This window comes from Carcharhinus amblyrhynchos, chromosome 6 (genome assembly GCF_965287045.1).
Source record: "Carcharhinus amblyrhynchos chromosome 6, sCarAmb.v2.hapA, whole genome shotgun sequence".
In the NCBI taxonomy this organism is placed as follows: domain Eukaryota; kingdom Metazoa; phylum Chordata; class Chondrichthyes; order Carcharhiniformes; family Carcharhinidae; genus Carcharhinus; species Carcharhinus amblyrhynchos.
The window spans coordinates 114626128-114854857 of record NC_137329.1 but is presented as its reverse complement, the minus strand read 5'-3'; the positions used below and the strand labels follow the sequence as shown (position 1 = coordinate 114854857).

The 228730-nt window shown below is 43.7% G+C and overlaps 1 protein-coding gene across 5 annotated transcripts; it reads left to right on the top strand.

Annotated features, from left to right (window-relative positions):
• The first annotated feature begins 20503 nt into the window (after window positions 1-20503).
• slc38a4 (solute carrier family 38 member 4) lies at window positions 20504-141005 on the top strand. Of its 5 annotated transcripts, XM_080191258.1 has the most exons (18): window positions 20504-20846; window positions 23965-24023; window positions 96805-96922; window positions 104928-105170; window positions 107389-107482; window positions 107642-107757; window positions 112704-112777; window positions 113107-113199; window positions 115984-116065; window positions 116919-117001; window positions 118807-118865; window positions 120724-121008; window positions 121099-121178; window positions 123567-123667; window positions 123923-124047; window positions 134547-134691; window positions 134799-134896; window positions 137778-141005. In XM_080191258.1, the coding sequence occupies exons 4-18, from the start codon at window positions 105052-105054 to the stop codon at window positions 137877-137879; spliced, it is 1656 nt and encodes a 551-aa protein (XP_080047384.1). In that variant the 5' UTR covers window positions 20504-20846; window positions 23965-24023; window positions 96805-96922; window positions 104928-105051; the 3' UTR covers window positions 137880-141005. The 5 variants fall into 5 exon arrangements, with proteins under 5 accessions (XP_080047384.1, XP_080047385.1, XP_080047382.1 ...); XM_080191259.1 differs by lacking the exon at window positions 23965-24023 and having other exon boundaries at window positions 20504-20776; XM_080191256.1 differs by lacking the exon at window positions 23965-24023.
• Window positions 141006-228730: the final 87725 nt, after the last annotated feature.

Here is a 228730-nt window from a genome sequence, read left to right as displayed (position 1 = left end):
TTGTAATAATTTCATTTTCTTAAGTCCTTTTCAATAAAAGAAATTCATTTTAAAATCATACCAGTGCTGTCCTTGTCTATTCAAAGGAATGAGTGACCATTAGGCTGTAAGACATAGGAGCAAAATTAGGTCACTCGGCCCATCGAGTCAACTCCGCCATTCAATCATGGCTGATAATTTTCTCATCCCCGTTCTCCTGCTTCTCCCCGATCCCCTTTTTAATCAAGAACTATCTATCTCTGTCTTAAAAATACTCAATGACCTGGCCTCCACAGCCTTTTGCGGCAAAGAGTTCCACAGATTCACCACTCTCTAGCTCTGAATGGACCCTACAATGAGTTAGCTCAGGTACAGTTCTTGTACAAAAAGACAAGGCAGCAAACCCATCAATTGTTTCAGTGTTAATGTATCAGCAATTGCATCCTTTGGCAATTACATTGTTAAGCCAATTTCACTGTTAAAGACAGGCAGTGATCATTGACTCAACTACAAGTGAACACAACTGGAACGGCTGGGTGTGGCGGAAAGAAACTGTCATTCTAATAAGCTGCACTGAGAATAAAGTTGCTTAAGGTAAAAGACAAGAGTCTGTCTTAGTCCTCCACTAGATACAATGATTAGGACGAACAAACTGATCACAAACACCCATACTGCTACATTATTTGCAAAGAGAGAAAAGTGCTCTGAATCATAAAATAAGGTAAAATAAAATTGAATCTCTATTTGTATGGAGGTAAGTTTGAGGTCAGAAAATATCACAGACTATTTGTAAGCTTGTTCAACAATCCACATAGAAAACCACCTACTTGAATAGAGCACTGGATTGTCAAACTACAAGGGTATGAGTTCCATGTTGAATGTCAGGCAGGTAACTCAGCTGACTACCTTTCATAACATTCAACAGTCAGTATTACTAGCCATGAGGAAAAGGTTGCTGAACCACAACTTAACTAAGTAAGCCTTAGAGCAGTGCCAAAGTCACTAAAACTAGCCAACATCAAAGCAGCAACAGAACAAAATGAAGGATTATGATGATGAATGACGGCTATGGAAAGATGTGATTGAAAGAATATCTACAAATAAAATCGCTCACATACTACAATGTCCTCAACATGTTCAAACTGAACTCGTCATTGCAATCACATCTGACGCCGCCTTACACCACAACAGTATTGTCATCCCCCCAAGTTTGAGGGACTGGATTGTTGATCTAGCACATGAAGAGCATTGGGCAATTGCCAAACTCTACTATCTGAAAAGGTAGAATGTGCAGGTGAGCAGAGAGAAGGCAGATGAATTGTACTTGGTAAGAAGAGAGCCAGTGCAAACACAATGGGCTGAAAGGCCTTCTTCTGTGCTGTAACCATTCTGTGATTCTGTTTTTGGGACTGCTCCCTTGTTAAGCTTCTCACAGACCAGGGCAATCAAATAAAGTGTAATGTAATTAATATTATTTATGCAATTTTAATAATTCTCTTAGATTCATACTCATCACTTTATATAAATAGGACTTGTGCTTTTTTATTCATTTTTGCAGGATGTGGGCGAGGCTGGCTAGGCCAGCATTTATTGCCCATCCCTAATTGCCCTTGAGAAGGTGGTGGTAAGCTGCCTTCTTGAACCGCTGCAGTCTATGTGGTGTAGGTACAACCTTGGTGTTGTTAAGGAGTGAGTTCTAGGATTTTGACCCAGCAACAGGAAAGGAACGGAGATATATTTCCAGGCCACAGGAAAATAAAATGAGAAAATGCTAGAAATACCATTATGATCTAGAAGATGGAACTTGAATTACATATGGGCATCCTGGTCAAACAGGCCTCTAACCCTGCTTCATCCAAGTTTTTAATTACCTATGTGTGAGACAAGGGTGGATCAATTAATAATATACAAAACATCCTGACAACTATTTATACAGTAAGTTCTTGTGTTTCCATTTAACAGGGAAAATCCCTATGTAAACATGTCACCTTGTAATTACAGTCTCCCTCTATGGAGGCACTGTAGCATCACAGCTGACAGGAAGCTGACACAGGCAGCTCCCATTATAAATATGAACATATTAATTTATAACAGTATATAAAAAGGATAGAACATCTGACTTTAAAATTGGGACTAAATGATCACAAAATGCCTCAATTGAACTCATCTAACCCCATCCCATCTTCCAGTTCTTATCTTTTGGAGCTTTATCCTTAGCTCCCTACAGCTAGTTTAATCCTTGCAATTGGGTTAGGTTACTGACACTTGGTGCGTACTCACTGCTGACGTTATGACGTCACAACTTCTACTAAAACGCAACTTTACACATGTTTTTGTGTCAGGTGGATACACTGCGCAATGGGTGTATTTACTCTCAGGTAAACCATTCTCAAATAAATAGCAATTGCAGTGCTATTCCAGTGTGTTGTGCTTGGTTCCGTATCAGCAAAGTTTGGTGCCTCATTTCATAATCTTCACATCGCTTAAGCTAACACTCTTCGTTCTGACATTGGACATTTTGTTAAAACAGGCTGGCCTTGAAAAATATAATGATTAATTTAAAACAAACACTTTTGCAATAGACATGGAACTGTCCCATTTTAATCAGTGTGTTTCAGAAGATTAAAAAACAATTTTTGACAAATGCATCATCTCAAATGACACCATTCATTTGGAGTGGGCATTTACCAACAGTGAAACATGAAACAATAGAGATCCATATGACACACTTGAGTAGCTTCACCAGTGCTTCGTGTCTCATTGAGTCCCTGAAGTACTTAAATTTGGCAGTGGCCACCTCTTCTTGTCAAAAATTGTTTTTTAATAATCTTCTGAAACACACTGATTAAAATGAGACAGTTCTACATCTATTGCAAAAGTGTTTGTTTTAAATTAATCATTACAGTTTTCAAGGCCAGCTTCTTTTAACAAAAATGGTCTGACATAAACTATGTGGACTGGCATCCGTGGTCGACCTGGTCATTCCCAAGGGCGCAAAGGGGCTGGAGCAGGTAACTTCTGCTGCAACTGGCACTGATCACAGTGGTTCTGCAGCCTTTCAATATCACCATCTGTGCCTGGCCACCAAACACAGCTTCTGGCAAGCATCTTCATTTTTGACATGCCTAGAATGGCACCATGCAAGCCTGCAAGGATCATTTCCCACCCTGGCACAGGGGCGGCTACTCTCACTCTCCATAGGATGGCGTCACCCTTACAGCGAAACTTGTCTTTCCTAATGTGGAATGGCTTCATGTCTCTGGAAATCATCTCATTCTACCAACCTTCCCATATTTTGTGTCTTATTATTGATAAAAGCAGATCTCTGTAAGTCCAAAATTTTATCTGTAGTGCTGACACTGGCAAAGTATCTCAGAAATTCATTACCATCACGATTTCTTGCGGTGCTAGGAGTGGGTGCTGATGGATGGTTGGTGTACTCTCCAGCAGTGGAAGATGATTGAGGGTATCAACATTGGATATTTGTGTCCCCACTGAGTATTCAAATCTGTATTCATAGGCTGATAAGGTCAGTGTTCAGTGCTGAATCCTGGTCGATGCAGTCAGGATGCCCTCCTTGAATATACCCAACAGTGATCTATGGTCCTTCACGACAGAAAAATGTCTTCCATACACATCTTGGTGGAACTTTCTCACTCCGTACATGACAGGCAGTCTTTCTTTTCCTATTTGTGAATAACCTTCCTCAGCCTTTGAAAGGGTCTCTGACATGTGTGCAATATTCCTCTCAGACGCATCATCAATTCCGCAGGACAAAACTGCCCCAACACCGTACAGAGAGGCGTCACACATCAATACTAACTTCCTGGATGGATCAATGTACCAGTGGGCAAGATAAATGTAATATCTGCTTTACCTGATAAAATGCTTCTTCCTGCTGTGCTTTCCAGAACCATGTCTGGTGTTCTTCAGTAACACGTGTAACAGCCAACAGTGTTGACAGATTTTGAAGGAAACGCAAGTAATAATCAAGCATCCCCAGGAATTAGATATTCCTAGGGGCTGGTGCCTCCTTTATTGCTGTTTGTCTTCTATAGCGTGCTGTCCCTGGGCATCCACACAGTAGCTGAGATAAGCCGCTTCACTGGCCTGGGAAGTGCATTTTTCTCTTTCTAGGAGACCTTCTAGTACTTCTTCCAGATTAGTCAAATGTTCTTCTTTGGTTGCACCAGTAATCAACATATACCAGCGTGATAAACTTTCCATGGCTCTTTGAAATATGGCACAAACTGGTGAGACGCCATACTGATATAATCATTTATGGGAATAATAGTCATGCTGCCTCTGGAAGCATCATCCAACTCTAACTGTTGATGTACATAGCTCATAGCTATTTTCGTACATGACTGTTCTCCAGCCGAGTCTTACTGGCCTGCCACTCTGTTGCCAGTTTAAGTATCCCAATGAGGCCGTACGATGACTCTCTGACTACACTTGCAGTTCCAGCGGTGCCCATTGCTGGGTTCTGGTGCTATTGGGAGTACATAAACTGCCGGTCATTCAGACTGCTGATTTAACCTCATCTGTAGGTTTTCCAATAGGCTAGGGTGTTTAACCTGGCCTCGGAAAACCCAGCAGCTGAAGGGAACAACAAGAGCTTCAGGGAGGAGGTAATTGTCTTGACAGTTCTGTTTATAGAACAGGAGGAACATGAAGACTTCCATTACCCATCAGGTCTTTCAACTTATTCTTTCATAGGATGTAGGCTTCAGAGTGATGAAGGGTCATCCAGACTTGAAACGTTGGCTCTATTCTCTCCCCACTGATGCTGTCAGATCTGCCAAGATTTTCCAGCATTTTCTGTTTTTGTTTCAGGTCACAGCATCTGCAGTATTTTGCTTTTACCTGTGGATGGGAGGCTGGTTTGCATGATGGACTGGGCTTCGTTCACAACCCTTTGTAGTTTCTTGTGGTCTTGGACAGAGCAGAAGGCATACCAAGCTGTGATGCAACCAGAAAGGATGCTTTCTATGGCGCATCTGTAAAAATTGGTGAGAGTCGAGGTGGACATGCCAAAATTCCTTAACCCTCTATCAAAGCGGAGGTCTTGGTGGGCTTTCTTATCTATAACATCGGTGAAAGTAACATTTCTATTACACATGTGACAGACAATGACAATCTTCAACAAGAGGCAATCTACCCATCTCCCCTTGATAATATTAGCATCACTGAAACCCCCACCATCAGTAGCCAGACAGTTACTACTGACTGGACACTTAATCAATTCAACTCAATTCAATTTCAATTTATAGTGCAAGGAGAAAGTTATTTCCAGGTACATTACCCCTATGTCAAAAAAAAGTGAATGAATAATAACAAAAAAAGAAAAAAAATGACACTCTTACAAGGATCTAATTTTAATTATGTGTTTTTCAAACTATTCCAATGGGTGGGATTTTCCAGCTGCACTCACCCCAAGGCCAGAAGATCCCATTCGAGGTCAATGGACCTTTGTATGGTTTGCATCCCACCAGCTATGATTCCCGTGGCAGACTGGATGAGAAAATTCCGTCCAAAGCATAAGGATAATTCTCCTTCCTACATAAAATTCCCATTAAAAGTTCTTGTAGACAAATGAGTATTAGAACCAATTTGTCCTGCATCTGAGGGAGTGTAGCCTTTTCCCTGAACGGATCAATCATAACATCGAAACAAGGGGTGACTCTCGGGTCACGATGCTTTCTACTTTCGTTAAAATTCTTCGACAGCAGTTTTTGTCAAGAAAGATCTGCTCAGTCTAGCATTTGTAAAGTGTTATAATGAGATTTGACCAGACAGCAAATAAAATCGTTCAGTTTTTAAAAGCCCTCCGGTACAGATCTGCCATGGATCATCTCGACCTGCGTAAGTCTAGTTTTGTTGGAGAGTGCATCGCTTTCTGTGTCTGATCTATGACTAGATTTTAATAGCTGTAAAGTCAGGAGGTTCACAAGGCAGATCTTGGTCCACTATCCCCTTCCACCCCCCACCTTCCCTTTTATTCCTGAAGGGAAAAGGACCAACTTCAGGGAAACGTGTTTGGAGTTTATAAGGTGCCTGAAATCCTAATGGCTCCTGAACTATGTTAATATTCAGCCTCAGCTGATCACACCAGGATCTGCACATGCTGGATCATTCAGCTGCCAGTACAACTAGCAGTGACAGGCACTCCACTGTATTCAGGAAGTTATTTAATTGTTTTCCTCGTTTTAGCAGCTGGGACTCTAATTGACTAAAGCGTTACATAAAAGACGGAAAGAACAAACCATTTTTTAATGAAATACTTCTGATCTTTTTCCTCGAATTGCAATAAAAGACGTATCGTCCGGAAGGCTTTGCCCTGCCTCAAAGATACCCTTCACGCTCATTGTGCTGCCTAGAACAAAATCAAAGCTGAAGGAGAAAGGAGATTTGCATTTCATAACCCCAGCACATCCCAAAGTGCTTTATATCCAATGAATTATGAATTTAAACAAATTCAAACTTGATATAATTTAAGAATATAACTGAAGAAAGATGATCAAGTATATCCAAGGAAATAGGGATGAGTCAGCATAACACCAGCAGTGTGAACACTAATTCAACTTCAATAGATGATAAAATAGAGGACAATATCTAGAAACCAAAGAAGGGCATGAAATTTTATCTCATTGAGTTCAATGGGTGGCACGGTGGCACAGCGGTTAGCACTGCTGCCTTGCAGCACCAGGGACCTGGGTTCGATTCTCAATTTGGGTCACAGTCTGTCCAGAGTCTGTATGTTCTCCCCGTGTTTGCGTGTGTTCCCTCTGGGTGCTCCCGTCTCATCCCTCGGTCCGAAAGACGTGCTGGTTAGGTGGATTGGCCATGCTAAATTCTCCCTCAGTGTACCCAAACAGGCGCTGGAGTGTGGTGACTAAGGGATTTTTCACAGTTACTTCAATGCAGTGTTAATGTAAGCCTACTCTAATACTTAAATTGAAAAAAACTCTATGAAGAGTTAGCAGAGAGTAGAGAAAGGTAATAGGTGTAACATAGCTGGATTTCCAGATATGGTGTAAGAGGAGAAGTAGGCCATTCGGCCCATCAAGTCTGCTCCACTATTCAATTTACTGCCTTATCCATATAACCCTTGATTCTCTTACCGTTTAATACGGAGAAGTGTGAGGTAATTCACTTTGGTAGGAGCAACAGATGTGTCGAGTATAGGGCTAACGGGAGGACTTTGAATAGTGTGGATGAACAGAGGGATCTAGGTGTATGTATACATAGATCCCTGAAAGTTGGGAATCAAGTAGATAAGGTTGTTAAGAAGGCGTACGGTGTCTTGGCGTTTATTGGTAGGGGGATTGAATTTAGGAGTCGCAGCGTAATGTTGCAACTGTACACTACTCTGGTGCGGCCGCACTTGGAGTACTGTGTGCAGTTCTGGTCCCCACATTACAAGAAGGATGTGGAGGCTTTGGAGAGGGTGCAGAGGAGGTTTACTAGGATGTTGCCTGGTATGGTGGGGAGGTCCTATGAGGAGAGACTGAGGGATTTAGGGTTGTTTTCGTTGGAAAGAAGGCGGCTAAGAGGGGATCTTATTGAAACATATAAGATGATTAGAGGTTTAGATAGGGTGGATAGTGATAGCCTTTTTCCTCGGATGGAGAAAGCTAGCACGAGGGGGCATGGCTTTAAATTAAGGGGGGGTAGCTACAGGACGGATGTCAGGGGTAGGTTCTTTACTCAGCGGGTGGTGAGGGATTGGAATGCCCTGCCTGCTGCAGTTGTAAATGCGCCTAGTTTGGGGGCGTTTAAGAGATCTATGGATAGGTTTATGGACGAAAAGGGATTGGTATAGGCTAGTGGGTCATTGTTTTTGTAACTGGTCAGCGCAACATCGTGGGCCGAAGGGCCTGTTCTGCGCTGTAGTGTTCTATGTTCTATGTTCTATGTTCTATGTTTAAAAATCTATCTATCTCAGCCTTGAACATACTTTTGATATGAGATGTCACACCTTAGATATGTGAATAAGGTCAGAGTTGTGAAGTCAACGTGGAAGCAGCAGGATGGATTGTTAACCAGATTTAAGACAGGAACGTACCCCCGTAATCCCAGAAAGGAGGAGTTTGAAGGTGCACAGGAAACTATGGGTTGGCTTTAATTTGATGGCCCTTCCCACCAGCTGAAAGGTTAGGAGTGAGCCCATCTTTGCCAGGTCAAGATGCCATAATCAGATTGTTGCCAGGCAATTAATTACCTAAGGTTGTGGCTTCCCACATTCATGTGGGAAGATTGGCTGCCTCCCAGAGATATCTGCCAGTCTGATGGTGGCAGCCCTCCCATCCGAACAGCACCACCAGTAGTGGTGGCCACTGCTGGGATTGCAATCAGACCCCAAGGAGGATCATAGTTAGGGCCTGAACTAAGAGATTAGTAGGACAGCTGAGCTGGGGCCAGGTAAGCAGGCGCCAATCCTGCAGTCAGGAGGTGAAGAGGTGGGTTTCAAGCAGAGGCTGTCCTTTCCAAGATGGGGGGAAATTTGGTGGGGGCTGCTCTGATAGGCACAGAATCCCAAACAGGAAAAAAACTCTCTGTTCACAGCCAAACCTCCCCTCACCATGTGGCATGGGTGCTCATTTATTGACAATCCTATGCAATTTTATGCCCTCTCGCCATTTGCCACCTCTCTCCTGGAGCAGGGGATGCGATTGTAAAATTGTGGTTGATGTCAGATATTTGGAAGCATTTTCTACAAAGGACTGGTGTACAAATAGCCATAGGCATTAGCCAAGAAATTCCTCAGAGCTGGTCCCACTTTGTAGCGATGCAGGAGTGTAAGTGACACATCAGCAATAGTGTCAGCTCTAGCTCCTTCCAGCTTCAACCACAACCAACAGTTATTCAAGAGGCAGGCATTGTCTTCAAAATGCAGAGGAACATAACAAATGGCTTGTCTGTTCATCCTTGGTTTGGAACCTAAAATGGCAGCAGAAGTGTAACATACATTACAATATGATAATGAGACTAAAAGACCCTGGCCCTTTCTTTTAATTCATTCATGGGACATGGGCACTGCTAGCTGGCCAGAAGTTATTACCCATCTGTAATCACCCTTATATAACTAAGTGGCTTGATAGATCATTTCAGAGGGCAGTTGAGAATCAACCACATTGCTGTAGCTCTCAAGTCACATGTAGGACAGACCAGGTAAGGACGGCAGATTTCCTTCCCTAAAGCACATTAGTGAACCAGATGAGCTTTTCCAACAATTGGCACTGGTTTAATGGTCATCAGTAGATTCTTAATTCCAGATACTTTTTACTGAATTCAAATTCCACCATTTGCCGAGGCAGGATTCGAACTCGGGTCCCCAGAACATTATCTGAATTTCTGGATTAATAGCCTAGCAAAAATACAACAAAGCCATCGCCTCCCTAGGAATGACATTGAGGTTTTGTTAGGCCAGGATTTCCCAGCCCTCCCCATGGGTAACAGTACAGAAGGAGGCCATTTGGTCCATTCAGCCTGTGCCAGTTCTTTGCACAAACTCTGTGCCAGACCCATTCCTCCATCCTTTTGCATCACCCTGCAATTATGTCTCTTTTTAGGTGTTTCACTGATTCTTTTTTTGAAAGCTATGTTTGAATCTGCCTTTAGCAACTTCTCAGGCAGTGCATCCCAGATCATAGCCACTCATTTTTATAAATGTTTTTCCTCACGTTATTTTTTGCTGATCACTGGGTAAGATTGTATGAAGGGATATGGGCCAAATGTGAGCAATTGGGATTAGCTTATGGTTAAACAAAAAGCAGCATGGAAAAGTTGGCCCAGAGGGCCTGATTCCATGCTGTAAACCACTATGACCCCATGACTGTAGAAATTTAACTCTGTCCTCTGATTATCAACCTTCTACAAATGAGAACAGTTTATGTTCAACAATGCTGCCTTGAGAACTTGTGATCACGTTTATAAAATCTCCTCTCAACTTTCTCTTCTCTAATGTGAACAACTCCAGCTTCTCCCATCTATTCACACAACTGAAGATCTCCCATCCTGTAATCATGCACATTCATCTTTTCTGCAGGCTTCTTTAAAGCCTTTCCATACTTCCTAAAATGTCGTGCCTAGAATTGGACAGAATGCTCCAGATGAGGCTGAACCAGTGTTTTATAAATGTTCACTACAACTTTTTTGCTTTTGTGCTCTATAATGTATAAAGTCTAGGATTGCACGCCCATAGGTTGATAGGTTTTTGATAGACAAGGGAATTAAGGGTTATGGGGAGAAAGCGGAAAAGTGGAACTGATCCACTTCAGATCAGCCATGATCTTATTGAATGGTGGGTAAGGCTCAAAGGGCTAGATGGCCTACTCCTGCTCCTATTTCTTATGTTCTTATGTTCTTATTAATGGCCATCACAACTTGCCCTGCTGTCATCAATGATCCGTACAGGTTTTTCTATTACGAAAGCCCCTTTGGATGTATAGCCTTTAGTTTATATTGCCCCTCTTAGCTCTTCTTACCAAAATGGTTCACTTTACACTTCACTGCATAACTATGATCTCTGCATAGAATCCCTGCATTGCAGGAAAAGGCCACTCGAGCCCACACTGACAACAATCCCACCCAGGTCCTATCCCCGTAACCCCACATATTTACCCTGCTATTCCCCCTAACACTAAGGGACAATTTAGCATGGCCAATCCATGCTAAATGGCCAATCCACCTGTCCTGCACATCTTTGGACTGTGAGAGGAAAGTGGAGCACCCAGTGGAAACCCACGCAGACACGGGGAGAATGTGCAAACTCCACAGGGACAGTGGCCCAAAGCCGGAATTGAACCCGAGTCTCTGGCACTATGAGGCAGCAGTGCTAACTGCTGTGCCATCGTGCCACCTCTTAAATATGAGGGCACATTAACTGGAATCATCACTTTCCACCATGATGACTGCTTCCTTTACTTTATTGGGGACTGTGCTTCTGTTAATTATCTCCCCACATTGACCCAGTCCTGTGGTGATAGACATTTACGAGCCTGCTTTTTGGATTGTGCCCTGTTATAATAAACACTGGATAGCAGGAAAAACAAACATCAATATTTTACTGGTTCCCTGGATGGCTGGTTCAGGGGTATTAAAAGCTCATCACTACGGGTGTGCTCTAATTAGTTGATTTTTACATGTTCCCATTAACTCAGTCACAGTCTCGGGGATCGCCCATGTTTAAATCTCACAAAACCACAATTATGTCGGTGGGTAATAAACTCCTGTTAAAAAGTAAGTTTTTCCTGTTGAAATATTGGCCCCAATTAATTAGCGCGCAGGGTTGTTAGCGATAGGGATCCACAGAGCATTGTTGGCCCAACATGAGAGGAGGGCTTTAGGTTAAACAGCTATCAGCTGGTCTTAATAAAGACTGAGCAACTTAAAAAAAAGTGTATAAATTCCTTTAGTTAACAGCCACATACTGGTAGAGGAACAGTTACTTTCTTATTCATTCAAGAAGGCATGGGTTATATAATTTGTAGCAGTGTTTGCAATGACTTCAATCAGGCCATTGAGGTTGGCCTATTGGAATATGAACTCCCTGATTGAGGAGTCAATTGATGAGGCAATAAGGGAATCCTTTCCTTGTATTTAACCAGGAGTGTCAGTTCCTCTGGCACTCCTGAAGATAGACTGCTGACTGATAGCACTCTGTGCACTGCTGTTGGAATTGTAAATAAAGAGATTCTGGTGAAGGGATTTCTGCCTTTGAGGACTTGTTACAGTGTTATCGAAGCAATGAAGCATTCCGCCTCTTAATGATAAATAAACCAGACAGAGTTTTAAATGTGTAGGTACCCATTGGTGATCGATAACATCACTTAATGCAACAGCCAGTATTTGTCAATGCCATTTTTCCTTAGTTCAGGCAGTTTTTTAACTCTATCCCAACAGGAATTTCCTGTCAGAAAGAGTTGAGGTCAGGTAGAGAGAGTGGGGCACCATGGTGACACAGTGGTTAGCACTGCTGACACCAGGGACCCAGGTTCAATTCCAGCCTCAGGTCACTGTCCGCATGGGGTTTGCATGTTCTCCTGGTGTCTGCGTGGGTTTCCTCCAGGTGCTCCAGTTTCCTACCAAAGTCCAAAGATTTGCAGCCTGGGTTGATTGCCCATGCTAAATTGACCCTTAGTGTCAGGAGGATTAGCAGGAGTAAATATGTGGGGTTACGGAAATAGGGCCTGGGTGGGATTGTGTTTGGTGCAGACCTGATGGGCCAAATGGCCACTTCTGCATTGTAGGGATTCTATGAAGATTAAGGTAATACTTCTTTATGCAAAGTACGTTATAATGTGGATTTTGCTACCATATAGAATAACTGAGGTGAATAGCATTGATGCATTCAAGAGGAACTTAGATAAATGCACAGGGGGAGGAAGGAATAGGAGCATATGCTGATGGGGTTAAGAAGTCGTGGTGGTGGAGGGGTAGGCTTGTGTAGGGTGTAAACATTAGCACTGTCTATTTGGCTGAATGGTTTGTTTCTGAGCTGCGAGTCTGGTTGGGTATTGAAGCTGATAATAACAACAAGGACAGAATGGTGGAGAAGAGGGATTGGCTAGCAGTTCACCCTCTGTCTGACCCTATATTGTCAGCATTTCTTTGCTATTTAGTTAATTTCCTAAGGAAGGGGAGATGTTGAGGCTTTGCTGAAACTCTGAAATGGTGGAGAGTGGGTTATTCTGGTGGCTATCAGGCAATCTCTGCCTTTCCTTGCATCACCAGGTGAGCAGAACTGCCCACTTGGTTCAGGTATTGTTCTTTCTCATGTGCAAATTGGGTTTCTATGATGTAGGTGGGATGTGGACAGCAAGGTAGCACAGTGGTTAGCACACTGCCTTACAGCCCCAGGGACTCGGGTTCAATTCTGGCCTCAGGTGTCTGTGTGGAATTTATACATTCTCCTCGTGTCTGCGTTTGTTTCCTCTAGGTGCTCCAGTTTCCTCCCACAATCCAAAGATGAGCAAGTTAGGTGGATTGGCCATGCTAAATTGCCCTTTAATGTCAGGGGGACTGGCAGGGTAATTATGTGATGTTACAGGGTAAAACCTGAGTGGGATTGTTGATGGTGCAGACTCAATGGGCCAAATGGCCTCCTTCTGCACTGTTGGGATTCTATGATTCTAACCTCATTGGAATTTGAGCGCGCATCTCAGTAGAATGTACACACCATGCTGTTTTAGTTAATGGTCCAGCTAAAGGAAGGCCCAGATTTTTCTTTTTATACTGGCCCTCTCTTTCTGAGTTCCTGAAAACCACCAAACTCATTGCCAAACTGAATGATGGGAAGAGGGTGAGAATCACACGTGAAGCATTTATTAACAAGTGGAGGGGATTGGTTCCCAGCAGGCCACACCCCTTTCCTGTTACCTCGATTGGGCACTGAGTACAGAACTGTCCCCACCCTGAGGAGCCAGCAGGAATCCCCACACAGGTTTTTCTTGTCATGCTCCCTGAATGACAAGTGCCCGGCCTACTACTGGGCTTATACTGGCAATGGTGGAAAGAGGCCCTTAAGTGGCCTTAGTTCTCCATTTAAGGGCCTCAATTGTAATGAGGTAGGAAGGCCATCCATGGGCCTTCCTGCCACAGACTCAATTGGAGTGGAGGTGGCATCCCTTCCTTCCTGATTAAATACCGCGATCCCCCCCCCCCACACACCAAACTCATCAAACAGGGGAAGCATTAAGATCCATCCAATGTCTCCCCTGCAGTTACATAGCACTGACGTCAAAATCAAGGCAGATGATGGCCTAGTGGTATTATCGCTAGACTATTAATCCAGAAATTCAGCTAATTTTCTGGGGACCTGATTTCAAATCCTGCCACAGCAGATGATGGAATTTGAATTCAATAAATTAAAAAAAAATCTGGAATTAAGAATTACTGATGAGCATGAAACCATTGTCAATTGTTGGAAAAAACCCATCTGGTTCACTAATGTCCTTCATGGAAGGAAACTGCCATCCTTATCTGGTCTGGCCTATATGTGACTCTAGAACCACAGAGATGCGGTTGACTCTCAACTGCCCCCGGGTAACTAGGGATAGGTAATAAATGCTGGCCAGCCAGCAACGCCCATGTCCCACAAACAAATAAAAAAAGAATGTTACTGAGACATCGTGGAATGATTTATCTTGACTCATCTGTTTCCAGATTCCTTAATAAATAAGCAAAACTTTTAAGATGGTTATCATGAATAGAATGTTTCTTGGGGGAAATAAAACAGATGGTTTAAATTCTCAGTTATGAAAACCATAAGTTGCTCAGGGAAATCATAGAATCATACAGCGTAGAAGAGGCCCTTTGGTCCATTGAGTCCACACCAACATATTACAAACACCTCAACTCTCGCCTAATCCCATTTGCCAGCACTTGGCCCATAGCCCTGAATGTTACAATGTGGCAAGTGCACATCCAGCTACTTTTGAAAGGAGTCAACCCGCTTCCACCATCCTCTCAGGCAGTTCATTCCACACCGTCAACACCCTCTGGCTAAAAAAGTTTTTCCTCACATCCCCCCCAAACCTCCTGCCTCTCACCTTGAACCTATGTCCCCTTGTGACTGACCCTTCAACTCAGAATAGTTGTTCCTTATCTACTTTGTCCATAACCCTCATAATCTTATACACCTCGATCAGGTTGCCCCTCAGTCTTCTCTGCTCCAAAGAAAACAACCCAAACTTATCCAACTTCTCTTCATAATTTAAATGCTCCATCCCAGACAGCAACCTGGCAATTCTCTGCACTTTCTCCAGTGCAGAAATGAAAAAAGTGAATTATAATTTTCTTCTTTTAAAGATTTTCTTCTGTATAGTAACACAATAATATCCTCAGCTAAAATGCCAGCAATGGGAAAATATGGTTTTGTCCTTAAGAGCTGATCATGTGATCAGAGCACATGATCAGAGTAGCGGTTTCTCTGTAATTGGCTGATTTTAAATCCTGAATTAAACTCTGTTAACTGTTAACAATTAGTGAGCCACAGCTCCGAAATGAGCCTTCGGAAGAGACGGAAAACTTACAGCAGGTGTCAGCAGCAGGCTGCTTTACATTGCTGTCCAAAGTGAGATGTTTCAATTTGATTTGACGAACCAGGGAATGAATTCAGAGGTACTATTTGTGCCTTCTGTCTTGGAATATCGAGCGTGCGGGTAAATACCACCCCTCCAAAAACTACTGTCAGCCAGAGAGGGACAAAGATGCAAACAAACAAAAGGTAAATGTAAGATCACCATCAAGAAATCCTTCACCAGGTTGATGCCTGATGTTGATTTCTGCGTAGTGGAGGTAAAAACTAAGTGATTGAGAGTGAGAAATGGCAAGTGTAAAGCTTGACATGAATCAAACCTTGTCTAACTGATAATACTCCGGCAGGAATTCTCCCAGCTGGTTGTGCTGTCTAGCGATGTAACGGGCCAGGAAGCATTAGTGGATGCCCTATAGCGAGCTCCCTGCTGGGCACCACAGCCCTCATATGTCTCTGGCTCCAAGTTTTTTGAAGTCCTCAGCGCCACACCAGAAGTTGGCGTTGAGTTAAATATTGAATTCTGCATTTAAGTATCATTACCATCTCTCCCCTCCCACCAGGAGTGGTTCACTCCAGCAGGGTTTATAACAGTTCCTCGCGAACAGGGAGCAGGCAGGCCAATCTTGCTGGAGTGAATGGAGGCCATAGAGGCCTCCCCAGGAGGTCTGGCCCCCTGGCACTGCCCAAGGGACAAACTGGCAATATCCAAGGGCCACCTTGGCACTGCCTGCCAAGCATCAGGCAGTGTCAAAGGGGTGGGTCCTATTAGGGGCAGGGCCTATTGGGGGAGGGAATCTATGGAGGGGAGCTGATGGGGGTAGGGGATCCTATTGCCACTCTGCAAAAGAATTGGTGGTAGAGTGAGGGAATGGGGTAATGGTGACCATCCAGTTTGGGATGGGATCAGGCCAGGTCAAGACTATCAACGGGTGCAGGTGGTTTGGGGAGATCAGGGTGGGCCAGCGGGGGAGGATGGTTGTCACTGGCTGGCCAGCATTTATTGCCCATCCCTTTTTGCCCTTAGAGGATAGTTGAGAGTCAACCTGTGGCCCTGGAGGCACATGTAGGCCAGACCAGGTAAGAACAATAGATTTCCTTCCCTAAAGGACATTAGTGAACCAAATGGGTTTTTTTTCTGACAATTGACAATGGTTTCATGGTCATCAGTAGGTTCTGAACTTTTTATTGAATTCAAATTCCACCAATGGCAGGATTCGATGCCAGGTCCCCAGAATATTAGCCGAGCTTCTGGATTAATGGTCCAAAGATCATATCATTAGGCCATCACCTCCTCTAACTGCTGTGGTGGGAATCGAGCCTATGCCCTACATCGCTGGATTACTAGTCCAGTGACATTACCACTACACACCATCTCCCTCCATTTTCAGTTTTTTATTCCATCATTCCCAGTTTGATTAAGCCTGTTTGAAGTTTACTTTCAATGGGGTAGTGGGGGTGGGGTCAGAGGGAAAAGCAGGAGGCTGCAGTTCTTCAGGACAACAGTTGCTATTTCTTTTTATGTATTCATGGGACATGGGCATTGCTGGCTGGCCAGCATTTATTGTCCGTCCCTAGTTGCCTTTGAGAAGGTGGTGGTGAGCTGCCTTCTTGAATCGCTGCAATCCATGTGCTGTGGGTTGACCCACAATGCTGTTAGGGAGGGAATTCCAGGATTTTAACCAAGCGACTGCGAAGGAACGATGATATATTCCCAAGTCAGGATGGTGAGTGGCTTGGAGGGGTACTTGTAGATGGTGATATTCCTATTTATCTACTTCCCTTGTCTTTCTAGATGGAAGTGGTTGTGGGTTGGAAGGTGCCGTCTAAAGACCTTTGATGAATTGCTGCAGTACATCTTGTAGATAGAACACACTGCTGTTACTGAGCGTCGGTGGTGGAGGGATTGAATGTTTGTAGATGTGATGCCAATCAAGCAGACTGCTTTGTCCTGGATGGTGTCTGGCTTCTTGAGTGCTGTTGGAGCTGCACCCATCCAGGCAAGTGGGGAGTATTCCCTCACACTCCTGACTTGGGCCTTGAAGATGGTGAATAGGTTTTGGGGAGTCAGGAGATGAGTTACTCATTGCAGTATTCTTAGTCACATAAACCTGTGTTAATGTGGTGAGTTGAAGGTCAATAGTAACTTCAAAGATGTTGACACTGGGGGATTAAGTGATGGTTACATATTGAATGTCAAAGGGTGATGGTTACAGTGTCACTTTTGGTGATGGTTATTGCCTGGCATTTGTGTGGCATGAATGTTATTTGCCACTTGTCAATATCTGGATATTGTCCAGATCTTGTTGCATTGAACATGGACTACTTCAGTATCTGAGAAGGAGTCACGAATGGTGCTAACATTATGCAATCATTGCCAAACATCCCCACTTCTGAACTTATGATGGTGGAAAGGTCATTGATGAAGTAGCTGAAGATTGTTGGGCCAAGGACACTAACATGAGGGATTCCTGCAGAGATGTCCTGGAGCTGAGATGACGGAACCTCCACAACCATGACCATCTTCCTATGCACCAGGTATGACTCCAACCAGCGGAAAGTTTGACCCCTGATACCAATTGATTCCAGTGTTGCGAGAGCTCCTTGATGTCACACTCAGTTGAATGGGGCCTCGATGTCAAGGGCTGTCACTCTTGTCTCACTTCTGGAATTCAACACTTTTGTCAATGTTTGAACGAAGACTGTAATGATGTCAGGAGCTGAGTGACCCTGGTGGAACCCAAACTGGGCATCACTGAGCAGGTTATTGCTGAGTAGGTGCTGCTTGATAGCACTGTTATTGACCCCTTCCATCACTTTACTGATAATCGAGAATGGACAGTTTGGGTGGATTGGCCAGGTTGGATTTGTCTTACTTTTTGTGTACAGGACATAATTGGGCAATTTTTGACATTGTTGGGTAGATGCCAGTGTTGTAACTAGGGGAGTGACAAGTTCTGGAGCACAAGACTTCAGTACTATTGCTGGAATGTTATCTGGGCCCATTGCCTTTGTAGTATCCAATGCATCCTCCATGTGATACCATTGTTTCTTGATATCACATGGAGTGAATCGAATTGGCTGGAAACTGGCATCTAAGATGCTGGGGACCACTGGAGGAGGCCGAGATGGATCGTTCACTCGGCACTTCTGGCTGAAAATTATTGCGAATACTTCAGCCTTATCTTTTGCACTGATCTTCTGGGCTCCTCCATCATTGAGGATGGGGATATTTGTGGAGCCTTCTCCCCCAGTGAGTTGTTTATTTGTCCACCACCATTCACGACTGGATGTGGAAGGATTACAGAGCTTAGATCTGATCCATTGGTTGTGGTGTCGCTTAGCTCTGTCTATCACTTGTTGTTTTTGCGATTTTGGCATGCAAGTAGTTCTGTTTGGTAGCTTCAACAGGTTGACACCTCATTTTTAGATATGCCTGTTGCTGCTCCTGACATGCCCTCCTGAATTTTCCATTGAACTAGGGTTGATCCCCTGGCTTGATGGTAATGGTTGAATGGGGGATATGTCAGGCCATGAGGTTGCAGATTGTGCTGAAGTACAGTTCCGCTGCTGTTGATGGCCCACAGTGCCTTTGGATGCCCAGTCTTGAGTTGTTAGATTGGTTCGAAGTCTGTTCCATTTAGCATGGTGATAATGCCACACAACACGATGGAGGTTATTCTCAGTGTGAAGGTGGGACTTCATCTCCACAAGCACTGTGCGATGGTCACTCTCACCAATACTATCATAGACAGATGTATCTGCAGTCAGCAGATTGGGAAGAATGAGGTCAAGTATGTTTTTTCCCCTTGTTGGTTCCTTCACCACCTGCTGCAGACCTAGTCTAGCCGTTATATCCTTTCAGTCTCAACCCGCTCGATCAGTAGTTCTGCTGCTGAGCCATTCTTGGTGGTGGATATTGAAATCCCCCACCCAGAGTACATTTTGTACACTTGCCATCCTCAACGCTTCCTCCAAGTGTTGTTCAACATGGAGGAATACTGATCAGCCGAAGGAGGACAGTACGTGGTAACCAGCAAGAGGTTTCCTTGCCCATGTTTGACCTGAAGCCATGAGACTTCATGGGGTCCGGAGTCGATGTTAAGGGCTCCCAGGGGAACTCCCTCCCGACTGTATACCACTGTGTCACTGGGTCTGTCCTGTCGGTATCCAGGGATAGTAGTGGTGTGTCTGGGGCGTTATCTGTAAGGTATGATTTTGTGAGAATGACTATGTCAGGCTGTTGCTTGACTAGTCTTTGAGACAACTCTCCCAATTTTGACACCAGCCCCCAGATGTTAGTAAGGAGGACTTTGCAGTGATGACAGGGCTGTTTGTTTTGCCATTGTCTTTTCCAGTGCCTAGGTTGATGTCAGGTGTTCCAGCCAGTTTCATTTCTTTGTCAAGACTTTGTAGCAATTGCTACAACTGAGTTGATTGCTAGGCCATTATCAGAGGACAGTTGAGACTCAACCATATTACTGTGGTTCTGGAGTCACATGTAGGCCAGACCAGGTAAGGACAGCAGATTTCCTTACCTAAAGGACATTCGTGAACCAGATGGGCTATTCCTACAATCGACAATGGTTTCATGGTCATCAGTGGATTCTTAATTCCAGATTTTCTTTTTATTGATTTCAAATTCCATCATCTGCCATGGTGGGATTCGAACCCAGGTCGCCAGAACGTTTTCTGGGTTTCTGGATTAAGAGTCGAGTGATAACACCACTACGCCATCACCTCCCCCATTGAAACGGCAGATTAAACATTAATCTGGAAAACTGCTTACATGAAAAAATAAATCAGCTCTGTTTTCAAATGGAGGCTTTAAGAGACACTTTGTGGCAAAGTGAGCCATTTCAGGATCCCCGCCCTCCGCTCCGAGAAACCATTACTTAACCTGGGATTGACTATCCCAGTTGTCTCTGAGCAGCTTTGGAAGCCAATGAGGCAAAGCCCCTGAATAGCCTTAGGAAGTCTGCCAAAGAAAGGATAGAGAGCACTGAACCATATCAAATAGATGGATAAAGTATGCAGTGTGCTAACAGTTTCCTGCCGTTCTGTTACATCCTGACTGAGGCTGTGAACTAACCCCTCAGAAAACAGCATTTTCCAACACCGTATGCACGTACTGAAGCACATTTTACCATTAGCACTCCAAACGGTGTCGGTTGATGCTCAAGATGAACTCTGAAGGCAAGCTTAATATATGATTAGTCCATATGATGTGTGTTCCTTGATTCGCGTGCAAACTCTGATGCAGTGTTCCCACTTGGTTTTCATCCAACACTACGCTCTTCCAACATCCAGTATCTCAGTTCTTTGTCTTTGCTGGCAGAGAAAATCTTCACGTGATCTAAGTGAACACACACAAACCATGAGAGATCTCCCTCCGTTTGGCCCCCTGTCTGCCTGAATATGTTACATAGGACAAAGTAGCATTGAGATTATTCACTGAACTGGGGGAGTTATAAAGCTCCGAGCTAATCTTCCCTTCTTATTCTTTCTCGTCTTGCTGACTCTTGAGAACTTGCTTTATGGTTCCTCCTGCTTTCCAAGAAGGATCAGCAAAAATTTGCCTGGGTCCTCATCACTATCGTGCTCTGCCCTTTTATTACTATCTACCCAATGCTTGAGCTTCATTAGATGATAATATTATGTAGCATGCAGCAAACAGTGATTATCTTGGAGATCTGAGCGGAGCTGTGCTGTAAGATACATCCCAATGTGTCCAGGCATCTGATGGATTGCTTCAAGGTGAAATTACAACGTGGTCAATACTTCCTTTGTTGATATTTGTGACTGTCTGAGGTGTCGTGAGCCAGAGGTAAAGAAATCAGCCTAGATATTGTAGAAATCATTCTTTCAGTCTTCCTCCATTATCAAATAATCATGTCACAGAGAAATGCCTTAAAATGAAGGGATAACAACTGTTGATGGGAAACAGGCTTTAACTTGTTTGACTCTCTTCCAATATTCAAAAGCAATGTGCATGTTGACTTGAGGATGGGTGTTATTATTCTGATTTTGTACAATCTACTTAATGAGCTGATAGCATATCAACAATCCATTTTACGCTCCTCCTGCTTTTTTATTGTCATTGCTGTGTACCCATCGCTTCCCGCAATGCATTTCCTGCAAACGGTACTCCCTCCTGTGAATACAGGAGTCTGGAAATATGACTCATGGGGGAAAGGCTATGAGCTTCGAAACATTTTGACTTGGGTGCACAATCTGCTCAGTTTCATATGTCTGCCAAGGTGCCAGGTATTGTAGAACCACATACTAGAACCTGATCTTAGAATATTACAGCCCAGAAGGAGGCCATTTGACCCATCATGCCTATGCCAGCACTTTTGAAAGAGCTTCCCAATTAGTCCGCCACTCCCCTGGATTTTCCTCAGCCTTGCAAATTTCTCCTTTCCAGGTCCCCCTTTCCACTTGGGTGGCAGGATACACAATTGTTAGCACTGCTGCCTCACAGCGCCAGGGAACTGGTTCGATTTCTGGCTTGGGTCACCATCTGTGTGGAGTCTGCACATTCTCTCCATGTCTGCGTGGGTTTCTTCTGGCTGTTCCGGTCTCCTCCCATTGTCTGAAAGACATGCTGGTTAGGTGGATTGGCCATGCTAAATACTCCCTCAGTGTACCCGAACAGGTGCCAGAGTGTGGCGGCAAGGGGATTTTCACAGTAACTTCATTGCAGTGTTAATGTAAGCCTACTTGTGACACTAATAAATAAACTTTAATCAATTCAATTCCCTTTTGCAAATTAATATTGAATCAGATTCCACAATCTATTATAGATAACAAAAACTCACTGTTTAAAAAGAAAATTCCCTTGCTTCCTCTCTGGATTACTAGTTTAGCAAACTATCTTAAAATTGGTTTAGCAGCATCCTGTTGGAAGGAGTTAGTCCCTCTCCAGTTTGCTGTAAACTGGGCACATTAAGCACAAAGGCGTCAAATACCTGGGGTTCTGCATTTATAAAATAGCCACAGGCTCTCTCACTAAAGCTATAAAGTACTCAGCGTTTTATTGCAACTTATTGAAATTATTGATTGCTGTTTTTCCTCATCCGTGTTAGAACGTTTTCAGAGAATTCCAACATTCAAATAAAAGGAGCATTTGCTGGAGGCCCCTTGCTGAGTGAAACACTGGTGTGGAGCTTTCACTGAGTAAACTTGAACCCCAATGCTTCCCTCAATCAGACCGACACACAGCGAAACAGAGCTAAGCACTAATAAGGAAACATTTAAAGTATTTGAGCCCTGTTGGAGCTCATTTAAATTGTTCTCGGCTATAAGGAAAAACAGTATCAAGTTCAGTGCGCCTTCCAGCAAGCCTAGAACAAAAGCGACCCCACATGACTGGAATAGAAGTCACATTTCATTATTCATGCCAAGTGGAAGTTCAGCGCTAGTGTTTTTTTTTCCTTAGTTTTTTTTTCCTTGTCTCCGCTGTTACATTTTGTCCAACATCCTTTTCTTGTATGATCACCAGCAAGCTCTTTCCCATACAGACTGAAGTCCACGCGTTTTGCTCTCTGGGGTTAGTGTAGCTCCAAACTAGCAATTGATCATATTGTGACAACTGGCATAGACAGGATGCATGTTAACTTGGGGAATCATAGAATCCTTACAGTACAGAAGGAGGCTATTCGGCCCAAAGGGTCTGCACTGACCACAATCCCACGCAGGCCCTATACCTGTAACCCTCATTTACCTTGCTAATCCGCCTGACACTATGGCTATCTTAATATGGCCAATAATCCTAACCCGCACATCTTTGGACTGTGGGAGGAAACCGGAGCACCCGGAGGAAACCCACACAGACATGGGGAGAATGTTCAAACGCCACATTGACAGTGATCCGAGGCTAGAATCGAACCCCAGTCCCTAGCACTGTGAGGCAGCAATGCTAACCATTGTGCCACTGCGCCGCCCCAGTGTTACGGATAAGGTTAAAACCACTTTATATCAGTTACATACCTGGTTTTCTTTACATACTTACTCTTGGTACATGAACATGGCTGGCATTTACAACCTATCCATGCATACAGTGTGGAAGGAGGCCATTCAGCCCATCGAGCTGCACTGACAACAATCCCACCCAGGCCCTATCTCCATAACTCCATGTATTTGCGCTGCTATCCCCCGACACTAAGGAGCAATTTGGCATGGCCAATGAACCTAACAAGCACATCTTTGGATGTGGGAGGAAACCGGAATACTTGGAGGAAACACACACAGGCACCGGGGAACTGCAGATTCCACACAGACAGTCACCCTAGGCCGGTATTGAACCCAGGACCCTGGCACTGTGAGGCAGCAGTGCTAGCCATTTTGCTACTGTTAATTGGATTGGCCTTGTTAAATTGCCCCTAAGTCTCCCAAGATGTGTCGGTTAGATGGTTAAGAGGATAGGGTGGGGAAGAGGGCCTAGGTAAGATAATCTGCAAAAGAGTCAGTGCAGAAACAATGGGCCGAATGGCCTCTTCTGAACTGTTGGGATTCTATGAATTCTACGCACATACAAAAAAGGACAACTGATAACATGTTGCAGTCTGTGGCACTATCAGTGACTTTCATTCATTTGCAAATCACTGAAATTTGTTCTTATAAATCATCAGTATTGTACAACAGCTCTTTATTCTGTGGAAAATGAGTTTGTTTATGCTCTTGAATTGCAATTAAATTAACGCCCACTTTCCAAAGTGCCCATCATTGTAACATCAAGCAGCTGTATTGAAATTTACCAGAGCAGCTGCAGCAGGACAGTGAGGCTTAGTTTGATTTTGTACAGAATGCCCATTGAAATACAGAATTGTTACAGGAAAAGCAGGAGGCCATTCAGCCCATCATAACTGAGCTGGCTGTCCGAGCCCAACGTGCAATTCACCTAATGCCATTCTCCTATAACCCTATGCGTTCTTCCTTTTCAGATAATGATCCAACTCCTTTTTGAATAGTTGAATGGAACCTGCCTCCACTACGCTCTCAGGTAGTGCCTCCCTGACCTCAACTACTCACAGGCATGAAAAAGTCACTCTTTATGAGGCACGGTGAAATAGTAGTTAACACTGCTGCTTCAAATGCCAGGGATTCATGTTCAATTGGGTCACTGTCTATGTGAAGTTTGCACGTTCTCCCCATGTCTGCGACGCTTTCCTCCTGGTGCTCTGGTTTCCTTCTACAATCCAAAGATGTGCCAGTTAGGTGAATTGTCCATGCTCAGTTGTCCCTTAGTACCACAAGATGTGCAGGTTAGGGGAATTAGTAGGGTAAATACATGGAGCTATGGGGATAGGGATTCTCTGTTGGAGAATTAGTAGACACTCAATGGGTCAAATGCCTCCTTCTGCACTGTAGGGATACTATGATACTATTGCTCTTTTGCCCATTACTTTAAATATGTGCACCCTTGTTCCCAATCCTTTCAACAATGCAAACAGTTTTTCTCCCTATTCACTCTGTCTCATGATTTTGATATCAAATTTCCTCTCCAATCTTCTCTTCTCCAGAGAAAAACAGTCCTACTTTCTCCAATCTCTCCGCCTAACTGAAGCTCCTCATCCCTGGAATCACTCTAGTGAATCATTTCTGTGCTCCCCCAATCCCTTCACATCCTTTCCACTTTAGGTTCTAAAGGTATCCACAGCTGCCTTTAAAAATTAACACAAAATGTTTTGCAATGTCTTACAAGGATATCTGCCAAATTGCTCTGCAGTTTAGAATGGAGTTCATTCATTCAAGGTTGTATTCAAATAGCCTCCTCTTATGCAATATGGAGAGCAGAATCAATGAATGAGAGCCATCCTCACTGTCTGAACCAAGAGGTGTTTTAGTGTCGAGTATTGCTTTCAGTTTTCCGAAGGATCTACTATGTAATCCATTCACTCTCAGACTGTTGCCTTTCAATTCTTTAATGGTTTACTGTAAGGTGTCAGTTATTTAACATCTCTTATTCAAAATGATTGTTGGGGAAACCAATTTAACTGATTGCAGTGCCAATGATTAAATGGGAATCTTTCTGCTTTCCATTTATGGCATCTTATTTTAAGGCCAGTATGAGCTGTAAACAACCCAAGATTATGAAAGCCATGGTTTTCTCTGCGTTTTCAGCAGCAAGCAGAAAGGTATTGTAGAGAACTTAGTCTGCCATTTTTAGCTCTAATCACACCATTCTGACTACCTTCAGTTTATTACCAACATTAAACATTTGTTAAAAAAAAAGGTCTAAAGCTGCTGGAGTTACCTCTCCTTTTGCAGAGGTAAGGTGCCTTTATTGGAGAGGTAAGATAACTTTTGGACAAGGACAGATACTTCTTTGGAAATGATAAGGATAGAAATAAATGCCTGAAAAAAGTAGATTAGCTCTGTGGAATTGTCAAGTGTCCAGTCTTTTAAATCTTCTGTCCTTTAAATTTTTGAAGATAAAATCCAACAGTTGAAAATAAATCAGTTCTTGCTCTCTCATTTTTTTGTTGACATGATTAATTCTGCCTCACGCCTTCCACAGCCTATCATTATCACAGTGGGGGGACAGGTGGTAAGGTCACAGTTTTAATCAAGTACTTAAAAGAGATTGGCTGACTTTGATGTGGAGTTATTAATATCAATCTATGTTTTCATGAGGTTCTATTATTTGAAGGAAATGTTTGTTTTATGAGGGATTAAGTAACTAGCAGGGATTTAAATATTATCAATGAGAGTTTTTTTTAACATAGTGAAATCTGCTTCTTTAGAACTTTAGACACTTTGAACTTTATTATATTTCACCTCACAATGGCTCCTGAGGTCTGTCCATAGCAGGTACTGGATGAGTTGGCATGGAGGATGTAAGAGGAAGGTATGGTGGGTGGGTGGTCATGGCTTGGTATAAGTTGGAACTAAGTTGGCATGGAGGCTTTAGGGACCATAGGAAGTATGAGGGGCCTGGGTTGGAATGGAAATTATAAAACGCCTTGGGGAGGAAGGGAGGGGAGCATGAGGTAACATGAATTGGCATGGATGGGGCATGGGGAGTGTGCAGGGTAAGGAGTGTAATGGATGAAGGCCGGAGGGATATTTTTTGTTTTTATTATAATTGGGACAAAGCACTTGAGCCTTTTAAACAGCCTGCCTCAGCAACCCCTTTATCTACCTCCGAACTCTTCAAGAGGGTAGCAGGCTCAACCTCTGTTATCCCTTTATCTCACTTCTTGCAATGAACACCTAAACACTTTCTCCAGAGTCAGGATTGCGAAGATACAAACTTTCCCAACGGGATTGAAAATTCAACCTTCAGTTCCTATTTTGCTAATTGAAGCCAAAATGAACAATATAGTATTTAAATTAACATTGAAATATTGTACTTTCCTTTTATTTATTCATCCGTGTGCTGTGAGCATCACTGGCTAGGTCACCTTTTATTGTCCATCCCTAATTATGTTTGAGAAGGTGGTGGTGAGCTACATTCCTGAGCTGCTGCAGTCCGTGATGTTGATAAGGAGTTAGGAGGGGAGTTCCAGGCTGTTGACCCAGTGAGAGTGAAGGAGTACCAACATAATTTCAAGTCAGGATTATAATTGACTTGGAGAGGAAGTTGCAGATGATGGTGTTCCTGTGAATCTGCTGCCATTGTTCTCCTAGATGGTAGAGGCAGGCACTGTCAAAGGAGCTTTGGTGAGTTACTGCAGTGTATCTTTCAAATGGCATGCATTGCTATTACTGTGTGGCAATGATAGAAACATAGAATCTAGAAGCAGGAGTAGGCCATTCAGCCCTTCACGCTTGTTCCGTCATTCATTTTGATCACGGCTAATCATTAAATTCAATACCCTGACCCCACCTTAAACCCCCCATATCCCTTATTCCCTTCAGACTCAAGGCCAATATCTAATTTCTTATTGAAATCACACAACATTTTGGCCTCAACTACTTTGGTACTGATGAAGGGAGCAAATGTTTAGTGAATGGGGTGTCAATCAAGTTGGGCTGTTTTGTCTTGATGGTGCCAAGCTTCCTAAATATTTTTGAAACTGTACTCATCCAGGCAGGTGGAGAATATTCCATCACGCTCCAGACTTGAGCCTAGTAGACAGTCTGCAGGCTTTGGGTAGTTAGAAAGTGAGTTACATGCTGCAAAGTTCCCAGCCTCTGACCTGCTCTTGTAGCCACAGTATTTATGTTTACTGGGAAAATGGTACCTGTCAGTATTAGACCTCACACAAACCTCTTTCTTACACTGTCCCTTTGGTTACAGCAGGTATCATTATTTGTTCAAGCCTCTCAGTCGCTGTAAACATAGAACAACTACAGCACAAACAAGCCCTTCGACCCACAAGTTGCACCGAACATATCCCTACCAACTAGGCTATAACCCTCTATCTTACTAAGTCCCCTTAGTAAAGGGGACACAAGTTCTGCTTGTTCATAAAATATCTTTATTTCTTTGATCCCACTCTGCACACAATTCACCACCAACAGTGCCACCTAGGGCTCCTTTATATAACAGTGACTTCTATTGAATAATTGACATCAAATTAAGACTTAATTGGAAGGTCTGTTAACCTATTCCTAACATGATGGTTAGGGGGATTCTTTAGCCTGTGTGTGTTGAAAATGTAGGTGCTCTCAATAGCCTCCACTTCCATCCACCACTCACACTGCTGAGCTCTTTGCTGCTTTTTGCTGTGAGCCAATGAGACTCTACGGATCCTAAAATGCTCCTCTAAATGACATTCAATTGGCCACTGCTGCAGCTGCCCTTGAGCCTGCTGACCAACCGTCCCAGGAGAAATTGGCCAGCAGCAAGAACATATCCATTCTGAAGAGTCCCACCAGAATTTTACTGGAAAACCTGAGTCCAATTTCCTTGTCCCAAGGCTAATAAAATTCAGACCTGTGACTGACATGGGGCAGGCAACAATTGATGGCTTTTGTCAAGCACTTTGTGTAATCCAAGATTTTGTTGCAAAGATGCCAATGTATTTTCACCCTGAGTGCATCCGTCCCATTATAAGTTCATAAATTCATAAAATATAGGAGCAGAATTAGGTTGTTCAACCCATCGAGTTTGCTCCACCATTCGAAAATGGCTGATATGCTCCCCATATGCTCCCCATATGCTCCCCATATGCTCGCTGATGACACGAAGGTTGGTGGTGTTGTGGATGATCTGGAAGGATGGCAAAAGTTGCAGCAGGACATAGATAGGATGCAGGACTGGGCGGAGAAGTGGCAGATGGACTTCAACGCGGATAAATGTGTTGTCGTCCATTTTGGCAGAACCAGCGGGATGAACGAGTACACTATTAAGGGCAGAAGTCTGAGTAGTGTTGAGGAGCAGAAGGATCTTGGGGTCCGGGTCCACAGGACTCTTAAATCGGCCTCGCAGGTGGAGGAGGTGGTCAAGAAGGCGTATGGTGTACTGGCCTTCATTAATCGAGGGATTGAGTTTAGGAGTCGGGAGGTAATGCTGGAACTTTATAAGACCCTTGTCAGGCCTCATTTGGAGTATTGTGCGCAGTTCTGGTCGCCTCACTATAGGAAAGATGTAGAAGCTATTGAAAGGGTGCAGAGGAGATTTACAAGGATGTTGCCTGGACTGGGAGGCATGCCTTATGAAGTTAGGTTGAGGGAGCTGGGACTCTTTTCCCTGGAGAGACGAAGGTTGAGAGGCGACCTGATAGAAGTTTACAAAATGTTGAGAGGAATAGATAGGGTGGACTCTCAGAGGCTATTTCCCCGGTTTGAAATGGTCGCTACAAGAGGACACAGATTTAAGGTGCGGGGAGGGAGGTTCAGAAGTGATGTTAGGGGTAAGTTTTTCACTCAGAGGGTGGTGAGTGAATGGAATCGGCTGCCGTCAGTGGTGGTGGAGGCGAACTCGCTGGGGTCTTTTAAAAGACTTCTGGATGAGTATATGGGGTTTAATGAGATTGAGGGTTATAGATAGGTCTGTAGGTTGGTAGGTGATGTGGTCGGCGCAACTTGTGGGCCGAAGGGCCTGTTTGTGCTGTAGTGTTCTATGTTCTATGTTCTATCTCTATTTTCCTGCCTTCTCTCCATAACTCTTCAAGAATTACCAATTAAAAATCTGTCTAACTTTGCCTTAAATTTACTCACTGTCCCAGCATCCACTGCAATTTGGAGTAGCAAATTGCACAGATACATAATCCTTTGGGAAAAGTTGTTTCACCTCAATTCTGTTTTAAATTTGCTATCCTTTATCCTAAGACTATGACCTCTCATCCCAGAATGCCCCACAAGAGGAAGCATCCACTCCTCGTCTACTTTATCCATACCTTTTAAAGGTTCACACGGTTCAGAAAGTGCAGTCGTAGCAGAAAATATTAAGATAGCCCAATAGCCGCAATTGCCTCATTTCTTCTTGCAGGTTAATGCCCCAATTTCAAATCCAATCACCAACAGGGTGGGGAAGTAAGGCGGGATGGGGGGGAAAGTAATAATAACTGAAGAAAATTAAGATAAAAGCAAAATAGAAAATGCTGGAAACTCTCAATGGGTCTGACAACATCTGTGGAGAGAGAACAGAGCCAACATTGAGTCTGGATAACTCTTCATCGCTTCAGCTGACAGAGAGTCATCCAGACTCAAAACACTAGCTCTGTTCTCTCTTTACACAAATGCTGTCAGACAAAGAGCAAAGAATAAAGAAAATTGCAGCACAGGAACAAGCCCTTCGGCCCTCCAAGCCTGTATCGACCATGCTGCCCGACTGAACTAAAATCTCCCAACCTTCAAGGGACCATATCCCTCTACTCCCATCCTATTCATGTATTTGTCAAGACACCTGTTAAAAGTCACTACCATATCTGCTTCCACTACCTCCCCCGGCAGCGAGCTCCAGGCACTTACCACCCTCTGTGTAGAAAATTTCCCTCGTACATTTCCTTTAAACCTTACCCCTCGCACCTTAATCCTGTGTCCCCTAGGAATTGACTCTTCCACCTTGGGAAAAAGCTTCTGACTATCCACTCTGTCCATACTCCTCATAATCCTCTGGACTTCTATCAGGTCGCCCCTTAACTTTCGTCATTCCAGTGAGAACAAACCAAGTTTCTCCTATCTTTCCTCATAGCTAATGCCCTCCATGCCGGGCAACATCCTGGTAAATCTTTTCTGTACCCTCTCCAAAGCCTCCACACCTTTCTCGTAGTGTAGCGACCAGAATTGAACACTATATACCAAGTGTGGCCTAACTAATGTTTTACAAAGTTGCAAAATGACTTGCCAATTTTTAAACTCAATACCCCGGCCAATGAAGGCAAGTATGTCGTATGCCTTCTTGACTACCTTCTCCACCTGCATTGCCACTTTCAGTGAGCTGTGTACATGTACACCCAGGTCCCTCTGTCTATCAATACTCTTAAGGGTTGTGCCATTTATGTATGAAATTTTCCAGCATTTTCTGTTCTTGTGACTGAAGAAGATTAGTTCTTTATCCATGTTTAGCACATGAACCTATAAAGTGACCCAGAGGAAATAATACTTTGGTATTCAATCTTACTCTACTGTTGGATTCACTATCCCTCTCCAATACAGACTTCAGTAATTCATAGTTCTGCCCATATTACTATAGCTAGTCAGTGCATATCATATCAAATGCTGAAACTCTTTAAATGAACATTATTTTCAGATCAATGAGGAATGGGAACACAAAACATTTCAACATTTCCCAACATCATTTACTGCAGTGCTAGTTAAACTATCTGAACTTTCACACAGTTTGCATTCATTTAAACGATTAAATCAGTTTAAATTGAGGAAGTGGCCTGCGTACAATTTCAATGTCTTTTTCACACGGAAACAAATGTCTTTTTTCTCTCTCTCTCACTTGGGAATGTAGCAAAGTAATGACTTGCTGTGCTTTTTTTTAAGGGCATTAAAATGGTTTCATGTAGATTAGACCTGGAAGGCATTGTTGAGTCAATGGATTTTTATAGCAGTTTCACACAAGCCCACAAATTCCCTTCAGCATCCTTCCATCTGCATGAGATTATAAACACACAACAAATCAAATCCACTGAGGATGCGAAAGTTTTATATGGCACATTGCAGTGCAGGTTTAGCCACAATGACTGGGGAAGGGATGGTGTTATATTGTTAATGTAACTCGACTAGCAATGCAGGGACCCAGGCTAATGTTCTGGGGACATGTGATCAAATCCCACCATGGTAGTTATTGTGGTAGTATTTAAATTCATGTCATAAATCTGGAATATAACCTGAGTGGGTGGCACGGTGACACAGCAATTAACACTGTTGCCTCACAGCACCAGGGACCAGGGTTCAATTGCTGGCTTGGGTCACTGCCTGTGCAGACTCTGCACGGTCTCCCTGTGCCTGAGTGGGTTTCCTTCGGGCGCTCCGATTTCCTCCCACAGGCCGAAAGACTTGTGGGTTAGGTGCATTAGCCGTACTAAATCCTCCCTCAGTGTACCCGAACAGGCAGTGAGTGTGGTGACTAGGGGATTTTCACAGTAATTTCAATGCAGTGATACTATAAGTCTACTTGTGAAACTAATAAATAAACTTAAACTTAGTCTCAGTAATGGTGACGATGAAACTATCCTTGATTTGTTTGTAATATATATAAATGATTTGGAGGAAAATGTAACTTGGTGATTAGTAAGTTTGCGGACGACACAAAGTTTGGGGGATTTGCAGATAGCAATGAGAACCATCAGAGGATACAGCAGGATATAGATCAGTTGGAGACTTGGGCGGAGGAATGGCAGATGGAGTTTAATCCAGAAAAATGTGAGGTAATGCATTTTGGAAGCTCTAATACAGATAGGAAATATATAGTAAATGGCAGGACCCTTAAGAGTATTGATAGGCAAAGGGATCTGGGTGTACAGATACACAGGTCACTGAAAGTGGCAATGCAGGTGGAGAAGTATCAAGAAGGCATATGGCATGCTTGTCTTCATTGGTTGGCGTATTCAGTTTAAAAATTGGCAAGTCATGTTGCAACTTTGTAGAACTTAGTTAGGCCATACTTGGCCACACTACCACAAAAATGTGGAGACTTTGGAGAGGGTACAGAAAAGATTTACCAGGAAATTGCCTGGTATGGAGGACATTAGCTATGAGAGGAGGTTGGGGAAACTTGGTTTGTTCTCATTGGAGCGATAGAGGTTGAGGGGAAACCTGATAGAAGTCTACAAGATTATAAGGGGCATGGACAGAGTGGCTAGTCAGAAGCATTTTCCCAGGGTGAAAGAATCAATTACTAGGGGGCACACACTGGTTTAAGGTGCGAGGGGCAAGGTTTAAAGGAGATGTATGAGGCAGATTTTTTACACAGAGAGTAGTGAGTGCCTGGGACTCTTTGCCGTGGGAGGTAGTGGAAGCAGATACGGTAGTGACTTTTAAGGGGTGTCTTGACAAGTATACGAATAGAATGGGAACAGAGGGAAGGTTAGGGTGTTTTAGTTGAGTCAGGCAGCATGGTCGGTGGAGGCTTCGAGGGCCGAAGGGCCTGTTCTTGTGCTGTAATTTTCTTTGTTCTTTGCTCTCTGATTGTAATGAAAACTCATCTGGTTTGCAAACATCCTTTTGTGAAGGAAATCTTCCACCTGTGACTAGTTTGCCTGGCGTGCAACATCAGATTCACAATAACTGACTTTTAACTGCCCTCTGAGATGGCTTAGCAAGCTAGTCATTTCATTGGCAACGGGCATGATTGGACCTTACCAGTAATTCCTGTTTCCCATATAATTGCACATGAAGTGATTATCATTGACATTCTGGGTTTGTTTTCATGTTGGCATCTATTGCCATGCCACGGATTACATGCTAGCACTGCTGGCCCATAGCTGATGATAGCATTTCTTTCTGTCATTGTCAAGTATCTCTCAAGTTCCCAGATATTATACTTTACTTTGTCCATTCTATGAACTATTTTGCATGGTTTGCTAATAAAAGTATTTCACCATAGCAACCAAATACAACCTGTTTGAATTATCTTTAACAGCCAGTGGAGTTCCAGAGGTTTTCCATAGGCAGAAGCCAAAACATAAGGGTGGCACAGTGGCACATTGGTTAGCACTGCAGCCTCACAGCTCCAGGGAACTGAGTTCGATTCACAGCTTAGGCCACTATCTGTGTGGAGTTTACACATTCTCCCCGCGTCTCTATGGGTTTCCTCCCGGTGCTCCAGTTTCCTCCCACAGTCCCAAGATGTGCAGGTTAGGTTGTTTGGCCATGATAAATTACCCCTTAGCATTCTGGGATGTGTAGGTTAGAGAGATTAGCAGGGTAAATGTATGTGGGTTGTGGGGATAGGGCTTGGGATGGGATTGTTTTCAGTGCAGACTTGATGGATTGAATGGCCTCTTTCTGCATTGTAGGGTTTCTATGATTCCATGATAATCAATATGTTGGTGTTTAGGTCACATCACGCTTGACTGCATCCCCTAAATGGAGCATTGGACATCCTTCAAGTCTCTGGGTTCCAACTACCTCCCCATTTGGAAAATCCTTAGCTACATGATTTGTTTTTAATTCATTAATGGGATATAAGCGTTGCTGGCTGGCTAGCATTTATTGCTCACCTCTATTTGCTCTTGGAGGGCAATTAAGAGCAACATGTAGGCCAGACCAGGTAAGGAAGGCAGGTTTCCTTTCCTAAAGAACATTAGTGAACCAGATGGGTTTTTCTAACAATTGGCAATGGTTTCATGGTCATCAGCAGATTGTTAATTCCAGATATTTTTGATTGATTTCAAATTCCACCATCTGCCATGGTGGGATTCGAACTCAGGTCCTCAGAACATTAGCTGAGTTTCTGGATTAATAGCCTAGTGATAAAACCATTGGACCATCACCTCCACACGTTCCAACCTGTGAATGTGCCTTGAGCCAGCAAAGTCACATCTCTGTGGTGAGTGTCAACATATGTGAGAGATTTACCTTTGAAATGACAAACATACCAAACTGTTACCTCCTGCTTCCCAATTGATCCATGAAAGTAATTGAAAGTGCGTGAGTTGTTAGTCATTATACAACATAACGGTACTTATTCACCTACATTATCAGTTACAGGCAGCTAATTGTGATTATCTTAGTCTATAAGTACATAAAACAAAAGGCTTTATTTCCTGCCCTTTCACCTGGGCAAGGTCTCAAGAAAAATCACTGCTATTTCCCAGAAATTATACTTTGGGTGGCACAGTGGCCCAGAGGGTTAGCACTGCTGCATCTCAGCACCAGGGACCCGGGTTCGATTCCTGGTTTAGGTCACCGATGCTCCGGTTACCTCCCACAGTCCAAAAGACATGTTGGTTACGTGCATTGGCCATGCTAAGTTCTCCCTCAGTGTACCCGAACAGGCAACTGGGGGATTTTCATGGTAACTTCACTGCAGTGTTAAATTAGTCTACTTGTGACACTAATAAATAACGTTTCACTTTTAATTTGCCTATTCTAGTAACTATTTTATTTGGTTTGCTAATAAATATATTTCACTCTAGCAACCAAATAAAACATGTTCTAATCACCTTTAGCAGTGATTAAATTTCCAGAAGTTTTCCATAGACAAAACACAGAAAATAATCAAGAAATCTCTCTACAAGAAACAGAAGTTCAGGTATTGTAATTTGATTTTTTTTGGCAAGTTAATAACATTTAAACTTAATTGAAATTGAACTATATCCTTTCTTTTGCTTTACAGTGCACCTGCAAATATGTATTCTAAAAATCTGTTTACAGTAACCTAAACAAAAAGATCCCTCACTGTGCAGTTGTTATGTACCTGCAAATTCCTTGGCCAATAAATACTTTAGACAATGATTTTGATCCCTGATTAAAAAGGTGGAATGATTTGATTTGACTTATTATTGTTACATATTGGTATACAGTGAAAAGTATTGTTTCCTGCGCTCTATATGGACATAGCATATTGTACATATACAAGGAAAGGAGAGGGTGCAGAATGTAGTGTTACAGTCTTAGCTAAGGTGTGGAGAAAGATCAACTTACTACAAGGTAGGTCCATTCAAAAGTCTGATGGCAGCAGGTAAGAGGCTGTTCTTGAGTCGGTTGGTCTGTGTCCTCAGACTTTTGTCTGTTTCCTGATGGAAGAAGTTGGAAGAGAGAATGCCTGGAGTGAGTGAGCTCCTTGATTATGGTTATCATAGGTGGGATTTTATGACCTCACTCGTCCCAAAACCGTAAAATTCCACCCGAGGTCAATGGACCTTTCCATGGTCCGCCCTTCGCCCACTCCGGTTCCCGTGGGAGGTGGAACAGTAAAATTCCAGCCCATCTGTTTTAACTAACCATGTTGAAAGATATCTTAAAATATGGGAAAAATGATCAGTTTTACTTGAGTTGTTTTGTGAAACATAACAAGCAGTTTTTTTCAGCCTTATTACCAAAAGTTCTTTATCCTGAAAAAAAAACAATCAATTCCTTTGATGTGAATCATGCTATGAGTTTGCAGAATAGATCTGGTGTACAATAAAAGCTTACATTATTTGGCAGCAATCAATGTGACCACGGATACATTTTGCAGTGTTCTTATGTCTAAGAAATCAGTATCAAGGAGACAGATGACTGATATTTTGGGAAAAGGAAGGAAAGATGTCAAAATGTACATAGAGATAAATCACACCAACCTAAAGGAAAAGTCTGATCACGGTGTCAAAATGTGTGTTTCTGATAGATACTGTGAACTCTAACCCTCCCCACTCTACTTCCTGCAACATGAAGCAAATCATTATGTACTCACTTCACTGAGTTTTCAATTTGCTTTTTAAACAAGATAACATCTATTAGATTTAACTAACTTCAGTCTAATAAAGTCTTAACTCTGCATGCATTTGTGATGCGAAAATTAACATTTTTAGAAAATGGGAAATTCATAGGGATTGCATGTGGCATTCCTGGAATCAATCCTGGAAAGTTCAACAATTTAAGATAAAAGCAAATTACTGGATGCTGGAATCTGAAACTAAAAGAGAAAATGCTGGAAAATCTCAGCAGGTCTGGCAGCATCTGTAAGGAGAGAAAAGAGTTGACGTTTTGAGTCCAGATGACCCTTTGTCAAAGCTCTGGTAAATCCATACTTGAGCCAGATAGCTCTGTATTAATCTAAGATGATCTAAGTCTCTTTAATTGTTACTTTGCCTTTTCTGACCAGGTAGTTTAATAGTCAGCCCACTGTTTTCTCAAATGCATAGTCAAAGTTTGCTTATCAATTCTGTTTCCTACCATTCAATCCAGTCAACTATACCATTCCTTACTCTCCTTACAGTCATTTATCTTACTCAACGATGTCCCGTTTGCATCATCTAAAGATTTTTGCTCTATTTTGTACCCTACAAACCTTCATTATTCAAATTTCCAAGATCCATTAAGTCAGTGTACATCAAATAACTCTTCCTAAATATCCAAAAAAACTATCCAAATACTTCCACTGGACGCACTTTTGAATGTTTGAATATTCAGCCCAGCCTCTTAAAAAATATTGCCTAGTATCATGTACCACTATAAATCAGGGCAGAATGCGTAGATAAGTGTACAAGTTATCCATTCACATCTTCCCTTGGCTGCCATTCTATGGTTCTGTCAGTAACCACAGCATGTGGTGTGAAATTACTCCAGCCAGTATCTATTTATTTTTCACCCAGGTATCTGACACACACCGATTTCCATCATCATTTTTAATTTGTCCTTGTGATATGGACCAATACTGCTTATTTCATTCCTATTGCTCCAGTGTTAAGTGTCAACCATTTATTATGGAACCAGAGTCATATCCAGGTCAGACCAGGCTGGGATGACACATTCCCTTCCTCAAAGTCACGATAAGCTAGTTGAATTTTGTTTTGGTGGCCTTCTTTCTTATTCTTATTGGTGCTGACCCACAATTTACCAGATTGATTGAATTTAAATTCATAATTTTGCCATGGTGTATTTTGACACCTCCAGCCTAGTGTACCCATGAAAGATTTTAAACTAAATTCCTAAGAAAGCAGAGAGATAAAGAATCTTTTGCCTGATAAAGAATATGCACACTCTGCAGTGATGCACATTCCATTTACCTAAACTCAGGAAGAAGGTTAGTACAATCCAGAGCTTAGGGGTATCCAAATCATAGAATCTCTACAGTTCAGAAGGAGGCCATTTGGCACATCAAGTGTGCACCAACAACAATCCCACCCAGTTCCTATCCCCGTAACCCCACCTTAATTAGCTTGCTAATCCCCCGACTCTAAAAGACAACATAGCATGGCCAATCCACCTAACCTGCATATCTTTGGACATTGGGAGGAAACCACAGGAAACCCATGAAGACATGGCGAGAACATGCCAACTCCACACGGGCAGTCACCCGAGGCTGGAATTGAACCTGGGTCCCTGGTGCTGCGAGGCAGCAATGCTAACCACTTTTACTGCCATGTCTCTCATGCTTAAAGGGCTAATTCTGGAGCTTGAATAATTAAAATTGCATAGCTTATTGACAAAAAGAGCTGATATCTTCCCTTCCACTCGTCCAATGAAGATGTCAATGCTCATTTGAGTAGTTACTAATAACGTAATTTGGAAGCATGCAGGAAGAATCCAAGTCCCAATAATAAATCTACCACTGCATCCTTCATTAATAAGCTCTGAAGCATATTAATGAAGGATGCAGAAGTGCATAAAGTATTATGATCACTCTAGAATAATACAGAGCTATCTGGCTCAAGTATGGATTTACTGGACCAACCGCAAGGATTAATTCATTTCAAACTGTCCATCTTAAGGCACAGTAACTTGGAACCAACTAGATCCCAAAAGACCCAATTGGTCAGTACAGACCAATAAAAGCCAAGTTTTAATTCATGAGCTATACTCAAATGAGCTCATTTTTCCCCGGCAACTAAATTCACTTTCATATTGCTCAATAAGAAAGGTGTAAAATTGTCCAGATTGCTATGCTGTGATCCCTACAGTGTGTATGCAGATGATTATCAGTTGAAGACAAAATTAAACTCAACTAGAATGGTCCCTGTAGTTGAATACTGCACTGGCATGTATTCCTGCATGCTGAAAAATATTTGTGACATGAAAATATTCGGGAAATTCAAGAATTGGAATGTTTTCTGTTGGTTATATGTTTTAAAAACTTGCTTGTAGTGAAATATAAGTAAATTAAGGCAGGGATAGCATGGCTGTGTTAATTGAAGGAGTGTCTTTGGTATGTTGGTGAGCTTAGCAACACTGCAAACTGATATTTCCCCAAGGCAAGTGAGTAGCAAAGGGGGCACAGAACATGAATGGCTTTCAATAAGTTCTTAAGGATTCAAAGGAAGGTTTACAAGATGTGAAAGGGAGGTTGGAAGAAAGGTTCACAAAGTGAGTGTGGAAGCTAAAATCAAGAAATGAAAGTAATTATGTCTGAAATCCTAAAGGAGTTAGGTCAGATGAAGGATGATCAAAGGGAAAACTGTATTCAAGGAGATAATTTTTCAGAGGAAGCTACTTTAGATCTCAGCCATGAGCAGGTATTGCTGTTTCACTCCCAGAGAGCATTATCTCTGAAGTAAGTCTGCGTTGAAAAGCAAGCTGTCTGTTTAACAGCAGAAGGAACCCCAAAGAGAAGTAACTGCCTGGTGTGGTAACTGTTTTTGGATTTTACAAATGTTTAACCCATAAGGTTGTTGTGGAAAAACTTGAGGAGAGTTAACTCTGAAGGTGATTATGTTAAGATTGTTTGGAGCTGTTTAAATTTGTGCAGCACTGTTTAGACATTGTCTTAGTTAAGTATGCTTCTAGTTTAATTGATTGCTGTTTATTTTATTTCCTAATGATCATTTGTTTTATTTAAAATCATCCCAAAATTAACATTAAATTAAATTAACATTAAACTTAATCATCATCACGGGCAGCACGGTACCACATTGGTTAACACTGCTGCTTCACAGCTCCAGGGACCCAGGTTCAATTCCTGGCTTGGGTCACCATCTGTATGGAATTTGCACATTCTCCTCGTGTCTGTGTGGGTTTCCTCTGGGTGCTCCGGATTCCCCCCACAATCTAAAGATGTGCAGGTTAGGTTGATTGGCCATGCTAAAAGAAATTGCCCCTTAGAGTCCTGAGATGCGTAGGTTAGAGGGATTAGCGGGTAAATATGTAGGGATGTGGGTGTAGGGTGTGGGTAGGATTGTGGTCGGTGCAGACTCGGTGGGTTGAAGGGCCTTTTTCTGCACTGTAGGGTTCTATGGTTCTATGGAAAAAGAGTCATACAAAATCTACCCTGCCAAGACCTCAGAATTTTATACATTTCAATGAAGTGAACTCTCACTCTTCTAAGTACCCACTCTATTCAATGTCTCCCATTAGAAAAGCCCTTTGACTCCAAGAATCAATATACAAAACCCTCTAAACAGCTGAACAATAAAGAGACATGAAAGAAATCTGCACTTACATCATACTTTTCACAACTCCAGGACAACCTAAAGCACTTTACAGCCAATGAACTGCTTCAGAAAGCTCAAGCAAAAAAGAGCAGCCAATTGGCACAAAGCAAGTTCCCACAAATTGCAATTTTTTATATTTATTGGTGTCACAAGCAGGCTTACATTAACACTGCAATGAAGTTATTATGAAAATGCCCTAGCCGCCACACTCCGAAACCTGTTCAGGTACACTGAGGGAGAATTTAGCATAGTCAATGCACCTAACCTGAACATCTTTCGGACTATGGGAGGAAACCAGAGGAAACCCATGGGGGGAACGTGCAGACTCCACACTGACAGTTACCGAAGACCAGAATTGAACCTGGGTCTTTTGCGCTGTGAGGCAGCAGTGCTAACCACTGTGTCACTGTGTCACACTTTGACGACAACTAAATGGTGTGGTGTTGATCTATGTCAAACATTGACCAAGGTACCAGACAAAATTCCCCTCTTGTTCTTTGAATGAGCATCATGGGATCTTGGGTTTAATGTCTCAGCTGAAAGATGATACCGTGTTAGCCTTGATTTTTATGCACTAGTCAATACTTATATTGTGCCTTTCTGGGCCACCAAAGCACTTCACAACTGAAGAAATATTGTTTTAAGTGTAGTCAATGTTTTGATGTGGGAAATCCTGACCACCATAATACCCCAGCAACTCTGATTAGAAAAAGCATCAGCATTAAGATCAAATTACTACAAATAAGATGGAAATAAATTCTGGGAGATTTTCAACATGTGCCAATCCTGTGCCAACCAGTAATAGATATTTCTGAAATACATTGCTTTAAGGTGTAACATGGCTGTTGTAGTTAGTTCACACTGCTAACTTACATACATGCATTTTAATGTAGTTGACCATCAGTTTCTTAGGCATAAAGTCTGGAATACCTTCCTACCCCTTTCATGCTCTAACTTGTTATTCTCTTTAGGACCCTCTTTAGTCAAGCTATTGATCATCTGACCGAATATCACCTCAGTGTCATATTTTATTCTCTAATGTTCCTGTAAAGCACATTGGGAGGGTTTATTATATTAAAAGCACTATATAAATGCAAGCTGTTGTGGTTTTAATATTTCTGCTGTTATAAAAGCCTCTATGATTAGAGCCTCTATGCCTCAGACAAAAGAGCTAAAAGGCATAGTCAATGGGTAGCACTGACTGCTCTGAAGACCTGTATTGTCTGTTACAATTGAAATGGCTCCTTACAGCCATCTAATTAAAATCTTCCTAGAATCATAGAACCCTTCAGTGCAGAAAGAGGCCCTTCGGCCCATTGAGTCTGCACCAACCACAATCCCACCCAGGCTCTACCCCCATATATTTTTCCCGCTAATCTAAGCATCCCAGGATACTAAGGGGCAATTTTAACATGGCCAAACAATCTAACCCACACACCTTTGGACTGTGGGAGGAAACCGGAGCACCCGGAGAAAACCCACACCAACGCAAGGAGAACCCAGCCCCTTTCATATTTTAAATACCTTGATCACATGACTTTTTCATCTCCAGGGGACATGGCTCTTATCATAAGGAGGCTAAAGGACGATATTAAATTATGAAGGTTTAGGACAGGATACAGGATAGACAGGAATGGGCAATTTAAAATGGTTGAGGGATTGAGATTGAGGAACCACAGACACAAGATTAAATACAATATACTTAGAACACCTGATAATCTTCTCTATGCTGAGAGTTGTGAGACTTTGGAATTCACTCAAAGCCTAAAGCTAAATAATGCCACTACTCCACACAGACAGTGACCCGAGCCGGGAATTGAACTCAGGTCCCTGGAGCTGTGAAGCAGCACTGCTAACCACTGTGCTACCATGCCACCCTGTCCTTAATATACAGGAAAACAAGCCATTCAGCTGAATTAGCCCTTGCTAACCTTTACCCTCTGCAGGTACAAATTGTCTGGATCCTATTTACCCATCCCATTCCCATATTTTATTCCCCCTTTCCCTCCAGCCACATATGTAATATTGGCATTATTTAGCTTTAGGCTTTAAGTGAATTCCAAAGTCTCACAACTCTCAGCATAGAGAAGATTATCAGGTGTTCTAAGTATATTGTATTTAATCTTGTGTCTGTGGTTCCTCAATCTCAATCCCTCAACCATTTTAAATTGCCCATTCCTGCCTATCCTGTATCCTGTCCTAACCCTTCATAATTTAATATCATCCTTTAGCCTCCTTATGACAAGAGCCATGTCCCCTGGAGATGAAAAAGTTATGTGATCAAGGTATTTAAAATATGAAAGGGGCTGGTAGGTTAGACAAAGTATGATTCTTTTCTTTGATATGGTTTGGAGATTATGGGGTTGCTCTCCGTAGAAAAGAAGCCTTTGAGAAGAAATTTGGTAGAGCTTTTCAAAATCTGGGTATCTAAATGGAATAGAATGGAAAAACTGTTCCCATTGACAGTGTAGTTCATATCCTGCAAAATGCCAGATGAGGAGAAACATTTTGATACAGCGAGTGGTTACACTCTGGGTCACACTTCCCAAAAGGTTTGTGGAGGCAGATTCAGTTGTGATTTTCAAAAGGGAATTGGATAAACACCAGAAGGGGAAGAAATTCCAGATGTATGGGAAAAGGGCAAGAGAGTAGGACTAGCTAAATAGCTCTTACGAACAGCCAGGATGCTCCCAACAAGCCTAATGGTCTCCTTCTTCACTGGGGCAGGCCATAGCCTGGGTGCTATTATCACTAGGTTATTTATACAGAAACTCAACTCATGTTCTGGGGAGCTGGGTTCAAATCCAGCCATGGGAGATGGTAACATTTGAATTCAATAAAAAGTAGCTGGGAAATAAGAATCATTGAGAAGTGTGGAACCATTGTCAATTGTCGAAAAAACGCCTTTGGTTTACTAATGCCCTTTAGGGAAGGAAATCTGTCGTCCTTACTTGGTGTGGCCTACATGTGACTCCAGACCCACAGCAATGTAGTTGACACGCAACTGCCCTCTGAACTGGCCAAGCAAGCCAAGTTTAAGGGCAACTAGGAATAGGCAATAGTTGGCCAGGCCAGTGATGCCCATGTCTCATGAACAAATAAAAAGAGTCATTCTTCGATTTCATATGGGGAATACTGAACAAAATTTGGGTAAAGTCAATTAAAAGTGAATCAGTGTTTATGTTGTTCAGGTTTCGTTACGCTGCCTAGCTGATAATTTTACTGCTGGCATCTGATCTGGGAAGCTTGCCTAATTGATAATGAAAAAGTAATAAATTCTATTCTGACGTCCATTAGAAAGAATTGCTGAGCCTGTAATGATTGGGGTAAATCTTTACATCATGCCTGTAGTGATTGCCAGGCTAAGGTATTAGTGTTAGCTACATTCATTTCCTTAATTTGTTTGTCTGATATTCATCTTCAGATTCTGAAAACTATCAGTTTCATCTATATCATGTGAAAGATAAAGATCTATAATTTGGCTGTTGAAGAAGTGTTTAACAGTTGTATACTGCTGTCATTCCCTAGATAGGAAATCCCTATAGCAGAGCCATTGGTCTTAACAGGATTCATTAGAAGCTAGCACAGAGGGCAGGATCTTGAGCCCATGTTCACCGTCCATGGGAACAGCAGCGTGGGCTCAAAATGCGGACAAATCAGAAAAGCGTGTTTCTCGCCAGCGTGACCATGTTTTCCAATTTTGAGCTAACCTCGCTGGCAGAGTGATGCAGAACATGTCAGCATATTTTCAGTGAGCGCTCACTCCAGATACTGAGCCTGCATTGCATCTTCACTCAATATCCTCAGCGATAAGTCTAACTCCTGCCTAACAGAGAGCTGCACGTGCCCTGCCAATGAACGGACGAATCATGGGATTCACACCATGTTCCCATGTTTCACTATGTTTCCAAGGCTGGAAAAATAGTCTCAAGCACTGCAGGCCCCTCTAAGTATGTGGCTAAGATTTCACTTTCATTTTACACCTGGGGTGGGATTGTTGTCGGTACAGATTTGATGGGCCAAATGGCCTCCTCCTGCACTGTAGGGTTTCAATGATTCTCTGATTCTGGGGCGGGCGGGCAATCAGCATCTGGAGCAGGGGGTAGAGTGCATCCCACTTCTGCTACACTCCACTGAGAAGTCTGGTCAAGTCTCCCTCTGAGAAACATGGTGTGAACTTCCCGACAGCCGTCTCCTGTGGTCAGTGTGGAACAATGCTGGGGAGCCACTTCTATGGAGCTCTCCAGTGATTGGTGCGATTAAGTAGGGTCGTGGTGGGCAAATCAGAGAGAGGACACCACAGGTGAGGCATGATTCTCGTGGCCATAAATGATGTTTGTGAGGCTCAAAATTCAATCAGGAAGCCATCAGCATGATTCACTCCATTTTTCTCACTAGAACCAACACTCTCCTCATTCTGGTAAGATCGCCCCATTGAAGTAATGAAGGAGTCGTGTGAAGAAAACACACAAAACCTTGGCTCCTTTCTCTTCTATATTTTAAAAATACGAAGGGACAGGTGGATTTTCTGGCTGAAAGATCGGAAAATCCCACTGGAGGTCAATTTATCTTTGCGTGGTCCGTGTCCCACCCCTTACAATTCCTGTGGCGGACAGGACAAGACAATCCCGCCAATAGAGTTATTCACAAGAGGTGAAAGAGGTTAATTTGTAGTTGGTGGCTTACTGTGAAGTAAGTGTACCGAGAGAGAGCAGACACTTTGGCACAATTTTAGCTTAGAACTCTGAGATGTGCCGATAGATAAGCCTCAGTTTACATATGTGCTATTAGCAACAAGGACACCATGTACACTTGTTTGTGTTCTTATGTACGGCTGCAAACTGCACTCTAACCCCAAACAGCAAGCAAAACAAGCAAAATTAAAGCAAAACAGGCTACACACAATTAACATATCTTCTATGACCATGAAGTGCCTATGAAATAAATTATACTACTCACTACTATTAATTGCATTATCAAAAGAGTTTCCTGACATAAAAGTTATTGCACTCTCTTTGAAATAATCATTTTTAATTTACGTTATATCATAAAAACCCTACAGAAGGAGGCTGTTCAGCCCATTGAGTCTACACTGACAACAATCCCACCCAGGCCCTATCCCTGTAGTCCTACATATTTATCCCGCTAATCCCTTTAACCTAGCATCCCATGACATTAAGGGGCAATTTAGTATGGCCAATCAACCTAACCTACACATCTTTGGACTGTGAGAGGAAACCCACACAGACACAGGAGAATGTGCAAACTCCAAACAAACAGTGACCCAAGTCAGGAATTGAACCCAGGTCCCAGGCACTGTGAGGCCGCAGTGTTAACCGCTGTGCCATCGTGCCACCCTACATATCCAACATTACTACAAATTAAGTAGCCTTTTGTATGGAGTTACTCAATGCTGCTTGATTGTGCATTTATTCCCTTGTTGTTTACAGGAAGTGTGAGATTGGCAATTACCGTGGAAAATCAGGTCTACCACATGGCCCATATGTGCAAAGATCTGCATTCTGTTCCTCTGGCCATGGGCTCAGTGGTTCAGCGAGAGGTGACCGAGGCACATAGACATCCTTCCAGATGCCCTTTCTCTTCAGGGAGACAGGTGGTGCCAGTGCGCATCGAGCGGGCGGTGGAGTGCCAACCAATCAGCTGCCTGGTATTCACCATCACATGTCATACACTCTGCATCTGAGAGTGACCAATCACAATACTTTGTTAATGAGGAAAAGATTAGAGACTAGAGAAAAGAAATATTTGATTTGATTTATTATTGTCACATGTATTAGTATACAATGAAAAGCATTGTTTCTTGTGTGCTATACAGACAAAACATACCGTACAGAAGGAAGGAAAGAGTGCAGAATGTAGTGTCACAGTCAGAGCGAGGGTGTAGAGAAAGATCAACCTAATGTGAGGTAGATCCATTCAAAAGTCTGATGGCAGCAGGGAAGAAGCTCTCCTTGAGTAAGTTGGTATGAAATCTCAGACTTTTGCATCTTTTTCCCAAAGGAAGAAAATGAAAGAGAGAATATCCGGGGTGCGCGGGTTCCTTGATTATGCTGCTGTTTTTCCGAGGTAGCGGGAAGTATAGACAGAGTCAATGGATGGGAGGCTGGCTTGTGTGATGGACTGGGCTTCATTCACGGCCCTTTCTAGTTTCTAGTATATATCCTAACATATCAATTAAAGTGATTTGACAAAAGGATTATGTATAATCTTTTATTCATTTGTGGGACATAGGCATCATCGGCTAGGCCAACATTTATTGCCCATCCCTAGTTGCCCTTGAGAAGGTGGTGGTGAGCTGCCTTCTTGAATCACTGCATTCCACATGTAGTGGATTGACGAACATGATGGCACAGTGGTTAGCATTACTGCCTCATAGTGTCAGGGGCCTGTGTTCAATTCCCAGCTTGGGTCACTGTCTGTGTGGAGTCTGCAGAATGTAAGTATTAAGGGCCTTCATACACAAATCATCAAAATCACTGCACAATTAAGCAAAAGTTAAATGAAATGTTGAATTTCATTTCAAAGAAGTATGGGAAGTGTAAGGTTGCCTGTGTTTCTTCTATATTGCCAGATGGCTCCTTTTGTTTAAGGGTTATGAGCAGACATAATTTCAGCTATCTTAAAAGGTTGTTTTCCAGTGTGTAAAATTTGAGAAACAGACATAAGGATATCTATTTTGTAAAAAATATACAAGGTGGGGTCACAGTCCCCTCATAATTGTATTTACTAATTATAATGCAGTCTGCTATACACTCAGGAGACCAAATACAGATCGGTTACTGCTTTGTGCAACACCTCCATTCTGTCTGCTAGTGGAACTCCAAACTTCCAGTCATCCCTCATTTTAATTCTCCACCTCAGTCTCACACCAATCTCTCTGCCCTTGATCTGCTGCTGTGTTCCAGTGAAACTCATCACAAGATGAAGAAACAGCATCTCATCTTTCAGTTTACATAGAATCCTTACAGTGCAGAAGGAGAGTATTCAGCCAATCAAGTCTGCACCAACCACAATCCCACCAAAACTTTATCCCCATGACCCCATGCATTTACCCTAGCTAGTCCCCCTGACACTAAAGGACAATTTAGCATGGCCAATCCACTTAACTAGCACATCTTTGGACTGTGGGAAGAAACCCTGGAGGAAACCAATGCAAACACAGGGAGAATGTGCAAACTCCGCACAGACATTGACCCAAATGGGAATCGAACCTGGCACTGTGAGACGGCGGTGCTAACCACTGTGCTGACCATCTGTGTGGGTTTCCTCCAGGTGCTCCGGTTTCCTCCCACAGTCTTGAAAGATGTGCTGAAAGTTAAGCACTTTCAACACGTTTGTCTGTCCTATTTTATTGCCTTTTTCATTGCAGGTTGTGGTTTTACTCTTTTATTTCTCTTTCTTTGTTTTTGAAAGGCAGCCATTGTTTTTCTACCATTCACATCTCCCCTAGGCACATCTTTTGTTTCTTTACTTATCCTGTTACCACTCCCTTTGGCAGTGTGCCACCATCCCTTTTGTTATTGAACTTGTCCTGTATTTTACCCTATCGAATTCCTTCTTTTCTCTTTGTCTCCACTCTTCCCCTATTTCACTTGGTTAGAATCTATCACAAATCTAACTTTTTCCAGTTCTGATGAAAGTCCGTTGTTAACATTTTGCTCTCTATAGATGTTGAGTATTTACGACATTTTCTGCTTTTACGTTCTTTTCTCTTTCTTCATCCTCACATTCTGGGTGGAATCTTCCTGTCCCGCCCGCTATGGTGGGATAGGCCCATGGAAAGATCCATTGATCTCGAGCAGGATTTTCCAGTCTTGAGGCGAGTGCGGCCAAAAATATCCCGTCTTCTATCTTTCTCTCTCTATTTTCACACACTACTAACAAGGCAAATTAAGAAGTCTGACTTCCAATTATGCTTACCTTAGTCCATCTCCACATAAAAGACAAATAAGAACATAAGAAATAGGAGCAGGAGTAGGCCATCTAGCCCCTCAAGCCTGCCCCGCCATTCAATAAGATCATGGCTGATCTGAAGTGGCTCAGTTCCACTTTCCCGCTTTCTCCCCATAACCCTTAATCTCCTTGCCTACCAAAAACCTATCTACCCATGTCTTAAATATGTTTAGCGAGGTAGCCTCCACCACTTCAACGGGCAGAGAATTCCAGAGATTCACCACCCTTTGAGTGAAGAAGTTCCTCCTCAACTCCGTTCTAAACCGCCCCCCCCCTTTATCCTGAGGCTGTGCCCTCTAGTCCTGCTGTCCTTTCTGAGCGGGAAGAATCTCTCTATCTCTACCCTATCCATCCCCTTCATCATCTTACACGTCTCTATAAGACCCCCCCTCATCCTTCTAAACTCCAACGAGTACAAGCCCAGTCTATTCAGCCTCTCTTCATAGTTCAACCCCCTCAACTCCAGTATCAGCCTAGTGAACCTCCTCTGCACTCCCTCCAAGGCCAAAATATCCTTGCGCAAGAACGGCGACCAAAACTGCACACAGTACTCCAGCTGCGGCCTCACCAGTGCCCTGCACAGATGCAGCAAGACCTCCATGCTTTTATATTCAATCCCCCTCGCTATGAAGGCCAGCATCCCATTTGCCTTCCTGATCACCTGCTGCACCTGTAGGCTGGGGTTTTGCAACTCATGCACAAGGGCCCCCAGGTCCCTCTGCACCGTAACATGCTGCAGCTTTTCGCTGCACATCAGTGTTGCTGAGCTGGTGGTGCAGATGTTAAATACTCTTTCCACATATTCTGTGGCTTAGAAAGAAGCACAAATGCAAAGGATATTTTACTGACAGAGGACTTTGAACTGTAATTTAGATCTTTTGTTCTAGGATAAGTGTGTTTGATATGGTGACAAGCTAATGTGCAACATAGCTTTCCTATATTTGGAGGATTGCAACATCTCCAACACAATCCAAGATGCACCAAATCTCATAATAAATGCTTTGTTAAATATAGAATTGTTGGTACCATTTCAATGACAGCCAAGGAAATGCTTTTGATCATTGTATTTTTTCAAATTGTCTCTCGTTTCCATGTGTTCTGACATGTCAACTGAAGAGATTTGACAAGAGGATTTTGTGTATTTTTTTAATTCATTTGTGAGACATGGGCATCGCCAACTAGGCCAGCATTTATTGCCCATCCCTAGTTGCCCTTGAGATGGTAGTGCTGAGCTGTCTTCTTGAATCACTGCATTCCTTGTGCTGTGGGTAGACCCATGCAGTGGCACAGTGGTGAGCACTGCTGCCTCATAGCGCCAGGGACCCAAGTTTGATTCCTGGCTTGGATCACTGCGGATTCTGCATGTTCTCCCCGTGTCTGTGTGGGTTTCCTCCTGGGGGTGCTTCAGTTTCCTCCCACAGTCTGAAAGATGTGCTGATTAGATGCATTGATTATGCTAAGTTCTCCCACAGTGTACAAGAACAAAGGACAATACAGCACAGGAACAGGCCCTTTGGCCCTCCAAGAATGCACCACTCATGCGCCCAACTAGATCCTTCTTTTGTATCCCTCTATTTCCAGTTTGTTCATGTGGCTGTCTCGATAAGTCTTAAGCCGAACAGGTGCCAGAGTGTGGCGACTAGGGGATTTTCACAATAACTTCATTATAGTGTTAACATAGACCTACTTTTGACACCAATAAATAAACTTTTAAACTTTAAACAATGCCATTAGGGACAATATAGGAACTTCAGTTGCTGAGTTACGTTATTCAGTGAATAGCTGATAAGTCTGGTCCTGAGATGAGGAAGATAATGCTTTCATATCAAAGTAAATATGTATTTTTTATTTAATTGCTACGTAATAACATTTATATTTTAGCCGTATAGAGTGTAATGCTCCTGGTGACCCTAGTTCACAGACCATTTCCACATAAAATGTGATTAAAGAGAAATATGAGCTGGAGGGAAAGGATTTTGCTAGATAAATTGGTGAAGTATAATAATATTAGAAAATAACTCATTAGGAACAGGGCAATAGAAGGATAGACTGCTTAACAAATGAGAAGTAAGGTTTGGACACATTCGACAATTATGATACAGATAATTCTCAAGATAACCCTATAATAAAGGTTTGCTTGTTTTTTTTTAATTGCCTTAAAAGGTTACCTTAAGAATTGCTACAATGGTTCAATGGAGTACTGCACCATCTCCAATTTGGGGTGGTAAGTCCCTGGGTGAATTGCCTTATCCCAACCTTGGGAATTCTGATTGCTTTATGTATCTGTAGCCAGAAAGGGACAAGCTAGCAAGAGGTCCCATTCCTGAGGACTATTTAGCAACAATAAGGAAGGAGCTCAGTAGAGTCAGCTAGTAAGTATATTTTGGATGTTAGAATACAAGAGTGGGGATATACTTCCGAGGCTGTATAAGGCTCCAGTCAGACCCCATTTGGAGTATTCTGAGCAGTTTTGGGCCTCGTATCTAAGGAAGGATGTGCTGGCCTTGGAAAGGATCCAGAGGAAGTTCACAAGAATGATTCCTGGAATGAAGAGCTTGTTGTATGAGGAACGGTTGAGGACTCTGCATCTGTACTCTTTGGAGTTTAGAAGGATGAGGGGGGATCTTATTGGAACTTACAGGATACTGCGAGACCTGGATAGAGTAGAGGTAGAGAGGATGTTTCTACCACTAGGAAAAGCCAGAACCACAGGGCACAATCTCAGGCTAAAGGGATGATCCTTTAAAATAGAGATGAGGAGGAATTTCTTCAGCCAAAGAGTGGTGAATCTGTGGAACTCTTTGCCACAGAAGGCTGTGGAGATCAGATCATTGAGTGCCTTTAAGACAGAGATAGGTAGGTTGTTGATTAATAAGGGAATCAGGCAGGAGAATGGGGATGAGAAAAATATCAACCATGATTGATGATGGAGCAGACTCGATGGGCCGAGTGGCCTAATTCCATGCCAATGTCTTATGGTCTTATGGTCTGATGTATGTTAGATTAAGACAGATTTCGGGTAACTTCAACGCCTTTTAAGAAAAAAATAAAGCTCTAATTCACTGGATGGGATTTTACAGCCTTCCTCGATCCGAGACTAGAAAATCCCGCCGGAGGTCAACGGACATTTCCATTGTCCACCTCTCACGAGCTTTGATTCTGTGGCAGGCAGGGGGGTGGAATTCCGGGCACTATTCAGGAAAGAAAGAAGGATGGTCAATCTAGGCTTTGGTTGGTGAGTCTGATTTCAACATCTTTAAGGAGGTGAGCTGAGCAGATCAGGGGAGCAGTTTAAGCATTGCAAATGATAATATCATTTTGTGTGACTCACTGTGTGACACATTTTATTAATTATTCTCTCATAGATAAATATGTATATAAATATCTATACACATAGACTCTTTCTCTTTATATATATGTATAGCAAATCCATCCTAGTACACAGCCACTTCCAAACATCAGCTCAGCAGGAGGCCTGTTATTGATTGTGGGCTGTTAGGATACACCATCAAAAAGTTCTTCAACTTCAATTTCCAATCTGTTTATTATCTCCCCTTCTATGTCGATGTTTTGAGTGTCTGGATGAAAGCATTCCACTTCACCATTTCAAGATGGGTGGTAAGGTGAGTTGAGAATCTGTTTGATCCCTTTGTTTTTCAGGAATGTTTGTAATTCACAAGGTGTGAGCTGTGTGCCATTGTTAAGACACAATCTGCAATCCAAAAGTAATGAGCACATTCCTGACAGCATCAATGGCCTTCCTTGAAGCAGTCAACTTCATGGGAATAACATGCAGCCACTTTGTGTGGACATCCACCACGATCAGGAATGTATGTCTAAGAAGCAGTCCGGCAAAGTCCATATGAAGTCTCCACCATGGGTGTTCAGGCCAAGCATGGGACAGGTGCAGGAAAGGTCTTCATTTCTTAGCATGGAAAACAGCTACTGACTTTGTTGCTGCAGTCTGAGAGAACAAGTTACTGCAAACATTTGCAGGAGTCTGCTGCGTCTTTCCTCCTGTGGTACACCCAGCACAAGCCAATAATGATCAAGTTCTGCAGCTGCCTTTTATCCCAGTGTTCTGGAAGTGGACATCCACAAAGCAATCTGGGACATTCTCACAGGATATCATTCCTGCTGAGATGGTAATCAGCTCCCATTAATTCCACAGGAGATGACAATTCATTTCTGCATGTATTTCTTGCCTTTGATATGTCCTTATGTGGAAACAGGATGTAATCCCATTGTGTCTCTCTTAGTATCACTCACCAGAAATTCAGTCAGTCACTGAATTTACTTCTTCAGCCTTGCATGTTCATTTGTTCAAACCATAGTTCTTATTTAAATATTCATCATATCTGTACATAGTTCAGGATTTTTATTCTATCCTTATGATACCTTCAATCACCTCAATCATCTTCCTTTGTGCTGGGTATGACTCAAGCCATTGGAGAGCTTTCCCCTGATTCCAATTGACTCCAGTTTTGCCCAGGCTTCTGGATGTCATATTCAGTCAAAAGTTGACTTGACGTCAATGATAGTCACTTCAGGTCTTTTGTCCATGTTTGAACCAAGGCTGTAATGAGGCCAGAAGCTGAATAGCCCTGATGGAACAAAACTGAGCATCAATGAGCATGTTGTTGCTGAGCAAGTGCCGCTTGTTAGCACTGCTGATGACTCCTTCTATCATTTTACTGATGAATGAAAATAAACTGATGGGACAGTAATTGGCTGAGTTGCATTTCATATCATAGGATCCCTACAGTACAGAAGGAGACCTTTCAGCCCATCAAGTCTGTACCGACCACTGTCCCAGCCAGGCCCTATTCTCGTAACCCCATACATTTATCCTGCTAATCCCCCAACACCAGAGTCAATTTAGCATGGCCAATCAACCTAACTTGTACATCTTTTCCCTGCTTTTTGTGGACGGGACATACCTGGGCAATTTTCCACATTGCTGAGTAAATGCCAATATTTTAGTTGTACTGGAACAGCTTGGCTAGGGACACAGCTAGTTCTGGAGCACAAGTCTTCAGAATTATTGCTGTAATATTGTCAGGGCCCATAGTCTTTGCAGTATCCAGTGCCTTCTGCTGTTCCTTAATATCACTGCTATCTGTGAAACAGGGGACCTCAGGAGGAGGCCGAAATGGATCATCCACTCTACACTTAAAGCTGAGGATTGTTGCAAATGCTTCAGCCTTATCTTTTGCTCTGATGTGCTGGGCTCCTCCATCATTAGGGATGGGGGTATTGGTGGAACCCTCCTCCTCCAGTGAGTTGCTTAATTGTCCTCCACCATCCACGACTGGATGTTTAAAGTTTATTTATTAGTGTCACAAGTGGGATAACATTAACATTGCAATGAAGTTACTGTGAAAATTCCCTGTAAATGGCAGGACTGCAGAGCCTAGATCTGATCCATTGATTGTGCAGTTGCTTCTCACTGTCTATCACTTGCTGCTTATACACAGATAGTCCTGTTTTGTAGCTTCACAAGGTTAACATCTTATATTAGGTATGCCTGGTGCTGCTCCTGACATACCTTCCCGCATTCTTTGTTGAATCAGGGTTAATCGCCTGGCTTGGTGGTAACACTACAGTTGGGGATATGCTAAGCCATGAGGTTACAGGTTGTGGTTGAATACATTACTGCTGCTGCCGTTGACCCACAGTACCTCGTGGTTGCCCATTCTTGAGCAGCTAGTCTTTTTTGAAATATTCCCACAGTGGTTGTGCCACACAACACAATAGAAAATATTCTCAAATTGAAGATGGGATTTTGTCTCCACAAGGACAGAGCAGTTGTCATTCCAATGCTGTCATGGACAGATGCCTCTGCGACAGGCAGGCTGGTAAGGATGGGATCAAGTATGTTTTTCCCTCTTGTTGGTTTCCTCGCCATCTGCTGCAGACCCAGTCTGACAATTATGTCCTTTAGGATTCAGCCAGTTCAGTTTGTGGTTATGCTGCTGAGCCACTCTTGGTGTTGGACATTGAAGTCCCCAACCGTAATACATTCTGCATCCTTGTCATCCTGAGGACTTCCTCCAAGCAGTGTTCAACATGGAGGAGTACGGATTCAGTAGTTGAGGGTTTGAGGGAGTGTGGGTTGATACGTGATAATCAGCAGGAGATTTCCTTGCCCATGTTTAACCTGATGTCATGAGACTTCATGAGGTCTAGATTCAATGGTGAGTATTATCCTGTGTCCCTGGATTATTAGCCCAGTGAAAATACAACAAATACCCATTGGCAGGGTAGTTGCTGAATAGATGTTTCTCCTTAAGGGAGAGACTAGATCTCATAAGAACATAAGAACATAAGAAGTAGGAGCAGGAGTAGGCCATCTAGCCCCTTGAGCCTGCCCCGCCATTCAATAAGATCATGGCTAATCTGAAGTGGCTCAGTTTCACTTTCCTGCTTTCTCCCCATAACCCTTAATTCTCTTGCCTACCAAAAACCTATCTATCCGTGACTTAAATATATTTAGCGAGGTAGCCTCCACCACTTCAACGGGCAGAGAATTCCAGAGATTCACCACCATTTGAGTGAAGAAGTTCCTCCTCAACTCCGTTCTAAACTGCGCCCCCCCTTATCTTGAGGCTGTGCCGTCTAGTCCTGTTGTCCTTTCTGAGCGGGAAGAATCTCTCTACCTCTACCCTATCTATCCCCTTCATTATCTTATACGTCTCTATAAGATCCCCCCTCATCCTTCTAAACTCCAACGAGTTCAGACCCAATCTATTTAGTCTCTCTTCATAGTCCAACCCCCTCATCTCCAGTATCAGCCTAGTGAACCTCCTCTGCACTCCCTCCAAGGCCAAAATATCCTTGCGCAAGTGCGGCGACCAAAACTGCACACAGTACTCCAGCTGCTGCCTCACCAGTGCCCTGAACAGTTGCAGCAAGACCTCCCTGCTTTTATATTCTATCCCCCTCGCTATAAAGCTCGGGGACATAGTTTAAAAGTAAGAGGTCTCCCATTTAGAAAAGAGATTAGGAGAATGTTTTTCTTTCAGTTACAGAGTCACAGAATTATTGCAGTGCAGAAGAAGGCCATTTGGCCCATCACATCTGCACTAGCTCTCCAAATAAGCATCATGACTTAGTGACATTCTCCTGCCTTTTGCCCATACCCCTACACTTTGTTTCTATTCAAATAATCATTTAATGCCCTCCCATGCTCACACTATAGTTAAGAAAGGTCACCAATGCCTCTACTTTCTCAGAAGACTAAGGAAATTTGGTATATCCACTACAACTCTCAACAATCTTTATAGATGCACCATAGAAAGCCTTCTTTCTGGTTGTATCACAGCTTGGTACGGCTCCTGTTCTGTCCAAGACTGCAAGAAACTACAAAGGGTCATGAACGAAGCCCAGTCCATCACTCTAACCAGTCTCCCACCAAATGACACTGTCTACACTTCCCGCTGCTTCGGAAAAGCAGCCAGCATAATTAAGGACCTCACATTCTCTCTTCCACTTTCTTCTGTCAGGAAAAAGATGCAAAACATGCAAAAATCTGAGGACACGTACCAGCTGACTTAAGAACAGCTTCTTCTCTGCTGCCATCAGACTTTTGAATGGACCTACCTCGCATTAAGCTGCTCTTTCTCTACACCCTAGCTATGACTCTAACACTACATTCTGCACTCTTGCTTCTGTCCTTCTCTATGAACGGTATGCTTTGTCTGTATAGTGCATAAGAAACAGTACATTTCACTGTATACCAATACATGACAATAATAAATCAACTCAAATCAAATCAAGTAGCTTGATTGAACCTGTCTCCACCACACTTCCAGGCACAGTGTTCCAGAGCCAAACCATTTGTTGTGTTAAAAAGATGTTTCTCACATCATATTTGCTTATTTTGCTATAAATCTGTGCTCTCTCTCATTCTTACCCTTTCACAAGCAGGAACAGTTTCTCCCTATCTACTCTCTCCAGCGCCTCATGATTTTGAACACCTTTATCAAATCTCCTCTTAGCCTTCTCCTCTTCAAGGAGAACAGTCTTGACTTCTATTTTCATAACTGAACATCATCCCTGGAGCCATTTTTGTAAACCCCTTCTGTACTCTCTCCAATGCAAGGGTCACTGGTTTGTGGCATTTGCTTGCCCAGAGAACAATGGAGGCAGGGTTATTGAATATTTTTAATATTGATTTAGATAGATTATTGACTGACAAGTGAGTCAAAATGTATAGGGATTGGAGGAGAAAGAGAGGCCATAATCAGATAGTCATCATCTTATTAAGAAGCTGTGTAGGCTTGAGGGGTCTTACTCCTCATTTATGTGCTCATTTGTAAAATCTTCACTTTGCTGTGTCCATAGAACACTCCACAATCGATGACACATGACTAAACTGCAGACCACCAAGGAAAACATGGTCACTCCAGAACTTTCTTTAACAAAAGTGCCAACTGGCTAATGACATTGATATGGGGACACTTAAAAATTGACTGGTACCTTATATATTTTGGAGACTCTTAAGCAGCTGTAGTAAATTTTGTCTGGATTTGATAAAAATAGGGAGCGCACCTACTGGGTGGGGGCAGGTGGGAAGCTTTTGAGTTCAGATGGCGTTTATAATGGACAGCTAGACTGGCGCAACCTATCTCCTACACTTACAGAAGTTGAAAAGAACTCCCCAGGAATACACCGCAAACTGTCAGATCAAAGTAAGAAGAAACATCATTTGTTCTGCATGGAGACAAAAGGCTATGTGAAAACAGAAAAGTTACTTTAATGAGGCATGAATCATCCCTATATAAATTAGGAATACCTGAGTGATTTCATTCTGCTTGCTAAATGTAATGCATTACTACTTCACACTCAGCAGTTTTCATGACAGTGTAAATGGTAAATGACCCAGATAGAAAGCATGAAATGGAAGTTGTGGCAATTTGGGGTATTGTTGCCACAAATTAACTGAATTTCACATGATCTGGGATTCAGAATTGTTAAGGCTCATAGCCAAGTGTATAATTTCAAAACGATTTATATGAGAAACAATTTGATCAAATTTATTGGACTAGAGATGTTCAACAATAGCCCTCCGTATTACCATGTTCTTCTTTTAATTAGGTTGTAACAATTTTCATTGCAACATAAACATACCCTAGATTGCTTTTGAGGCACCCCATGAGAGACCTTGAGCAGTTTTAAGTTCTTGCTAAATCTGAGTTCTTGCTAAATCTGAAACCAGGCAATCGCAACAAAGCTCAAAGAGCATCAGCCCACTGGAGGCAAAGTCGTGCGACCAGCCAGTCCAGATGAATGAAACCCTCCCCATTGAAGAAAGAAACCCTCCCCATTGACATGTAAGGGTTCAATCACTGTATCTCTTTGTGCTAGTTGTGTGCTAGTTTTGGGCCTTGCTATAGACCATCTTATTTACTGGCCTGTTTGTACCTGGTTACCCAGTTTGAATGCAGGACATCCATACTATTTGAATGTTATCTTTTGGAAGGTTGCTGCACTCAGTTGGCCATGGTCTACAGACGTTTTTTCAAAGCACAGTTTTACACTGGATAAATCCAAAACTGTTTCAACTCCAAGCTAATGAAACTTGTGAAACTATTATCTTCACCTTAACACAACAAAGAGACAGAATTTCATTTTTGACTAACAAAAGACGAAAAATATTTTTAAAGGTACGTAAGTATCGAAATCCCTTTCATATTGTTATGACCTGGGCAAAGGAAATACAAAAGTATCTGTCCAAGGGCACAAACCTAAATGTATAAATGTAAATGACAATTTTTAATATTATGTGCATCTGTCAGTGGGAAAAATTAGAATGGCTTATTCCTAGAAACATTGGTCAACCATACTTTTGGAACCAGCTGTTCATAGATGGAACTGTTAAACAATAATCATATCAGAGGCTGAACAACTCCAGAAATTATATCCTTAAAATGGGATGCACAGATTTGGGAATCCCTGCATAATGAACTTCACTTACACTGTTAAGCAACAACACACAAGCATAGTTTTGTCTCTAGATCTCAAAAGAACTACAATGAAAAGACAAGGTATTTAAGTTGTACAGCCAAAAAATTTACAATTATAATTTTTATTCATTCATGGGACATGGGTGTCCCTGGCCGGCCAGCATTTATTGCCCATCCTCAGTTGCCTTTGGGGGGCAGTTGAGAGTCAATCACATTGCTGTGGCTCTGGATTTAGTTTGATTTATTATTGTCACATTGTATACAGTGTTTCTTGTGCGCTGTGCAGACAAAGCATACCATACATAGGGGAGGAGAGGAGAGAGTGCACATATAGGCCAGGCCAGGCAAGAATGGCAGATTTCCTTTCCAAAAAGACATCAGTGGATCCAATGGGTTTTCCTGACAATTGACAATGGTTTCATGGTCATCAGTAGATTCTTAAATTTTAACTGAATTCAAATTCCGTTATCAGCCATGGCAGGATTCGGACCCAGGAGACTAGCTGAGTTTCTGGATTAATAGTCTTGCAATACTACTACTAGGCCAATGCCTCCCTGAAGTAATAAATAAAAAAGATTAACTGTTGCATCTGTTGAGAAAAAGCACTTCTGAAGGTTTACATTCTGGCTAATGTGCCCCATTTATTAGTTATCACTGTATCGTTGTGTAAAGAAAATATCGTTTTTTAAGATTATATTTGAACCTGAAACCTCTTGCTAATTTTGTTATCATGTGGCAGATGATAATTGCTGGGCTGACCAAATCCCTAAGGGAAACTTGATCAAATCTATCACAGCAATTTGCAATTCATACTTTTATTAAAAGAAGGCATGTGTACTGAATGAACTTTAAATGTTAAATTAAAATATTTATTAGCCAGAGAAAATTAAACACTCAAGATTACATTTACACAATTACAATTAGACTATAAATTTTTCCCAAAACATTTCAGCTTAGTTAAAATCACAAATAATCAGCCCTTTTCAGGCAACAGTTTCTATGGATTCTCAAACTATAAATTTTCCAGTAATGGTATCACAATAAAGCACTCACTGTTGTTATGAGGGAGGTATTTCACAGAGTTTCACTCTCCCTTTCACTCGGCAATGGAAATCCAAGGCTTGCAACAAACCTTTGCTTTCTGGAACAAACAGAGTTCTCTGCGGTCTCTAGCAGCTGCTTATTTCACAGGTTTGCCCCAGCACAGCACACTTTTCATGATATCGCCTGGCTACTCCTCTCATACTGCTTTCAATCTTTCCTTAAATATATATTATTCTCTTTCAGATTTAACCCGATTGTTCTTAACTTTTATTGGCAGTTACCCATCCCAAATTATTAAAGCCATTAATGTTGTCTTTATGGCCACACCTTGTGGGAAAATAAACTAAATAACTTTGCTTGATTTATTTAAAATCATTGCCAGCTGTATCCTTCCTTTTATTTCTCTTTGAAATTCAATATGTAAACATAGGCAACCTTCTATATGCCCTCATGCAAATTTCTATCTATGTTGCTCACTTATATCTCATCTTAGCTTTGCTCATCTCTCTTTCAACTGCCTGCTTTTACACCTAACCCTTTTGATAATTTAAATCTTACAGTCTGTCTTCAGTTTAACTAAATTACACACACACGCCTGCCTTACAATATTGGGAAAAGATGATATTTTCTTTACAATTAACTATGCATCAATTTGTCATTTTTACATATATTGCTGGTCTGAGAAATACATAGGCAGTTGAAGATCAGTCACCAACACTATTACATGTTCATACAAGTTACAAAATGCAATATTTGTGCAGTCCAATCATATTGCATTATAATTTTCAGAGATTTCATTGTGCACATGAGTTATCCTAGCATGAAGTGAGCTTGTTGCACAATTTGAATGTATTATTTGTTCTTGCTTACAAAGGGAGCTACTGAAGGGCAGTATCCATTGGCAAATCAATGCATTGCACCACAAAATACAGGTTTCATTCCCATTTCTTTGATTTCTCAACCTCAGTCAAGACTTAGAGGGAGGCACGCTAGCTATCAGTTTCTCCAATGGAGAAAAATAATGAGGGTGAGTTGGTGTCATGTCATTGTTGCAATCTTCTAAGCAATGGGTTTCAGAGTAGAATTGGCTAAAGCCAGAAGTCTGGTTGAAGTCTGGTTGTCAATGGTTGCTAGCCTGAAAAACCTGAATAACAGGAAAGATCATTTGAAAAAAACAAATTCATGGAGGTTATAATGCAGATTGAACAGGCTATTCAATCTAAATTATCTGTCTTTATCCCCATGTTGCCAGGACTTGAAAATTTCAGCTGTGGGGAGAGATTGTATAGCTAGAATTGATTCCCTTAGAGCGCAGCAGGCTAATGTGCACATTGGTTAGTACTGCTGCCTCACAGCTCCAGGGACCCAGGTTCAATTCCAGCCTTGGTGACTGTGTGGTGTTTGCACATTCTCCCATGACTGTGTGTCATGACTGGTGCTCCAGTTTCCTCCCACAGTTCAAAGACGTGCACGTTAGGTGGATTGGCCATGCTAAACTGCCCATTGGTGTCCAAAGATCGGTAGGTTAGGGGGATTAGCCGTGGAAAATGCATGGAGTTATGGGTATAGGATGGGGGAGAGGGCCTGGGTAAGACACTCTGTCAGGGATAGTACAGGCTTGATGGGTTGAATGGCCTACTTCTGCACTGTAGGAATTCTAAGATATGTGGTGATCTAATTGAGGTGTACAAAATTATGAGAGACCTAGACAAGAAAGACTTGTTTAACCCTCGTGGAGGGGTTGATTACTAGCCATCATAGAACTAAGGTGATTTGCCAATGAGTTAGAAGGGACATAAGGAACTTTTTTTCATGCAGAGAGTGGTGGGCATCTGGAATTCAACTGCCTGAGTTGGTGATTGAGATGGAAATACTCATCTGACAAGGTACCTGGATCCATATCTGAAATGCTGTAGCCTGCAAGGCTACGGACCAGGTGCTGGAAAGTGGGATCAAAATGAGTGGCTAGTTTATTTTTTTCTCTTCCTGGGCCAGCACAGACACTATGGACTGAATGGCCTCTTTTTGCATGGTAACTTTTCTACGTGAGCAAATAGACCAATTAAAAAGTGGGCGAACGTTCAAACTAGCAAATTAAGGGCATATATAATTTAAGTTACGTATAAGGAGAACTGGATTTGACACAGTTGCTGCCACTGGGCATCTTCAGAAAGCAAAGGTCAGAATGTACAGCAAGTGTTAAAAAAAGTTAACGGCAAAATACTGCGGATGCTGGAATCTGAAACAGAAACAGAGAACGCAGAAGATGTTTAAAGTTTATTCATTAGTGTCACAGGTAGATTTATATTTAACCGTGCAATGAAGTTAGTGTGAAAATCCCTTAGTTAGTCCAGACAAAACCGCATAAGTGCCTCGCACTGGTAGTCTGGAGGAAAGGAAGCCGTTTCATTTGCACAGCAAGAAGATTGTGCCAGGCTGGGAAGCAGGTTTCAAAAGCGAAAGATTAGTAAGAGATAGGAGTACACCCACAATTTGGGGGCGTACGTTCTGCGCCACAGCTGGTGGCACGGGTGCGCTTTTACACTGGGACAGGAATTACATAGACCTTTTGTTTGCAATCCGGCTGAAGTGGGGTTTGCCCACACGCCTACGGGGTGGTCTTTTGGAGGAAATCTCACTCCTTGGCTGGGCTGAAGTGTGCATCCTGTGTGCCCACAGCCCTTTGTGTTGCAGTAGCTCGCCCTGGACAGCTCCGTCTTGACTGGCGGCTCCCCGAGGGTTTCCTGGGCGTGTCTTTCATTGATGAAACATGAGACTGTTTGCCTGCTTGGTTCACATGGTGGAAATTTCCACTATCTCCTCGCCACTGTTAAATGCAGAGGGTCCCCCCCCAGCCACCCTCCCGAACCATCCCTTACTCTGGAAATTACAATTCACTGTTGCTCCCGCTTTGTTGCTTGGTTCAAGTTGCAAAATTTAAAAGGTGGGTCTGATCCAAAACTAAAACAAAAGAAATTAGCTCGTTAATACAGAAAAAAAGTAGATAACATTTAAGCTGCTTTTGTCAGTGTGTTGTAACAAAACCCAAATTTGTTGGAAGCTGAATTTTTAAGATTGTAAGCGGGCGATGGGTTGGGGAGGGGGGAGGTTTGAATGAATATTCTTTGCTTATTAAAAATGTGTGAAAGTGTTGAGACGAAATAACATTTATTTGGGGAGAAAACGAACTGAGAGGCGTTAATATGTGCTTGAGCAAAGAATATATTTATTCAGTATTTGGGGAGAGGGCAAGAGGAAATTATCATTTTTTTAAAAAAAAATTCCAGTTTTAAAGTTTATTTACTGTTTTCAATTTCTTATATAATTCCATGTGTGTTTGTGCAGTGCGACTGAACGGTGTGTTTTTAACCGCGCCTTTTGGATCGATTTCTGACAAAGCAATTTCATTTGTGATAATGGTGCTTTCTGTATTGTTGCGGCAGTGTTTATTTTAACTTGCTAAACATTTCTACAAATGTTTGCTGATCTCCTGCATACGAAGAATTGTTTATTATTGTATCAGATTGGACATATGGAGAGGAGAGGTGGGGGCAGTGAAATGTGTACAAAACTGCATGCCTTGAATTCTAGCTGTGTTGTTCACTTCTGTTGCTTATTGTATCCGCCTTTTCTTATTTATTAAGCGAATATATCTACAACTAACTGCTAAATCTTGCATGGGTGCTGTGCTGTGATCCATTTAGCTCCGGGTTTAATGCCAATCCTCTCGTCCGTCTGCTTTCCCTGGCACATCACTTGGAGTACCCGCAGGACTGTCTAACCGAGCGGGGGAGAGGATATCGAGGGGGGAGGACGGATGGAGACTTACCTGTAAGGGGAGAGCGGGGGTTGGGGGGGGGGGATTGCAAGAGTTTCGGGATCTCCAGCCGGGATTGAGTTGGCATGTTGGGCGCTGCTGCTGCCATGCCACAAAGGCAGTGGGTAAGGGGACCCCGCCTAGCTTTCCTTCTCGCCCGGTCCTTGTCCACTCCTGCAACCTCCAGCAATTAGTTCTAACATCTCCCTTCTCGCCTCAGAGTCCAGCCCCCGGACAGGAGCCCCTGCTCCGGTACTCAGTTCAAAACCCTCAAACTGACCAATTCCCATTCTGCTTACCATGTACTGCAGTGCCAATTCAGACCTGTCACATTTTACTCACTGTCTTTTGTTCTCTGTTCTTCAAGATCCGCCCCCCCCCAATAAATTCATAGAAGAATGTGATGTCAAATTTGAACTGTTAATTAAAGGTGCAGTTTCTCTCGCTGTACTTGTCATTACAGGTCATACTTATAATGTGCATTTGCATTTTATGTTAAACATTCTCTGATGCCTACAGCTTCAGAGGTTTTACATCTAGTCCCTCCGCCTACAGTGACCGGAGGGTTCCAGACATTGGCTTCTTTTCACTGAACTTAGAATCACTGCTCCACTGAAGGAGGCCATTTGGCCCATCGAGTCTGTACCCAGTCTCTTAGCCAAGCCCACACTCCCACCCTATCCCCGTAACTCATGTATTTACTCTACTAATCCCCTTAAGCTACACATCTTGGGACACTAAGGGGAAATTTAGCATGGCACATGCCATCTTTGGAGTGTGGGAGAAAACTGGAGTACCCGGAGGAAACCCATGCAGACACGGGGAGAATGTGCAAACTGCACACAGACAGTGACCCAAGCCGGGAATTGAACCTAGGTCCTGATGCTCTGAGGTAGCATGCTAACCACTGTGCCATCGTGCCACCTTATTTCCACACAGGTTATAAAGTTTCAGATTTCAGTCTGAGTGTTGATAAATTCGGGGATGTGGGTGTGGGGAATGTGGGGGGAAAGAAGCAGTTTCCATTCCTATTCAATTGCTTCCCTCTACTCCAGGAGTAGAACACTGTAATCTGGGTTGACTGTTCTGTATGTTAATGGTGAAGTGCTGCACTCTTACAGGTGCTTTGTTTCAGAGAAAAAAACACTGAAAGCTGTCAACTTGTCCAGATGACAGTGTGGCGACTGGGGGATTTTCACAGTAGTTTTGTTGCAGTGTTAATGTAAGCCTACTTATAACTAATAAATAAATAAACTTTAAACTTAGAATAGTGGGCCTGTTCACAGACACCAGGGTTAGGATTGGCACCAGTGATCTGGAGTCCTCTGGGAGAGATGTTAGTATGGTTTACACTGTGTGCGCTTAAAATGAAGGCTAGTCACCTGGGAAAGAATTGGAGCACCTGTGGAACCTAAAACTCACTAAGAGTGGGTGACACAGTGGTTAGCATTGCTGCCTCATGGCGCCAGGGTCCCAGGTTCAATTCCAACCACGGGTGGCTATCTGTGTGGAGCTTACACATTTTCCCCATATCTGCATGGGTTTCCTCCCACATTTCCCAAAGATGTGCGGGTTAGGTTGATTGGCCATGGTAAATTGACCCGAGTGTCAAGGACACTAGCAGGGTAAATGCATGGGGTTGCGGGAATAGGGCTTGGGTGGGATTGTGGTTGGTACAGAGGCTGAATGGCCTTCTTCTGTACTGTAGAGATTCTATCCTTTGGTGTGGGAAGTGGAGAAATAAAATAATAGTTTGAATTACATTTCAGTTTAATTGTAAATGCAAATAACAGATATTGCATTTATTGTTTGGGCCAGATCTTGTTGCTCTGCACTAAACTCATGAAGTTGTTTCTAGGCATGGTTAAAGTTCCCTGAGTATAATGAGGCAAATGCAGGATTAATGTCAGTGAAATGACATGTGTCATTAATATTGAAATGTCAGTGTAGCCCCATAGAATTAGAGAATCCCTACAGTGCAGAAAGAGGCCATTCAGCCATTGAGTCTGCACTGACTCTCCAGCAGAACATCCTATCCAGGTCCTAAGCCTGCTCTGGTTTCATCCCACAGTCCAGAAATGCGCAGATTAGGTGAATTGGCCACGCTATATTGTCAGGGGGCTTACCAGGGTAAATCTATGGAGTTATGGAGATAGGGTCTGGGTGGGAATGTTGTTGGTGCAGGCTCAATGGGCTGAATGGCTCCTTCTACACTTTAGTGATTCTATGATTCCATGATCTCTGTCTCGCTGGTTTAACAACAACCGGGATTAGTCAAACCTGCCATCGGTGCATACAACTTCCAAAAAATAAAACACGCACTTCGGAAAAACAAAACATTTTCAATCATTTTCTGTTCTGCATCTCTTATCAGCATGTTCATTGACTTTTTTTTAATGCTATCTGTTATAATCCAACGATGAATCCCTAACTCTGCTGTGGAGAATTAGCCAAATTAATGGCCAGAGTGCCGTGAATTTTAGATTTTGCTTTGTAAGAATCAAAGACCTAAAATTAATTAATTAAAAAATTCCCAGTTGTATTTTAAGCCCCAATTTTAACTTGGAGTAAAACAGATTCCAAGAAATGCCTATCATTTCCAGGGCAGTACTTAAATAAACCATAGCCTGGCTTCTGCCTGAGTTTAGCTAACATGAGCAGGCTTGTGGCGTGAACCGTCTTCATCACTAAGGTGATTGGGAGGAGCGAGGAAGGAGGCAATTGGGGTTGGAATCCTGAAAAGAAAATAAACTCACCTTCTCACCATTCTTCTGGACTGGCTGCTGTCTGCTGCTGACGTAGTTAAAGATGAATTAAGATGGTGTTGGGATCCGAATGGTGTTAGAATACATGAACTACTTTATTTCAACGTGCACTTTACTGTCCATCTTGCTGCCCAAAATGTGTCTCTAGCATCTGAAGTGGGGGATGTATGGGGGTGGATGGTGGTGTGGTTTAAGTGCAGTCTGTCTGATATGGTGCCTGCCATACTGCCAATATTTTAACCCTCACAGCCCTGCCCTTGATGGAGTTTTAAAATTAGGGCTTCAGCATATTACAAGGACCAGCAATTGCCACACATTTTATGCCAGATGGCATATTTTTCATCAACATTAATTGCACTTTACCAAAAAAATGACCAAAAGATGTATAGCCTCAACATTGTGCAGTGAAATGGGGCAATTAATGACTTATTCTTGTACACCAGCGGGCGTCAGGGTGGCACAGTGGTTAGCATCTCTGCCTCACAGCACCAGGGACCTGGGTTCAATTGCGGCCTTGGGTGACTGCCTGTGTGGAGTTTGCACTTTCTCCCCGTGAATATGTGGGTTTCGTCCAGGCACTTCAGGTTCCTGCCAAAGCCCAAAGATTTGCGGATTAGGTGCTAAATGACCCATTAGTGTCCCAAGAAGTGTAGGTTTGGGGGATTAGAAGGGTAAATGTATGCGGTTACAGAAATAGGGCCTGGGTAAGATGCACTATAGGAGAGTCAGTGCAGACTCAATGGGCCAAATGCCCTGCTTCTGTACTATAGGGATTCTATCATGATAAACAGTATGTAGTAAACGTTAACCAAAATCAGTGTCCTGTCCTTGTACAGATTGCTTTAGGAAGACAAGATAGTACGTGCGATTCAACACATTAAACCAAGCCCCTCATTTGCATTTCCTGGTTCCTCAGGAGGAGCTGGAAAATTCCATGGTACGAATGGAGAAGTACAGATGAGTTCTCCCAGTGTCACAGCCAACATTCTTTCCTCAACTAACACACCAAAAATAGATGCACTGATTCATGTTCATAAATTTTAGTTCCAATTTTAAGCAGAGATCATTGCAGTGTTATTTAATTTGCATCCTTATTCAAGAAATAACCCAATGGATGAATAAAGCTAGAGGCTTTTATCAGAATTTATTTCAAGTTGTATTTCATAAGTGAGCATTGTAGCTTGAGAAAGCATCGGGAAAATTACCTTATGATATTTTTGTGACATGTTCTCCAAACTACAGTAAAACAAAGTAGGGCAGTCCAAAGATCTGCAGGGAGTTGGAATGGTCATGCTAAATTGACCCTTAGTATCCCAAGGTGTGTAGGTTAGATGGATTAGCCATAGGAAACGTGTGGGGTTACGGGGATAGGGCAGGGGAGAGGGCCTGGGTAAAATGCTCTGTCAGAGAATCGGTGCAGACTTACTGGACCGAATGGCCTCTTCTGCATTGCAGAGATTTGACGATTCTATGAATAAAGCCAAGGACTTTGTTTAATAAGAAAGATGTTTAAAAAGCAGTCATGAGATATTTGTACAGACCAAATAGAAAGGAGGTGAACGGCTAGAACATTTGGTTGCTAGATCTAAATTTAATGCTTCTAATAGATAAGTAACGACATTGATAGAATAAATCAAATATAATTTGCATTACATGTATTTGATGGTGAATCACAGAAATTAAATTTTAAAAGTCATTCAGCATGTTGGTGCTAGTACATTTTTTATTTATTTGCGGGACATGGGCGTTGCTGGCTGGCCAGCATTTATTACCCATTTCAGAGGGCAGTTGAGAGTCAACCACATTGCTGTGGCTCTGGAGTCACATGGAGGCCAGACCAAGTAAGAATAGTAGATTTCCTTCCCTAAAGGACATTAGCAAATCAGTTGTTTTTTCTGACAGTCGACAATGGTTTCATAACCATAAGTAGATTCTTAATTCTAGATATTTGTTATTGAATTCAAATTCTGTCATTTGCCATGGCAGGATTCGAACCCGGATCCCCAGAACATTAGTTGAGTTTCTGGATTAATAGTCAAGTGATGACACCACGAGGCCATTGCTTCCCCTTGTGCTAATGTCAGCTTTTATTGTTCCTTCATTCTCTACAGTGCTCCTAGTAGCTGCTGTTGGCCACGAACAAATGACCTCCCACTGTTCCCCCTCATTCCCCCAGCCCCATGGATTTAATCTTTTGATTTGATTTCATTTATCATTGTCACATGTATTGATATACAGTGAAAAATATTGTTTCTTGCACGCTACACATATAAAGCATACCACTCATAGATTACATAGGGAAGAAGTAAAGGATAGGGTGCAGAATACAGGTTTACAGTCGTAGAAAGATCAACTTAACATTAGGTAGGTCCATTCAAAGGTCTGATGGCAGCAAGGAAGAAACTGTTCTTGAGTCAGTTGGTACATGATCTTAGATTTTTGTATCATTATTTTCTCGATGGAAGAAGGTGGAAGAGAGTATGTCCGGGGCGCATGAGGTATTTGATTATGCTGACTGCTTTTCTGAGGCAGCGAGAAGTGTAGATAGAGTCAATGGGTGGGAAGCTGGTTTGCGTGGTGAACTGGAGCTACAGTAGGTGAGGCAGTAAATGTATCAAAATCTCACCTATCCATTGTGTTAGGTTCTTCTGTGGGCCAAGAGGATTTAGATTAAATTCAAAGCTGAATTTCAGGCAGTCCTCACTTCTGGTGTATTTATTAATGCTTATTTGGATGTGCATGTTTTAATAGGTAGAAGTATCCATGATGTTTCTTGCTCATTATGCTTTGCAGGAGTGGGAATGAGGGGCAGAGGGAATTTTTCTTTTGCATGGGGTAGGCAACAACCATTTTGGGCAGATTGTGATCTTTTATGCTTAAAGTACTCTTCCTTTAATCCTTTTGTGTTAATGGCATTGCAGAGACTATTAGTAAGTTGTCAAACAGGTTTCCTTGTACAAAAGTAAGAAATTACTCTGTAAAAAAACCAAACCTTTCCATCATTTGAAGTTATAAAGTTAATACAGGAATTGTGTTTTTGCTGCAATTTTTATCATTTGAAAGACATGAAAAATGATTCTCTACAGGAGAGAAAACAACTCCATTATAGCTGCTTTTATAATAATATTCCTAACATTGTACTGTGAATGGTTGCCTGGCATTAAGTGTTTGCAACTTAATGACTGAATGCTGGAACAAAATATGTTCCCTTTCTGCAGAGATGATGCATCAATGCTATTTGCTAGTGAAAGCTTGGAAATTGAGACAAAGCTGATTGGAATGTGTGGAATTTGTAACTAGCATGTAAAAAGGTATAGTAATGATTGATGTTTAGTTCTGCTGGTTACCTGATCAAAAGAACTTTTGTATAGTATTCTTTCACAGGAATGTGTGGGCATCACCGGCTAAGCAATCGTTTGTTACCATCCCTAATTAATCCTGAGAAGGTGGTAGTTAGCTGTCCACTTGTACCACAGCAACCCATGCAATGTTAGTGAGGGAGTTCCAGGATTTTGACCCCAGAATAATGAAGGAATGGTGATATACTCCCAAGTCAGGATGGTGAATGGCTTGAAAGGAACTTGCTAGTGTTCCCATGTATCTGCTGCCCTTGTCCATCTAGGTGGTAGAGGTTTGGAAAGTGCTGTTGAAGCGAGGTGAGTTGCTGCTGTGCATCTGTAGATGCCACACTCTGTTTCCAGTGTGCGTCAGTGATGGAGGGAGCGGGTGTTGAAGTGGTGGATGGGTGCCAATCAAGTGGGCTGCTTTGTCCTGGATGGTGCTGAGCTTCTTGAGCGTTAGAGCTGCACTTATCCAGGCAAGTGAAGAGTATTCCATCACTCTGCTGACTTGTGCCTTGTAGATGATAGACAAGCTTTGGCAAATCAGGAGGTGAATCCTCAGCATAGAATTTCCTGTGTCTGACCTGCTCTTCTGGCCACAGTATTAATATGGCTAACCAAGAACAATTTCTGACCAAAGGAGCCCCCAAGGATGTTGTTAATGGGAAATTCAGTGATAGTGAAGGCACTGAATGTCAGGGGACAATAGTTAGACGCTCTCTCGTTGGTGATGGTCATTGTGTGGCATGAATGTAACTTGCCGCTTATCTGCCAAGTCTGAATGTTGTCCAGGTCTTGCTGCATTTACATATGGAATGCTTCAGTATCTAAAGAGTTGTGAACATTGTAAAATCATCAGCAAACCAAGCTAGTTTCAGCTAATAACCTTGTTTGGCCACATATTTGTAATTTTTATAAATGATCTGGATGAGGGTATAGCTGGGTGGATTAGTAAATTTGCTGATGACACCAAAGTCAGAGGTGTGGTAGATAGTGAGGAAGGGTGTCTTAGTCTACAGGGAGACTTGGTCAAGTTGCAGAGCTGGGCCAAGAGGTGGAGGATGGAGTTTAAAGTGTGAGGTAATTCACTTTGGCAGGAATAATGGATGTGTAGAGTATAGGGCTAACGGTAGGACTCTGAATAGTGTGGATGAACAGAGGGATCTAGGTGTATGTGTACATAGATCCCTGAAAGTTGGGAATCAAGTAGATAGGGTTGTTAGGAAGGCATACGGTGTCTTGGCGTTTATTGGTAGGGGGATTGAATTTAAGAGCCGCAGCGTCATGTTGCAACTGTACAAAACTCTGGTGCGTCCGCACTTGGAGTATTGTGTGCAGTTCTGGTCCCCACATTATAGGAAGGATGTGGAGGCTTTGGAGAGGGTGCAGAGGAGGTTTACCAGGATGTTGCCTGGTATGGAGGGGAGGTCCTATGAGGAGAGACTGAGGGATTTGAGGTTGTTTTCATTAGAAAGAAGGCGGCTACGAGGGGACCTTATTGAAACATATAAGATGATCAGAGGTTTGGATAGGGTGGACAGTGATAGCCTTTTTCCTCGGATGGAGAAAGCTAGCATGAGGGGGCATAGCTTTAAATTAAGGGGTGGTAGTTATAGGACGGATGTCAGGGGTAGGTTCTTTACCCAGAGGGTGGTGAGGGATTGGAATGCCCTGCCTGCTGCAGTTGTGGATGCGCCTAGTTTGGGGGCGTTTAAGAGATCCGTGGATAGGTTTATGGATGGAAAGGGTTTGGTTTAGGTTAGAGGGTCATTTTTTTTAACTGGTCGGCGCAACATCGTGGGCCGAAGGGCCTGTTCTGCGCTGTAATGTTCTATGTTCTATGTTCTACATATATAAATTGAGTACAGTAAAGTAAGGTGAAAAACTGTATTTTGTGACATTCTTTCTAGAAAAGTCACAGAAGTTTAGGCTGCTTTGGTAGTGTGATTTATTATGTCGCAAGAAGACTCGCATTAACACTGCAATTAAGTTACTCTGAAAATCCCCTAGTTGCTACACTCCAGCACCTGTTCATGTACACTGAGGGAGAATCTAGCATGGCCAATGCACCTAACCAGTACCTCTTTCAGACTGTGGGAGGAAACCCACACAGGCACAGGGAGAATGTGCAGACTCTGCACAGAGAGTGACCAAAGCTGGGAATCGAACCCAGGTCACTGTTAGGCAGCACTGTGCCACCGTGCCACCCTACCACTGCATCTAAACAGGTACTGGAATGTGGTAACTCAGGTATTTTCATAGTGGCTTCATTGTAGTGTCAATGTAAGCTACTTGTGACATTAATTAATAAACTTGAAACTTTTTGTCATCTACCCTGCCCTAATATCGCCACATATGACTCAGTGGCAGTTCTCCTATGAAGAGCCTTAGCAAGTTTTACTATGTTACAGGAGTTATATAAATGCAAGTTATTGTTGTTGACATCCCCAGTTTGGATGCAGTGTAAATCCTCCTGTTTGTACCTGGCACTCTAATTCAGGAACACTGTTAACACTGTCTTAGCATACCAAGAAATTTTTGGATTCACGTGGTCCCTTGCAATATGAGTAAACATTTGAGAGTGAGTATAGACAGCTGTGTGTCTTATATTCCCATCCAGATGTCATTCCTCCTGCTTTAAGCTGGTAAACAGACACCTTCAGCAAATTGTCAGGTTGGAAGGGAGAACCAGGCCCATGGTACTGTTCCAACCGCTCTGACACACAGAAATCAACCGCAGTCGTAGATCTGACTCTACATTTCTTCATTCTCTCCAGCATTCACACATGGTTTATTAACAATAACTGTATCGTCTTTCATAGATGATTGGGTTGGATCCAGTAGATAAGCAGATAAAACAAAACATTGACATCCTGGAATAGCTGGAGGGAGTGGCAGCATTAATGTCTTAGGTCATTGACTTTCGTCAAAATAACTCCTGATAAGCAATCAGCAACCTGAAACATTGGGTGGGATCTTCCAATCATTGCCAAAGCTCAGTGGACTTTTTGGCTGCCTCTTCAAATTTTCCATTCAGGGCCATGACTTTCATAGGCAGGACTGGAAGATTTCTTTTATTCATTCAATGGATGCACACATTGCTAGCTAGACCAACATTTATTGCCCATCCCGAATTGCCCTTGAGAAGGTGATGGTTGAGTTGCCTTGTGGAGTAGGTATACCCACAGTGCTGTGAGAGAGAGAGAGAGAGCCCCGGGATTTGGATCCAGCGACAGTGAAGAATTGATGATGTATTTTCAGTTCAGGATTGTGAGTGACTTGGAGAGGAACTTCCAAGTGCTGGTGTTCCCATGCATCTGCTGCTCTTGTCCTTCTGAATGGTCGTGGTCATGGGTTTAAAAAGTGCTTTCTGAGGAAACATAGATAACAGGAGCTGCGGGAGGTCATTCCATCCTTTGGGACTGCCCCGCCACTTAGTAAGATCATGGCTGATCTTTTACCTCAATGCCATACTCCTGTGCTCTTTCCATATACTTTAACAAATTTAGAGTCCAGATATCTGTCTATTTTCTTCTTAAATGTATTCAGTGACTTAGCCTCCACAGTCATCCATGGTAGAGAATTCCACTAGTTCATCACCCTCTGAATGAAGAAATTCCCCCTCATCTCAGATTTAAATGACCTGCGCTGTATCCTGAGATTGTGACCCCTTGTTTTAGATAAAGACGAACATCTCGCCAAGGCCAGCCCCACACCCCCACTTCTTGCCTTCAAACAACCGCATAACCTCAAACAGACCATTGTCCGCAGCAAACTACCCAGCCTTCAGGAGAACAGTGACCACAACACCACACAACCCTGCCACAGCAACCTCTGCAAGACTTGCTGGGTCATCGGCACGGATGCCATCGTCTCAAATGAGAACCTCATCCACCAGGTACACGGCACATACTCTTGCAACTCGGCCAACATTGTCTACCTGATATGCTGCAAGAAAGGATGTCCCGAGGCATGATACATTAGGGAGACCATGCAGACACTACGACAACAGATGAATGAACACCACTCGACAATCACCAGGCAAGAGTATTCTCTTCCTGTTGGCGAACGCTTCAACAGTTATGGGAATTCAGCCTCTAATCTTCGGGTAAACGTTCTCCAAGGCGGCCTTCATGACATACGACAGCGCAGAGTTCCTGAGCATTCACATCCCATTCACATTTCACGTCATTAGCAAACTAGACAATATTACATTTGGTTCCCTCATCAAAATTATTGATGTGTATTGTAAATAGCTGGGGCCCAAGCATTGATTCCTGTGGGACCCTATGAGTCACCAGCTGCCACTTTGAAGAAGACCCATTTATTCTTTCTCTCTGTTTCCTGTCTCAATCCATGCCAATATATTCCCCCCCCCCAATCCCATGTGCTTTAGTTTCACACACTAACCTCTTTTATCAGACTTTATCAAAAGCTTTCTGAAAATCTAAATGCACCACATTGACAGGTTCTCCCTTATCTATTCTACTTGTTATGTCCTCAGAAACTCCAGTAGATTTGTCAAACGTGATTTCCCTTTCATAAATCCATATTCACTTTAACTAATCAGAGAATCATAGGGTGGACATAGGTGGGCACAGTAAGAAGACTCAGAGCACCAGGTTAAAGTCCAACAGGTTTATTTGGAATCACTACCTTGTTTGCAGCAAATTGTTGCAGCAAACTACCCAGCCTTCAGGAAAACAGCGACCAGGACACCACACAACCTCTGCAAAACGTGCTGGATCATCGACATGGAGACCCCAGTCACACATGAGGACAACACCCACCAGGTACATGGTACATACTCATGTGACTCAGCCAACATTGTCTACCTCATACACTGCAGGAGACGATGTCCTGAGGTGTGGTACATCTCGAGACCATGCAGACGCTACGACAACAGATGAGCGGACACCATACAACAGTCGCCAGGCAGGAGTGCTCCCTTGCAGTTGGGGAACACTTCAGCAGTCAAGGGCATTCAACTTCCGATCTTTGGGCAAGCATTCTCCAAGGCAGCCTTCAAGACATACAACAACGCAGAATTGCCGAGCAGAAACTGACAGCTAAGTTCCACATATATGAGGACGGCCTCATCCGGGATCTTGGGTTCATGTCACACTACTTGTAGCCTCCACCATACTGCATGGGTTTTACAAAATCCTATAACTGCCCTGGCTTGAGACAATTCACTCCACTTTAACCTCTTCACCCACACTGTATCTGTGAAGACTTGATTACCTGTAAAGACTCACATTCCAACCATTTTTCACATTCCAATCTGTGATTATTTTGCAATTGTATCTTTGCCTATATATGCCGTGCTTGTGAACCTACGTCCGCTCACCTGATGAATGCTACGAAAGCTCATGATTCCAAATAAGTCTGTTGGACTTTAATCCGGTCTTGTGAGACTCCTTACTGTGTTCCTGCAAATCAGCAGAGAGGACCTTCAGAAACATTGCAAAGCGCTTCCAGATGCAAAGATTGTCAGAAGCTGCCTGCAATTTGGGTGCCTGGCCTTTCATTAATGCGGGCCCCATAATGCAACTTCACACCTGATCACAAATTAGTTGACAGGGCTAGCGCCACCTCAATTCAGAACCCTGACATTACAGCGGTTGAGATTTTGTTGTGTTCAGGATGGGAATGTGTTATCAGTCAAACATTACCAGCAAACTGCAGTTCAATTTTCAAATTGTGCAAATAGAATTTGCTGAGTGAACAAAAAATGGCACAGAACTTTGGTGTCTCTTCATGGCAATGCAATGAACATAAGAACATAAGAACATAAGAACATAAGAAATAGGAGCAGGAGTAGGCCATCTGGCCCTTCGAGCCTGCCCCGCCATTCAATAAGATCATGGCTGATCTGTCGTGGCTCAGTTCCACTTTCCCGCCCTCTCCCCATAACCCTTAATCCCCTCTCTTATCAAAAACCCATCAACCCGCTTCTTAAAAATATTTAGCGAGGCAGCCTCCACCACTTCAACGGGCAGAGAATTCCAGAGATTCACCACCCTTTGAGTGAAGAAGTTCCTCCTCAACTCCGTTCTGAACTGCCCCCCCTTTATCTTGAGGCTGTGCCCCCTAGTCCTACTGTCTTTTTTGAGCGGGAAGAGTCTTTCCACCTCTATCCTATCCATCCCATTCATCATCTTATACGTCTCAATGAGATCTCCCCTCATTCTTCTAAACTCTAACGAGTACAAGCCTAGTTTATTCAGCCTCTCCTCATAGCTCAACCCCCTCAACTCCGGTATCAGCCTAGTAAACCTCCTCTGCACTCCCTCCAAGGCCAAAATATCCTTGCGCAGGTGCGGCGCCCAAAACTGCACACAGTACTCCAGCTGCGGCCTCACCAATGCCCTATACAGCTGCAGCAAGACCTCCCTACTTTTATATTCAATCCCCCTCGCTATGAAGGCCAGCATCCCATTCGCCTTCCTGACCACCTGCTGCACCTGCAGGCTGGGTTTTTGCGACTCATGCACAAGGACCCCGAGGTCCCTCTGCACCGTCGCCTGCTGCAGTTTTTCGCCACGTAAGTAATAGTCCTTCCTACCATTCTTCCTACCAAAGTGGACCACCTCACACTTGCCAACATTAAATTCCATTTGCCATTTCCTGGCCCATTCGCCCAGCCTATCTAGATCCTTCTGCAGACTCTCCACACCCTCCGCACAATTTGCCTTTCCCCCAATCTTGGTGTCATCAGCAAATTTCGACACCCTACACTCGGTTCCCTCCTCCAGATCATCTATATAAATGGTAAATAGCTGAGGCCCCAGCACCGACCCCTGGGGCACCCCACTATATGAAACATGTTCCAATTGTACTTAACACAACAGTCAGAATGAGTAAGTGTATCTTATCTAGGCAACCCTACATACGCTTATAATAAGGTCAGTAATAATCACCAAATACATTGTGTGACACTTTAGATTATAGAGTTTGGAAATAATCCAGGTGATTAAAACTTATGTATCAAATTCTTCTCTTGCTGTTTAAACAGAGGTGTAAACCCATTTTGGCTTGGTTACAAATGTAGATCTGTGAGAGACTGAGTAAGAGTGATAATGCACTTTTAAAATGTTGTGAAATCTACAGTTGGTTGGTATTTTTGAGTTTCTTTAAGCATTGCCCAATGGGCACCAAGAAATATCCATATTCTGAGGGAGTATAGGTTTGAAAGGTAGAACAATGAACTATATTGTAATTTAATTGTAAGTAGAAGGCATTTAGAACCATCAGATCAAAATATGTCAGCATGTACCATTTGGCACGGTGGCACAATGGTTAGCACTGCTTCCTTACAGTACCAGAGAAAGAGGTTCAATTCCCAGCTTAGGTCATTGTCTGTATGGGGTCTGCATGTCCTTCCCGTATCTGCAAGTGTTTCCTCTGGGTGCTCTGATTCACTACCGCAGTCGAAAGATGTGCTGGTTAAGTGCATTGGCCATGCTAAATTCTTCCTCAGTGTCCCCGAACAGGCACCGGAGTGTGGTGACTAGGGGATTTTCACAGTAACTTCATTGCGGTGTCAATGTAAGCCTACTTGTGACACTAATAAATAAATTTTAAAAATCAATGAAATACCTATTGGCAAAAGGTAGTGGTTTGGCATTAGCATAAATGAGGAGCTCAAATAAAGGCAAAGGGCAGGATTTTCAGGGTCACCCCTGGCAGATGTGGCGAACCAGCCAAAAATCCATAGACGCCGGTGGGACTGGAAGATCCCAGCAAGAAGGGTCAGAAAATTCTAGCCATGGTGTTTTATAAACATTGTTACGACCCGTGAGGACATATGTCAGGACTTGGCCCATTTAATCATATCAGTGTTTTATTTATAGTTTACAAAGGTGAAGATATTAATTCAGTGTTTGCGCTTAACTATTTAAGTACTGATTGCAAATCCCTCAGTCCACCAGGCTTTCTTGAGTTTAAGCACAAAGGGGATTTTATTATGCTAAAAACCGCCCAAGTAAACATATAAAGTTAATTAAAAAGATAAACACTTGTCCCGACCTTCACAACACACACAAGCATGCAAAATTACAAGTTGCACAGCAGAGGAGGTTAACTTTTGGCCAAATTAAGATTCATTGATAAAAGACAAGAAAAGTAGATAGTTCACAGTTTAAGAGTTCTTCACTGTTGCTAGTGGTTGAGGCAGGTTTTGTCACACTGGTCTTCAAATTCCACTGGGTTTGGGACCAACATAAACCGTAATTTCTGGGGCATGTGATGGATTTTCTGTGATGAATTCTACAGTGATAGGGGCCTATATTTTAGCCACTTCAGAAGCAGATGTTCTGGTGCCCTGAAAGCTCAGCAAAGCATACATAGTAAGGTTTGGCTGAGAGTCTAGGCAGCCATTGTAATACGCAACACCTGCACCCCTGAGGAAACATTGTTTGATTGACAGCTCACTTTCTTTTCATCTGACTCAGTGAAAATCCAGTCATAGATTAATTTACAGAACAGAGGGAGGCCATTTGGCCCATCAAGTTCATACTAGCATTCCCCATTCAAAACAATATACCTTAACACTAATGTCAAAAGGACAAATCAGTTGTATCACACTTTTTTTCTTTCATAATTAAATCAATAAATGTGAGTCCTTCAACAATCTATAGGTATAACATCAATTTAATAGTAACCATGTCTGAGTGAGAATTGGCAGTACAAGATGAATCAATGAAAGGTCCTGTCCTGAACTCTGAACAGTCTGGTGATTATTTTGTGTTGGGGGTTCTGTACACTGCATACACGTTCTCCTGACGGGCAGCGAACTTTACTCTTCAGAATGTGATGAGTTTGATGTTGATCTATTCATGTTCTGATATAAGCATACACTGAATCTGTTCACTCCATATGCAAGTCAATGATCTATTAAACTCTGCAATCTAGCTCTCTACTGTCATGCATATGTGGCTGTTAGTTAAAAGCTACCTCTGGGGATGTAGCTTGTTTATGATTTAACTTGGTTCATTAACATAATAAGTATTTTTATCCTCCATTACACCATGGATACTTTTTCCACCAATACCATTCCCCCTAATTACCCATTATATGACTGGGTCCTGTCATTTGATCCAACTCCTGGAACTCCCTCGCTAACAGCACTGCGGGTCTACCTACACCATGTGAACTGCAGCAGCTCAAGAAGGCAGTGATCACCTTCTGAAGGGCAATTAGGGATGGGCAACAAACACTGACCTAGCCAGGAGCAACACATCTCATAAATGGGATGGCAGCATGGTAGCACAGCGGTTAGCACTGCTGCCTCACAGCTCCAGCGACCCGGGTTCGATTTTGGCCTTGGGTCAATGTCTGTGCGGAGTTTGCATATTCTTCCCGTGCCTGCGTGGGTTTCCTCCGGGCACTCTGGTTTCTCCGACAGTCCAAAGTTGTATGGGTTAGGTACATTGGCCATGCTAAGTTGCCCCTTCGTGTCCCAAGATGTGTAGATTAGATGGGTCAGCCATGGAAAATGTGTGGAGTTACAAGGATAGAATGAGAGTTAGGGCTTGGGTAAGATGTTCTATCAGAGAGTCAGTGCAGACTCGATGGGCTAAACGGCCTCTTCTGCACTGTAGGTATCCTCTGATTCTATGATTTAAAACGTCTCTCTATCACAAAGGCTGCTGACCTTCATGTCCATCACATTTTCCTCCTCAGTCTTTTACATAGTTACATCTGCTGCCGAAATCCTCGCCCGTTTGTCACCTCCAGACTCAATTATTTCAATGCTCTACTGGCTGGCCTCCCATTTCCCACCCTTGAGAATCGATCATTCTAAACTATGCTACCCATATCCTATCCCACACTAAGTCCCACCCTGTCATCACTGGACTGGGTTAACTTCCAATCCGCCAACACCTTTCATCTTAATGTCTAAATGGCGTCACTCCTCTGTACTTCTAATCTCTTTGCCACAAACTCTGGCCCCTAATACTTCCCACACAGTTTTCCAACCCCCTTCTGATGCCACACATTAGCCCTGTCTTCAGCTGCCCAGGCCCTTTGCTTTGCTATTGCTGCCGGAAGTTCATTTGTCTCTTCGCATTCTTTTAACCATTCTTCGAATCCATTTCTGTGATCAAACTTCACTCGCTCTATGACTCTGGTATCAGTTTCTATTCCTCCTGCCTCTGTGCAGAACCTGCTACCAGCACACTGGTAAACCCAGGTTGTTGTAATAGAAAAGGATAAAAAAATGGATCTACCCACCACACTTCAAGGTGATGTTATTTGTCACATATTACTGATGCAAAGCAGTCATGTGAAATTTATAAAGAGCTAACGATCAGGTTCTAGGTGACTTAAGCAAACTATTTACATTGAGCAGAATGTGCTCATTTTCAACAACTCCTAGCAATACTCGAATTACAAGTCAGGTTATCAGCTAACCATCACATACACCAGAGATCTACAAAGATTCACAAAGAAATCCAGATCCAGACACCAGACTGCTCATGCGTGATATTGTGTATTATCTGCCTTTGTATCAAGTAAACAAACAAGTCTACAACAAGCTTGTACACACATAAGCAAATAAAATCAACTTAATGGAGTACAGGGAAATATGGACATTGTATTCAAAAAGAGGGACAGATTTCATAGAAAAGGAGTCACTTCATAAGGTAGGGGATCAGGCAGTGGGTTGTGGAATAGGTTTTGCAACTGCAATCTGAGGCGTTATGATACAGTTTTTATTTCTATATGTGTCTTGTCGATACTATCAATTATTGACCACACTTATTAGAATTGCTAACTTAAATTCAATAATGAGACCTGAGTGAGCTCACTTCCATTGACTATGTCAATCCAACCAAAAATAAATGCACTTACACAAAGTTATTTGATCGCTCCTACTTGCACTTTTCATGCCACAGATCTCAAGTAAGTAATTTGAAATGCAGTATCATTTTTCAACTAATAATTCATCACATGAGCTAGGTGGATTTCCAGTTGTTCTGACATCAGCAAATCTACATTGACCAATGTCTTGAGAGATTGACATATTCAAATAGAGCAAGTCCCTGGAAGGCACAAGAAATATTTTGACACGCTAAGACCTGCTGTGTTTTCAGTGCAGTCGTTATTCAACGTGCAGCATCATGATTTCCTGATTTGCAAACCTGCCCATAACCTAGATCTCACTCAGTTCGCATTCACCCATTTGTGTGGCCCGGCCTACATTTTGCCCCCAGTCTAACAAGTTCCCAGTTTGATCTTCATGTTCAAATCCCCCCATGGCCTCCAACCTCATTATCCCTATGACTTCCTCCAAACCTACTATCCTCCAGCTTTAATCCCTCATAAATTATTTCCTTTGCCTCACCATTGGCAGCCATGCCTTCAGCCATCTATCCTCTAAACTTTGGAATTCCCTCTCTTTAAGACTTTGCTTACATCTTACCTCTTTGAGCAAACATTCAATCACCAGTTCCAATGTCTCCCTCATTGACAGCACCATTTTACATCTGATTAATGCTCCTTTGCAACACCTTGCGATGTTTTAGTACATTTTAAAGGCTATGTAAATATTAGAAACATAGAAAACAGGAGTAGGAGGAGACCATTTGGCCCTTTGAGCCGACTCCATCATTCATTAGGATCATGGCTGATCATTCAACTCAATTAATTTAAGAATATAATTGAAGAAAGATGATCAAGCATATCCAAGGAAATAGGGACGAGTCAGCATAATGTCAGCAGTGTGAACACTAATTCAACTTCAATAGAAGATAAAATAGAGGACAGTATCTAGAAACCAAAAAAGGGTATGAATTTCTACCTCATTGAATTCAAGGGGTGGCACGGTGACACAATGGTTAGCACTGCTGCCTCACAGCACCAAGAACCCGGGTTCGATTCCCAGTTTGGGTCACTGTGCAGAGTCTGTATGTTCTCCCCATGTCTGCATGGGTTTCCTCCAGGTGTTCTGATTTCCTCCCACAGTACAAAGATGTGCAGTTCAGATGCATTGGCCATGCTAAATTCTCCCTCCGTGTACCCGAACAGGCGCTGGAGTGTGGCGACTAGGGGATTTTCGCAGTAATTTCATTGCGGTGTTAATGCAAGCCTACTCGTGACCCTAAACTTTAGAAAATGCAGGGGCTGTATCTAACTGCTTCTTGAAAATATTCAAAGTTTTGGCCTCAACGGCCTTCAGTGGTAGTGAATTCCATAGTGTGACCACTCTCTGGGTGGAAAAATTTCTCTTCACCTCTGTCCTAAATGGTCTACCCTACATCTTCAGACTGTGACCAACCCCACCCCTCCACTCCCCCGCCACCCCAGTTCTGGACACCCCCACCATCAGGAACATCCTCCATGAATCCATCCTGTCTAGGTCCTGTTAGAATTTTATAGGTTTGTATGAGATCCCCCCTCACTCTGCTGAACTCCAGCCAATGCGATCCTAACCAACTCAATCTTTCCCCATAAATCAGTCCCGCTATCTCAGCAATCAGTCGGGTAAACCTGTTCTGCACTCCCTCCAGAGCAAGAACAGAAGTTGGTACTGGAAGCAAAAATGAGCTTGCAAATGGATAAACCTATTTTCTTTGGTTACCTTATTCTCGATACATTGTCCGGTAATAGAACTGATATGTTCTGATGATTTGTTTTGATAAGGTTGTGAAAAAATCCCTCAATGATAATAACTCAATGTTCCAATGGCCCCTTATCTGTGGGGCGAGCAATGGCCTCATATTTGAATGACTGTCTGATAGGATAGTTAAATCTTCTCTGGAAACCGAGTTATGGACTCGTGCCCAGAAATAGGATATCACTCTACGAAAGCAGGTTGACTAAAGAATGGTGTGGCTGTCCAGAAAGTGGTAGCTGTGCTGAGTTTTCTTTTCTCTTCAGTTAAAGGCAATAACAGATGTGGGCGACTAACTTTTTGAACGGAGCTTTGAGCTTACATGATTAATCAGCTTTGCTGCATTTGCTTTTTTTGAATCAAGCTGAGACTTTCGGCTTACATTTTTTTTCTAATTTGATTATATATATAATTTGATTTGTAATTTTCTTTAAGTAAGAGATGTGAGCGGATTCTACCCCAGCCTGTTTGTTTGAAAGGGATGTATTTAGAAAGCTGAGTCATTTCCACTTCCATTCTTACTAACTCCAACCCCTTCCCAATAAATGTGCTATCTCAGGTAAACAATGATTGTCAGTTTGCTTTACATGAAAGATGCTAAGAGTGCATTCCACATTGGTCAGGGGGCATGGAGTTGGGGGTAGGGTGTTAGCGTGGATAGAGGATTGGCTGTCAAATAGGAGGCAGAGAGTGGGGGTCAATGGGTGCTATTCGGATTGGCGGTTGGTGACTAGTGGAGTGCCCCAGGGGTCGGTGCTGGGGCCTCAGCTATTTACCATTTATATAGATGATCTGGAGGAGGGAACCGAGTGTAGGGTGTCGAAATTTGCTGATGACACCAAAATTGGTGGAACGGCAAATTGTGCGGAGGATGTGGAAAGTCTGCAGAAGGATCTAGATAGGCTGGGCGAATGGGCCAGGAAATGGCAAATGGAATTTAATGTTGGCAAGTGCGAGGTGGTCCATTTTGGTAGGAAGAATGGTAGGAAGGACTATTACTTACATGGCGAAAAACTGCAGCAGGCGACGGTGCAGAGGGACCTCGGGGTCCTTGTGCATGAGTCGCAAAAACCCAGCCTGCAGGTGCAGCAGGTGGTCAGGAAGGCAAATGGGATGCTGGCCTTCATAGCGAGGGGGATTGAATATAAAAGTAGGGAGGTCTTGCTGTAGCTGTATGGGGCACTGGTGAGGCCGCAGCTGGAGTACTGTGTGCAGTTTTGGTCGCCGCACTTACGCAAGGATATTTTGGCCTTGGAGAGAGTGCAGAGGAGGGTTACTAGGCTGATACCGGAGTTGAGGGGGTTGAGCTATGAGGCGAGGCTGAATAAACTAGGCTTGTACTCGTTAGAGTTTAGAAGAATGAGGGGAGATCTCATTGAGACATATATGTTGAATGGGATGGATAGGATAGAGGTGGAGAGGCACAGCCTCAAGATAAAGGGGGGGCGGTTTAGAATGGAGTTGAGGAGGAACTTCTTCACTCAAAGGGTGGTGAATCTCTGGAATTCTCTGCCCGTTGAAGTGGTGGAGGCTGCCTCGCTCAATATTTTTAAGACGCGGGTTGATAGGTTTTTGATAGGCGAGGGGATTAAGGGTTATGGGGAGAGGGCGGGAATGTGGAACTGAGACACAACAGATCAGCCATGATCTTATTGAATGGCGGGGCAGGCTCGAGGGGCTAGATGGCCTACTCCTGCTCCTATTTCTTATGTTCTTATGTTCAGTTTGTGGGAGATGGAATGTAACTTTTGTTGAATGGTAGGTTAGGCCTGTCGAGATAATCATCCTCAAAGGTACTTTTTTCTATCTTGAGTAGCAAGAAATAACCCCAAAAGTTATTGAAATACTTGATGTGTAAACATTTCCGGATATTAGATGTCAAACCACGTGTGATTATTCAATTTTTAATTGGCACAGTCGTTATTAAAGAACTGCAGGTGAGTATAAATTATTCATCTGCGTACAATTGTGCTAGATGGATCTGCGCTAAGTGAATTGCTCATTTGAAGACATGATGGGGTGAATGGCCTCATTCTACCCTGCAATGGTTCTGTGGTTCAGTTGTTAACATTTTGATATCAAAATGGGCTGGGGACTCACCACAAGTACCAGCAATATTAGCACTACAGAGGTGTGATTTACCCAAAAGCGCCCAACAGGCAGGAAAATGGGAGGTTTTCCCACAAGTTTTTTTGGGCGAGCTTAGTTAAATGAATTTGCAGCACCCTGTGTGACACAGAGGCCATCAGATGATTCACACCAGTAAGGTGGGGCGATGGAATGGTTGGGGGGGGGGGTCGGAGGGGGGGTGGCGGCTGAGCCTAATCCTGCTTGAAAGGCTAACAACAGATTGCTGGGGGTGGGGGGGGGGGGCCAATTGGCATGCGCTGAGCTGCCAGTATATTGGTAGATCAGTTGACATGCTCCCCCAAAAACTACCCCCTCCCCACCTTCCCGGACAGCACCCATTCCTGGTGCGAGGCTGATCAGTCCATAAATAACGGCCAGACACCAGCCATAATTCTCGCTTTCGGCCTCACACTTCAATTTCCCACCATGGTGGACCGGAAATACCACACCCATCATGCCTTTAATTTTTTTTTGATCACCACATTCAGGCTGTGTGTCCAAATCTATCTCTGTCAGCTTGCTTCAGTCATGCCACTTTTTCCCTTGGAGTCAGAAAGCAATTTGTTCAAACCCCCATCCCAAGAACCTTGACCTAAGCTAACTATGCAGGACCAGAGGAAACTGGGGGTGCATAGAACAAAGAACAAAGAACAAAGAACAACCCAGCACGGGAAACAGGCCCTTCGGCCCAACGAGCCCGCGCCGCCGCATCACCCTACACCTATTCTACCCTGTGTGTCTACGAATGGAACCCTACTCAGTCAGATTCAGGGAAGAAATAGTGTCAATTTGGTAAAAACCGATTAGCCTAAGAGCACATCTTTGGGGTGTGGGAGGAAACCGGAGCGCCCGGAGGAAACCCACGCAACCACAGGGAGAATGCGCAAACTCCCACAGACACAGGCCCAAATCCATGTGTCTGCACAGCTAGCAGTGCTAGTCACTGAGCTGTTGCGGCGCCCGTCTACCGGTCCAGGATCAAGCACACACACCGACACGAAGTACTAGGCCACTCCCGGAACCTCCAAGAGCAGCCCACGCACGACCCGCCGTGTGCATGCCCCTCGTTTGACACGAGGTGGACCTCCACCTGTGGAATAAAGACAAAAATATTAATCTTACAGCCTGCCTTTCCGGTGTCTCCCGAGGTTTAACCCTATTTAATAGCCCCTACCATATCCCTCCATTCTCGTTTCACTCATGTGCCTATCTAACTGCATCTTAAACGAGTCCAACGTTCCTGCCTCCACCACCCTACTCGGTAGCGCGTTCCAGACCCCCACAACTCTCTGCATAAAGAACCGTCTTCTCACCTCCAAATTATACCTCTCCCCCCTCACCCTTAAATGATGACCTCTCGTGTTCGTACCCAGTCTAGGGAGCAGTCTCTCACTATTAACTCTATCTATTCCCTTCAGTATCTTATATACTTCTATCATGTCCCCTCTCAATCTCCGTCTTTCCAAGGAGAATAGTCCCAGTTTCTTCAATCTCTCCTCGTAACCCAGTCCCCCCATGCCAGGCAACATCCTGGTAAACCTTCTCTGCACCCTTTCCAGAGACTCCACGTCCTTCCGGTAGTAAGGTGACCAGAACTGGACGCAGTACTCCAAATGCGGTCTAACCAACGTTCTGTACAACTGAAGCATTAGACGGCAGCTTTTATACTCTATGCCCCTTCCTATAAAGGCTAACATCCCATAAGCCTTCCTAACAACCTTCTCCACTTGTGACGCAACCTTCATGGATTTGTGAACCTGCACTCCCAGGTCCCTCTGTATGTCTATACTCCTAATCGGCCCACCTTTTATCACATAGCTCCTCTCTGCATTATTCCGTCCAAAATGCATCACCTCGCATTTGTCAGGATTAAATGCCATCTGCCACCTATCTGCCCACTGCACCAACCTATCTATATCCTGTTGTATCACCTGACAATCCAGTTCCGTACCCGCCAACCCTGCCATCTTGGTGTCATCAGCAAACTTGCTGATCACACCACCTACGCCCTCTTCCAAGTCATTTATGTAGACTACAAAGAGGAGAGGTCCCAGTACTGAGCCCTGTGGCACACCACTGGTCACTGGCCTCCAGCCCGACAAGGTCCCCTCCACAACTACCCTCTGTCTCCTATTTCCCAGCCAGTTCTCAATCCACCTAGCTACCTGGCCTCGTATCCCATGCGCCTTAACCTTTTCTACCAGCCTACAGTGAGGGACTTTGTCAAACGCCTTACTGAAATCCATATAGATGACATCAACGGCTCTCCCATCGTCAACCGTTTTTGTCACCTCCTCAAAGAATTCCACCAGATTCGTAAGGCAAGACCTCCCTCTAACAAAGCCATGTTGCGTATCCCTAATCAGATCGCAACGCTCCAAATGCTCATACATCCTACCCCTAAGTATTTTTTCCATTAACTTCCCTACCACCGACGTCAAACTCACCGGTCTATAATTCCCAGGGTTATCCCTACTACCTTTTTTGAACAACGGGACCACGTTTGCTACCCTCCAGTCTTCTGGGACCTCACCTGTGTCCAAAGAAGAGACAAAGATGTGCGCCAGAGGCCCAGCAATTTCATCTTTCGCCTCCCTAAGCAGCCTGGGATAAATACCATCAGGCCCCGGAGCTTTATCTGTCCTTACGCTACCTAAAAGCCCTAGCACTTCCTCTCTCATAATAACTATATCCTGCAACTGAACCTCCGCTCCCTCCAAGAGACCGCACGATTCCGAACCCCTCTCCTTCGTGAATACCGACGCAAAGTATTCATTCAGGAGCTCCCCCATTCCCTCCGACTCAATACACAACTCTCCACTCTTGTCCCTAAGAGGACCAATTTTCCCTCTAACTACTCTCTTGCCTCTAATATAGGAATAAAATGCCTTTGGATTTTCCTTAATCCTACCAGCCAAAGCCATCTCATGCCCTCTCTTCGCCCTTCTAATTCCCCTTTTTAGCTCCCTCCTACTCTCTCTATATTCCTCCAGCGCACTCTCCGTACCCATTTGTTTTGACCTAACATACGCCTCCCTCTTCTTCCTGACCAAGTCTTCAATATCCCCCGTAATGCATGCAGACTGATTCCTGAAGGACATCTCAAAAGAGTGGTTAACAAAATATACAGGATCTCAGGCTTCATAAATGAAAGCATCGAGTACAAAAGTGGGAGAAGTATGAAGCTTTGGTTAGGCCCTAAGTAGAGTATTGCATCCAGTGGTCACCTCACTTGAGGCAGGATGCAGAGGTCTTTGAGAGATTGCAGAGAGGATTTACCAAAATGGTTCCAGGGACAGGGGGGATTTTAGTTGTAAGATCAGGTTGGAAAAGCTGAGCTTCAGGGGAGATTTGAGAGAAGTATACAAGATTATGACAGGTTTGGATGAGTTAGATGAGGAAAAAACTATTCCCATTAGCTGAAGATGGGGTGACAGAGATCTAAGGATTTGGGCAAAAGATGCAAGGGGGATACAAAGAGGTTTTTTTTAATACGTCGTGTGATAATGACCTCGCTGTCCATAAGGGATGTGAAAGTAAAAAATAAATTTGTTGGGCACTTGTAGGAAAGAAGCCTAAATCTTCAAGGCTATGCAGAGAGTGGAGCTGACTGAGTGGGCGGCACGGTGGCACAGTGGTTAGCACTGCTGCATCACTGCACCGGGATCCCGGGTTCGATTCCAGCCTTGGGTGACTGTCTGTGTGAAGTTTGCACTTTATCCCCATGTCTGTACAGGTTTCCTCTGGGTGCTCCGGTTTCCTCCCACCGGTGGATTGGCCATGCTAAATTGTCCTTAGTGACAGGAGGCTAGCAGAGTAAATACTTGGGGTTTGTTGCCAGTGCAGGCTCAATGGACTGAATGGCCTCCTTCTGCACTGTAGGGATTTTATGAAAACTGCCCCTAGGAAAACTGGCATTGATTTGCTGGAACAGTGGACCTCCTTCTGTGTTGTATTTAACTTAACTTCCTCATTGTAGGATTGAAGAATGCTATGGTGTTGAAAGTGCCACATTTTGGATGAGATGCTATTGAAGTTCTCCCAGAATCCTGGCGGGCATTTTTCTCTTCATTACATTCAATAAAATGTATTGGGCGGAATTTTCCCATCCCGATTGCCATGGGGAAAGTAGCAGGTGGGACACGGAGCATGCAAAAAGTCTGTTGACCTTAGGCAGGATTTTCCAGCCTTGGGGGCGAGTGCAGCCGGAAAATCCCACCCATTGGCTGTCGAAATCTTAAGGAAAATTGCTGTTTGAATGTAAATCGATATTCTCATGGGATGGTTTCTGGGAACGTTTCTCCCCAATTTGTAAAAAAATGAACGTTTTTCAAAACAAAATTATTTGTGAGGAGTGTGAAGATTGTCGTCTTTCTCCCCCGCTCTCCTGAAAACATTGGCTCATGCTCCTGGAGGATTGCTCTACAGTTCCATGGCCTCTGGATACCCTCTGATGCCCACTACAAGTAGTTTAACCAAATGTGTGAACATAATCAGTGCATTGGCAGGCTATTTAGCTTGAAAATGGCAGTCGTAGCCTAGTTCAATTCTGCCCTCTCATCAGTGCCTGGATTTTCATCCTTGAGATGGATGGAGTGAGTCAGGAAAATTTCTGGTTCAATTCTCTTGCCTCAGGAGAAGGTGCCTCCAAAGGTAGAATCTTTATTGATAGGGGCTGAGTGCAGGCTAGAACCAGGCCAGCCAGACCTGGGAAGAAGTGTGGACTTGATCACAGGGGTCGGAGTTTGGCTGTTTAAAGGCCCGTCACCCCCTCAGTTTGTTGTACTCTGTCCCAGTGATAAAAAAGATCCTCTATCCCTTTTCGCCCTACAAACACTCTCCATGCCGCAAACCCTTGTCAACGGAGAGCCCAAACCAGCTATTATAATAATAGGACACCTGCATCCCAAAGGAATTGTTTGATTGACAGCTCAGGCTCCCCAATCTCTGCAGTCAATTTCACAATGTTTGTTAGCAGAAGTTAAGTGGTTTAAAGGGTTTGTATGTTTTGAAACATCAAAGGGCCTGGATGTTTGACATTTTTATTTACTCGCAGGCCAGACTTTTTTTGCAAGCATAGGAGAAAGTTATCAATGGATTACCTTTTTTTCAAATCGTTTTTGTTATACATTCCACATTACACTATATGGTTCAATGGGCATAGAAGGGCCATATCTTGCAATAGGAGGTATGAGGGGATCTGGGGGAGGTGGAAGGGCAGAGTTCAGTTAAAGGGGCATATGGGAGACTTTTTGAAATTACCTTTTAAAGGCTCCCTCATGCATACCAGGGTTCACCACTCCTCTAAGGAGTCCTGAACCACGACTTTATAAAAACCTGGCTCGATTCCATAAGAATTGCAGAACAGTGGAGCACACCTATCTCCACAATTGAGCCGGCCACGTCGGGACAGGACCCAACCTATACTCTTTAAAGAGGCTCTCAAAAATTAGACAGCCTGGGAATGGGGTCAGGAATCCCATAATCTAGATCCGACTGCCATTTCTGAAGCTCTCTTGAGTCATCCTGAAAATCCAATCTGAGGCATAGACATTTCCACAGCATACTGATCAAGCCCAGGCTGATTCAACCTCTCTCCCCAGTGAAAAAACAGCAAGGCACTCAAACTTACTGCTAAGGCAGTAAAACAAATTACTGCCTTTGCATCCAACAAGTACCAGCCACTTCTCAAGACACTGATAGAATTCAACTTCTACAGCATAAGTGAGGTATAAAATCTTTTATTTGCTGTTATGGTACTCAATCTTTCACTTGTTCATTATGTGCTCGAACTGAAGAGCTTGCAAGATTGTTTGAGTGCCTAAGAACTATCATTGCAATTGGGATCCATCTTACCTCAACTGGTATTAAGTTTCTATTGTGAACAATAGACAAAAATAAAAAGCTTGTAATTTCTTACTTGCAGTAGCTGACAGGACAATTGTACATTACTAATGACACTCGTATATATAAGGCTGAATGAGTCAGTAAACTTAAGCACATGTTCCTACATCATATCTTGGGCGAGTAATGCTTACCCAGTAATGATTGTGGTGTCTTGTTTCTGGAGATAACTACAGAAGGTTGAAGAGAGGTATGTATGCAGAATGCTCTCTAATTTCTTTTCATGACTAAGACTCTAATTTCAACTCGTGCTTGTTTTTGCTGCACTGTCGGTCTGTATATTTTTCAAAATGCTACGGGGAAGGTAATATTAAGATTTCGCCAATATACTTCCAGTTGGATAGTTTAAATCAATCAGCAAAGGAAATTTCTTTTTAATTTAGTTTCTGGTCCTCCTTAATTATTTTAGCTAAGGCTCAGAGATGCCAAGGAGGTCATTTAGTACAATGGATAGCCCCCTGCTTCTGAGCCAGAAACCCTGGATTTGGGTCCCACCTCACGGCCAAGGAATGTGCATTCATAGTATCGCCTCCCAACACACACCAATAGCAGGCAGTAAGAGTGGGAGAGATCCCTGATCAGGCATGCTTTTTCCAGTGTGTTGTCCCTCAAGCTATAAGGCTCTAGTGATGGGCTTGCTGAGGGAAAGTCTGCCTTGTTTACTGTGAGGTCTTGAAAGAAAAACCAAAGAGAGTAGGCACAAATGAGTCAATTTTAAGTTGTGATGTGATGAGTGGAGTGCCACAGGGATCATTGCTGAGGTCTCAGCTATTTACAATTTATATCAATGACTTGGATGACAGGACTGAATGAATGCTGATGACACAAAAATAGATAGGGACATGAACTGTGCAGAGAACAGAAGGACTCTTCAAAGGGATTTAGATAGGTTAAATGAATGGGTAAAAATTTGGCAGATGAAGTGTAACGAGGGAAAAGTTTGAAATTGTCCGTTCTGTCAGGAAGAATAAAAAAGCAGCAAATTATTTTAAATGGAGAGAGATCTCAGAAGCCTGAGATACAGAGTGATCTGGGCGTCCTGGTGCATGAAGCACCAAAAGTTAGTGTGCAGGTACAGCAGGTAATTAGGAAAGCAAATGGTATTTGTTGCAAGGAGAATAGAATATAAAAGTAGGAATGTTTTGCTGCCATTGAATAGGACATTGTTAAGACAATGCTGGGATTTTCCATTTAAGGTGGAACAATGTTTTCTTTCAGAGTGCCGTGAGTCTGTGGGGTTCTCTTCCCCAGAGAGCATTGGAGATAGGATCATTGAAATATTAAAGCCTGAGGCAGATTCTTGATTGACAAATAAGTTAAAGGGTAGTGGGGATAGGAGGGAAAGTGGAGATGAGAACATAGTTTGATCAACCACAATCTTATTGAATGGCAGAGCAGGGTCAATGGGCCAAATGGTCTACTCCTGTTTCTAATTCATATATTAAAAGTCTATTTGCACCTCATTAACAATGTGGAATCTTCTCAGGATTTCATTTGACCTGTGATATTATAGAGTAAAAGGACAATCTCATCAGTTCAGTCGTTTGACATCTTAGAGACACAGAATCCCTGCAGTGCAAAAGGAACCAATTAAGCCTGCTCCAACAACAATCCCACCCAGACCCCATCCCCGTAACCCCATGTATTTACCCTGCTAATCCCCCTGACACTAAGGGACATTTTACCATGGCCAATCAGCTAACCTGCACATCTTTGGAGTGTGGGAGGAAACCGGAGCACCCGGAGGAAACCCAGCAGATATGGGGAAAATGTGAAAATTCCACACACACAGTGACCCAAGACCAGAATTGAACCTAGGTCTCTGGCATTGTGAGGCAGGAGTGCTAACCACTGTGCCACCATGCCGCCCTATCTACTGGAACTTCAGCAATGCATCCTAAAGTTAAATTTATTATTTATTTATTAGCCACAATTAGCACTGTAACGTAGTTACTGTGAAATTCCCCTAGTTGCCACATTCCAGCGCCTGTTCAGGTCAATGCACCTAGCCGTCACATTTTCCGGAATGTGGGAGGAAGAACCCACGCAGATTGCACAAATTCCACACAGTCAGTGACCAAAGCTGGGAATTGAACCCAGCTCCCAGGCACTGCGAGGAGCAGTGCTAACCACTGTGCCACCGTGCTGCCCATATACTGCCTATGTAGGAGCAGGGAGTTCCTGACATCAACTGCAGCATTTCCACGTTTCACTGCACTAGTGAGGAAGTTGCTGCCTTGCTCACTGGGTAATGATAGTGACCACTGACACATTCGCCACCATCGCAACCTGAAAATAGGGTACATTTCTTTTTCTGGCTGTTGTAGACCAGAACACATTTGAGTTGCAAAGTGTTTTTCACTTGGTACTGGAAGTGGAGTGTGAGCTCCTTCAACTGATTGGGCTTTTTAGTTGTGGAAATCGTAAAGATTAATTTTATTTATTCGTGTCACAAGTGAGCTTACAGTAATACTGCAATGAAGTTACTGTGAAAGTCATAAGAACTAGGAGCAGGAGTAGGCCATCTAGCCCTTCGAGCCTGCCCCGCCATTCAATAAGATCGTGGCTGATCTGAACTGGATCAGTTCCACTTTCCCGCTTTGTCCCCATAACCCTTAATTCCCCTGTCTGTCAAAAACCTATCTACCCGTGACTTAAATATATTTAGCGAGGTAACCTCCACCACTTCAACGGGCAGAGAATTCCAGAGATTCACCACCCTTTGAGTGAAGAAGTTCCTCCTCAACTCTGATCTAAACTGCCCCCCACCTTATCTTGAGGCTGTGTCCTCTAGCCCTGCTATCCTTTCTAAGCAGGAAGAATCTATCTACCTCTACCCTATCCATCCCTTTCATTATCTTATACATCTCTATAAGATCCCCCCTCATCCTTCTAAACTCCAACAAGTACAGACCTAGTCTATTTAGTCTCTCTTCATAGTCCGACCCCCTCATCTCTGGTATCAGCCTAGTGAACCTCCTCTGCACTCCCTCCAGGGCCAATAAATCCCCCAGCTGTCACACTCTGGTGCATGTTCGGGTACACTGAGGGGGTCTTTAGTATGGCCAATGCACCTAACGAGCACATCTTTCGAACTCAAGCCGGGTTCCTGGCGCTGTGAGGCAGCAGTGCTAACCACTGTGCCACCCATCTTGAAGATGTGTGATATACTTCTTGCCTTCTCAAAGTCTGCTCACTGTCGACAAGGCTTTACACCTGCTGTAGTAAGGCTGCAATTAGTACCAAGGGAAGAGTAAAGAGCGAGTGTCTGTAAACTTTATTTTGAAAGATACTGAGTTGACAAGGGGCCAACTTTCCACTGACCAAATTGAATCCAATTAGCACTTGTGTACAAGGCTGTGCTGTCCTTGACTGATGCATGATGAGGTACTTGCAGCAGAATCTGACCTTTTATGTTGATTTAAAATCTATTTGTCTTCCGGGGTTTGCAGTTGTTTTGTGAAAGAAGAACTGAAGCCAAAATGAAATTGTCACATCTCAATTTCTGAGAATGCAAACAAGTGAACAGTGATGGACATGAATAGATCCATTGGTCAATCCAGCTTGTGTTGTGCATCACGATACATACGCTCTCTGGCACCATGTAATCTCCCATACGAGAGAAATCCATTGAACTGCACTCAATTCAGTAGGCTGGGGAGAGAGAAATTGGCAAGCTTCCTCTCTAACCCTTTAAAGAATTTTAGCTAATGCATGGACTGCTTGGTGCTGGTTAATGTCATGCGGCATAGAAGGTGTTCTCTGTCTAGTAATTGGTACAGCTCCCTTGAAAGAATTCAGCGGATCAATTTCTATCGCAATTGCTGGAGGCCTATTCTCCATTTTCATTATCCCTTGGGAAAAGACCCACCTATAAGTGGTCCCGTTTCAGCCCGATATAACTCGATATTGTGGTCTGCTGTTCCTCCCTATCCGATTCGGTTGGAACTGTCTACAGAGTGTTCTGGTTCTATTAGTGCAGAGTTACTGGCACCAGATGTAGATATGACCAAATGAACAGACTTTACTTATTATCTATGACATTTTTGCTTCTTCATCTATTAACATTTTTGACCGGACTTCTGACCTTAAACAGAAGCCTTTCGTCACCATGGTTTCGTCCCTTGTTGCAAACTCTAAAGCCCTCAATAGCACTTAACCATTTATAAGCTCAACGTTAATGCTCTTTGGAGGAGGAGGGGTGGACGGGCTTTCCATTTTTATTGCATCCTTGCATAAATATAAGCTCATTTTCAGTTCAGTGAGATTTCGCATTCCCCTACTCTCTACCCTTTTTGCTGCAAACTGCTGCTGTTAATTTTTTTGTTCCTCCCGCTATATTGTAGAGGGTTGCTGACCTTCCAGGATTGGCCTGGAGCCCCCATGGATTAAAGATCAATCGCCAGGACACTGCTGTGTGTAGTCCAAGAGAAAAATCATCGAATCATACAGCACAGAAGGCCATTCGGCCCATCAAGTCTGCACCGACTACAATTCCACTCAGGCCCTATCCCCATAACTCCATGCATTTACCCAGCTAGTCCCCCTGACACAAAAGGGCAATTTACCATGGTCAATCCACCTAACCCACACATCTTTGAACTGTGGGAGGACATATTTACCCCTCTAATCCCCTTAATCTTGGGATATTAAGGGGCAATTTAGCATGGCCAATCCACCCAACCTGCACATCTTTGGAGTCTGGGAGAAAACCAGAGCACCTAAAGGAAACCCACGCACTGATTGACCCAAGCCGGGAATCGAACCTGGGTCCCTGGCATTGTGAGGCAGCAATGCTAACCACTGTGCCACAGTGTTGCCCATTCATCAGCCAGTCCATTCCATTTTTCCATTCATTCGGACATTAAAATAAAATTGTCATTTCCTTTGAGCATGTCTCTTTACCTGATATGAAAATGTGGAAAGTAGAGGTGAGGGGCAGAGAAAAGACTGATTGACTGACAGCCCAAACTTCATCCAGTTGGTTGATGAGTCTATTTGCTTTCTTAATGGCGCAGGGAGACAGCAGATTGATATGTTGGTCGAATAATGGTTACATTGCGAGGGCAAGTCAGGTGATGAAATCTCCAGAAATACATGCAATCATAGTTGGCAACCCTAATGTTGTAGTGTGTGCTCCTCTCTATGTCCCCAAGACATTGAAATCCAAATTCAGCGTGTTTTCTCTATCTCGGACTCATTTTTCTCCCAGGTTTATGGAGCTCTGCAGTCTTTCCTATTTCAAACAATCACAGCTGATTACAACCCAAGCTTGCTCTCAACGAATCAGGACTCCCCTAGTCACCTAATATTTGTTGCTTTCAGCTGGAGTCATTGTGGTAGAGTCTTGTGTTCTCAGCCTTGCCCTTTTCATGCATGTCCATCCATGAAGAACAACATAAGTTTTCTGGGATCATTTTGCATTTGCGTCACAAGTTTAAATCACACCAAAGACAATTAGGTCATTTCTGATCAATGCACTGCATTAGAGTCCTGATGTTCTTTCTTTTCGATCAGGCTTTCTCCAGAATGGTAGATCTGTCAGTCGTAGAATTTTGCTTTTGCGCCACATTGACGGGTTAAACAGAGACCAGGTTAATCTTGATCCTGGATAAGATACTGTACTTTCGTATTGCTGATGTAAGCAACCGTTAAGTGGAAGTGTTGGCTTTGGTACATTTCATGATTGGCTGTCCAAGTATACTCCCCCCTCTTTTTATTCATCTGCTTACCTGTCTATGTGATGCAATCAGTCAAAGGTTCTATGTGCAGCAGTACAAAAGTTGCCTTTCGGGGTTGAGCAATAATTTGAGGAAGAATTTTTCTATATGAATTAAGGTAAAATTGGTTTTCAAAACTGAATGAGTGCTTCTACTTTGCTTTACTGACATATTTGAAACTTGTTGATTGTAACCTTATTTTATTTAAACAAGATTATGGAGTTGTGATAGAATAATTTTTTAATGATCTTGCCTGTGGGATGCATTTAATCAACAATATATTAGAAACCTTCCTAAATCTGTTTTTATAAAATGAAATTGAATGCTAGTCAATTACTTTTGGAAACTATCGTTTGTTTCCTGGAAATGTGGTAATTTTAGAAAGGAATCTTCTGTCAATGATTGATTAATTTACATTGCAGAATAATGAATCCAAGCGCCATATTCCTTTGGTTTAAGTTTCATATATTCATATGAAGTTGCCCTTGTCATACACGTACTTTTAGTTGCTTTCATCCAAGCAGGCTTTTAGCTGCTGCCAAACAATCATAAGCTCAGAAATATTGCCAGGTAGTTTTCCGATAATAAGGATAAAGAATGGGAGTGATGGAAATGGCTAGGGTGTTGTAAAATGGTCTTGAGTTGTGTCAGTAATTTATTTCAAGAAGGATGTCAAAGTATGGACTGCATTTCAAGATGTTTTATAGCTCAAGGTGTAAGAACTCTCTTTATTCAAAACAAAAATCAAAGACAGTAAAATCCTTTTAAATGGAGGATCACTGGTACTATTTTTGCACGAGAGCCCTCTTTATACACTACATGGATTTAGATCCCTTGAAGATATGTTCAGTGATCACAGTGGTTGGCCTCGCTGCCTCACAGCATCAGGAACCCCGGTTCAATTCCAGCCTTGGGTGACTGTGTAGAGTTTGTAAGTTCGTCCCATGTCTGGGTGGGTTTCCTCAGGATGCTCTAGTTTCCTCCCAGACTCCAAAGACATGCAAGTTGGGTTGAATGGCCATGCTAAATTGCCCCTTAGTGTCAGAGGGTGGGAAGAGGGGTGTTATGGCATGGGTGTGATTGTTGTTAGTGCAGGTTCAGTGGGCCAAATGGCCTCCTCTGTACCATAGTGATTCTGTGTACAAAGATGGACTCCAGTAATTTGGATACAATTTGTATGGTGCCTGATTTTTCCCCGGCTCGTATCAATCTTAAACGTGAATGTAAATTGTATTTCTTTATTAGCCACAAGTAGGCTTACATTAACAGTTACGATATTGAAGTGACTGTTTTTAAACTGAGCTACATGCTCCATCCGAAACGAGCTGAGCAGGGTATTATCAGGCAGCCAGGGTCTGTGGAATTGCATCTTTGCAAAAGACAAGGCTTTCAGAGTAGAGACGGGCAAAGAAGAGAGAAAGAATTTGCATTTAGATGGTGCCTTTCACACCTCAGTACATCGCAAAGTTCCTCACAGCTAGGTTATCTCTATAAAGTGTCGTCTTCCTCTTGCAATGTAGGGAAACACTGCAGCCAATTTGCACACGACAAACTTCCACAAACAGCAATGGGGATAAGTGGGCAATTGAACAATTCTTGGTGTTGTTGATTGTGGGATAACGGCTGCCAAGGATATCGGAAAAATTAACTTTTACATCTAGATGCACCGTCCTCCCACTGTACGGCACTGGAATGTCAGCTGAGCTGAACTGTCTTCAAGTCCTGCAGTGGGACTCGAGCGGTCTAGGCAGAAGTGATAGTTACCCCATGACTCCTTAAGGGAAGCCTATCTATTGAAAGTCATTTCCTGGTCAAATAATCCTGCCGATATGGAGGGAAAGCCTCGCGTGAAAAAAAAGCTTTTCTTTTACAGAATTACAATTGAAATAAAAAATTAATGAAAGTGAATTAAGATGAATGGAATATTTGTGTGTGCAAAAATTGTTTTTAAAATATATTTTAATTGAAATTCTGCACATTCAATTAAAGATCAAGAGCTAATTGATGACCTAATTTGGACTTTCCTTTAATTGCTCCAATCATTTGGCCTAATTTGCCATTTTTTTTGTTTCTAACAGGTAATCAAATTCCCAAGAAAGATTAATTTCAGAATTATTAAGATTTGATTTAAAAGCAAAGGTTAAAAGAAGCAGCGCTTCAGTGTTGAATTACTTGAAAGAACGTTGATTATTTTAGGTAAGTGCTTCTGAAATGCACTTAAACCATTTTACAATAAGCAGGTCATTACAACTTAGCATTTATTGTAACATTATAATGCAAACAAAACTCAGGGAGATTCCACTTCATTATCTCCGGATCTAATGATTGCAGTTTATTGTTATGCTTTATTTATTCATGTTCAAATTACATCATTATGTTGAGTTATTGTATAATGCCGATTTTTTTGTATATCTGTGGGCGAAGGAACTTTGCATAAGTATATAAAGTTTCTACGTCACATTTTATGCTCAGGACACCTAATAACTTCGTACGTTTATCCCCACCTTGAACACGGGAGCCCCATTAGTCCTTGAGTTAATGATGGTGAGTGATAGGACGGCACGGTGACACAGTGGTTAGCACTGCTGCCTCACAGTGCAGGGAGCCGGGTTCAATTCCGGGCTGGGACACTTCCTGTGTGGAGTTTGCACATTCTCCCCATGTTTCTTCCAGGTGCTCCGGTTTCCTTCCATTGTCCAAAGATGTGTGGGCTAGGTTGATTGGCCATAGTAAATTGCCCCATAGTTTCAGGGGGGTTTGCAGGGTTGATATGTGGGGTTAAGGGGATATGGCCTGGGTGGGATTGTGGTCAATGCAGACTTGATGCACTGAATGGCTTCCTTCTGTACAGTAGGGATTCTGTGATAGCTTCTAGTCAGAGACAGAAAATGGCTAATCACTTTTGCAACTAAATTATGCTTCACCCTCTTTTTCTCACTCAGTCTGCTAATGAAAATCATTAAGTCACTGGGTAGATGCCAGTGTTATAGATATACTGGAACAGCTTGGCTAGGGGCATGGTAGTTGCTGGAGCACAAGTCTTCAGTATGATTGCTGGAATGTTATCAGGGATAATAATCTTTGCAGTCTCCAGTACCTTAAGCCGTTTCTTGATATCACACGGAGTGAATCGAACTGTCTGAAGATTAGCAAATGTAATGCTGGAGACTTTAGGAAGAGGCTGAGAAAGATCATCCACTCAACACTTCTGGCTGACTTGTAAATGTTTCAGCCTTATCTTTTGCAGTAACGTTCTGGGCTCCTCCGTCATTGAGTATAGGGATATTTGTGGAGTCTCCCCCTCCAGTGAGTTGTTTAATTGCCCATCACCATTCACGTTTGGATGTGGCAGGACTGCAGAGCTTAGATCTGACTGATTGGTTGGTTGTGGGATAATTTAGCTCTGTCTGTCACATGCTGCTTCCACTCTTTGGCACACAAGTACTCCTGTGTTATAGCTTCACCAGGCTTTAGTGGGCCTGGTGTTGCTCCTGGCATGGCCTCCGACAGTCTTCAGTGAACCATGGCTAACCCTCTGGCTTGATGGGAAAGGTGGATATAGTAAGAAATCTCACAACACCAGATTAAAGTCCAACAAGTTGTGAGACTTCTCACTGTGTTTACCCCAGTCCAATGCCAGCGTCTCCACAAAGATGGATACGTCAGGCCATGAGTTTGTATACAGTTGTCATTGTGTACAATTCTGCTGTTGCCGATGACCCACAGTGCCTAATAGATGCCTAGGTTTTTTGAATTGCTAGATGTTTGAATTCTATTCCATTGAGCTTGTGGTATTACCAGGCAACATGGTGGAAGGTATCCTCAATGTGAAGATGGGACTTCATCTCCACAGGACTATGTGGTAGTCACTCCTACTGTCATGGACAAGTGTAGCAGTGACAGGAAGGATTGGTGAGGACAAAGTCCAGTAGGTTTTTCTCTCTTGTTGCTTCCCTCACCACCTTTGAAGATCCAGTCTGGGAGCTATGTCCTTTAATGCTTTGCCAGCCTAGTTAGTAATTTGGTCAGTTACTGAGCCATTCTTGGTGATGGACAATGAAAGTCCCCCCTCAAGTGTACGTTCTGTGTAAGAGTTACCCACATAGCTGTTAATTGCATGTAGGTCATATATAGGCCAGATTAGATAAGGACAGATTTCTTGCCCTAAAGAACATGTGTGAACCAGACCTTATGAAAAGCCACAGTAGTTTTGTGGTCACCTCTTGAAGAGTTTTTGTTTTACTCCATATTTTACTAATTCAATTTAAATTCCACCAGCTGCCATGTTGGGATTTGAACCAGTGTTCCCTGAGCATTAGCCTGAGGTTCTAGTATACCAGTCCAGTGGTATATTCACTGTGCCACCCCGTCCCCCATTGTCATTCATTGTGATTTTCACAGGGGTGCCCCCGCTAAATGATCTGGAGGCAGATGCCCCATTCAGTTAAGGTCGGCTCTTGAAGCTGGAGGACCAATCAGAGTCCTTCCTGCGAGCAAAGAGAGGGCAGCTGCAATGCAGGGTAAGTAATGGAGGAGACGCTTCAAAATGGAGACACCCTCCAATGCTTGACAGCTTTAAACTAAGCAGTGGCGTTTGTAGATTGTCCACAGTTGTTATGGGTGTAGGAGCCCTTCTCCATGGTAGCCCGTGATTGCTGCTGCATTCAGGCTGGCAGGGAGGCCCTCTCAGTCAGTTTGATACACTGGAGCACCGGCCAGCTACCGGGAGGCTGGTCCCAATCACCTAGAATAGCCCCTGCCAACTGCGGGATCCTGGAGGACAACTGGGGAAACTCAATTGGCCTCCTTTAATTGGATTCAATGGGATCTTAGGGAGCCATTGGCTATCTGACGCATGTGCTTAGACAGCTCTGCTGTCCCTGAGTCAAATAACGTGCAATGGTGTCAGGGAATGGGGCTATTTTTATCTCCCACCTGTCTCCATTCCACATCTTTGGATGATGATAAATGTTTGATGGCAGATCTTCTTCATTCTTCTGAGCTGGGTTCATTTAACTCCATTATGACACTATTTTCAAGACAAGGGGTAAAACTTCTGACCTCCCCATGGTGTGTTCTTCGGCAGCGGGAGACAGCCTGCCATCGGCTGGCAGCGGGATCTTCCAGTCCCGTCACTGTCAGTGGGATTTCCCGTTGAGCCCAACCCAGGCTGCCAGGAAACCTGTGGTGGGGGTGTGCCGTCAGCAGCACCAGGAGATCCTGTTAGTGTGAATGTCTCGCCTCAATACCCGAACACGTTATTTTGTGTTAACGAAGATTTGCTCTTTTCATATATGATTTCCCAACATTTTGGTTGCCAAGTTATGATTAGGACGGCAGGATGGCACAGTGGTTAGCACTGCTGCCTCACAGTGCCAGGGACCTGAGTTTGATTCCCGGCTTGGGCTACTGTGAGGAGTTTGCACATTCCTCACGTGTCTACGTGGGTTCCCCCCGGGTGCTCCGGTTTCCTCCCACAGTCGTGCTGTTAGATGCATTGGCCAGGGTAAATTCTCTCTCAGTGTACCCAAACAGGCACCAGAATATGGCGACTAGAGAATTTTCACAATAACTTCATTGCAGTGTTAATGTAAGCCTAATTGTGACACTAATGAATAAGTAAACTTGATCAACCCCCTTGAACGATGAGATCCCAGATTTTGCCATTATGGTTGAGTAAGACCATGGCCCGGCGATTCCTTACCCCCTGAGGTAGATGGGCACCGAATTTTGGGATGCAAGCCCCTTGTTTGAGCAGGATACTTGGAAATGAAAAGCTTGCGAAGTGACCTGCAGTCATCTTCCCCAGGGATCTAACATCAGGAGAGCGCAATTGTTTGATGCTGTCAAAGGAAATCATGATGCCAGTAATCTGGGTCTAGATCTAATCCAGCACGTCGCAGGAGGAGTCATGGTGGGCAGGCCCGGTTAATCATGGGCAAGGCTCCATACCAGCCTCCCACTAGCAGCAAAACTGCTACTGATTAACTCAGAGGATGGAAGGAGCTGACAGGGGATCTTCAGCTAGTGGTGGCAATGTCAATTAATGAGCCAATTGACAACCATTATCCCCGAGTCCAATGCAATTTAGTGCTGGCTCAGGAATTCAATGGAGGCTGCACAGCCTTTCCTGTGCTCCCTTGGGGCCGTGTGGCAAATCCTGCCAGGTTTTCCAGTGGCCTGCTGGAGAAGGAGAGATAGTTTCTCATTATCAGGCGCTCAATGTCCAAGTGAAAGACCCAGCATTGAGAAAGGAGCCGGGGTCTCACTGAAAGCCATCCCTACCATTGTCTCCAATCCTTCCTGCACCCTGCCCCCTTATCCCGCCCCTCCCCTCCCACCATCACCACCCCCCCTCCCCCCCCCCCGCCCCCCCCCAACACCCCATGATTTCCGCCCCACAGTCCCAGAATGCCTACTTTGCCCTCACTCTCGTCTGGCCTGGAGGTTAATCAATGATACCGGTCTGTTGGTGAGCGCGTTACTGACTCCCGGTGGCAGTGATGGCAATGAGGAGCTGACGGGCAGTGATTGGCCTCAGCAGCTCCTGGTGGGATGGACTTTCACCACAAGAGCCCTGAGTTGGGGGAAGGCCCAATGGTGTCAGTGGGGAGGGTGGGGGTGGTGGGCAGTGGTTCACCACACCACCCCTCAGACTGAGACCTCCATTGGGCCAACTAAATCCAAGCAACATTGCCCCCATTGGCACTGAAGAATTGGAGGTGCCATCGTAGAAGAAATTCTGAAGGAGGTTGGCCTTATTTGTGGTTGCAATAATCCCCGACCACACCATAACCTCACCTACTAAACACACAGGTACATTCTCACCACTTTGAATACCACATTATAAATGGTGACTGCAACCAAGATCAACACAGAAAAATGCCTCTCATAGCTTTCTTTTAAATAGCTCTTTTCATGGAATCAATACAGCGTGGGTTGTCTGAAGCGGATGCTGGGATGAGGTGGGGTGGTGTTCTATAAATTGGATTGCGCTCTCTGGGTTTAGAAGAATGAGAGATGATCTCATTGACACATACAAGATTCTGAGGTGGTTTGATTATGCGGATGTTGAGAGATTGTCCCCACTGTTTGGGAAATCTAAAACGTGGGGGCACCGTGTCAGGATAACGGGAGCAATCGTTTAGGACTGAGAAGAGGGAAAAATTACTTCTGTCGAAAGGTTGTGGATCTTTTAAATTCTTTTCTCCAGATAATTTATTCATTCATGGGAAATTGGCATTGCTGGCTAACTAGCATTTAGTGCCCATCTCTTTGTTCAGAGGGCAGTTGAGAGTCAACCACATTGCTGTGGCTCTTGAGTCACATGTAGGCCAGACCAGGTAAGGGCAGCAGATTTCCTTCCCTAAAGAGCATTAGTGAACCAGATGGGTTTTTCTGACAATCGGGAATGGTTTCATCAGTAGATTCTTAATTCCAGATTCTTTTACTGAATTCAAATTTCACCATTTGCCATGGCGGGATTCAAGTCCGGGAACTCAGAACATTAGCTGATTTTTGGATTAATAGTCTAACGTTAATCCCATTAGGCCACCGTCTCCCCATTCACCATCATTGAAGGCTGGGCTTGACAGACTTTTGCTGTCTTGGGGAATTAAGGAGCAGGCAGAAAAGTGGACTTGAAACTAAAGATCAGGCACGATCATACTGAATTACAGAGCAGGCTTGATGGGTCAGATTGTCTACTCTTGCCCCTATTTTGTGTGCTTATGATCTTGTATTAGGAGTGCTAAATATTGTATCAAACCCACGTCATCACATTGACAAATAGCGCAGTCTGGTTATCAGCGAAGTTTCTATTTAACCTTCTCCCCTTATTGCACAATTTCTAATGCAACTATTGTAGAGGCTTCAGCAAAGGTTGATAACAGTGGTTGATAAAGGTAAATATTTGGGGAGTGCTTATTTTGTGGAGTGAGCAGTGTGTGGTATTGAGCACTTGTGCTGTGTGTGGAAACCAGGACATTTGAGCTCAGGCTGGGCTAGTTGGCTAGCTGGACAGAGTGCAGTGTAGAATTATATCAATGACGCGGGTTCAATCCCTGTGCTAGTTGTGGTCGCTCATGGTGTCTTCACCTTGACCCATTCTGGTGGAATACTTTCCCTTAAGCTAAATAACCAATTCTCCCTCTGTAATGGAGAGAAGTGCCATTGGCCCTTCATGGACTACAGCTAATTACTCAACTACCTAAATTAGCACTACCAAGATAAACCATTGGAGCTGATTTTAATTCTCAGCAGCAGTGGGAATTGGCAGTAACAGATAATCCTGGCCCAATTTCATTCCATGCAGGAATTCCATTCATTAAAAACATTGTATACATAAGTGTGGCAACAGGTACATGATTCTTGATATAATTTCTAATTACACAGAGGGGGAATTTTTGAGCCTGCACTCTGCGTCTGCAGGAATGACAGTGTGAGCTCAAAATCCGGGAAGTGCGATTCTCACTGGCGGGTTTCCAAGTTCCGATTTTCCCGGCCCCTCGCCAGCAGAGTGGTGTGAAAGATACAGCTTATTTTAATACATTAGCATCTAATTAGCGAGCACTCTCTCCAGGACTCCCCCCCTCAACCCCACCCCACCCACCCCCCCCCCCCCGCCCCTCCCCCCCACCAGATATTCAGCAGGCCTAGGCGTCACGTCAGCGCCATTTATAACTCCTCTACATAAATGTGAACCTGGCACTTTCACCTCTGAAGGGGAGATTTTGGAGTGAGTGCTCAGGCAGCCAGCATCCTCTGTGATGTGCACTGCTCAAGAGGCACTGGAGAGGACACTGGGGAGATAGATAAGTTCAGCTCGGAGCCAGGGGTGGTCCCAGAATTGCCACTTCAGGAGGAGGGGCCATGAGGAGTCTTCCGTCCTGGGTTCCTGTTCATATCACAGCTGAGGGAGAGCCCTTCCTTAGTGGGGGCTGGCAAAAGAGTGGGAGGGACATCACACTGCCATTCTCACACTGCACAGAGATGTGGGAGGACCATGGGCTGTACTTGTGTTGATCCTCTCCCTATCAGGTTCCCGGGGGCCCATCTGCTCCTCCATGCCATGTCCCTTCTCTTGCAGGCTGTTTGGGTACACTGAGGGAGAATTTAACATGGCCAATGCACCTAGCCAGCACGGGTCTTTCAGACTATAGGAGGAAACCGGGGCACACAGAGGAAACCCACGCTGAATGCGCAGACTCTACACAGACAGCAAGGGTTGCCAAGAAATGTCAAACTTGGTTTTGGATGACATTTGAATTAAAATTGATGGGCCAAATGGCCTCCCCCATTTCTTATTTCCTATATTTCTAGGTATATATCCAATGCTCTTTAAAAGTTATTGTTGAATCTGCTTCCACCGCCATTTCAGGCGCTGTTCCAAATTGTGACAATTCGCTGCATGAAAATAACTCCCCCTTCCTTGCTTTGTGTGAGCAATTGCCTTGCACCTGCAACCTCTGCTTATCAACCCTCCTGCCTGTGGAAGCCTCTATCTACTCGTATCAAACTCTTCAGAAATGGAACACCCTTGTCAAATCTCCCTTTAGTTTAACATGCACTACTGGAACATATCCATCTTTTCTAGCTAAGCCGCGCAACTCAATGCTGGCTTTCTGACACAGAAATTGATCATTTGACTGAATCTGCATTCCAGGCCAAGCTAACTACTCTAATATCATGGCCTGAATTTCTGCAAACGGAGATTTGGCTTGTCATCAAATTCACCGACTCCGCTGCGGCAGATCGTGCCCCATACCATTGACTTTTCCCTTTAATTTCCCTTCTGTTTCAATTCTGATCCAGTTCCTATTTTATTTACGTTAATAGACCATGCCTCAACAGCCAATTGTGGTAAACCTTTGATACATTGTGTGGGGCGGTGAGGCGGGGGAGTCTTTAACCTGTCCTTATGTATTTTATCTGTTTATATTCTCATTAAGTGTCTGAACTTTTTAGTTTGTCTTAATGGCATTCTGTTTTCACTGCATTATGTTTGTGGCCTCCCCCTTAACTTGGTTACACAGTGAAGTTGTTGACGTCAATGAAGAGAATAAACGCCCTGACAAATATATGACAACCCCTCTTTTAATGTTTTACAGAAGGATAAATGTGAAAGGGCTAAGGCACGGGATAAGTGTGCTGATTATTACACAGTGCATGTTGACCCAGTGTAATTGGTTTTCTTACTTAGATTCAACAGAGCGCTCTGTCCAAGAAAGAAACACAGAAGCTCAAGAAGCATCTTGAAAGATCCAAGGGATCGCTGTACCATTTACTTTTCCCATTGCTTACTGGTTTTGTCCTGTCAAAAAAGAATGGATCGCATGGAACTGAAGAGGGTTAGCACTGAGGGTGATGATGAGAGTATCAGTGGGAGCAGTATGGATGACGGCTATACTAAACTGACAGATTCAGAAAAAGCTACCATCAGCAGGTAAGAGTAAAGTGTGAGACTGACAAAAGCTGAAATCAATATTTTACAAGAATCATTACTACAAAAGCAGCAGAGAATTTTAAGTATAACTATCTGAATTAGAGCTCTGTATTTCTATATGTCCTCTGAAGGTTGAACTTTGTAAATGTTATTATGGGAAAGAAGTTAACGTTCATAAAGTAGCACGTCACATGAAGAGTCTGGTTTTAATTAATATTCACTGTCTCAAGCAAAAGGGTAATTGTTTGCTTGTCTATGTCGATGCTACAGTTAATGATCGTGAACTGGCTGCAATGGAACTGCAATGAGTTAAACATGCGTAAATAGTAGAACAACAAATATAATTTAATATAGGAAACCCCAAAATAACGTGCAGAAGAATAAGATGACTACTCCATGGGTGCTGTTAAAATAGCTAACAAAGTTGAAAGAAATCAACAACAATTTGTACTTATACAGCACCCTTCAAGTGACAAGACATTCCAAGGCACTTCAGTGAGCATTATAAAGCCACTTTTGACAAACCACATATGATGATATACCAATATATGTTATTCAAAAGCTTGATCAAAGAAGTAGTTCTCAAGGACCATCTGAAATGATAAATGAGAGGTGGGGAGCTTTAGCAGGGGCATTCAAGAGTTAAGGGGCTAGGCAGGTACGGGTAAATGGTGAGGCATTTGAAATCAGAGCAGTTCAAGAAGCCAGACTCAGACAAGTGTAGATATTTCAGAGGATGTCGGGGTCAATTGATTCAACACAAACAACTAATATATGCTAGTTTATTTATTTGTCACAAGTAGGTTTACATTCACACTGCAGTGATGTTTCTGTGAAAGTTCCTAGTTGCCATACTCCAGCATCTGTTCGGGTACACTGAGGGGCAATTGAGCATGGTCAGTGCACTGATCTGCGTATCTTTAGATTGTGGGAGGAAGCTGGAGCACCCAGAGGAAACCCACGCAGACACAGGCAGAATGTGCAGGCTCCACACAGACACTGACCCAAGCTAGGAATCGAACCGGGGTCCTTGATGCTGTGAGGCAGCAGTTCTACTACTATTCCACCGTGCCACTTAATAAATCAAATAGAATGTTGGACTGTGGAGTAAAGTGGAGGAAGTGAAGTTAGAGCAAGTTATGCTCAAAACTGCATCATCCCCTAGCCACACCTTAGCTTGAATACTGAGACCCAACCCAATCCTTCCTGTAACAAAAGTAAGCATTTGTGCTATTCAAGCCCTCGGGACAATTAGTGACGAATTTTGAGAATTACCCCCTGAGATTGAAGTATGAGGAAAAACTGGAACCTCTGAAATTTGAAAGAGGGTAACTGGGAGACAAAGGATATTGGTTGGAATTCTCTGGCTATTCACACCGGCTGGATTCTCCAGTCCCACTGGCAGTGCACCCTTGCCTATGGATTTCCCACTGATTTGGGGTGATGTTAAGGGGAATACCTAATGACAGTGGTGGGACCAGAGAATCCTGCCGCTAGCAAACAAATGCTCCACTCCCCACCCACAGGACACATGCAGCTAGGAGGCCGGAGGATCTCGCCCATAATGTATCATAAATGATGTGGAAATTGAAGAATGGAAATCAGTCGATATTATCAGATTAACAAATGGGGTCACAGGTTCAATCTAATAAAAGGAAGGTTCAGGTGTGACATTCCGAAATTTGACTTCACGTAAAGCTTTTAGTATTGGTAAAAAGAGAGGCAGGTTACAGAAGCTTTTTACCTTGTGCTTAACAGGACAATTTATATTACAGAATAAATGGAGTATAAATTCTTAGGATTGTTTGAAATAATGGCTGGGATTCTCCAGTGTCATATGCTCCACCACCACTTCCAGCAAGAATGGAGAATTTGGCGTTCAACCAAATCTTCATTCAGAGCAGCAGGACTGGAGAATCCCAGCTGCGGCCGAGGTCAGAGAATTCCAGCCGATATCAGCAATATTAAACAGGTGAATGTGAGGAAAGGCCATCGGCATAGATTAGGAGAAAAGAAAATAATAATTTAAAATGCATTAATGAGAAGACTTTAGTCTCTGTCTGATTGGGTGAGCAAGATGATCTAAATGGCCTTCCGTAGTTATTCCGTGAGGATAAAGTGCCTCACTTAAAGAGACAGAGATCAGTGTTATAATCTTCCTTTGTGGCTAAAACCCCAGTGAGCATTTGCCTTAGTTTGGGTTGCTTCCCTTCCCTAGCCAATTCGTAGATGAAGATGATGTCGAAATTCAGAGGTTTCTCACAAGTGAATTTTCCGGGAAAACAAAATATGAAGAATATCAAGAAGAATATGTGAGTAACACTGTTTATTATTGTCCAACACTGTTTATTTTGTCAGGTTTTTTAAAAGTCTTATAATCAGTGAAAAAGACCCCTAAATTAAAAATGAGCATAAAAATCATGGTAAATGTAGATGGATTTGTGCTGACGTCGGTTTTTGATTTTATGCAGCATCCTGGAATGGCATCATTTGGAATGTCAGCCTTTAACCTCAGTAATGCTATCATGGGTAGTGGCATTCTTGGCTTATCCTACGCAGTGGCCAACACTGGAATCATACTGTTTGTGTGAGTACTAAATCTGATTTAACTCATAAGGTATATGGAAATACAATTTTGAATATCACTGAGCAAAATAGACTTGAATTATTATAAAGGCAAAATTCTGTGAATGCTGGAATCCGAAATAAAAACAGAAAATGCTGGGAGAAACTCAGTAGGTCTGACAGCACCTGTGGAGAGATAATAGAGCCAGTGTTTCAGGTCAGGATGACTCTTCGTCAGAGTTGGACTTTTATTATATATTTTTGTCTTGCACATGCCAGGACAATCCACAAGAAAATCAATACCAGTGAAATCAATAACTTTATCCTATATGATTTTTCCAACAGGGGTACCATAAGCATAGACATGGGTCAAGGGTAGAGGAGGAAAACCACATTGTTAAAATGGCAGCGTGGGCTCGTTGGGCCGAAGGGCCTGTTTCCCGTGCTGTATTGTTCTTTGTTCTTTGTCCTTTGTTCTATGAGAAGAGAGTGCTGACATTTTGGCAAGTGGACTCTAATTGTTAGAGTAATTGCCATTGAGAATGCACCAGTTGGTGGTGATTGACAGTTAACTGCCAAACACTGTTTAAAATTTAAACCAGGCAGCTTGATTGTAGTCACAGAATTACCAAAGCGCATAGAGGGCCATTCAGCCTATCATACCTGTGCTAAATCTTTGAAAGAGTTATGCAAATAGTCTTTCCAATTGGCCTCTAATCCTAATTAGTATGAGGAAAATCTTTGAGTCATTCCACGAAAGCCAACATAGACATACCCACAGAGAAAATGTTCCAGATTATATACATCATCATTTCAAATTAGTTTCAATATAGATAAGGTAAAGGTTATGTAAATCATCAAGACTAATCCAACCTATTGGCTGTTGACCTGTTTCTGTCTTGAAGTTAATGGACTGTCTGTACTTTCTTGGCAGCTCTATTTCAACTCAAACCTGATTTTTTTTTATTGCTATAATGGTGGCACAGTGGTTAGCGCTGCTGCCTCACAGTGCCAGGGACCAGGGTTCAATTCCGGCCTGTTTGGAGTTTGCATGTTCTCCCTGTGCCTGTGTAGGTTTACTCCGGGTGCTCCAGTTTCCTTTCGCAGTCCAAAGATGTACTGGTTAGATTAATTGACCATGCTAAATTGCCCCTTAATGTCTCAAGGTGGACAGGTTAGACGGATTAGCCATGGTAAATGTGTAGGATCACGGGGTTAGAGAGAAGGCTTAGGTAAGATACCCTGTCGGAGACTCAATGGACCGAATGACCTCTTTTGAACTGGAGGGATCCATTGGCCGGAATTTTACTGGGGTGCTCGGTCTGATTCCGCGTCGGACAAGGCTCGGTGAACGGCATTCTCCGACGGCCTCGGGCGGGATCGTACGTATCTCGAGCAGATGTGCTGGTAAAACTACCCCCCATGCTCCTTCTATGGTATCTGACCCTCAGATTTTTTTTATGTAAAAAATTCTTTTATGAAAAAAAATCTGACCCTCAGAGTGTCTATTTTACTCATTCCACAGCCTTATTAAGCATCTCACTTATTTCGCTATTCACTGGCCCTGTAGTTCTTTAATGTCTTTTCCTTCCTGAATAGACTATTACTTGACTGAGATTGCCTGTTGCATTTTTCCAATTATGCTTCCTCTCTGCGCTTGTTTTAAAATGTCTGTCTGGCTCATTTGGGCTGAATCTTTTTCTGCAGACAGACTGGGAGCTGGGAGGGTTAGCAGTATAGCAGCAGGAAGATGTCCAGAAAGGAACTTGACCTCATCCTGTGCCATGGCATGTTATCAGCAGCAGTAATCTTAGCATCAAGGACACATGCTGGGAGACAAATTGAACCACTTAAGTAGAAAATTCAGGGCCACTTTGACCACATCGGGGAGGCTTGCTGCTTTGTGAGGAGACCATCAGGCAAACCCAGGTGTCCTTACCATCACCCCTCCCGCCCACTCTTTCCCCACCCCACCCTGAGTGAGTTCTACAGTAAGCCCTCCTTGATGGGTGCTCCTTGGCCCATGGAGGGTCCTCTGGAGGCCCGGCTACCCCCTCAACAGCAGTGCTGCCTATGCGCAACTACCTGCCACCCCATCACTGGAATCTGCCTACTCGCCCCAGCTTTGCCACCTTGCAAGGACACAACCCTGTCTCCCTGGTGACGGAGCCTCAGCAATGGCCAATCATGGCAGTGGGGCTGCAGAGGCACCCCAGCCACTGCTCTTTGGGCCAGCAGCACTTGTTGTCCGACTGCTATTTTCAACAGGACAGCAGCCACCTCAGCAGTGACCCCCCTAATTGAACCGGGGTCCTGCCGCCCACCAGGCTGGGGTCAGATCCTGCTTTCGCCAACAATAATGTGATGGGGCCATTGGCGAAAAGAATTCAGCCCCCCAGAGTTATGCTGATGCAGAAGAGTATGCATCCTAATCTAAAATACTGCGGATGCTGGAATCTGAAACACAAACAGAAAATGCTGGAAAAGCTCAGCTGACCTGGCAGCATCTGTGGAGAGAGAAAATAAAGCTCTGAAACAGAAATAGGGCACGCATGCAGTCTTGTTTGCTCCACAGATTTTTATTTCTGATTTATAGGGGAAAATGTAAGTAAGGCTATGTCCTGGTGGTGTTATCGCTAGACTATTAATGCAGAAACTCAGCTAATGTTCTGTGGATCCGGGTTCAAACCCTGCCATGGCAGATGGTGGAATTTCAATTCAATAAAAAAAAAATCTGGAATTAAGAATCTACTGATGGCCATGAAACCATTGTTGGTTGTCGGTAAAGCCCATAGGTTCATTAATGTCCTTTTAAGGAAGGAAATCTGCCATCCTTACCTGGTCTGGCCTACATGTGACTCCAGAGCGCAGAAATGTGGTTAACTCTCAACTGCCCTCTGAAATGGTCTAGCAAGCCACTCAGTTCAAGGGCAACGAGGGATGGGCAATAAATGCTGGCCAGCCAGTGATGTCCATATCTCACGAATGATTTGGGTCCCACCCACTGCGGTTCTTATGTTCTTATGAATCGTCATGGGCGGGACGGAAAATTTGATAGAGCATTTAAAGATCCGGGGCAGAATTTTCATTCTCAGGTCAGGCAAATCCCGCCCAAAAACTTGTTATTAAAAATGCTTTTCTATTAAATTTTACTACAGCAGTATCTGTAGCTTAACATTAAATAGGCTGAACTGATTAAGGGTAAGATTAAGTCTGGCTATAATTGCTTGAAGAGATATTAAGGGTGAGCCTGTTCCGTCTGAAACATGGTGCGCTAGTGCAAGGGAGGAAAAAGAGGAATGGCAAATGTAGGCACGCTGCACTATATAAGATAACCAGCTTGATGAACTGTGGCAGCTGGTGGGTTATTTCTGTAAAGAGAGTCACAATAGTATTTCTGCATTCCGGAGAGTTCCAGGATCAGTCAACATCTGATTGCCGGCCTTTGTAAATAAATGTGAAACTAATATGGAACATTACTGTTCCTGTATCCACAAAATTATCAGTGTATATTGACACATGCATTTAACTTAGCTTTAAAGGTCTAATATTATTGATCTGATATACAATTGTTACAGTACAAGCTTTTAAGGGGTGCATAGTGGGTTCTTAACTAACCTTTTCAGTGTAACTATTTTCGCCCAAAACATCACCTAGACCCAGAGTGTCTCATCTTGTTCACCCTGCCACAGCTGCCGGTGAGAACGGAGAATATGGTGCTTAGCCAAATATCTTCTTTCCCTGCAGCAGGACTGGAGAATCCCAGCTGCGGGCGAGCCAGAGAATTCCATCCCTAGTCTTTAGCTTGTTTTCTAACCTGTACCTAATGATCGTAAATTTATCAAAAGGCCAGCGGCTATCACAAATGATGAACACGGTTTTAGATGCATGTAAAATTAATCAGTGTTCATTGTGTGATTAAAATACACCACGAGGATACAGGAAGAATGTAAGACAAGGTCATGATCTGAAGCAACCTACGTCAAAACACATTATACAGAAATTAACACTCGTTAAAATCAAAGTAAAAAATAATAGAAATCTGATTAGTGTTATGAATAAAGAAAATACAAAGGAATAATAAATGAAAAAATTGAGTTAAAAATGATTGCCCTCTAAAATATTGATCCCAAAATAATTTAATAGTCCTGTGTGCTCAGAATCTTAACAAAAAGAATGCCTGGAACCCTTAATTAAATGATTGTACACATGAGGTAATAATATTAATATATTCATGTTCCTGTTGGTTGTAATGTTGAACTGAAGTTCTTGCATTCATTTCTGACCCCAGGCTAAAATGATGAATTAAATTACACCAGCCAGAACTCTCAATGGCTAAGGCCTTACTGTTATTTACAAGTCTTGAGCAGTCTTAGAAGCATCCCTTAGAAATGCTGCAGAAGAACAGACAAAGCAGTATTTCAACTCCAGGCTCTTCAGCACTCCACAAATACTCACCAACGACAACATGTGTAATGACATCAGTGAGGTCCATGAAGTGGCATTTTCGAGTATGAGCTCCTTGATTGAGGTGATGATTGCCTGCCCCATCACAGAGTCCCACCTGCGTCTGTAAGGAGGAGTGCCAGGTCTATTAGCACTCAGGCTCTGACTCCTATCTCCTGGAAGTGGAGATAACTTTATAAATAAATGGATTCTGGTGCAGGGACACCGGCCTCTGGGAGTTACTTCAATGTGTTTCTGGCCTTTTCTGTTTTTATTTCAGATTTTCAGCATCAATATTTTTCTTCCTATTTGTTTGGAATTGGCCAGGGTAGATTTCACACATAATTACAATGATGTTTGCATTCAAAACCAAAGAGGTCATAGAAATGAACAAATGAAACTTTGAGCCAAACACTTCTGTTAAATGTTAAAAACTCAATAAGGATTGCGTGACACAACCTGTTGTTTATACATCGTTATTTTTTAACCCTGTTTTGTAAACACCCTTTTGCTTGCTTACAGGATCCTGCTACTTTCAGTGGCAATATTATCCTTGTATTCTGTTCATCTCTTACTAAAGACTTCAAAGGAAGGAGGTATGACCATTGCTTTTCCTGAAATGTAGCAGATAGCATATTAACAACATGTGTTGAGACATTAAAGGAGCAGTACGCAATTAGACATATGTTATATTCTTTATTTGATATTAGGTTCCATTATAAAGTTAATAGAGTGTTTGGCAAGAGTATTAACAGGCAACTGATTGGTCCATTTCTGTTCATTTTGCATACGGCCCAAGACAATGTTTTTGTCTGATAATATATATGTCAGTAAATATAGAAACAGAGAAAATAGGAACAGCAGGATTCCATTCAGTAATGCTATCATTTTGTTGAACTAAAGTCTCTGTTTTTTTCTCAATCAGGCTCAATGATTTATGAGAAATTAGGAGAACGAGCTTTCGGGTGGCCTGGGAAGATTGCAGCTTTTGGCTCCATTACCATGCAAAATATTGGAGGTAATTTCTTTTTGTAAAGTCTGTTGTTTCGGTAAAGACCTCCCAATCCATCATCCTCACGTTACTGCTGTTTTACTAAGGCTTGGGCATTAGATGTTTGACAATACATTAATCCTGTTAGAAAAACTGAAGCCCATGAGGTAAAAAGGGCAATTGAGCACCACTTCAAAATTGACCCAGGGATGAAGAAAAGGGGTTGTGGTGAATGATTGATTTTTGGGCTCAAGGGAGATATTTAGTGATGTTTTCTTGAGTTCATTAATCTGCCCACTGTATTAATAGCTTGAACTTGAGCGTATAGACCAGAATTTGAAGATTTGGCAATGATGTAAAAATTGACAGTGCGGCAAACAGTGTACAAGATAGCAATGGACTTCAAGACTGGTTGAATGGGCAGATGAAATTCAACATTGAGAAGTGTGAGGCAATACATTTTGGTAGGAAGAGTGAGGGGGTCGATATGAGCCAGTGGGGTGGGGGGCAAGGGTGCAGAAGCGGAGAGGGCTGTCAGCATTTGTGCACAAATTTGTAGAAGTGACAGGGCAGTTTAACAGAGTGGGTGATAAAGAATATGGAATCCTGGACTTTATAAATAGAGGGATGTTTCCCTGACTCACCAGACTCACCTCATTTTAAAACTGCCCCACAACATGCGTCCTAAGCTCCATAAGGGTACGCCACAAGATTTAATCCACTGGAAGCAGATGCTAGCAAGGCATGGGGTTGGGCAGGCTGATTAGAAGGCCTTCTTCTGTCCTCTGGGGCTTGATCCCAGTTATTTTATTTGTACAGCACAATGGCGCAGTAGTCAGCACTGCTGCCTCATAGTGATAGGGACGCGGGTTCGAATCCAACCTTGGTGACTGTGTGGAGTCTGCACATTCTCCCCATGTCTGCATGGGTTTCCTCTGGGTGCTCCGGTTTCCTCCCAGAGTCTGAAAGATGTGCTGGCTAGGTGCATTGACCATGCTAAATTTTCCCTCGGTGTACCTGAACAGTTGCTGGAGAGGGGATTTTCACATTAATATAAACCTATTTGTGACAATAATAAATAAACCTAAATTTAAAAAAACTTAATCTGTTCCGTTTTTCCACATTTAAAATCACAAGCGAACCATGAACAACATTTACCATATACATATTCAAAATACAAATTCTTTTAGCTGCTCCAATTTAATCATTTCTTACTGTTGCTAAGCAAAACTAGAATGAATAATGATGCTTTTGCAGAGATTTTCTGTTGACTAACATTGTTAAGATTGTAGGCCGAATCCATTAAAATATTGTCAATCATCACATTCTGTGACTCCAGTAGATTTTCCCCTGAGTACATTCAGGCATCAGAATTGGAATTGCCTGAGTCACTGGATAGGTTGTCCTAATCCTGCAACTGAGCATATTGTAATGCCTGATTCTCCCTCTGCTTAACTCGATAGATGAAAAAAAATCAGCAAATTCCATCTTGAATAAGCATCCATCGGATCTCACTGCTCACTGCTGGCAGCAGGGCACAACTCCAGGAAAATCATCTATCCCATTACACCAAGTCATGGAGAATTCTTTTTATAGCGTACTAACAAATGTGATCCTACACTGGGGAGGCACCGTGGTACAGTGACTAGCATTGCTGCCTCCCAACGCAAAGGATACAGGTTCGATTCCCAGTTCAGGTTATTCTCCATGCGGAGACTGCACATTCTCCCCATGTCTGCGTGGGTTTTCTCCCACAGTCTGAAAGACGTGGGAGGTTAGGTGCGTTGGCCATGCTAAATTCTCCCTTAGTGTACCCAAACAGGTGCTGGAATGTAGCGACTACAGGATTTTCACAGTAACTTTATTGCAGTGTTAATGTAAGCCTACTTGTGAACTAATAAATAACCTTAAACTTACCTTGGTGTTCTGAACTTTCTGCTCCTTGCTATGTTGCAGCTTGATTATTCAGTTTGATATTACGCTGTCCTCTAGAGATTCCTTCTCGTAACTTTATTGCCTTCTAAATTATATATATATTTCCCGTCTCCCAAATATGTTGCCTTCTTGCTGCAGTACATGATCATGAACACCAGTGAACTGCCAGTAGCTCACTTCCCATCAGCCTGCAAAGAAATAGTATTACAAGCTAAATTTTTCCACAAAGCAACATATTAAGTTTAAATGCAGGTTACTGTGGATACTGGCATCTGAAAGAAACACAGAAAACGCTGGGAAATCTCAGCAGGTCTGACAGCACAGAAGGAGGCCATTTGGCCCATCAAGTCTTCACCGGCCGCACACCCACCCAGGCCCTATCCCTTAACCCCAAGTATTCTACCCTGCTTGTCCCCCTGGCACCAAGGAGCAATTTAGCATGGCCAGTCCACCTAACCTCCATATTTTCGGACTGTGGGAGAAACCGGAGTGGCCGGAGGAAACCCATGCAGACACAGGGAGAATGTGCAAACTCCACCCTGATAGTCACCTGAGGTCGGAATTGAACCTGGGTCCCTGGTGCTGTGAGGCAGCATTGCTAATCACTGTGTTACTATACCGCCTGATAACTCCTCCAAGAGTCACCCTGACTCAAAGCACAGATGGTATCAGACCTGCTGAGATTTTCCAGCATTTTCTGTTTCTGTAACAGATTAAGTTTATTGGAAGTTTGGTTTGTAAGTCCCACCCAGCTGCTCCTCAAAATAGAGGATAACTATTTTGTCAAGCTCCTTAATCCTCAGGGACCTTTTGCTGCAACTAAGTTGAATTAAGTTTATAGTGGCCTGTAATCTAATCAAACTATTCCTCTTACAGCAATGTCAAGCTACCTCTTTATTGTCAAATATGAGCTACCAGAAGTAATACGGTCATTTATGGGACTTGAAGAGATCGGTGGGTAAGTATTGTGGCTTCAAAAGAAATCTTTTTTTTAATGTAACTATGTCGTGACTCATTATAATTGTAAAAAGCAGTTGTGTTGAGTGTAAATTGTGGACCCTTCCTCACCATCAAAGTTTCAGTCTCAAAAACGAGCTACTGTCTTTCTAAGATGACCATACGAAGTATTTTCTCAGTCTCTCTTCTTAGTCACAGATGAACTTTTACAGTCACAAGTAGGCTTACATTTGCACTGCAATGAAGTTACCGTGAAAATCCCCTAGTCATCACACTCCGGCACCTGTTCAGGTACGCTGAGGGAGAATTTAGCATCTCCAATTCACCTAACCTGCACATCTTTGGATTGTAGGGGGAAACCAGAGCACTTGGAGGAAACCCACACATACGCGGGGAGAATGTGCAAACTCTACACAGACAGTGACCCAAGCCGGGAATCAAACCCAGGTCCCTGCTAACCACTATGCCACCATGCCGCTGGGTTGTCATGTTATGAGTAATGCTGCTGAGTCAAGAATAGTTGGAAGAATAGCAAACGAGTAGCAGGGGAGTGCACAGCCCATGAACAGATCCAGAACCATGCATCACAGTGACTACAATTACAAGGCAAAAACCCATTTTCAACCCACAAGTGGTGACCAAAGTTTTAAACCTTATAAATCGTTAGCTGTGTTGGTTATCCAAACATTTATTATCATGGAATCTTGGGAGAATGTATGATGTTAGCATCTGAGACAGCATTCCTAGTGGAAAGACACAAAGCAATTTGAATTCAAAGGATGCAAATGTTCCTCTGTCGGTGGCCTTGTTTAAAATGCCATGAAATTCTGATGGGATAAAATTTTCTCTTTCAGGGAATGGTATACAAACGGCAACTACCTTGTTGTAATTGTGGCGCTGTTTATTATCCTGCCGCTGACTTTTCTAAAGAATTTGGGTAAGATATTTCTCCCGTACATTACATTTCCACAGTCTGGGAGCAAGATTTGATTTCTGACAGCAATATGGCATTTAATGGAGTCTTAAAATTAACATTAGATCTTTTTCCTCAGGGGTTAGTGAGTCCTTGAAGCTCTCTTCCTCAAAAGGCGGTTGAAGCAGAGTCTTCGAATATTCATAGGGCAGAGCTGGATAGATTCTTGATAAGCAAGGGGGTGAAAGGTCATCAGCGTTAAGTGGAAATGTGTAGAGATGGTTACAATCAGGTCAGCCACAATCTTGTCGGACGGTAGAACAGGCTGGAGGAGTCCTACTCCTGTCCCGAATTCATTGGTTCACATATTCTCAGAATCCAATTCAAACGTCTTTCTGTCTTGTATGTCACAGTTGGAACATCGGGAAGATTTCTTTCAGAATTAATGCTTCTCAGCTGCAACATACATGTTTATACAATAATTTTTTGTACCTTGCTCAGTATGCATTGGCATCTTACTGATGCCACAACCTTAACAAACTGGTTCTGGAATGGATATATGCGGCAACGGTTCAGAAAAGAGAAGGCTGAGAGGTGACTTCACAGTGATCTTCAAATTAGAACCATAGAAAAGTTACAGCACAGAAAGAGGTCGTATGATCCATCTTGTCCATGCCAGCTCTGAAGGCCCACAGGTGCCCTTTCTAATCCCACTTTCCTGCTCCCAGCCCATAACCCTGTAGCTTATAGCACTTAAGATGCAGATCCAGGTACTTTTTAAAAGAGTTTAGTGTCTCTGCCACCACCACCAACTTAGGCAGCGAATTCCAGACGCTCACCAGCCTCTGCATTCTTCCTCCTATTCCCTCTGCCACTTACCTTGAATCGAGGTCCTCTGTATCTAGAATTCTCCATCAAGTGAAGCAATTTATCCTGTCCACTCTACCTCTTCCCCACATAGTTTTGTACACCTCAATCTGGTCAGTGGTGAAAGGTTTTGACAGAGTGAGCCCCGACAGTGTGCTTTCCCTTCTGCGTAAGTGCCAAACGAGCAGGCATCAATATAGAAGAGTCACCAAGGGATCCAGTGGGGAATTCAGGTTACCCAGAGAGCAATGAGAACGTGGACTCAATACCATGGGGAGGAGTTGAGGCAAACCACATGGATGTATCTAAGAGAAAGCTCGATAAGCATATGAGGGAGACAGGAATCGAGAGTTATACTGATAAATGGGAAAGGATGGGAGTAAAGTATAAACATTAGCATGGATTGGGCAAGAGTGTTTCTGTGCTGTTTATTCTGTGTCATTCTATTCAGGTACTGGAACCTATTAATGTCACTCATTGATAATTTATATTGATGTGAGCATAATAATTAGAATACTCCACTGACCATATACTCAAGCCATTAACTGTTAAGAAATCTTACTTAACTATATTATGGCGGCACAGCGGCACAGTGAGTAGCACTGCTGCTTCACAATGCCAGAGACCCAGGTTCGATTCTGGCCTTGGGTCACTGTCTGTGTAGAGTTTGCACATTCTCCCCATATCTGCGTGGGTTTCCTCCGAGTGCTCCAATTTCCTCCGACAGTCCAAAGATGTGTGGGTTAGGTGGATTGGCCACGATAAATTGACCTGAGTGTCGGGGGGATTAGCAGGGCAAATTTGTGGGATTACAGGAATAAGGCTTGGGTGGGATTATGGTCAGTGCAAACTTGATGGGCCAAATAGCCTTCTTCAGCACTGTAGGGATTCTGTACGGTTCAGCTTGCCATTGAAGCAACAGAATCACTAATTAAAATATTATTTTCTTTCTCCCTATGCAGGCTATCTTGGTTACACAAGTGGATTTTCGCTCTCTTGTATGGTTTTCTTTGTTTGTGTTGTAAGTATAGACAGATTACATTAAAACAATAAAATAAAGATGGTGTTAGAATGGGGAGACCTTGGGCTGGAATGCAGACTGATCCCTCTGGGAGCGAACTAGCACTGTAAGACCAGGGCCGGGATTTTCCGGTCATTGGCGCCCCACCACTGCTACAAGACGGAAATATTGGCGCTCAGGCAAATCTCTTTTCAGTACAGCAGGACCAAAAAATCCTGCCAGCCTGAATGGTCAGAAAATTCCACCCAAATCAGCGATATGATAGCAGGAATTTCTAACACAGTATCACCTCAACGGCAGGGAAATGTTGAAAGGCTGCCATAAACAATGACCCAATAGAAACCGTTTATACTTCGTGCATTAGCATTAGAGAAATGAGCGTGAGTGCTAAGGTTCAATGGCACTGCCTCTGCCCGTGTCTGAGCAGTTCCTAGTCTGAACCATTCCAAGCAGGGAGCATGTTGGGCAAAAGATTTCCTCGAGGGATGGGAAAATTGGATTGGCTCTTCCGCCTGAATTGTACCTTATCACACCTACCTCTAGAGGGCACCTCTTGAAAGCAAACTGTTCTCTGGTCAAAGTTGCTCAATAAATGAACTCTGTTCCAGCAGTGGCCGAGAGGCTAAGGCGATGGACTACTAATTCATTGTGGGTGGCATTGGATGAGTGGAAGGGAAGATGTTAGTTCTCTTTGCTGATAGCCTATGCAATTTTAAGTAATCAAGCTCCAGAATTAGCCCTTTGAGCACAGGCGGCACAGTTGCATAGTGGTTTGCACTGCTGCTTCACAGCACCAGGGACCCGGGTTCAATTCCAGCCTCGGGTCACTGTCTGTGTGGAGTTTACACATTCTCCCCATGTGTGCATGGCTTCCCTCCGGATGCTCTGGTTTCCTCCCTCAGTCCAGAGATGTGCGGGTCAGGTGGGTTGACAATGGTAAATTGCCCCTTTGTGTCAGAGGGACAAATAGGGTAAATAAGTGGGGTTGTGGGGATAGGACTTGGGTGGAATTGGTATTGGTATAGGCTAGATAGGCCAAATGGCCCCCTTCTGTACTGCAGGGATTCTATGACCAATTTTCTATTATATTCCATCAGTTTTTTTTCAATAAGTTGCTCACCCTTAATACATAATACGCTATTCCCCCTCCAACCCCCACTGAATTTTTGGAAGATGGGGTGGCACAAAATCGGGCAACATAGTGGCAGCACCATACTCATTGTCTACCTTGCAGAACTGGGATTTTACCTGTGCAATGAGGAGGTATTGGGGCACCTCAGTGGGGCAAGTGAGGCCGATAAGTGGCCAATTAATGCCCAATAAAACCTCCTCCTGCTCATGCTGGAGTTTTCGCTGCAGCGATGGGTGACTGGGCTAAGTATCCACGCCACTAGTTAAAATCTTGTAGTCTTGTTGCTGGCTTGGGGGAGGGGAGGGAGGTGAGCTGGAGCTCTTTTCCAGGCAACCATCCCAGCACCTCTTTCCACACACCCCACCTCTGCCCCGATAAAGTGGCACCCCACCCTGGGAAGAGCTGGCATCGGCAAAGCTCCAGACTTGCTTTCAAGACCAAGTCCGTAACCAACGGCTCTCAGAGATTTGACTTCCTCCTAGGTAAAGACAGAAGTCATGACCTTAGACATGGGTGAAAAATTAAGTCACGACTCCCCAGTCCAGTGGAAGTGGGCTCATCTCTACCTTTCAGCTGGGGGTTGGGGTGGGGTGGGGTGGAGCTAATGCCTTCCAAGTAAAATCCTGGTCAAAGTCTTTTGTAGCCTGGAGAATTGCCTTGCGCTTTAAGATATAGATAATGTATATTTTGTACTTAATATTAAATATTACCAAAATATCCTTCCAGGTAATATATAAGAAATTTCAGATCCCTTGCCCGTTGCCTGCACTGGGTCACTATTCAGGAAATCTGACCACCCTGGCAAACACCACAGGACATTTGGTAACCATGTATCCAATGATACGCAACAAAACCACTGATCACGACCTGAACCTCATGATGCCCTACGTTAGTGGACATACAGCAACGCATGATGAGGACGATTCCCACTTCCATACCAACGGCATCAGTTATGAAGCCCATGTTGAAGCTGACATGTGTAGACCAAAATACTTTGTGTTCAACTCGCAGGTACATCAGACATTTATACACACTTGAGAAACAGTTCCCTTGAACGCTATATTTTGGTGCTTCATGTGGTCACTTTTCTCAATTTCTTAGACGGCCTACACCATTCCTATCCTGGCCTTTGCGTTTGTGTGTCACCCTGAAGTCCTTCCGATCTACAGCGAGCTTAAAGGGTAAGAACTTCACGTGTAACCTTCTCACCAACATGTTTACAAAAATTCCATTAAAGATGCACTAAAATATTAAAGGAGGCTTCAAGTCTAATGGGAGTATTTCCCCATGTTCCATTGAATAGAAAATGAGAAGAATTTGGAACCTCTTTTTCTCAATTTATTTCACCTTTTATGAAGTGTCACTTCTTACTGATGCGAAATTTCACAGACGCTGGAAAACTGAAGTAAAAACAGAACATTCTGGAAGGACTCAGCAGTCAGGCAGCATCTGTGCAGAGAGATCAAGTTAATCTTTCAGATCTAGGAAATCCTGATGGAAGATAGAGTCATAGAATCCTACAGTGTAGACAGAAGGAGGCCATTTGGCCCATGGACTCTACACTGACCACAATCCCATCCAGGCCCTATCCCCATAACCCCATGCATTTACCCTAGCTGGTCCTGGCCCTGGAGGGAGTGCAGAGGAGGTTTACTAGGCTGATACCGGAGTTGAGGGGATTGAGCTATGAGGAGAGGCTGAATAAACTAGGCTTGTACTCGTTAGAGTTTAGAAGAATGAGGGGAGATCTCATTGAGACGTATAAGATGATGAATGGGATGGATAGGATAGAGGTGGAGAGACTCTTCCCGCTCAAAAAAGACAGTAGGACTAGGGGGCACAGCCTCAAGATAAAGGGGAGGCGGTTTAGAACGGAGTTGAGGAGGAACTTCTTCACTCAAAGGGTGGTGAATCTCTGGAATTCTCTGCCCGTTGAAGTGGTGGAGGCTGCCTCGCTAAATATTTTTAAGAAGCGGGTTGATGGGTTCTTGATAAGAGAGGGGATTAAGGGTTATGGGGAGAGGGCGGGAAAGTGGAACTGAGCCACAACAGATCAGCCATGATCTTATTGAATGGCGGGGCAGGCTCGAAGGGCTAGATGGCCTACTCCTGCTCCTATTTCTTATGTTTCTTATGTTTCTTATGTTTTGACACTATGGGACAATTTAGCATGGCCAACCCACCTAACCCGCATATCTTTGGACAGTGGGAGGAAACCAGAGCACCCGGAGGAAACCCACACAGACACGGGGAGAATGTGTAAGACTTCACACAGACCCAAACTGGGAATCAAACCCAGGTCCCTAGCATTGTGAGACAGCAGAGCTCACCATGCTGCCCCAAGATCATTGATCTGAAATCTTAACGCTGGGGATGATTTTCCCCGATATTGGCAAAGGCCGATGTCAGACGGGAAAATTGGTGCCGGAACCATATAGACCGGCAACTTAGAGAAAAGAAAACTTAAGGGCCGGCACCACAATGTGTCGCTGCTGGGGTGGCCTGCGACTCATCTGCCCTGCTAGCAACTTAGAAATGTGAGGTTCGGGATTGCATTCTTAAAAACTGCCCCAATGCTCAGTGACCAAACTAGTTAACCCTGGAAAACCACCCCCCCATCCCCACTGCCCTGGTCACCCTTCCGGCAGAGCTCCAACACTACCCAGGCACTACTCTGGCACCACCCTAGACCACCCTTTGGGAGGTATTCTTGCCAGTCCAAAGATGTGCGGGTTAGGTTGATTGGCTAAATTGACCGTAGTGTCAGGGGATTAGCAAGGTAGAAGTGTGGGGTTACAGGAATCGGGCTTGGATGGGATTGTGGCTGGTGTCAGTTTGATGGGCCAAATGGCCTCCTTCTGCACTGTAGGGATTCTATAATTCTATGATTCTAGGTGCACATCTTTGGAGACAAGTCGCATTTCACACCATTCTGTCCTCATGTCGCCCTGGATTGGTTTTTTGGGGGTGTGATGGGTGGTGGGTAGTGTTTCAAGTATATGGGCCAGATAATTAGATAGTAAGTGATGGAAGGAGGGGACAATCGCTTCATGCGTTTATGCCACCATAAAAAACAACTTTGCACTTGTCACGATATTTTCTGTTCCTGTCACCCAACCCTCCCAACTCCATTGGAAGGGGAAAATCCCTGGTTTCTGTTTCTGTCTGCACAGATACTCCCTGACCTGACCTGCTTAGTACTTCCAGCATTTACCGTTTTCATGTCACTTCAGATCATCATGCCCCACCATGCAATGAAGCCTGAATCAATAAATGGTTTCAAGAAGAAAGTATATATATTTCTGATTTAAAATAAAACAGGTTGAAGGGATATGGGGAACCGGTGGGGAGGTGGATTTGAGACCCAGGAGAGATCAGCCATGGTCTGATTGAATGGTGGAGCAGACTCAAATTGCCGACTTTTGCTCGTAATTCCTACATTCATTCACATGTTGCGACCTGCCGACGTGTATTTTCCAGGTGTCGGTGTAGCTCCTAAAAACAAATCTTTCACTGCGTAGGCAAGGTATCCTGCAGGGAATTTTAAAATAATTCTTCCTACCTTTCAGCCGCTCTCAGAAGAAAATGCAACATGTCTCGAATGTGTCGATTACTGCAATGCTGATCATGTATCTACTGGCTGCTCTTTTTGGTTACTTAACCTTCTACGGTGAGTCTCAATGCAGGGAATGCAAAATCAGCCATACTGAGCTTGATGATCCAAATACTTAATTTTCTGTCGAATCAAATGCAAATGTGCCGTCAACGGTAATGATTTTCATTTCAGCGTTCCAATTAATCTAACTCTCAAACTGTCAAGTGGATGAGTAATGAAGTGCTAATGTTTGCTGCTCAGTTTATCTCTTTGTTTCCAGACCAAAACCAAATGCGACGGTGCTTATTTTTCCTTTCTCCTCACACACAGGACAAGTGGAAACAGAATTGCTTCATACCTTCACAAAGGTGTACAAGTTTGACACTTTGTTGCTGTGTGTTCGTCTGGCTGTGCTGGTGGCCGTCACTTTGACAGTGCCCATTGTGATTTTCCCGGTAAGAAGAGGGCTTGTGATGATCCCAAACTTTCAAAACACAAGTGGCTACTTTTATTTTTGTTACTTTTGCAGACTCTCCACGTTTAACATTTATGGAAAAACTCACAACCCATCCATCACCAAATAGCTCACTCGACACTACGGTGGCCCCGCTTGTCAAAATTTAAATTTAGAACGATTGTGATGGGAGTTGACAGATTCATTCAAAGTGTCCATCGTAACTTGAGTTTCCAAAAATGTCCAACTCATCTTTCATCCATGAGATGCTAGTTCAAATCAATTTGGGATAGTATATCAACCAGAAGCAAATTTGGACAATTGCAACAAAGTTAATCGTAGCTACAGCTCGAAGGGCTATAATGAGCATAAGTGGAATGCAAATGAAAATTACAGCTTGGAACACTTCAAAACGAAGGAAGCGATACTTTGTAATTGGCTGTCTATCCCGAAACTAGAAATTTTGTAATGACGCTCAGGGTGGGAGGGAGTTTTCATTCTTCCAAGCTGCAGGGACCCAGGTTCGATTCCTAGCTTGGGCCACAGTATGTGTGGAGTTAGCACGTTCTCCCTGCGTGGTTTGCTCCAGGTGCTCTGGTTTCCTCCCATAGTCCAAAGATGTGTGGGTTAGGTTGATTGGCCATGCTAAATTTCCACTTAGTGTCCTGGGATGCGTAGGTTAGAGGGATTAGCAAGGTAAATATGTGGGGTCATAGGGATAGGGCCTTAGTGGGATTGTTGTCGGTGCAGGCTCGATGAGTCAGATGGCCTACTCCTGCACTGTAGGGATTCTATGATTCTAAGCCCCACAAGGGAACCTTGGGCTTCCTCAGCCCCAGGCTCTCCCCCCAATCACTGACTGCAGTTCCTCTCCTGAATCTCACCAATCTACTTAGCTTGTGCCAGGGACTGTACCCTCGATCCTTAGCAACCTAGGGATGTGAGGATGACACAGTGGCAGAGTGGTTAGCACTGCTGCCTCACAACGCCAGGGACCTGGGTTCAATTCCGGCCTCGGGCCCCTGTCTGTGTGGAATTTTCACGTCCTCCCTGCATCTGTGTGGGTTTCCTCCGGGTGCTCCGGTTTCCTCCCTTCCTCCAAGGATGTGCAACTTAGTTAGATTGGCCGTGCTAAATTGACCCTTAGTGTCAGGGGATTAGCAGGGTAAATACATAGGGTTATGTGGATAAGGCCTTGGGTGGTCAGTGCAGCCTTGATGGGCCATAAGGCCTCCTGAAGGATTCTATGACTCTATCCTCTGAGCTGTTCGATCTGAACTCAGGAGCTGTTTCTTGTTGTCGGGTGGGTCATCCACTCACTGGGCCTCATTCCTGGCTGGAAATTAAAATCAATTCCCTCATGTCTTAGAATTGAATAATGTGCAATTTTGGCCCCGATTCCATCACATTGATCATAGTCCTGGAACAAAGCTTTCCTGAAACCAAAACACATTGACATATCTGCCTTCCCCTAAAGATCTAACAAAGCCTGAACTTAAGGGTGGGTTGGACGCACTGGTACAAACTGTTAAAAACTAGAAAGTAATGTCCCATATTCAGTAAGTTGTGTCCGTCTCTGATATCTGATGTTGTGCATTACCAGATGTTCACTTTATATTTGTGAAGTAAGATAAAATATGCTGTGAAAAATGTTTATTTTTAATGACAATAAAAGAGATCAGGAAACAAACTGTTGTTTAAAGGTGAAGGGTGATTTAGAGGTTGGAAAATTTTGCAAAGTTTCCCCTTGTTCTATGCTTATAAAATATGCCTTGACAATGTTTTTTTCTTAAGTCGATTCACTGTTGGGTTCTCTTGGCTCTAGCACTTTGGGGTGACATTGAGGAGCCCATGCGCATTCCAGAACAGGTCCCTTCAATTGAGTGCATTCTGGGAAGTGATAAGTGTTGGTCAACCTTTTGAAAGACTCACTTGTGCTAACTGCTTCAGCAGCAGCCTGTTTTCCTTGGGTCAAGCAGTGCTAGGTCAGACCTCGATAACTTGGTCAAAATTGCAGCTGTCATTGGCACCTGGAATACTGTGAATAGTTTTGGTACCTTTATCTAAGGAAAGATACCAAACCATAGAATAGCACAGAACGCTACAGTGCAGAAAGATGCCACCCAGCCCATCGAATCTGTGCCAACTCCCCAGAAGAGCATCCCACTAGGCCCTCCCCCCACCCTATCCCCAAAACCCTGTGCATTTAGCATGGCTAATCCAGCCAACACTTACGTCTTTGGACAGTGGGAGGAAACTGGAGCATGCAGAGAAAGCCCACACAGACATGGGGAGATTGTGCAGACAGTGACCCGAGGCTGGAGTTAAAGCCGAGTCCCTGGGTCTGTGAGGCAGCAGTGCTAACCACTATGCCACCGTGCCACCCCTTCTGTCAAAACAACATGTCAACATGATGAAGCTAAGTACCGGATTATTGGCATGCCAAATAGCAGAAACAGCATGTGATGGAAAGAATTTCATAGAATCTTAGATGTACTGGCATTGGAGGCAGTCCAGAGGAGGTTCACGAGGATGATTTGTGGTTGTGGAGAGATTTTCTGATGAAGGAAGGTTGAGTAGGTCGGGCCTGTGTTCATTGGAGTTTAGAAGAATGAGAGGCGACCTTATGGAGACATATCGGATTCTCGGGGACTTCACAGGGTAGATGTTGAGAGGTTGTTTCACCTTGTGGGAGGTTCTAGAACCAAAGGGCATAATCTTGGAGTAAGGGAGTAATTCATCTAAGACAAAGGCGAGGAGGAATTCCTTCTCTCAAAGGGTAGTGAATCTATGGAATTCTTTACCACAGAGGATTGTAGAGGCTGGGTTGTCAAGGCTGAGATAGACAGATTTTTAATCAGTAAGGAAATCAAGGTTTATGGGGATAAGGGAGGAAAGTGGAGTTGAGGATCATCATATCAGATCAGTCATGATCCCATAGAATGGTGGAGCAGACTTAATGGGCCGAATGGCCTACTTCAGCTCCTGCGGTCTTAATGTAACTGCTCTGAGTCACATTGTCCCCTCCCTTCATGCAGTGTCACCCAAGTGGCCAGAGTGTGAGGAGATCCAGAATGGTGGGTCTCCCTACACGTAAGACCTTCAGTGTTTTTAAAGTAACATCAAGCATATTTTTATAAACGTTACTAAGCGGATAATGAGTAGCAATGTCGAATAATGTTTTCCTTGGCATGAAAGCAAATAAAATTGGATAAAACTGCTTCATTGACTTTATAAGCGGGAGCAGCTGGCATTGGACAGCATTTGTTGCTTGTTTTCTAGTAGCTGAATGTTTCAGGAGAAAGAAAGCAGCAACAAGGAAGCTCTGTGTTGTTTTGTGACCAAGTGAATTTGGAGCCTGTGCTGGCAGGTGTTTATGTGAGCTCTTACTCTGGTTTGATCCAACAGGTATGAAGGGCAATGACTCTTCAAATCTCTTTCTTGCATTTCTTGCCAGATCAGCCACAGTGGTGGCTTGTGTTTTGCACGCTGGCACTTCAACTTTCTGCTTTAGCCTGAAGGCCCGCTCACTTCAGCTTGGGAATTTCGGGTAAGCCAAATCAGGCAGCACCGTCTCCCTCGGTCTAGCAATCCAGCGTTTCAGAACGATGACAAGTTTATCTATTGATTTATTCTTTATTACTCACAAGTAAGGCTGACTGCAATGAAATTACTGTGAAATTCCCCTAGTCGCCACACTCCGGCGCCTGTTCGGGTCAATGCACCTAACCAGCACGTCTTTCAGACGGTGGGAGGAAACCGGAGCACCCGGAGGAAACCCACGCAGACACGGGGAGAACGTGCAAACTCCGCACAGACAGTGACCCAAGCCAGGAATCGAACCCGGGTCCCTGGCACTGTGCTAACCACTGTGCTACCACGCCGCCTTTACTGCTTATCTCACCTTTGATGAGATTAATTGAACTTTTTTTTTAAATGGCTTGCTGCAGTATATCTTACTTTAAATAGATATTGATGCAGCATCATGAAAATCTCCCATCCATACAGCTCTTGGTTAGGCTGAACATGTTTGATTTCAGGATGTTTGGCTTTGCTGCTGACACGTAAATGAATTCTCTCTGTGCAGATTGGTTCGGGTTAGGGTCTACAATAAACAAAGAACTTGCATCTTTGCATCAGGATATCTAATGTTCCAAATAAGGGATGATTTCCAAATTTTAGTCTGTGTGTAGGTTAAGTAAGGAGTTACATATCTAGTTCTAGATTTGGCTTGCTGAGGAGGTGACGCCTTCAAGTGCAGGATGTAGACTTTGAGAATGAATGATCTTTGCTGATTTCAATAGAAATGTATTCAGTCAAAACCATAAAGCATTCATAGCATCCCTACAGTGCAGAGGGAGGACATTCAGCCCATTGAGTCTGTACTCCCTGACAGAGTATTTACCCATGCAGACACAGGGAGAATGTGCAAACTCCACACAGGTAGTCACCCAAGCCTGGAATTGAACCTGGGTCCTTGGCATTGTGAGGCAGCACAGAATCGTAGAATCTCTACAGTGCAGAAGGAGACCATTCGGTCAAGATGTCTGCACTGACAACAATCCCACCCAGGCCCTATTCCTGTAACCCCACCCCATTAATCCCTCTCATCTACACATCCCAGGACACTAAGGGACAACTTAGCATGGCCGATGCACCTAAACCCCACATCTTTGGACAGTGGGAGGAAATCGGAGTACCTGGAGGAAACCCGTGCAGACATGGGGAGAACGTGTAAAGTCCACACAGACAGTGACCCAAGCCAAGAATTGAACTTAGGTCCCTGGAGCTGTGAGACATCAGTGCTAATCACTATGCCACCATTCTAATCATTGTGCCACTGTGCCGGATCAGAAGGGCATGAGATTTGGAGAGTTCTTTGATAGCTTTCCTCCATTTGACTTCCTAAAGAAAATAATTTTTCTAGAGAACACCCACTAACTACACAATTGTTTGCATTGTTCTATCCCGGTTACCTCCCTTCCAATGAATTAAGTGAATAGGGGGGAGGGGTCAAACTAGCTTAACTATGAAACAATATTTTGAAAACTATTTGGGGACTGAGCAGAAGCAGCACATTGTTCCACATCTTGGTTTCAAATCTTGCCCAAGCTGATGAGATGGCTAGGAGGCACAGACTGAGGTTTTGTATGGATTGGAACAATACTGAAACATCACTCTGAGGACATATGCATGGCTAGCTTGAGAAGTGGCAAAACTCCTCCGATACAAGTTGTGGATTCTCTTCCGATCTTGAAATTAACAGGATTATTTAACCTGGAACGTCATTGCTGATGTGAGATGCCCAAAGGAGAAAAACATTTCATTTTCTCACTTCTGACATTTGAATTAAAATAGAGAGGTGTTTTTGATAAACTAACCTTCTTTGATAATTTGCTTTAATTCACTTGACAAGTTCATTTATAATCCTAAAAATGAATGTGTTCAGCCTAATGGGAAAGACATCTGGATCAACTTTCTAATCTTAATTCTGAATGGTCTTGAATGAAACGAATTAAAATGAGATTGGTGTTTTCAATTATCCGTGTTGCATGAACAAAAACAGCTTGCTTTGAGTTTGAAACAGGGAACAACGTGCATCTGATTAGGGCCTTGTTGTGGGCACGGTTTAAGAATTAACAATGAATGTATCCAATTTTGTGTGAAGCCCTACCACACTTTGGAAGAATTTGGACTGCATTGTAACAGTGCTGAGTTTAACTGTCACCAGAAATCTCCTTCATTATCAACTGTCACGTTATTTGCAAAGACAATGTTGTAGTTCTTTTCGCCATAGGATCTGAGCACTTTGTTAGTGAGAGGTGGCTCTTCCAATCGAGGCCTGTAGGCAGAATGTGGGGTGAGTTTAATTGTCATGTATTTTGGAACCGTTACTATTCTATCACAGTGAAAAAAAAAACATTTTAAGGCGGCATCCATACCCAAATCACCTCACAATATGTTAGTGCAATTTTGCATTGCCTTGCATTTACTCATTTTTGTCTGGTCTGGTCTTTGTTCATTTTGATTTGCACAAGCTTTCCAGCCTTTCTTTTTTTGGAAATACCAGAAAGAAGGTGTAGATCCAGCTGGATGTTACTAAGTTGAAGTGCTTGTTTCAGATTATGTGGAGTTCTGCAATTGCTTTTTCATTGTGATCCAGTTCAGTTAAGTGCTACTTTTACAGATCCCCTGGCCCCATCCTCTGCATCTCAAAGGGTATCTCCAGTGTGATTCATCTAGAGCTTGTTATCCACTGCTATGTTTATGAAAGTCCTGAGGCCTCGGACAAAGCCTTGCCACAGTGTTTTGATTGATCCAAATTGAGTCAGGTCAGACTTAGACCTTTCCAAGTTCCCTCTGGATTGATTGCTACTTCAGTTTGTTCCATATAATTGAATTGGAAGACCTTAGATCAGGTTGCATCTGAAGCTGCACATTAACTGACCTGGAGGCAATCTCTGACTGATAAATGTGCTAGGCATTGTTTCCAATGCTAACCTTGGTGTTGACCAGTATTGTTGTCTTGTGGCTAAAGAGTTTAGTTTGTCTGCAGTACCTATAATGAAATGAACTTGGGTAGTCTTAATTCAGTTTCTAAAGTTCATGAGGCTACTGTACAAGACAACCCCTAATTTGACAGCTAATATAGGAAATAGTAAAGTGTCCTGTTGATGCAGCAAGATATCCTCTTTTGAAGTTAGGGTTGAAACAAAGTAGAGTTACTCTAACCATGTACACTTAACTGGGAGTGCTTAATGCTGACATCTTGAGAAGTGTTCCATTTCTCACCAATGTGTTCACCAAAAAGTGAATTTCACCTCTTTAAAAAAGATGTTAGTAGAAAAATGTGTGTATAGATTATTTAGCAGTCAGTTTTATCATAACCTGGAAAGGTGTTAATTAATTCATTCATTCAAAACTAAATAGTAGTATAGGTGTCAAGCTCAATCCTCCCACTACTGCAGCTAATGCCTAAAAGCATGTCTGTTGCACTGCAAAGAACAGAGAATCTTCAGTCTTTCAGGTCTAATATTCGGAAAGACTGGACCATCCTTTAATGTAAAGCTTTAAACATTATCCTTAGAATAGTTTCTGCTAATGTGAAAGAGCTAAGAACAACGCCTTACAAGCTTAAATTCCATAAACTGTTACCTCTGGAGCACTGCTGCCCCACAGCGTCAGGGACCCAGATTCGATTCCTGGCTTGGGGAGTGTCTGTGTGGGGTCTGCACATTCTCCCTGTGTCTGCATGGGTTTCCTCCCATAGTCCAAAATATGTGCTAGTTAGGTGCATTAGCCATGCTAAATCCTCCCTCAGTGTACCTGAACAGGTACCGGAGTGTGGCGACTAGGGAATTTTCACAGTAACTTTAATGCCTACTTGTGACACTAATAAATAAACTTTGAAACAGAATTGGAGGGCACAGGCTGGGGCACGAGGATGTGGGAAGTTCCAGCATTTGGATGGAGTTTTACAGATATGGAGCATGGGAAGGATGGAGCTCAGGAGGCTGATGAGCAGATTACTGAAGCAGTTGAGGAGAGATAACACAGTGTGCTTAAGGATATTAACTGGGAGTAAGGTAAAAGGAGACAAGAGGTGGAAATAAGCAGCCTGATGGATAAGATGTGAGATTCAGACCCAGAAATGTGTTGGCAAGGTACTGAGGTTGCACAGTATCTTGTTTGACTGGGGTAAGAAGCTATGGGGGAGATAGAATCAATAGCAAAGGTATCCGGTTTTTGGGAAAGTCTGAATAGGATGAGTTCAGTCTTCTCATCCTTGGCAACTGCTGGTATAGAGTAGCAATTGCCACGAAGGAAGTTCTGTCCCACCCACAAATGGCTGTTGGGTGTCCAGCAAAGGCATGATGGTGGAGAGGACAAGTCAGATGTCTCCAACAGATACATGTAAATGACTGAATGATTACAACCAAAGAGCAATATGCAAATGACGAAATGAAGAGAACAGAGAATGGAACTTTGAGCACTCCAGTGGGCAACTGAAGGGCAGTTTCTGGTGCTGTGCTATCTGCAATAAAGCACATAACAGAAATCTTATACAGCTGGGCTATGGAGCAGAGACAGTAAAATATCATAGAGAGTTCAATGAATGGGACTGAAATATGATCACGGTCACAAAGGATGTATGGTACTTTTGACCAGGGCTACCTTGATTTAAAGAGGTCATTATAGGAGTGGTGAACATTTAACTGGGAGGTACCAATGCACTTGAGAATACTGGAGAGGAAAGGGAGGATTCTAAGCCACTGCAATGTTCTCCTTTTCCACACTCTTGTCTATAGTTTTCAATGATATACCATTTTTCTAGCTTGAATGTATTACATATGATGGACAATTTTGAAGGTTTGCAGATATAATGCAATTACGTTGAAATTGTAATAAGGGTATGTTAATACATAATTCCTTAAAAATTTGGAATGTTGTCTTACTACTCTGATTAAGGAATTAATTGATTTAAAACAAGCCAGTTGGTATTTCTGTTGAAATAGCAGGTAGAGGAAATTTGTAATGCTGCAATTTCAGAGACTTTATTAGTGAACAAAAAGAGATTCATTTTAGTGATCTTCACAAAAACATATGTCTCGGAAAACTCCTCCCCAAGGGGTGATTCCCCACTCTGAGTCCAGGCCAGGTGACCATTACTCTGCTGTGTTGCCCTGAAAGGGACAATCACCACCAATATCATGCAACATTGTCAATCCATCTCACAAGTAATTTCATTTCAAGGTTAATTAAGCTGAAGCAAGGGTTGCTACACGGCTTGTCCTTGTAGGAGTCGAAACATATTTGTAAACCGCCTTTTTGAGCTTGCAATTGTACAGCAAAAGGACACTTCTCAGGCATCAATCATTTTTAAATCAGAGATATTTTAGTTTTACCCTTATAGCCTTCAAAAGAAGAAAAGGTCTTGCCAGTCTGTGTTAAAATATTTTCCCATACACTACACCTACTTTCGAGCAGTGTGTTAGCTCAGTTACCTGGATGACTAAGTGTGAATATTCAAATTCTTATCAGAAATACATGTTCCAAGTTGAGAATCAATTTTTCAGTGTCTCTTGAAACACTGTGAGACGACATGTTGCATAAATGATCCACCAGTGGGAAGTCTAGGACCAGGGGGCCTGGTCTAAGAATTAAAAGCAGATCTTTCAGGCGTGTAATTAGGAAACACTTCTTCACACAAAGTGTGGTAGAAGTTTGGAATGCTCTTCCCTGAGCAACAATTGCGCAAGATCAATTGTTACTTTTTAAAACAAAGACTGATGAATTTTTGTTAGCCGAAGTTATCAAGACATGCAGAGTAAAGACGGCTAAATGGAATTAGATTGCTGATCATCCGTGACTTTATTGAGTGATGCAACAGACTTGGGCGGGAGGGGAACCAAATTACCTTTTTTAAATTATTTCATGGGATATGGGCATCCCTGGCTATATTAAGTTGATATTGAATCCTACAGTACAGAAGGAGGCCATTCAGCCCATCAAGTCTACACCGACCGCAATCCCACCCAGGCTCTATCCCCTTAGCCCCACATATTTACTCCATTAATCCCCTGACGCTAGGGTCAATTTAGCATGGCCAATCAACCTAACCCGCACATCTTTGGATTGTGGGAGGAAACTGGAGCACTCGGAGGAAACCCATGCAGCCACGGGGAGAATGTGCAAACTCCACTCAGACAGTGACCCAATCCGGGAAGCAAACCCAGGTCTCTGACGCAGTGAGGCAGCAGTGTTAACCACAATGCCACCGTGCCGCCCTATGCTAGACCAGCATTTATTGCCCATCCCTAATTTTAAAGTTTTACAGATGTAATACTAATGCATTGAAATTGTAAAAGGACATGTTAACATATAATTCCTTAAAAATTTAGAGTGAAATGTTGTCTGCTACTTTGACAAAGGAATTAACTGATTTAAAACAAGCCAGATAACATTACTGTTAAAAAGGTGAGATGAGAAGGCGGTGGTGAGCTGCCTCTTGAATTGCTGCAGTCCGTGTGGTGTAGGCATGCCCACAGTGCTGTTACTAAGTCCCCAAGTGTTCATGTTTGTTGCAGACTGTGTTTGTAGCACTAAAAGGGTTAAGACAATGGTGTGATCTTTCTTGACCCGTGGCTGTTGCTTTCAGACTGCAGTTGCTGTTGCAGTGTTCTGTTTGAATGGCTCACATCAGCTCATCAAATCTTTATTCATTCCACCAGATTTGAACCTTTAGTGAAAGTTCCCTTTGAACAGCTTGAAATATTAAGTTCAGGATATTTTGGTTCTGACATTGAAAATGAGCTCGTATAGATCGGAAAGCGGATGCTATAAAATTTCTAATGTTCTGTTGACAAGGGCAGTCCTTGGGATCATTTGTTCCTCAATTTTATTTTAGATATGTTGAAGTGGGGTGGAAGGGTGTGCAATATAACATATGTTCACAAAATGTCAGAAACATTTTTTAAATAATATATTTCACCTCTACAGATCCGAACATCGATTCAGGAACTGATCTTTCCAAGGAGATCTTTCAACTGGATACGACATATTGGAATTGGAGGGATCCTGCTGATTTTAGACACCCTTCTTGTAATATTTGTTCCAAACATTCGAGATATTTTTGGTTTTATAGGTAAGTTCGCAGGCACCAGTGTGACTGACACTATATGCTGTTGCTATGAGTCGGATGTGGTACATTGGTACCATTTTATCTTTGTCTTTTTTCCTTCCGTGCTGCAGGTGCATCTGCTGCAACAATGCTCATCTTCATACTCCCCTCAGCATGTTACATCCGACTTGTGAAGAAAGAATCAATGAAGTCCATGCAAAAGATCGGGGTCAGTATTGATGTGTCACAGCAGCTCATACCAGTTTTGTCAGGAGAGCTTTGTGAGGCTGCACTCACATTCTGAACAGAAGGTTGTGTCTAGCACACACCAAATGTTTAAAGGATCTATACTTCGGGAGCACAATTCCAGAAATTCACCAGTGTAAGCAATGTCTTAGAATCACACACCCCAATCAGGCCTTTCAGCCCATTAATCCTGTTCCGCTACCCAATTAAAATCTGGCTTTTAACTCTATTTATCCATTTTTGTTTCATATCCTGTGACAGCTTTCATAGAATCATAGAATCCTACAGTGCAGAAGGAGGCCATTCGGCCCATCAAGTCTGCAACGGCCACAATTCCACCCAGGCAAACAACTTAAGAAGTAAGAGCATCTTATCCCATAACCTCATGCATTTACCCTAGCTAGTCTCCCCCGAACACTAAGGGGCAATTTAGCATGGCCAATCCACCTAACCCACACATCTTTGGACTGTGGGAGGAGACCGGAGCACCCGGAGGAAACCCACACAGACACAGGGAGAATGAGCAAAATCCACACAGACAATGACCCAAGATGGGAATCGAACCCAGATCCTTGGCACTGTGAGGCAGCAGTGCTAACCGCTGTGCCACCATGCTGCCCTTTTACCTGCCAAAACCCAACAATCTTGGTCTTGACCTGTTTAGTCAACCACCGGCACCCACAGTCTTTGTGGGGGATAGGGTTCTAGGTTTCCACTGCACTTCTTGTGCTCTTGTTCTGTATTCCCCACCAAAGGAAATTAGTTCACACTATCCAGCTGATCTCCCCTCAGCAAGGAAATACACAACCTTTCCTCATAACTTAAACCCTGATATGATTCTAGTGATTTGCATTTTAGAATCAATCTGTCATCCCTGAGGTGCCGTGTCCAAATCTAAACGTTGTATCTCGATGGGAGGAGATCAAAGCTCTGTACAACTGAAGCATCACTTCCTAACCCAACTAACCATTTTGATTACTATTTGTACCTGTGCAGTAGCTCTGAGTGATCTTCTACATGGTCACCTAAATCCATTTGCTGTTCCACAGTTTCTGGTGTCACATGATTAAAGCCATCACAGCCCAAGAATTGGCCAGTTTGTGTTCCTTTAATCTGAAAATGTTAACTGCTGTGAGTAAAGATAGATATGAACAAATATTAATTGACTTGTTCTGCAACACAATGTAACTTCTTTTGACTTGCTGTCCAATCTTCAGCCTCTATCACCTTATAAATCATTAACCGGCACATGTTTTTTCCAGTTCTATACTTGTGCATTACACACAGTTTTACCTGAATACTAAATCTGAGCCTCCGTGTTCCTGGTAGGCTAGGAAATCATCAACACCACTACCAACATTTGGCCTCGGGTCACTGTCTGTGTTTGATTTGATTTGACTTGATTTATTATTGTCACATGTGACAGCATAGAGTGAAAAGTAATGTTTCTTGCGTGCTATAGAAACTGGCAAATGTAAGTTGTCAATTGTCCTGTCTTACATAAATCAACACGGTTAAACATCTCCATCCATTTGCTTGCAATGCCTGTATGATTGGATGGGATTCCTGGTGGTGATGTAATATCCACCCTCACCTCTTCATTTGACATGAGTGTTTGTGGGGAGGGTGAAGTGTGGGGTACTGGTGTGGGAGGGGCTGCCTGCTCACGTAATTAGTTCGTAGGAGGTTTTAAAAAAAAGGACAAATTTTCAGTTCCAACCCAAGTTTCTCCTCCATTCACCCAGCTAGCAGTGATTCTGCACACCCATAATGTCCAGCTCCTTAATCTGAGCAGGATTGGAAACAGCACCTCCTTTTGTCATAGAATCCCTACAGTACAGAAAGAGACCATTTGGCACATTGAATCTGTACCAACCACAATCCCATCCAGGCCCTTTTCCCGTAACACGCATTTGCTTTGACACTAAGGGGCAATTTAGCATGGCCAATCCACCTAACCCACACATCTTTGGACTGTGGGAGAAAACCAGAGCACTCACAGGAAACCCTCGCAGACATGGGGAGAATGTGTGCAACTCCACACAGACAGTGACCCGAGGCCGGAATTGAACTTGGGATCCTGGCACTGTGAGGCAGCGGTGCTAACCGCTGTGCCACCGTGCCGCCCCTATTCCTGCTGTTCATCAGACAATGAACTGCTGAGTAATTAAGCCACAATTATGATGGAGGTTGCAGATTCATTGGGCGGGATTTTCCGGCTGCGCTTACCCCAAAACCAGAAAATCTCAGCCTAAGCCTACGGATCTTTCCGTCGCTCGCGTGCCGCCATTCCCATAATGGGCGAAACAGGAAAATTTACCCCCTTGTGTTGATTCTGCACTTGGCACCAGTTCCTGAAATGTTTAATTAGTTAGGAATTCATAAAAGCATAGGATATCTGCAGTGCCAAGGGAGGCCATTCAGCCCATCGAGTTTGATGGGCTGAATGGCTCTCTGCCTGAGTAGATTACCGAGGCCTTCTTTCCCATCCTATCCCTGTAACTCTGCACTTTTACCATAGCTAATCCATCTAACCTACACACCTCAGGACACTAAGAGGCAATTTACAATGACCAATCCATCTAAGCTGTACAACCCGAGTGCCCTGAGGAAAGCCGCGCAGACACAGGAAGAATGTGCAAACTCCATATAGGTAGTCACCCAAGGCCGGAATCGGACCCAGATCCCTGGAGCTGTGAGGCAGCAGTGCTAACCACTGTGCTGCCGTGCCACCCTAAATTCCATAACAGTTTCTGGTTCCAAATGGAAATGTTTGACTCTTATTGACACTTCGAAGGATGAATAGCTCTTTAGTGAAACAAATCATGAAACGTAACCTTTTTTTTGTACCTCTTCTTCTCTAGGCTATGATTTTCCTAATCATTGGAATCATTTTCATGATTGGAAGCATGACTCTTATTGTTATTGACTGGATCCACAACCCACCAGGTTCAGGTGGCCATTAACCAGATGATGGGACCTACTGAATGGAACCAGCAGTTTTTTTGCATTTTATAAACAGCCCTGGAAAACAGCCAGATGCCATTCCTCGTTTGTTTTTTGACAGCAAGATTCCAGAGACTTGAAAACACAAGAGTTAAGGTTAGATGTTGTCTGTAACTAACTGAAGATCCGTTCTTACAACGGATTGTTTTACTTAGGCTTACAATGTCTTTGGACTTTTAAAGTAAAAATCCAGATCCTGGATAGGTAGAATGTGCTGTGAACAAACACACAATAGAACAATACCACAGTGCAACTTAACTGCTAGTGCAGTTAATTTTAGAAAATCTGTACCTGTTGCTCAAATACTGGAAACCTTCTTGTATATAGTTTGTATATTACACCAAGCATGCATTTTTTAACTTGCAGGACATGTTAGGCCCCTGTTGCATTTTGCCTCTTATCTTTTAAGGTACAGGAAATGCATCTAGCTGGTGAAGTCTGTTGGGCATGTAAACAGAGAGCACCACCCCCCTCCCTTTTTTTTAAAGAGCATCTTTATTTTTCAAATGAAGATTAAAATGGAATAAAATGGGTTTGGTTAGCAATTTTTGCATGTCTGTAGTTAAAGTCCTGAACCTGTATCTCAACTACTCACTCTTTCCTTCTCCATTCTGTGCCCACATTCTCCACTTTGATTTTGGTGGTGAGTATCTGGAACAAGCTGCCAGAGGCAGTAGTAGAATTTTGTCTTTTAAAAAGCATTTAGACGGTGAAATGGGTAAGATGGGTATAGAGGGATATGGGCCAGATGTGGGCATTTGGGACTAGCTTAGTGGTTAAAAAAAGGGTGGCATGGACAAGTTGGACCGAATGGCCTGTTTCCATGCTGTAAACCTCTATTACTCTATGCTTCCAACCAGTCACAGTGCCTGGAACTAGTAGTTTGGAATAGCGACAGGCTTCTTGTTACAAATGAAAGAATCAGAAGATTAGGTACACAATTGTGCCTTCTATGATACCTGATTGGAAAAGCTAACTTATTTCATTCTAATCTTTAACCTGCAGAAATATGCAATGTGTAACCAAGCTGGAATATAAGTGTAGCATTATTTATTACCTTTCTCAGAATGGTAGAAAGTGCAGTTCAATCCAAAACATTTTGACCATTTTGCAAGATCCACTTAAGCAAATAAGCTGTATCCCCCTTTTCCAGACAGGATATATCACTGCTTTACTTTTGAAGCATGTCTTATGAATGGTGCTTTGCAAATACTTTCTAAAAAATAATCACAAGAGTAAGTGTTGGTTTAATTAATAGTTTTGTCTTCCATATCTGAACGGAAAGGTGTTAAGAGGCAAAATGTTCTAGTAACTAAGTACTTGGTTTCATTAAGCCAGCACCAGTTGTCAAGAATGTTATGCTGCAGACAACTGTGATTTCATCAATGTACATAATTCGCATTTTTTTTATGAGCTGATATTTTTGAAATTAAAATGTATAGTACTTTTATCTGTTCAGTTACCTTTTTTAAAAAAAAAGTATCTCTAGAAAGATCAATAATCCAGATTTATTTTTAAACTAGTCTTTGCTCGATTTCTGAGTGTTTGTTATTTTAATTGTTGGTTTCCAACACTGCTTAACTGTGCACCGCATTTTAATATGAACCTTCATTCAATTGCACAATATACTTTGACATCTGCATTAGCTGCTGAAAGGTTGCTCTGATTTCCCATGCTTAATATTTAGCAATCAATGACGTGCTTTGAGAATAGTGTTTTTTCAAAAAAATATGTAATGGAAAAGCAGCTCAAACTTCCTTAGCTTGGTAATAATGCTCTGAAGTTTTGATATCCCAACAGATTTCTAAGGGATTTTTGAAGCCAGGAACTTCAAAACTAGTTTGTTTCTCTTCCTAGTGTACATCAGCAATCATTTTTTTGCATTACCTTGTGAGCAAGCTTGTATCATGGTGAAGATCTGTGACCATTATGATGGACAGAAAATGCCCAGCAGAGGTATTTTTAATTAACTAGCCAAAGTGGAACTTTATTTATAGAGCTAAGCATGTGTGACCAGTGAATATTTCCAATGACGTGATTTATTCTTGTGTGGGTGTGTTTGATTACACAAATGGTGTCTTCACTTGAGTCTTTTACGCCTTGTAAATAGGGATCCCCATGGTAAATGTATGTACGTTTTGTTGTCTGCTGAAACGCAACAGTCGACCTCTACGTTGTGAGGGATATTTTTTGCACAAACCATTTTTCTGTCGGTTGATTTCCGATGGCTTCAGTGTCACCATAGGTGGTCTCAAGGGAGAAAATGGCACAGGTTGAAAGAGTGGTAAGGGGGAGAAGTCAATACATGGTCCTGTTAAAAGGAAAAGAGGAGCCGTCAAGGGCACTGAGGGTTTGGAGGCCAGATGTGGAATTGTGTCACCTCAAACAAAGTGTTTCACTCCACCAGCCTCTCCATGGGATTGAACCTCATGGGTACCAAAGTTTAGTCACTGAGTGACCCTGACACTAAGACTCAGTCCTGTGATGTTCCAGTCGGACGGCCTCCCATCATTCGTATTTGCTGCTTCAAGGGTTATTATAGAGGTTCTACGGAAATCAGACAGCATGCCATTTGATGCTTAGATAATAAGCATTTGAGGTAGAGGCATGGCCATGTATAGTAGACCCAGGAGTATTTCAAGCTGCTTTTAAAAGCCTGATGAGCAATTTAGCCTGAAAATCTTTGAAGGATATTTTTCAATTCAGCATTTTTAATTTGCCACAAAATGACAACTAATCTTTTTTTCTTGATGTTTTTTTCTCAAGTGCTTCTTTTAAAAAGAAACCACCAGTTCTTAGTCTGTTCAATGAAACAAAACCTCTCAAATGCCTTATCTTGATCCTTTCAGAGCAGTGTTTGTTTCATTTTATGATATAAATTATGCACAGTATTCACGAAATGACTCATGTTTTTGTACAGGTAGGTGAGTGAAGCTGCCACAGCAAGATACAAATTGCGTTTTGGTTGACTTAAAATTGGTATAACCTTTCTGACTTAACAATGCTGGAAAGACAGGCTTCTTTTTTTGTATTCAGAAAATAAAAATTGTGGAAAAAAAAAACTTAACGCTCAATAAAGCTGCTTAAAGACATTTTCCTCATGTTGTTATGGTGAATTTGTGCGAATGATCTTTCTGAGCCGTGGATAACGAACTGTAAATGAATTAAAGTGCAACTTGGCAAAACATTGTTTGACTTGCACCAGCTGGAACAGATGCACAGCTAGGTCATTCAAAAAGAGATTCTGGCAAAACTTGTGGATGGGAAATGGAGAGATCAGTGGATGAGAGTACCAAGTCTGATTGGACATATTCCTGAGGGTTTCATCAGATCCCTGCCTGCCTTCAACCATTCAATCCAGTCTGACTGTATTTCTTCCTCCTCTTCTTAAATCCCTGCAGTGCAGAAAGAGGCCATTCGACCCATCAAACCTACACCAACAATAATCCTACCCAGGCCCTATCCCCATAACCCCATATATTTACTCTGCTAATCTCCTTGACACTAAGGGACAATTAAGCATGGCCAATTCCCCTAACCTGCACATCTTTGGACTGTGGGGAGGGGTGGGGAGCTGGAGGGAAATCCAAACAGACACAGGTAGAATGTACAAACTCCACACAGTTACCCAAGGCCGGAATTGAACACGGTTCCTGGCGCTGTGAGGCAGCAGTGCTAACCACTGTGCCATCGTGACACATTCTTCTAGCTTCACCCATTCACCACAGTGCTGGTTGATCACTCCTCTCCATTTCTTCCTGTAACTCCCCATTCCACTTCCAATCCCACCACTACATCCTTCCACCTGATCTTTCTTGCTGTCTCATTGCCCTCACTTGTCTTCTTTCCCTCTCTGTGACAGATATCCAACCCAATTTCAGTCACTTCTCAGCTATTTTCCTCACAATCTCCATAATCTCCCCTGATCCTCTGGTGTACTGCTTCCTGATCTCATCAATTCATTAGTCACTGGTTCTCTCTTCTTGGTTTTCCCAAATTTCTTCATCTCTCACATACATTGGCACAGTGGTTAGCACAGCTGCTTCACAGCACCAGGGGCACAGGTTCAATTCCCAGCTTGGATGACTATCTGTGTGGAGTCTGCACTTTTTCCCCATGACTGCATGGGTTTGCTCCAGATGCTCTAGTTTCCTCCCACAGTCCAAAAGACGTGCTGGTCAGGTGCATTGGCCATGCTAAATTCTCTCTCAGTGTACCCAAACAGGGGCCGGTGTGTGGCGACTAGGGGATTTTCACAGTAACTTCATTGAAGTGTTAATGTAAACCTACTTCTGACACTAATAAATGAAATTTAACTTTTAATTGCCTTGTAGATGCGTCCTTTCAGCTGTACCTTTCTATCACACAATAGTCCACTGAACGTCTTCCAATTACTTTAATCAGACCAAATCCATAGCTTCATTCACACCTCCAATATCTTTTATATCTGATAAATAAAATGTTCAATGAAAGAAGTCTCTTGGTCTGTTGGCTCTAACTCTCCCGCGCAATGAATGTCAACAAGGGCTGGCTATAGAACAAACCCTGTTCTAATCGGCAATGTCACATAGATGAGCCTGAGGTCCATGAAATTTAACAGCAGCGGAAGCCTTTTGCCCCATCATGCCAATGTCACCTATTTCTCTGCTGTTTCTCCAAAGCTTCCTTTTAAGATTTATGTTTATCCAGTTCTATTTTCAGTTGTTACTGAAGGTGCCCCCACCAGTTTATGTGGCAATGCCTTCCAAATCATTGGGTGCCATCTTAACCTGCAGTTCACGCCACATCCCCACTGCAGCGAGGTCAGAGAATTTGGCAACCAGCCAAATCTCTGTTCACTGCGGTGGGATGGGGAAGTCCCACCAGCGTGAACGGTGGTAAGATTGTAACTGTATGTAAAAATAAAATTCTCCTTGTCTCTCTGCTCCCCTGTTTTGCCAATTTAATTTTTATTTATAATTTTTACCTTTTATGTGGAACCTTATCAGACATTTTCTGGAAAACCATATAGAGAACATCTAGAAACATTCCACAACCAAAAGTTCAAATTGAGAAATTTGACACGTTAATTGTATATTAATTGTGTGCAGGTAGCCCCTATAAATAAGCACAAACTAAATTGTGGTGTGTAACTCTAAATAAATATAAAACTGTACAAAGATTGGCTCTGGTTCTATCCTTCACCAACTAGTTTTGAGAGCAGCATGGTAACACAGTGGTTAGCACTACTGCCTTTCAGCGCCAGGGACCCAGGTTCAATTCCAGCCTCAAGTCACTTCTGTGTGAGTCTGAACTTTCTCCTCGTGTCTGCGTGGGTTTCTTCCGGGTGCTCCAGTTTCCTCCCACAGTCCAACGATATGGAGGTTAGGTTGATTGGCCACACTAAATTGATTCTATGTCAAGGAGATTAGCAGGATAAATATATGGGGTTATGGGAATAGAGCCTTAGGGGAATTGTGGTCAGTGCAGACTTGATGGGCTAAATGGCCTCCTTCCACACTGTAGGGATTCTATTATTTTATAGCTTACCAGTGTAGAACATCATGCTTAGCAAAGAGGAAGATTCTTTGATGTGCTGCCACGGAAGTGAACTTTTCAAGTACCTTGGAGGTTTGTAAGCCTGGAGGGAATTATGGAGTTCAGAAGGGTAACCATGAAAGTGATTTGAAAGCATGAATGAAAATTTTAAAACCAAGACATTGCCCAGCGTTGAGCCAACTTAAGTCAGCAGACACAGGAGTGATCAGGGAGCAGAACTTAGAACCATAAAGTTTGTACAGCGCAGAAAAGGCCCTTCAGCCCATTGAGTCTGCACTGACAATAACTACCACGCAAGTCACGCTAATCTCATTTTTCCACATCCCATATCCTTGAATGTCATGATGTTTCCAGTCCTCATCCAAATATTTTTTAAAGTTTGTAAGGCTTCCAGCCTTCACTCTCTCCCCAGGAAATGCATTACAGATTCTGACCAGTGAAAACTGAGTGAAAATTGTTTTTCTCAAGCCCCCTCTGAATCTCTTGTCCCTTACTCTAAAACTATGCCTCCTCGTGACTGACCCCTCAGCCAAGGGGAACAGCTGCTCCCTATTCATCCTGTCCATACCCCTCATTAATGTATAGTCCTCAATCATGTCCCCCCTCGGCCTTCTCAGCTCTAAGGAAAACAATCCAAGCCTATCCAGTCTCTCCTTATTGCTTAAATACTCCATCCCAGGCAATATCCTGGTGAACCCCCTCTGTACTCCTTGTAGTGCTATCACAACCTTCCATAGTGAGCTGACTAGAACTGCACAGAATACTCTAGCTGTGGTTTAATCAATGCTCTATCAGCTCCAACATTACCTCCTTGCTCTTATACTCTATGCCATGACTAATGTAAGCAAGTGCCTCATATGCCTTCTTAACTACCCTGTTCCCCTGTTCTGTTGCTTTCAAGGATCTAGGAATGAGCACCCCGTGTTCCTCTGAACTTCCTAGTGTCCTGCCTTTCATTAAATACTCCCTCATCATGTTACTTCTTCCAAAGTGTATCACCTCACACTTAACACCACCTGCCACTGCTCTGATCATCTGACCGATCCATCTATATCTTCTTGTAACCTGCGACCTCCTTCTTCACCATTAACCAATCTTGCAAACTTGCTTATCATTCCCTCCACAGTCTCATCTATACCACTTGGTGTGGTTTTAGATGTAGGCGGCAGAATATTAGATGGAGATCTGTAGGAAACAGGCCAGGGATGCATTGAAATACTCAAATCTAGAGGTAATAAAGGTCCAGGTGAGAATTCCTGCAACAGGTGACCTGAGGCAAGGGAGGTGTAATGGATATAAGTGGTCTTAGTGATGGGGTCGGTCAGTTGGGGTCAAATATGAAATGTGAACAGTCTGTTTCAGCCTCAGACACTTGCCAGGGCTGGAGCTGGAGCTGATGACAACGGATCAGGTTTTGTGGCAATGACCAACATCGATGCTTTTGGTCATCCGTGAGCTTGGTTAGAGAAAGTCTGGAAACCAGGCACACAGCCAAACAATTCAGCCTAGGCTGTGGAGAGAGCCAGGAGGGGTTGTGGTGAGGGGGAGCTGGGTATTGTCTGCATACATGTTGAATTCAGACAGTGCTGCCAAGGAACAGCATGCAGGAGGTGAGAGATGGGGTGAGAGTCCCCGGATTTGGAATTGTACCCACCGAGAGGTGAGAGTGTAATCACTGAACCAGGGCTAACACGAAGGTATGCCACAAAGAGCTGGCAAGCCATCTGCCAAACATTACCAGAGACATCAAAACTCACCACTGCTCTCAACTAATAGGCCTGTAAGAATCAAGTCAGCTAGATGCAAGAATTCTTGGTGAGGTCTTACATTCCATTAAAAGGAGTCTACTGTTTGTAATAACTATGGTATAGAAGTTTTATTTTAAATAAATGAGTATTGTCAATTCAAGAATCAATTGAGAGCAGGTCCCTGGCTGAGTAAAATTAAACATCATTAACAATTAGTCAAAATATTGCAAGGAGTGACTAAATTAGTTACTGAGCAGCGCGGTGGCATAGTGGTTAGCACTGCTGCCTCACAGCGCCAGGGACCCAGGTTCGATTCTAGCCTTGGGTGACTACCTGTGTGGGGTTTGCATATTCTCCTCACGTCTGCTTGGATTTCTGTGTTTGCATGGGTTTCCTCTGCATGCTCCAGTTTCCTCCCACTCTCCAAAGATGTGCGTGTTAGGTTGTTTAGCCATGTAAAATTGCCCCTCAGGATGAGGGAACCAGCAAGATAAATATATGGGGATAGGGCTCTGGGTGGGGTTGTGGTTGGTGCCAACCCAATGGGCTGAATGACCTCCTTCTGCACAGTAGGGATTCTCTGATTCTAGATATTTGATTTCTGGAAAGAAAGGTTGCGGGGTCAGGGTTGCTGAGAGAGGGAATAAAGTCTCCTTCTTGTGTTCTGGTCTTTTTACAGTTACTGAATCTACCAAACAGAATCCATTGTACTTGCAATGTGGTTTGTTTTTGACGAGACTGAGCAGCCTCTTCGGCAGCGAGTGAGTTGAACCAGTGGATCTATTTTTGTTTCTGCAACACCAAAGTGCAGACTCAGTTCTCAATGTATCATATTAGAGCAGGCGATGACGTCTGCAGCGCTTTTCGACACTTAATCACAGCTGAAGAGTAACTCAAAACCAACCACTTACATGCAACCAACCACAGAGCACTCGAAAGGTCAAAGTTTCGGTACTTTGGATTGGGGCTATGTACAAAGCCTGCAAAATGGCTACACATTCTAGAGGCTGCCTCAGGAAATATTGATGGGGTATGCCAATATATAACAACATGGGGGACGTTTACAGAGGCAACCTTATCTGTAAGACTAAAATAAAATATTGTTAAGGTGCCCATTTATGCTACACAATAATCTGAAGTTTCTTTCCAGGCTCCCTCTGTCTAAAACCACTTAAAGATAAAGCCTGCTGGAGTGTTCAGATTCCTGCTGAAAGCACAGAGAAGTTGCTGCTAACCTTTGTTGCTTCAATACATGGAAAGGCAAAGTGGCTTTTCAGATATATTTAAAGATAAATCCTCTTTGCGTGTGGGTAGTTCACTTTATTTGCTCTGCATCATAAAAACTAAACCAGCCTTGCTTTATCCATAGTGCTAGCTTTGGCTCAATAATCTCAACGGTGCTTTGCTGAGCCTAGCTTTATAACCCCGCTCCAGATACTTCAGCGTACAACTTGGCATTTTAGTGTAGTGCTGAGGGAGTGCTGAGTTGTTGGAGGTGCTCTCTTCCATGAAACTTTAAATGATGCCCTGTCCTTTCTCACAGATAACAGGGAAACGATGGCCTAGTGATATTATCACTAGACTATTAAACCAGAAACTCAGCTAATGACCCGGGTTCGAATCCTGCCATGGCAGATAGTGGAATTTGAATCAATACAAAATCTAGAATTAAGAATCTACTGATGGCCATGATTGTCAGAAAAACTCATCTGGTTTATTAATGTCCTTTAGGGAAGGAAATCTGCTGTCCTCTCCTGGTCTGGCCTACATGTGACGCCAGAGCCACAATTATGTGGTTGACTCTCAGCTGCCCTCTAACTAGGGGTGGGGGCAACAAATGCTAGCCCAGACGGTGATGTCCATGTCCCACGAATGAATAAAAAAAAGATACGCATGCTATGAATTGACGAAGAGAAGATGAATTCATCCAATGCAGTACTTATATCCCAAACAACATAATTAAAACAAATAATTTGTGTTAATTCCAATGGTTGTGAAAGAATAAGTCTAAAGTTGGCCTGTACCTTAAAACAGGTCTATGTCCAAGACAATAAAATCACAGACTCTCCTAGTTCCTCCCCAAAATGAACTAGTTTACATGCCCTTGCAATGATTTCCTACTCTTTCCCTGACTGGTTAATTACCAATTTAAATCATGTAGCACAAATATAACATGAATAATCGAGTCAGTAATTTTATTGCTCTTTGTGGAAACTTGCTTTTATATAATACAATATTAACAAAGAGAATACACTTTAAAAGTCTTTGATAGCATACAATGTACTTTGGGGTATTTTGGAGTTTCTATATAAATTTACCTTCTTCTCTTTCAGAAAGTTTACAGTACCACAGTACTGGAACTATCTACTTTGATCTCATATCCCTGCCTCTGCACTAAAATCCTTTTGTAATAAAATGGTAACGGGTGCCGAAATCAGGGAGAAGTCAGTGATAGGAAACAAAATATTAAAAAAGCAATTTATCAACACACTACTTGGGGGGGAAAAGACTCAGAAATTCAAGGTTGATTTATGCACTCTATTAAGTTACTGAGTAAACATTTCTTCATGTAATATCCTGGAGCTGCACATAAGAACATTTTGTCTCAAAAAATATTTTCGAAAAGTTGCAAATCCTTGTGTTGTGTGTGCAGTTTGGGTTGCCTGCGTGCAATAGTTTTGTTTCTCAGTCCATTACTATAGGAGAAATAATAGAAAGCATGAATGTGAGTATACTTAGACATTTCTGAATCATTGTACACGTCAGGAAGGACAATGGTGTAAAACAGAAAGAAGTGGAAACTAAGGAAGCCCTAAGGCTCAACTTAAGATTCAGGGCTGAATCTTCATCTTGGCTTGACAAAAAGACTCAAGATATTGAAAACAAATTTCCCCTTCGATCTGTCAATGACAACCCTAATGTCACAGGACATGTGGGCAGCGTCCCTACCCCAACCAAACTAAACCTCTTCCCGCCGATTGGACGTTTGTGTGGGACTCTTTTAGGGGTGGGAAATCAAATCCCAACTCCTGCGGCCTCAGTTTTTCCCATTCCCATATCCATTCCCAACTTTCTTTGGAACACAGAAGTTCAGCTCCTAATTGTCCATGCATTGATCCTGGTGACTGTATCCAACAAGACATGTTTTCCTACGTTCCCTGCAGAAGCTGATAACCATTGGGCTCATAATCCAGAGTCCCAGGGTAATGCTCTGGAGACCTGCGTTCGAATCCCATCACAGCAGATTGTGAACTTTGAATTCAATAAAAATCTAGAATTAAAAATCTAATGATGACCATGAAACTACTGTCAATTGTCATAAAATCTCACCTGGTTCACTGCGTCCTTTAGGGAAAGAAATCTGCCATCCTTACCTGTTCTGGCCAATATGTTTAAGTCTAAGTTTATTAATTAGTGTCACAAGCCTGCTTATATTAACACTGCAATGAGGTTACTGTGAAAATCCCCTAGTGACTCCAGAGCCACAACAACACGGCTGACTCTCAAATGCCCTCTGAAATGGAGACAGTTAGGATCGGGCAATAGATGGTACCCCAGACAACGATGCTAAAGTCCCATAAATGAATAAATTTTAAAAACCATGACAACGGATGTGATATAAAGAAGGTTTCCAACTAATGACCATGGATGAAAGAGTAATGTTAGAATAATGAGGTTTATAAGACATTTATACACAATTTATAAGACTGTATCTTCAAATTTAGGGTAAATGATGGGGTCCTGTGATGTGTTCAGAGGTCTACCTGACAGCAAGCCTGGGTGGTTTGATTATTAAAGGTCAAAGAAAGGCTTAGATTGTTTTGCTGAGAAAAGTGCATGGAATTTATGCTTGGAAATATTGGCAACAGTCTCTGCATTTACCATGGGCACACTCCAAGCATCCGAATATTCCAGAAAGGTACTGTAGGTGTCGGGTTAGAAACAGTTGTGCTGCAAACTGTCCTTTACTTCAAGCTGAAAGAAATTTGGGGTCAGGTATTGCTAAACAGCATTTCTACTCGAATGCAAGGTGTTTAATGTTGCCATGTGGAAGAGGATAGAGGAATCCATTCCTGAGATCAGGTTACAGGCTTCCTTACAAATCAATGAATGTTGCAGATAGAAAGCAGAATTTCTAAGTGATAAGCAGAAAGAAGTGGCTGCTTGACTTTGTAAGCTACCATAGCTGGATGTGGAAGGGAGATCATCTCCAGAGATGCATCCTCCAGCCATCTGGAGATCGTGGGAGATTTGTCCCAACATAGCAAGGGGGAGAAGTATCATCAGGACAGGTTTCACTGCTGTTGGTGGATTTAGTAAACCCTTTGGAAAGTGAGCAAATTGCCTGATTATGGTCACTCAACAAACCCAATGAAGTCTGGGACTGTTTTCTGAAAGGATTGTACTTCTGTGGAGAACGTTATGGATGATTACTATAAAGGGGGAAAGTCCATCCTGTAGGTTAATGTATCTGTTGCCTACAATGTGTATGTTGCCTAGCATGGGTGGCATGGTGACACAGTGGTTAGCTCTGCAGCCTCACAGCACTGGAGACCTGGTTTCAATTCCGGCCTCGGGTCACTGTCTGTGTGGAGTTTGCACATTGTCCCCATGTCTGTATGGGTTTCCTTCAGTTGCCCCAGTTCCTCCCACAGCCCAAAGATGTGTGAGTTAGGTGTATTGGCCATGCTAAATTTCCCCAGAGTGTCCCAAAATGTGCAGGTTAGGGACCTCAGTAGGGCAAGTGTATAGGATAATGGGGATAGGTTTGGGGGTCTGGGCGTGGGTAAGATTTTTTTCAGTGTTGGTGCAGACTCAAAGGGCCTAATGGCCTCTTTCTTCAGCGGGAATCTCATTACATCACCAGCAAGAGGGTAGGAAGAAGCAGATAATGGGAGCTCACCGGCAAGATTCTCGTTGTCCAATTCTCACGATATTTTGTGCCCATCTCACCATATGCACTCATGACGAATACAGTTGCATAACTGTAGCACGTGTGCAGCAGTAAGAAGATGAACTGCAATCATTTGAAAGAAAGAAAGAATACATAAGAAGTGAGGAATCAAAGATAAGATGGAAAGAAATGGAAATAGGAAAGGTGGAACTGACTTCAGCAGCCCAGGAACCAGTGGGGAGAAAAAAGAACTGCGGCAGCAGTGTTACAGACAGTCCCAATAACATGATGTTCCAGCAGAGAATCCGCACACCTAACGTCAACACACCTCTCTCTGAAATGTTAACAAACCCATCCAAAATTTCCAGCATTTTAGTGCATTCTTATGCACTTTCTTTGCTCAATCCTGTGGACGATTTCACCATCTGAGGATGCAAGTATAACACTTTTTTTTTATTTGTTCATGGAATGTGGGCATCACTGGCAGCATTTGTTGCCCATTCCTGAGGGCATTTAAGAGTCAACAACATTGCTGTGGATCTGGAGTCACATGTAGGCCAGACCAAATGAGAATGGCTGATTTCCTTCCCTAAAGGAAATTAGTGAAGCAGATGGGTTTTGCAACAATCGGTTCATAATCATCATAATATTTATAATTCCAGATTTTTATTGAACTCAAATTTCACCATCTGCCATGATGGGATTCAAACCTGGGTCACTAGAGTTTTACCCCAAGTCTCTGGATTGCTCGTCCAATGACAATACCACGATGCCACTGCCTCCCTGCAAAGAAATAATAATTTTATTAGCATTGAATCAATGTTATTTGTTTTACAATGCTTTAGTATCACTACAGTTAGTTGCCAGAGTTATCATCTGTGCTTAATGCACATGGCATACTGCAAGTAAGATATGAGGAGGTCTCATATCTTATGATGGATACACAACCACAGAGCAAAGATTCTTAACCTCACAGCTTCTAAACTCACCTCCGCCTCCCATATTATTAAAATTCCACCAATCCCCTCAATACAAGTATTTTATCTACATAAATGTTATAAAGGGGAAGGTGGTCTCCTCTCAGAGCTAACACTCACCACTCAAAGAGAAGTACCTCCCTTCATAAGCTGTTCAAGAGAATGTGAGAAACATTACAATCTGCCTTCAGTGACTTTTAGTGGTTAAATCAAATATCTGCCCGAGACTCTCGCAACAAAATAAATAAGTAACACTTTATTTTGTCTAACAGTGAGCAAGTTAACTAAACTATTAACAAACCAAATAAAATACTATAATGGAATGCTGTTTAGATAATTACAATTCCCACTTACTAACAAAAAAAGTAGAATTTTTATTCACTCTCAAATGTCAGTCAGGTTTGTCATTTTCTGGAATCTTCTTTGTTTTCTGATTTCTTCTGCCTTCAGTATTTTCTGTGGATACCGTTCCGATTGAGATGAGGCTTTCTTTAAAGACATAAATGTGGCTGTCATGCTGCAAACAGTTAATGTCTGTGAATCTCTCTCTCTGCCTCTCTCTCTCTAGCTGTGATCTGTGGCAATTGCTGGCAGGTGGTCTTCTGGCAGTTCTCTGGAGCTGGGAACTGGTGTTATACCCCTGATAATGTACCAAACACCCCCACAATAGGATTGGTTTACAGGTTACCAAAACATCCAATTCAAATCCAATAGGTTCTCAATATTCAAATACCTATTTCAAATTGATTAGTTAAAATTCAAAAACATGCTCTGATTCAAAATGCCTGAAGTCTGTTACCAAGACAATCCTGCTGATTTTGCTCCGATATATGTTTCAGGCTGTGTAATGGATTTTGCACCTTCATTTTTAAAAACTACCTTTTAAAACAGACCAGACCAGCTAAGGGGTTATCTTATAGAGGTCTACAAAATAATGAGGGGCATAGATCAGCTAGATAGTCAATATCTTTTCCTAAAAGTAAAGGAGCCTAAAACTAGTGAGCATAGGTTTAAAGTGAGAGGGGAGAAATACAAAAGGGTTCAGAGGGGCAATTTTTTCACAAAGAGGGTGGTGAGTGTCTGTCAGAGGTAGTAGTAGAGGCAGATACAATCTTGTCTTTTAAAAAGCATTTGGACAGTTACTTGGGTAAGATGGGTACGGAGGGAGATGGGCCAAATGTGGGCAATTGGGACTAGCTTCAGGCTTTAAGAAAAAAAGGGCAGCATGGATAAGTTGGGCCAAAGGGCCTGCTTTCATGCTGTAAACTTCCACGACTCTATAAGACCAGGCAATGCTATCTGCTCTTAGCATTTTTACAATTGTCTTCTAAATTTACAAGCACTAACATCACAACAATGCACAACCACAGAGAAAAGGTTCTTAACCTCATTGCTTCTGAGCCCCCTCCCCCTCTCATGTTATTAAAATCCCATCGATCCACTTAACACAAGTATTTTACCTGCACAAAAGTTAATTATGCTGTGAAATGGCACAAACACAATGCCTCGTCTATGCCCTGTGATTCTGTGAAAGATGATCCATAACTTTAGTGCAATCCAAATACAAATCTTATTATCCTCCAAAAAGTTCACCTGGGAGGAAGGTTCTGTCAGAAAATCAGACGTTATTGAGAATCTATTTACAATGAAGATGGATGGCCTTGGCAAAAAAAAATGCACTTCCTATCTCTACAAAATAAAACCCACAACAGCACCAGAATGTTGACATTATTTTGTGATAGTTCTGGAACATTCTCCATGTCAGACAGGAAAATATTCGGCAGTGTTAAATCCAAATAACTGACTTTATATTAGATAGCATTTATTTCCAAATAATATGTGATTTATGTAAATTCTGACATGTTATGGGGAGGCAGAGGTGTAGTGTGTTATCGCTGGACTAGGAAACCAGAATCCAGTAATGCTCTGGGGACTCAGGCTCAAATCCCACCACAGCAGATGATAAAATTTGAATTCAATGAAAAATATGGAATTAAAAGTCTAATGATGACCATGAATCAATTGTCGTAAAAACCCATCTGCTTCACTATTCAGTTACGGCAAATATGATTCTCATCCCATTCTCCTGCCTTCTGCCTGTAACTCATGATCCCTTTATTGATCAAGAGTCTATCTATCTCTCTCATAAAGACACTCAATGACCTGGCCTCCACAGCCTTCTGTGGCAATGAGTTCCACTGATTCACCACCCTCTGGCTGAAGAAATTCTCCTCATTTCAGTTTTAAAGAAGCGTCCCTTCACTTTGAAATTGTGCCCTCAATTTCTAGTCTCTCCCACAAGTGAAAACATCTTCTCCATGTCCACTCTATCTAGGCCTCTCGGTATTCTTAAGTTTCAATTAGATCCTCCCTCATCCTTCTAAAGTCCATCAAGTATAGGTCCAGGCTCTTCAATCACTCTTCATATGACAAACCCTTCACTCTTGGGATCATTCGTCCGAACCTCCTCTGGGCCCTCTCCAAGGCCAGCCCATCCTTCCTTAAATATGGGGCACAAAACTGCCCACAATATTCCAATTGGATCTGACCAGTGCCTTATACTGCCTCAGCAGTACATCCCTGCTCTTGTATTCTAGCCCTCTAGAAATGAACACTAACATTGAATTTGTCTTCCTCACTGAACCTGCATGTTAATCTTAAGAGAGTCCTGAACCAAGACTCCCATGTCACGTTGTGCTTAAGATTTCTGAAGCCTTTCCTCATTTAGAAAATGGTCTACACTCTATTCCTCTGGCCAAAGTGCACAATCTCACTTTCCCATGTTGTATTCCATCTGCCATTTCTTTGTCCACTTTCCTAGCCTGTCCAAGTCATTCTCTCCACTTCCTCAACACTACCTGTTCCTCGACATATCATCCACAAATGTAGCAACTGTGCCCTCAGTTCCATCTTCCAGATCATTAATGTATATAGTGAAAAGTTGTGGTCCCAACACTGACTCCTGTGGAACACCACTCGTCACCGATTGCCATCCTGAAAAGGACCTCCTTATCCCCGCTCTCTGTCTTCTGCCTGCCAGCCAATCTTCTATCCATGTCAGGGAAGGGAAATTTACCGTGCTTATCTGTCTTGCCTACATGTGACTCCAGATCCACAGCAAATGTAGTTATCTCTTAACTGCCCCTCTAAAACAGCCAAGCAAGTCACTCAGTTCAAGGGCAACTAGGGATGGGCAATAAATGCTGGCCTAGCCAGGGGCACCCACATCCCATGAATGAATTTTTAAAAAATTAAGGGCAGAATATAAACATTGGGCAGGATTACTTGACCTGAGTCAGTGATTTAACCACATTTATCAGCTGCATGGTTTCACCTTTCTAAAATTTGCATGTTTTACTTGCAAATCTGTGCTAGAAGCAAGAGATAGTCTCAATTTGTTTGGCAGAGTTTGTAACAATTGTGTTTATTTGCTGCAAACATAGCAAGCTTCGCTGAATCTGAAATACCTTGCCCTTCACCTCACCGCACCTCTACACTAAAGGGCCTCTCCATCTCTTCGATGTACAAATCTGTGTGAGATCTTCATCTTTGATAGGAAGGCCGTCTGTAATTTAAATCTGCATCTATCCACTGAAAGACAATCAAATCCAGGGAATCAAACCAGTGACAATACTGCCCATGGTAAATCATTGAATATAAAGCAACAGAAAGTCAATGTGAAATCATTTTAGGAACAAGCTTTAGAGTTGGCAGACTCATTGGAACCTTTGAACTGGCCCCTAGGGGGCTGCAAAACCCCCTCCATGGAGAGCAATCAAGATCAGAATACTGTGATCAAGTTTGGAATTTAGTATGAAACTTGTGTTGAAATAGGGGAGGTGATGGCCCTGTGGTATTGGCAGCCAGTGCACCAACTCTACTTAAAGTTCATGCTAAGTATTAATATACTTACTAACTCTCCCTCAGACAACATCACAAGAACATTGCTGTTTTAGGGGGCTTTCTGTGTGCGAGCTACCAAGGTTCTTGAACCACAACACTTCCAAAGGTCATTAACGCTATGAGATATCACGGTGCTGTAGAAATACAAGTATTTTAAAATACTTTCGGAATATTCAAGTGTTTGCCATATACCTGCCATGATTGAATGGCAAAGCAGACTCAAGTGGCCTAATTCTGCTCCTATATCTTATAGTATTATGGTGTTTTAGCTTCTAGTTGTCATTTTATTGCTGGTAACAATTTTTGTCATAAATGTAACTATGGTCCCACTCAATGCCATCGTTGATGATACTTAAACGCACTGATATCTTAGCCTTAGGTTGTCAGGGAATGTTATGGGTGGAGGATTGGTGGGTTGGGAGGGGGTGGGGTGGGTGACGTCTTTCTGCATCATTTAATATTTCCAGTAGCCACGCCAGACTGTGTTCAGAGACACTTTGCATTCCCATTTGTAACAGTGATAAACGATATCAAAAAATAAACCCCCATCTGCATGTAAGCGTGTGCATCAGGTTTCATCTGTCTGGCAAGCTTTCCAACTTGAACAGACACCGCATGTTTACCAAGGTCAGTGAGAGTTGATGTACAGACTCCTGTTTGCTGATGACAGTGCATTTCAGGCACATTCCCTGAAGCGTCTGCAGTGGCCAGATTTGCAGAATTAGTGAAGAATTAACACTCATCGTGAACTTTAAGGAAACAGGTGATGGTGGACTGGATGGTAACCAATGAAAATGAAAGCAGATCGTTTACCAGCCATGAAGGAAAATGCTGCATCATTCGACTTGCCCTATCAGAATGGGTGTTCATGAACGCTGCTAATATTGATCAAACAATACTTATTCTCATAACAAGTAATAAGTGGCACGGTAGCACAGTGGTTAGCACTGCTGCTTCACAGCTCCAGGGTCCTGGGTTCGATACCCAGCTTCGGGTCACTGTCTGTGTGGAGTTTACACATTCTCCTCGTGTCTGCGTGGGTTTCCTCCAGGTACTCCGGTTTCCTCCCACAGTGCAAAGATGTGTGGGTTAGGTTGATTGGCCATGCTAAGAAATTGCCCCATACTGTCCAGGGATGCATAGGTTAGTGGGTATAATATGTAGGGATATGGGGGCAGGACCTGGTGGTGATCGGTGCAGACTCGATGGGCCGAAGGGCCTCTTTCTGCACTGTATGGTTCTATGATTCTCACATTGGAAAGCCAACTTGTCTTTTGGCAACCAAAGGGACAGTCTGGGTTTGTTTTATTCATTTATGGGACATGGGCATCGCTGGCTGGCCAGCATTTATTGCCCCCTCTAGTTGCCCGAGGGCAGTTGAGAGTTAACCACATTGCAGTGGCTCTGGAGTCACATGTAGGCCAGACCAGGTAAGGACAGCAGATTTCCTTCCCTAAAGGACATTAGTGAACCAGATGGGTTTTTCCGATAATCGACAATGGTTTCTCGGTCATCAGTAGACTCTTAATTCCAGATATTTTTATTGAATTCAAATCCTACCATCTGCCGTGGCAGGATTCAAATCTGGGTCCCCAGAACATTAGCTGAGTTTCTGGATTAATAGTCCAGCAATAATAGCACTCGGCCATCACCTTTCAAGTGTGACTGTGCCGCCAATTCTGAATTTTAGGCTCGAGGTCTAAGGTGGAACCTGAACCCAGGCCTTTGAGTGTCAGAGGTGAGGGTGTGTCACTCCAGAGCATTGAAGAAAATTTGGGTTTAAGCAGGGGCAGTTGAAGCAATAACTTTGCAAAAGTATCTGAGGTAATGATGGCAGAAGAAAGATAATGGTTACATTTATAACCGAAAGACTAACAGCATAATATTGTGAATTACAAGCCTGTTACACTGGATAAGTATATAAAAATCCATTACCATTTCAGAGGACTGTTAAAAGCCAATCGCATTGCTGTGGGACCGGTGTCACATGATAGGCCAGACTTGTGAACCAGATGGGTTTTTTTAACTTTTGACAATCATTTCAGCTAATATCACGAACAGGGATTTTCCTCTGTGTCTCCGACACCTGTTTGGGTACACTGAGGGAGAACTTAGCCTGGCCAATGCACCTAACCAGCACATCTTTCAGACTGTGGGAGGAAACCAGAGCGCCAGGAGGAAACCCCACGCAGACATGGGGAGAATGTACAAACTCTGCACAGGCAGTGGGCCAAGCTGGAAATCGAACCCCAGGTCCCTGGTGTTGTGGGGCAGCAGTGTTAACCACCGTGCAACGGTGCTGCCCGTGCTCCAGAGTCCCATTGTTCCTCTAGCCCACCTGGGTGTGCATCTTCCAAGTAACAATTTCTTCTTTTCTCTAAAGCAGTGATAGATAGAAGCTGGACTATCTACCGTGCTGGACCTGAAATCTGCAAACTTTCGACTCAGAAATGAGTGTTTTAGCACTGAGACAGAGTCTCAGCAGGCACCTGATAGCTGATTGGGTTGGAAGATGAGAAAAAGATATCAGTAGATGCCAAATTCCATTTGCTGCAATATGCCATCTAGACCAATAACTTTGTACTCAGGGGTGCCCTGTGCAATATGATCCTCAGGGAAAACTCCCTGTAAAAGTTGAGGACTGTGAGGAAGGGAGCACTGCATGGGCAGAGATCCCATTCTTCTTCCATAGTCAGCACATAGATCAGTAAATACTTGCTGAAACCATGTCCAAATTAGCTTTGGCTTGCACTAAGAGATGTGAAACTCCAGCAAGTCTGGTACTTGCAGTCACATGGATCACTGGCTTAAAATCTGTGTACTGATGTTGCACAATTATTAAATAGAAAAGCTGGCAGGACAATAAAATGAATCTCTGCCACGGTGACAAACTCGATTAGAAACTGTGTTAAGTACCAGCACAGATTATAATCGTGCCTGTAGGCTGAAGACTGTAGGCTGTAGCTGAAAATGAGGCCACAGGAAAAGAACTGAAGAAGGATTTTTTCATGGAAAGTGTTCTTGAAAAATTCTTCATTAAATTTAAAATTACAACTGTTTGCGTTCAGATTATTATTGATATAAATGATCATGGTTCATAAATACAACAAATTAACCTTTATTTTAATAGAATTCAGACAGTGCAGGAGGCTATTCAGCCCATCGAGTCTGCACTAACTCTCTGACAGAGTTGCCGCAATGTTACCGCTTCACTGGCCCAAGGATTGTTAAGATCCCACCTGAGGCCAACAGTGAATGCCATTCTGCGAGTGGTGCCCACCCCAATTCAAGGGCAGCATGGCGACAAAATTCCAGCCAGTATCTTACCCAGACCCTCTCCCCCGCCTGTACTCCTCCTATACATTCACCACGGCTAATTATTTTAACCTACACAGCTTGAAACATCAAGGGGCAATTTCACCATGGCCAATCCACCTAATCTGCACATCTTTGGACTTCCCTTTTTGTCTCAAGGGCCAGAATTTTCCCATCCCGCCCGCCCCGGGAATACATAACATAAGAAATAGGAGCAGGAGTAGGCCATCTAACCCTTCGAGCCTGCCCCGCCATTCAATAAGATCATGGCTGATCTGAAGTGGATCAGTTCCACTTTCCCACTTTCTCCCCATAACCCTTAATTCCCCTGTCTATCAGAAATCTATCTGCCTGTGACTTAAATATACCCAACGAGGTAGCCTCCACGACTTCAATGGGTAGAGAATTCCAGAGATTCACCACCCTTTGAGTGAAGAAGTTCCTCCTCAACTCTGTTCTAAACTGCCCTCCTTTATCTTGAGACTGTGACCTCTAGTTCTGTTTTCCTTTCTAAATGGGAAGAATCTCTCTACCTCTACCCTATCTAGCCCCTTCATTATCTTATATGTCTCTATAAGATCCCCCCTCATCCTTCTAAACTCTAATGAGTCTATTTAATCTCTCTTCACTAGCTATTTATAGCTTATGAAGTCATAGCTTATGAATCATAGTGGGCGGGTCACGGACCATGCATGGTCCATTGACCTCAGGCAGGATTTTCCGGACTTGGAATGGAGCATAGCTGGAAAATCTTGTCCAGTGTATTGATTAATGGAAGGGTGTTTATATCTGCACATGTCAAGGCATGAAGATGTGACATTAAATTTGGAAAAGAGTGCCCACTATACAGTCAAACAATGATTGTGTGAGATCATAGTAGTATAATGATGCAGAATGTTTAAAATGAGGAAAAGATCAGGCAAGTTACACAGAAGGAAACCGTTTCCAGTAACTAAGAAGCCACATAAGAACAAGAATCCAAATCCCTACAGTGCAGAAAAAGGCCATTTGGTCCATCAAGCCTGCAATCCCACCCAAGACCTATCTCCATAACCCTACATATTTACCATGCTAATTCTCTTGCATAAGGGGCAATTTTGTATGGCCAATCCATCTAACCTGCACACCTTTGGACTGTGGGAGGAAACTGCAGCACCCGGAAGAAACCCACGCAGGCATGGGGAGCACATGCAAACTCCACATAGACAGTCACCCAAGCCAGGCATCAAACCCAGTTCCCTAGCGCTGTGAGGCAGCAGTGCTAACCACTGTGCCATCCCAGAAGATTAAACACAAGAGATTCAGAATAGAGAGCAGGAGAAACCTCTTCACACAGGTAGTTGTGAGTTCTCAAATTCACTCTCTTCCAGGGTTGATGATTGAGGCAGCATTGAAGATCAGAGAGGACAGTTGGTGGTAGGAAAAAAGAGTATGGGAATGCAGTGGTGAATGTGATTAAAAATACCTGCTCATCAGGAAAGCAAATGACAGCACAGGCTAATTCATCGGATTGGCCTGTTTCCTTGTTGTAAGGTATATGCTTTTCTATATCATACTCAAAGATCTGTAAGACTCCCTTGTGCTTTTCTGAATCTTGTTGCTATAAACAGGAATGTGCATCCAAATAATCTGTGGCAGATTTCATTCTTTCTGTTCATAAGTCTCATTTTTATTTATCACCAATGCTGATGGTTCTTAACATCTTCATCAAATCAAAAAATAGAATCCATAGAATCATAGAAGCCTACAGTGCAGAAAATGGCCATTCAGTCCATCAAGTATGCACCAGTCACAATCCCAACTAGGCCCTATTCCTGTAACCCCACATACCCACCCTGCCAGTCCCCTGACACTAGGTTAATTTACCATGGCCAATCTACCTAACCAGCACATCTTTGGATTGTAGGAGGAAACTGGAGCACCCAGAGGAAACCTATGCATGCAAATAGCTGTCTTATCATAAAGATCTTCCAGCCTAACCCTGATGCTAGCTAGCAGTGCAAACTGTTATACATAGAACATAGAACACTACAGCACAAACAGGCCCTTCGGCCCACAAGTTGCGCCAATCAAATCCCTACCTACCAAGCCTATCTATAACCCTCAATCCCATTAAATCCCATGTACTCATCCTCTCATCTTCTACTGCAACCTCAATTCCTTTTCATTACCTAGGTAAGCACGTGGAAACACAGCATAGGATCCCACGCCATGGTTTTGGACATAGCTAATGACATTGGATCGGTAATCAGAGACCCTGGCCAATATACTGACGTGTGGGTGGTAGTGATGGGCGGGGGGTGGGGGGCGGGATTTGTTCAAATCCCAGCATGACAGTTGGTGGAATTTAAATGCCATTGACAATCTGGAAGTGAAAAGCTAGCCAGCTTCAGGGACGATGGCCATCGAGGATTGTGGTAAAAACCCATCTGGCCCACCGTGTGACCCACAGCAATACGACTGGCCCTCAACAGCCATCTGAAACGGTTACGGTGAGCCATTTTGGTTCAAGAGCAATGGGGAGTGGCCAATGGATTCTGGCCCTGCTAATCATGCCCCACAACCTGCCTGAGAATAAACAAAGAGACGGCTAAGTTTGCTTTAGAGATTAAACGGCAATTTTAGCGTAAACACACTGGCGGGTTTGTGTGATTGATAGCAGTGAAAAAGGGGTGAACAACATCTAAGGTTTTGAAAACAAATAACACTGTGCAATGTTGGAGCAGACATTAACATACCATCCCCATGGAAAACATTTCAAGTCATTCCAAAATTTACCTTGAGTGCTTGACGAGGATTTCACTCCTTTCATGAGGAATACACAAAGTAAACACCCTTCTGAAAGTGTGGCTCCAAGGGAATGTTTGTACAACATTAACTTTGGGCTGTGTAATCAGAAACTCGGTCACTAACGTGATACCGGCACTGGCCTAACAATCTACACAACGTGGGGTAGCGGAAGAGAGGCAGAAGATAAATAAACTGTAGGCAAATCAATATCAATTAAGCCACCTAAGGGTGGCATAGTGGCACAGTAGTTAGCACTATTGCTTCACAGCGCCAAAGACCTGGGTTCAATTCTGGCCTCAGAGTCTGCGCGGAGTCTGCACGTTCTCCTCGTGTCTGCGTGGGTTTCCTCCAGGTGTACAGGTTAGGCAGATTGACCATGATAAGTTGTCCCTTAGTGTCCCATGACACGTAGGTTAGGAAGATTAGTGGGATATATATGGATAGGGCCTGGGTGGGACACTCTGTCAGAGAGTCGGTACAGACTCGATGGGCCAAATGGCCTCCTTTTGCACTATAGGGTTCTATGGTTATACTACATCATAGTTACTGACCCTCCACAATAACTGGTGAGCGTGTGGTGCAGTTGCATTTGAAGAAAGGACTTACACCTAGATTGCACTTTCCACCATCTCAGGACATTCAAACTTCTTCACAGCCAACTGGAGCATTTTCAAATAGAAACAGAAAATGCTGGAAAATATTCAGCAAGTCAGACAGCATCGAAGGAGAGAGAAACAGAGTTAATGGCCAAAATCTTCCGATCCTTTCCTCTGTCAGGATTTTCCAGTCCTGCCGATGGTGACCCCTCACACCGTATTCCCCAGCAATGGAAGATGTGGGGGTTCACAAAACCCAGTCGACATTGGCGGGGCTGGAAGATCCCAGGCCTGCCAGAGCATCCCTGGAAAATGCGCCACAGTGGGGCTGGAAAATCTCGTCCAACATTTCAGGTCAATGACCATTTATCAGGCTACCAGCATCCACAACACACTGTTTCTCGAAGCACTTTGAAGTGTGGTCTTCTTTGTACTCTAGGAAGCTGCTGAATGCCTTGAAGTGCTGCAGGTGAAATCTAATTTCTGGTCTCCCTGTCCAGGGGTGTGTGTTCAAGGAATAGATTGAGTGGCTGCATCTTATATGCAGTCGGCACCATGTACTTTATTTAAATTTTATTAGTGTCACAAGTAACTTACATTAACACTGCAATGAAGTTATTGTGAAAATTGCCAAGTCGCTACACTCTGGTGCCTGTTCGGGTACACTGTAGGGGAATTTTGCATGGCTAATGCATCTAACTAGCACTCCTTTCAGTCTGTGGGAGGAAACCGGAGCACCTGGAGGAAACCCATGCAGACACAAGGAGAATGTGCAAATTCCACACAGACAATGACTCAAGTAAAGTTTGCACGTTCACCCTGTGCCTGTGTGAATTTCCTCTGGTTGTTCCAGCATTTCACCTCCTCCCTGCGACTATATGAGATGAGATGAGAGCGCACACTTCCCCCAATCCCATTCCCGCATGCACATTTCCAAACATGATCAAATTTTAGGCCATTTTATGCAATCAAGTCCCATTGGCCTTAATCAAAAAGAATGACTCATCTGTGGAATTTTACTGTGATAACTAATCTATAAGCTTCAATTTACAGCTGATAGTCTTTCAGAGATAACTATGCTTATTTACTTTTGCTGCCAATCAACTTTAAGACAGAAATATCCAGAGTTGGAGTTCAGGAGCGTGCAAAGTGGGATTTCCTCCAGTATAATTTTTAAACCAGTTGAGCACAATTTTTAAGGTGCAAACACAACATTGCCAGTAATTGTTTATTTATTTCAGAATAAGAATGCTGTTTTATTTAACAAAAAACACATTCAGAGCTCAAAGGCTGAGTTTCAGAGTAGTGTATATTGAAATATTCATACACACACGCTCAGTGATCAGGTTAAAAATATGCAGGCATGTAACCATCATGCGATAATACGGGGTTGGGAAAGAGAGGCAGAAAGTAAATAAGCTGTAAGCAAATCAGTATCAATTAAGCCACCTAAGGCACAGTAGTTAGCACTATTGCTTCACAGCACCAGAGACCTGGGTTCAATTCCAGCCTTGGAGGTTGCACATTCTCCTCGTGTCTGCGTGAGTTTGTTCTAGTTGATACCAGACAAGTGATGGATGGGTTATCATAGAGAGGGTAATGTTTATTAATGCTGTGTGACAAACTAATTCACTCCCTTTCCCTACTAGGATACTTAGAAATTTCATTATTTAAGTATCTCATTGAGGACCCAAGTCATAAGGAACAGAACTACAGTGACAGCCTTCTTTCTCTATAGGTGGCACAGGTTAGCACTGCTGCCTCACAATGCCAGGGACCTGGGTTCGATTCCCTACTTGGATCACTGTCTGTGTGGAGTCTGTACATTCTCCCCGTATCTGCGTGGGTCTCCTCCGGGTGCTCCGCTTTCCTCTCACACTCTGAAAGACGTGCTGGTTAGGTGCATTGGCCGTGCTAAATTCTCCCTCAGTGTACCCAAACAGGAGCCGGAGTGCGGCAACTAGGGAATTTTCACAGTAATTTCATTGCAGAGTCAATGTGCCTAATTCTGATGAATAAATTAACTTTACTTTCTGCCCAGCTTCTTGCGAAGCTGAATTTCATCAAACTTCTGAGCTGTCTTAGCAGCTATGATGAGGGAGTCAGAGTTAACCTTCGGAACTCTTCTGCCCCACTCACCATGGAATTGGAGCGGGTGAGGTGCGGACAATGGAAATACCCGCTCACGTGAGGCCGCAAACTCCCACCCAATGTTTTGAGTCTGCGTGACCTTTCTTCAGAGGTGAAGAAGGGGATAGAAATGTGATTTGATTTATTATTATCACATGCATTGGTAAACAGTGAAAAGTTTTGTTTCTTGCACGCTATACAGACAAAGCATACCGTACATAGAGAAGGAAAGGAGAGAGTGCAGAATGCAGTGTTACAGTCATAGCTAGAGTGTAGAGAAAGATCAGCTAAATTTGAGATAGGTCCATTCAAAAGTCTGACAGCAGCAAGGAAGAAGCTGTTCTTGAGTCGGTTGGTACATGACCTCAGACTTTTGTATCTTTTTCCCAAGGGAAGAAGGTGGCATAGAGAATATCCGGGTTATGTAGGGTCCTTAATTATGCTGGCTGTTTTGCCAAGGCAGCGGGAAATGTAGACAGAGTTATTGGATGGAAGGCTGGTTTGTGTAATGGATTGAGCTTTTTTTCATAACCCTTTGTAGTTTCTTGCAGAGCAAGAGCCGTACCAAGCTGCGATACATCTAGAAAGAATGCTTTTTATGGTGCATCTGTAAAAATTGTTGAGAGCCATAGCAATATGGTAAATTTCCTTAGCCTGCTGAGAAAGTAGAGGTGTTGGTGGGCTTTCTTCACTATAGCATTAGCGTGGAGAGGCCAGGACAGATGGTTGGTTATCTGAATGCCTAGAAACTTGAAGCTCTTGACCATCTCCACGTCGTCACCATTTTTTAGGTAGGAACATGGTTTCCACTATGCTTCCTAGTTAGAGAATGGGGTCAAGGATGCGTAGAAAATAGAAGCAGAGCAGGCCATTCAGCCTTCGAGCCTGCTTCGCCATTCATTTTGATCATGGCTGATCATCGAATTCAATATCCTGATCCTGTCTTCCCCCAATATCCCCGATCCATAGAATCCATAGAAACCCTACAGTGCAGAAAGAGGCCATTCAGCCCATTGAATCTGCACTAACAAAATCCCACCCAGGCCCTATCCCCATATCCCTACATATTTTACTTGTTAATTCCTCTAACCCTCATATTTATCTGCTAATCCCTCTAGTCTATGCATCCTGGGGCACTAAGGGGCAATTTAGCTTGGCCAATCAACCTAACCCACACATTTTTGAACTGTGGGAGGAAACCGGAGCACCCAGAGGAAACACGTGCAGACAAAGGGAGAGTGTGCAAACTCCACACAGTCAGTGACCCGAGACGGGAATCGAACCTAGGTCCCTGGAGCTATGAAGCAGCAGCGCTAACCACTATGCCAGCCCTTTAGCCCCGAGAGCAAAATTTAATTTCTTCTTGAAATCACACAATGTTTTGGCCTCAACTACTTTCCGTGGGAGTGAATTCCACACATTCACCATCCTCTGAGTGAAGAGATTTCTCCTCACCCCAGTTCTAAAACTGAGGAGGTTCACTAGGCTGATACCGGAGATGAGGGGGTTGGACTATGAAGAGAGACTAAATAGACTAGGTCTGTACTCGTTGGAGTTTAGAAGGATGAGGGGGGGATCTTATAGAGATGTATAAGATAATGAAAGGGATGGATAGGGTAGAGGTAGAGAGATTCTTCCTGCTTAGAAAGGATAGCAAGACTAGAGGGCACAGCCCCAAGATAAGGTGGGGGGGCAGTTTAGAACAGAGTTGAGGAGGAACTTTTTCACTCAAAGGATGGTGAATCTCTGGAATTCTCTGCCCGTTGAAGTGGTGGAGGCTACCTCGCAGAATATATTTAAGTCACGGGTAGATAGGTTTCTGATAGACAAGGGAATTAAGGGTTATGGGGAGAAAGCGGGAAAGTGGAACTGATCCACTTCAGATCAGTCATGATCTTATTGAATGGCGGGGCAGGCTCAAAGAGCTAGATGGCCTACTCCTGCTCCTATTTCTTATGTTCTTAAAAGGTTTACCCCTTATCCTCAAACTATGACCCTTATTTCTGGGCTCCCCCACCATCAGGAGCATTCTTTCTGAATCCACCCTGTCTAAACCTGTTAGAATTTTATATGTTTCTATGAGATCCCTTATCACCCTTCTAAACTCCTGTGGATATAAACCTAAACCAGCTGAGTCTCCTCATACTCGCTATACCCGAGATCAATCTGGTAAACCTTTGCTGTCATTCCTCTATAGCAAGGACATCCTTCCTCAGATAAGGACACCAAAACTGCACACAATACTCCAGCTGTGGCCTCACCAACACCCTATACAATTGCAGTAGAACATCCTTATCCCTGGACTCAAATCCTCTTGCTGCGAAGGCCAACATATCGTTTGATCTCCTTACTGCCTGTTGCACCTACGTTCACTCCAAAGATCAAAATTTAATTAGTTGGGTGGGTGCCATTAACCTGTGAAATGGCCTGGTTTAATACTGAGCGGTAGTTCCAAAATTACAATGTGTACATTAAATTTTATGGCCCAAAGAAAGATAGCTGAGATTATTTGGATCAGCACAAGTTATAATGCTCATTTGGACAGCTAGCGCAGACACAATGGGCCAGATGGCTTCCTCCTGCATCCTAACAATTCTGTGATACAGATCTGAGTTTCTGTGGGGAAAACAATGCTAGATTTAAGATTCAGATCAGGTGCGTTAGGGTTATTTTTCCAGCCTTTTGCAGTGTCTGTAACTCTCTGCCCCCTCCATGAGGTGCTCTGTGGACACCCCCCCAAGCCTCTCCCAGCCTGATGCAGCAATCAGTAAAATTAATCACTCAATCAGTTGGGAACTCCCTCTTTTCCACTTTCATAATACTGATAAAAATAGCCCTTGAGAAGATAAAGCTTGTTTGGTCTTTTGGCTAAGATGCAAATGAGATCAAGCCTTGGAGAAGGAGCTATACCTACTCCAATCAGCTTGGATCGTGTAGATCAAGCCCAAGACAGGAGGTGAGAGCCCTGTCTTGTCAGTTTGGATTGGGAAGGTCTCAACTTGTTGAGACTCTGAATTGGATTGAATGAATTGGATTAAATGAGGTGTAATAAGTGTTTAACAGTGATCTCAGGAGTAACTGCTGCTAAACAACAGATTAGTTTCTGGAATGTTGTGAAAAATCTCCATTATGATTAATTATTCCCTTTTCTTATAATAATTTCTGTTTTTGATGCCACACCTCCTTATTTAACCTATGGAGTTGGTTTAGCTCAGTTGGCTGTGACACAGAGAGATACAAATCCCATACTGGCTGAAGTTATTGATGAAGGTTATCCATCCTTCCCAACCTTGCCCCTCGCCTGAGGTGTGCTGATAGAATCACAGAATCCCTACAGTGCGGAAGGAGGCCATTCGGCCCATTGAGTCTGCACCAACCACAATTCTACCCAGCCCTATCTCCGTAGCCCCACGCATTTATCCTAACTAGCTCCCCTGGCAATTTAGAATGGCTAATCCACCATGCCCGCACATATTTGGACTGTGGGAGGAAACCGAAGCACTGGGCACGAGGAGAATGTGCAAACTCCACACAGGCAGTGACCCAAGTGGGAATCGAACTCAGGTCCCTAGCGCTGTGAGCAGCAGTGTTAACCACTATGCCACCGTGCCACCCGGTGATGATTTTAAGCTGATCCTCAGTCAGCTCTCCCCCTCAAAGGGAGGGTAACTATGGCAACTTTACCTCTATGTATATCTCAGTCTTCATGTCATGCTTTGTAAGTTATTTTAACGGAGTCCTTTGATAATTAGTGCTCTACGACTCTCACCAACTTTTACAGATGCTCCACAGAAAGCATTCTTTCTGGTTGTATCACAGCTTGGTATGGCTCCTGCTCTGCCCAAGACCACAAGAAATTAAAAACGGTCGTGAATATAGTCCAATCCATCACGTAAACCAGCCTCCCATCCACTGACTCTGTCTACACTTCCTGCTGCCTCAGCAAAGCAGGCAGCATAATTAAGTACTTCACGCATCCCAGACATTCTCTCTTCCACTTTCTTCCTTCAGGAAAAAGATACAAAAGTCTGAGGTCACATACCAACCGACTCAAGAACAGCTTCTTCCCTGCTGCTGTCAGACTTTTGAATGGACCTACCTCGCATTAAGTTGATCTTTCTCTACACCCTAGCTATGACTGTAGCACTACGCTCTGCACTCTCTCGTTTCCTTCTCTATGAACAGTATGCTTTGACTGTATAGCACGTAAGGAGCAATATTTTTCACTGTATGTTAATATATATAACAATAATAAATCAAATCAAATCAAATCAAATGATCAATTTGAGTCATACCTGATTATCCAGTGATTATATCCCATCAAATCGCTCTCTTTTTTGTTTTTGCAAATTATATGTAATAGCAGAACAGAGAAGGCAATCCAAAAATTATGTGATTGTTCACAGACATAACTTTGCTACACACACACACACATACACACACACACACAGCAGAGAAACAGTCCACCAAGCCAGAGTGTGATTTGGGGCTCAACAAATTTGAGAGTCAGTGAACAGTGCGACACCACCATCTGCTGGTCAAGGTAAAGTACTGCAGGGACACAGATTCCCTTCAGTAAATAGACCTGAGGGGAATTTTCTCATTCCACCTGCCATGGGAATGGGAGCGGGCGAGGGATGGACTATGGAAAGGCCCGTTAATCTCCGACAGATTTTCCCAGTTTCAGGACAAGCATGGCCAGAAAATCCTGCTGGAGTCAATTTTTCTTATTTTGAATGGATATCAATTTCAAGCTTCTTATCGTTTTTATTTTCATATCTCTCCCTCAAAGTATTGCCATAATTTTAGTCTGATGGTTGGTGACTCATCGTTAAATAAATATTGTTTCTGAACATATTTTAATTGCTCAAGAATTAAAGAAATGTGTAAATTTCTCAACAGGAAGTTGTGGATATTTAAATCAATTTCAGTCCAAAGATAAGAACATAAGAAATAGGAGCAGGAGTAGGCCATCTAGCCCTTTGACCCTGCCCTGCCATTCAATAAGATCATGGCTGATCTGAAAGTGGTTCCGTTCCACTTACCTGCCTGCTCCCCATAACACTTAATTCCCTTATCGATCAGAAATCTATCTACCTGTGAATTAAAACATATTCAACAAGGTAGCTTCCACCACTTCAATGGGCAGAGAATTCCAGAGATTCACTACCCTCTGAGAGAAGAAGTTCCTCCTCAACTCTGTTCTAAACTGTCCATCCCCCCCGCCCCCCGCCCTTAGTTTGAGGCTGTGCCCTCTAGCTCTTGTTTCTAAGTGGAAAGAATCTCTCTGCCTCTACCCTATCTAGCCCCCTCATTGAATTGTATGTCTCTATAAGATCACCCCTCAGCCTTCTAAACTCCAACGGGTACAGGCCCAAACTACTCAATCTCTTCTCATAAGCTAACACTCTCATCTCCGGTATCAACCTAGTGAACCTTCCCTGTATTCCCTCCAAGGCCAACATATCCTTTCGCAAATAAGGGGGCCAAAACTGCACACAATACTCTAGTTGCAGCCTCACCAGTACCTTGTACAATTGCAGCAAGACCTCCCAGCTTTTATATTCTATCCCCCTCGCGATAAAGGCCAACATTCCGTTCGCCTTCTTGATCGCCTGCTGCACCTGCAGACTGAGTTTTTGCGACTCGTGCACAAGGACCCCCAGGACCCTCTGCACTGTAGCATTTTGTAATTTTTCACCGTTTAAATAATAGTCCATTTTACTATTATTCCTTTCAAAGTGGATAATCTCACACTTGCCAAAGTTATACTCCATCTGCCAGGTCCTCGCCCACTCACTCAGCCTGTCCAAATCTCTCTGCAGACTTTCCACGTCCTCCACGCAATTCTCTTTCCCACTCATCTTTGTGTCATCAGCAAACTTTGTCACTCTACACTCGGTCCCCTCCTCCAGGTCATCTATGTATATGGTAAACAGTTGAGACCCCAGCACCGATCCCTGCAGTACGTGGGTTAGATGGATTGTCCCTTCGTGTCAGGAGGGCCAGCTAGGGTAAATAGGTGGGGTTATGGGGATAGGGCCTGGGTGGGATTGTGGTCAGTGCAGACATGATGGGCTGAATGGTATCCTTCTGCACTGTAGGGATTCTATTCTTTGAATTTGGGGGCTTGAGATAGAAACATAGAAACTTAGAAGATAGGATCAGGAGGAGGCCATTTGGCCCTTCGAGACTGCTCCACCATTTATTACGATCGTGGCTGATTATCCAACTCAATAGCTAAATCCTGCTTTCTCCCCATAATCTTTGATCCCATTCACCCCACGTGCTATATCCAGCTGCCTCTTGAATATATTCAATGTTTTAGCATCAATTACTTCCTGTGGTAATGAATTCGACAGACTCATCTCCATCCTAAATGGTCTACACTGAGATACAATTTCAGCCTCACACTTTCAGACTAAATACTTAATAAACATAAATAAAGATTTGATTTTGGATAGCCAGGTAAATTATCTCTCAGGTAATATACACACAGCTCACTTCACCTTGTTGTCTAATCTTACGACTTGTTCGTCCCAGGTAATATTACTCAGCAGTTAATCTGATCTAATATAAAATCACCAATCCAAATCAGATCGGTACTGGAATATCCTGAGGATTAGATGTGAGGGTCCCTGCTCTGACCATTGCTAATATTAGAAAGGATTGAGGCATTACGATTTTGAACAGAATGCGATAATACTTAAAGAATAATATTCGGAATGCTACCTGATTGGCAACAGAAATGAGAGGCAGCAAAAAGCAACACATCATGTATTTTTCAACTGCTCAAAGATAGCAAGGTTTTGGAAAATGTTAGGGCCCTGGACCAGAATCTCACATTACATGAGGAAGCCAGACCAGACCCCAACATTTTGTTTTATTTTGGCATAAATATGAGGAGAGGATACTTCACATCAACAGCAATTTCACTGACAAATTAGGGATCTTGTATCAAAACAATACATAAAAGCAAATGACTGCAGATGATGGAATCTCAAACCAAAAGAGAAAATCTCAGCAGGTCTGGCAGCATTTGTTCATTACAGATGCTGCCAGGCCTGCTGAGATTTTCCAGCATTTTCTCTTTTGGTTGTATCAAAATAAACTGTATTCATAACACAGTGCAAATATAACTAACAAAATGAAACAGCTTAACAATTGGGTAATATTTAAAAAATGAAACCAAACAACTTCAATTTCTAACCTATCACTGTTTCTGTTCCAAATAAGCATCATTTTTCTTACAGATTAAAAACCACTTTAAATATAGGTAGCAACCATAATATACTTGCTATAAGAAGTATACGCAGTCTCAAAGCTTTCAGAGAAGTTTTGATTTTCAGACCAACTTGCAGACCTCTTTTGTTTTAAAAAGACAGCTAGAACTGAAGTGCTGCTTTTGCCTTGGCTACAAACCTAGCTCCTCCCATAAACGATATTATCACAAGAACCTGCCTACCTAAACCCACTTTCCATTCCTTCAACCAGGAACCCCAGGGAATCTCTGCTTTTTGTAAATAAAAGTCCAGTAGCCTCATGGTAAGTAAATAATACTGGGTTAAAATTAGTAATTATTCTGCTCTCCCAGCATCTGAGCTATATTCCTTCTCAACATTTGGACTATCTATAGAAAAATGCTGCATTTTAAAACATTCCCCTTAAAAATAAAATGCATCAATAGCACACTATCATCATAAAAACAATAGCTGAAACAGTCTCAAACACAGCTATTATCAAAATTCATTGATCAATTCATGGATTGTATCAGCTTAATGCTTTATATTACTACCATTTAACATGCACTCAATGGGCTGAATTGCCTCCTCTATGTCATAATGACATTTGACACAATGATTGGTTTACCATAGGACCATAAGACCATGTGACATAGGAGCAGAATTAGGCCACTCGGCCCATCGAGTCTACTCTGCCATTCAATCATACTCCTGCCTTTTCTCCATAACCCCGATATCCTTATTTATCAAGAAGCTAAGTATCCAAATATCATTCAGCTGTACTGAAAATCCTGAGCTTTGAAAGAGCAAGTTTATTATGGTTTACAAATGTACAGTTCATGACCAATACATATCATCTCATGGTATCACTGTGTGACACAGAAGGAGGCCATTCGGCCCATTGAGTGCACGCCAGCTCTTCCATAAGGGCAATCCAGTTGATCCCATTCCTCTTCACCATCCCAGCATTTTCTGGCTGCACCAAAGAAAGCGACTGTGGAATTGTGAAACAAAATAAACAGGATAATTTGGTGAATGGCTTCTAACAGTGGATAGCCAACTGGGAATGCTAACTGGTTGACAATGGAAATGAGATGCAGCAAAAAGCAGCTTCAATGTTATAATTGCATAACTTAAAACAAAAATAGAGACTAACCATCAGCCTTGAAAATACTCTGCACGCTAATAGCATTAAGATGCCTAATCCGCTTTCAACTTACATTGTTATTTTGAGCTTTAGAGATATAAATATTCCGCTCCCAGTTTCTGAAAACGACCTCACCCACGTGTTTTTATCTTTTAGTTAATTATCAGACAAACCTGTTATCAATTAGCTTAAAAATGAAACCTCCCCTTCCTTCGGCTTTTTATGATGTGGAGATGCCAGTGTTGGATTGGGGTGGACACAGTAAGAAGACTCACAACACCCGGTTAAAGTCCAACAGGTTTATTGGGTATCACAAGCTTTTGGAGTGATGACCCTTCATTAGGTGAGTGAGTGAGTCAGCAAGTGATGAAGGAGCAGTGCCCCAGAATCTTGTGATACCAAATAAACTTATTGGACTTTAACCTGGTGTTGTGAGACTCCTTATTCTGCTTTACAGGTTATTAAGGCCCAGACCAGAAACTCCAAAATGCTTTGTGAAGTTAGCTTGGACCCTAAGTTTTGGACTTGATTTTTGAGCATAAGGTGTTTCACTCCAGGTATGATTCAAATGACCCACTAGGAAGCTTTTACCAAACAAAATCTATTTAAGAACACAGTTAGAATACAACAACAAGAATTAGCATTGTTTATACCAATTATAAAACTTAAACATGACACAGTATAATTCTTAACAGCTAGCTATCTCTGTTGTTCTAATTTAAAAGCACTACCCCATAGCCATATTCCCTTCTTCAGAATTAGTTAGCATTAAAACAAGTATGCTCGCGTGATCCTAGGTTTCCAGCTTTTTCAGAGAAGGATATATCCACAAGACAACAGAATAGAGAAGTAAATCTAATCCCTTGCAGCTTCCCGTCTTCAAAAACAGGAAAAGATACATCTCTCTCTCTCTGCAGCTTCCAACAGCAACACTCAGACAACAGAATCTCCAACTCAAGATAGGGGAAACAAGAGACACTACGCTCTCCCTAAAGTCCAAACAGCAACTGGTTAAAAAAAAACTAAGCTGGAGTTCTCAGTGAAAGCCTAGCTACTGCCAGTCATTTGACCTGACCTGTCAGTTATCCCAATAAAACTCTACTCTGTAATCCCAGGGGAACACTAAAACAACAGAACACTGAATTAGTTCAGGTTAAAAAAAAATGATGTCAATTATGCTGCTTCAGTAGCAACAGAGAATACCAGTTGTAGATAAAACAGATTCAACAAAACGCCAGGGACTGCTAAAAACATCTTGCAGAGAAACATGATTAAAATACATTCTTAAAGACATTGCATCATCACAGAGCAAGCTGTTCACAGTTGAAGATGGTTCCTCATCACCATCAGTTAGAACCAGAGAGCAGTGGGGGTGAAGAAGCAGCTGAGGGATTGGTTTTATTCCAATGGTTCCATGCCATGACTGCCATATCCGGTGGCCATCTACCTGTCCCCATTACCACCCCTCCCCCACCATAATTCTACCAGCAGCGGAGAGGTGGCATGAACCCCTCCTGAGTTTGGGTCAACTGAAGCCCTTAAATGGCCAATCAATGGTCAATTAGGGGGCTTTATCCAGTGCCAAGTGTGTAGCCTGGCAAGTCTTATGAGGTGAGCTGGTGCTCAGTCAAGATGGGGTGCCACTTTCACAGCCTCCAACCCCGCCCCCCCCCCCCCCCCACCCACCTTGGCAAAGTCTTCCCACTCCCATATTTCCCTCCACTCCAGCTCTGCTCTGTCTGAACAAGCCTCCACTCACCCGGGCCCTCTTTCAAATCTGAGCTCCAATCCAGCAAGCATACATCGAGATTGGCTCCAGTCCCAGCAGTGGCCACCATTCCCAGTGGCAGTGCTGGAACCAGACAGTCGCTGGCCAGTGGATCTCGGAAGTGTAACCTCCTTCCCGGATGGGGACAGACAGCCCAGGAGAATTAACCTCCCTGGCAGCAATTGGAAAGCTGAAGAGCTAGACGGCAAAGCAGACATATACACTGGGGGGGGAGAAATCCCACATTCCCCCTACCCCACCAATGATTTTCAAGGACCCAAACCCCCACCTAAACCCAAATAGCAATATTGCAAAGACTGGATATAAAATCAGAGATGGTGGAAATCAAAAGCAAGATGTGTTTAAAGAGATGGTGATTTCGGAAGAATACTCTCGTCACCAAATTACCAAGAAGGGTGTGGCTGCGTTGGAGAGGGTTCAAAGAAGGTTTACCAGGATATTGCCTGGTCTGGAGTTTTTAGGTATAAGGAGATAGGTATGAGGGTATGAAGTTGGATAAACTCAGATTGTTTCTACTGGAGAGACGGAGGCTGAGGGGTCAACCTGATAGGAATCTACCAAATTATGAGAGGCACAGACAGATAGGGTGGATAGTCAAATGCTTTTTCACAAGGTGAAAAGGTCAACCTCAAAGGGTTACAGGTTCAAGGTGAGGGGGGGAAAGTTCAGGAGACGTGTGCGGGGGATGTTTTTCACATGGACGTGCCTGGAATGCAGTGCCACTGGAGGTGGTGGAAATAGGCACATTAGCAATGTTCAAGACATATCTTGATAGAGACATAAACAGGAGGCAACCAGAGGGATAGAAACACATATCGTGTATCAGCTCAGGCTTAGTGGGCTGAAGGGCTTGTTCCTGTGCTGTATTGTTCTTTGTCCTTTATTAGAACTGAAAACTGAAAGCTTTAGTTTGCAGTTTTGATAAAGGGCCCAATTTAAGACATCATATCCTGTCTGCTCTGCTTATGGGGGGCTGATTTTGAGCATTTTTTAAAATCCAAATTGTGTTGGCATAGTGGTTAGTACTGCTGGCCTCACTGCTCCAGGGACCCAGGTTCGATTCCTAGCTTGGGTCACTGTCTGTGCGAGCCTGCACATTTTCCCTGTGTCTGCATGGGTTTCCTCTGGGTGCTCCGGTTTCCTCCCACATTCTGAAAGACGTGCTGGTTAGGTGCATTGGGGATCATGATAAATTCTCCCTCTGTGTACCCAAACAGGTGACAGAGTGTGGTGACTAGGGCATTTTCACAGTAACTTCATTGTAGTGTTAATGTAAGCCTTACTTGTGACTAATAAATAAATAAACTTTCGGTCACTCTGCGATGCTTTTCAAAAATGTCAGTGTTCCCAAAATGCACCTCTGTTCCTTTTCCGGAAGAGATGGGAATCATCATCAGGGCAGGAATTGCAGAGTCTGCTGTTAGGACCTACACAATATCGGATTCCTTTCCAGTTTGAGACTGGTTGGATAAGGATTTACAATCTAACACAATAATCATCGGACACATGCCAGAGACATTACCAAATGTGAGCTCGCAAAAGGTCTCCCGAAGCAGATCAGGAAACAACATTCAGTTATCCAAAGATTTGTGACATTTATTGGAAATGTTACATTGCGGTAGACTTTAAAACACAGTCAGGAGAACTTCTTATTCCAAATGAATAAAAGATTGAACGTATGCATACTGATTGTGACTCATCAAAAGAACATAAGAATTAGGAGCAAGTAAAGGCCATTTGGCCGCTCGAGCCTGCTTTACCATTCAATATGATCATGGCTGAACTTTGCCTTCAATTCCACTTTCCTGCCTTTCATTCTGTAACAAATATCTAGTTTATGGTTTGTGTTTCAATATTGCAGAGGTAGAAGTAAAGTTTATTTATTAGTTACAAATAGGCTTACATTAACATTGCGATGAAGTTACTGTGAAAATTGTCGAGTTGCTACACTCCGGTGCTTGTTTGGATACACTGAGGGAGAATTTAGCATGGCCAATGCACTTAACCTGCACGTCTTTCAGACTGTGGGTGGAAACCAGAGCACCCGCACAGACACAGGGAGAATGTGCAAACTCCACACGGACAGTGACCCAATTGAACTCGTGTTCTTGGTGCTGTGAGGCAGCAGTGTTAACCACTGTGCCAACATGTCACCCCAATATTTGGCTCTGGGAAGGTAGAAGTTTAACTGTAGAAAGTGGCATAAATGCAACTGAAGCAGCTTGGAGTCTATTACTCTTTAAAGGTTAGGGTCATGCTGACTTAAGGAGTTAACAGTGGGAAATGTAAGAGCCATAAAATAGCAGATGGGCTTGCTTCATTGGAGAGTTGGAGAGATGATGTTGGAGTGCAGTCCAGAAGGATTATTTTGGGACTTAGAGTTAAGTTAGTTTAAAAACATTCACTAAAACCTCAAAGGCTAGATCATCATGGAAATAGATGGGGCTTAGGGAGGATCTGTTGCTTCAAGTTAATTAGCTGTTTCCTTGGAAAGGGGGTTGGTTGCAGTTTGGACATTGTATGACTCACAGCTAACAAAGAAACAATCAGCAGGCTCCAGGCAGATAGGGCTCAGAGAAGTCCTGAGGAGCTAAAGAGGTGGCAGGTAGTTGTTGGAGAGAGTTGGGGTTCAGAGAAGCTCTGGGAGCCATTTATAGTTTAAGACAGCCCAGAGACTGGTTTTCAGGGAAACCCAAGGACAGTCGCAGTTTAATAAATCTAGGTTGAAATTGTGCCAGTAATTAGAGTTTGGTGTGCAGGTTTATGAATCCTGCGGCACACAGTCTCAGGAGAAGAGATTGAATCATCTGGAGAGAGACTGCAAAAATTGAATGCTTCATTGTTGACTATTTTTAAGGCTGAGATGGACATATTGTTTGGTCTCTTCAGGAATTGTTACGTTCCAGTTAGGGAGCAACATCTTCTATTTAAAACCAACAAAGGTTGAAATCCCAGTTAACTACGAAGAGAAACAAAGCCACAAGACTCAGAGATAGAGAGGTTTTTAATCAATAAGAGGAATCAACGATTATGGGGAGAAGGCAAGAGAATGGGATGAGAATCAAATCACCTTGAATGAATGGTGGAGAAGACTCGATGGGCCAAATGGCCCAATTCTGCTCCTATGTCTTATGGTTTTATGGTCCAGTCATGTTGAATGATGGGGGCGATTTTGAGCCTGCATTCTCTGTCTGCGGGAATGGCTGCATGGGTTCAAAATCCAGAGGGCATGAGATTCCGAGTTCCGATCTGCGGGAATGGCTGCATGGGTTCAAAATCCAGAGGACATGAGATTCCGAGTTCCGATCTTCCCGACACCTCAATGATGGAGTGGCCTGAAACATAAGAGAGATCGCTCATTTGAATACATTAGCTTCTCATTAGCCAGCACTCTCCGGATGTATAATCTGAACAGTATTTTCCGCTTCTGTCACATCAGCACCATTTATTACTGGTCTACAGAAGTATGAACCTGGCACCTTCCCCTCCCAGAGGGATTTTCAGAGGTGAGCACTCAGGCAGTCAGCACCCTCCGCAATGTGCACTGCTCAGTGGACACCGGAGAGGACTCAGGGGACTCAGATAGTTTCAACTCGGGCTGGGGGTGGATGTCCCAGAATCACCATTTTGAGGAGAGGAATCGGGATAGGTCACTTGCCAGCCTTCATGTCGAGACAACCCTTGCTCTAAAAGGGATCAGAGGGTCAGGGTGGGGGGAGGGGAATGCGGGGGGGTGGGGGGGGAGGATGCGGAGGTGGTTTCAGAATTGGGGGGACTCAAATTGTCAAGGACTCAGGGGGGAGCTCTGAAGCTGAGGGGAAAGTGTGGAGTCAGATGGTTATGGTTTCAGAGGGTCAGGGAGAGTAACCAAAGGAGCAGGGAGAGGATTAAAGAGTCAATTGGAAGTCCGGATGTTAGTGAGAAGTTGATGGGCTCAGTTGCTTAGTTACCAGGAGTTAGATATGACTTTTTCCTCTCCAACATTTCCGGCATAATTATCCAAATAACTGAGTCAGAACCTTCAGTCTGTGACTCTAACTCAAAGTTGGAGACTTTTTCAAAGGATCCCTAATGCATGGGAGTTTCCCACAGGAAGTTGAAACTTCCGAGGCAATTCCCAGCAAGTTCTTGCATCAGGGCTTCCAAGAGAAAGTGCACATTATAAGATATACCAGCGTATATCCTGAAGAACAGAAAATCTGGAGCCAATGTGATTATTCTTCACTAATTATATTCACTGGTGACAGTATCCTTCTAAAGATCGCTGATTATACCATTTGTACACTGGGCAATCCTGAGTAAAGCAGACAATAGGGCCAGAATTCTCCTAAAAAAAATTCTAAGTCTTGAATTTGCATGAAAATTGGAGTAATTCATGCTGATTTTTTTTTCAGTGGGAGTTTCAAAATGAATCTCCCATATTCTGTGTGCTGTAAAGTGCACTAGCATCAATCTTGCTAAAAATCTATTATTTCTGCTGGAGGGGCCGGCTGCATAGTGTTGAGTGAGCCATTGCGCATGTGCCACACTGTCAGCGCCGAGATTGGTGCATGTGCAGTGGCCCCGCACTGCCAACTTTCTGGTTATTGGCCAGCTTGACCGCTGGCCAGACCAGTGAACCCTGCAAAGCTGGTCCTCCACCCTCCCATGGTCTGGTTGCTGGTTCCCCACCTATGTCCAGCCCAGCCACCACCCCCTCTCCCCTCTGTTGCCTCAATTTCCTGCTTCCCCCATTTCCTCCCCACCAGCAGTACTGGCCACCCCCCACAGTCCCGACCCCCCTCCCCCGCAACATCCCCAAACCCCCAGCAGGCCAAAGCACAATAGCCAGCCACAAACACCGGCCTCCCTCCCTCTCCCATTGATCCTGATGCAGGGTGCCAGGGGTACCTCTACCCCACTGATTGCCCCATTGTGCCCCACACCATTGACCCTTCCAAGGTGCCCCCTGGACATTGCCTATTGGGTAGTGCTGGAGGGCTAGGTTGGCACTGCCAAAGTGCCAATGCTCAGTGGACACCACCCACCTGCTGCCTGACCCTCGGAGGGCGGAGGCCGAATTGCCTTCTCTTCACTCCAGCAAGGTCGGGCTGTTAGCTCCCCGAAAGTGGGGAAGTAGTGCCATCCCCACTGGAGTGAACCATTCTGGCACTGGGGTGGGGGGGGGAGGAGATGCTAGCGGGCTCAGAGACTTCAATTCCCAACCCACTAATCACACTTAAAATATATGGTAATATGTATTACCATTATTTATGCATCCCCCCTACCGATTTCTGGAGCGGATGTGAGGCTACCGGCAGTCTGGAGCTGGGAGACACTAGAGGGCCAGGTTGCCCAGCACAGATCCTGTGCACCAGATGGCGCTGGGATCTCCCAGCCCACTGTGCTGATTTTTTAGCTTTGTGGGATGGAAGAGTTGTCCCCCGCCCCCAGATCAGTGAATCTTGCGCTTGGGTCATGCATTGTGGTTCAGGTCAGAAACTCCAAAGTGTTTGATGGAGTCTGCCTGAATTTGTCTAGGTTAAGCATGGTGTGTTTCACCTCAAGTATGATTTAAATGACCCACTAGGGAGCTTTTATCAAACAAGTGTATTTAAGAATATAGTCGACGTGCCTAGCAAGAATATTGGCAATAACTGTTATCAACAAAACAAAACAACCACAATAATGTCTAATTCTTAACAAATATATCCAAGATGTTCCAATCAACCCCATCCCATAAACCTTCGACAGATTTAACACAGCACAAACTAATGCTCACATGATACTGGAACTGAGTCCTTTGGATGGATGCTGCAGTTCTCCTGATACACTCAGAACAGTTTGAAGTCAGAACAGCTTCCCAGAACACCAGAGAGAGACTCTGGTCAAAGGTAGTCATGATGTGGCGATGCTGGTGTTGGACTGGGGTGAACGCAGTAAGAAGTCTCACTAATCAGTACTTAGTGTGCACCTTTATATGCCCTGTGTCTGATCAGAACTCTCCACTCACCTGACGAAGGAACAGCATTCCAAAAGCTTGTGGCATTTACTATCAAATAAACCTGTTGGACTTTAACCTGGCGTTGTGAGACTTCTTACTGTGCAATCCACTAAAAGCAGGTTTTCTACTGCAGGAAGGCAAGAAGCCTTGCTTTCAGCTAACCAGCAGAACTTCCAAAACCAGGAAGAGACAGAGGCACTGCTTTCAGTCTGATATCCATTCCCTTCTAAACAAAAACTGCTAGCCAAAAACAGAAAACGAAATCTTGAATTCCCTCGGAAGGAAAAAAAAACTGTCCAGAACCTATGACCTTCCTCCTAACAATGCAGGACCATAAAACAACCCAAAGTAAAAATAAACGAACCCCATTTAAACCACTGAAGGAGCAATAAAAGGGCTTCTACAGACAGCCCGTCAACAATGAGAGCTGAGAGCTACAGAGAACACGCTGTAAAAGGAAACTTTTCTTAAAGGTAAACCAATGTCACACATGGAACAGGTTCAGATCCCCCATTTCCACATTGAGATAAGAATTCATTTCCAACAATCTCCTGACATTATGGTCATACTGTGAGAATTGACTTATCATGATAACTAATCTCCATTAATTTAGTCAACAGCAGACTCAGAACACGAAACGAGAAGGGATAAGAGCAGAATTGGACTATTCAGCCCATTGAATCTGCTCCACCATTCAGTCATGGCTGGTATGTTTCTCAATGCTGTTCTTCCACATTTATATGACCACTAGAAAAATTCCAGTGGTTGAAAGCTTTAAAAACCAGAGAACTTAAAGTTACATTTTCCTCCTTTCTCCCCATGTCTGCGGGGGTTTCGTCCGGGTGCTCCAGTTTTCTCCCACACTCCAAAGATGTGTGGGTTAAGTTGATTGGCCGTGCTAAATTGCTTCTTAGTGTCAGGGGTTTACATGGTAAATAAGTGGGGTGATGGGGCCTGGGTGGGATTTTGATCAGTGAAAACTCAATGGGCCAAATGGCCTCCTTCCGCAGTGTAGGGATTCTATGGATTCCCAAACGATGCTCCATGTGTCAAGCCTCGAATTACTCATTTGCGGCATATCCCAAAATATTCTATTCCCGAAAGAAATTTACCTAATTGACGTTTGAATGAATGGAGAAAAGCTTTGCGTCCTGAGAATTATTACCTTTTGACACCAAGAGAAAGACACAAATTGGCAACAAAATGTTTGTCCGTAGATTCAAAGGGACGAAGGGGGGTGAGGGGCAGTGATTGGTGTGTGGGAGAGGGCTCTGTAATGATTCAGCCCCTGCTGGAGGGAATTAATGGCTTCACTCTTTTGTTACAGGGCTGTTGTTAAGGACCACACAGAGCGTCACTACCAGGGTCCTGTGTGACAATTTGCTGTCACAGCTGAGGTGCAAATAATACATAATAACACCATGAAGCCATCAAATTCATTATCATCATTAAGTTCAGTGGGGAAACTCATAGCACAGACAGAGTTTTACTGGCTAACAGCAATTTACAAAGGCTCTTATCTGCCTTACTCCACAATTTCCTGGGGTTTTTTTTTTAACAAGTTAATTCGGGAAACAGTTTTAACATATCATTCTACTGATGCAATTTTCCAGCAGGTTTTGGTCCATGGATCACTGCCAGCTGCTACGACATGAAATATTATCTTTATTTTCTTCTAGGAAACTATCAGGCCCTGAGTCGCACTCCTTCAGTTGTGTTACTTGATATGGAGCCCCCCCCCCCACCCCCACGTCCCCCTCCCCCACCGCCACACACAGGATGTTAGCTTTCTTTGTATATTCTTCGAGAACAAACATTCAGTCCGGGGCATAATCCGCTGGAAATAACGGCTCGCACAACGTAAGAACATCTTTGAAAAGATAAAGCACAATAGCTAGGTGTCTGGGAGAAGATGCTGAAACATTTTGTACATCTACCTAGAAGATTGAGACAGAAGTTCATTAAAAATGATGACACTTCAAAAGAACTCTATTGTCTGCAAAGCACTTTAAGATGCCCGGTGGCTGCGAACAACATGACAAGCCATTCTTTCTTTTATTCGACAGGGTAATTAAAGAGAAACTGCTTCCTCAAATGGTGAAATTCAGAACAATGGGGCACAGCCTGAAAATTAGAGCAAGGACTGAAATCAGGAAGTGTGTCATTAGATAAAGGGCAGTAGAAATCTGGAACTCTTTCACTCCCAGAAAAACTGTAGGTGCCGCATAAATGAATGTTGAAGTTGATGGGTTTATTGTGAGCCGAATTATTGAGGGATCGGAGCGAAGGCAAGTCAACGGGATAAATGTTCAAACCAGCAGTGAAACAGGTTTGAAGGCACGACTGGTGCGTTTGGTGATCCCGTTGATAATTTACAAAAAGGACAAAGGCCGGAATCTTACCCCCGTTCACGTCTGCGGGACCTTCCCAACCCGCAGCGAACAGAGATTTGGCTGGCTGCAAAATCCCCCGACATCGCGGCAACTGAAGCGTGGCACGAACGGCTGGTAAGATCGCGCCCAAATTATTTCATTTTTATGAGCGCAGAGGTAATGTGCAGAGGTAATACCCTCACCGCCCCCACCTCCGACCACTGCCCGCCCCTCCAACTTCCAGGGCAATATCACAATGGGCAACCTGACATTGAAGTTCTAAGCACTCCACACACCTCCCCATCCCCCACAGCCAGGAATTCTGAGGCAGGGGTTTGCCGTCAGAGGGGCCAGATGATCCTCCAGCGAGAATGGCCAGAAAAATCCCGGCCAATATATTTTATTCCCTTAACGTCATGATGTGCCTTCAAAGGTTCAAGCATACAGGGTGGCACTGTGACACAATGGTTAGCACTGCTGACTCACAGCGCCAGGGACTCGGGTTCGTATCCCAGCTTAGGTCATTGTACGTATGGAGTTTGCACATTCTTCCCTTGTTTGCGTGGGTTTCCTCCGGGTCCTCCGGTTTCCTCCCATAGTTCAAAGATGTGCGGGTTAGGCTAATTGGCCATGATAAATTACCCCTAAGTGTCAGGGGGGCTAGCTAGGGTAAATGCACGGGGTTATGGGGATATTGCCTGGGTGGGATTGCGCAGATTCGACGGGCCAAGTGACCTCCTTCTGCACTGTAGGATTCTATGGTTCAATCATTCTATATTTACAACATTTAACATAAAGGGAAAATAATACCAATTAGCATTGATAATACCAACTAGCTCTGATGGGGCCCCAACAGCTTATTTAGAATCCAGAGAACACCACTGAGCACAATGCATATTAACCTCTGCTCAATTTGGGGATTAGTTGGCGGGATCAGTCACCACGGATGTAGAAGATAAGTCCACTCTTCTCAAAGCCACTGACCAATTCTTTCAGTAATTTGGGTGTGGTGGAATTTGCAAAGTAAAAGCTATTTCCTGAAAAACAATATTAAGGAAGCAAAAGACTCGCATTTATATAGCACCTTTCACAATCTCAGAAAGGCCCGAAGCATTGACAGCCAATTAAGGACTTTTGAAGTGATGTCACAAGAGAAAACATAGAATCATAGAACGCCTACAATGCAGACGGAGGCCATTTGACTCATCGAGTTGCACCAACTACAATCCCACCCAGACTCAATTCCCATAACCCTACACATTTACCCTGCTCATCCCTCTGACGCTAAGGGGCAGTTTACCATGGCCAGTCAAACTAACCCACACATCTTTAGAATCACAGCCAGTTTTCACAAAACAATACCCCACAAACAGCAATGTCATAATGATCAAACAATCTATTTCAGTCTTGGTGGTCAAGGTATGAGTCATAGAAATCCTACAGTGCAGAAGTAGGCCATTCGGCCCATCGAGTCTGCACTGACAACAATCCCACCCCAGGCCCTACCCCCACCACCCCACACATTTATTCCGCTAATCTCTCTAACCTACACGTCGCAGGACACTATGGGCAATTTAGCATGGCCAGTCAACCTAACCCACACATCTTTGGACTGTGGGAGGAAACTGGAGCACCCAGAGGAAACCCACGCAGGCACGGGGAGAATGCGCAAACTCCACACAGACAGTGACCCAAAATGGCAATCGAACATAGATCCCTGCAGCAGTGAGGCAGCAGTGCTAACTACTGTGCCACCGTGCCGCCCCAAATATTGGCCAGGGACATAGGGGAAGAAGTCTCTTGCTATTCTTCCAAATGGAACGATGAAGGAACTCAGAGTAGGATGGTGCCATCAGAGCAGAGAACCTCGTGGAAGCCAAAAAGTCAGAAACCCACCAATGTAAAATCATATTGCAATTCTCCCAAAGGCAGGTCAATGGCAGGTCTGTTTTCCTGCTGGCTGGTAGCATGAATTCGATTTGCATTTCATGAATGCTAATTAAAATAGCTGCCATCTGCTATCCCATCAGAGGTCTCCCAATCTCACGTCACGCCAGGGTGAAATTATGTTGGTGTAAAACTGAATTGTTAAACAGTGTCATGCACAAGATAGTCATCAGTTGGCAAGAGACCTTGAGGCGAGCGCAACAAATTCTTTCTGCCTCGGGGTCACACTGCTGCTCATGCTCTGTTCACCACTCTGCCAGGAGACACTGGTTCCTGCCCTCCACCCCCATGCTGAGCTGGTCTTCACGGATTGCACCATGCTGCTGGACCCAAGGGCCTTCTTATGTCACGGGACTGTGCCTGGGGACTACAGGGGACTACATCCGACCACCCCATCCCCTCCTCCAACTGGTGCCAATGTGGAAGGAAGGCTGGACAAGGGTCAGGGGGGTAGGGGGGTGGTGGGGGGGGTGGTGGTGCAATGATGGGCAAGAGCTCAGGACGACGGCTAATAAAACAAGGAGATGGATGAAGAAAATGAACATTGGAAGGCAGAGGGGAGGGAAACTCAACCCTGACAAGGTTGCACGAAAATCTCACACACAAGAGGATCAAAAGGATTGTTTACTGGAAGCAGGTTGAGGAAGACTCCAGATGCAGTGGGTAGAGGTCCAAGTAGGACTCATGGGTGGCAGGTTTAGGGGAGCAGAATTCCTATTGAAGCTGCTAGCCTTTTCCCATTGGGTCGCTGGCATCCCGCATGGTCTGAGGAGAATGATATGAGTGTGCTGGACCAGCGTTTACGTATGGCATCAAGACCTTCGAACCCACCAGCGGGCAGACAAACCAGCCACCAGGAGAGTCAGAGGTGAACTAACCTGTGCGTGATTAAGAACATAAGAACATAAGAAATAGGAGCAGGAGTAGGCCATCTGGCCCTTCGAGCCTGCCCCGCCATTCAATAAGATCATGGCTGATCTGTCGTGGCTCAGTTCCACATTCCCGCCCTCTCCCCATAACCCTTAATCCCCTCTCTCATCAAAAACCCATCAACCCGCGTCTTAAAAATATTTAGCGAGGTAGCCTCCACCACTTCAACGGGCAGAGAATTCCAGAGATTCACCACCCTTTGAGTGAAGAAGTTCCTCCTCAACTCTGTTCTAAACCGCCCCCCCTTTATCTTGAGGCTGTGCCCCCTAGTCCTACTATCCTTTCTGAGTGGGAAGAGTCTCTCCACCTCTATCCTATCCATCCCATTCATCATCTTATACGTCTCAATGAGATCTCCCCTCATTCTTCTAAACTCTAACGAGTACAAGCCTAATTTATTCAGCCTCTCCTCATAGCTCAACCCCCTCAACTCCGGCATCAGCCTAGTAAACCTCCTCTGCACTCCCTCCAAGGCCAAAATATCCTTGCGTAAGTACGGCGCCCAAAACTGCACACAGTACTCCAGCTGCGGCCTCACCAATGCCCTATACAGCTGCAGCAAGACCTCCCTACTTTTATATTCAATCCCCCTCGCTATGAAGGCCAGCATCCCATTCGCCTTCCTGATCACCTGCTGCACCTGCAAGCTGGGTTTTTGCGACTCATTAATGAGATTCCAATCACAGAATCTGGACATTCAGGACAGCGGGAGGGGTAACACTGGAGCCACCCACTACCACACAGGGGATGAATTTTCCTGTTCCGACGCCACGGGAATCTTAGCAGGTGGGATAGAAAATTTGGCGGAACTTGCAAAGGTCCACTACCTTGGGAAGGAATTTCTGGCCTGGGGGGGGGGGCACGGCTGGAAAATCTCACCCATGGCCTCCAAAATGGAGAATTCCATCCTCAATTTAGTGTCTTGTCCAAAAGACTGCAACCTTCTCTCAGCTGGAACAGCAGCCCAGGTTTTGTGCTCAAGTTTCTGGAGTGGGACAAGAACCCAGTACCTTCTGACAGAGAGGAAAACGAAACTCTGCGAAAGAGGCCATTATTGAAGGCAATTTCTCTGTGAAGGGAGCAAAGTCATTGTCGATTTGTTAAAAGATTGTGCCTTCTTCCTGCCTCACACACTGTATGACTCACCATACCACCAGGAAATAATCAGGTGTAACCAGGGGAAAACATCCTTGAAGTTGTTCAACAGGATATACAGTCCTACATGATTCAGCTGTCTTGCAATGATCTACATTTCCTGGAATATATGCAATACAAATGGTGACTTGCAGTGGTGCCATTCCTTTAATGCAGCAAAACACATTGGCACTGATTTTATCAGCAACCAGCGCTGCAATCAGGGTGGCCAAGACACAGAGAATGGCATTCTCTGTTGGCCTCTGGCACAATTCTACGAGGCTCGGGCAGGCATGCCAGTGACATTCCGGCCATCAAAGTGCTTCCCAGCAGGATTATTAAACACAATTTGACAATGAATCATGCAAAGATATTATCGGCCAGATACTTGAAAACTTGGCCAAGAAGATGGTCTTCCCTCTTTACCGCATTTACAAAAGCCGGCACACTCAAAAACACTCCTACTTTTCCAGTTTTAGTAGGAGAAACTTGCACTTTGTCTTACTCTACCTTATACACCTGGAACCTAGTTAACTAAATGTGCCATGACTAATGATCGGGTGGCAAAAGGGCAGACTCAAAGGAAAAGTTTATTTATTAGTTACAAGTAGGCTTACACTAACACTGCAATTAAGTTACTGTGAAACTACCCTAGTCACCACACTTTGGCACCTGTTGGGTACACTGAGGGAGAATTTAGCATGGCTAAATGCACCTAACCAACATGTCTTTGGACTGTGGAACTGGAGCACTCGGAGGAAACCCACACAGACATGGGGAGAACTTGCAGACTCTACATAGACAATGAGCCAAGCTGGGAATCGAACCCAGGTCACTAGCGTTGTGAGGCAGTAGTGCTAACTATTGTACCACTGTGGTTTCCATGGTGTGAAACTCTTTGAACTGCATTGTTCTCATAAAATGCAATATAAATCCAAATAATATTCAGTTGTAATAATATTTTCTGTGCAAACAAACCGCGGGGTACTTGTAGCAGCTGAGAGCAGCAACATCGATTCCAGATAACTTACGTACCATCAAAAGAAATATTTTACCATTGAGTAAAGAAAAAGAGAAGCAATTTGTTTCTTTATATAATGTCTTCCATCGCCTCTGGACATCTCAAAATGCTTTGCTACCGATGAATAGACTGTTGTTGAATAATGAATGTTTTCTATACTTAAATGTTGATGTTCTTGCCATTCTTCCAATGTTCTTTTACAGCAAGGAAGTATTTGTCTCTGCGTAGCTCATTTTACATCCTCAGGTCATTCTGACTTTTCCATAAAGTTATTTAATTAGTTTTGAAGTTTTGTCATTATTGCGATGCAGGAAACAGGGGCAGACAATTTGCTCATAGCAAGTCCCCCTACACAGCAATGAGGCAAATGGTAAAGAAAGCTGTTTTGTTGATGTTTGTTGCAGAATAATTGCTAGCCATGACTCCAGGGGATTTCCATCGATGCCCCAGGCAGGTGGTGGTGTAGTGGTGTTGTCACTGGACTGGAAATCTGGGGACTCAGGTTCAAATCCCTTCAGAACAGGTAGCAAAATGTGAATTTAATAAAATTCTGGAATTAGAAGTGTAGTGACGAACATGAGACCATTGCTTGTAAAACAAAATCCATCTGGCTCTTCACTATAATGCCCTTCAGAGAAGGAAATCTGCCATCCTTACCTGCTGTTCACTGGGCTATGTGTGACTCCAGACACACAGCAATGTTGAAATGCTACTCCATTCAATTAGGGATGGGCAATAAATGCTGGCCCAGCTACTGATGTCCACATCCAATGAATAGTAAAGAAAAGACAATAAGTATAAATCAACAAAGCCTGTGAATAATATTAGTACAGGACTTCCTCATGCCATTGAGTGAGGCATCCAAGGTGCCTTGGTGGCACAGTGGTTAGCACTGCTGCCTTATAGCGGCTGGGATCCAGGTTCGATTCCCGGCTTGGGTTACTGTCTCTGCACAGTCTGCACATTCTCCCCGTGTCTGCATGGGTTTCTTCCTGGTGCCCTGGTTTCCTCCCACAGTCCAAAAGATGTGCTGGTTAGGTGGATTGGCCATGCTAAATTGTGCCAGAGTGTGGCAACTAGGAGATTCTCACAGTAACTTCATTGCGGTGTTAATGTAAGCCTACTTGTAACACTAATAAATAAATTTAAAACCATACAGAAGTCCCAGGAAGTTATGACATGAATGAATTCATACGGTGTCATTTTCTCCCTACACTTCTAATTCCAGAATTCTCATCTTTTGTACTGTTCCATTGAGCCAGTTACTGAAACTACTGTCATAATTCAGGTCAGAAACTCCAAAGTGTTTTATGAAGTCCATTTGGATTCTTGCAAAACTCAAGTTTTGCAATTTGAGTTTGGCTACGGTGAGCATGAAATGTTTCACTTCAAGTATGATTCAACTGACCCACGAGGGAGCTTTTATCAAACAAAGTTTATTTAAGAATACAGTTAACATGTATGGAAAGAAAATTAGCAATAACTTTTATCAATTACAAACAAGAAAAAGAAACAACTTTGATGTTATGTAACCCTTGGTAAATATATGCAATATTCCAATCAAACAAACTTCCCCATAAACAAAATTCTTGCCACAGGCTTAACACAGCAAATACGAATGCTCACATGATGCTGGCACTTAGCCCTTTGGTTGGATGCTGCAGTTCTGAGACACATACACACACACACACAAGTTTGAAGTCAGAGCAGCTTCCTAAAATACCAGGGCGAGAGAGAAAGAGACTCTAAGTACTAGTTGGCAAAATCATCAGCAGAGCTTTCACTTCAGGAAGGCAATAAGCCTTGCTTCCAGCTAGCCAGCAGAATTTCCAATACCACGGGGAGAGAGAGAAAAAAACACTACTTTTCTGTCTGAACCCCTTCTAAATTAAAACAGCAGCCAGCAGCCAAACAGAAAGCGCAGCCTTGAATTCAATATGAAAAAAAACTGTCCAAAACACATGACCTGCCACTGAGTTGTAAATTCTGAGCCAGTGCATGACGCCCAGATTACAAATAAACAAAATCCCAGTTAAACCATTGAAGCAGCATTTTTAGTAGACAAACACGGCAACAATGAAACCAAAGGCTTGTCTACAACTACAGAGAATCTGATTTAAAAATAAAACATTTCTTTAAAGTACATTAAAGTCACACAATGAAAAGCAGTTTATCATCCCTTGTTCCCTCTTAGGCAGTCCCTCAGGATTGAAGGTGATTTGCTTCTATTCAGTTGCCCTGAGATGGCTGATAATGTGTGATCTGCATACCCTGCCACATGCAGGAAAGGTGGTGTTTGAATAGTTGGGTAGGTGAGGTGCTTGGAGAGTTCTGCGTTCTATCCAATACCTCGGCTCTGCCTCCGCATGCTCTCTCTCAATCTGTTTGGGGCCTTCCCACGTAAACCATTTCCATTTTGGCCAGTCACAAGTAGGAGAGTCTCAGCAGCGATGTTTGATTTATTCACTGTTGCTCTGAGGACATTTGCTAAGGCATTTCCACGATGCTCCTTGGAGTCCCTCGCAGCAACGAAATGGAATGATAGGAGGCAACCTTACTGGCTCATCCCACCATTGATCGGTATGGCAAGCCGGTAAGATTGTGTGAGAAGTGAAGAATCGGGTTTGCACCCGGTTTTTCACCTCTTGCGATGTTACCGGCCCTACTTGCCAGCAAAAACAGTTCAGTGCCCATAAAGGGCACATCACCAATTTCAATGTTCATCACCGAACTTAAGTATAATTAGTAAGTCCCAGACACACTATCGTCCAGGCTCACTTACCTTTAACTACTCGCCAGTCGAAGTCCTCACCAGCGAGGATTATGTCTGATCCCCATCTGACGTGATAGTCCCACCAGTGGGGCCAGAGGCCTTTGAAGCCTCCTGGGTGGTCAGGAGCAGGGCCAGGCAGTGCCCCTTGGGAGCTGCCAGCCTGGCTTCTGGCACTGCCAGCCTGATACGGCCCACTTGGCAGTGCCAAGGAGGTGGGTCTTGAAGGGGCAGGGCCTTAAAGGGGTGGGGCCATGAGGGGGAAGGCAGAGAGGCTCTCTAGGTGGGGGAGGAATGGAAGGAATCCTGCGATCAAGGATGGGGGTCGGCCGGGATGGTGACTGGAGAGGTGAGGGGTTAATTGGCCTGCTCAGCGATCAGGTGCAACGTCTGAAGCAGCAATTGTTGGAGGAGGGGTGGTGGGAGTGACGATGTCTGTATAAGCGATTGGTGGGGGTGAATGTCCATGGCGGGTGGGTGAGTGACAGTAGATTTCCCAGTGTATTGTGTACACATGCTGGGAGCTGCGCTTGCACAATGGCGCCCCTAGAGTTCAGCAGCCAACTTCACCAGCGAGCTAGGCTTCGCACTACCATTTACTGGCGAGAATCACATCCTGGCTCTGTTATTTTGAAGTGTCGTATGATTGCAGCTGGGAGATCACCCAAAAAATCAGTGTGATTCTCTCCTGATTTCAAGTTCATTTGGTAAGATTGCCCCTATAGAGTCACTACAGTGTACAAGGAGGCCAGTCAAAGCATCGAGAGTACACCGACTCTCCAACAGAGCATCTTACTCAGGCCCATCCCTATTCCAAACCCCTTGCCCTATCCCCATAACCCTGCGCATTTAACCCACTTAATCCCCCTAACTTACACATCTTGGATGATAAGGGCAATTTAGCATGGCCAATCCATCTAACCTGCACATCTTTGGACTTTGAGAAAAAACTGGAACACCTGGAGGAAACCCACGTAAATATGGGGAGAACATGCAAACTCCATGCAGACAGTCACTCCATTGAACCCCTTTACCTGGTGCTGTAAAGCTTGGTATCCAGATCCATCACATCATTTAGATGGGGGAACAGGGCACAAGGCAATAATCATGGACCTGGAGAAAGGAAATAGAGATCAAATTGTGAGGAGACACTGAGCCAACTACATGGATTTACTTTTATTCCCTGTTGTTTTGTAGAGGACTATCTGAGTCATACCAACATATTGGAGCCGGAGGTGGGTTACCACCCCATAAAGACTGAAGAAGGACACCATGGTAGCACCATGGTTCGCACTGCTGCCAGGGGCCTGGGTTCAATTCTGACCTTGGGTGACTGTCTGTGTGGAATTTGCACATTCTCTCTTTGTCTGTATGGGTTTCCTTCGGGTGCTCCGGTTTCCTCACTCAGTCCAAAGATGTGCAGGTTCAGTTGATTGGCCATGTTAAATTGCCTCTCAGTGTCCCAAGATGTGTAGGTTAAGAGGATTAGCTGGGTAAAAATGGGGAATTACAGTGATTGGGCCTGGGTGGGACTGTTTTCGAAGAGCCAGTGCAGACTCGAAGGGCCAAATGGCCTCCTTGTGCACTGTCGGGATTCTATGATTCAAATGTTATCTGAGCAAATTGAAATATTAAATTCAAAATATTGCATTGAAACATGTTCTAAACATTGCCAATTTTATTGGTACAATTCATTCTAATGACAGTGAAGTATAAAGTTAGAATTATGATAAGTTATTCCAGACTATGGTATCACTGCAGAATATATTATTATGAGTCACATGGCTGCACAAAACATAGAATTAAGGAGTGGTTTGGAGAAAATAAAAGGTTGCAATTTCATCAACATTTTGATGACAACATTGAAAGAGAATGAAACAATTCTTTTGCAGTTCCAAAGCAAAATTATTGAGGGCTTCAAAAGCTGTTGGGAGTTACTTTTAATTTTAAAGTAAAATTATAGGGGAATTAAAAACTCAAAATTGCTAGGAAATGTTGACACTAATGGACAAGACTTCCTTGATCATTCTTGATATGTGGTCATTGCCGAATTAAAGGCCACTGCCCCCCACCATTCATGAATGAAGCATTAGTGACAGCTCCCTAAAATGGTATCGCAAGCTTTGGATATCTATTCATAGCAGCAAAAATTCTCTTCCAGCTGGAAATAAAAGTTTTCAAGCAACTGATTATCGCTTGGTAGATTCAAGATATCTACCCTCACAAACAAAAATAACAAAGCCAACTACATCACGCCTTTAATTAATCATTACCCTTCTCGCCTTTAGTTCCACACTTTGGGGTGGAATTTTGTATTGTTCCAGGGCCTCTCACCCTGCCCTGCCTCTGCTTTATAAATGTCAGAGAAAAACCCTCCCATTCTAGCAGTTCACTCTGTAACAATTTAACAGTCAGCGCAGGGGAGGAAGTCCCATTTCCAAGAGTTGCCAGCTAATTTAATTGGATTTAATGGTGGCCACTACTGGCACTGCATCAGTCCCCCCAATGAAAAATATCACTCAACCTTGGAGGGACCCCTTTGACAGGTCTAGGGGAACGTGAAGGAGATGAAATGTAACTAGCAGAGTGCCACAGGGATCAGTCTTCGATCGCAACTGTTGATAATCCTCAAATAATCAGCAAGCTGGGATAGAGTGTAGCAAAATTGCAGATGGTGCAAAAATAGATGGCAAAGCATGCAGCAAAGAGGATATAAAGATTTTACAGATGGGTATAGATAGACTAGAAGATAGATAGGCTAGGAAAATTGGCCAAAATTTGGCAGACGGAGTTTAATGCGAATAAGTGTGAGGTTATCCATTTTAGCAGAAAATATAGATAGGCAAATTAATACCTAAATGGAAATCAGATTCAAAATGCGTCCAGGCAGAGGGATCTGGGTGTCTTTGTTCACGAATCACAGAAAGTCGATATGCAGGTGCAACATGTGATAAAAAAGGCAAATGGGGTGTTGGCATTTACTGTAAAAGGACTGGAGTGTAAAAGTAGAGAAGTATTGTTGCAATTGTGTAGAGTGTTGCTGAGACCACACCTGGAGTATTCTGTCCAGTTTTGGTTTCCATATTTGAGGGAGGATGTGGTGGCATTGGAGGCAGTCCAGAGCAGGTTCACCAAAATGATTCTGAGGATGAAGGGGTTGATACATGAGGAGAGATTAAACAATTCAGGCTTATATTTGCTGGAGTTTAGAAGGATGAGAGGGGATCTGATCAAGGTATGTAAAATTTTAAAAGGGATTGATAAAGTAAATGTAGACCAAATGCTTTCTCTTATGGGACAATCTTGAACGAGGGGTCCCAGGTATAGGTTGGGAAGTGGTAGATTTAAAACTGTGATGCAGAGAAACTACCATTCACAGAGAAGGAAACGAGAGACTCCAGAATGTAGTGTTACAGTCATAGTTAGGGTGTAGAGAAAGATCAACCTAATGCGAGGTAGGTCCATTCAAAAGTCTGATGACAGCAGAGAAGAAGCTATTCTTCTTGAGTCAGTTGGTGCATGTCCTCAGACTTTTGTAACTTTTTCCCCAAGGAAGAAGGTGGAAGAGAGAATGTCCAGGGTGCGTGGGCCCTTAATTATGCTGGCTGCTTTGCCGAGGAAGCAGGAAGTGTAGACAGTGTCAATGGATGGGAGGCTGGTTCACGTGATAGATTGGGCTACATTCACGACCTTTTGTAGTTCCATGTGGTCTTGGGTAGAGCAGAAACCACATCAACCTGTGATACAACTAGAAGGAATGCTTTCTGTACTGCATCTGTAAAAGTTGGTGAGAGTCGTAGCTGACATGACAAATTTCCTTAGTCTTCTGAGAAAGTAGGGACGTTGGTGGGCTTTCTTAACTATAGTGTCAGCATGGAGAGAACCAGGTCAGGTCCCCTCGTCTTTATTAAATTACCTCTTCTGAAAAGTGAAAACATTTGGGGAAAATGTATGGAAAAGTAGTTTCAATGTATTATAGTGCATAGAGTATTATATAGTGTTTACAACAAATAGTCTTGTCCATTGACAAGGCCCTGCTAGTGTTAATACTCCACACCAGTTTTCAACTGACCCCACTGATGTCTTAAATATTTCACATGTGCAGAACATATTATCAAATGAGGTGGTACGGTAGCACAGTGTTTAGCACTGTTGTCTCACAACACGAGTGCTTGGGGTTTGATTCCCAGCTTGGATCGCCATCTGTGCAGAGTCTGCACGTTCTCCCTGTGTCTGCGTGGGTTTCCTCCGGGTGCTCTGGTTTCCTACCACAGCCTGAAAGACGTGCTGGTTAGGTGCGTTGGCCGTGCTAAATTCTCCCTCAGTGTGCCCGACCAGACACTGGAGTGTGGCGACTAGGGGATTTTCACAGTGACTTCATTGTAGTGTTAATGCAAGCTTACTTGTGACACGAATAAATAAACTTTAAACTTAAGCCTCGTGTTCAATTGGTCAAAAATGACAGAATGATTTGCAAAGTCTCTCAATTGTTTCTGTACGTCACTCATGCCTTGATGGTACATTTTTTTCTCCATTAAAACAATGACACGGGAAATATATTGTAAATAAACAGACCTTTAACATCATGTACTACCTGTAAAAACAAAAGCTATTGCAGTGAAGGTGGAGCATTCCAGACTGTCGACTGTCTGTTCCATTCTGCGTTTCCTGTTTCCTACATCAGGAAAGAACCAGATTTGATCACCGCTTTGTGCTGCATTAGTTTCCAGCCAGCTTGTTTCCTATAAAGACATGGAAGTTATTTATTTAAATTTTAGTTCCCATGACAGTGGAGGTAAGCAGATAAATGCCAGCCTGGCCGTACTTAGAAACAGAACAAACAGAAGAAATTACTTGCATTTATATAGCACCTTTTACAACCTCAGCATCTAGGAAAAGGGCAGCATGTTCATGGGAACATCACCATCTCCGTGTCACACAGTAACGCGCCTTGGAAATATATCACCATTCCTTCTTTGTTGCTGGGTCAAAACCTTGGAAGTCTTAACTATGCCACTGTGGAAATATCTTCATCACAGGGGCTGCAGTGATTGATTCAAGAAGGAAGCTCTCTCTACCACCATCACAAGGACAACTGGGGTGGCTGAGAGCTCCATTCAGGTGTCAGCCTTGCTGCCGACACCCACATCCTGTCAACAAATATGTCAAAAACATATTGACAACCAGCAGATCCCAAAGTCAAGGCCCCTTCCCTTTGCCAACTCAAGGCCAACACTGGTGGCGTCCTCGAGCAATGTAAATGCATTTGGATAGATAATAGTTCCTTTGTATGCTGCTCTGTCCATTTCCTGGGCATGAAGAGAGGGAGGGAAATCTGTGCATTTACTTTTAACTAATATAATTTGTTGGCACGTATTTATCCAGTTTTTCAAGTGTCTCTTTAGTCTTTAAGGACTTGTTGAAGCAAAGTCCATTAATTTGCAACAAGACGAATTTAACTTATGTGAAATAAAGTATGGTTAGGCAGTATTAAAAGTAAGCAGGAGATGTAATTTCACTGGATTACTCATGGGCAATAAAATGGCATGGACTGAATGGACTCAAGTAATACATAATGGGTGCAATTTCAAGTTTTTTTTATTCATTCGTGGGACATGGGCATATGTGGACATGGCCAGTATTTATTGCCCAGACCTAATTGCCATAGAGAAGATGGTGGTGAGCTGCTGCCTTGAATCACTGCAGTCCATGTGCTGTGGGTTGACCCACAATGCCATTAAGGAGGATATTCCAGGATTTTGATCCAGTTGACTGTGAAGGAACAGCGATATATTTCCAAGTCAGGATGGTGAGTGGCTTGGAGAGGAACTTGCAGGTGGTGATGTCTCTCTTTATCTGCTGCCCTTGTCCTTGTTGCCATAGGTTTGGAAGGGGCTGTCTGAGGATCTTTGGTGAATTGCTGCAGTGCATCTTATAGATAGTACGCACTGCTATTAGTGACTGTCGGTGGTGGAGGGATTGAACATTTGTACATGTGGTGCCAATCAACTGGGCTGCTTTGTCCTGGATGGTGTCAAGTATCATAACAGCTAGAATAATTGCAATTGTATAGAGCAACTGTATAGGCCAATGGTGAGGCCACACCTGGTATATTGTGTGCAGATTTGGTGTCTTTATCTGAGGAAGGATGTCCTTGCAATAGAGGGAGTGCAGTGAATGCTTACCTGGCTGATTCCTGGGATGGCAGGTGTATCATACAAGGGGAAACTAAGTCAGTTAGGATTATATTCACTGGAGTTTTAGAAAAATGAGAAGGGATCTCATAGAAACTTACATGACATTATAAGGATTAGACAGGGTAGATTCAGAAAGAATGCTCCTGGTGATGGGGAAGTCCAGAACTAGGGGTCATCGTTTGAGGGCAAGGAATGAAGCTTTTAGAACTGAGCTGAGGAGAAATTTCTTCACCCAGAGGGTGGTGAATGTGTGGAATTCACTGCCACAGAAAGTAGTTGAGGCCAAAATATTGTCAGACTTCAAGAAGAAATGAGATATAGCTCTTGGGGATAAAGGGATCAAAGGATATGGGGGATCAGGATATTGAATTCAATGATCGGCCGTGATCAAAATGAACGGTGGAGCAGACTCAAAGGGCTGAATGGCCTACTCCTGCATCTAGTTTCTAATAATGAAGCGTTCCTGCCAGTCTCTTAGGTGCACTCTGTAATGCAACCTCCCACACTCACTCATTTGTATGGAGAGTGGTGAGTTTTATGCCAGTACTGGGAGGAAGGGGCAGGAGGTTGCAAGGGCATCCTGATCTTACAATGCACTCTCCTCCACAACTTCAGGACCACCCCTTCACCTCATCGATGACATGTCCCCCCACCCTCTCTTCAATACAAGTCATCCATATTGGGGCATCAGGCCCTTCCTGATGTGATCCCCTTCCTGACTCTCGAAATACCCCCATTCAGGACCCTCAACATGCTCCACCCCTGCATGACACCCCCCTGCATAGCCCCCCTGCACAACCCTCCCTACACAGACCCTTGTCATAGCCTCAATTCAGGTCCCACTCTCTTGGCACTGCCCCTGGCACACTGGAGATGGGCAATTGGCACTGCCAGGGTGCCTGGTGCTCACAGCTGGGGTTCCTGGTGATCTCAGCCGGGGGTCATTACAGGATGTCCGGTGATCACTGCCACGGTGCCCAGTGGGCACTGCAAGGATGGGCACTGCCCAGCCATGTCCCCAGCCACTCAGGGCTTCAATGGCCTCCAATCCCCCAGGCATGACCATGGCACCAGGTCCCCGATAGTGAAGACCATCAGCGATTATCACCATTATCGCACTGCGCCCATTGGAGGGAAGGTTCCATGTGCTGCGAGCCAATGGGCAATGCATATTTAAGTATAATAATCAGCCTCATGCCCTTTCTGGGCATGATCTGGTTCATGCCATTGGAAAGGGATGATTGTAAACTGTTTGGCCGGGGTATAAATCCAATTTTTATGCTCGTATGCTAGTTTCCAATATGGCCCTATGTCTGGTGATGTGCCCCCACTAGTTCTAAATTCCTTGTAAATACCATTTTAGAAGGAAAACCAGTAAAACTTGGGAAATGACAGGTACTTGTCAAAACTGGTTTAGAGTATATTCAAATGAGCTCCAGTTCCAAAGTTAACTCTTTCTCTTCTTTTTGAGGCAGCAATCACTGAAAGAATGGGATGAGTTTTGTTAGCTAGTTGTTTCAGCCTTGATGGTTTCGATGGAGAGGATAATGTGCGAAGCCCCTGATGGATTTCAGGCCCATTGTGCAATTAGTGGGATGCTGTTTGGGCTCATATCCCTCTCAGGGATGAGAGCCTATCTCCAGGTCCTGTTGGCCAATGGGATAGCTGGCAGTTCTGTAGGCACAGCAGCACCCACCAGGACGGGTGATTACTATCAGGACTGCCCCCAGCAGAATGGAGGCTGCAATCGCAGCAAGGTTAGTGAGGTTGGGGGTTGCTGGTGTCAGTCAGGCAGACTACAGCAAGGGACGCTGTGTGAGGATTTAATGGGGATAGTGGAATGGTGGCTGGGGATGGCCATTGCTGCCAGAAAGGCTTCCATGGTGCCCAGGAGTACCTGATTTAAAGCCCCCAAACCACGCTGAGCCAGATTTCACCAGGTGTTCTCACCACATGGTGCAGCACCCAATGCTAATGGTACAATGCTAGTGGTGGTGGGAGGAAAAAAAAAGCCATAATGTCCTTTTAAGAGGCACAATTAGCCTTTGAGCAGTCCTCCACCTTCCCTACCACTGGCAGAATGACATGGCAATGGGAAGGCAATGGCCTCCTACCCATTCTCTCCCCACCAGTTTATGGGGCTCTCCCATCTCCTTCCCTGCTCTTTCAGGCCCCATGAAGTTCAACCTAGTTAATAACATCAGTGGTCACTGTGACATAGTGGTAATGTTACTGGACTGTGAACCCGTTGGCCCCAATTCTGGATTTGAATCCCACCACACAGCAGCATTGAAATTCAACTAGTGAATATAACTAGAATTAACAACTAGTCTTGGTAAGGTTGATCAAATAATTATCAGATTACCATCAAGCCTATCTCGTTCACTAACGCCCTTTAGGGAAGGAAGGAAATCTATTGTCCTTACCTTGTCTGATCTACGTGTGACTCCAGAGCTCTGCAGTGTGGTTGACCCTGAAGTGTTCCAGCAAATCACTTAGTTGTACCAACCCACTACAAAATGGTCTTTAAGAAATAAAACCAGATGGTGCATGGAAATGAAAATGGCCAACAGGACCCATTCAATCCTGCAAATCCTCCTTACTAACATTTGGGGGCTTATGCTAAAGTTGGCGGAGCTGTTCCATGGCCTAGCACACATTAAAAGGAAGTGTAAGCTATCAGGTAGAAAATTCAAGCAACTCCAGAATGTGAAGCCGGCCATTTAGAGGTGAGTCAGATACTGATGTTTTCTTTAAATGAATAGGGAACAGCTCAATTGCTTAAATCCATTATGACAACACATTCATTGATACTGCACTTACGAAAAAGCTTCTCTAAATGCCTGTAGATCCTGTCCCTCAGAATACTTTTGAACAACATACCCACTACAGATGTTAGGTTCACCAGTCTGTATTTCCCAGGCTTTTCCCTGCAGTCCTTCTTAAACAAGGGCGCAACATTTGCCACTCTCCAATCTTCAGGCACCTCACCTGTGAATGTCGCTGTCGAGAGAACAGAAAGACAATGCAGGGAGATTCACCGCTCCCGTTCCTCACTAATGGGACTCTCGATAGCCTGCTGAATAGAAGACAGGGCTTAAAATATGATTGCCGCCAAAGCATTTCCGATTCACCCTTATGGCTCCGGCAGCTCCAATCAGATTCCTGCCTCGGGCAGGCGGCAGTCCGAAATTATGCAAAACCCCTCACTTTAATATAATTTGCAGGCTGGATAGCTGATTCAGCAGCCTCCTGACACGTACCTGTCTTCCCAGCTGGGTGCTAAGGGCCGGGGGACCAGGGAAACTCTCATGGTTTCCAGGTTTGCCACTGAGGAGGATAAATGTCCAGTAGCTCCATTCCCACATCCCCTTTAATGTTGCCCTTGTGTCCCCACTTGCTCTCAAACCTTGGCTCCCCCTTCCTCCAGCCCTCCTCTCCTTGATAGCATCCAGCATCTGGTCAGCATCCAGAAACCCAGGGGCTGCTCTTTCTGGTAGCCTTGGAGCTGGCTGAAATGAGGTTGGGTGTTGCAGCGAGTGTTTATATGTTGCTCCCACTTGTCAGGGCTAAGAGCTGATGCCCAATTAGAATAGGCTGAGTGGGGCCTGCTAAGCACTAGTTTTCCCGGTGATGTGGACCCCTGGAGCCAATTTGGGTGAATTGCACCCAATATTTATCTGAGTACAACATCATAAACATCAGCTCCACAAGGTGTCAACCTTTTCTTCGTTTAAGTTTATTTATTAGCGTCAGAGGTAGGCTTACATTCAAACTGCACTGAAGTTACTTTGAAGTTTCCCACACTCGGGTGCTTCTTCGGGTACGCTGAGGAAAAATTTAAGCGTGACCAATCCATCTAACCAGCACTTCTTTGGGAGGAAACCAGAGAAAACCCACACAGACATGGGGAGAATGTGCAAACTCCACACCGACAGTGACCCAAGGCAGGAATCGAATCGAGGTCCCTGGCTCTGAGAGGCCGCAGTGCCAACCATTATGTTCCCGTGCCTTCCCCTTCTACAGCTTCCATCAAGAGAACAAACACTGTTGTTATCTTCCGGAATATTACTGCTTGAGGTGCACATCATTCACTTCACCTGCCTTAAAACAGCCTTACGTGAAACATTGGTGATCTGTGCAGTCTCCTTCAGAAAATAATATCCTTTAAACTTAGACTTTCCTGAGATTCAATTCCAAAGTCGTTTTACTGAGACCAGGACCTAGCTGCGCTTGCAATCTATGGTGACTGAAGCTTTTGTGAGTCATCCAAATAATTAAAAATAAACTTTCGTTGCATGGCCTCAGGAGGCCAAGTGAACAATGCAGGGTATGCTGCAGTTTAAAGACTATTTATTGTGCTCTTCTGGGTGGAAATTTCCGGAACAGGCAAATGTCCGAAAAAAATGGCTGAAGATTTTACAGCCCTGTTCTATGTTTGGAGAATTCCATTCAATGAATGTAATTAAGTGAAAACAGAAACTTGTACGTTGTGCTGAATTTTATTGTGTCATTTATTGTGAACTGCCAGAGGCTGCCATCTCCAGGATCCTATTAAAAACAAACACTAGGATTAAAACAAACTGGTGCATTTCCACTCTAGACATGAGACGCTACAAGGAACTACATGACTAAGTCCGTGACTGACTATCCTATGTTTCTTCCTCAAGCTAACACGTAATGGTGTAAAATAACCATAATCAGAAGTCAATCGAAACTAAAATAATTAAAAAAGGAACCCCACAGGCTGGAATTCTCTGACCTCGCCCGCGGCTGGGATTCTCCAGTCCCGCTGCCATGAATGGAAATTTGGTTGAGTGCCGCTGCCAGTGAGGAGTGAACGAGTAAGGAATTCTAGCCCACAGCCGGGATTCTTTGATCTTGCACATACCCTGCCACTGGTGCCAGCGAGAATGGAGAATTTGGCGCTCAGCCAAATCTCCATTCACAGTGGCGGGACTGGAGAATCCCAGCAGCAGGCGAGGTCGATGGGCGGCACAGTGGTGCAGTGGGTTGACACTGCTGCCTCACAGATGCCAGGGAGCAGATTCGATTCCTGGCTTGGGTCACTGTCTGTGTGGAGTCTGCACATTCTCCCCATGCGTGCGTGGGTTTCCTCCGGATGCTCTGGTTGCCTCCCACAGTCCAAAAGAGGTGCTGGTTAGGTGCATTGGCCATGCTAAATTTTCCCTCAGTGTACCCGAACAGGCGCTGGAGTATGGCAACTAGGGGGTTTTCACAGTAACTTCACTGCTGTGTTACTTGTGACACTAACAAATAAACGTAACAAAAAACTTTTTAAAAATCCTGGTCCATATTTCATAGCCTTAATTGTAAAATGTAACAACAGCTGAAGTTGTCTCATGGAACACCTGGCTCAGTAGAGATTGTTGATGTCCTCTGACCACATTTCAGTGATAAATTCCTGAATATGTCTCATTATTACAGTTCTCAACTCTTCCAATTTAGGTTAAAATAGCACATAAAGGAATTCGACACAGACATGTTAGCCAGTGCTCTGCGAGATAAGATTAAAATATTTAAAGGATGTAACTTCATTTATCAAGCTGTTGATCTGTCCAGCTGTTGAAAGCGTTTCCCCTTACTCACTTTATTTTTCAACAGTTAGTTTGTTCCCCTGTTCCTGTGCCAGTGCAGTCCTGGAATGAGTAGGTGTAAAGAATGATTTACATTATCACTTCCCTTGGTCCCTGCAGTCTGTGCAGCCAAGGTTACAAGTTGCAAGGAATTTAAAGATACCAGCTCAAACTCACTGGGCTTTCTACTCCCTAGTAAGAAGTCCCTAGTAGTAAGTTTAAGACTTAAACCTGGCCTTAAACCAGCCTTAAACCTGGTGTTGTCAGACTCCTTACTGTGTTTACCCCAGTCCAACGCCGGCATCTCCACATCATGACTTTCTACTCCCTCACAGTTTTATACTTTATAAGAAATCGCAATGATGCACAAAGATGTGCAGGTTTGGTGGATTGGCCATGTTAAATTGCACCTGAGTGTCCAATAGTATGCAGATTAGTTGGATTGGCCGTGCTAAATTGCCTCTTAGTGTCTCAAGATGTGTAGGTTAGGTGGATTCGCCATGCTAAATTGCACCTTAGTGTCAAAAGGCATACAGATTAGCTGGATTGACCATGCTAAATTGCCTCTTAGTGTCTCAAGATGTGTAGGTTAGGTGGATTTGCCATGCTAAATTGCATCTTACTGTCTCAGGATGTGTAGGTTAGGTGGATTAATGGAGTAAATAAGTGGTGTTACAAGGATAAGATCTAGGTGGGCCACTCCGTCAAACAGTTGGTGCAGACCCGATGAGATGAGTGACCTCTTCCTTCACTATAGGGATTCTATGGGCAGGACTTTCCAGCCATGCTTGTCCCAAAACTGGAAAATCCCACCCAAAATCAATGGACTTTGATGTCTGCACCCCCACTCTCCCCACTCTCACCCTCCTGCCTGCCACAATTCCCTTGGCAGGATGGGAAACTTCCCCCATTGATTCTACGATTTAGCAAAAATTTATTGTAATTACAATCTAGAGATTACTGAAGTTACTGAAATTATCCCATTTAGAGTATTGTGAGCAGGTTTGGGCCCCATATCTAAGGAAGGATGCGCTAGCCTTGGAAAGGGTCCAAAGGAGGTTCACAAGAATGATTCCTGGAATGTCATATGAAGAATGGTTGAGGGCTCTGGGTCTGGAATCATTGGAGTTTAGAAGAATGAGGGGGGACCTTATTGAAGCTTACAGGATACTGCAAGGCCTGGATAGTGTGGACATGAAGAAGATGTTTCTACTAGAAGGAAAGATTAGAACCAGAGGGCACAACCTCAGGTTAAAAAGACGATCCTTTAAAACAGAGATAAGGAGGAATTTCTTCAGCCAGAGAGCAGTGAATCTATGGAACTCTTTGCCACACTAGGCTGTGGGAACCAAGTCATTGAGTGTCTTTAAGAGAGAGATAGATAGGTTCTTGATTAATAAGGGGCTCAGGGGAAAAGACAAGAGAATGGGGATGAGAAAAGTATCAACCATGATTGAATGGTGGAGCAGACTCAATGGGCTGAGTGGCCTAATTCTGCTGCTATGGTCTTATGAAAGTAAATTATTGATTTGGTTAAGTGATTGGTTGTACAGTAGAAAATAGAGAATAGTCTCATGGATACATAGTTGAATTGAAAGGGAATGATTGGTGGATCCGCCCAGAACTTCTGCAGGGGTGGGGTGGTATTCTCCCATTCTGACCCATTAATTTTTTGGTGGGTCGGAACTTGGGACATGTGCGTGCGTTGGTTCATGGAATTTGCACATGCATTCCTCACGCACACGCGTCACCCACTACCAGAGGGCAGGTGCAGTCGGGACCGCGCTGGAAACCAGCAGGATGACCGGGTAAGTGATTTTAATCTACTTGTAATGTAATTTAAATGTGATTGCTGGGCCCGGAACTAAATACTCCAGGCCTGATAGCATTCCCCACCCCACCAGGAGTATTCCACTCTGGCAGGGTTTAGAGTAGCTGCCCACTTTTGGGGAACTAGCAGGAAACCCCACTGGAATGAAGGGAGGGTAATCAGGGCCCTCCAGGGGGTCAGGCGGTGGGGGATGTGTCCCCTGGGCACGGGCACCCTGGCAGTGCCAGCCTGTGCCCCCGGCACTGTCCAAGGGGCAAAGTGCCCATGCCCAGGCGTGAATAGGCCCCCCCCCCCCCCCATGAGCTTTTAATGATATTCACGACTGTGACCACTGCATTGCACAGAGTGCGGGAGATTTGACTCTGAGCTCCCACTGAAAAAATAATCATGAATTACACCATTTTCCCCACCAATTCTCTCAGAATTCTTTTGGGAGAATCGCCTCCCTGATCTCTGGACGGTTGCACCCTGGAGATAACACCCAGGGTAGGCTACTTTGGATGTCCCAGTGTACTAACTATGCAGTATTCACCCAGGAAGTTTAAACTTCTATTGGGCAAGTCTGCTCTGTCCAGACCCTCCGAAAGAGTCTCCAACTCTGAGTTAGAGTTGAGACGTCAGATGAAAGACCCACCTGGAAAAGTTAGAAGGATGTAAACCAATTCTAATCCTGGGTAACGATATTATTGACCTCCGAGACTCCCCACTGGACACCTGAATCGCACCCACCAACACATCCTCCCAATACCTGCCCAGAGACAACAAACCCCTGAACTGGGGGTCATCCCACCCAACTAATCTCCCCAAAAAACCTGACTATCCTTTGACGGCCTGACTATCTATGCCCCTTGCTACATCCCCAACACCATGGCCAACTGCTCCAACCCAACTAGCCCACAAACCAACTGATTGTCAACCTGGTCCAACGACCTCAATCCCTACGCTCCATACACAGAAAAGAATCGAGACCTATGGAGATAAAATGGGAAAGTGGAGTTGAAGATTATCATATCAGATCAATCACAATCTCATTGAACAGTGGAGCAGACTCGATGGGCTCAATGGCCACTTCTGCTCCTACGTCCTACAGTCTAAAACAAGTGAAGGAAGACAATGCATCTCATCAGTTGCACATGTGGAAGAAGGCTGCAGCATGTTAGGACACGTCGCTAAAATCTGACCACTAATCCCACAAGATCATGCGGACAATGAACCCAAGATCCTCACATTAATCAAAATTGGTCATAGATTTTTTCAGGATCTACCCCAAGGTCTGTAGGTTGAGAATCAGCCTGTTCAGTCACATGCAAACCTAACGGTAACGTCACCCTCAAATCGAGGGACAGTTACTGATGGCACAATAGGAAGTTGCAATTGTACCAACAATTGTAATGACACAATACAAAACAGTTCATAAAGAAACAAAATTGAGACATTGGCCGAAACCCTATTAGAATGCAATTTCCCAGGACTGAAATCACTGTTGGCCTCGGGCGGGTTTTTACAATATTGCCCAAGCAAGGCAGTAAAATACTGCCCATAGTCTGCTCATTTTGGTATATATTTTTAATGGTCAGTACTCCATAGTGTAAATATTGCATTTCTGATAAACGCAAATAACATTTTCTGCTCAGCAACAGATCCTAACATCTGCTTGCTATAAAACCACACTTTTGATGTTTGAGTCGACAGAACTTTGTGCAACTAGACTTCAGAAACATCAGCTCCATGAGGTGTCGACATTTTTCCCTTAAAGTTTACTTATTAGTGTCACAAGTAGACTTACATTAACATTGCAATGACGTTACTGTGAAAATCCCCTAATCGCCACACCCTGGTGCCTGTTCGGGTACATAAGAACATAAGAACATAAGAACATAAGAACATAAGAAATAGGAGCAGGAGTAGGCCATCTGGCCCTTCGAGCCTGCCCCGCCATTCAATAAGATCATGGCTGATCTGTCGTGGCTCAGTTCCACTTTCCCGCCCTCTCCCCATAACCCTTAATCCCCTCTCTTATCAAAAACCCATCAACCCGCTTCTTAAAAATATTTAGCGAGGCAGCCTCCACCACTTCAACGGGCAGAGAATTCCAAAGATTCACCACCCTTTGAGTGAAGAAGTTCCTCCTCAACTCCGTTCTGAACCGCCCCCCCTTTATCTTGAGGCTGTGCCCCCTAGTCCTACTGTCTTTTTTGAGCGGGAAGAGTCTTTCCACCTCTATCCTATCCATCCCATTCATCATCTTATACGTCTCAATGAGATCTCCCCTCATTCTTCTAAACTCTAACGAGTACAAGCCTAGTTTATTCAGCCTCTCCTCATAGCTCAACCCCCTCAACTCCGGTATCAGCCTAGTAAACCTCCTCTGCACTCCCTCCAGGGCCAAAATATCCTTGCGCAGGTGCGGCGCCCAAAACTGCACACAGTACTCCAGCTGCGGCCTCACCAATGCCCTATACAGCTGCAGCAAGACCTCCCTACTTTTATATTCAATCCCCCTCGCTATGAAGGCCAGCATCCCATTCGCCTTCCTGACCACCTGCTGCACTTGCAGGCTGGGTTTTTGCGACTCATGCACAAGGACCCCGAGGTCCCTCTGCACCGTCGCCTGCTGCAGTTTTTCGCCACGTAAGTAATAGTCCTTCCTACCATTCTTCCTACCAAAGTGGACCACCTCACACTTGCCAACATTAAATTCCATTTGCCATTTCCTGGCCCATTCGCCCAGCCTATCTAGATCCTTCTGCAGACTCTCCACACCCTCCGCACAATTTGCCTTTCCCCCAATCTTGGTGTCATCAGCAAATTTCGACACCCTACACTCGGTTCCCTCCTCCAGATCATCTATATAAATGGTAAATAGCTGAGGCCCCAGCACCGACCCCTGGGGCACCCCACTAGTCACCAACCGCCAATCCGAATAGCACCCATTGACCCCCACTCTCTGCCTCCTATTTGACAACCAATCCTCTATCCACGCTAACACCCTACCCCCAACTCCATGTCCTCTGACCTTCTGCAGTAACCTCTTGTGAGGTACCTTATCAAACGCCTTCTGAAAATCCAGAAAGACCACATCCACCGGCTCTCCTCTATCCACCGCCCTAGACACATCCTCATAGAACTCCAGTAAATTTGTCAGACACGACTTCCCTTTAATGAAACCGTGTTGCGTCTGCCCTATCAAGCAATTCCCTTCAAGATGCCTCGCAATTTCCTCCTTAATGACGGATTCTAACATTTTACCTACCACAGACGTTAAACTAACCGGCCTGTAATTCCCCGCCTTTTGCCTGGCACCCTTCTTAAACAACGGCGTAACATTAGCCGTTTTCCAATCCTCCGGCACTTCCCCGGAATCCAGCGACGTCTGGAAAATAACCACCAAGGCATCCACTATCACCTCCGCCATTTCTTTCAGAACCCTCGGATGCATTCCATCCGGTCCTGGGGACTTGTCCACAATCAGCCCCTCCAGTCTGTCGCGCACCACCTCTCTAGTAACAGTAATGTCATTAAGACCCTCCAGTCCTACCACCTTTCCATCGCTAACACCCGGCAAATTATTCACGTCCTCCTCCGTGAAGACAGAAACAAAAAAGTTATTCAAGACCTTAGCCATATCCCCATCCCCTACCACTAGGTCCCCTTTCTCATCCGCTAAGGGACCAACGTTCACCCTAGCCAGCCTCTTCCTTTTTATATATTTATAAAAACTCTTGCTATCCTTTTTTATATTAAGCGCTAGCCCAGCTTCATAGCTTCTTCTACCCTCCTTTATCAACTTTTTTGTCAATCTTTGTTGACATTTAAACCTTTCCCAATCCTCTTCTCGCCCACTGCTCTTAGCTACTCTAAATTCCTCCGCTTTTAATTTAACACTTTCCTTCACCTCCTTCGTTATCCACGGCTTATTACCTCTCTTCCTACTGTCCTTTTTAACCATCGGAATAAATTTCTGCTGAGCACCAAGAAAGATCTCCTTAAAGATCCTCCACTGCTCCTCAGCAGACCTACCTTCCAACGCGCTCCCCCAGTCCACATTCGCCAATTCTTCTCTCATCCTACCATACTCCCCTCTATTCAAACAAAGGACACGTGTCCGGGAACCCACTTTCTCCTCCTCCATCTGCAACAGAAACTCCACCATACAATGATCACTCTCTCCAAGAGGATCCTTCACCTCAAGGTCCCTAATTCTACCCGCCTCATTACATAGCACCAGATCCAAGATAGCTCGCTCCCTCGTCGGCTCCAACACACACTGTTCCAGGAAACTATCCCGGCAGCATTCCAAGAACTCCTCCTCGAGCCCACCTCGTCCAACATGGGTCGACCAATCAATATGCAGATTGAAATCCCCCATAACTACTGCCGTCCCATTCCTGCACGCCGCACTTATTTGCGCGTTAACAGCCCGCCCCACCTCCAGATCATTATTCGGGGGCCTATAGACGACACCCACCAGCGTCTTCCTCCCTTTGCTGTTCCTAATCTCCACCCACAACGATTCCACTTTCTGCTCTTTGGCTCCGATATCATCCCTTGCTACCACCTTGATGCTGTCCTTAATCAGCAGAGCTACGCCACCCCCTCTTTCCTCCTGCCTATCCTTCCTAAACACTTGATAGCCCTGTACATTCATCTCCCAGTCCCTGTCACCTTGCAGCCACGTCTCTGTAATGGCCACCAGATCGTATCCATTTGTGTCGATCTGCGCCACCAGCTCATCCACTTTATTCCGAATGCTTCGTGCATTCAGATAAAGCGCTTTCATCCCAGCCTTCTTCTGGACCCTATTTGTCGTAACACCACCACTTGGGACATCCTCAGCCTCTTCCCTTACCTGTACCCTATCCTTAACTGTAGACCTCCTAACATCACCTACCCTCGCACCCTCCCCCCCCCTAATTAGTTTACTGAGGGAGAATTTAGCATGGCTAATCCACCTAACAAGCACATCTTTCAGACGGTGGGAGGAAACCAGAGCACCCAGAGGAAACCCACACAGACATGGGGACAATGTGCAAACTCCACACAGACAGTCACCCAATCCAAGAATCAAATCCACGTCCCTGGTGCTGTGAGGCAGCAGTGCTAACCACTGTGCTACCATACCAGCATTTGTGTAAGTAGTAAAGCAAATGTGATCAGTTAAAACTTGAACCAGCTGTTCAGCTTTGTTTTATTATGATCATGATGAGCAGGAAAAGTAAATTTTCCACAATGTGTTATTTCACTAAAGGGGACAGATAAAGCCACAAATGAAAGTTCCCAGATCAGAGCAGTGGAATTAATTGATGCTTTCGAGAATAAATCAGGAACTCTGGAAAGGTGAATAAATGAACTCTGAAGAAGGTACTAAGTAAATCCATTCACCTTTACCAAGAATCGTACTGCACGTAATTGTCCGAAAAATTTCATGGTGACAATATCCTTGGGCCTCATCAACATAGTCCAGGAAAGCTATGGGCCAGAATTCTCCAGTCGCACCACTGCTGCCAGCGAGAACGGAAATTTGGTGCTCAGCCAAATCTCCATTCACAGCAGCGGGACTGGAGAATCCCAGCCACGGGTGAGGTCGGGGAATTCTTTCTCAACGGTCAGTTCTTCTGATAGACAATGCAGTTTCAACTTGAATTCCCCAGCGATAGGAGAACAATAGGGATTGTTGAGGAGGTGGGAAACAATTGAGATGTATTAACTGACAGCATTTTCAGAATTAACTCCACTCAAAGCAGCTACATTCCTGAAAGGGGCACTGAGGGATACATTCTTCCTCCATCAGAAGGATGTGCCCTAAGAAGGCATTAGCAACTACAAATTGTTCCATGATTATGTGTGACCAAATACTGAAATGGTTTGCTGTTGCCTTCTGCAAGTTTAAACCATAAGACCATAAGACATAGGAGCAGAATTAGGCCACTCAGCCCATTGAGTCTGCTCCGCCATTCAATCATGGCTGATATTTTTCTCATCCCCATTCTCCAGCCCAGTCCTCATAACCCCTGATCCCCTTATTAATCAAGAACCTATCTATCTCAGTCTTAAAGACATTCAATGATCTGGCCTCCACAGTTTTCTGCAGCAGAGTTCCACAGATTCACCACTCTCTGGCTGAAGAAATTCCTCCTCATCTGTTTTAAAGGATCATCTCTTTAGTCTGAGGTTGTGCCCTCTGGTTCTAGTTTTTCCTACTAATGGAAACATCCTCTCCACATCCACTCTAGTATCCTGTGAATTACAATAAGATCTCCCCTCATCCTCCAAAGATTCCAGACCCAGAGTCCTCAACATTTCTTCATACGAAAAGCTGTTCATTCCAGGGACCATTCTTGTGAACCTCCTTTGGACCCTTTCAAAAGCCAACACATCCTTCCATAGATAGGAGACTTAAAACTGCTCACAGTGCTCCACATGGGATCTGATCAGATTAGTTTAGCTGACCAGGAAACTATCCCACTCTTACTGCCTGCCATCAGGCATAATAGAAGGATTTATAGACTGATAGTCAACATGCTTGGCCATGATATTAATGTGCCATCCACGGCTATCACCTCCTGGAGTGGGACTTGAATCCGGTGCCTTTTGTCCATAGGTAGGAACATAACCCATTGTGACACAATATCTTCCCAAAATAAGGCTCTTCATTAGCATATGCAAAGGGCTCACTTCTTTTAGGCGATCACCCCAGCTGCCTAAAAGATGGATGGATGATGTTCTAAAATTCAAAACATCGTGCCCTAAAATTTATTCCCTTTTTGTGCATTTTTAATGCATATAAAATTGCCACAAAGGTCAAGTTTTACCCTAATATGTGTGGCATATATGTTAGTTAAGCTTCACCGAGTTGGGTGGTCCACTTTTGCTGAAACATGCATGACACATGATATAGTGCAAATGCATCTACAGATACTATGATGTTGAGCTTTGGGGGAAACTGTAGTACTCAGTTGCCTATGGATAGGAAAACCTGCCCAGTGAGAACTAACATGCATCAAGCTGGAGTTTTGGGTTATCTGGAATGGTGTTGAACACACGTTCAAAACTGTGTGTAGCAGACTTAGGAATGGGTAGTGAACACTGGCCTAGCCAGCGACATCCATATCTTGTGAATTAATTTCAAAAAAAGCAGCTCAGTGAAGTTTTTCATTAGTGCTAGCTTATACTTGCTAACAGATCAAGGAGTTTTAAAATGATTGAAGTATAAAATACTTACAAATGTGTCCTGATACTGAAATAAGTCTTTTTACAGACTGCCATTTTTCCCAGCATCAAGGTTAAAATGGGAGTTTGGGCATCTAAATATGGAAATCAATAGCACAATATTTAAATTGTACCAGGTTGTGATTAGAAATATTTCAGTACTGGTTTGCATCAGCATTATATGTCATAGTAAAAACCAATATTTTGCAGATAGACATTCTTTCAAAGACTATGGGGGGAATTTTCCCATCCTGCCTGCCACAGGAATCATGGCAAGCAGTGGGTGCAAAGGTCCATTGACTTCAGGCAGGATTTTCCGATTTTGGAGCCAGCACGGCTGGAAAATCCCACTCCAGATGTTAATTTGGGCAGATGTTTGAGGCACAATTTTGTCTTCTGGCTCTGCCTCATGTAACATTCCAACACGTATCACAATGATCAGAAGCTGTCGGCAAAGAATGCTTTCCTTTGACATATTTCATGGATTTGACGCAAATCCCGAAAATGTACATCCTTCCAAGAAATGCACTCTTGTTGCTCTTCACATCAAGGCAAGAGGAATGGCAGTAAATCTTCCTGTGGGATTTTAAGAGCTGAAATGAAACCGATTTAATCAGATACTTCTCCGAGTCGTCTACAGTTCTTGAATATTTGTCTGTTATTATTGGCTTTGGTTTTATATCACTCAGTCGATGGGGTCTGTGATTGCTGTGATTCTATTGTCACTGGCAAGTGTCCAGAGTCAAAAGATGCATTCCTGGGTAAAAATAGAGTAATATTACTGAAATTTTGAAAAGGATAGCAAATGAATGTGGGTGATCTGGTGCAGATGTATACACAGTGGGGAGTCTTCAAGCCCATTAATGGCTATAAATAATACTGTGGGAATAGCTGCTGCTAATTATTGTATTGTAATCATTTCTTTGCAAACCGAGGTCAAAGAGGGAGCTTAATGTACTACAGTATTCTAATATAGTTACATGTATTTCAACACTGGCTAAATCCCGGAATTAAAATTACATCTACATTTAAATTTAGAACAATTGATTCATGATGGCTCAAGATATTTCTGAATCATGAGGTTCCATGAACCTAGATATCTGAGCAATTTAACACAGTGTCCAAATATGTATTCAACTGCCTCTGCCCGTTTTGCGTTTGATGGAGAGGACGGAACGGTCTCAAGAAGGGCATGAGTTGAAAGATAAATTTAAAGTTCCAAAAACAGAGAGTAATATGAATCCCATTGAAAAAAAAAGCAATGGCTTTCTTATTCACAAAGAAATGATTTTTGCACATAGCTGAGAGGGCAGGGATGTCACATTCTTCCTCAGGATCGTCAGAAGCATCCTTCCTGGATATATCACAGCTTGGTATGGCTCCCGCTCTAACCAAGACTGCAAGGAATTACAAAGGATTGTGAAACTGGACCAGATGCTGGGCAACATGACAGCTCAGTGACTTTTCTGTTTGCTGTGCAGATACATGGATTTGGGCCAGTGTCTGCGGGAGTTTGCACATTCTCCCCGTGCTTGCGTGGGTTTTCTCCAGGTGCTCCGGTTTCCTCCCAGTGCTCCGGTTTCCTCCCCACCCCAAAGAAGTGCTGTTAGGCTGATTGGTATAACAAATTGTCCCTAAATTAGACTTCCCTCAATGTGGAATGCCAAAAGCATAGACAAGGGTCATGGGTGGAGGGGGGACTCATAATGTTAAAATGGCGGGCCGGCTCATTGGGCCAAAGGGCCTGTTTCCCGTGCTGTGTTGTTCTTTGTTCTTTGTGAACAAAGGCCAGTCCATCCCGCAAATTAGCCTCCCATCCATTGACCTTGTCTATACTTCCAGCTGCCTCAGAAAAGCAGCCAGTATAATCAAGGACCCCATGCACTGCAAACATTCTCTCTTCCACCTTCTTCCATCAGGAAAAAATACAAAAATCTACGATCACATAGCAACCGACTCAAGAATAGCTTCTCCCCTGCTGCCATCAAATTTTTCAATGAACCTACTTTATAGTAAGTTGATCTTTCTCTACACCCTAGCTATGACTGTAATACTACATTCTGCACCTCTCCTTTCCTTCTCTCCTATATATTTGATTTGATTTGATTTATTATTGTCACATGGATTAACATACAATGAAAAGTATTGTTTCTTGTTCACTATACAGACAAAACATACCTTCATAGAGAAGGAAATGAGAGAGTGCAGAATGTCATGTTACAGTCATACCTAGGGTGTAGAGAAAGATTAACTTAATGCAAGGCAAGTCCATTCAGAAGTCTGACAGCAGCAGAGAAGAAGCTATTCTTGAGTCGGTTGGTATGTGACCTTAGACTTTTATTTCATTTTTCTGAAGGAAGAAGATGGAAGAGAAAATGTCCGGGATGCGTGGGATCCTTAATTATGTTGATTGCTTTGCCGAGGCAGCGTGAAGTGTAGACAGAGCCAATGGATGGGAGGCTGGTTCGCATGATTGATTGGGCTACATTCACAACCTTTTGGCGTTTCTTGCAGTCTTGGGCAGAGCAGGAGCCATACCAAGCTGTGATACACCAGAAATAATGTTTCCTGTGGTGCATTTGTAAAAGTTGGTGAGAGTCATAGCTGACATGTCAAATTTCCTTAGTCTTTTGAGAAAGTAGAGGTATTGGTGGGCTTTCTTAATTATAGTGTCGGCATGGGGGGACCAGAACAGGTTGTTGGTGATCTGGACACCAAAAAACTTGAAGCTCTCAACCCTTTCTACTTTGTCCTCATTGATGTAGGCGGGGGCATGTTCTCCTTTATGCTTCCTGAAGTCGATGACAATCTCCTTTGTTTTGTTGACGTTGAGGGAGAGATTATTGTTGCCGCACCAGTTCACCAGATTCTCCATCTCATTCCTGTACTCTGTCTCATCATTGTTTGAAATCCAACCCACAACGATGGTGTCATCAGCAAACTTGAAAATCAAATTAAAGGGGAATTTGACCACACAGGCATCAGGTGTATAAGGAGTATAGACAGGACTGAGAACACAGCCTTGTGGGGCACCGGTGTTGAGGATGATAGTGGAGGAGGTGTTGCTGCCTATCCTTACTGTTGTGATCGGTGAGTTAGGAAGTTCAGGATCCAATCGCAGAGGGAGGAGCCAAGGCCCAGGCCCAGTGTGGAGATGAGTTTTGTGGGAATAATAGTGTTGAAGGCTAAGCTGTAGTCAATAAATAGGAGTCTGACATAAGTGTTTTTGTTATCTAGGTGTTCCAGGGTTGAGTGCAGGGCCAGGGAGATAATGTCAGCTGTGGATCTGTTGTAGCGGTAGGCAAACTGTAGTGGATCCAGTTGGTCCAGGAGGCTGGAATTGATTTGTGCCATGACTAACCTTTCAAAGCACTTCATAATGATGGATGTCAGAGCCACTGGACGATTGTCATTAAGGCACACTGCTTGGTTTTCCTTTGGTACTGGGATGATGGTCATCTTCTTGCAGCAGATAGGGACCTCAGATTGTTGTAAAAAGAGGTTGAAGAAGTCTGCGAATACCCCCGCCAGCTGATCCTCACAGGATCTGTGAATGATATGGTTTGACTGTATAGCATGCAAAAAACAGTACTCTGTTTTCCAATACATGTGACAATAATAAATCAAATGAAATCAAACCTCACCCCAACCCCACCCCACCATATCCCACCCACCCAAATGAATTTAGAGACTGGGAACATCGGAACCTTGTGGACAACCTCAGCAGCAACTGCCCTGCGATACTATACTCCAGCACCATGACATGCATATCGCTACCTTGAGCGAGACACAGCTGGCAGGACAACAAGGTGGTGGGTACACCTTCTTCTGGAGGAAGGTACATCCGCCAAAGGCACAAGCAGAAGACCTCATGGCGACACCCCTGCTCCCAAGTCCTGGCACCAAATAAACCATATCATCATCTGAGTGAGGGACCACAAAAATGTCCACATCACCCTCCCCATGACTGAAGCCAACAACTGCTGGACTGACCACTGACTAATCCATTCTACCAACACCCTGGCTCAAACTGGCAGAGGTAGAAAACAATCTGTCACAGGAGTCTCGATGTCGCTGGGCTCATTTGGTGCCTCACAGCTAAGCTGGTGCTGACCAATGAGCCAAGAGCTGCAGAATCCCCGCAGCACCTGGTCTGCCTTAAAAGCCATCTTAATCAGCCCCTGTGAGGCAATGCTCGGGCTCTCCACCATAACGTCAACCCCTCACAATCAGCTTTTCTCCAATCTATTAACTTGGTTTTCTTCACACTTATCTCCTTCTCAAGCATCAGCTCAAAGCATATTACATTATGATCACTCTTGCCCTGATGCTCTCCTACTTTTACGTCACTTATTTACTCTGTTTGATTCCCCACGACTGGATTCAAAGGTGAATGCACTCCTGCTGGGCCTTTTATATATTGGGTTAGAAAAGAGTCCTGTACAAATTGTAGGGGCTTCACTCCCTTATCCTATTTACCCACCTCTTCTGCCCAATTCATATCAGGGTAGTTAAAATCTCCCATGCATATCATTCAATGGACTTTTTCAATTGATGTTAGGCTGCTTTCCAAATTTTCCCATCCCACCCATGATGATGCCTGTTGCTGGCAGGATTGGAAACCCTGTGTTTTTTCTCCCAATTCTGTAATTTGTCTAATTTGATTCTTCCCTCATACAAAAGTTCCATGGAAAGCTGGCAGCGAGCAAAACTTGTCTCCTGAGTTAGTTTGTTTTGTTTTATTCATCACTTTCTTCGCTGTGATGTCATGCCAGTGTCATGCAGTTTCATTATAATGTATTGAAATAGGAAACAGCGAAGCCTAACTCATGTCTTCATTATCATTAAATTTTAGGAATTAGACGCAAAACAGTGCAAACTATTATCTTTGGATCTGGATAATGATAAAACTGCACTAGTTGGGGATTTCCTTTATTTTATTCTGAAATACTAGACCTCTCAAACTGTTGATTGATGAGTTGGAACAGCTATATTTACATGCTCCTGCTTGTTGTAAGGCTTGTTACACAGACACACCCGAATGATTCATCAAAATTCTTAAAGCGGCAATAGACTCATAGGGTCATAGAGGTTTATAGCATGGAAATCTTCAGCCCAACTTGTCCATGTCGCCCTTTCTGTTTAAACCCCTAAGCTAATCTCAATTGTCCGCATTTGGCCCATCCATACCCATCTTACCCATGTAACTATCTAAATGCTTTTTAAAAGACAACATTGTACCTGCCTCTACTACTACCTCTGGCAGCTTGTTCCAGACACTCGCACTCTCTGTGTGAAAAAATTGCCCCTCTGGACACTTTTGTATCTCTCCCCTCTCACCTTAAAGCTATGCCTTCTAGTTTTAGATTTCCCTACTTTTGGGAAAAGATATTGACTACCTAGCTGATCTGTGCCCCTTGTTATTTTATAGACCTTATTTTATAACATCACCCCTCAGCCTCCTGTGCTCCAGAGAAAAAAGTCCCAGTCTATCCAGCCTCTCCATATAACCCAAACCATCAAGTCCCGGTAGCATCCAAGCAAATCTTTTCTGCATTCTTTCTAGATCAATAATATGCTTTTTATAATAGGGTGACCAGAACTATACACAGCATTCCAAGCGTGGCCTTACCAATTTCTTTTACAACTTCAATAAGATGTCCCAATTCCTGTATTCAGCGTTCTGACCGATGAAACCAAGCATGCCGAATGCCTTCTTCACCACTCTGTCCACCTGTGACTCCACTTTCAAGGAGCTATGAATATGTGCCCCTAGATCTCTTTGTTCTGTAACTCTCCCCAGTGCCCTACATTAATAAGTAGGTCCTGCCCTGTCTTGTGTCAGAAAAGCTAAGGCTATTTCTTTTCAAATGCATATGACAAGTCAAAAACACACCACTTGCGACTGATGTTGGCAAGCTAGAAATGGTACGCACATTTTCTGGAACAGTCCCAGCACCACAAGGGGAAGTGATGGCCTAGTGGTATTATCGTTAGGCTATTAATCCAGAAACTCAACTAATGTTTTGGGGACCTGGGTTCAAATCCCACCACAGCAGATGGTAGAATTTGAATTCAATTGTCAGAAAAAAACCATCTGGTTCACTAATGTCCTTTAGGGAAGGAGGTCTGCTGTCCTTCCCTTGTCTGGCCTACATGTGATTCCAGACCCACAACAATATGGTTGACTCTCAACTGCCCTTCGAAATGACCACTCAGCTCAAGGGCAACTAGAGATGGGCAATAAATGCTGGCCAGCCAGTGACATCCATGTTCCATGAACGAATAAAGAAAAAAAAGCACATAGTCACATCCTAAATATCTGTTCACCAACAAAGCAGAAAAGTATAGCCAAGGATGATTGACCAGTGTGCTGGGTCCAGCTCTGAACATCCTTTTGGTTTGCCTCTAGTTTGCCCCTCCATAAGGGGACTGCAGTTTTTACAATGCCCTGGCTTTTCTTCAGGTTCCCAACAGGAAAGAAACAGTTTAGAGCAATGTTTATATTTCTGAATTTTTACTGGTATTCCATTTTAAGGTACACAAGACCAATTTGGATCAATCTTCTTATTTTGCCATTTTTACTTTTTGTTTTCTTCTGGGTTCTGAAGGAGTAATGCCAACCTGGAGTCTCAAGTAAGTTCCAAATGCACCAACATTTGCTGTTTTGTTGCCATGTTCAGATCTATGCTGCGTTTCTCCGAAATCTAAGATACCTGGGATGAACTGCCTCATCCCAGTTGTGTGAAAGAACTCACAAAGGTGACACAGTGGTTAGCACTGCTACCTCACAGCGCCAGGTACCCAGGTTCAATTCCGGTCTTGGGTCACTATCTGTGTGGCGTCTGCACTTTCTCCCCCTCTCTGTGTGGTTTTCTTCCGGGTGCTCCGATTTCTTTCCACAGTCTGAACAGGGCAGTATAGAGGCACAGTGGTTAGCACTGCTGCCTCACAACACCAGGGACCCAGGCTCAAATCAGGTCTTGGATCACTGTCTTTCTGCTCGTGTCAGCATGGGTTTCCTTTGGGTGCTCCGGTTTCCTCCCACAGTCCAAAGATGTACGAGTCAGGTTGATTGGCCATGCTAAATTGCCCTGAGTGCCAAGGGGATTAACAGGACAAATGTGCAGGTTACGGGAATAGGGCCTGGATGGAACTGTGGTCAGTATGACCAAATGGCCTCCTTCTGTACTATGGGGATTCTATGAACTACGTGTTGGCTAGGTGCACTGGCCATGCTAAATTCTCCCTCAGTGTACCCGAAAAGGTGCCGGAGTGTGGCGACTTGGGGATTTTCACAGTAACTTCATTGCAGTGTTAATATAAGCCTACTTGTGACACTAATAAATAAACTTAAAAAAAACTTGTTCTCTTTACAACAGGGAAGAGTCAGCAGAGTTTTAATAGAGACGTTCAAAATTATGAGGGGTTTTAGATAGATAACAAGGGGAAAATGCTTCCAGGACAAATACATGAATAGGATGGGAATAGAGGGATACGGGTCAGGGGTTTTAGTTAAGTCGGGCAGCACGGTCGGTGCAGGCGTGGAGGGCTGAAGGATCTGTTCTTGTGCTGTAATTTTCTTTGTTTTTTTGTTTGTTCTTTGACTGCAGGGTTGATTTGGATCCGAGAATTCAAATTTGGTGAAGGTCCCAGGGAAGATGAAAAGGGAGTTTGAATACAGATACCTGACCCCGTAAGCAGCTTCCCAAAATCCAGACCCATAACCCAGCTACATTCAAAGCTAATGCCCTGGGGAGCAATTTGAATAAAACCCTTCTATTCTTTACTTTCCACATTTTGTTTTATGTATCACGTTCGGCATAGCATCCAAAATGAATACAATATCTGCCAAACTAGTGTGCATCTAGTCCCGAGATTCCAGGATGCCTGCATAAACTTGACTGGGAAAAATATGCAGGGCCACGTGTAAAGAATAGGGCAGTTGGACTCATTGGAAAGCAGAAAGCTCTTTCAAAAAGGCAGCATAGACATGATGGACAGAACGTCTTGCTGTTGTGCTGTAAAATTCAATAGTTCAATGGAAGTGATGACAAAGGGTGTCCTTGCCTCTGCTCACAACTAACTTTACATCAGACGCCGGCTGTTCAAAGCAGATCATCCAAAAACCTTGATTGAAGCCGGCACCCAGGAAATCCAGGTCTCTGAGAATCCCTACAGTGCAGAAGGAAGCCATTCAGTCCATCATCGAGTCTGCACTGACTTTCTAAAAGAGCATCTTACCAAGGCCCACTCTCCCGCCCTATTCCCATAACCCTACACATTTACTGTGGCTAATCCTCCTAACCTACACATCTTAAGACACTAAGGGACAATTTAGCACAGCCAATCCACTTAAGCTGTACATCTCCGGACTGTGGGAGGTAACCGGAGCACCCGGAGGAAACATACGCAGACATGGGGAGAACATGCAAACTCCACGCAAAGGGTGGAATTTTACCGGCATGTCTGCCTGAGGTTCATACGATCCCGCCTGGGGGCGAACAGAGAATGCATTCTCCAAGCCTCGTCCGTCCCTGGAATTGGGGTGGGTGTGCTGATAAAATTCCAGTCAAACAGTCACCCAAGGCCAGAATTGAACCTGGATCCCCAGGTTCAATTCAATGCACTGTGAGGCATCAGTGCTAACCATTGTGCCACCATACCGTCCCAGGCTACTGTCCCATCATTCCAGTGGACTCCTGCCAAAGCTGTGGCCACAGCACATCGGAGCGGATGTGTATATTTAAAGCCAATGCCTTTTTTGGATAAGATAAGGAATTAATTGTGTAACATTTGCTGTAAAGTCACTGTCCTGCACTCACTATATAAAAGTAAATTTATTCTCTCTTTTTATTCAGAATCATCAAATGAGATATTTTACAATTTAAGCCATAAATCATGGCAATTAACAGTGATAAATAATATTTATCTCTCAACCAATGTACAAAAATAAATTGGATCAAAGGCAAAATCTTGGAAATTTACTGAATAGATGAACTGGTCAAGAACTTCATTTGCTGTTTACAGGGTATGGCTTTGCACTGATTAGCTGCTTTGTTTGCCTTTATAACAACAATGATTACACTTAAAATGACTGTAAAACATTCTGAGATATCCTGAGGATATGAAATCTGCCATAAAAGTTCAGATTCTTCCTTTTGGTAAAATATTGATTTGGACAGGTACCCAGACAGTAAATTTAGGAGATATTGGCCATTGTTCAGCACATTTGAAAACTCTGAAAGTAACATCCAATAAATACTGGCCCTGCCAGCGACACAACGCCCACATCCCGTAAATCAATTTAGTAAAAATAGAAATCCCCCAACAAATTGAGGAAGTAGGCTCCAGACGATTACAAATTGGAACAGGAAGAATCAGTAGTCAAAATGCATAGTGAAACTACCGTCAAGTTTATTTTGTAAGTGTAACAAGTAGGCTTACATTCACACTGTAATTGTGAAAATCCTCTAGTTGCCACACTCCAGCGCCTGCTCGGGTACACTGAGGGAGAATTTAGCATGACCAGTGCACCCAACAAGCACATAGAACAGTACGGTTCAGTACAGGCTTTCAGCCCTTGATGTTGTGCCGAGCTATGTCCGAACCCAAGATCAAGCTATTCCACTCCCTATCATTCTGGTGTGCTCCACACATACAAAGTTCCAAGTATGTGTGGAACTTTCCAATAACCGCTTAAAAGTTCCAACTCCGCTATCGCAGCAGGCAGCGGACTCCACACCTCAACCACTCTCTGAGTAAAGAACCTACCTCGGACATCCCTTTTATATCTCCCACCATGAACCTTATAGTTATGCCCCCCTAGTAACAGCTACATCCACCCGAGGAGATAGTCTCTGAACGTCCACTCTATCCATCTCCCCTCATCATCTTATAAAATTCTATTATGTCGCCTCTCATCCTCCTCCGGTCTAAAGAGAAAAGCCCCAGCTCCCTCAACTTTCCTCAGTAGACCTACCCTCCAAACCAGGCAGCACCCTGGTAAATCTCCTCTGCACTCTCTCCAACGCTTCCACATTCTTCTTATAGTGAGGTGACCAGAACTGCTCACAATATTCCAAATGTGGTCTCACCAAGGTCCTGAATGTTATCAACTTCCCTTATCTTGGCTAACACAGGAAGCTTCAGGTCGCAGCTCCCAGACCAGAGCCTCTTTGTGGCCTGCATCTGGTTTTAATCTATAAGTTGACCAAACATCCCAGAATGCTTAGCTCTCAGCCAGAATAGCCATTTTAAACCCACTATTGCCAGACTGTGGGAGGAAGTTGGAGTACCCACAGGAAACCCACATAGACACGAGGAGAACATGCAGGCTCTGCACAAACAGTGACCCGAGCCAGGAATTAAACCCCGGTCCCTGGTGCTGTGAGGCAGCAGTGTTAACCTCTGTGCTGTCAGTGTTCCCTCTATAACAATGGATGATTCAGTGGTTTTATATTACAGAAATGATGCTCATGTTATTATGCAAATATGCCTGCCAATGCTTTCCTGTCAAGAGCCTAGATTAGATTTCTCGACTGAAACGAAAATCAACCTGCCTGACATTAAAAACTCCGAATGTAAGGGTTGGAATCATCCCAACAATGTTCAGGTGAGAAAACCAGTGTGAAGCTCGCAGGCTTCACTTCCAGGCTCTCGCTATATAAGGACCTGCCCCTCTCTAACCTACGCCCCCCCCCCCCCCGCCCCCCAAACAACCCCCCCCCCCCCCCCCTCAACCATACAGGCTGTCCACTCCACTCTCCCCATGCTTTGCAGGCATCAGAAATCTCCTCCCTGTTCCGCAAATCCTCCGTGAGGCAATAGGGCTCTCCCTTCCCCCTTACAGGCATCAGGGCTCTCCATTCTACCCCCCCCCCCACCACCACAACCACATATAAGAGGAATTTAACCTTCCCCCTCCCACCATGCCCACCAATGGGACTCTCTCAAGGGCCACCCCAGCAGTGTCAACATGACACTGTCAACTCAGCACTGTCACGTTGACGCTTTTGGGGCCAGTGCCAAGGGGCAATGTCCTCACCACCCAAGGCTATACCCCTGGCTTGGTCACACGGATAGTTTCCTTTGTTGAAAACCAGCGGTGAGTCTCGCCAGCGTGACTTTATGCTGACTGGGTGAGAGGATAAGGCGTGGCTGAAGGTACGACATCAAAACCAGTGTTAATTTAGTAAACTGTATGGAAATCAGGGACCTGATCACATCACCGGACCTGGGCAGGCGGGGAGGGAGGGGGGAGAGATCGCAAACTGAGATCTTGCCGGTGCAAATCCCATTTGGCCCTCTCGCGAGATTTCGCAATCAGTACAGGATTTGTGCCCATGGTCAGTGCAGCTGATAGATCACAACCAGGACCCCCATTGTATTTCAGGAATCCTGCACAACTGATAACATGAGGTGAAATTTTTCCCATCCCGTCTGCAGCAGGAGAATCTAGCATGAGTCAAAAGCTGGAATTCTCTATTCTCGCATGCCCCGCAGCCACTAACAGCGAGAATGGAGAATTTGGCGCTCAGCCAAATTCTCCATTCACAGCAGTGGGACTGGAGAATCCCAGCCACAGATTAGGTCAGAAAATCCCAGCCACAGGTGAGGTCGGAGAATCCCGGCCGCTAAAAAGTGAGATACCCACTGGTGTAAAATAACTCACAATTCTCCCAATGGATGGTTAATAGTGAGTCAGTCTTCCTGCTGGCTGGTGCTGTGTACATGATTTGCATTCATTTGCGTCTCATGAATGCTCAATAAAACAGCTTGCCACCGGTATCCCATCAGGCCTTCCTTGCGTCAAGCCAACATGAAATTACATCGGCCTGAAACCCGATTGATACGGAGTGGTGCAGTCCTCAGCTAGCCAGATACTTTGAAGTGAATGCAACAAAGCCTTTTGCCATTGTGCTGCACTGCTCCTATTGCACTGTTCCCCACTCTGCTGAGGCAAACCAGTCCCTGCCTTCTATCTCCATGCTGAGCTGGTCGTCATGGGCTGCGCCGTGCCGCTGGATCCGTGGACCCTCCTGGGTCAATGTCTTAGAGCAGCTTTGCACCTGGGGTTAGGTAGTGCAGGTGCCACACACCAATGTCTATCTGGACTCATGCAATCACCACAACAAAGGTTCAAAATTCAGCTGGAGGTGGAGTGCAAAGTATAATGTGACAAAGACAAGGTGGGGAGGGGGTGGGGGAGGTGCAATGTGGAAGGAGGGCTGCGCAAGGAGGGTTGGGGGGGAGGGTGAAGGCTTATGGTGGCAAGCAAAGAGGCAAGAAAGTGAGCAGCATGGTGACAAATGGTTAGCACTGTTGTTTCACAACTCCAGGAACCTGGGTTCAGTTCCTAGTTTGGGTCACTGTCTGTGTGGAGTTTGCACTTTCTCTCTGTGTCTGCGTGGGTATCCTCCGGGTGTTCCGATTTCCTCCCTGAGACTCATTTCCTCACTGAGACTTATCTCAGTGAGAGGCACATTGAGAATTGGTAGTAATGTCAATACCAGTGAAGAACTCAGTATCCCTTCTGTGGCTGTTCAAAAATCTGTAAAGGTCCACCTACAGCACTGAAAAGTTGACGTTGTACTGGGGGGAAGATGTGGCAGAATGTGTCAATAGTTACACAATTAGTTAGTGACACATATCATCGTGTAGCAATGACATCAGCAGACATGTACTAAAGATTCAGAAGAGCAGCTGGGATAGTCTATACACAAGAGAGATGCACTTACCCTGCAGCTTACCGTGTATAATAAAGTAACTTTGAAATAGCATACTTGAATCAGAGCAGTTACTAATGAGAGAGAAACCGTCCCAATATAGATTAGCCCACGAAGCAAATCACTACACAATGGCATCAGGTCAATAGCATTTATGCTGCCTCAGCAGAGTACTGAGGAAGCGCTGTGCTGTTAATAGATTCCTAGTGCAGAAGGACGCCGTTCGACCCTTTGACTCCGCACAGACTCTCCAACGAAGCATCTTAGCCAAGCCCCGTTCCCTTAAGCCTATGTACCTACCTGGTTAATCCCCCGAAACAATGCATCCTGAGATACTGAGGGGCAGTTTTACCATGGCCAATTAACCTAACCTGCACTTACTTGGACTGTGGGAGGAAACCGGAGCACCCGGAGGAAACCCACGCAGACAAGGGGAGCATGTGCAAACTCCACACAATTCACAGTGCCAGGATCCTGGCACTGTGAGGCAGCAGTGCTAACCATAATGCCACCGTTCCACCCTGTTGAAGGATCTTACCCTCTTGATAAGAACCAATCCCTCTCAGAGGGATACAAAAATTCTCACGGTACTACTAGAAGACAGCCAGAGAAATCCTGGCCAACGCTTACCTCTCAAACATCTAAAACAGATCATTTAAACTAGGCTGTTTCATCCTCACTATGAAACTGTTTGACACCTTTCCTATATTTTAGTAAGGCGTTTGATAAGGTTCACCATGGTAGGCTTCTGCAGAAAATGCAGATGTATGGGATTGAGGGTAATCTAGGAAATTGGATCAGGAATTGGCTAGCAGATAGGAGACAGAGGGTGGTGGTTGATGGTAAATATTCGTCATGGAGTTCGGTTACGAGTGGTGTGCCTCAGGGATCTGTTTTGGGGCCACTGCTGTTTGTAATTTTTATTAATGATCTGGATGAGGGTATAGTTGGGTGGATTAGTAAATTTGCTGATGACACCAAAGTGGAGGTGTGGTAGATTGTGAGGAAGGGTGTCATAGTTTGCAGGAAGGCTTGGACAGGTTGCAGAGCTGGGCCGAGAGGTGGCAGATGGAATTTAATGCGGAGAAGTGTGAGGTAATTCACTTTGGTAGGAATAACAGATGTGTTGAGTATAGGGCTAACGGGAGGACTTTGAATAGTGTGGATGAACAGAGGGATCTAGGTGTATGTGTACATAGATCCCTGAAAGTTGGGAATCAAGTAGATAGGGTTGTTAAGAAGGCATACGGTGTCTTGGCATTTATTGGTAGGGGGATTGAATTTAGGAGTCGCAGCGTCATGTTGCAACTGTACACAACTCTGGTGCGGCCGCACTTGGAGTACTGTGTGCAGTTCTGGTCCCCACATTACAGCAAGGATGTGGAGGCTTTGGAGAGGGTGCAGAGGAGGTTTACCAGGATGTTGCCTGGTATGGAGGGGAGGTCCTATGAGGAGAGACTGAGGGATTTGGGGTTGTTTTCGCTGGAAAGAAGGCAGCTAAGAGGGGATCTTATTGAAACATATAAGATGATTAGAGGTTTAGATAGGGTGGACAGTGATAGCCTTTTTCCTCGGATGGAGAAAGCTAGCACGAGGGGGCATGGCTTTAAATTAAGGGGGGGTAGTTATAGGACGGATGTCAGGGGTAGGTTCTTTACCCAGAGGGTGGTGAGGGATTGGAATGCCCTGCCTGCTGCGGTTGTAAATGCACCTAGTTTGGGGGCATTTAAGAGATCCGTGGATAGGTTTATGGACGAAAAGGGATTGGTTTAGGTTAGTGGGTCATTGTTTTTTAACTGGTCGGCGCAACATCGTGGGCCGAAGGGCCTGTTCTGCGCTGTAATGTTCTATGTTCTATGTTCTATATTACAATAATGATGTCTCTTGGGATCACCTAAGGTCACAAAAGGTTTTATATAAATTTAAGTCTTTCTTTCCCCAGAAGGATTGTAAACTCTGTATGTGTATGCATGCCTTAGACATCTTCAGAATATGAGCAGTAATTGAACACAAAGAAAATAATTTAATTTCAGAGTGAGAAAAATAAGTGGTGTGTAAAGCATGCGCACATTATTACTTATTCTAACATTATACCAATGCTGTCTTCCAATCACCTCTCCTCAGACATATAAGGGCAGTAGGGTGGCACAGTGGTTATCACTGCTGCCTCTCAGCGCCAGCAACCCACGTTCAATTCCATTCTTCAGTGACTGTCTGTGTGGAGTTTACACATTCTCCCCGTGTCTGCGTGGGTTTGCTCCGGATGCTCCGGTTTCTTCCCACACTCCAAAGTTGTGCAGGTTAGATGGATTGGCCATGCTAAGTTGCTCCTTCATGTCAGAGGCACTAGCGTGGTAAATACGTGGGGTTACGGAGATGGGGGCCAGGGTGGAATTGTGCTTGGTGAAGACTCAATGGGCCGAATGGCCTCCTATTACACTGTAGTGATTCTGTAATTCAATGATACAAATTCATTGACAATTGTGCAGAAATGGACACTGGGGTCAGTTTATCCACAACCAGGTCACAAGTATACTATCTTAATGCTGCTTCCAGATGATAGGTATTTAGGTCTGAAATTCTGCTTGGCTTCCCTTAATCCTGAAGACTTGAAATTTAAAAAGGCACACAAAGACCATGGCACAATATACATTATAATTCCTAAAATATCAGTCTGTACAGATCAGTGGGTGTGTTTTAAGTGCACTAACCAGAAAATAAGCATTTTTCTTGCAGTATGTTACATCCTGGATGTCATCAGCACAAAATGTGAAAACTAAACATGGAGAGTTCCGCATCCTGCAGCTGATTCCACTTTTGTTCAAATGAGAACATCTGGGTTCATATAAATGAGCGATTGTTTTGCCAAGGCCACCCTCCTGTCATTATTATTATGTTCAGTTGTTATTTTGTTTGACATGCAGTAAACTTGTTGGCTCAGACTCATATGCAATTCCTGACGAAGTTAGTGCTTAAAACGAGCAGGGCAACATTTTTGGAATCATTTTCTGGGGCCAGGACCTGTCTTCATTGACATAACGTTGCATAATAAAAGTGCTGTGTCAATTCCATTATTTCTGGCACCCTTTGGAGTATAAGAGGGAGATCACTGATACACCTGGTAGGGGACACAGCACTGGAATGCTGAAAAGTTTTCACTTCTGCTTCTAGAGTAGAATCATAGAACCCTACAGTGCAGAAAGAGGCCCTTCGGCCCATCAAGTCTGCACCAAACACAATCCCACCCAAGCCCTAACCCCATATCCCTACACATTATACCTACTAATCCCTCTAACCTACGCATCCCTGGACACTAAGAGGCAATTTCTTAGCACGGCCAATCAACCTAACCCACGCATCTTTGGACTGTGGGAGGAAACCGGAGTACCCGGAGGAAACCCACGCAGACACAAGGAGAATATGCAAACTCCACACAGATAGTGACCTGAGCTGGGAATCGAACCCAGGACCCTGGAGCTGTGAAGCAGCAGTGCTAACCACTGTGCTACCATGCTGCCCAAAATGCTGCCCATAGTTAATGGATTAAAACAAGCATGTCTATTCCAGCATTTGTGGAAATTCATGGAAGTGCATTGCTTTGCAGCCTGATTCTTTGAGAATGAATCATAGAATCCTTCAGTGCAAAAGAGGCCATTTGGCCACTAGCCCACCCAGGTTCTATCCCCATAACCACATGCATTTACCCTAGCTAGTCCTCCTAACACTAAGGGGCAATTTAGCATGACCGATCCACCTAACCTGCACGTCTTTGGGCTATGGGAGGAAACCAGAGCATCCGAAGGAAACCCACAAAGACATGGAAAGAGTGATTGGTGTTATATTGCTTTCACTCAATAATTGAATGTGTTTTGGAATTGGGTTGCAGTTCTGGAGTGGTGGAGAGACAGTGCTGCCATTTCCCACCAAGTGGCATGTATGAGTCACTTATTTAAGAGAGAGATAAGGGGGAATTTCTTCTCTCAACAGGCAGTGAATCTATGGAATTCTTTACCACAGAAGGCTGTAGAGGCTGGGTCATTAAGTGTGTTCAAGGCTGAGGTAGACAGATCTCCAATTGGTGAGGGAATCAAGGGTTATGGGAATAAGGAGGGGAAGTGGAGTTGAGGATTATCATTTCAGATCTGTTATGATCTCTGCAGTGATACTGGTCTGTTTTTTTTAAGACAGTGCAGCGGAAGAGGGTCACCTGGCTTCAGGAACCAAGTGATCACACTAAAGGGTTGAAAATTCTCTCATGCGGAATCATCTATAGCCACGTAGTCAACCTTGTAATCCTCTGTACCTGATTTTTCTTTATCACTAAATGCCTGTTGTTCCCATGATGGCACAGCGGTTAGCACTGCTGCCTCATAGCGCCAGGGACATGGATTTGGTTCCCAACTTGGGTCACTGTTTGCGCATTCTCCCCATGTCTGCGTGGGTTTCCTCCGGGTGCTCCAGTTTCCTCCCACGGTCTGAAGGACGTGCTGATTGGAAGCATTGACCTGAACTGACACTGGAGTGTGGCGACTAGGGAAATTTCACAGTAACTTCACTGCAGAGTTAATGTAAGCCTTACTTGTGACGAATAAAGAAACTTTTCCTAACGAAGCCTGAAGTGTCTTTGCGCCGCCTGAGGGGTGCCACTCTATTACAATCTCATTGAATGGCACAGCAGACTCGATGGGCCAAACGGCCTACTTCTGCTGCTATGTCTTACGGTAAGACAATTTCAGCAGTTTCCTCCCAGGAGCACCCAATTTAATCTTTGACTCAATTGCTATATTCTTTCCAAGACTTGCTGAAAGTTGACCTCATTAAAAATGTTGTGCACCTCTTCTCTACCTCCTTTCAAAATTCTATTCCATCCGGTGATTACCTCTCATGTTCTTCCATTCGGAGACATCCTTTATAAGTGCCACAAAATCCCACATGAGCCATCTATTAGTTAGCTGACAGCTGACTCGCTCTTTCAATATGTTTAATACTAATCCACTGCTACCAAGCTTCAAGCTGTTACATAT

Excerpts from the sequence above, each read along its gene's own strand:
- slc38a4 (XM_080191259.1), top strand. The coding sequence starts at position 105,052 with ATGGATCGCATGGAACTGAAGAGGGTTAGCACTGAGGGTGATGATGAG. Across the intron at positions 107,483-107,641 it reads AAGAATATCAAGAAGAATAT|CATCCTGGAATGGCATCATT; the intron begins GTGAGTAACACT and ends GATTTTATGCAG. Across the intron at positions 121,009-121,098 it reads ACTTTGTGTTCAACTCGCAG|ACGGCCTACACCATTCCTAT; the intron begins GTACATCAGACA and ends TCAATTTCTTAG.